The sequence below is a fragment of the Ciconia boyciana genome, chromosome 12 (assembly GCF_034638445.1).
Source record: "Ciconia boyciana chromosome 12, ASM3463844v1, whole genome shotgun sequence".
NCBI lineage: Eukaryota > Metazoa > Chordata > Aves > Ciconiiformes > Ciconiidae > Ciconia > Ciconia boyciana.
Window position 1 is genome coordinate 20,852,232 of NC_132945.1, and position 285,948 is coordinate 21,138,179.

General features: G+C 43.2%; 5 protein-coding genes across 12 annotated transcripts; 3 read left to right on the forward strand and 2 right to left on the reverse strand.

Moving 5' to 3' along the window:
- Nucleotides 1-846: 846 nt before the first annotated feature.
- Nucleotides 847-73,902, reverse strand: CAPN6 (calpain 6). 4 transcript variants are annotated; one of them, XM_072877274.1, is made up of 15 exons: nt 71,612-71,765; nt 63,453-63,538; nt 62,446-62,620; nt 30,885-31,016; nt 30,201-30,409; nt 29,606-29,798; nt 25,667-25,860; nt 23,866-23,943; nt 22,435-22,630; nt 19,104-19,226; nt 17,191-17,393; nt 16,396-16,517; nt 7,294-7,430; nt 5,609-5,741; nt 847-1,533 (listed from the first exon to the last, which is right to left on the reverse strand). In XM_072877274.1, the coding sequence occupies exons 3-15, from the start codon at nt 62,608-62,610 to the stop codon at nt 1,514-1,516; spliced, it is 1,905 nt and encodes a 634-aa protein (XP_072733375.1). In that variant the 5' UTR covers nt 62,611-62,620; nt 63,453-63,538; nt 71,612-71,765; the 3' UTR covers nt 847-1,513. The 4 variants fall into 4 exon arrangements, with proteins under 4 accessions (XP_072733375.1, XP_072733373.1, XP_072733374.1 ...); XM_072877272.1 differs by lacking the exons at nt 847-1,533; nt 71,612-71,765 and adding an exon at nt 73,780-73,902 and having other exon boundaries at nt 1,951-5,741; XM_072877273.1 differs by lacking the exon at nt 847-1,533 and having other exon boundaries at nt 1,951-5,741; nt 62,446-62,616.
- Nucleotides 73,903-86,373: 12,471 nt separating this feature from the next.
- On the reverse strand, nt 86,374-171,989 carry DCX (doublecortin). Of its 5 annotated transcripts, none has more exons than XM_072877284.1 (7): nt 171,790-171,989; nt 169,849-170,239; nt 158,916-159,256; nt 112,128-112,230; nt 107,977-108,114; nt 97,942-98,039; nt 86,374-95,355 (listed from the first exon to the last, which is right to left on the reverse strand). In XM_072877284.1, exons 2-7 carry the CDS (start codon nt 170,210-170,212, stop codon nt 95,299-95,301), a joined length of 1,101 nt encoding a protein of 366 aa, XP_072733385.1. In that variant the 5' UTR covers nt 170,213-170,239; nt 171,790-171,989; the 3' UTR covers nt 86,374-95,298. The 5 variants fall into 5 exon arrangements, with proteins under 5 accessions (XP_072733385.1, XP_072733389.1, XP_072733388.1 ...); XM_072877288.1 differs by having other exon boundaries at nt 107,992-108,114; nt 171,790-171,984; XM_072877287.1 differs by having other exon boundaries at nt 97,945-98,039; nt 171,790-171,983.
- Nucleotides 171,990-204,842: 32,853 nt separating this feature from the next.
- On the forward strand, nt 204,843-213,022 carry SERTM2 (serine rich and transmembrane domain containing 2). The gene is made up of 2 exons (XM_072877290.1): nt 204,843-205,317; nt 208,611-213,022. Exon 2 carries the CDS (start codon nt 209,205-209,207, stop codon nt 209,481-209,483), a length of 279 nt encoding a protein of 92 aa, XP_072733391.1. The 5' UTR covers nt 204,843-205,317; nt 208,611-209,204; the 3' UTR covers nt 209,484-213,022.
- Nucleotides 213,023-231,200: 18,178 nt separating this feature from the next.
- ALG13 (ALG13 UDP-N-acetylglucosaminyltransferase subunit) lies at nt 231,201-262,691 on the forward strand. Its single transcript, XM_072877378.1, has 29 exons — nt 231,201-231,667; nt 232,066-232,228; nt 232,471-232,609; nt 234,296-234,401; nt 236,211-236,459; nt 236,885-236,968; nt 237,919-237,969; nt 238,715-238,761; nt 239,653-239,725; nt 241,491-241,572; nt 241,927-242,107; nt 243,022-243,097; nt 243,808-243,916; nt 245,131-245,195; nt 246,098-246,198; nt 246,965-247,092; nt 247,804-248,041; nt 248,206-248,319; nt 248,538-248,694; nt 249,828-250,028; nt 250,753-250,885; nt 251,289-251,324; nt 251,459-251,514; nt 252,168-252,230; nt 252,590-252,761; nt 254,051-254,173; nt 259,507-259,547; nt 260,382-260,565; nt 261,734-262,691. Exons 1-29 carry the CDS (start codon nt 231,587-231,589, stop codon nt 261,997-261,999), a joined length of 3,519 nt encoding a protein of 1,172 aa, XP_072733479.1. The 5' UTR covers nt 231,201-231,586; the 3' UTR covers nt 262,000-262,691.
- A 499-nt stretch (nt 262,692-263,190) lies between these two features.
- LOC140658693 (UDP-N-acetylglucosamine transferase subunit ALG13-like) lies at nt 263,191-279,236 on the forward strand. Its single transcript, XM_072877380.1, has 11 exons — nt 263,191-263,379; nt 263,976-264,124; nt 264,289-264,402; nt 264,621-264,777; nt 266,830-266,962; nt 267,367-267,402; nt 267,537-267,592; nt 268,246-268,308; nt 268,668-268,839; nt 270,132-270,254; nt 279,112-279,236. Exons 2-11 carry the CDS (start codon nt 264,054-264,056, stop codon nt 279,234-279,236), a joined length of 1,050 nt encoding a protein of 349 aa, XP_072733481.1. The 5' UTR covers nt 263,191-263,379; nt 263,976-264,053.
- The last annotated feature ends 6,712 nt before the right edge of the window (nt 279,237-285,948 follow it).

Here is a 285,948-nt window from a genome sequence, read left to right on the forward strand (position 1 = left end):
CTTAAATACATTCCCTCTCTCTAGCCATCTGTATCATATGCTGCCTATTTTTATATATTTAATATACACAGAGACCCTTCTATAAATGTTACACACTATATATATTAAAAATAGTGTATAGTATAATGTACAGTATCTTATATAAATTATGTACTATGTAGTTTATACGTGTGTATATGCATCCTCATACACGTGCGCACACACAGAGCCCTTCATGTAATTCTCTCTAGCCATATACATATAAAAAATATATTAAAAATGAAAAAATTCTACCAATATAACACACGCTATCTATACTATATATACACACACACACACACGTAGACACGTTGTCGCAGAAGAGTCAGCGATCACTCAGATCCGTGTGCGTGTGTTTTATACACACGTATATAAAATACATGCGGGGGGAGGAGCGTGTCGCACCGCCACAGAGCGGGCTCCCCGAGCCCTGAGGTACCGGTCCAGCCCTCTCCCGCCACGGCCGTGCCCCGCACCCTCCCCGCCCCACGGCCGTGCCCCGCACCCCTCCCCGCCGCCCCACGGCCGTGCCCCGCACCCTCCCCGCCCCACGGCCGTGCTCCCCGCCGCCCCACGCCCGCGGCCCCGCCCGCGCCCCCCGCCCGGCCGCCGGGGGAAGATGGCGGCCGCCCCCTCCTGCCAGGGCCGGCGGCGGCGCCGGGAGCGGGGCGCGGGCGCCCCCCAGCGGCGGCGGGCGCTCACGGCAGCGGCGTCCCGCCCGCCCCGGCCCCAGCGCCCCGCGGCGCCCGCGGCGGCAGCGGGAGCGGGCTGGGCCCTCAACGGGCGGAGCCGGCAGCTGGGGAACGCGTGCGCTTACAGCTCGGCAGCGAGGCCCGGCGGACAGCAGGCCCCGCCGCGCGACGCGGAACGAGCTGCGCAGCCGCCCGCCCTGCGCTGGGGCCGTGGCTCGGTGCGTTCCCTGCGGGGCCTCGCCCGGCCGGCCGCACGCTTGCCAGCAGACGGGGCGAGCAGGCGTGGCTACCGCCGTGCGTGGGCACCCGGGCACCGACCTCTGCGCGGCACCTGACGCCTCCCCTCACGGGGTCCCCCCAAAGGAGGGGGGCTCTGGCCCTGCGGGGCTGCAGAGCTCACGCTCCTGTGGGAGCAGCTCGCGCCGGCTGAAGACCCAACTCAGCCGCTGGGCCTTTTTCCCAGCGCAGCGTTTCCCGCGTCCAGGCCATCGCGAGCGTGGTGGTCCTGGGACGGGCAGGAGGAGAAATGCAAAGGTACGGGCTGGGGCTCCTAGCCCAGCACCTGCCAGGCCCAATGCTGACTGCTTTGGAGTAGAAAAGACCTTCAGCCTTTGTAACTCGCAGCCCATACAGGCCGTACTGACCTAGCAGTACCGACCGTCGGTTGTTTTCCCCAGAAGTTGCAGGAGACGGTAACACTCACAAATGCTGGCTGGAAGCTACAGCTCTGGCTGCTCACCGTTAACATCTGGGACCATCCTCTGCACCCCAACCAGTAGATGACGCTGCGGGAGTCAGGCTATCTATCCGTCCTGCAGCCATCCTAGAGTGAGAATTCGAAACAGTGAGGATTTAGTTGAGACAAACAGCAAAAACATGGGTGGAGTGGAGCTCTGCTAGCCCCAACAGCGCTGCTGTGCGCTGTGCTCAGCAAAGGCAGTCCAGTACTCCCTGCAGAGGTGACTGGTCTGGTGCACCAGAGGAGACGAATAAGCATCAGACTAAGCCTAACGGGGGAGAGTCAGGAGGATTCACAAAGCTCATCCTGGTGGAGGGAGGAGGGAAAGGGAATGGGAACACAGCAGTGAGGACAAAAACTGGGCTTCGCTAAAATAAATAGCATTTTAAGTAAACAATATAGATAGCACTCTGCCTGGGGCCAAGGGCTGGAGAGTGGGTCTGAATTACACCGTAATATCTGACAGGACTCCTGAGACACTGCTGCTGTGCAGCCAGGGACAGGACGAGTCCCCAGACCTGGGGCTTGGTCTTCCCCAGGGTGAGGGACAGCAAGGAAGGCTACAGTACGATGGCGACCGCAATGAGCTGGGAACTCATCGGGGAAAAGTGGGGAGCAGTTGTGAAGTAAAAGGCAGGCGGGGGGGGAACTGTTCAGTGAACAGCTGAGATAATACATTTTTCAGCTTGCTCGAGAAGAAAAATGTAATTTGGGGTCATCCCAGAATGATTTCTTTTCTCTGAAACCAACTGTTTTATTTCAGAAATTACTGAACACGTTTTTTTTTTGTTAACGTTTTATTTAGGTCATTTCATATTGAAAAGTAAAGAAAGGTTAAAATCAAACGTTTTCCAACTATTTACCTCTGTTTTAATTTTTGGGGGGCAAAACTCTCTGCTGAAGGTGGCCCAAGTGTGTACATAAATGCAGTCCCCCCACAAAAAAAAATCCCTTCATTTTCCCACAAGTTATAATTAACTGTTAAAAAATCCTGCCCAGCTCTGGTGACATTTGATCTTAAATTCCTGTGTCTGTCTGAAAAGGCAAACCTCTTATCTCAAACATAGCACATCTACCTTCCCTGTAAGCCGAAAACCCATGGAGCTGGCTTTGCTTTCAGTGCATGGCGAGACGTACAACAGGAGAAAGAGCCGCAGAGCAGTGGGCACCGTCCCTCTGCTCCCTCCCTTGCAGGGAGCAGGCAGCAGTGCAAGCCCCTTCCAACCTGCTCGTGCCTTGGCTTCACCTGGGATTGTTCCCATCTCCCACGTGCCCGGGTGGGAGGAGAAGCCAGAAGCCTCTGTAAATCAGCACAGCCAGTCGTGTTCCCAGCTTGGATCAGCTCCTGCTGATGGGCAAATCATGTCTGCTCCAACTACTTCCAAAAATTAATAAATGCAGAGGTACAGACATTCTGCTTGGTCTCAGCATGCCTGAGCCTCCCACAGCTACCAGCACTGGGCTGCAATACCCTCAGGACAACACGGAGAGAGCAACAGAGCTCCATTTCCAGCCTGGCCAGCACCGGTGTTCAAGGGCCCCGTGCCCCCATACCACAGGTGGGAATGTCTTGAGCTGACATAATTAGCAAGGCCTAAAAATCATCACCTGTATACACTCCACCCTGACTTCGCTCTTTGTCAGGCTGTACATGACAAAGAACTGCTGGGCAAGCTCTCTCTGCCCCGCTGATGCTGGGGACAACACTTACGCAGGGGTGATGGTGCTGGGAGCTGGAGGCCAGGGCTGCGAGGCTCAAAGGTTGCAGCCAAGGGATCCCCCTCCAGCTAGGAGGCGAGATGGCTTTGTGCCCTCCATGAGCTCAGGCAAGCTCTCGGATCAGGCAAATACTGGGGTAGGGAGGCATGAGCCTCCGGTCTCTTGCCGGCTGCCTCAGTCCGCAGAAGGAAAAGCAGCCTGGCCATGCTGGGTGCTATCTCTGAGACGAACCTTCTTCAGGCTAAACACTGACCCAAATCAATCAGCTGGCCAAGCCAACCCCTCCTTACTGCACCCGTCTCATACGGAACGGCCCCTGGAGAAAAGTCTGTCTGAAAAGGGAGTTATATGACATGACCTATTCTGCTCTGCCTCAGTGTGCTCTCCTGCACACCTTGCTGCCCCACAAATTGCAGTGCGGGCCTTTAACCATGCTGGAACAGCAGCATGGTGCTCTCCACCCATTTGGTGAAGGCGTGCCAACGGGCTGCAGTCACCCCTCGTGCCACGCTGCTGAGAAGCAGCTACCATGGCATAAGATAGTGTTTGAGGAAAAGCGAGGCAAACAGGTCTTAGTGCAGGGCTGGGACAGGCCCAGACTGAGTTGCGGTTCCCTGTGTGGCTTGCCCGAGCTCTGGTCTGTATGAGAAAGTTCATGCTTTTGTTAAAAAAAAAATTGCAGTTTATACACATATCTGCGAGTAAGCAGCTCTGAAGCCATGAGTTTACAGAGAAGAATTACACTTGCCTGTGGGCTGTCAACCACATGTAGTTCACATCTGACAAATGCTCTGCGTGCAAAATGGCTTGAGCCCAAGCTATTTAAAAAGAGAGCTGGATTTAGGTACTTGGTACATGCAACTAAGCTGATGGCAGTATAATATCATTCATAGCCTTACATTCCATCTCAAACATATCAGAGAAAGCTTTTTCCTACCACAGCAATTATCCTTTTGGAGCCCTGAGGAGACTTCACAACCTTTTGTGAAAACATTAACTCTACTGAGGGCCATTTTATAAATTATAAAAATTGCACAAAATGGCCGAAGTGGTTACGAGGTACACAGAAATCCAAATTTCCTGGCTGTACAAAAGGCAGAATAGTCATCCTTTAGCTTCACTTTCAAGACCAGAATTTGCAACCATATAAAATCCATTTCCGAGAGGTCTAACACAGGGAGCCTCCTACTGCCAGAATCACTGCACAGCTTGACAACACAGAAATGTCTGCTATGAGGAAACCCTGCCTGTCCTCCATTATACCCAAGTTAAACTGCATCAAAGACGTCAGCTCTGTCAGCAATAAACCGATGCAAAATTTCGAGAGTGAAACCTAATACCTGCCAGGGCACAGCATCTTTGTTTTACAAACCCATCCGTGTCATGAGCTAATGTTGTCCTCTTTCAGTCTGGTGCTACGCATCACATCTAATGAAGCAAAAGGAGTGTTATTCCATTTTTAGCATCATGTGGATTAAACAAAGCCTCCTTAGCAAGGAGGCTCCCATTACTGAATTTGTCCTCTGAGCAAAACCACAGCTGAATTGTGAGGTGCCCTTCTCTTGGCCACAGATATCAACTTGTGAGTCATCAGCTTGAGGTGGAGAATAGAAGAATAAGAAGGTCAATCTGAGAGCCTTTATGCGGGCAAAGCTCTTATTTGCTGTGGTGTTCAAATAGGCACTGCAAGACCTGCCCTTCTATTTTAACGTTGCCATAGCATGCCTGGTCTTAAGGCTACGACCTATGACTGAACTCCTTGAGTAATGCTATTTTCGCCAAGGAACAGAAACATCTGATCTGTAGCAATAACAATGAAATTCATCAATAATTTTATATACCTATATGGGGAAAAAAAATCCAAAGCTTAAAAAAATCCCACTCCCAAATACAGCCTGGCAGTGAACAAGGACTAAGCCATGCGAATCCACCTTGTGCTTGCCACCCCACCAACCTGCTGGTACGTGACCAGGGAGATGCAGCCATTCCTGCCTGCACCCAGTCCCGCTGCTGAGAACAGATGACGACGTGCTGAGAACCTGTGAGAAGAGTCACGTGTGCTTCCAGCTTACGTGCCGAGAGCTCCCGAAAAATGCTGCTGGGGAAGATGGTCACATCTTAATGAGCCTATCTGCTAACATTTAGTTTGGCCCCTCTTCTACTGTATTTGCTGTATCACTAAGATATATATGTATAGATACGTATTTTTCCCTCTTTAAAAGCCTCTCTCCCCATTATCCATGATAATGTGGAGAGTTGGAGGGCTTTTTCTTTTTAAAGCGATTATGGTTATGTGCAACCTTTGCTCCCGAGTCATTCACACAGAAAGCACAGACAAGCCCCCCTGCTGCGAGGTGACAGCTCTGTCTGGCTCTGCGGGGCTTTGGTATTCATAGCTCCACGAGGTCATCGCTAGAAAAAACCGTGACAGTGATGTGACCTGGCACCTCGGCTGCTTCTCGGCTGCCTCTCCCTCGGAGCTGCAGAGTCTGCCGTTCTCTGGGGTCACTGGGTGAAGCTGCCAGCACTGCCTGGCCGAGGAACTGGTCACACAAGACGTTGCTGTTCCAGACCTAGAGACAAGGGAACAGAAATAAACCCAGCTGAAGCAGTGCTTCTCTCACACTCCACCTGAAAAGGTTGTGCTGGAGGAGGGTCACCCCCATTAACCCCTTGAAAAAGCAGTGAGGAGGGGGCGTACATCTAAATTTAGCTAATTGTCTAGAGAGCATGTGGGAGATTCTGGATTTGCATGCTCATTTACATACACTATGCAAATAAGGAGCTAAATGCAGCTTTTTGCTTTCTAGGTCACAGCCTGCCTAGAAGAGGAATAAAAATTACCTGTTTGAGCTCATCAGCAGTAAAAACCTAGATGCAATCAGCCTGTCTGTGCTACTCTGCCTGCTTGTGCTCACCTCTGCAGTGTCTTCAGGGCTTTTCCTCTGACTGTGCTAGAGCAAGGTCCACACTGCTAGAGCAAGGGGCAGCAGTAGTTTTGGAGTCCTTGGACGTGTCCTTTGTCACTACTCAGGATGGGGTTGGGCATATAGCAAGCAGCAACCAAAATGGTATTAACAGTGGGTTTTGCTGCTAGTCTCACATGCCAGTCTTTGTTTGGTCTGTGAAGTTGGTTAGTATCTAACTTTCAGTTATCCTGGAAAAGTCAAAATGTTTGAGCTGCAGACTGTAGAGAGATGGGGTGAGGTCCCATGTGTCAATCAGATCTTTACTAAGGATTAGGCAATCCTGTACATGCCAAGAACACAGACCATGTTCCATCAGTTATTGTATCAGTTCCCTCCATAACTACAGTCTGTGGTTTGTGGGGTAACACTGCTATCATCCTCCTTCTATTTATAATATTTGTAGAATATACCTATTAGTTCAGAGCAGTACTATGGCTCAGGAGTCCTATGCACCAGTACTGCATTAGGCAGCGAAAAGTCAGAAATTTATCTCTTCTTCCAACACAGCGCTATAAAGCTATTTCAATTTCTGGCACTTACGTGCCACAGTTAATTGATTCACAGATTCATTGTAACATCTCCCTACACTGATGAAGAAGACATAGTCCTTAGTATTTGTCTAATACTAAACTGTGTGTATCAAACTGAAAAGCCGTTCCACTCTCCCAAAGTTTTCCTGGACTGCCCTCAGGTAAATACCAAGCTCTGTTTCTCCAACTAGTGCTGAGGTAAACAGTGTGATCTAGTACCCACAGGACTAGAATTCAAGGTAAAAAACTTCTTAATAGTAGCCTTAGCTTTGGTTTTATTTCAAACACTGACTCTGGACAACACTTGGCTTTTCTTTATCTCCATTTTGTCAGGTACCAAATGACGCAAAAGGTAATTCTGTAAATTCCTTCAAAGCCTTGGAATGAAATACGCCTTCTGATCCCTAAGTGTCATCAGTTGCTGTTTTATGGAAGAGACCTAGACTACAGAATCAGCAGAACAGCTGAACAGCTCCAGGGGCAGCCCAGTAAGGGGAGCAGAGGTTCTCACGCTTCGCTCCTGGGTATCAGCCATACGAAGGTAGAGTTAGCACACATCAAGCCCAGAGATGCTGTTGTGCTCCCCTGCCTGCCTTTAGCAGCCCACCCTGCGTGGCTTATCTCACCTGGACAATGATAGGACTGTCGTTGTTCCTTCTGTAGAAAATCACTTGTGTGTTGAAGATGGCACTGGTCGTATCATGTTGGACAGGGGAGCGCATGTTTTGGTTCTCACACTTAATAAGCACGTAGGGATCTGCTCCTAAAACACAATCAGCAGTACAGTTCTTAGGACACCGAATGGCAGCTGAGACCTGCCCAGAAACCCAGCAGAAGCAATCCCCTCCTGCGCCTGGCAGCACCACTGCTACTGAGCACAGGAACAGGGCACCAGAGCACGCCACATCCGCTGCTAGCTGCCCATCACCAGCAGAGGTGAAATACCTCATTCTTGTAACAACTGGATGCTCAGAGCTGGAAACTAAGCACCATTTGCTGTGAAACCAGCTCACTCCTAGACTGGGATTGCGATCTTTCCACATTCCCTTGCTGTGCATCCTCCTGGCTCATCTAACAGAAAGTCTTCAAAGTGACACTCTAAGCTCCTCGACACTGCTCTAGATGTGAGAGCCAAAATGCATCTGTGCCTACGCAATCTGATACGTAGTTCTGGGTGCCTGGGCCAAAATGGAAGGTAAAAACGGTTCATCATCCACAATTCCTATGGAGGGCAAGGACAGGAACTGCAGAGAACTGCTTTTAGATCATTGAATGCACATCTCAGTGCCCACCCTTAGACTGCTTAGCTTGAAAGTGCTGTCTACTGTATTCTGATATGAGTATTACTGCTCGGAGGTAGTTTTCAAGAAGCAGTTTCTTTTCCAGAAAGTAAAATATTGTAAAAATGCAAAAACATTTTGTAGGAGTGCACTGGTTTCCACAAAGTTTTCTGTGGGAAACTGTCAAAGCAAATCCTCCCCAGTTTCTCATTTCATTCCCATGAACCTGAGACAATTTCTTCAGTTCTATCGTTTGGATTGATGTAATTTTAAAGTTTATGTTATCACAATGCGTTTGTATCTATTATAAGTCCTAGTTAATGTTTTAAACTACACTTTAATCATATATAACCCACTGAGTTTATTCAACATTCTAGAAATGCTTTGTTGTTTTTACACTGAACATTTTTACTTTGTTGTAAATGTTGATATTTTCTTTTCATTCCAATAGGGTGCAAGAACTGATTTGGAAACAGTTGTCTTTATCCTCAAATAGAATGGACCATTCCACTTCTAATTAACTTTTAATTAAACACAGGCACTACCATTTTTTTGCATTTCAACACAACTATTTCTGTTCATTTCTATTGTTAATGACAGCATATCTGTTTTTCCACACCTTGCTACGTTTTAGATATGGATTTTAAATAAACCCACTGAATGTGTGTAAGTGTAAGTCAGACTCGTGATCATTTCTTACACACATTTCATCACCATCTACTTGAAAATGCCACCACTGGAGTGACAGCCATAAGGCAGCATAATTTTAAGGCAGCTTTCGTTTTTTAACAATTCATACCCACGATGATTTTCCTCAAACACGCCACTCATTTACAAGAATGGATACCAACATCTCACGCAAACAAACCACGTAACAGCTACATCCGAAACAGAAGGAGCTAATTCCACTTACGAGAAAGAAACAGATTTTTCCATATGCTGCACTATGATTATACCTGGCCAGACGTGCGATAGGCCTGTTACCCTGACAACATCTCACACTTTCTATAGCAGGTAGCAACGTATTGGCTTTTCTGATAGGCAATTACTTTCTGTGTCACTGAATGTGTGGATTTAGCTCTGGGGCACGGGGCGGCACCATGCTGTGTAATCAGTGATGGAAAAGCTCCCCCCTTTGCAGAGAGACTTGGAAAATGGATCTGAATAAAATGGGGTCTTGCATGAAATGGTGTCAACTACTTTGGCCGAAGGCAAAGAGCAAAGCAACATCTGATCATTAGCAGTAATTAAGAGATAAAGGGCATAAGAAGGGGTGGGGAAAGGACACAGAGCTTAAAGAGGTAACAGGCATATCTGCTGGAAGAGGGAGCTGTTAATGAAGGGGCTTGCTAACTGAAAGGAAAAGGAAAGCTAACATTTGAAAGAAACAGATTCAAATTCTCAGAAAGAGCTAGAAAAAAAGAGGGAGGCAGATGAGGAACATGAAAGGTACCTGCAGAGCACGACCTCATGATGGCATTGCTGAGTGGTCAGTTATATTAGGACTGACTCCAATCCCAGAACAAAAGAAAGAAATGGGAGAGCTGCACATGTGGGATGAGACAAGGGACGTTCTCAGCTACAGTTGGCCCACTTCTTTGCATCTCCGGGCCTGGTTCATTTACAGTACAAAGACAATGCAGAAAGGGCTAGGAACATGGAACAGCAACATCCTACTATTTGCCATGAGCTGGGAATGAAAAGAACTGGAGCTGCTACTCTGGCAACTGCTCTGGCAGTGGAAGGAGGATGGGGTTCAGTTCTCAGGCACACATGACTCAAGCTATGCCTTGAACACCGTGCTATGTACAAACAACTGTTTCATCTCCGTCCTGTGGCGGTGGTGTTGTATTGGGAAGTTGTACGAAAGAACAGTGCAAAGGAAAAAGTTGAAAACTGTAAAAGCCAGAAACACTTGAACAGTAATGACATTTCTAAGGCTTAAAGAAATCTATGCACAGTAGTCCAACGCTAACTTTGTTAGGGGTTTTTTTTTTGAGAATTGGACTGCGGGTCTAACATCCACATAGTTCAGCACTGTACCAAACACAAAAGGCTTTCTAGAAAACGTTCTGAAGAAAAAGTTCTCAGAGCATTCCCACTCTTCTCCAGCTAGACCACTCTTACTGGTATACGGAGAGCTATGACAAACTCAGTCACTGGAAAAAGGCATGGGCCAAACAGAGCAGACACAGTGCTGAGACACAAGCAATGCCTTGGGAATTACAACAGGTTGTTTTTGCCTTTTGCAGTTGAGTCTTTGCTCATGTGATACCTCTTAGCTTCTCCTGCAATACAGATAATAAAAGGGAGTCTTTCCACTGGCATCAGTAGATCCTCCCCCCATCTCTGCTCCGTTTTCTCTCTGTTTCCCTTCTCATGCTTTGACTGGATATTTACCAGCTGCTTTTTGCCTCCTCCTTCCTTCTATTTCTCAGACTGCTCCCAAGGCAACTGCCATTAAAAGTACCAGATACTCTTGTTTACCAGGTTTGTCGCATACCGGGGATCACAATACCTAGTTTAGAAAAGAAGTGGTGAAAGGCAACCAAACATGCAAATTCAACATGGAATTTCAGTGGGAAGACTTAAAAATGCAAAAGGTGATTTGTTCTCAAAGATAAGCTCTTGGGAAAAGAGTGTGACAGACAGTAGCAAGAGCAATTTTTAAGACAGACCTGGGAACGAGAGACAGAAAATCTCCAAGCACACAGTGCTTCCTTATCTTCTTGCAAACCTGCCACTGCACTTGGCTCACAGTTGGATCAACTTCAGAACAAGCTAACTCAGAGAGAGGTACTTCCAAGAGAAGCAGCCTATATGCATTCAGAATTGAGTCTGGGCAGCTAGATTAATCCACTAGTCTTGATAACAGCAAATCATCCATTACTTTTTCCAGACAGGACGATGGATCAAAGACAGCAGCAAGGGGGAGCTTTCTAATAAACATTTAAAATAGAGATTAAACAACCTTCCTCTGGCAGGGAGCAGGGTTCTGATGACAACCAGCTCATGAACCAGGCTGGGTGTGCACTTGCTATGCAATCTTCATTCTCTTCCAGTTTTAAGCAGTTGCTCAGAAATTTGTGCTAAGCCCAACTCTCAGATGACAGTGATGGGCTTATCCGAAGAACAGTGCATTCAAGTCTAAAATCCCTCTATCCAAGTTGTATCAAAAAAGGTGTCTCTGTTTAGGCTGCTCTTACCTTCTGCAACTGCATACCCCAGTGTCAGAGTGTAGTCTAACAGTGTAGTCTAACAGGAGCTGGTGGAAGGCCAAGGCTTACCTAAAGCTGATAGGGGGGATTCAGGCTGGAAAGCAGAATGTCTAAACAAGAATTACTGTCCTTGGGAGAGAAGCACATCCTAAAGGAATATGTAAGCTAATTAAAATGTTTTGGGAACCATCTGAAACAACTAGTAGAAGTGTGATAAGAAGCACCCTCACGAGAACTATCCTCATTATAGTACTAAAAGTCACACCCCTTGAGCTGGAGACCCTGGCCCAAGCAGAGACTCCTCACCTTTGAGCGTGCGCAGAATATTAAAGTAGCACTGTAGCTTTAAATTGAAATAAGAGAAATGTAGACCAATAGAAAACTGCTTTGTGTAATTACTTATGCCTATGCATAACTAGACTATAAATACTGTACCTGTATGACCGAACTTTGTGCTAGCTTTGTGGAGCTTCCACCTAGCACCCATCTCTGCGCAGACATGAAATAAAAATACCTCTGCTCTGTGTGTATAGCACACCGGGTAAACAACCTCACACTGGTGGGATAACAAGAGTATAGAGACATCCTGATGTTTTCAGGACAGTTTGTCACAGAAATATAATGCCATGTCTCAGTTCTCAGAGGCTTCAGAATGAATCATAACCTCCTCCTTTATCATCAAGTTTTGTCTTCTCTCTATGCTAAGGGATGACAGCGACGAACCGGGCAGGTGGCTGAACAAGGTGGAATACAGCTGACAGACGACAGAGACTGAGCGTAAGAAAAGCAGCAGCTTGAGAGCTGAGATGCTGCAGATCGGAAGGTGAAGTCAGGAAACCCTTGTGAAACGCAGTGGGGCTCATCAGACGCAGCAGCTCACATAGGAACGAGTTGCCATCAACCTTCACACCAGAAAATGAGTAACCTTTGTGTGAGGTCCTCTTAGCAGCAGGAAAACACAACCACTTAATCTACCTATTTTCTACTTGAATAAACATATTGACTGTGCCCAACCTGAAAGGAAGCCTCTACTTGTCGCTCCCAATGGCAATTGCTGTGTGGCCTTCAACTGACAGTATTGATTAGACGGGAGGCTGCTGTTGACTTTTGAGTCTAGTTCGCATCAGGAAATGCTCCAGGAGCAGCAGGTAAGGCTGGTATTTCGGTAACTGCCCATGTGACTTCGAGGTCTAAACTCACTTCTGAGAAAGCTCATCTTTTTCAAATGCCTGGCTGCTATTTCTCCTTGAGATAAGCATGGGAGAGGGTCCAGGCATGGATCCAGAGAAGCCAGAGAGGAGATGAGAGATGACAAGGAGTTGCATTCTTTTGTGGCAGTATGAGGAAGCAATCTTAGAATATGGGATATTTAATGTCCCTGGACACATTACTTTCTAGTGTAAATTTACAATCCAGCCAGCCAGTGTGCTTCAGGGAATTTCTATATCCACTCTTTTAATCTACCAAAAAAAACCCCAAATGTGAGAAACATGTACAATACCCAGCTTTTTATGTTACCAAAAATGGACCCTAGTATCAATCGGGAGCTTTGCCAAATTTCCCAGCAAGGTGTCCTTAGAAGGCAGAGTGCCAGTTCTGGGCGTTATCCTTGTCATTGCGCAGCTTGATTTTATTGTGTAGCACAAATGTCAGCAGCGCACATTTGGCTTCATGGGTTTTTTTATTTACACACTCTCCCTACTTCATTTGTCTGAAGCTGCTATAAGATGTGGCATTCTGCAAGACAATCTGTGCAGGTACTCTGTGAGCTGGAGATACTTATAGAAAAAAAAAGGCTAATAAAGAAAGACTCAGACAGGGATTTCATAGCAGAATTCAAGATAATGGGGAAGCTACTGAAGTGAAGTAACTCGGCTCTCCTTCAGTGCCCCCTGAATGGATGAGAGTTGGAATTACAGGCTGAAAAGAGACAAAGTCTTTTACTGAACGCTTTATGTTGATACAAAAGGACAATATTTTAACTTTTTTGGTGAAGTTTTATTCAAAGTCAAACAATAAGATTCATTTAGGTTTTGTGTTCAGATCCCCATATGCTTTTGATGAATTTATAAATGGCATGTTGTTTCACACAGGGAAATGGAAACACTTCAGAAAAAAATTGACAATTAGACTGGCTTTTTTTCAGCCACTCGATGAATTCAATATTCATTCACAAATAGTATCACTTGACCCAATTCTGCATTTTTTCAGCAGATAAAATAATCAAGCAGAAGTTTTGCTTAGGTTTAAACAGAAAATCTGTGAGTCCATTTCCTAGACAGTTCTTCCCACAATAGGTTACCTTTTCAGTTCTGTCAGGGTAATCATCAGCCCAACACTGGATGCTGAAATCGAAATGGAAGAAGATGCTTCAATTCAGCCTGACCATGTGCGGTTGTACTGGGTCTTAAAGGTATTTGGGCTGTGCTATAGGTAGAATATCTATTACACATTGGTTGTAAGCCCTATTTGTATATTCCTGAGGGTCTGTGTCACAATGCACCAAATCCCACAATGCTTTCTGAGCTCAAGCCTGGTCTTTGGCAGCTGCAGGCAATTGTTTTTAATGATCTTGTCAAGACTCTAATCATCCTAAGGATTGTGAAATGCTAAGGGTGGAGAATTGGCTTTTATTGTTTTACTGCAGGGAATGTTAGAGAAAAATGTTTAAATAATTTTAAAAGCAAAAAAAAACCCCCACCCTTAAAAATGAAAATGTCCTTCACAGGGCAAGAACAAGAACATACTGCCTCAATGCACTGCTCTGCTATTCTTGTCACATATAGCCCCTTCAGTCTCACCCATCCATCCTGCCTTGCTGAGAACGTGGAGCCGTACTACTTGTTTGACTGAGGCGTTTGTGGCTCCTGTTTTTCAAGAAAAGTACCAAGAAAAAAAGACCTGAATCAATTTTCTATATCTCTTCCTTCTAACATTCCTGTCCCCTGAAGAGACAACCAGAGTTAACAGAAAGTGGCTTTCACAGTGAAAAGTACATTTAGTCACGACTCAGTGGGTACCAGGAATAACTATGAAAAGGGGACTGGAATAAAATTGTAGCCAGCTGGTGGGAGAAATTTTATAGCTGCTTTGTGAGACTGAAGATGAACTGTAGTACAGGTCTAAGTCTAATGCCTTCTCTACCACAAGAAGTTAATGTAGCTGAGCTCCACATCTTAAACTGAAGAGAGCTGAAGAGTTATCTGGAGCAACGACAGCAGACATTTCAGGAACCTCTTTAGTTTCCTGTTCCAATTTCACTGTACTGTCTCTGCTCCTTTGCTTTCTCCCTACCGATCACTCAGTGCTGGATGTGTCTACCTTTTTCTTTTGCACTGGTCATGGAAAATGAAGGCTGACAGACAGAGAGTAGGAGTAGAAAATGAGGAAGGAAATGACAACTGGACAAGTCTCCTAATTAACTGTCAACATCAGGTGCCAGAAAGACATTCTAGTGTCCTTCAGGACACTTCCTTTGATGTGTAGATCATAGAATCATAGAATTGTTTAGGTTGGAAAAGAGCTTTAAGATCATCAAGTCCAGCCATAAACCTAACATTGCCAAGACCACCACTACACCATGTCCATAAGCACCTCATCCAAATGCCTTTTAAATACCTGCAGGGATGGTGACTCAACCACTTCCCTGGGCAGCCTGTTCCAATGCTTGACAACCCTTTCAGTGAAGTAAAATTTCCTCATATCCAGTCTAAACCTCCCCTGGCGCAACTTGAGGCCATCTCCTCTCGTCCTATCACTTGTTACCTGGGAGAAGAGACCGACCCCACCTCTCTACACCCTCCTTTCAGGCAGCTGTAGAGAGCGATGAGGTCTCCCCTCAGCCTCCTTTTCTCCAGGCTGAACAACCCCAGGTCCCTCAGCCGCTCCCCATCAGCCTTGTGCTCCAGACCCTTCCCCAGCTCCGTTGCCCTTCTCTGGACACGCTCCAGCCCCTCAATGTCTCTCTTGTAGTGAGGGGCCCAACACTGAACACAGCATTCAAGGTACGGCCTCACCAGTGCCGAGTACAAGGGCACGATCACTGCCCTAGTCCTGCTGGCCACACTATTTCTGATACAAGCCAGGATGCCATTGGCCTTCTTGGCCACCTGGGCACACTGCTAGCTCATATTCAGCTGGCTGTCAACCAACACTCCCAGGTCCTTTTCTGCCAGGCACTTTCCAGCCACTCTTCCCCAAGCCGGTAGCGTTGCATGGGGTTGCTGTGACCCGAGTGCAGGACCCGGCACTGAGCCTTGTTGAACCTCATACCATTGGCCTTGGCCCATCGATCCAGCCTGTCCAGATCCCTCTGCAGAGCCTTCCTACCCTCAAGCAGATCAACACTCCCACACAACTTGGTGTTGTCTGCAAACTTACTGAGGGTGCACTCAATCCCCTTGTCCAGATCATTGATAAAGGTATTAAACAGAACTGGCCCCAATTCTGTGCCCTGGGGAACACCACTTGTGACCGGCCACCAACTGGATTTAACTCCGCTCACCACAACTCTTTGGGCCCGGCCATCCAGCCAGTTCTTTACCCAGCGAAGAGTACACCCATCCAAGCCATGAGCAGCCAGTTTGTCCAGGAGAATGCTGTGGGAAGTGGTGTCAAAGGTTTCACTAAAGTGTAGGTAGACAACATCCACAGCCTTTCCCTCATCCACTAAGCAGGTCACCTTGTCATAGAAGGAGATCAGGTTAGTCAAGCAGATACACAGTCCTGTACAAGTCATTTAACCTCTCCCTGCCCTAGTTTACCCAGCTGAAAATGGTTGTTTGAAAACCATAATTTCCTCTGTGAAGTGCTATTAAGCTTGTGGTAATGAAGAACAAAGTGCTCTGAAGGCCGTGAATGACATTGCTGAGGTAAGTGTAATACACTACATGAGTCTGTGTGATTCAGCTGTCTCCCTGGATATTTTCCATTTAGAAAACACATAACCCTGAAAGATGAATTTCTTACTAATCCCCACAAAAAGCTTCTCCGGACGGTCTGGCTACTACCACCCATCTGGACCAGCACAGATGACACACAACTCCTGCAGTTTTGCATCATCTTATTCATCTGATCTCTCCTTTTGACCAGATTTTACAGCATGCTGGGAAAAAATTCCATAAATCTTCAGTTTGTTTGGATAATTTCTGACTGCTTACATATCAACTCAGATCATCTTTAGAGGACTGAAGAAGCCCCTTCTACTCTTCCAGGCTCGCTTTACACTTACCGCCTGATCTGTCTTGCTTCTGTAAACCTTCTGCAGAGTGAATTTTGATTTGGGTGACTCTGCGTGGATAGCCGCAAAGAAGACTCCAACATGTCATTTTAGGCTTATCTGCCTCTAGCTCCCTGAAAAATCATGGGAAAAGCAATTGAACCAACGAATGTCAAGCAAATAATCAATGGTTGTGGAAATTTGGCATTTTCAGAACATGAGATTTGTACTCTTTCCTCATCTACCATTTTGGAAGTTTATGGTACAGAAATGACAGACTTAAGAAATAAAAAGTAGAGCAAAGCAAAGTAAACCAAATGTGTGTCATCCTTCGCATGGCAGCAAAGTGGTGGAAAAAAACCCTTTAAATCACGGGAAATAGTATCAAAGCAAGAAAAAAATTCAGCAGGCCTGATTTCACAGAACACTAGTTTTGCCCTCACAGACAACCACTGGTTTCAAAGGAGATGGTCAAAGAAATAAACAGTATCAACTGTAACTGCAAGCACCAGTGCTCAGCGTTCTAACCTAGAACTGGAGGCAACTACAAAAGCCAAACCGAAAGCTCAAAAGACCCAAACTGAACTGTTTACTAGGTTCCAAAGTAAAAATGTCCTGACCATGCACAAATCCCGGTGAGCCATCTGGAGATTCTTGGAGTTGACCCTGACCATCTCAAGGGCCTAGTACTGGAGCAATACGAGCTAGTGAGTCAGGGATATTTGAGGGCAGCCAGGCAACCATTTCCAAGGAGGTGCAGCCAATGTGGGCAAGGGAAGATCTCATGTAGCTGTGAGTGCAACCTACCTGAGTTTTGATGGCACATCTGTGAAAAGTCTCAGGATAAACTTTGTAATGATGCCAGGATGGTATGTCGTTGGGATAAGGATGTAGCGGCCTTGCTTAAGGATCCTCTTCAAGAACACAGTGCGTGTGTTGATGTACAGAGATGTGGCCACTCTCTCCTGCACAGTCAGCTTGTGTAGTCGGTAGCTTCTGTTATCCTCCACCTACAGCCACAGAGCAGCATAGGGATTAATGCAAGGAGGGACATCAGAGCTAACAGGCAGGATTTTCCCTGCACATGACAGCCTTTCATGGGTAGAAAAGAAAACATGCAATAAAGGCAAATGGTTTGGCAAATGGTTTTTCACCCACTGAAGCTGTGGCAGAGATAGTCCTGATGGGCAACCCAGTGCTCCAAGTGCTAGCCCGGACAGGCTTCCAAGCAGTGCTGTTCTGCACTTCACTGCATCGGTATGTATATACATGTATACCCCTAAGTGGAGGTGAAAGTTTCATACTGGCAAAGACATGCATCCACTAACAGAGACATAATGCCGCTGCAGAGTTTTGAATACTTTCAGAGATGCATGCACGCTCCAAGGACTCCACCCACTGAGCTACGCTGCCATCTTAGATGAGGCTGAGATTCATCTGCCTCCGTTCTCTAGCACATAGAGAGAGCATTCCAGTCTTACATAGCAGGCTCTCAATCCAGATGCACACAGCTGTATTTTAATTGCCCTTTCCTGAATACAAAAGCCACAGAATAACCATTTATGTTTTGTTCTAAGCCTTGAAGCTGTGCTTAACTATTAACACCCTCTTCAGGGAACTGATGTTTGCCACAGCACAGTTAAAATATAAACCTATTTCTTAAGCAGCTGCTGGGGGCACAGACAGCCCTACATTCTTTTCTGATAGTTCTCTTTTGTCTTCAGATAATTTAGGCCATGGTCTTCCAAAGGCCTTTAGTCATGATAATGAGCCTGGTGAGTTAGAACACTTCTGAAATAGAAAAATTATTGAACAGAAATAAAGATAGAGCACTGATACTTTTCTGAAGGTGTGATTTTCTTTGCCAAACCTTTCCAAATTGGATATACAGGCATGAACAAGGCAAGGTAAATTATGCTACTTTCTGTAATGACACTTTTTAATATATGTGGTTAACAGGTGATTGTCAAATGAATAGGTGTGATGCAGATGCCAGCAGCTCTGACTGTTAAAAACTGACTATTTTTTAGGGTAGGGCCATAGACTCAGTGTAGTCCCACTAGCTATAGCAACAGATGATAAGATAATCCTGATCCTCAGTGAAAAAGCAGATGCATAGCTGTTTCCCTTACTTTCCTCTTTCTTTCAGTTCGTATGTTTTCATTTTACTCAATTTGCCCTGTGAGTGCAATTAAATTACTGTTTGGGATCCGTTTGGTTCCTTTTCACATATGCTCATTTCCTACTCACTACTCCAGCTTTTGAAAACACTCTTGACTCTTCTTTCTAAGTGGCAAAATAAAAACTACAGACTTTTCAAACTTATTCACTTGGATGTATTTGCCAATGAAATGGAGGCAGGAGCCTCAAGCGAGAAGGAGAAAAAAAAACCCTCCATGTTTCAAGTGTTAATATTGTTTTGTCTTTGTCTTCAAAGCTTGGGGTAGGAAAAGCATTTAAAATTCTTTTGCAGTAAGAAAAAATTACTTATGTTCCTTTAGTTCAAGTAGAGTTTGAATTGAACTAAATTCAATTTAGTTCAAATAGTCTGTCTAATGTCAGCTCTGGTGACTGAGTGCAGGACACATGCAAAGCTTACGTTGAGAGGAGAGCCAGACCCCACCATGATAATCATGCCTCTATCTGCCAAAGATCTCATTGCCAGGATGAAGCAGGACTGCTGAACAAACTCTGAACCAGGAGTGCAGATGGCTGCCTACCTTGAATATTTCAAAGCCAATTGGGATGCTGTCTCCTTTCCCTTCTTTCTTGTATTTGCGGCGATCCTCCTGTTGTAATGAGACCAACACTTTGTCCTCAGTCTTCTTAACATCAAAGACGTACTAGTAGAAGAGAGAAGAGGGTAAGCTGTTAGAAATGCCTTAGGATACTGAGGATAAAGCCATCATCAAGGAAACACGTGCATACAAAGGAGGCAATTGAAAATACATTTGGGGGTGGGAGGAGGGTTCTCCATATAACAGACATTCCCAGCAATTCCCAGCTGAAAATTAATGCTAATAATAAGGATCTTTAAACCAAAAATATCAGAGACACTGAAACAGGTAATTCACATAAAGGACAGAGTGAGACAGTATTACAGAATAACTGTTGAGGCAGCAGAAGAGAACATCTCCTCTGAAAGCAAAAGGCAAAAGATTAATTTTTATTTAGATATATATAAATCAGGAGTGAGATAAAAAAATCAAACCAACAGACTCCAGATGGGGTCTTTGATAATTTTTTATTCTTCTTTTAACTTGAATATCTAAGCAGGGCCTGTAAATTTCAAACATCTTTATACAGGACCTGCAAATGAAGGAATCTTCCAAATCTTAGTTAAAAAAAATCCAAAACCCACAACTTTGTTCTAAACCTACAATTTCTATTTAATATAAGAATGACAGGAATGCTAATTCTGGACTTTCTTAATTTTCCTGAAAGTCTTAGGAATACCCAGTAAAAAGGGCTAAGGACTCTTGCATCTTTAACATGCAAATGTTTTATCCAAACTGTTTAAAGTAAAAATGAATCAACCTGGGTTTAAGACCAACCAAAGGAAATTATTTCAGGTTTAGGCAGCAGTTCCTATCTCAATAAATCAGACTTGAATTGCTTACATTATATCACTACCATACCAGTTCACGAGTAAGTATGTACCCTTTCAAGTAGACAAAAAGGGTCAGATAGGTGTTTCTTTATACAACAAAGAATTAAACACTCAAATTCGTTCACTGTTAGAGACTCCTTTAAATTCTGTTTCTTTCGTGCATACGGAGGGCAAATCAGAGTTGTCAGAACCAGTGGAGGGGAAGAGGACACTATTTACACCAAATTTAGACAGATGCTGTATTCTTCCATCCTCAAAGATCTTTAAATGTGAAGCAAACAAATAAAAGCATAGAACTGCAGTGGTGCACAGCTGGGTGCTATGTGCACCACACGTTCTGATTTAAGCCGAAATTCTCTGACAGCATGGAGAGGAATATCATCAGTGGTTCAATTCCCTCCTCCCTGCTCTCCAAGAGCTGCTAAAAAGCAAATCCTCACTGAGCTGTGCTCTGAGGTAGGTACTGAGATTGCCTTGGTTACGGTTGTGGAACGATCCCCTGTAATGACTTCACATCCCTCTGTGGTTAGAGCTCTGCAGAATAAGGCTCCATTCCATTTCTCACCCCTGACCCTCACTGTCTCAGGCAGTCTCACACCCACATGGAGGAAACACCAAATTCTAGCAGAGTTGGTGAAGCACAGCAGTATTGGAAAGAAAATCAATACCTTCCCAAGCCTCTGGGCTTCATTAGTTGTTCATGGTATTTACAGTCCAGATTGGCGTCCTACAGAACTACTGCTTGCTATTCTGGGCTGGCTGTTTTTTGGTATAAATGCGATGCTTCTTTGTAGTCTTATTTGTGTGCTATATCAATATTGCAGCAGAGAAAGCACAGGACTTTGAAGAGAGTCCTAGGGGTTGTAAAGAGCCTCTGCAAAGAGAATCTAAAAAGCAAGATATAAATATACAGCAACACCTAGTAAGGCACATGTTCATTCTTGTTCCTGTTGAACCATATGCAGTGTTACCTTGCCAGATAGCCTAGAGTGTTCCAGGGCAAATGGAGGTGTGGAAGGGGAACTGTGAGAGTGCAAGAGAGCTCTCTTGGTCTGATGAGAGTTATGCAACTGTGACAATCTTTGATCTGATGAGATTTCAGCTGTCCTAATGGGTAACAATCTGGAAATCAGCAGGTGGCTGTAGGAATACATTTATACTTGGCTTAAATTCCCTTATTTTAAAGGGTCTGGAAGTGTCACAGTCCCTCTCGGTACAGATAGACTTCACAGGAGGCCTCACTGTCAGGCATTTCACTCAGGGAGAACAGACAGAGATTATCTCTAGACTATGGTAGTATGTACCACAGTAATTTACAATGGCCCTAAGCTAACATAAATGTGTTCCAGCGCTGCTATTAAGAGCCTTTTAATCAACTAACCTAGAGATAACACTGGAATAAAAAGAACTTCCATTGCATCAGGCATTGCACTCAACCGTAACGTGTTTATTTTGTTCTCTGTGGCAGCTAAACACTTACAAATGAGACTGAGACAAGCACTTGGAATATGTCCAGAATCATACAGGGGAGTATCTGAATAAAATCACCCTCTGGAAATGAGGCACTGACAGAAGACAGAGCAGTGAAGAACTGCTTCTCCATCTACACCTATATGACAGGATGAGCTGGGAGTTTGAGATTCACTCCTAGTCTGAACAGCAAAGGCTGCACTTCTCCAATATCCTGCTATGAAAATTGAGGGGTGCAGACAGAAACCTCCCATACAAGTGCAGGGAAGCAGACACAAGAACATCTTTAATTAATCTAAAGTATGTGGTGAATTACAAAAGAACAGAAAGGTCAGTTTTCAAAGTAATAACGAAAGCAATAAGTTCCCAGATCTCATTGACAGTAAGGGAAGTTTTATGCCTGAATTTGCATGCGCTGGGATGAAAACGTACAACACTGAGAAGGGCAGGAAGGTGAGAAATGGAGTAAGAATGCATGAACAGATAAACTGAATAGCTTGAAAATTACCAGGTAGGATGAGACAAGGAAAATTCTGTAATGCTGATGAGAGGGTGAGCTTGGGGAAGAGACTAGGTACTTTCAGAATCTTAGATTAATACAAAGGGATACTAACTAAATACAGTGGACCAAATCCTCAGTCTGTTTAACGGTGTTAAGTGAATGGCATTCTGTCATTAGAAAATCACACTTGCTGCCTTTCTGCAACTGGGAAACTGAAAGAAGTCCAGGCAGGACTTCACTAATCCTGGTGTGTCTGACTTATCAGCCCCAAACATGATCTAAACTCTTCTGAGAGATTTCACAGAAATCACTGAAACATGCAGTGAAGCAGCATACTCCCAGAGGACAGACACTGGCAATGAGATTTCTGTCAAGCAGTCACTGCCAGCTCCTAAACAGGGTGGATACTTCAGAAGCCCTAGATGAAGTGGATACACTTCAATACCTCACAAAATACAGGGATTCCCACCTGGGGATTCTGAAGGAAGGTCTCTTTGTTATCAAAGCATCCACCAGAGCGATTTAGCAGGGGCTCTGAATCCTTTGCCCAAGCCCCACGCATCATTTTCTTCTCCCAGGTCTTGTGGATACTGAAGTAGGAGGTATTCACAATCCGGCAGATGTCCACATCAGTGAAATTCTTACACCAGTCCTCAAATGTCATCCTATTCCATGGACACCAGAAAAGTAATGGTTTATTTAAAAATAAACAGTGATACTCACACAAAGAGCCAAAGTAACACACAAAATCTTCCACTAATTTAAGAGGAGGCATTGCTCAGCTGCCCAGAGGACAAACTGATTCACTGGAAAGCTCTCCATGTGGAAATACTTGTGAAGCCACAATCACACTATCTTAGAACTTAATTTAGAGAAATATCACCTCAGTGTGTTTGGTCTGTTCTGTTGCAGCACCTAAGCCTAAAGGATAGGTTTCATCTACCAGGCTGGATTTGATAACATATTTTGCAAAGGCAAAAGATATTACCTGCAACCAAAGCACTATCCACTCCTCATTATTACGGTCGTTATTGTTACATCTGTCCCTGAGCATGACTCAAACCTCTGTACTATGGACATAGCATTTATTTAGCACCATCTCAGTGCTATAACCTGTGCCTGCTAAAGTGACAGACTGGATTGCAGAGCAGTTAAAAAACATTCACCTCCTCTAACAGCTTGGTATCTCTGAACTACTATCATGTCCGGGCTTATTAATGGCCCAGAACCAAACCCTACAGCTGGCTTCCAGTTGCCAGTTCTGACAAAACCAAGCAAACAGAAGATGTTTCATACTGAGCCCTGCCAGAATGCTTGATGCAATATTGATGATCTACTGAAGAAGTTGCTGGACTGCCTTGGTATATCTAAGCTTAAAGCAGAGTCAAAATTATTAATGTTCTAGAGATTCAGTAGAGAATGAACACTTCTTGTGCCCATGCTGGAAAACACTGAAAAATATCAAAATTCATTGTCTGCAATTGTACTTAGATACCTCAGCCGCGGTTGACCTAGAAATCCAACAGATAGGTGCAGTAGTCAGTAAACAGGATTGACAGTGTGTTCAATATTTGGCATTCTGTCATGTAAACCAGCCCATGTGTTGTCTTGGATTCTGAGTGAATGTCCTAAATATAGATAATAGATTTTGAGGGTGTTTGAAACTTATACTAGCGACTAGTATAGTTTATAGAGCTACTAATTTTGTTCTACTAGTTTTTAATCCATTTTTTCTGTTCTCTGTCATCCCTTGAGAGTTTAAAAGAAACAGACCTTGTGCCAGGGCTGGATAATCTTACCCATTTGGGGAAGTTGTTTTCGAAGCTGTCAAATGGCAGAATTAATGACAATTACTCTGTGTAGCCAATATCTCCAAGCCCTTCACATGACTCCCACTCACCAAAACTCTCCATCATTCTCAAGAGTGAGTCCCAAGCTCTTACGTTCTGAATTGCTGACTTTCTTCCACTCCTCAGAACTAAAAGAAAAAAAAAAAAAAGAGGGGGGGAAAAAAAGAACGACAAAGATGATTAATAACTTAAATACTCTCACCTGGAAAAAAAAAATTTCAAGTAAAATTCTCTCATGGTCCCTTGTTTAAAGGTAACACTGGAGTACTGAAAGGACAGATGATATTCAGGAAGAAAGTATGGGGCTTACAGGAGGAGTTTTAAAACATTAATTGATTTGAAAGCTACTAAAAAAGAAAGGGATGAATGGGAAATTGGCACAACTAGAGCAGAACCTTATTGATTTCCTTTGTTACACCCTCCCTTAGGACACTTAAACAGCTAGTTTGGAAGGTCATATGAGATTGACTCTATTCCCTGAAGGCCCTTTAAAAGAAACCTGGTTTTCCTCCTCAGGAGCTTATTGAACACTTCACTTAGACCAGAGTATTCTCTTTGTCTTTCAATCTCCTTAAATAAAACAAGCCTGAGGTCTGAGATTTCCCCAGAGAGCCTTTGAGAAGAAACTGTTGCAGCACGAGCCTAGTGTCCAGTTTCCAGAGTTAACACCACACTGCACAGATGCTTCATTGCCTGCGTTAGCATATAACTGATGGGCTCTGCATTGTCCCCTGGAGGCACCTGCCTCTTTCCACTGACTGCAGGGGAGCACAGGATCCTGAATGCAAGCAGTCTGATGCTTAAATCAGACAACATGGTAGAAGACAGCATGAGCCCCTTCCCTAGTGTGTTACATTAGAGAAACAGAGCCACAATTCCCCACTCCCTTTCCAAAAGTACTGGAAGGATAAAGTTGAAGGTGGCTGGCAGGAGGGAAGGGAGGTTGCTTGCCATAACAGACATTTTCTTAACCTATTTGGAAATTCTCAGTTTAATTCTGTTAGGCCAAAAACCATGGGCCAACCTCAGACTCCTCAGTGCTTCCACTGGAATAAGTGGCAGCTGTGCCAAGACAAGGGCTAGCAGGGAACCGAAAGGGCTTAGGTTAAACAAGACACAGGAGCTCTTCTGCACATTCTTTGCATTTCACCTGAACCAAACTCTTTGAAAGCAATAGGCTTTTGCTAGCTAAAGTATGGAAGTTAAGAACTTAATATGCTTTTGTTAAGAACATTAAATGCTAACAGTGGCTGGTAAGCACAGTGTTGAACTGTAACATCCTAGTTAAATGTTTTTCATGTGTAAATTGCCAGTGATGGAATACATTCCCTCCAGCAATCATTTCTGTCTTTGTACGGGTGCCTGCTAAGCTCATGGCCCACATTAAAATTCATTAGAAAATAATTCAAGACATCACAAATACAGTAATTTTACAGCATTTTTCACCAGTCACTTAAATTATCTAAGAATAAAAGACTTATACCATCCCCAGCAGCTAGCGATTACAGATGAGAAACTAAGTCACTGACAAACTCAGTGGTGAAGCTGGGAACAAACCTCATGTTCTTGACTCATCACCTTAATCGTAGGCTATTTTTCTACTCATGCTCCAGTGTGCCAGAATGATGCACACAGTAAACTAAGGTCCAGGAAGCCATAACCTCCTGGCTCCTCCAGGATGTGTTCATTTGCTCAGAGAACACTATACTTGGGAAGAGATGGCACAACGGTTCAGCCATCACTAAGTATTGCAGACTGACTTTGTGTCTCAACAGTGTTTAACTGTGCATCTAACGTCCAGTGGCCCTAATGACAGTTTCAGTCCTTTGACGCTGGATTTGCAGCACTTACTTGTCGCTCCAGGCACCGTTCCACTCTCTTTTTCCCCAGGGATTCCTCAGCCTGATCATGAACAGCTTTTCTGCCTTAAAAGAGAATATGAGCCTTTCTCCAAGGCGCAGCTTCCGAATTGCAGTCACTGAGTAGGCATGGCCGACGACAAGACCCATCACTGTCTCCGCTTCATTGGTACTGCCAGAGGAAGCCTTTAGCACCAAGAATGACAATTAAAAAAAAAGAACTCACATAATTGAGGGACCTGACAGCTATGTGTTAGAGGGGCAGGATGGGGAAGGCTTGTTTCCTTTCACAGAGCTATACGTTCCCTTCCCAAGTGATTTGACTATGCAGGAAAACAACAGCGCTGGGACTCAAAACTAGTGGCTTACGAGTCTGGTCTTTTGCGTGATAGTGCCAGACAAGTCCTAGCAGACAGAAGCCCAGAGCATAGGAGAGTACTGCCTGCCACAGCCATTCTGTCTCCTCCTGGCCTCAGGGAGTTAAAGACTGGGCTGATAGATAACCTTTATCAGCCCTTCCAAAATCTTGCCATCTTTACAAAATGGCTCTTATGGATATTGATGACTGTGCTCAGACACGGCACTGTCTGGTGGTATCCTCAGCTGGACACTTTGTAGGGCCTAAGGATTTAGCCAGTGAGTCCAATGCCTGTTTCTGTGTTGGGGTAAATTTGATACCCAAGAAGACTACTGGCAGTGGGTAAAGATAGAGGGCACAGGCAAGAAAACTTTCTAGCCGTTTGTCAAACCTGTCCTGTACCTCACTCGTGACCTGGCAGGCCTCTCTTACGTGGCAACTGGCAGATCTGCAAGCTTTCTTAGGAACTGGGTTTGCTCCTCATAGACTTCACATGAGCAGCCTAGTTCCCAGCAGTGATCAGGCAGTCACCTGTCCTGCCGGATGACTAGACCTGATCAGATGCAATTTTTGTGACTACACAAAAATTGTCAAGCTCTGAAAAAGACCACAATTTCATTTAATACATCCAGATCAAAATCTTCTAAGTACATCTAAAACCAGAAAAGCAGTATCATATAAAGATGCTGGAGTTGCTTTGAATGACTGCCCCTTTACAAAGCCAGGACAACGCTGCTTCTGAGCAACACATACCAGGCAGGACAGTGGAAAGTAAAGCTGTGCCAGTGCTATAACCCTTCTTCTAAGCCAGAAACAATCCAAATGGTTGTGCCTCTGGATTCATCACACACTCGCTGGAGCCAGCATAGGCATCTTTGCACTGAACCATATCCAGAGTCTCTCTCACCCCTATTGGGCTATAACCCATTGGGCCTAAAGACACTCATTCCCTTGGACAGCAAGGAAGGAAGATTTGACTCCGTGCAGATCCTTGTGTGTAAACTTGTAATAACTTAATTAAGAGCTCAATGATCAAGCAAGCCTTTGCTCTGGTGGAGAGAGATGGACTTAAGAGTGGTGAAAGGCACATAGTACTTTCTCAGATATTTTTACCCATTTCAAAATTTCTCTTGTCTAAACAAACAGGGTCAATCTCTTAAGGCAGGTGTTGCACTGATACAACAGTGTACAGTCTCCAAAGATAAGAAATCAGACAAAAAAAAAAAAAAAAGGAAAAGAGAAATTTATATCAAATTGGAACTGACAGATGGTCTGGCAACTGTGAGACTCTCGCCAAGACCTCTTTGCCTTCACTAACAACAGCTCCTAAAGAATCAGCTCATGTGTTACACCAAGACTGGCTGACATTTCCAATGGGTTTGGGCTTTCTCCAATGTAACACTTTCACTTGCATTTTTCACAATTAAAAGCAAACAAGAGTCCTTGACAGCATGGGAGTCTGTAACCTCTCCTGCTGCCTTTATTATCCCCCAGGCTTTACTTACTGCTGGGCTGCCTTTCCCACCTCATTCTGAAGGCATTTATTTATTTATTTAAATGAGATATTTAAACATCTACTGTCCGTTCAAATTTCTAAATGATGAAGCTCAGGGCTATTTTGTAATCCAAGGAAAATTATGACATGTTTGTAAGTCAGCAGCAAAACCACTTGAGTATTAAATATTCTATACCTAACAAGCTTCACTGTGTGTGTAATACATCTATCAAAAAGTGATAAATGCAGACGAGTCAAGCCAAACCAATAGGAACAGCCCCTGTGTAATCCATGTTTAGAAGCATCTGTGTTTGACAGGCAGAAATATAATGCCAGGAAGAAGTGAAGGCATTACAACTCTCTAATTAATTGCTTTTTAAAATACAACTCCCTGCACTTAGCCTGTCTCCTCACCAGATCCATGTTAAGAAACCCACCTGCCTTAGCATTTGGGAAGCAACTTATCATCCCAGAAACAATGTTTACAACAACAATTCACACCAGGAAGTCTGGTCTGCCAGCCTGGTCTGAGCAAACCAGATGGAATTCTTTCTAAATAAAAATTCAGACCTTGTGAGAAAGGTAAAACAAACACCAAAGACCTGGAAGAATTTGTTTCTGAGCTGTTGCCTGATGTTGCTGGGAGGGACAGTTCAGGACTCCTGTTCTATCCCAGCTGAGTTCTCAGATTCACATTCATCTCCCAGAAGGTACCATGTGTTCCTCTTTGGTACCATGGCAGTGGTGCAGGGCAGTGCATGGCCAGGGTCAGCTAAACAGATAATGTTCTCAGGCATCTCCAAACATGGCTGATTTTCTGTTGTTCTAGACAACTGCACAACTACCATGATACTCACAAGAATTTCTGAATGAACCAACACTTGGGGGTCCACCAGTTTACACTACAGGTACGAAATAGTTAAGTGCTACAGTAATATGATCTTCGTTTCACAGACAGGGAAATTAAAGCAAAGCGTTTAAGTGATTTAACTAAGTCCACATACAATTAGCCTTAGTTAAGGTCTTAAATTGGAAGCAGAGGGCATGGGAGTAAGATGCTGAAGTGCACCTAAATGCCAACCTTGCAACTTCTAGAGAATGATCCCTTTCCTGAAGGCTGCACTTTAAAAATCATTTGAAAGCAATCTTTTAGGAAATATTGAGGTGCCACGGTGGTTTGTTAGCCCTCCACGTGCAGTAAGAGCTTCAGACAAGGTGAGAATTTCAGTGCTACCCAGTCATGGCCTGACATTGCAGACTTTGATAGAAGGAGAGTTAAGCCTAGTTGTCACTGGTTTCCCTCCTGTGGCAAGGGGCTGTGCAAGACCCTTGTCTGCCTGTGGTGTGTGAAGGATGTAGCCCCCTTTGGGAGCTGCTACTCATCTGCCTTCTAGCACCTCAAGTGAAGGGAGAGAGGTAAAGCTTCCACAGAAGGCAACCCTGTGTCACCCTTGGGGAAGCCACCCCCTCTCTACTGACTAAGGGAACTTCAGGGTTGCGGCCTGCTAATGTAGGCGCCTGAGTTAGCTGCCTCACATTAGCCAGCGTAGGCAAGTTTTGCTGGTTAATTCTAATGGAGAGTCTTATTAACAAACAGGACTACCTGAATAACCAAGTGAGCTCAGCCTTTCAGCTCAGCTCCAGTATTACACTGATGATTGCATCATCACAACCAAAGTCAAGAAGTCTCAGCAGCTCAGTGACAGCAGAAATGTTTTCTGTAAACAGATTTCCCTAAGAAATAAAGAAATGGAACACTGCCATCTGGCCTGTAAAATAGAGCATTCAGGTGTATTAACCTCAGGTCAATACACAACTGTGACCATGCAGAAAGAACAGCATTTCAGATCCACAGTAAAGTGGCAGCACAAACGGCTTTACGGTTTTGTGATTGTATGTAGCGGCTCATGGAGTTGGACTTGGCTGACAGCACTGCCAACTTGCCAGCTTTTTCCATACAAAACTTTTCCAAAGCATACAAATGAAGGACATACTCAATATACTTATATTAATAATGGTATTTTTTCCAGATTTTTTTCATTGAAATTAACTCTCAAAATCCAGCTCTCTATACATACCGTAATGGAACAGCTGATCAACCCGCCTCTTTTATGGACCTTCAGCAAGTCTTCAAACAGCTTCATCTGCTCAGAAATAATCTCACCGTATTTGCCCTGTACCAAATCAATAGATTCTGCCACTGCTCCAGTGAAATCCACAATTGCATCTGCAGCACTGCCTCCATCTAGGGCTTCATAAGATCCAGCCAGCCTGGAGGTAACACAGAACATTCTCAGTCACCAAGTGGCTGTTAGAAGTGCTCTAATTTGGCTTGAATGTAGGTAATATATTTGTGTCTCACCAAGGAAAAAACAAAACAGAACAAAACAAAACAAAACAAAACATCAGATTGCAGATAAACCTTTGCTGGGTTTCTAGGAAAGGAGTGTAATGATCCTTAAGGCTTTGGGCTGCTGAAGTAGAGTGCATTGCACTCTTTTACGATTCACCTGCTCCATGAAGATTAAAGAAGGAGTTTTCAATCTTTTTTGGGTTCTCTACTAGCAGCAAACCTAAAACCTATGTAAAGTATGATAGAGTTGAAAGACAAAACAAACAGATGGATGGAAGGGACAGCACTGAGGACTAAAAGGGCAATGAACTAGCTCATACTTTGCATAAGCTTTCTCCAATAGCGCGCTCCAGAATTCATTTTTCACATTGGAATGGCAGTAGATCAACTTCCCGTCCATTGTTGGCAGCAGATCATCAACAACCACCTCTGTCCATTCTCCAAAGCACCAGAAACGGAAACGGAAAATCCCAGCGTATTTCTCTGGGTTTTTAGGGTCCCATTCTTGTTCGTTAAAGTCTGGAATCACCTGAGAAACCATGCAAGGGAAAGTTCACCAAATGCACTATGTTAAGATTTATTCAGAGGGCAGACTGCCCTGGAGCATGCACTATGCTGGTATTCAGCTTCATGAGCAGTTGACCTTAAATAGATGAAGCAGTGAAAAAAGAGGGTCAATTTGGTACAAGGTCAAATATAGTCCCACTTCAAAGAATCTTTTAGGAAAGTAAAATTCAAATTGATCTGCAGAGAAAGACAAGCAGAACCTACTGCACTATCTGGCTTTGCTATATCTCTTCTTTGGTGCTCAATGGGACTGTGGAGTGGGGAGGTCTCATAACATGAAAAATGAACTTCTAAAGAAAGGGAAGTTTTGAATCCACCCAAACTCACCACTTATCAGAGGCACTTCAGTCCTAGAAGGAAAAACATTGGCTGATAGGCAGGGAAACAACCGAGGTTTATTAGCTTTATTTCATGCACCAAGCACATTGATCACCTACCTGCTGCCAGAGGCTCTTCCTCAGAGCCAAGCAGGAGCATGCAGCCACAAACCAGCAGTTCCCCAGGGTGCCTTGGTGTAAGTCATGGGAGCTGATTCCATTCACGAACAGATGGGGGTCTTCACAGAGGTCCTAAAAAAGCAAACCAGAGATTACTGGAGACTCCACTCCAGAAATGATCACAGCATCCTTCCAGCTATTCCTCTCCACACTTGTTCTGCATCACGTGGAGTTTCTGTACCAGGAAGTTCAAAAGCCCTCTGGCACTGAGTATAATTGAAAGTCAGGGTATACAGGATTATTTAAGTTCTTACAAGTAGATTGTGTTGCCTTATCTAAACATCAGAATTTGCCAATTTTTTTGCCAGAGTTCGTAGTTCTGCCCTCAGCTGAAGGTCATCTTTGAGGACTGGAATGAATTCAACATTTGGAAGACTTATTTGGCATTAGGGCAGTTAATAAACTGAAAGTAAGTGAAAGGAGAAGGAGGAAGCATTACAGGGAAAGGCTTTGACCAAAACAAAACCCATCAAGAAAAGCAGCAGGAAATAATGCTACTGACACCAGAATGCTAAGCTCCTCTTCCTTCATCGCCACTCCCTTGGCTGACATACTGGAAACCCTCCTCCACCAACAGAATGAGTTACTGCAATGACCCTGCCACCCAGCACCAAAGAAGGCAGAGAATACACATCTCTAAACTATGCCTGTCGTTCTCTGGGTCTCATCTTTCTCATTTATCTGGCTCTTATTAGAACCACTCATTTCTCCTCTCCTATTGCTTTCCTGGCTCCATCTCTATTTACATGCAGATTCTCACCAAAGCATAGCTGGGTCTTCCTGTGATGTCTCCCTGCTCCTCACTAGTTTGCCCCTTCCTATGTCTTTATAGCCTGCAGACCAAGGCACTAAAAGGAGCACCTCTAAGTATCACTGAACATGGGAAAGCCACAGGGCTATGTTTTGCAGCAGTATTGTGTTTGTTACCAAGAAATCCTTGGTAGATAGTGTTCTGCTGATCGGATACGTATGTGGCCTCACAGTCCCAGAGAGAACCTCCCAAGCAACACTTCAGAAAACAGGCAATCTGACTGTCCCGTAACTCATACAGAACCTACTGGTTTCAACCCAGTGATTGCTCATGACACTCTAATGTGAATCATTGCTTTTCCTGACTGGTTGAGAGGATGGAAGAACAGCCAGTGGTAAGAAATTCTGCTCTTTCACAGTATAAGAATAACCCTAAATTTCAACACTGTGGGAAGGAAATGATCTTATATCCAGGCATTAGAAATGCAGAATAAATAACTCCCTCTCACCTCAAAATGGCAGGAGACTCCAAATTTACTGCAGTCTTTCCAGTTTGTTATCAGCAGCAGAATAAGGAGCTGTGCTCCTTACCTCATGGATTCTCACTGCCCTTTGATAATTATAGATGATGATCCCAAAATACCAAGATTGCAATCCAAGCCTGGCTACACACCACGGGCATGTCAAAACCTCTCAGTCTTCCCTTTGATGGGACTGTGACAAATCAGTGCCAGCTGAACTTATTTGCAGAGAAAAGAACCACCTCAGTGCCGAGCTGAAAGCCTGTTTTCCTGGGCTGGTTTAGCAGATGGCAGCCTGAAGTCAGCTCACTGTATGCAATGCATGGAGCTGCTACTGTTTTCTTTAAGAAAATGATATTTTTGGCATGAGACTTTTCTCATTAAATAGAAATTGGTAGAAATTTTAAATGCCTCTTGGGAAACAAGTGACTGATCATTATATGACACTGTTCTTCTGTCAGTATTTCTTACATGTGTGTTCACTTAGGGAAATTTCAAAGCTTATTAACAGACCTTAATACAATTCTGAATAACAAAATGGTGCCTACGAGGAAAACTGACCAGGTACCACATACTCATCTGCATCATGGACAGATTCATTCCCTCTGCCTGGATGCTCTGATATAGAATGGCAGCAGGAACTTCAGGCTAGCACTTCAGCTGATGTAAATCAACCCAGTTGCCTGCCGCAGGGGTTGACATCAGTTGACTACTTGGCCTTCATGGTGGTAGCACACATTCCAAACCCAGCTTGAGTAGACTCAAGTTTCATATCCCATTTCCATGCATCTCTGGCAGTAATAATTTCTAGTTTGGTTTTCCTTTCAAAATGTTGTTTTGTTAGAGTAATAAACAGGGGATAAATTGAGCCTTCAGGGTTAAAATTGTCCAAACTTTTCTGTCACTAGAGGAAGCCAAAACTTTCATTGGTTTTGAAAGAAATTAAGCACTACCATGTATTACAAATATCTTCTCTTATTTGGTTTGCTTTGCTAAAAACAACCACATTAAACTGTCATTTTTTAATTGAAGCGTGTCTTGCATCTCACACAGTCCTTGGAGAAAAAACAGAGCGCAGCATGTGTCAACTGCCAAAACTTATGGGTGAGATTAGCATTTGCTGACCACTGGGGTCCAAAGCAAACATGGAACAGCAGAACTTAGAAACAGCACCTCCCTGTTTCCACCATAGTCACTAAATTCTTCAGGATCCTGCTTGATAAACCCTTTCTTATTAAGCTGCCTAGGAGCCCTGGACTTCTGAGACTAAAGAACAGTGTAAGAAAATGACATTAGTTCCGTTTCTCTTGTCATTAATTACAGCCATTATAACAGCTTCTATGATGACTGTCACTGTGTGGCTCAGATGAGATGCACGATAATTCTCAGGTGCAAGCTATAGCTAATTTCAGCTGTTTGGTCTCTTCTGGCCTTTTTGCTTTTCACCACTTATGCAGTATAGCAAATTCTAAGGATACTTTTGAGATGGAATTAGCTATCTAGGCCACAATTCCCCCAACACAGTTAGAAATGTGCTATTTAAATATATTATTCTGCAGTCCATCTTTAAGCATTTTTGGTTGCCCCAAGCATGTTAAAAAAAAAAAAAAACAAAGCCAAAAACACTTTTCCAATAATGGTCCGAGCAGTGACAGTTTAGGATAGTTGAGGACCAAGCCAACTACGACCAGAGGAATTACAAGGAAGAGAGACTGATGTGAGATGCGGCCCAGGCATTTCAGGAGACCTGATGCCTTCTCCCCCTTGCAACCTAAGCATGTAATCACTTGGGTTATGAGTTCCACTAGAAGAACCTCCTTTGCAAACATAGTGGTTTAACCCTAATCCCTTTTCTCAGGATCAGCCTGCATCATCTGTGCTGTAAAAAAGATAAATATCTTCACATTTCCAAGAAAAAGTTTAAAGGAGCTTACTGGGTCTTCTTATACAACATTAACGTATAATAGCCACACTATTTCCGATACAACACCGCTAATAAAAGCAGTTGTTGTATTATTTATGCCCACAGGGAGCATTCCATCATCCAAGATGCAGAGCTCTCCCCAGTTCTCCCCTTACGCATGTGCATAATAAAATAAACACCATCTGCAGAACTATAATTAGGCTGTACAGAGTCTGAAAGTGAGGTAAGAGGTTGCAAGGGCTCATGGCTCTGCTGAAAACCCTGATGCTCTTATTTTCATACCAGACTTTCATTTGCATGACAGAAGTCTATTTGTGTCACCTCCTATCTTTGCTGCACTGCGTAGGCTTGAAATATCTGGCATTTAGTGTTACTCACCACTGATGCTGTGAGAAATAAAGTGGCTCACAAACCCCTTTTTCTGATTTTAATTGGTTCACCTCTCTGTAACGGAGCAAGTAAATGAACTGGTTAACGAGCAGACTGGGAGAACACTGAGCAGTCTGGAGATGAGAAACGCAGCGTGGCATCACAGGAAATAACAGTGGGAGAGACCTTGACAGGTTAGTCAGTCCTAACACTCGCCTAGTGTCCACATTGGCTATCCCTAACCTACTTGTGACTGAAGCTTCTCTAAGCTGCATTTAACACAGCCCATGAGGGAAAGTCCACATGCTTTCTCCACTGGTCAGCAAAGAAGTGCATTGCTGAGCTGCTCTACAAGCCCAAGACTTCTGTGAATGGAGAGAACAGTCAGTTACCTTTCCTTTCCACTGCAACCCCTCATACAATCTACAAACCTCTAACAAGTCTCTCTTCTCTAGTCTTAATAACTGGTTCTTCATGTTTTGTATCACTGGTGAAGTATGGTGCCCAAACCCAGACACTATGCTCCAAATGAGGCTTTAGCAGTGCTGAGCAGAGCTCCATGCTCTTGCTTACTGAAGCTGGGGTCCCATTTTTCTGTCTTTTTCACTTGAACTTCACATATTTAACTTGTCTTCAGACTGTGATCCACCCTCTGATCCTATGCTATGGACTTGCTGCCTAGTCATTCTTTCTCTGTAACTGAGCCATGAAGTTACTTAATACCAAAGCATTTGGTTGCATTGATGAAGTGATGCTGAATTCCATCCTATTTATTCCACACTATTTTCCCAAGACATCAAGATAAGTTTGAATTATCAACCCTGTCAACTGGCTTGCAATCCTATCCTAGTGTGTCCTACAGCGTTCCCATACATGCCTTTCTAGTCCCTTATCCAAGTAGTAATGAAAATACTGAAGAGTACCATGCTCAGAGAGATTTATGTAGGACTCCATCGATACAACGCCAGCTTGAGAGTGCTCCAAGTCATTTATTTCATCAGCTATGCATCCCCATTACATAAGTTTGAATTATTCCAAATTTTCATACTTTGGAGAGACATATCAGATATTGCCAAAGTCTTATGAAAGTCAAACTTTATCAGATCTACTGCTCCTCTCTTAGTCAAAAGATCTGTCCCACCATATGCTGGAAGGAAATCAAGCTGGTACATATTAATGTATTTGACACAATACGTTTTTATAATACAATCATCTATACCATCAGACTAACAGTCATCTGCTTAGACCTGATAAATTGCAGTCAGGAATTTCACCGAGATGCAAAAATGTTTGGACTGTAGTACAAATATGAAAGATGGCAACATAACTTTTCTTTGCTACAACATATCTTCCTTAGGAAATCTCAAAACAATGTGAACCATGGGAGACAACAGACACCCGTTTCACTGGAGCTATGAAATGGTTTGTGTGTTGCTTTGTCATGATTCCCCCCCCAAAAAAGGGGTTTTATTTGAGATCAGAAACACCAGAAAAGTACAGGAGATAACTGATTAACTATATGCATTAACTTCAGGTTGCGGTGGCTACTTTGAATCTTAGAGAAGACTTTCAATCTTAGAGAAATTTAGCTAAAGGAAAAAGTTCCCCTTAGCTCTGAAGATGCATCTCTTGGCACAAGTATTACCAATATCCATGAACTAAAAAATATGCAATATTGGTTATAAATAGGGAGAAAGACATTCAAAGGGTTAATTAATTAGCTATGTATCTTCACAGGCATTAACTGAAGCTGCACTGTAAAACATTATGAGAGATCTCTGATGTCCGAGAAAAGGGAAAGATTATTTTTTAATGGATTAGGGTCCGTCAGCTGGCTCAGATAGAAAAACAGAGATTCAGGGGAAGGGAAGAAGAAAAAAAGCAATAATGATGTGTGCAACTAAGATTTGCAAAGGATTCAGTAACATTTAGAGCTTACTTTCTTCAGCACCCTTTGAAGAACCCAGCCCTAACATAAAAAATAATCTACCTTTGCTTGCACACAAGACCTACAGAGACAGGCACTTTCCTTGATTCTATCAGACTGATCTACTTAAGCCCAGTACACCATTCCCTTAACTTTTTTTAAAGCAGTTTGAATTATGTCAGAGCTGAGAACTTCCATTTTCTTCTCTTTTCTTCTCTTCTATCCTACTGAGTCAACTCCTCTGGAGAGTAAGGTCAGTGTAGGGAAGCAAGGGGAAAGGCAATTCTTTCTGAATATGGATGCAAAACTTCAGCTTTGGCTACAGCTAACTATGAACCAACCTCATCTAAAGGAAGGTAGCAAAGACAGCACTTATTTTGAGGTTGTGTAGCTGAAGAGGTAGAAGAGATTGTCTATCCTATAATAAATCCCAGCTGTGCTGGCATGTTTATAGAAACCCTCTCCAGATCAGGCTGTTTGCCAAGGCAATTAGCCCTAAAAAGAAAAATAACTGAGTCCAGCTGCACTAGATACTTCAATGCATGCAAAAAGCCTTTTGCAACCTTGTTATGCCTGAAAAAACTCTGCCTATGGAATGGAAAAAGAGAAGTCTTAAGTTACAGTCATGTCCTGTGGTATAACTCTAACCCCTCAGAGGACAGTTCTTAGAGAAACCTCCATCTAAAGAAAACCAGGGTCAGATATGACCCTGACTGAAGCAGCCCTTGGTGAGATCAGGAAGTGACTTTATCATCAGTGCTGTTACGCCACGTAAATTAACAAAAGGAAGATTTAGCCCTCAGGTTTCTGTCTCTACGCCCTGAGCTCAGGATGTCTAATTCCTCTGTAACCTTCATGCCCATTGTCCAGCAACATCAGTTCCCGAGAGCAAGATAATGCCCAATACTGCTTTAAAAAGAAACCCAACTGTACATACGCAAGAGGAAGAATATGCCAATTTGCTCCAGCCTTGTGTAAAAGAAAACTCAGTTATCTGGGGATTGAGAAATGCTTATTCCCCCTCCTCCCTCTCCAATAAATCCTGTTACAAAACCAAATGCATCACAGACATTTTTATAGTGTTCTTTTTTTCCATTTTCAGTTTGGGGCTAGTGGTGAGTAATACTCGGTGAAGGCCATGGGTTTCAGCCTTGCCCTGCCTATGGGACACATGTATTTGGGGAGGATCTGAATCAAAGTTTTGGAAGAAAAAAACCCCCAAACATTGGGCAACATGGTGTGTATCTTGGCCACCTCTAGATTTCACCTGACCCTTGGAGCGCTAGAGCTGCTCTCATCCAGAATGCTGACAGTTGCTGGAAGGGGTACAAATGATATGCCGCAGGGCTGACCTTTTCCTGAACCTCAGTCACAAAGTGTTTACTGAAGCTCTTAGAGTCCTCCGCCACTTCATCCCAGAAATCACTCAAGACTACGATGAAACAGTTTATATTCTTGCAGGACCCTCTTAGAAGTATATCATACCATCTCTTGCAGCATTATCTTAGTTTGTGATGCTTTAGATCAACGTTCTACAGAACTGCAGCACATTCATAATACTTTGTTTTTAGAGAAAAGTTGCCTTGTTTGAGGATCACATTTTTTGTGTCTTTGTGTCTTTTGTGTCTTTCTAACATTTGTGTCTTTGATGAGGATCTCGTCAAATAAACCCAGTAATATACATCACAAAAGCGGGCCCAGCTAGTTATAGGAAATGCATCCCAAGTAGCACAGGTTAAAACCTAGAATATAACTATTTTGAAGGTTATTTTACCTGAAATTTTAAAAAAGTATTAACTGGTAATCTGAAGTTAAAATCTCCCAACGATTATTGTTGGTTTAGTGAACACAGACACTGAGCAGCCTGAGACCACTTTTGGTTGGTTAATGTTACCACCTTTTCTGGAATACCTTGTTACCTCCACGTCTCGCACAACAGCGATTCCAATCTGTATGGAACTTCATTCTCTGCTATTCCAAAGCTACTACAAGTTTGACATAATTTGGAGAGAATAATTTAATCAAAACATCATTTTAATTGGCTAAAAATTTATATATTTCAATTTCTTGAAAAAAGTAATTGTTTTCCATTGGAAAAGACACCATTTTTGGGCCACTAACACAAAGTTTTCTTGTAAAATGCTTTTACAAGAATTTACTGTGATTTTGAGATGGTGATGCTCCATGAAAAACAGGTAGATATAGTAGGTATATTACTTGAGGCTGGAGAATATGCAACACTTACTACTGTGAGTGTAGACATCAAAAGAGCTTTTGTTGGATGAGCTGCCCATCAGCAGGAATAAGGACATTACAAATCTGTTCCTTAGTATTTAATAAAATCAATCATAAATGAGTTCAAAATCATTATTAGAGATTAGAATGACAGCAAGGGGATACACAGCTTATGGGGAAAGGCCCCAGACAAGTCAGACTCATCGCACATGAGCTATGCAGTTAGTCTGCATGTGTGCTGTAACCGTTTGTTTGGGAGTGCTATTTAGTGAGTTTTGACTGCTCCAAATGGGCTGCCAGCAGTCCAGGGATCTCAGACCAATTGGCCTTTTATCTCCAGTGGAAAGGAAAGAAATTGAGGGCATTTCCAAGAAAAACTGCATGTACATTTCTTTTGAGAAACAGGTGATATAAGCCAGCCTAACTCTATTTTTGCAAAGAGCAACCTACCAAAACAGTAGAAATGTCTCTGCATTAAATGCAAGTAACAGAGGGATGGCCAAGTTTGAAGACAGTTAGTTTAGTGTGACTCCCCAACATCACTTCCAGGCACACACTAATGTGGCTGAGGTCAGACATGGGCTATAAGTCCACACATGGTTCATCAGACTAAAAGGTCACCCACCGTTTAGCTATGCTTTTTTACTGCTTCCTCAAAACATGTTTTTCAATCAAGTTCTTGAACTAGTTCCCTAAGATGGGAAATAAAAACAATAAGAAAAGGAGGTTGGAAAAGGTCACACACAATTTTTCACAACACTGAAATATTCAGCACTGGACCAGTGCGGAATAAACAATTCCCAGGTCTGTACGCCTGACTGTTCATCTCTGGCTGGGGAGGCAGCTATTTTCTTTGCCTGATAATAAGCATAATTTTGGCTCAGTGGCCATGACCTTTCTAGGCTTGTCCAGTCTGACCTTATGCTGTGTCTCAAGGGGCTGGTAACTGATGCAGACTGAATTCTTCATCACTGCCTTTTATGATGAAGGGAATATGCCATTTACAAAACAGTATTAGGTAGATTTCAGCAAAGTCACCCTTTTTTTTTGTTATTACATCGTGGATGTTTTTTGGTATTACATCAGGCATTGTGTGGCAAAAACAAAGTCAGGTCATCTAAGAAACATTGGCTGGAGGGAAAATTCAGATTAAGATGGAGGTGGTTTGTTTTACTTGAAAGGAGATATTTCTTCCTTGTCCAATGGCAATACACAGACTTTAAAGGTTAAAAAGCATAAGTCTAAACCACAACAGTAAAGAGCATAAACCTCTTTAGCAACAAGTTCCTCCTTTCCCCATCCCTGTTCCAGCAGGGTTTGGTTTCAACCTAGATTCCAGTATCTACTAATTGTGGTATTTATCTCAGACACTTTCTTGAAGATAAAAATCCTTTATCCTCTTCTCCCAGTCTCCTCATCTTTTTCAGACAGCACCTTGAGGTGTTCTCCCCCACTTACTTGCTTTAAGCAAAAAAAATTTAATGCCTGGATTAACAGTGCACGGAGTAGCCATTGTAACCTCCCAGATACACTTCTGGAATATATGCCACACCATTCTGGACTAGATGTTTGCTTCATAACATAAAAAGAGGAACTGTAAATTTGTATATAAAATCCTGACCGTAAGACACAAGCTTCTTAAACTATTAGATGACTTGAAATATACCAAATTTGGGATTTTGAAAAATTTTTTTAAATAGAAATTTTGTACTAGCCAGCACAACCCAACTTTTCTGAGCCTACGTAAGTCAGAGTCAATGAAGCCTCTCAGTTCCAACAGGACATGGATCAGATTCTTAAATTCTAGTCTGGACATCCTTTCTGGCAAAGATCAGCCTAAGATCACGTAAAACAGGGAGTATTTGTCTTTTAGTAACACAGAGGTATGCCCAATACCTTGCAGAGAACCATAGTGCTTTCACGCCATCAGAACTTTACCAGATCACTCATCTACAAGCTCTAGAAAAAAGCCTTCCCAACAGGCTATTCCTTGAGCCTTTTGGTATAGCTTACTCCATCCATTCATTGCCCAGACTGGGTGTGAGCTGCAGCCAGGAGAGTGCCACCAGCGTCTAGTGCTGTCCAGGTGCTAGCACAGGTCAGGGCAGCGAAGTGCTATGAAGTGAGGATAAATGCCAGCACCCATGAGAGTGGTCAGAAAGGTCACCAGTGGTGCCAATTGCAGCCAAAGGGAGTAATACAGGAAATGTTGCTAAGGAACAAAACAAATAGACCAGTGGAGAGAGAGAACCCAAAATATGTGATGCCTGTTTGACAGTCTGAACAACCAACCACCGTCCCTTTTTAAGAAATCTCACTGTTTGCCTAAGAGTTCAAATTCTGAGCTATAAAAAATGTTGCACCAAAAATGACACAGCAGCATTCGTTTTACTTCTGAATACTAGAACCACTTTTATGACTCAGGCAAATCAGTGGATCATCTCTCATAAATTCAGGGAAACTACCAGAAAGTATTTTATTTACACATCTTGACAATAAACAGCAGCTTCTATTTCTAAAACATCTTTTAAAACCTTATCTTGGAAAGATGTTCATTTAGCAATAAAGTTATCAGCGCATGAGATAAGTTTCTTCACTTTTGAGTGGTGAAATTGAAAAACCTCACAACAGTGATTTCCAAAGTAAGAGTTGTCATACCTGCCAGGCAATCGAGCACATGCTTTTCCCTCCCATGTTGGTTAGCTCTTATTTTGCCTAGGATAGATTGCTGTTAGAGGACTGAAATGAATAAAACATTTTTGGATAAGCCCCTTTCCTCCTAATTATGGCAAAACTTCAGGAAGTTTTTGCAATTTAAGGAACCATACTAGCTGCTAAAGGGTAAACTTTTTAAGGGTAATTGTGTGACTAATATGCCATCTCTGCAGCTGATGATGGCCAGTATTGCCACTATATTCATGAATTCACTTTAATTCAGACTTTAACCAGGCACCCTCCTTTCTAGTTCTGCCTCTTTCATTATGTTCTCACATTTGCTTTTCCTCCCCACATTCTGTTATCAACTCAACATGTTTCAGAAGGAATCAGTAAGGAAACTACTTCCATAACTCACAGATCTGTTTAGGAAGCTTGCTTTCTGGTATCTCCCTCTCTTGTGGGTACTCTTATATCTAATGAAGGATAAGCCTTTTCCCAGGGTATCCTGTTCCCACTCAACTGCCTGTTTTCATGGCACATGTAGTTTCATGAAGACATCTACCCATTTACCAAACTTTGAGTTGAAACTGGTCAATAGCAAAGCATTGTTGGGGGAAGAAGGGAACAGACAGACACAGACTAGGAGACAGTGTAACTATAATTGTGCTTCCTCTGGGGGGGACAAAAAGGCCAAAAGGAACAAAGAGCCTGATGGCAAGTTGCTAACTGCTCAATGTTCTCCATTGACACTAGTCAGCCTTGCAGATCACAGAGCATCCCCTAAATATGACCAAAATTACTTGGCTGCTTAACGTCAAGGCTGGAGATACCCTTTCCTCCTGCCTCGCTCAGTCTGGGAAGTACCTCTATTTACTTTGATGCCAAATGCAAGTGACTCCAAGCTCACGATCACTGTCATGGTTTTCCCTATCATGATCCAGGATTTTCTTCTGTTTCAACCCAAAACAAAGACTAGAGCAGATTCAGTCAGACAGATATATTGACAAAAGCCTTTGGCTCCTTGGGAGTATTCAGCCTGCCAGGGTACAGTCAGAATGTTTACGTGGTCATGATTTTATCCCAGTTGAAGCGCAGTCAGTTTCATCTCTGTGTTTAAATCATTCAGATGCTTAAGACACCTCTTGCTTGGAAAGACATAATGAGAAACTTTTTTTCTTATTTATATCATGCTGTTTCTTTACATAGCACTTTCACTGCATTTATTGAGCTAATTTTTGGTTTTCCCAATGTGATATATATATACTGATTTTAATTCACTACTTCATTTCAGGCAAATTCCTTTCTTAAACACTAACATTACATCTGCCCGATGCCAGCCTAAGACAAAGATGTTATTCAACTGTCAGAAAACAGACAAAGCCAATAGGGCAAACAGAAGACCCAGAATCATTTTATCACAAAATTCACTGCTAACATACCTGCATCTTCCTCAGTTCAAATAAAGTCAGTACAAAGATCAGGGTGTGTATCAGAATGGATGGTAGTTCATTAAGGATCACATGGAATTCCTTATCTTCAAGAAGAGGATCATATACATATATAAGAAAACAACAGGCTCTGTAGAACTGTCTATTTAGAAAATCACCAAATTAGCAGGAACTGAACAAAGGTCAGTGATGGCCAAGAGGTGAGTCAGTGCCATCATTGAGAAATTACCCTCCTGATTTACCAGTTTAGAAATCCTGGCTATCCCAATAAGCTCCCACTTATATTTTGCAATGACTACTACCAGCCACAGGAATATTCACAGGGGCCAGCCTCACAACACTTTTCCAGAGAGCACGAGCTGTTTCATTTGCAGTTACAGATTTGAAGTTACATTCTGGGTAAAACAGAAGGGATCCAGACCTCCCATTCCTATTACAATGTGTTCAAAGCACCATAAAATTTCCTTTAAAGATGGAGATTGTCTATGAACATTTAGGAATTGCTGTGAGAAGTTCAAGCCTCCCATCATCTGAGAAGACAGAAACCTCCCAAGGTCTTCTACTGTGAGAAACAGTCTGCTTGTCTCCCAGGAAGAGAAGTTGGAGAGGTGTTGATAACTCAAACATGAACTTGACTAGACATCAAATTCCAGCTAGTCTTAGAGCAGAGTGCTCCACCTCTAAGTGCTGGAGAACACTCCAGTTCCAGCACTGCTCCTCTCCTGCCAGGTTTAATTTCTTTATGATGTACCAGGAAAACCATCTCAGCCAGCTGGAACTCTAAACCCCATCAGGGACATTGAAATCATTCTGGCTCATTTGTGTCTCCAGTAACCTCTCTGCTAGTGTTCAACACACAGACCACGTCCAAGAGAAAATCATGAGTCACCTTTTAACCCCACCCTCACACTATCAGTCACATTAATTATTTCATTCAATCAGGGTCTAACAGTCAAAGTAAAGTTAGTGGAAAACCTAAGGAAACATATCTTAACTCTCAAAAGGTGAGGAGAAGGGCCTGTTTCTAATAATGTTGAGGTTTGCCAGTGTTGCTTTTTTCTTGTCTTATAATTTAAGTATTTACAGTGCAGCCATTATGTTCACTAGAGGGGATTTTTATTTTTGATTTTTTGCAGATTTTGGAATGTCTGCAGAAGTAACTTAGCATGGTGTCCCTGTCTCTTCCAAGCACACCATCCCCCTTAGTGTCTATAGTTTTCGTTCTATTCAAATGTAGAGATGCAGGCCAGGTTCTCAACTGTAAATCATCACCACTTTAGCTAAGCCAAGGGGGTGATGTCTTTGCTTTATATAAGCAGAGGTGCAAGGCCCCTCAATCCACCTCTATCCATAGACAGATACTGCTACAGTTTTGTTCACGAGAGATTCATCATGCTCTTAGGAAGAGAGAAAGCCCATTAAGACCGGGATGAGAAATGCCATGGTCGGATTACATTTGAAATGTTTGGATTAAGTTTGAATTATTCCTCTTATAGTCCAGACATTAGCTGGTTTACTAATTAGATCATGTGCCCAAATGTGAAAGCAGCTTTTAGACAACTATTACTTCTGAGAACTTTCATTTGTGGAGAGCAGAATCAGTGAGTGAGAGAGAAGGGAGGAGAGGCCGGAGAATGGTACTGGATTCACATCTCCATTTAGAGAGGAAAATTAGATGTCCAAGGCTTAAATGCCCCTTATCTGAAGGGAGGAGAAAACAAGATAACTGTGATCATGCACAAAAACTACAGCAAGATGAACTCTGCACAAAGTCTTTGCAAATTGATCCAGTTATCTATAGGGTTATCCTAGTGACCAAGGTAGAGCAAAGCCCTGCATTCATGTTCTTCATCAGTCCCACAAATGCTTGTGCCTATGGTAAAACTGAAGCAGCAACAAAACTCTAAACTTGCAGACCAAAGCTCAGCCCACAGCTGGATCATTGCTAAATGAGATTTAATTTTTTTCTCACCATCACAGGACTGAAGGTTTGGTACAGTCTTAGGAAGAAAACCTATTTTGATTATTTATTCACTCTATCAGACAAAAAAATGCTGTGTCCAGGCAAAAATCAGACCTCAATGTGCTTTATACAGCATAGACACTCTTTATCAGACAGGCCCGGTCCTGAAGGCCTTTTTAGTTAATGAGGCCAGTTCTGCTCTTTTCCAGGGCCAGTTTTCCACCCAAAATATTGCAGCCAATTAAATAAGCATCTGTATAAAGCTGTATGTTTCATTATTTCTGGTGAAACAGACAGATACAGGAGTTAGGGAGTGAATTTTTGAGGATTTTGTGAGCCTCTAAAGAGGCTAAAGGTATTCTGCATTTGAGGAGTGAAGATAAGAAGTAGGGCCTGCCTTCCCAGCTCAAAGAGCATGTACAGATGTATGTATATACACATATTATATAAATATATGCACGTGGATGACTGCACACACATGAGACCAATTGGCCTCAACATCAGAAAACTGAGATGAAAGTAAGAGGACCGTATGGACACTCATTATCCAACTCAACAAGGGAGTCCCAGACCCCATACTAACTGCACGCTCATTAGACTCTGCCCTGAAATCCCCCATGGCCCAACTCTCCTCTCCCTGATCACAGAATGGTTGAGGTTGGAAGGGACCTCTGGAAGTCACCTTGTCCAACCCCTCTGCTCAGGCGGGGTCACCTGGAGTAGGCTGCCCAGGACAATGCCCAGATGGCTTTTGAATATCTCCAAGGACAGAGATTCTATTTCCTGATGCACATGAGAAAGTCAAGATGGCTTCTGACACCTGCAACACTGGCTAAAGTTCAGATCCTTTAGCCAGTTCAGATCCAGACATGTTTCAGTTAATTGAGCTTGAAACTCAAATATGCAAAGACAAAATTTCACTTCATGCATAAAAAACGGAAGATAACATTTGCTCTTAACAAAGTCTATTTTCCTGAGAAAGAACATTTTATTTCCTGCAAACTTGAAAAGATGCAAATTCAAAAAGTTTTAGCCTTTACGATTAAGTTAGAAACAATGCTACATTCAGGCAAGACAGCAGTTCTAAAAGGTTCTTTCAGCCGTGAAGGATTTTTTAAAAGCTTCCTTTTGGCCAGGAAAACATACATCTTTATTTAATTTTTAAATAGAATTAATCTTGAAGGAAACATACATTTAAATCATCCGGAAGCAGCATGAAATTCACACAAATTAGTTTGTAAATCTAAAATACAATGGCTTACAAAACCTCAAATTCTGGGACTTTACTCATCCCAAATAGCTTTTAAATATGGAAATAAAATGAGAAAAGCATAAAGCTTTTAACATACAAAGCATTTTTTGGATGTGGATGCTTTCCACTCTTGGAGAAGAGTGTTGACAGAATAGTACCTTAATTTCCTTTGCAACTGGCACGTTTGGGCTATAATTTTTCCTTCAGAGAAGGCAGACATTTAATTCTTTAGGAAGACTAAATCAATGAACTAACAATTACTGTAAGAAGACTTATGCTAGCTGAGGATGTGATCCTTGGGCTTTTTGTTTTACAGGCTCAAAATAAATTTTACCATGTCATTCTTACCATCATCACATTGCCTCAGGACAAATAAAAGCTGACTCTCTGAGAAACCAGTTTTCATCTAATGATGATTGAACCAACTAAATAAAACCTGACATTTCAAACTTTAAAGAAACATTCAGAACCTTGGAATTGTACTGTTTATGTTCTAGAAGTGACACTGAGGTCGTTTAGTATTTTTTATTTAGAGGAAACAACCGCAACAACATAAGAAAGCCTCCATCCAATCTGAAGGAGGGAAATATAAACTGGAAAAACTGCCAAGAGAGAAGATAACAAAATACTGGCATCTGGAGAGCTGTCTGCTTGGCAAGCATGCATGTCATTTACAAATGTTTGCTCATAATTATATCCCTGGAAGACTTGGGTGAATAATACTGTTGAGAAAGATGCCACTTTCAAAACGCTGCCTCTCCATCATATTTAAATCAATGCAACACTCATTGAAGGGTGAGTGTATCTAAGGATATCGCCACAAAAAAGGGGAACCCCTGCCTCACACTGCCCTGGTACCTGTGAGACAAGGGGGAGGAAGGATGCAGCTGCATAGTAGGACATCCACTGAACTCAGCTCTTCAGCAAGCTTTCTGGAGGAGGGAGGGCAGGGATGCTGGCAAGGTGGCACTGTGTTTTTTGCTTCCTGTCACGACACAGCCAACACAGAAGGGTACAACTAAGAAGAAAGAATTTTCTGAAGTGACACCAGAAATGGGACTGAGGCATCAAGTTCACGTCATACAGGGTCCACTCAGTCACCAGACTGTAACGGAGAGGTTAGACATGAGGTATTTGCTGATGGCTGAAGGCATTATAGTTCCTTGCTAATCTTTTTCTGGGTAAGCTCCATTTTAACAAGATTTTCCAGGCAAAATAAAAATAAAATTATGGAATTAATGAAATAAGGGTCAGCAACTGCTCTATTCTGGGAACATTCTGGCAATTTCAGAAGAAACATGTCACAACTTCCCCAGATGAAAACATTAAGAACAAAATATCCTGGGAGGAATGGTTTATCCAGTCAGAAACCAAGATGGAAACATGCCAAACAATGTTTTCACAATGCCTCCTACACTCAGCGCATTGGGGGACTGGCAAGATGATAAACCAGACCACAGCGAAAATCCCAAGGCTTTGAAAGAGGCCAGGCTTTCACCCCCAAAAACATGTTATTAATATTAAGGTGCACCGCCTTATATCATTGATGGGAATGAGAGTGAATTAACTAAGTTCGTAAATTCCTATTGTTTAGAAAAGGATGCTTTCTAAAATAACATCCTTAGGAGAACAAAACAGTATCTGTTTCAGTCCCAGTAGCACTTCTTAAATTAAACATCCATCTCAAAAAGTGAGGACCTCCCCTCCCAAGTTCTGGAGCACTAAGTTCTCCCATGTTTTCATTTTTCAAATTTCTTAACACCTAGAAGCACAATCAAGGTCTCTTCAGGGCTAAGCATGCTGCCAGACCAGGCGTCACCAGTCTGCTGCAGAAAGGTGAGGAGAAACACAAAAACCTAGAACAAAGCAGAGTTCCTGTTCCTATTTCTGATGAACCTTCTCAAACACAGAAACAGAGCCCATCTGAATGAAATACCATAAAGTTTTCAGGGCTTCTTATTTAGAGCATGGATGAGCCACAGCACACTGAACTCCCCAGTACACCTCAGCCTGGATTTGAACTGCAGATTCTGGTCTAGGAAAATGGGACATGGACGAGGGTCACACAGCTGTACATATCCCTCCAAGACATGAATCCTGGCCACGGCCAGCAATAACTGCCAGAATGGATTAAGGGAGTTAAGAGATCCCTGCTTGTTTGTTTGGTTATGTGAGAGGAGTCCTCAGGGCACCGCACACAGCTCTGCTCACTTCCTCACTAGAGGAACAAAACAGTTGGGAAAGAAAGCGCTTAACAACACATCTGCGACAGCCCTTTGCATTTGATGATTGCTCTGTCCAGTAACTTCTCCATACTTCTTGGATCCATCTTCTAGAAAAGCAGATGGCTGTACTGTCCATCTGGAATATTACTATTTTCCCATCACTACTCTTAGCACATGCAAATACTGACTCACCTCAACGAGAAACAGATTTTTTAAATCCCCCTTATAAAGCTAACACCACTCAAATTTTATTGCACAGTCTCTGTGTCTCTGTCTGCCTTCAAAATGCCACAGATTTGCCTTGGTGTGACAACGCAAGTCCAAAGCACTGCTGCATCCTTCTTCCCACTGCATCATTCTGCTTCCCAAGTCCCTGTCTGATGTCCATGTACGTACATCCATGTCCATATACGTACAACCATGCCTGCCTGCTCTGGGTGGGGACCTGTGAGTGTGAAGCACTTGCAGTTATTAACAGTCATTGGGACCAGACACAAAACTTCTTAGTGCATAGTGACTCTGGCACCCACAGCCCGTCATATAGGCTTCATATTTATATTAGAAGTTGGGTTGGTGTTGTCACAGGTGGAAATGCTATTGCAAGTGAATCAAGATTTCAGGTTGCTGGGGGTTTATATTGGTGAAATGTATAGTTGTATATGAAGTTTATATTGCTTCACCTTTAAAATTCTCTCTCTAGCAAAATGCAATCAAATACAAAATATTTGCTGTTAACAGGATTCTTGCAGGGTCCAATGCACAGCAAATTTGCAGAGACAAGCCTGTTAATTATTACTTTGATGTTTGGGTGACAGAGGTTACTTTAGAGTAATAACAGGCCAAATCTGCAGACAAAGTCAACACGCATTTTCCAACCCAAACCTCTGACAATAAACTCCAATTAGAGCGCCTGCTGGAAGATGAGGCAGGACGTGCAGCAGAGCGTGTCACAGCCACTGTGAAAGGATCAGTGTCATGCTGAACATGAACTAGCACAGTGGTCACAGCCTGGGCACCTTGACCCAGGATGGTCTCCCATCCAGGCTACTCGCCTTTTACTGTGATCAACATAATGCATCCTCAAGTGCTGGAGGAGGGATATCTTGTGGCAGCTGTCTCTTCTACTCTGGCAATAAAGGCCCTTCCCTTCACTCTACAGGAGTTGACTCTGTAAGAGATTAGCTAACAAGAACAGATGAATAATGATGTTCATCTTAAACACAGGAGACTAAACTGTGTGCTCTTTGGTGCTTCCTTTGGAGTCTCCCTGGCTGCTTTCAGATGTTGTGAGCTGTCAACCATGTTTTACATGGCTAATATAACAAAAATGCTCCTGTTTGTTTCTTCCTTTTCTAGCCAGCTGGAAAAAAAACCGCCTTCCAGTAATGAAACACACAAGCACACCCCCCAGAAAACCGCCACTTTTGCCATTTCTCGGCCAAGTAAGAGCAATGGACTGTATGAAACAGCTGCAAGTAGCCCACTAGCTTCATCTGCCAGGCTGCTGCTAAAGGGTATCACACTGGTTCTGGTCTTTCCTTCTGCTCTTAACTCACTTTGGCTACCAGCTCCATCTGCGCAATTTCTGAGGCAGCAGGACACAGCATATCCCAGATACAGAAGCAACAGCATCTTATGCAAGTCATGAACACCCAGTCTGAGCACTCTTCTGCCCGAAAAGGATGACACTCATTTGGTCTTTTACCTCCTTCCTCCTCAGCGAAGCACCCCTTTCCCTCAAACTCAAAGCAAATCACCATAAGAAGAGCTAGAAACACACACAGACACACGCATGCTCTGGTACCCTCACCACATCTGACCTATTTATTGTGCAAGGCAATTATGCTGACAGAGTCCTAAAAATAGGTCCTGAAGCACAGAGGCTAGAAGAAAAGGGCTGGAAAAGCCCAGCATGACTCTCCTCAGAGTGTCTAGATCATCAGCTACAACACCACAAACAACAGCAGTTTGGACGATTTGCCTGGACAGTTTGCTTCCTTTATTTCTGCAAATAACATGAGCAAAGGAATGTCATATGAGGAGGAAGACAGAAGAGCAGCGATAGAGAGCAGACAAGGAGGAGAGGAACACATGAAGGTGTGTTCCCTTGCAAAGGGAGAAGTCATTTTCTTTTCAGAACATGTTCAGTGAAAAAAAACAAAACAAAACCTCAAAACCTTAGGAGAAAATAATAACTGGAGAAAGAAAGAAACACAACAAAGTCCCCGATGTTTTCAGGGAATTACTTGGCCGGACATCATCAGAACATGCTGTTCCAAGTACCTTAGAAGATCAGCAGAGGAAGTCCCTTTATAGCTGGAAAATGTTTCCTTCTCTCCATGAAAAACATTCAAGAAACATTTCATTTTTATTAGTGTATTTGGGGGAAAGTCACAACATTAAATTTTTATTTTTTTTTTTTAAATTTTTTCAACTGAATATTCCCCCCCAAAAAACCTCATCCTTTTTTTCAAAAGGTGTTTGCTCCGCAAAAAGACCAATTACTTGGAACAGCCAGGACTATTATTAATTTTAAAATTATTACGGGATCATATTAGGGTAGCAGTAATAATGACAATGTTCTTCTATTATGATCCTCTGTATGAGAACTTACGTTCCTGGTTGCTAAAACAAGAACTCCAGTTCCAATAGATTCCAGTTACTTTTTTGATCTCTGTAGATCAGTACATAATACATGTATTTAAGTTATTAGCACTGTTATTTAGGTTTATCACTGTATTTAGGTTATTATCACTGTTACCATTGACAATATAAGAGGACAGGAAAGTGAATTATAAAAGTAATAACTCACTTTTTTCTTCACTCATGCAAGAAACAGTCTATATTATTCTACAACATAATTACACAAGCCTTGAGGTATTTTATTTAAATAGTTTCTTTAAAAATACACTAACTAATAAAATAAAATTATATCAAGATCAGTTTATTTCTATTAATCTTCTCTATGCTCTCTAACCATGGCAGTAAATTTGAAGCTACCAGTGTCTGATCACTCAGAGAGCCTATTTTTCAAAGTCATCAACTCTTTCCAATACCTCATAAGCCTCATCTTTAAAGTTAGAGCTAGTTAACATAATTTCATAAAATTTTATTGTTGTGGGAACAAGAGAGAGACACAATTCAGAGCAATTTTTTTGCTATTATCTCCAGCAGTAAAGTTTCTGTCGTCCACATTACTCATGGCCATAAATTCCAGATTCCCACCCCATTGTAACCAATATGCCAGGCACCAAGACAATTCCCAAGAATGCTCAATTTGCTGGTGAAAAGCATGAGAAGCAACAAAAGGAAGATCTGGTCCATAAGATCCCAGGCAACATTTTAAAGCACTGGGCTATGGTGGAATGGAGAGAGTTGCTTGTCTGCTTGTGCTCACATTTTTTCTTCCTTGAAAAATTCCAACAGGTCCCTTTTCATTCCGTATCAGAACAGAAACCACCATTACAACTGCATGTATTCAGTCTCCAAGCCAACCAACCTAAATGTGATGTGCTCACATAAGGAAGAGGGCATACACAGAAGCACATCGACATACCTTTCACAGAATTTCACTGAGTCTGTCTTGTGTGCACAAAGTACCTGTACTTTAGCATACAAATATTCTTCTCATATTCGTAAACTGAAATGCTCTTCAGGTAGAAATCAGTAGATGAAATTATTAATATCTAAACCAAATGCTAAAAGTTTGATCCACCCCCTTCCTTAATATTTCTATAACGTTTAGATTTCAATATCCCCTTCAAAATACAGGCAGATCGTTTAGTATTTATTCTTTTTCCAGGAGCAGAAAAAACATCCAAGACAATACTTCCTGCTGCTATTTCTCTTATGTTTTTAGCACCCCGCATTTACCTGGTCATTCACATCACTTAAGTCCCATGAATAGAGGGCTTTACTGCCTAGACTTGTCATGAACATTCAGTTGACTTGAAAACCATTTCTGAAGTGCAACTAGAGACAAGATCAGGACCTTGTAACTGATAGTGAATAAAACCAGTTGCATGAACCATTTTAAGCAATGATTTGTTAAGCGTTCTTGCCTTTGATTAAGTGTTGCTGGGCTTTAAAAGCATGGGAAACATTAGTCTCAATATACTGAAGACATGCCAGGGTGCTGCTAAGTGCTTTATAGTGTTTTGAATTTCAATGGATTCACATGTACCTCTCATGCACCAAATCATAGCTGACCACCTCTGTCTCAGCACTCCAGGGCAAAACCATGTGGCAACCACCCCACTTGAAGATTACAACATTACATTTCCCACTGCTGGTGAAAATGATCCAAATCAACCGATTTCACCAAATAAGACAACAAGAAAGCAGACTCTGAATCCAGCTGATCCAGAATTACAGGCATACAGTAAGGATAAGACTTGTTTTGACCTGGATTTGAAAGACCTTGCCCTCCACTTTTGGACACCTCTTTCTAGTAGCCCAATTCCATGGGGCCTTTAAAAACCCTACTGTTCCAGTCTGTGGATCACCAGAATGCAAGAACAGCAATAGCTGAAATGTACAGAAGATTGTTAACTCCACTAAATCTACCCTCACTAAACAAATAAAGCTCGAGGCAGATTTTTTTAGTCTTTCCAACAAAAAAACAAGGTTCAGAAGCCAAGTCCTAGCACTAGTTTTACCCTTAAAGAAACACACAGCATGATGGAGTCCTGCCTACAGCAGGATCTCAAATTGTTCATTGTTAATATCACTAATGTTCACCCATCACCCCACCCCTTCCCCCCTAGCTCAAAATTAAATCTAACAACCTGAAGACAATTCGTCTTAATTGCAACTGCATCATCTTCTGCGGGATCTGACTGCCAATCCCTGCCATACGAATGTGCAGTTGCTAGGGCAACGGGTGTGAAGAGCATGCTTTTGTGTTGCCACATGCATCTTTGGGAGCTGTGCCAATATCTGAGCTCCCACAGCTGGGATGGATTTAACGCCTTCCTCCCCAGGAGCAGCTTGTCCTTACTTCCACTGCAGGGGCTATGGCAGCCAGCCCTTGGCAAGCAGCTACTTCTCCTGTGCAGATCAACACCTGCATGAGAATGACAGATGGCTGCAGCCAAGCTCAGTACAATCAAGCACCGCGGATGCTGTAACACTTTATCAAACAAAACGTTCAGCCGTGCTAGACTTCATTTGCAGGTTACAGGGTACACAGTTCATCGTGTACGTAGCTAATGAGGAAAGAAAAGATCATTTACCATCATTTAAAAATAATTTTCTTCTGGTGGTTTCCCCGTCTACCTATTGCTGTCCCCTCGCCCACCCCCTCCATACTAAGAGAAGGTCGCATCTTATCTAGAGAACTACCTGGTCTTCTCTCTGCCTCCGCAATTTTAACCTAGAAAACATGATTAATGTGTACAGAAACCTTCCCATCAACCTCTCCGATTCTCTTCCAGGGCAGACTGCTTCCCAGAGTTTAGCTCTTAATTTCTTTCCTATTTCTTTAAGATGAAGGGTGTAAACTTAGGTCAGAGCCTACTTTGCCTGTTACCTTTTATACTTCTTTTGAGTCTGCAAGGCTTATGCTCTTCTATAAAAATTTAGGTGCACTCCAGCCCTTCCCTTTATATATGCACACATGTATGTTTAGCAAAGAAACATCTGACAATGTTTTCCATAGCTGAGAGCAAGGTGGAGCTCAAGATCACAAGCTAAGTCTGCTTTTAATGGCAAGTAAAACTATTCGTAACAATGGCAAATAGCCTCACTGCTACTGCACTCATGTAATCACAGCTAATTACTGCATACAAAAGTGCCTGTTAAAATGATAAATAGTGTAATCTAGAAAGTCCTATAATCCTCTAGGAGCCCAATACAGCACCAGTAACGGAGTGCAATGTCTGAAAGTCACCCACTGAAGGTTACAGTTGGTACCTCAAACTCACTTGGTCTGTCTGTGGAGGACATCATCCATGCTGTTATGATCTAGGATGTGACAGATGCAAAAGGAAGAAGCCGCCAGTTAAGATTTATTTCATGTTAGTGCAAGGCCAGGTCTTTCACAGTCCTTTTCTCGTACAAACACATTCCAGAGAAGCACAACAAATAAGCAAGCTGCAAGACACTGGTGCATGGCTCACAAAACCTACAACCTGAAACTACCTTTGTATTCCCATCAATGCCTCCATAGGTTTGAGGCACATAAAAGGATTTGTGAGCTCCTTCAAAGCTCAGCAGAGGCTCACCACCACACTTTGAAACACATTTCCTCACCTCTCAGATTCAGGCACATTCCACATGTGCCAGTATTTTAAGTACAAACTCAAACGTCACAGCACACAGGGCTTTGCAACTTGTGTTCATCTGCACTTCAACAAGAGTCAATCACCACCACCAACAGAGAAATGTGGACAATTCTGGGCATAGACAGGGAAACAAAACCCAAAACTTTGGCTGTTTCAGGACATGTCAGCAGCCTTTGCAGAATAAGTCATATTTTCACAGAAAAACAATAATCAGATCCTGCAAAGCCTGAGGGGCGAGGATGGGGGGTGGGGAGGGACCTCTATTCTGATTAAGCAAGAGCACTGGCGTTGCCCCATATTTTTAACTGGAAAGAGGAGGCTGAAGAGAGAAATAAGCACGTTCAGGTCTGAAAAAGTGATCATTAAATCAAGAGCTACGCTCCAGAAGAGAGCTGGGAGCGTGGGGAGGGAATCTGGCAAACCAGAGACGTGTCACTATTCACAGGGGCTGTTACAATCAAATCAGTTTGTCACACAGAAGGCAGCAATGTAACTACACTGTACTGCTAAGAGTTCACATCAATTTGTCACGCCAGTTTATGGTATTCCCCTTCAATCTCCACTCACCTCCAGCTCTGGATTATCCCCAGGCCCCATCCTGGCAGATATCCCAGGGTGCAATGAGCTGTCACTCCGCTCCATGCCCTGAAACTGTTCTTGCAGCACACTGTTGGGCAACTGCTCAAATGCAGATGCAGTGCCAGGATACCTCCCTCTCCAGTGCCTCTCCTGCATGCGTTACTGGACTCTGACACGTAGTCCCAAACATAAGCAGAAGTCTCTGGTCATGTTCATAGTCAAACTGGAAAACAGGGTTTGACTGCAGCAATGCAGTTACAGAAGAGGCAGAGGAATCAAATGATGAAGCCATGCATTCTCTCTGAGGGGCATTTAACCCAGGTGTGCTTACACCTGACAGCCAAGCCTTTCATGACGCTCATTCCACAAAATTTGAGGACTGGGATACTGTTAAACATTCTGGAGGACTGCTTACTGTGACCACAAATTTTGTCACTAGAGAACATATGTGGAACAGAGAACATTAATGCAAAATATGTAAATAACCCAGACTACTAAGTGCCCAGGCAGGCATGCTCCGAGCCTCCTCTGCCTTCCAAAGGAGGGCAAAATCTTCTAAGACAGGTATAGAGGCGGTGGAGGTTTCCAAGGTTCAAATCAGCACTTGCAAATACGGAGATATTTTAGCTCCTGAGACTGATCATTTTCCACCAGTTAGAAGCAAACAAGAGCCAATGCCACCTTCAAGAAACATGTGCAGGCGCAGAAGCTGGAGCTCCCAAGTTCTCTGGCACCTCAGTCCCTCACACAGTGCTGGATAAGACACCAACCTGCTCATCCCACTCTCCCCAGTTTGGGAACTCGGGAGACACTTATTCTGTTTATTCCCATTGCTGTATCATTGCAGAACACAGTGCCTTATTTCATGTTCCTTTTCACTTGCATGGTGATAACCACCCCTGAAAGTGTTGGAAAATTGGTGGGAAGAGCGGGGAATTGGGCCCGTAGCATGCAGTGTTTCTAGGAAAATGGGGCAGGCAGTGGGTGGTGAGTATGCAATTGTCCACTTTGAGTCAGGTATCTGACCTTTGGCACCAGTGAGTTAATGGGGATTTAATCAAACACAGCAGCAGTCCCTCCTGTGGCCTGGGACACAAGAGGGGTTTCTTGGGAAGCAGTTCAGCAGTACTGTCATACAGTGTCTTTCTGTGCTATCTGACTGAAAAAGAACCAGCTCTGTCTTTCCAGAACCTAAGGGTACAATCATAGCCTTTTCATAAAGAAGATGCAGACGAAAGCAAAAGCAGGGCTTATAAAACAGAGGGTCAAGCAGGGAAACCAGGAAAGCACATGATAAGAGTCTCATTCGGTAGGATCAGACTATTAGTTTCCTTTATGAATAACTAAAGAATGTTACTTATCTCTGAAGCAAGCTTATCCACTCTTTCCCCACACAGATGCCTGCTCTGGTTGGGGGATCACTGCTATTTGTTTAACGCTGACAAAGATGTCCTTGGGATTTAATACTTTTTGCAAGGTCAGTGCTCAGTGAAAAAATTGAGACAAACCCGAGGTTTCGTTAAAAATAAGACAGACAAAATATCCTTTCAGCAGAGCGACTGTCATTCCCAGGTATTTTCACTAGAGCTGCTGACTGCTAAAACCCGATGCTGACCAGGACCACCACATAGAGGCAGTGTTTGTCCTCAGTAAGGGGTTAACCAGGACAGGTGGCCAAGGACATTCCGGGGCCAGCAGAGATAGCAGGGGGGCAAGAGGCTTCTCCTACCTCTTGCCAGGAGACAGCTTCCCCCAGCCCCACTTCAGCCTGGCAGAGGGGATGGAAACTCCAGGGAAATCACAGGAAAAGAGCAGGATAGGCTTTGATGCTAATATCAATGGGCAGAAAAGATGTCCACCAATGGTGGGGGGATTCTTTCTTCTTCTTTTTCTAACAAACCAGCAGGTTTTCCCCACAGAAAATTTCAGGTGTTTTGTGTCTTATGTTATTGCTTTTGATCTGAGTGGTGGGGGGCTAGTTCTAAAAAGGAGAATCCCTCAGCTCTGCATTAGGTTCTAAAAGCGCTTCTTGAAAACGGCTGTGCAAAATCAGCCATTTATAAATCCCTGCTTACAGACTGAGCCCTTCTGTCGGAGGGCAGTTCTGATCAGCCCCTGCATGACTTCCCCCACCACAGGCAGAGACACTGTCCCTCTGCGACGGTGTGGAGCAAACAGAAGAGGGAAGGACGTATCTCGATTCTCGTCTGATGCAAGGGGGTCAAGTGCAGGTGCTGCAATAGGAAGGTGGGGATATGCTGACCCCAGTCCTCCTCAGTGGCAGCCTGGAACAGCACAGAAGCAGTGGGAGCACATCCCTGTGTGGTGTCGGGGGCAAAGGAGGGAATAAGCTGTACCTCATAAAGATGCGTTACAGCAAGGAGGTCTTCCTGCACGCTGAAGGGCTCTGGAAGATGCTGCACCTTTGAAATGGTCATGCTCAGCTCAGTTATTATTTTACAGGTGGACAGAGGAACTGAGATATTAGCAGAGCCCAACGTCCTGAAACACCAGCAAAGGATTCATGTTGTTGGCATCAACACCTGAATTCACCCTCTGAACTTCTGGTCGGCAGACACCAGGCACTTGTGGGGCATGATTCATCTCAGCCTGAAGCCAGCATCTCAGGTATGTCAGTTGAATCACACCCTAAATACGTCAATTCCTCTCTGCTGCCTGTAATGGGAGCTGGTGGTGACTGCCCCACATCAGACATCCCTTACCAGCACCTAACCTTTGGGCAATCGAGTCCTGCCCGAAGTGCCTATAAAGTGCCTTGGGCTGAGCAACCAAAGGGTTGGCCGGGATGGACCCTCCCCTCCCCTGGGGCTACAGCAGCCCAGAAGGGCAGGGGGCAAGACACTGACTGCCAGGGAAATCACAGCCAGCAGTCTGACACTAGTGTCTTCTGTCAACAATTCTATCAGAAAACGTCACTCTGACAATGATGATTTTTTCTATGAAATCGAGTCCAACATTTCCAGATCTTCTTCCCAGAAGTGAAAAACAATTTGGCATTTTTATACTATTTTCACTTTTCATAACCCATCACTGGTGTGGAGAGTGTCACGATACAGAAACAAAGCAAAATAAGGCCCAAGCTCATTTTTAGGCAAATCTGGCACATTCAGACTTTTCTTTTTCCTACTTAGAATAAAATATGGAATTTCAGAGTGCTACAACTTGCCAATTCCATGTTTCAGCCAGCTCCATCAGATATCCCAGGTGGGGTCAGACCTTTTGAGTTCATCTACTACCCAGCACTGATATACAGCATTATCAGCAAACACACACCTAAGCTCCTGTGTACAATCAGAACCCGCTAGCCTGGCCTGCCAGCTGCATACCATGCCACACTGCACCCAAAGAAACCAAGACCCAGTACTGCACATAAGCAGTGTGCAGTGCTCTTATTTGTTGGATGATCTTTCCGTAACAACATTTCTCTTTGGACAGTCACACCATCCTAGGGAGACTGCACGGTAATTACACAGTGCCTTTAGTGTTCGCCAGCTTCTAAATACTGGGGTGCCACAGAAGTAACACTACCCTCTCTTTGTTCTCTTTCCCAAAGAGACTTTAAAAGTACGAAACAAGTAATTAATGTCAGATTGTTAATGACCTATCGCTGTGAGTCTGACTGGAATGAGCAAACAGAACATATTTAACATTGCAGGTGCAGATCCAAGGACAAAAAGTAGAAGAAACCCTTTACCCCTCCTCCTCTTTCCTCTCTCTCACTTATACTGCTTTTTCCATTAGAGCAGAAAAAAACCCTTTTGACTATACAGATACTCTTCTTAAGCATTTTCTCTGTCTGGCCACCACCAACCATTTAGGGTAACTGAACAAAGCATGAGCATATTTGTGAGCTGAAGCTAAAATACTGGCTTTCTAGTATTTTATAAAATTTTATAAAATTTAATTTTATTTTATAAAATACTAGTACAAGCTGCTTGCTTGTATTAACAAGTACCAGCATCTGGACAGGCTATCCACTGCCTGTGTAGATGGCGGGAGGGCAGGAAACAGGGTATCACCATTTAGCTCCTTCACATTCAAGATGCTGTACAAACATCTGGGGTGGCTGGGGGAGACACGGCTGTAGTTTCTGGGTGAGTTGGTGAGGCAAGACGACTAAGTAGCCTGCTCAGAACCTGTCTCAGTAGATGACAGTTCTGGCCTTCACCTTATGTTCATATTGTAAGGCCATTTTCCTCTCCAAAAAAGGAAACACTCTGGAAAGCCCATCACTTCAAAAGGACAATTAAGCATTCAGCCAGTTAACTTAGAGTACAATACAGTTCCATATGGCAGAGAGGAGATAACCCGTGAACAAACATTGGGAAGTAGATCCTCACCTCTGCTCTGCTGCACACAGGCAAGCCCCTCTCCCTCAAGATGTTCTAACAGGCTCACCATGAGAACAAAGGCAGCTTCCACCACCTCCTAGGCATCAACTCCCTCTCCCACCCAAGAAGGGCAAGACTGGGATACTCTAGCTATTCTCCACAACTCTGTAGGAGTAGCCCCACATGGGCCCCAAGAGCTGCTCTATCTTGGAGCAAGGAAGGAGAGCAAGGAAGGCACAGTTTTAGAATCGCACACAGAATCACAGAATGATTGAGGCTGAAAAGGACCTTTGGAGGTCATCTAGTCCAATGCCCTTACATCATCATCCAGATCATTAATGAAGATGTTGAACAAGATTGGACTCAGTATTGACCCTTGGGGTACAACACTAGTTACTAGCCTTCAACTAGACTTCGTACCACTGATCACCACCTTGAATGAACACACGCACAAAAGAATGGCCTAAAATGGCATCCTTGTGTAGAGTCTAGCTCTTGCTTCGCATCTCTTAAGAACAAAGGCTTTCCCTGACCTCGCTGTGACTGGTTGCATGGTATTTCCCCTTCTAAGAGGGGATGCAAGACTCCAATAAACAGGAAAGCACTACAGAAATAAAAATAAACCCACAGACTTTGGAATGCCTATGTTTTTTTCCAAATTCATTCTCCCCATTCTTCAGTCTCATGTCTTACTTGGAAAACTAAAATGGAAAAGCAGGAAAGTAACCCTTGCTCTGCTCACTGAAATTTCAGTATTGAAGCTGCTACGAGAAATGAACACCACCAGGAAAAAAAAGAAGAAAAAAACCCCAACACAACGGTCTAATGCCATCCTGGCAAATACAGGACAGCCTTGGTCAGCCTTATCTGTTATCCCCTGTCACAGAGGACAGGGAACAGTACCAGCTGCATATGAAGTAGATCACACTGTCATTGGCATCATGTTTTCTAAGAAAAGACACCCAAGCTTGTGCTTCCAGAAGATTAACCCTAATCCCAAAAGTGGACATGTGTGAAGTAAAGGACAAACTCATCATGCTAATGGGTAAAAACACTGTTCATCTGGCTAGAGGCTTCCACTGTCCTCTTCATTACACTTGTCAGAGTATGAGAACAGATTACACTCTCTGATGGAAAGCCACATTGTCAAAGTTGGGAATGATTTTGTGTTCTTCTGAATTATTTGCTTATGGCTGTGAACTACTTTATAAATACAAGATATGTGAAGCATAAAACCTCAGAGCAAACCAATTAACAGACCCCAGATATAAGTAGTATTAACAATTTGAAATGTCTAGTACATTAATCACAATTAGAAGCGAATGACGTATTTGTTTTCCTGTTAAGATGCTAGTAAAAGTGGCAAATAGACATAAGCATTATTGGTTGTGTACAGACAATAGCTGTTCATTTTGAATATGAAATCACTGGTGCATAATCGAGGTTTTATAGAAGTCAAAGGCAAAATCCACAGTAACTTCAGCATAGCCATGCAGAGACCAGAGACAATGTCAATCAATAAAGGAAAACTCTCCACTCCCTCTGGGTAAAACTTGCTACTAAGATTTCACCAGAACCTCTCTGAAACAAAGCCGAGGAAGAGGGTATCAAGTTCACTACAGAACAAAGGTTTGCTTAGACACCTCTTGGGAACTCATCTTCTCTCCTCTGCATCAGCTACGCATCGGTGTAGTGGAGTATTCCTTGGGAGTAGCTTGTGAGCATCTTGCCTTATGTTGCAGAAGTCATTCAAAGCTCTTAAGACCTGTATGTAGCTGGGCTTTGTGGTTTTAGTATAGTTAATACACAAGGTAACCTGGCAGCCAACTATAGACACTTGGTTTCCTCTTATTTTTGGCACTATGCAGAGAGCAAACGAAATGATTCTGGAACCACAAGTTGGTCCCCTGTGGAACAGAAATGAATCCATTTGCTTTGACCAGAAAGTGCGTATGTGCTGATAATGAGGGCTCTCAATTCATTCCATTGGTGGCAGTTAGAAATATCCAAGCATTTTTTTAGTGTAACAAGACCACTCCACCAATGGTGCCTTGCTGTTTGCTGCCTCAGAGAGACCCCTTGCTGGGCAGACTGTGACTCTTCTCTTTCCTACTCTCTCCTCCAAGAAAAATTACAAATAATTTGTTTATACATATAAATGAACTAGCCAGCTATCTGAGATTGGAGAAACTTCCCGTTGCTACTGTGGAGTTTCCTTTCCCCATACATTTTATTCAGGCACAAGTTACTCTGAAAACATGCAGAGATCTATAATAATGAACAATAATCCTACATTATTGAGTTGTTTCCAGTATTCCAGGCAGGAAGATGCTACCTATTCGGTTAATAAAATCTAATTTTCTATAGTGTTTTTTGCAAGGGTTATATCTAACTTAAAAAAACCAAACAAACAAAAAACCAACTGGGCGGGGGAGACACTAGATTGGATAGCTAAAGCTCAGATTTTATATTGCAATTACTGTGCATACACACCAGGCCCTCAGAAGTGACAGGTATTGAAGAGAAACTTCAATTAAGAATCTCAACACCTTGCTGAAATGCTTCTGTCAACACAGCAACCTAGACAAGTACATATCCACAGATTGACCCAGGAAATGAAGAATTTGTTCGCAGAACATATTCCTGTATTGACTGATCTATTACCGGTTTTCTTAATTAATTACTGGTATTCTTAATTAAATACATGGCTGATTTAAACATCACTATGGCTGGAGTCACCTTACACTGCTGCTTGTTATTAGAGAGCCATCAACAGTAAAAAGCATGATTATGCTGCACAGAACGCTTCCTTTTTGTCTTTTTACAGTAAGGCATGACTTTCATTTCGGACAGCAGTGTGACACAGAGGGGCTGCTGTCTGAATCACACAGTGACAGGAAATGAATGGAAAAAGGGAGGGAGAATATACTCACATAACTGTGTTTTAGCACAGAGAAGACAGTAGGAGTGGAACAATACAAAGAGCACCTCCTCACAAGAAGAGCATTAATTACCTTTGGGCGCTTCCATTCAACTTTCCTTGGTGGCGGTGATTGATAGAAAAGGGACTCATCTGAGGCTGGAAACTCGGGATCTTCGAAGAGCCGTCTCTGCTGGATACACTGCCCTTTCAGCTCGTGGTACTTCTGATCTCTGAAGAGTTGCACTGATGAAGACATATCTTTCTGTCTAGATAAGATGAATATTAGCTTGTGCAAATTATGAAGGCTCTTTAAAGTCTGTAGACGATACCACTGATTGGTCTTTAACAACAGAGCATATAACTTGTTCTAAATAAGATTAATTACTGATTTCTGTTAAAAAAAACCCAGATTATAAATTAGATTAGGTTAAGTAGTAGACTAGAAAACCAAGAAGATCTTATACATTAGGGTGGTATTTTTGGCTGAACAGAACTCTTATCAGGAAAGACATTAGAAAGCCCAGACCAGGCACAAAACCAGCATTTTGCTTTGTCTAATTGATTCTAAAGGTAACAGAGTTGGGCTTGGCTCTCAGTCTGTACCATGCGTGAAGTGCTGGACCATCCTTCTGGCCTACATTCTTCTTCTGGCCACTAAAGCTTTAATTATCTACTCCAAGTCTTATGCCTAAAGAAAACCAAAACCAGATTTCCACAGTTCTCCATCTTAATTTAAGTGACAATACTTTGGCTGGTATTATTGTATTTGAACTTTATGTTATATTTCAGGGAACTGAATTGCCAGAAGCAGCAAATATTTGCAAATAATTGATGCGAATTTAAAAAAATCCAAAAAACTACTCACAACAACAACAACAAACCCAGACAACTTGCTCTCAGGCCTTAGTTTCCAGAATTGTGACTATCTAACCTGGCAAGTTTATGGTCATAGCCACAGAGCTCGAATGAATTGCTTAAAAACATTCTACAAATCAGAAGTCAACTACAGAAATAATTCAGGATAGTTTGAAGTATGGGGGACATGAGGGATGCTACCTCTATTTCAAGAGAGGGAGTGGAGAGGGTATCTGAACTTACTCTGTTTGGAATGCTCCTGTGTCTCAGTTCCTCTCCTGTTCCTTCCCACCACAGGTTAGAGATGTATCTCCCCTTCCTTGAGTTATCTACAGCAATAAAGACAAATGCAGGTTGTCCTGATGTCAGATCGTAAGAATTAAACAACATACATGCAATGGAGCACGGCATCGCATTGTCCAAGCAGCCTACTTTCTGTGTCCTGTTGCAGTGATCTCAGCTCATGCTCCTTGAACCACTTGCAGCACAAATTGGATGAAATTCCACAAATTTGCAGAAAACTAAACCAAGCTAGGCACAAGCCTTTCCAGGCATGCAAGTGAGCACAATGGGAGAAATACAGAAGAGTAATGAGGAACACTTGGAAATGCCAAATTCATCATAGTCTTTGTTCTTGTGGGTGAAAGCTACTGTGGCCAAAATAGTCTAGGGGTGGTTTTAACACCCTCTCTCTCTCTCTCCCTCCCCTCCCTCCTCTCCCCCCTACCCCAAAATAAATTAGATGGTCTTTCAAGGATGAGAAATGCTGCTCTAATGCAGCAATTCACTCATGGGAATGAGGAGAGTATTCAGGAGTGCTCTTCTACCTTGTTGCCATTCTCGCACCCATTCCAAAGCCTCCTAACAACACTCAGAGTAATCTACCCATAAGTGTAAGTATCACCTGATTTCTACCAGCAGAATCTTACACGGCAAAGCAATAAGACAAAGAACCAGTTTATTCTTGATATTTCGACCAGCCAGATCTCCAAATGCCAGCTCATTCTCCATCCTTTCTCAGGGCAAAAATCCAGCAATAAATTTTGCATACATCAGGACTGTAATGACTTTTGAGTCAAATCCTGATGCTGCTGGAATCGATGGAAAAATTCCTTCAGCCAGGCCAAGGCTCCCCCTTCCGGAACTGGGCCATGGAGTCCCTTAGTGACTGTGTTACCCAGCTTCAGTAAAACAAAACTACACTTAAATTAACTGTTCAAAACCAAAATGGCTCACTGATACTATGCCATTTTTAGCAATTTCCTTTTTCTTAAGGGCTATTTTCTTGTTAATTATCTCCCTCCAAAAAAGTCACAAGGCATCTTACTTGGCAGATGTCCTCAAGACAAGGCAAATAGACTTGCTTCCCCCCACAAACCATTTCTTCAAATTCAAGTGCAGAACCACTTGTCAATTATACAAAGATAGCTCAGGGACAAAAAAAAAATTAAATAGTTTGGCTAATTTGGGTGGGATATAGATTATTTCATTATAACTGGCATTCTTGCTTATTAAAAATTCCCTACGAGCTAACTAACACTCTAAACTGAGCTTATTTGCAAGATATGCATGTTTTTAAAATAGCCCCTGGGTGATAAGGTTTTCAGCTGTCCCTGCCTAATTCATAGAGATAGCTCTTTAATGACCTCATTCCCCCCTCCTTTCTCCCCTTCTATCTGCTGGACTGGAACGTGAGTCCTTCCAGGATTAACACCCCATTACACAACAGCCAGTCTCGTAGCAATGCACAGAATGTGGTCATAAAGCACCGCACATGAAACCAAGCTGCTACCTGCCTCACCCTGAGCTCCATGGGGCTGTGCCCACCAAGGGGAACCCTAACAAGGAGGAGGCTTCTCCCGCCAGGCTGTGAACCTGCCCCTCTCCAGGCTCCCTGTGCCATCCTGAGCAAACGACTGAGTGTGTGTCTTAGCAAGGGACTCAGGCTCCCAGGGCTGCCCAGCCTGGCTGCTAGCTGCTTTCCATCCACCCAGGAGACACTGAGCTCTGGAGCTGAACTGAAGTCCCATCACCATCTGGTGAACTAGTAGGAACCCACTTTTGCAGGAACCCAAAACCACCCTTTTGAAACACAACAGAAGTCTCTTTTTCTTGTTGGAAAGTCCGCAGTAAAGAATGTAAATGCAGTTTCTATACAATAGGCTAGTGGTTTGAGCACTGAGGATGGAGGACCACGGCTGAGCCCCTCCTCTCCTGGGGTGTTCACCTACCAGGACATGGTCTAACCTGGCTGAGACAGACAGCAGGCACCTGGCTCCCACTCCAAGGTTTATTTTTGAAGCAGCTCCCAGTTTTTGACCCTCAGTTGAGCATCGAAGCTCCCAAACCAAGGCCAACACTCCCTCCTCCTTTCTCGAGTTCACAGTACCCAGGAGCACAGCTTCCCCCACTCTGCACCCAACAGATTTACCTCTGGTTCGGCTGACACTCACAACGTACAGCTGCGCTGAGGAAACACCAAGCATGGCTTGGCAGCGGCTCTTTGCAGGGCTCCCTGTGCTGTCATGTGATACGGAGCGAGCTGTGCACGGCTTAACGAGGGCTAAGAAGCACAGTCCTAAAAATACCGTACCACAGTTCAGAGACCTTCTACCCCTCTGTAGAGAGAAAGCAACCACTCCAGGGGAGGGACAGAAGAGAGAGGAAGGGGGGGAGGAAACAGAACAGCTCTACAGGTCAGTCATTCTTACATTTTTGGTTTATTTCCCTGACCATATACAATTACAGTTTTTCCAGCCTCTGAGCTGAGCTCCCCAGCACTTCACCTTTCTGGGCAGCACAACAGCTCCACAGCTGACCCCAAGGTTCCTACAGCACCATGGCAATCCCCCTTGATATCAGCAGGAGTACAGGAGGTCCCACATCTCTCAGCTTTCAACCACTGATCTTTAAAGTCTTTCTCTGACCCTCTCTTTTTCCAGTGAGATTCCTATTTTGATCGGAAAAAGGATTTCAGCAGAACAGTGAAGACAAGCCTGTGCAGGTCCCCTTTTCAATCAGGCTCTACTCGCAGAGTCCCCTCCTCAGCCTGACAACAGAAGCATTTCATTTTTACTTACAGTTAATACTCAGAGATGCTTCCCCTTGTCAGAGCCAGCAAGAGTATGGCTAAATCGCATTCAACACAGTGGCAAATACCAGCTCCTGGTGTTCTTAGCAGCCTTAAATTAAAGGGACATTCACTTGAAATCCAGTTCTTCACAAGAGCATTAAGATGAGCTTCAAGTATTATTTCCACTACCCAATAGTATTTCTCTAACTCACATTTTCCTATCTTAAACTTTCTCTTCCCCAGTTGCTACATAGAAGATCCACAACAAACCAGACTGACTAACTGTCCAGACAGGCGTGTGAGGGAAAATTACAGCCTCACTACCATTAAATTCATGCAATAAGCACACAAAAACTAACAGAAGAAGTCATCTCTTCTCAGCCCATTTTTGTTACTCTGTGTAACTAAGCGACACACAGGGTAAAAAGTCAGAGAGATAAGTTATTGCAGGTGTTAAGCCAACTGCACCCCTCAGCAGTGAGCTCGCTTGCACGCAAAAGCATTCCTCCCACTCCCATCCCTGCAGGAGGGGCACAGGGACGGCACAGAGCTGGGTTTGGCTTAACAAAAACTAGCGCTTTCTGTCCCAAAAGGAAACACTGCCAAGCAGCTGCAGTGAACCCTCTGTTCTAGATGAAACTCCTCTTCAAGGAAGAGGTTTGGCACATTGTAACCCAAAAAATTTATCACACCCCCCACTTTTTTGTTCCAATTGCAGGACTCAAAGAAATTTCTACGCACAGCACCAGGACTAAAAGGGCAAAGTGTATTTCTAGGCAGTATTTAACACCACAGTTGAACACAGCTTTGAACATGAAGCTGCTTCTTCCAGCAAGTGGACGCTGAGATGAAACTGCTGAAGCTCAGGCACACCCCAACCTCAGGACCACGTTCCTGCTGTTCCAGGAGCCCCCGTCTGGGAAAACCACAGAGGGATGCCAGAAAGGATACACACAGCATGTGCTGTGCTCTGGGGTAGCATCCCGGCTTTAAGATTATTATCCATTTGCAGGTACCAAGCTTGCTTTTGTTTCCTGCAAACAGTAGCCTTACCAATAATAATAACAACCAACACCTGGTTCTTGGGTTTCTCTTTTGTAACTGCAGTTCTGTGCCTGTCTTGTCAACGCACAAAAATCTCCCAACTCTAAACTCTGTTCTTTCAATACTGACTTACCACCAAACCTCAAAGCCACTGTTTGGACTGTGACAGCAAAACAGGGACTCAAGTATTTAACTGTTTGCAAACATAGTTTATTATTTTCCCAAACATCTCTCTCTCCAAACTCATAGCTTGCTTCAGAGCAATCAAATCAGTGAGTGCTTCCAAAAAAGCAGCCCTGCAGCCAAAAGCTTTAAATTACACTGGACTGGTTTTCTGTAAAACTAATTAAAGGCACTTCCAGGGCTCCAGCTGGAAAAGGTTATTGCCTTCTCTTCCTGTGCAGACTGATCACAGGTCCTTACAAAGCAGTGACTTTGCAAATACAAATGTCTTAAGAGCGCAAGGGAATTTAAAGCAGTTGAAAAGCTTCCACTTCACATACACTGTGGTTTCATGATCTTGGCTGTTCCACTGCTACCGATACATCAGAAGTATCACTGCCCATAATACAGAGCATTGCTACTGGAGAAATTTACTCATTCAAATTCTTCAAACACTTCAAGACACTAATTGCACTGGGAGTCTTTATGCTGGATTGGGTATCCTCTCTTCTTCTGCATAAGCCAATATAAAAGTATGAAGTCAGTGTTAAATCTGTATTGTGTGGATATGCAATTGCATTAGTAAGAGCATATTCAATTTGGATCAAATTTGCTGCACAGGATAATTTAATAGCACCCTGTCCAGTATTAATGACCGTGGTCCCAGGGCTTCTCAGTTGTTTTGGATGGCAATACTCTCCCTGCTTGGATGAAACACCAAGTTTTATTGCATGCTCTGGGCATACCATGATTGTGCAGCATTAGCTCTTCTTTCATCCAGTTTTGGAATTTTTCAACAAAATGAGGTTAATTTGACTATTTTATGGCCTCTGTAACTCAGTACTTTAATAGGCATATAAAGGTTTCTCTGTCTAGCTCAGCTCGAGAACTGGCTAAGGGAAGGAGACACAAGCATTTGTCTTCTCATAGAAAGAGGAAGGTGCCAACATTGTTCCGCTGTGCAGCTTTGCCATACTTAGCATTCACATTGAGAGAGGAAAACTCACATATTTTCATCTGAGAATATCTGCCCATATCCTATCACTTCTGAGCAGAAATGCAGGGGAGACTAACTGACACCAGGAACAGGACTGGCCACAACCTGTTTACTTTCACGGACTGCATCAAGGACTGGCAGAATCATCTGGCTACAAACCAAAGCTTTACTACAATAAAAGTAATCACAACACTTGCACTGCAACATCATGGTGCTTAACCAGGCTTTTCTTTCAGGTCTCACTGGGACAGAGAGACTTTCTATAGCACTTTAGCTGGGAGCCAGAATGCAGTTTGTACTGCAAAGCCTCTGTCCAAGCAAGACAGCTCAGGAGCGTGGGTGTCGGTTCAGGACCAAGCCTGCTGTTCCCATAAGACCAGGAGCTCAGCAGGAGCTCCGCCAGGAACCCTGTCATTGATTTTCACAGTTTGTTCTCGCTCCCACCTCTCTTCTAGTCAGTTCCTGGTGAGATAATATGCAAGCCCGTTCTTACCCTTCAGGAAGGGAGTGCTGGAGTCAGGGCTCATGCCCTGCAAATGCTCCGCAGCCCTTTGGGGTGCGAGGTGCTGGCTAGCTGCGTGCTGCAGCCCCCCCATCCAACAGTAAGAAGCACGGCCGCTCCGGTGTTCAGGGGCATGAACTGACGGTGCTGGGGCTGGACAGGTGGAGCAAACAGCGGCTGAGAAAAGCTGCGCTTACAGGTGATTCTGCCCAAGGGGGAAGGACTCCATCTGGCACGAGCAGAAGGAGGCCAAATTTGTAGGGCTCATGGTCAGGGGTGTATGTGATCTTTTCAGCTTGAAAACGGAGCGAAATCAACATGCATGTGTGCATGGGATTACTCAGCGGTACAATGTTGATTTCATGGTCAAAACCACTTGAAGTCCTGGCAGAACGCACTCAGAGAGGGTAAACTCTGGCTTTACTCCCTCTCTCCCCTCCTTGCCGTTTCTGTGAGAGGTTATCCCCGTGTAGCTGCCTGTGAAATAGCTTTTAACCATTTTCTCTCTCCCCTTGGGCAAAGGCAAAGATTTTAAAAGGAGTGGAGTCAGCAGCAGAGCAGACTTTTGCCTCCAACCGATCAGTTTCAGGTGAAACCTTCAATGGCTAAAATGCTTAAAGATCTTTGCAAGCAGAGAAAAAAACCCAGGGCTCCTTTCCTTTGATTCAACTAAATGCTGTAAGGACCAGACTCCCGAGGACTGAGCTCAGCCACGCTCCCAGCTCACCTTTCCCCAGCTGTGCACTCCTGCGGCAGGACGGGCTGCGGCTGGGTGCCAAGGTCGGTCCCCCGAGGGGGGACCAGCGGCCTGACTCTGCTCACACCGAACAGAGAATTACTTCTCGGTGAGTGCTCTCAGGCAGAGGCTACTGCTGTCAAAAAGCAGCACATGCTGCCCCGCTGCTTTCAACCAAACTAGAAAAGTGGGGATTTTTGCAACTGTTTTGTGTGCCTCTTGGTCCTGTCCACACATAACAAGCAAATTGCTGGAAGGCCTCTTGCACCAAGACCCCGAGGGGCTCAGCCAGAGGCACAACTTGTTTGGCAGCCACAACTGGAAATCCACAGTGCACCGAGCAGCTCTGTTGTATTGAGCATGTACTAAGTTAAGGGCATACAAACTGCACGAGCTATAGGCATATGTGGCTCTTAACAGTTTAGGCATTAAGCAGTAGCTTGAGTCAAGTTTTTTAGAGTACATCTTAGCCTTAAAAGGCCCCAGCGTTTTGCCTCTGTCCCCACTGCAGATGCTCAAGTCCCTTGCTAGATCACAGCCAGCATTCAGAAGGTCAAAACTCTCCGCACATCTGGACTCTGAGGGCCTCTGGCTCCCAGAGCAGCCAGGGTGACGGTACAAGGATGATATACAGCACTACAGATCAACGCGTGCACATTTGCCTGCAGTTGACAAGCAAGATTAAAATGCTTTTCTAAACAACCATGCACCAGCAGTGCGAGCACGTGCTATCTTTCCAACAGGACTCAGAACAAGCAAGTACTCGGGGTGGTCATTTCTGTTTCAGGACAGCAATTGCCATTTGCTCATTTTATGCTGCCACTTTGTTTCTCTAGTGAAAGGGAGTCCTGTTTCGGGCCGTGTATATTGCACAGGATCCCATCTTAGTACAGCTTGATGCTTTAGCTAAACTAATATACTGTCTCTCTTTTTAGTGAAGATGCAAAGTGGCTAGGGGACATATTTTTAAGGATATGCTGGCAGAGAGGATTTTCCAAAGTGCACAGGTGTCTGCATACTTCAAACACACTTGACCTTCAGTGGATTCCACTATAGCCTCAAGACCAGACAGGTTTGCAGCTAACTACAGAGAGATACCATTCCCGTTCTGAATTTTTTTAAAAAAGTAATTTAGTATGTTAGATGCCAATTGTTACAATTAACATTAATCCAAGTCAAGTGATATGTAACAAGCTCTAAAGAAAACGCTAACAGCAATGTCAGTTGATTCATTCAAGCCAAGCTTTTGTGCTGAAACCACAGGGAACAACTTTCTTCAGAATTTCAGTATCTCTTCATTCTGCCTTTTCATAAAAGTTAGTTTAAAAAAAGACCACGATTGCAAATTAATGGGTAACTCTCTATCAGGCCACTCCATTATTTTATGTATGCACTTATCTATTATTTTAGACACAGTATAAAAGTCTCTCCTTCACAAGAACAACAACAAAAATTAAAATACCCACTTGAATTTCACAATGAAAGAATCCACAGTGAGAACTGAAAGGATTTTGGAAGATCAGAGACAGTATGGAGAATGGAATTATATGAGCACTGAGATCAAATCATACTTTATCAGTCTGGCCCCTTTATTCTGTATAACTGTTAATGATGCCTGTAGAGAGAAGACTAGCGTTAGACTGGTTATCCCAGAAGAAATGAGAGCAACCATGCTTTTGCAATAAATCACAATGAGCGCTTGGCTCAGAGTTAGCATACAGTCGAGATGTGACTTTCTGAAAGAAACGTACATTACTGCAGGAGACAAAAGCATTTTCTCACTGTGCTGGCTGAAGTGCTCCTAGCTAGAAATACAGAGAGTTTTCATCCTGGTGATAAAGGTGCAAATCAAGTAAATACCAGTTTACAGGCTACCTCTGGCACTTACCTGGCTGAGGTCTGTCCCTGCTCTGAGGCACATCAAACTCCAAAATTACTCCTGCAAACAAAGATCTCCTCGGCTTCTTAACCTGAAACTCTTTGGACTGTACCAAGATCACATCACCAGGGGGGTGTGTTTCGGGATGACCCTTCCAGTGGTGAGTCACAGGGACACCAGGAAACCTTCCGAGCTGACCCAAAATGCGGAGCCTTGTTTACTCCCGGTAAACTGTTCGTTAGCTGCAATTGTGGCTCTAACTGTGAATGAACTTTTAAAGAAGGAGATGAGGCGAGGCTGCTTGGCAAGAGTTGCAGGCATTTTTTGTATGGAAAACAGGGCAGATTAGTGTGCACCATGAAAAAAGTTATATTCCTTATTAGGCTGCACGCTGTTCCTCACTTGAACAAAGCCAGTGTCAATGCCCGTGCTTCAGCGTGTCCCTTCCAGTAACAGCCTGTCCAGGCCGTAGAGAAGAGTCGCTCAGGGCTTCTGTGGACTCACAGCGGGATGGGGTTGTGCAGAGCAGGCGGCGCAGCGAAACCCAAAGGGTGGCTTTGTGCCCTTGACTCCGAGCGCTGGGGCGAGCCTGTAGCAGCCTCAGGGATGGCTCTCCCACACTGCCGGGTACTTTCTCCTGGCTTGACTGTTCACAGTCTAGAACTGCCTAATTTTGCTGTTCCCATGTCACTTGTGGAGGAGAAAACAACCTGAATGATGAAGAAGCCGTGTCTGGAAGAGCCACAGAAGAGACTCCAGAGGTCCCCAGCCTCAGGAGGTCCCTCAGCCCAAGGAGGCTGAGCTGCTCCTGGGCTCTGCACCGCTGCGAACAGCTCTCCTTTTCTCTGATCCGTCACGAACCTGCCCATCCTCACTCAAGCACTCATCCTGTCTTGCTCCTCTCCCTGTGCTAGTAAAGGAAGATATATCGCTTCATGGGGGTAACGACACAGTTTGGAACTCAGAAAATAATACATTTCTCTGTGCTGTGGCAAAATAAAAAATAGGACAAAAATAAATTCTCATTAAGAAATGGGTTTGGTGAAATGAACTTTCCTCCATACTCTGCTCAGCCCCAATTTAATTTTGGGTAAATCCTAAACATTTGGATTAATTTGACATGAAATTTTTCTCATTTGAGAATTATAACACCTTTATTTTACAGTTATGTGGCTTTTATTTATATTTTAGTAAATGTAGTCCAATTTTTGAACAAGAACCATTTCAAAATACATTACAAAATTTAATTTGTACCAGTAGTTTTAAATGTTCTCCCAATTTGCTCCCTCCATTTATTCCTCCTTATTTTAGCATAACTGGTCTAAGTTTACAAATAGGTCCATTCCTTCTCCCAAACCTTGCTATTCAGCAAATCTCCTATTTGCCTAAAGGAGTTTGGATCTCAGGGGATGAGTTACATCCAGAAAACACTCTGAAGACAAAGTGTGAAGTAGTATCATAAATTTCTGTACTGCAAGGTTCGCTGCAGGACTGTTTGCTCTCCCATAAAGCACTTATCCAACTTCCTTTTGAAGGCATGCTGAAATTTGGACAGAAAGTCCCTGGAAACTGCCACTACAGTTTTACCATTTAATGAGTAAAAAAGCCCTACATACTAAAGCCATGTGTTTTCAATTAATGATTGAGCAAGTAGACCAGAGTTTAAGCCATATAAAAAGCTGACGTCTGCCTACATATACCATGCGCAGTGATTCATTTGCACAGTTGAGGGAAGAACATGAAAAATCCCATGTGAGTACAACAAAATTCTACTTTTTGCGAGCTGATAATAAATATTCACAGCTTATATAGACCTGTTCTCTCAGTGGCTGCCTTTGATCCCATGTGGAACAAAATCACGAGTACTTTTTCATATGAGTATTAAGTCTGGTGGTGTAATCCAGGAATTGCATGCAATTTACCCAGGCTGAGGAGGAGCTCTTGCTGGAAGCCCTGTCAGAAACAGGAATTCCTTTAAACAGGCAGCAAGATGAGCCACACAGGCAGCAACAAAGGGCAGTCAGACAGCTCTGGTCTCACTGCAGAACCATGGCAGAAAAAGCTTGTAATTCAGTGGGGCTACACCAAAGTATTCAAAGAGACATGCTCACATATACCGCTGGGGTCTGGAAAGAGGTCTCACTTATTGTGGACAGTTTAACCTTCCAACATAGTACCTGAAATCCTTGGATGTTCCCAGCAGCCTTTAGCCTCCCCGTTGGAGGTGTCCTGAGCATCATCACCACACACTCCCTCTGGGCTGGTTTACATCAATGACTGTGTTGCATCTCCAGGTGTCCCCCATTTCCTCATTGCTGTCTTGCACAGCCTGCTAACACCCCCCACACTCTCCTCTGCTCTAGACTTGCTGCTTTCCAAACCTGACTCATGTCTGCACCCTCAGCAGGCAAACAAGAGCCCAGAGCTGGCCTGTTATGTAAAGACACATCACAGCACAAGTGAAAAAACAGAACTTGCTCCTTCACAAGGCAGTGGTTCCCACACATCTGTACCTTCAGCACCTAGCTCTGCCCCTATGCTCAGAACCCATCCCTACCTCCGTAAATGCATGCCCTCCCCTACAAGGGGACACCTGGCCTTCCGCACAACCCTGCATCCACAAGCAACTCCAACACCCCTCAGTCTTTGAGTCCAGCCACAGGAACCACTTCTCACCCCCCTGCAGCACACTGGCCTTCCCGGGGCAGCACAGCCCTGGCTGCAGCACATGGCCTCAGCAGTGCTTTGCCAGCTGCGCCGAGCAGACCCACACAGACCTAGCGCAGACCCACTCACAGCTGTGGAGAGGACACAGCTCTGGGCTACAACCACGCAGTTTATTACATAGCTGCCAGAGATGACGAGGGGCTGTTTTGACCCAGGCAGTGTCCTCTGGCTCTGCCTTCCTGCAGGGCTGTCAGGAGAAGGTTTGATAGCAGGATACACAAAAGAGCTATGGGCTTACGAAGGCAATGGGCAGCAGTTCTGAACAGTTACTAAAGTGGTTAAAAGGTGTCCCAAATAAGGATGCTAGTGGGTGTCAGCATTAATTGTGGCTACTAGAATAAATGAACTGTGGTGATTAGACAAGAAGCTGTTCCTTTGGGAGCAACTTGACCCTTCCTCCTAAGCAGTAAATGTAGCACATTTCCCTGGTTCGGCTCTGCTGGGGCTGCCGTATCTCTAAGGTCTGAACAAGGCAAACACTAGCAAGATCGTAAAAGCCTGAATTATGCCCAAAGCTGGTGGCAGCAGCAGAATTTGAACAGGCTATGGTCCAAAGCCAGCCCATTTTATTCATTCAGTATCTATCTGCAGCATCCTGCTATCTAGAACCAAGCATGGTCCCTCTCTTCCCACCCAACCCTGATCCAGGAGAGCTACTCATATGGAAACACTCTCTTTGCAAAGAAGGGTGCAATAGCAGGGTCTTCTTCATGACAAAGGACTTTTGGTTCCACAGTTCAGTCCAGTTCCAGATTGCTTTGCTCCAATAGCTGTTCTCCTGCCTGTCAGAAGAGCTATTATGCAAGGTGTCCAGGTGGCTTTGCCCCACTCATGACTATTTATCACAGAAGCCTGCAACCTGCCCATCACCTTGCAAACACACTCCACTGTCAGGTTCTTCTGTCCCACCAGAGCTACATTCATCTATTATTCACTTAATTTCATGGGGCAATTTGTTAATAAAACATTAGGTGGTTTCCAGCAGAGATTCTACTTAAATCCTACATGTTTACTCTACTCTTTCTAATTTAAGCAGTTTTGTACAGAGAAGAGCCCAAGAGGCAGAATCTGAAAACTAACCAAGATTCACAAAAAACTTTCAGAGTTGTGTATCCAGCCAAGGTCTGATTCTGCTCAAAACCAGCATTTTGACTCTGCATCACTCATCCCTCGCATCTCCGGATTGGGATAATAGGTTCCCTCATACTTTCTTCCATAGCATAAATGACAGGAGGGATTAGAGTAAGGGATCAGTCCCAGACTGTGGTTCGCTGGCAGTGAACCTTCTGCACAGCACTGAGTAAAAGAAGACAACCCCTAAAACAGAGGGCATGGAAGGGGCTGTGCTTTGCCCCTGGCTACAGCTGTCAGAGAAGCTTTTTTGCCCACTGAGCATACAGGGCAGGATTTATCCCCCAACTACCTTAACCACAATCATAAGAAAAATTTCTAAACCTTGAGAAATAAAAGGCCCAGTTATGCAATTCAGAGACAACAATTATTTTAACGGAAGTAGGGAATAACAAGGCAGCATCGCCATCTCTCAGGTTCCCTGGAGGAGCAAGATTTGAAGCGGGCATTTGGAGTTCTTTTTCAGGCAGGCTGGTCATGAGGGGAAAGGAGACTGGAGGAGCAGAGGAACATGGCTCCAGAGCAGATGCAGCCTGAGGGAATGGCCCCAGGACTTCCCTGAGCAGACACAAGCCTGGGTTGCCTACCAGCCCTTCAGAGCCCAGCTCTCCCCCAGACCCCAGCAACAAAACAGTTACTCAGCACTGTGAGGAAACCGGCTTTCCGCTCACGGATGGAGCACTCTGGCTGCATCCTGCAAGGCCCTGAAGAGAGGCACAGCCTGTCGCACGCACCGACACCACCTCTCTGAGCAGGCAAGGCCTTGCAGGCCCCGTCTCCTCCGCGGAGGCGAGGGCACGTGGCGCATGCTGGGCGCCCTGACTGGAAGCAGGATCAGGGAGGGATGAGCTGAGGGGGCTTCCCTTCAGCTCTGGGTGGGCGACTGGGTGGGGCATCCCACACCTTCCCAGCTGGAAACTCTGAGCAGCTGGGAGTCAATCAAGGACATTGCTCGCAGCTTCATCACCTCCCTGCTGCCCGAGAGCGCTCAGTACCGCGGTTGCAGGAGCAGTCCCTTCGACAGCCGCTCCTGCGGCCCGGCCCCAGCCCCTGCCACCGGCGGCGTTCTGCCTAGGGCGGCCCAGCAGCCGGGGCTCGGGAAGAGCTCCACGGCCCGGAGAGGGCGATCGAGGGCCCCGGCCCCGAGCCTGGTCTCCGAGGGTGACGGCGCGCCTTCCCGCCGCCCGCATCGGGGCCCTTGACCGGGCGGCGCCGCCGCGGGCCGCTAGGTGGCGGCCTCGCCCAACGCTGCGCGAGCCGCCGCTGGCGCCAGGCGAGGAGGCCCCGCCCCGCCCCGGGCCCCGCCCGCGGCCCCGCCCGCCGCCATCTTCGTGGTGGCCGCGCAGCGGCGCTGGGGAGCGCGGGGCTGCGGGCACCCGGCGTCAGGGGCCGCTGCTTCTGCGTGGGCCCCTTGGGCGCCGCGGGCAGCGCCAGTCGCCTGCCTTGTGAAGGAAGGGCCAGGATAGCCCCCGTGTGTGGCCCTTGAGTTCACCTCAGCCTGGGCCTGGGGCGCGGGCACGGTCTGTGCGAGCAGGCCGTGCCCCGCAGCGTCGGAGAGGAGAATGGCGCAGGGACTGGAGGAAGAGGCTGGGTCCTCTTCCACCCACAGCCGACTGTGACCTTGGGCAAGTCCCTTTGCCTTCCTGTGGTCCCAAGGATGAGGCAGGTTTTTCCCCACGAGTGGCGTGGCAGTTGTTCTCCGTGGGGGTGTGGAGCTCACGCGGGCAGCGAGGGCCCTGCAGAAAGGCAGCGGGACAGATGTTCTTGGAGGCGCGCAGGAACCGTGATACGCTGCCATTTACCATTTGTGAAGGCAGGCGTCAATCATGCTGAAAAACACACATGAAGAGAAAACTGCCCGAGGAGCTTACAGAAGACAGGAGTTCCCTTCTCTTTGAATTGCCATTTGTATTCTGAGTGTTGTGTAAACATTAAATATTTAAAACATTGCCTGTAGCACTCTTGTTTCTCGGTGGGATTTGGATAAAGCCCTGCCTGTCTCAGGGTCATGAGAAAAGGTCTCAGGCTGAACTGTTTTCCCTTCTCCATCTGAGCAGCTGAGGTCTCTAGGAGTGGTGCCCTTCTGAAACAGGCTTAAATCAAAGCCTCGTTTAACATTAGGAGGAGTTGGAAGGGGATTCGGTCACGTTTGCTCTGTCACTCACGGTCTGTGGGATGCTGCTGTTGCAGGAACGTCGTCTGAGCCGCTCCGGAGCGTGCGGTGCAGCACTGCGCTCCCGGGCAAAAGGCCCAGGGCAGCGCGCTTCACTTTTCCCCATTGCGACATTGCCCTAGCAATGCTCACTGCAATTCACGTCTGCTTTGGAGCCCGTGAGGTTTTACCTTGAACACTTGACCACATAATGCCTTTTTTTTTATTTAATGAAGGCCTGTCTTCTTGCAGTTTCAGATCCCAACTCTGCTGCTGATAGTGCTGGTGATTTCGGGTGCTGGTAATTCTTAGCAGCTATTCTAGTTCCACATGTGAAACTCTTTACACAGAGTCTGGAGTAGTGATTATCCTTCCTGCTGGCACCTGAAATCCAAAGAAATTCTAAGCCCACTTTGGGCATCTGCCCTGTGTTTTGGCCATGGCCCTAGGTGACTCCCCAGGTCACACAGAAACCTGTGTCCACATCAGGAGTTGAAATGAGCTCTCCTGAGTTGTAGCCTACTGGTCTAATTACTCTTTTCCTAGTGCTATTGCCTGACATTTTTAAAAGTCACAGCTGATCTACTTTTCTGACCAGCAGCAGAATATCTTGAGTCATTTAGATTTAAAGATTTAAGGATGTTAAGGGCAGGCTTGTTTTTCTGTGTCTAAATCTGTGTCAAGGGGACAGAAAGGTGTTTTTTAGTTTCTGCTTTAATGGAATAAGCCATGAGGGGGATGCTGTACTTGCCCATGGGTGCCTGGGAGCCTGTTCCACGGTACTTTGTCATGAGACACTAGCATAAGGAAATTGTCCTTTAAAAGGAGCTGTGAGGAGGGCACGGGAGGACACATTTGCCCTTATTCTGAAGTTCTCCAGCGTGTAACTGCACTGCTTCCCCTTTCGGTTCCCCTCCTCACCCAAAGGACAACCTATTCATTTGCAGAGCTACAAAAGCTTGGCCTCATCTCACTGCATTTGGCTCATCTTCCTGCTGCATGTGCACAGTAGTACATGGGTGGGCGACCTCATTTGAGAGTTAATTTCATTGTAGATCAAGTGTGTTCCTCCCTTCACATATCTCACAGTTATCTTCTTCCCTGATGAGGACTTCTTAATTAAAGCATGAACGATTTGTGACAGAACAGCATCTTCCAAAGGTTGTCTTTCCTGGGTGCACAAATGCATTGTTCTCCAAAGGCCAGGCTGGTAATCTGTTAATTTAAAATCAAGGTTTTATTGCTGCATCCTGCTGTAGATGCTGGTCACCTTTCTAGGCAGTATAGCAAGAATCATAATTTACAGGCTGATTACAGATTTGGCTGTGTATGCATCTTCAGTGGGAATTTTTCTGGTTATTACAATCAGGCTGCTGTACTGTGCTAATACAAGCTCAGTTTGGCTTCACTGCCTTATTTTTCAGCAAAGCTGGGGCCGTACATGTCAGAGAATGGCATCTTTGTCCGCCCCGCCGCCCCCAAAAAGAGCAATTGAGTTCCCCTGTTCCACCAGCAATTGAAAACCCTAAGAGATCATATTGCTTGTGGGAAGAAGGTCTTTCTGGTTGCTCTAGTGCTCTCTTCCAAGAGCCTCAGCAGTCTTGCAGTGATCCTACCCTGTGTCCCAAAGGCACCAAGGTCACATCAGTGCAGTGCTGCAGCAACTGGCTCTGCAAGGGAGCCCTGCTGCCTTCGAGAGCCAAGCCGGTGCTGCGCGGCTCAGATCTCTGCACTGTGTCACGCTGTACGATGTACGCAGGCTCTCAGTCACGCCTCCTATGTCCAGATTTTCATAAGCTCTTAAGGCAACTAAAGATGCAGGTCAGCCTAATGGGACTGATAAAGCAGTGATATAATTAAAGTGGTGCCGCTGGGGTGTTTAGACCACCAATGTGTTTTCACAGCTCTCCGGAGGATCTCCCTGTAGTTATGAATGCTCGTATCCCTTTGGACATCTCTGCTTTAGAAGGTGGACAAACGCTGACTGGTGTGTTGTCTCGAGAGCAGCAAGCAGCCAGCCTGTGGTGACAACCTCTGAGAGAAACTTTTTAATGGTCAAGCTCATGACTTGTTGCCCTGGGCTCAAGAAGACCAAGATCTGAACGCAGATGCTGAACATCATTTCCAGTGATCTAAAATCCTCCTCGGTCTCCACATACCATTAAAAGCAGTAAACCTGCTGTGAAACCTCAGTGCTGTGAGCGGCAGCCTGTGTCACCGAACTGACGTGTTGCCCAGGACCTTCGGAAATAACCTTTTTCTCCTCAGCTCCGGTTGCCTTCCTGGCTGTCACTCTCTCACGGTGACTAAAAGAATAGAGGTTTAACCAGCTTAATGGCACTTCCCATAACTGTATGTGGGTGCTAAAAGCACACTCTGAACACTTAAATTAGAAGATGACACACGCATCGTGGCTGGAGCGCAGTTGTCAGAAGAAACAACTCAAATCTTTTCCAAACAGCTGTTCGACTGCCAACACTCGTTTGGGTGCACCAACTGTGGGAAGACCTATGCTTAAAATAAATGGGTTTCCAGCACAAGCAAGCAGCGGATTTGACTTACTTGGCATCCTTTACTGGCTCGCACATTTACCACCACCTTGCACCGCACTGGTGGCCTGGCTGGTGGATTCTGTCCTGAGAAAAGCAGGAGAGAGAAGGTGCTTCTCTGTCCTTGGGAGAAGGTGCTTCTTCACAATGACAAATCACTCCAGTAAAACCCAGCTGTAGCTGATGGCCTGGACACTGGAGTTTGGACGGGAGCGGGGAGGGAATGTCACCGCAGGGCCAGCACCCTGTCTCCTTCAGTGAGCTGTGCTTCCCTGAAGGCTTTGCAGTCTCCCATTTTCCTGCTGGTTTCAGGCTGTGACCACGTCACTGTAACTGTGTTCCTGATGACTGCTTATACCACCCAAAGATAAACATATTTTGCAACATCTTTCCTGCTTTTCACCCCCAGACACATCGGTGGAGTTTGGGGCACTCAGTGCCTTACTACCCTACAGTATAACCCCAGAAAAGCAATATAAAGTGAACCAAAATGTTTGCATCATTTAATACATGCAGATTCGGGAGAAGCAGAGTCACAGTCATTTTGAAGTGGAATGTTTCTGGCATCTCAGGGTGAGCAGATTTATGTAAAACATTGATGAGAATTTTTAAATTCGGTAGACCTACTTGTGAATAAAAAATACAGATTAACAATGAATGATTATTGTTATTTTCCGTGGCAAAGGTGTGTATACAGTAATTGGAATCATGCTCCCTAAAACATCACTCCTGCTCCCTTACACACACTCAAACAGTTGATAATCTTATGGAGACCTTATAACACAAGGAGTCCGGTTGTGCAGAGCCCAGGTGAGCATTACTCGTATCAGCAAGATTGCGAATACAGGGCTGAGTGCCTACAATTTCAAGTCATTGGAGTTCCCATTTACTTTGGGACCGTAACACTGAACCTTTTTGATTTGGTGCTTTATTTGAAAAAAAATCAAACAGCTGTACTATGACTCTTTTTCCAGTGAACATCTGGAGAGCCACATCTGTTTGTAGGTGTGCAGGGCCTGCATGATGGTAAAGGTGATACCGGCACGGAAAACTATACCTTTGAAGTTTAGGTGTATTTGAGAGAGGCTGGGGTGGGGGAGCAGATGGCTGCAGTGGAGGACAAGGGGCAGAGCTCAGACTGTAGGAGAAACCATGTAAATGATCTAGATTTGTTGACTTTAAAGGTGTTTTATTTACAGAAAAGATAAGATTAAACAACACTACAGAAACCCTGAGCCACAGAGTTGATGCTACAACCGTGTTCAGCATTGCACAGCGCTAAGCTGCCAGAGCCCAGTAAATGTCCTATTACATATGGATCTGGCTGCCATATTTTGGGCTGCAATTCAAAGCCAGCAACTGCAGAAAACTTGGATCATTTGCAGCTGACAAGCCTGACAGGCAAAAAGTATGTTTTCTTTGATTGGAACCAGATTGTACAGCGAGCAATGGCTGAGCATCAAGTAATGGCGATTAGGTCAAGAGACCAGACAAAGGTTTTCCAACCAGGCCAAAACATTTATTTCAGTCCAAACAACTGACACCGTATAGGGCCAACGCACTTGAAACTCGACCTTTTGGAAACCAACTCTTTTGCTGCTTTGATGAAACAACATATTCAGGGATAGCTGGTGTACATTTCTGTATAGATCTGGGCTGATGTAGCAGGAAGGCTGGACTTTGGAAACTTAAGTTTGCTCTCATTTCCATGACTGTAAGTCTGGAGTAATTTCATTTGTGTCAGTGGGATTCATACTAAGACAGCAGCATCATTTCCACTGGTTTGCAGTGTTGGTCGTTGGGGCCGCACTATCACCATCGAGGTTTCCTCTTGACGCTCTCTAGAGTCCCTGGAATAGCTGTGATTGAGCGATGCACACAGCGCGTTGAGGGTTTTAAACCTGCCATTTTCAGAACATTTTGCATGGGCAGGAGCACTACCTCTTATGTTTTTTATTGACCTCATCTAACACATAGCCCCTAGAAAAGACACCAGTGTGCTTTGTTTGCTCTTGGGGTGCATAAAGACACAAGCAGAGTATTTTCTAAAGTACTTGTTCTGCTTTTCTGATAACATTTGCTTCAGTTTCAGTTCATGCACATTCAGATAAAGGCTGTTCTTAGGGCTTTTTTCTTCTACTGGTTTTATTCTGGGAACTGCAATTTTTTTTTGTGTGGTCTTCCACTGCAAACAGAACTGTACTGTATGTGCTGGTTCTGGCCTGTCCAAGCATGGCACGATCATCACAACTGGGTGCTGGTAATTGACCAAGTGGGGCGATGCGTTGGTAGCCCCGATGCTGTTTGCCAGTTGGCATAGCATCTCTCTGGATCTAGAGGGCGAAGAGCACAGCCCTCTCTGGCCTGACATGCGGTGACCACAGGGAGAAAAGGATAAAGGGCTCCATCCGAGCATGAAACATTGGGAAGAATCTGAGCTCTTTCATGGCAGCCCAGTCTACAGCAGGGATGGCCAGAGCTGACTCACCACATTCACTTCTAACTCTGCAGATGTGAAGCAGAAACAAACAGCAAAGTGGCTTGTACTATATCATTAAATGAGGAGGTCTAAGCCTTATTAACATTTTTCAGGGCTTACAAGGAAGAATGTTTTTGTCTTCACTGTGGTTCTGACAGGGTAGCTGTGAAAGAAGAACTTGGACCTTTTTCAGGCCTGTGTGGGAAGGCAGGACAAACACAGCGTATCTCTCAAATCTCACCAAACTTCCCAAAGCTAATGTGAGGCCGAACGGGCCTTGCCCAGGCCCTTGACGCCAAGGCAGAGTTCAGATGGGGGCCAGATCTTGCTGTTTTGAATCCACGATTTTGACTGAAGTGCTGCACGTAGGGAAAGAGCTGCCCTTACCTGCACCGTATCTCCTACAGTGGGACCCACACTGAGCTCGTCCCTTTAGTCAAAAGGATGGGTCTTATACAGGTTGGGCTGTTTCAGTCAGGCAGATGTGGGTCTTAAATAATTCAGGGCCATTAAATTTCCTCCCCCGTCTTTTTTCTGCATTTGTACAAGTGGGACTGATTTGGGAAAGTTGATGAATCAAAATGAACAAGTACCGCTATAATTCACAAATCATAGTCAACACATGCTTGCCAAATAAAAGCACCGGAAAGGTTTTTATCGGCCTAAATATTGAAACCAAATTTTATTTTTTGAAAATGACATTACACACATCTTGCAAATGTACATTTAGATGAGAAAACAATGAGTAACAAATATTGAGAGCAAAGCTATAAAGTGGACAGGTTCTCTGCTGCATGGCATTGCATTACAAGAATACTCAGACCTGGGATGGTTATTACAAGTAGTAAAAACAGTTCACAACACCTCACAAAAACGGATTTTTTTTCTAGAAAGTCAAATCTTCTAACAAAAGGAAACTCTGCTAAGGGAGAAGAGGCATGGGGGATAGCTGTGTGGATCTAGCTACATTTTGTCGTTCTGTGGCAGGGGTTTTTGGGGTTTTTTTAAAGTCCATTTCTTACAAAATCCATCTTTTTCAGAGACCCCCTGTTTTCCAAGACTTTGACTGTTTTCTGTCCTTCGTTGCCAACAGAACCACAGCTATTAAACAATAAGCCCTGTGGACTCAACTCAGAGCTTGGGAGTGTGGAGGAGTTGTCTACAGAACCCCTAACAACATAATTCCTATATACCATCCCCCACCCTCTTCCGCTGTATATCCAGGAAAATCAAAAAGTGTGTGCAAACTCCGCAAATCAGGGGCCGCGGGACTAGTCCCATGTAGAACAACCAGGTGTGGAAGCCACGGCCAATACACCACGTGCCACATGCCTCAGCTGCAATGGATCAGCAAGATCTCATCGTTTCCCAGTGACGCAAACTTCCAAAGATTTAACTTGTTCCCCAGTTCAAGCAGAGGCAACAGGTGACCGATACCCATCTGTTTTACCTTGAAAGTTAGAGTCTAATCAAAGTGCCAAGGCAAGGCGCTGTGAGAGCTAAGTTCCCCGAGAGAACCTGTTGAGAACTGCTTTTCAAACCTCGTCGTATATCATTTTATTTATGCCCAAATCTGTACTTTACAACCACGAGAGAGACAAAGACAGAATAAGAGAGAGGGAGAGAGAGAGAATCTTTCCAGGAGGAAAGGAAGAGCTAATTAAGAAAAGAGAGGTACAGGACCATGCATTTACTCTCAAAAGCTTGTTCACGAGCAAGCTAACATTTCTAACACTACAACCACTCATCTACATCTGTTTGCTAAGTAACTGAGTTCTACCTACAACTAGGGAGCAGAAGGGGTTTTTTTTTTCTTTTCTTCCCCCTCCCTTTAAAACGTCAATAAAAATGTTTTCTGTACAAGTTGAATGGCACAAAAGGTGGTCAAAATGCTAAATAACTCACCACAAGTGGAGAATGCAAAATTAGTTCAAAACATGCATGGACTGTGTACAGGTAAGCAAGGAATCATTGGCATAAAGCTGCAATATATTACAAGATGATACAGTTGAGATCTTTTGGAATAACCTCTGCTTGTTCTGTCCCTTTAAGAGAACTTCACATAAAAATTCCGCGTAAAGGGAATTCAAGGACTATATCCAAGCAGAAAGTTAACTATTGGCAACATTATTTGTCTGAAGAGAAAAGCATTTCCCCTCCCCTTCCACGCACTCCCCCAAGGTACAAAAGCCAATGTGATTAGCATTGCTGCAGGCTTGCCAAAAAGAAAGGTTAGATAGATCTGTTTTAGGAGAACAAAAGCACCGTTTAAATTAATAGCTCTTTGTACAATGTCATTAATTAAATACCTTATTATTTAAACAAAAACAAACTGAAATTTACCAATCCCAAGAAAATAACAACTGAACCCTTACCACCCACGTGTCCTCCAAGGGTATGTACACAGAGTTTAAAGTATACCAGCTAAACTTTAAACCTGGCTGCCCCTCCAACCCCCACCCACTGAATGACAATAGAAAATACATCGTGGCCTCTCAGTTATATTATATTGCAGCTTTGTTATTAATGATGAAATCATACAAACTCAATGAATGACCTAAGACAGTAATCCATGATCAGGTTCCAGTTCAGCTGCATACCTCCCTCCCTCAACACAACTTGTCGGCAGATTTGCAGCTCAGAGAGAGCTGCAGAGCGCAGGGCCGTGAGCGAAGGCAGTTCATGCTCTTCGGAGAAGAGGGCTGTGAAGAACTCAGGCTTATGCGATGAGAGCTGCTAACCCTAGCTTGTGATTATATTCGTCATTAAGAAAATAGGCAAAGGCCAGTAACAGCAAAGTCAGCAAGCTGATACTCCTTTCCTGTGCTTCTAGACTAGACAGCGTCACAAAATACAGAGTATCATGGAAGGGAATATGTCGTAATTTCAGAGAGTAGAAGGAGATTTGGCTAGACAGGTTTCCTCTTTCTAAAAGACCCTGGGTGTCTTCTAAATTGATAATCGCAGCTGTACTAGTACTGCCACGGTGATAAAGCTGCTTGGATCACACATCATTTAAATAAGAAGCAAACTAACAACAATTTTACATGTCAGAATTCAGCATGTAATTATAACTCACAGGCTTTCTTGTTCTTACATTCAATACTTCTGCTTTACCTTATCTATAAACACCAATCAGCAGTGCAATTAATTCCCTAGACATTCTTCTTTTTAAGGAGACGCATCATTAGACATCACACTAAATCTGGAAAAAGCTATTCTGTTGTAAAGAGGGAAAAAAAATTAAAAAGGAAAAAAAAGCTGTGTGTTCTGCAGCCCTTCAGTGACTGACTGTGTGGTCAGCATGAGAGGGAGACAGAATATCACTACATTTCAAATGCCACCTGCAAAGCGAAGTGAATTAAAAACCCATCCATATCTGCTGTGCAATGGTTGGAAGCAGATGGAGAAAAGCAGCTGTGCTGGAACTTAAAAAAACCCCCAAAACCAGAACAAACACCCCCCCCCCCCAACATAAACCCTAAAACCAAACAACAACAAAAAACCCCACTAAATGTTTCACAGGGATTCTCTGAAGGTAAAATTCTTCATTTCAAGAACTGGGCCTGGACCCCAGCTCGGGGTCCCTTTGGTCCATTACAGACATTTCCTAAGTTTGACTGTGCACATGGGTTTCTCAGAAACTCGGGGGTTCAGAACCAGGGTTTGGTTCAGGTCCACCCTGACCAAGTGCCACCAACGTGTTTCGTTCTGACTGCACGTGCCAGGTGAATCACTGCTCTGCAACAACCCTGCTCTTCAAACGTGACTTAAATTAATCTCAATTTCCTATACATAACTGTTGTAAATAGAGATGGAAGAACCAGCTTGGATAAAAATCAAAAGCAGCCTTGAGTTTAGATGAGTCACCTAAAATGCACTGAACCTTCCTTTTTATGTTCAGAGACATTTGGTAGTATTTTTCTCTAAAAACCAAGCCAACCATAAATCTCTATTCTGCTTGGTACTAGCTGGAACCAGAGTACAAAAATACTGGAAGAGATAGAAATGCTATTTCTGTTACCATAAACGTGCTGGGCTCAGGGCATGTCTATTGGTAGACTGAAGTGAGAGTAAAGTGAGATAAAGCCATCACTCTTTAGAACCAGAAAAAATAGAGGAGACCCTGATTTGCTAAGGTTCCCTGTTTAATTTTCAATTCTAAAAGTTTTAAGGTATTTGAACAAAGAAAACTATTTCAGCTTTATCATTAACTATAATAAAACTATACAAAATATCTCCCATATATAACTTGCTATTAGAGGTTCATACAAGAGATCACCTTATAGCTGGGGTCAATGAGGTTTTCTCTGCAAAGTCTGCAGCTGTCACCCAGGAAACTGAATCTGCACTTAAGTAATCAATCACACAAGAATTATTGACAGTAATCAATCTTTGAAATAGGAGACCAACCTTGGACCAAATGGATTCAGCTCCCTTAATTACAGAGGAGCTTCTGCCTGTTTAAAGCAGCAGAGAATTAGGTGTATTGGGTTTCACTTGTGTTATATTGAGCGTCTGAGAATCTATGGAAACAAAGAGGTGCAATCTTTGTGCAAAAAAAAAAAATCTTAGACTAAACAGCAGAAAAATATGTTCGGATAAGTCAGTTGTTTTGCCTTTTAGGATTAAATTCACAAGCACTGTAACTCAACTGAATTTAGAAAAAAGATCTCATGAGAAAACCGGTGTTAAACACAGATCCCCTTGTTCAGCACGGACTTCCCATTGATTTATTGAATGCAGCAGCTCTCACATACGTGGCTAGGCATTTCATGGACAAGATCATCAGCCCCTCTGCCTGCACAGCAAGTCAAGGTAACCTCCTCTGGGAGCCCTGTCTTGGCTTTTCACCCTGGTGCAAGTGGGTTGCTACTTTTTCCAGAGTTTGCTGAGCTCCGTGGGAAGGGATGGGAGGTTCAGAGGTGCCCTCGTTATTTTCTTGCACGTCTTGCAATTCCCCAGTGTGCCAGGCCCGTCCTTCTCCAAGCCAGGGCACGCTGATTAATTTCTATTTCTGATCTGATAGGGAGGAATAAAAATAAAACCAAACCACAGGTGGGTGCTATCATTCAGCAAAGGGCTGGATCTTCCCTTCCCCCTTTTACTGATGACACATGCTGGCAGGAGAGTAAAACAGGAGCAGGGGAAGAACTTCAAACCAAGTCCTCCTGCCTGCGGCCAAGTGTGACCTTATTTCTGCCATCGGGAGCGGGGCACACACTGTTGTGGCAGATAGCCTGCCTCCTGGCTTAGATACCTGCAGGGGCAATAACTCTCTCAACATGCAGCCAGGAACCCCTGCTGCTTTTCTGTCCAGAACCAAGCTGTAGATCCTCAGCTAGCCCCAGCCTCCCCTTTTGTTTCTCCCTGGAATTTCTTGGCTTTTGTTTTTTATTATTCCCACACTTCAATGGCACTGACATTTCCAGTGCTCCGCCTCATGCTCTCCCTTCCATTTGATTTTCTGTGAAGTTCAAGCTCATTTCGTCACTCAGTAAATATCTCCTAACAAATGCCCCCTACCATTCCTCTTAGAAACAAGTCTTTTTTTCTTTGTTTCCCGTGACACTGGCCATCATGGCATCTTTCTCTAATGATGCCAACCTTCTTTTTTCAGCTGACAGACTCTAATTACTGCAAAGATTTGTTAATTCCCTTTGGGCATCCTCCTTCTTCAGTTGTTTGAGTGATAAACTGTCAGACCTAGGGAAGCTCTAAACTACTTTGAGAGTCCTGAGTTACAGTTCATTGAGATACAGAGCAAGAGCCAGAATAGGTTAGTTCAGCTAAGTGCATTAAGCAATGAAACTGAAAGGCAACTCTTTCCCATGAAGCCATCTGGCCATGAACACTTTCTAAACAAGAAAGCTTTCAACAACAGGCCCACTGTTTTCTTGGAGGAAGGCCACTGAAATCATTAGACTTATTCATCATTTACAAATACAATGCCCACATTTTGAATGGTAACACGAATTGCCCCTGATGTGTACACGTGCATGTCACAAAAAGAGGGGCAGCAGGGGTCTGCATTGAAGCCAGAGGTGGCAACTCCAGGTGAGAGAATTGGGTTGCTGGATGTGGATGTGGCCTTGCTCTCAGGGGTGTTGCTGGCTCCTCCATGGGTTTTGGGGGAACTAAAAATGATGTGTCTGTCTTTCGCTGTTAGTAAAATAATGAAGCATTTTTACAGCATAGTTTTGAGAGATCCAGAGTTCCTGAAAAGATTTGCCGAAGACAATGGACCATAGTTTGCTTCCATAAGGTTTTCAGACTTCGCTAAGTAATGAATAAATCTTAAGAGCAAGCTCTTCCATAGCTCTTTGTATCACCTTATCTCAAAGCACCTTACAGGTGGAGGTAAGTATTGCGATTAGCTCTTTATGCATTGGGACACCATGGCACAAGGAGAACTGATCTGTCCGCAGTTATGCCAAAGACCAATAGCTCTGAAATCTCAGTGGCTCTGAAATTCCACTGCTGAATCCATTAGGTTTGATTCTCATTTGCTCAGAAGCTCATCTACTGGCGGAAAATTGGTGTCAGTGTTTTTAACCTTCTCTAAACAGAGTGTCCTGAGGGATGGATAGTGGTCTGTGACCCCAAAGCTCCACATTTTCACCTGCAGACATAGTACACATACCCTACCCTGCAACTGGGATTCTGTCAGAGCAGCTATGCAATGGCATTGCTGAAAAAAAGCCTTTCCATCCACCCACTTACAATCTCTGAGCATCTCCCCTCTCCCTGTTAAAACATGTTTTTTTGTCAGCTTGGCCACAGACCTTCAGACAAACATCAGATGACTAGATGTGTTCCAGAGGAAACAAAACCAAACCAAAAGAGGAGTCTATACACATTGCTGGCCCCAGCCTTTCACCTGGAGGCACCCAGAATGAGAGACACCAGATCTCAAGCCAGGAACAAAGAAGGAGGGTGAAGAATATCTGAACAACAGAATCGATAACCAATGCAGCAAAACCCAGCCCAGTTCACTCCACAGTCACTGAGGAGTGGCTACACTGTGAGACACAAGACTCAGCTTTAACATTTCCTGAGATACCATGAAGAGGCCTGCTCAGATTCATACAGATGGGACAGAGGCATCAGCCAGAAGAAATCTGTGATTCTGGAGACAGTAATCTTCAAGAGCTGCTTGAATAAATGCGAGATGGGCTAAATATCTCAAGAATCAGTGTCTGTCCTGTCCCTTTTTGTCAAGGCCATTTTTACCTAGGCCTTGTTGGGCACAGGTATAGTCCCGCTTCTGAAGCCCAAAGCATGTTGGAAGGCACTTAAAATCTTAATCTTCTTGGTGTCATTACACCAAAGTGGTGTTTCAGCTGGATCTCTTCTAGGTATCTTGTGTAAAGCACTAATCCTGTTGCATGGACTGACCTCACTCTTTAGCTAGATAGACAGAAAAAGATCTCCATCTTGGGCCATCCATTTGCTTCTACAAAGAACCTCACCAGTCCCAAATACTGTTCCAGCCTGCTTCCATCAGCAACCACTAGAAAAAAGAAGCTGTTTTGTTCCGTCTTGGTCATGATCAGCACCTTGTGTGTGGTAAACGCACCTCTATATATCTTTTCTCTGGTTGCGGATTGTCTTAGCTTGAGGAGAGACTTTCTGGACTAATTTTATACCTACTTTACTTGGCTATTTTTTCTTTCTTTCTATAAAAATTATTCTGCCTCTACTATAGTAAAAGACAACTCTCCAATTGCCTTGAATGGATGTGGGGTACACCACTGAAGTCAATGACAAAATACACTCATGTGCTCTCACGGCAGTAGAGAAGTCTCATACTGTAAAGTCCATACCATGCCCCTGCAGAGAGGATGCAACTTCCAGGGATGGCTGTCACTGGAACAGCATCTGTGTAGGGTTTCAGCATGGCGTTACGGAGCAATTTCACAAGGTGTTCTGTGGCGTAGCAAGAAGACCAGCACTGACTTCAAACGCATGAAAAAGCAAACACAAAGCATCCTAGAAAATGTCATCAGTATCCATATGGATAAGGAGAAACTAACTTTTATGCCATTATCTCCTATTAAAAATGCCTGCGTGTAACACTGTTTTGCTGTTTGCCATAATTTTTGGTCCTACCTCCCTTTTTTCCCTTCAAAAGTACTGTTCAAGCAAATGAGAGAGAAATAACAGCTAGACTGTGTGTGCAATTTTTTGCATGCATACATGTGTGTTAGCTAAATATGAGAGAGAGATGTGGAAGTTGTTTTCTAAGCAGAATTATTTTTCTGTTGTCTATGAAAATAACACAGTTGGTGTTTCTAACTCCTGAGAAGATTGTAAATAATGTGCAGACATAGGAAACACAGAAAATGGTAGGCAAAAGTTATTTCCATCTCCCACTGCAGAGTGGACCAAGGTAAAATCCCATTGCCAAACTCTTTCAAAATTACAAGGTGTAGAGTCTTAGTTGGCTGTTTAGCTGGTGGAACAGAACTAGCTCCAAATCTTAAAACAGATGAGGCTTTAACCCAGAAACTTTAGGATTATAAATGCTTTACAAGTGACAAAAATCCTAAGGCTGAAGATTTTGCTGCATTGCCCTGATCTTCTACAGTCAAGAGCATCACTGGAATGTATGAATACTAAATACATCATTCTATGCTTGGAGGATTGCTCTAATTCCTTCCTAATGATTGTGTGTCTGAAACAGGTATTTTTACTGTATATGCAAATTTGCTAAAATATACTGAATAAAGGCAGCTTTCGAAGAAACAAAGCCCTACTGCTTTAAGAGTCTCTCCAATTTGTTTTTAAATACTGTATTGTTTTAAAACAATATATTCTTAGTGATTCAATTAGTCTCTGAAAACACTAAAGGCAGCCTCATGAGGGAAATTAGACAGGGTTTTTATAGCAGAATTAATATGGCAAATCCTCATATCCTGTGGAGTTTTATGTGCTTGTAAAAGTAGAAAAAAATATAAAAGGTAAACTCTGGAGTATATAGTGGAATTACTATCATCTGCTCCAGGATCTCATAGGATCTGGAATTATTATAGTATATTGAAAGTAATTACTAATTCATTGCAGTTCAGGAAAGCTTTCTGACCCAACCCAAGCTTATATCTCGTGAAAAATCAACAGGAGTAAAGCACGTGCTAAAATTTAAGCATGTCTTTAAGTTCTTTCCTGAATCAGGGCTGTCCCTATACTTAAATGACTAAGGTACGATGCCTGTGCATTGTTTCTCTTTGTACTCAAATCTATGTTAGGGATCCTACAAAGTTGAAGATAACTATTTTTGAATGTAGGTAACATTCCACATGCATTTCTGTACAAGAACTCATGCAATATTGGCATTAATACAGACTTAACTATATGTTACAGCTGAAATGCTCACTGACTTCTCCTACTGCCCAGGCATTTCTACCCAGAAAATTGCTGTTTAAAACTTGGGAGTTTGACCTCATACCCTGTTTTCTTTGTGGCTTCTACTGGTTTGAATGGCTATATTTCCCACTGAACAATTTTTTTTTCCTTCTTCTTCTTTTAGGCCTTTTCCATGTCCCCCTAATTCCCTGAAGGAATAGTTGGGCTCAGCCCCACCCCAGGATGATCCTCATGCAAACAAAACTCCACTCCCAAGGGAGCACTTGCAGGATCAGGTTTTAGATGTGTCACTAGGTGCAGCTCAGGAAGAAGGCCTCAGTGATTCCTTAGCCTGTTCCACCAGGAAGAGCATCTTCAAATAACCGAAACTTGTGGCAGGAAGGAAAGGAACTACTTCTCAACAGCTACCTCAACAACCATCCATCCAAAGGTTCACTCACCCCTTCGGATCCTGCTTTATCTTATACAAACTGAACTCACGGATACTAGATGAAAGCACATCTTGGACTCCCTTCCTACCACCATGAGCTCTAGCAGTTCAGTCTGCTTATGGATATGAAAGATTTAGGTTTTCCTGGTGGATCTGTGGTGAGCATCCTGTACTGAATAGCAAGAGAACCTAGATGTGATTTCATGGCTGTACTCTTGGTTTAGCAGAGACTCAGAGGAAAGGTGGCAGGACATGCTAACCCTGACTATGACAGGAATGGCCTGTGTCACTGAAGTGACAACACCTTTGACTGGAGTCCAAGTCCATAATCTCTAACAGGCAGGGTCACGACTACTAGTCAGGAAGGGCAGTGCCGGAAAGGCAGAGACTTGGGGAAGGACTCTCAGATTTCCCCCAACAGGACAGAGGAGAGGGTAAAAGCATGTCAAGTTATCTGCCCCACTAAAGCTTCTACTAAGACAAAAGCTCCGATGAATAGTATTGTTAGCATAACCATGGCCTTTGACATCCTTATGCTTAAAAAGTCGTATTTTCTTGTGACCAGTGTCTACAGTAGCACCCACAGGATTAAACAGCCAAAAATTAGCACCCATAACCAAATCTGCACCCAGAATACTTCAGCACCTTCTGTTAGAGGATCTGAAAGCACTTTACAAATGTTAACCAACATTTGGCCTCACAACCCCCAGTGAGGTAGAACAGTATTGTCCCTCCAGGGACAGATAGACAGATTGAGGCACAGGGTTACCAAGAGACCTGCTCCCGTTCAGACACTAAATTTAGCAATGCCAAGGGCTGAATGAAGGTGTCCTGACTACTGCACCTATGCTTTGTCCACACTACCATCCTTTCCCCCACAAAGCTTCAACATGAGCCCTTAGCCTTTGAACTAAAGCCAGGATTCTATATACAATAGGTGAAGCAATCATTTAGCAGTTGCGTAGTCAGAGAGTTATTGAATTAAATGAAGTTATTGGTGGGAACAAATGATTTCTCGTGCAAAACTCTGGATGTAAATGATCATGCACTAAGACTACTAGGTGCAAATTTGGTGCACGATAACTCTGACCCCTTAATAATTCCCAATCCTGGCCTCTCTCAGAAAAATCTCTTTTTTAAGTTGCATTATATGTATCATCACATGAACCTCTAAAGATGCAGCCTGCACAGATTGTTTCATACCAGCAATGCAAGCAAACAAAATGTGGAGTGGCTTTGGGAACAACCCAGCATTCATGTAGCATCAAACATGACAACGTTATAATTCATTCTAATCACAAGGGGTTGCAAGGCAATAGGGAATAGGTGTGTATGTTGAAAAAAAGGCAAATAGAGCAACAAAGAAAGATTTGATTGCACAGATTTCATTTAGGTAAAGTTCTGTAATAATCAGTTTCATCGAAAGCTTGTTCCATGAGAAAGGGAGGCAATGCCAGCTAGCCTATGACAAAGCTTCGGCGTAGTAAAAACCACCAGCCCTGCGTGAATAGATGAACTTTGCATTCTGTAGGAGTCATTACTGATTAATAAAAGCAAGAGGTTTCTCTAAATACAGTAAGTTTGTTTTTGTCAGATAGAAGAGTTTCTTAAAATATGGGTTTTTGAACACCACAAAATTCCATTTGTTATGTAAGTAGAGAATCTGGCCATAGTTAGGAATACTGAAGTGTAAAAAACCAAATACGTAGTCTTAAACATTACAAAAACTATCAAAACATTCAATATTTTGAACTGACCTTTTTTTGCCTCTACATGTGTCTGTTTTGGCAGTGATGACAAGACTTCTAAACTGAGTTGTTATTACTGTTCTGCAGTTGTTGGTTGGGTTTTTTTGTACATTTTTCTGAATGTGTTTTTTAAACAAAAGAAAATTACCAGCTTTTATAAAAAAGAAGGAGCTTGCATCCTTACTCCCAAAACACAGATACAAGGTTTTCCTTTATAAAAAGTGTATTGATTTTTTGCTATAAAAAGTGACCTATAGGGTGTCAAACCTGAAAACAAATTCTCACAGTGTTTTCAGTGTTGGCTGTTCACAAGGCATTACTGTTACAAACAGAGATAGAGAGATACCATAGGGTAGGTATAAAAATTTGTTACCAGCTAGCAGTATCTTTGGATCATCTGTGAAAGATGTTCCACTCCAGATAACTCAGCCGACTTACATTTTTTTTGCTTAATCATTAAAAAAAAAATTCCCAATATTTGAATCACTATTGTACTAACCTTACTTAGCATCTTATGCAATCATTCCTAATCTCATCCAAGCTTCTGCTGGCATATTAAGCATCAGACTAGTAAGTCATTTCCCTTCCTGCCCTCCAACAACAAAACCAGTACTAGTTAGTATGTAGTATGCAGGTGCTAAAATCAGGGCTGCAAATGAGGAGCAGGTGAGCTGGCAAACCTTGGCAGTTTGGACAGGTGGAGAATATCATTTGCTCTACTTGAGCTTGCAAATTGGTCAGCAAGCGATCTATTTGCACACTTCCAGGGGGAGCTACTTTACTATCACTAGGAAAATTACATAGTTGCAGCAGAAGAAGAAATAATAGAAGAAAATGGGAAATGCACAGGATCATTGGCATATTGGCCCCAAATTGCTCGCAATGTCCATTTTGCATCCCTTTAACTTGGAAGAATGGTATCCCTCTATCTCTATAGACTGGTAGGTGTTGATTTGTGGCACGGAGGATAACTCACAGAAAAAAAAAAGACATATAACTGTGTGTCCTTTTGTCTGTTTTGAAAGCACCAGTCACCTATCTGCTTATTTTGGCAGAAGTACTCTACTGTATCTTAAACATAGCTTGCAGTATGGACATTTAGCTTCATGTCGCTTTACATGGAATCTCCAAGGGAATCAGAGTCATCCAAAGACAGAGGCAGATACAAGTCCTGTAGGAAGAAAGAAGAAAATGTTAACTCACTCACAGTCCCGTGCAGTTCGTAGGGACAGGGTGGAAGACTCATGCACTGGTTACTGGATGGGCCTTCCAGTTGTCCAGGTACTTCAAGGCTAAAATCAAGGCAGGTTACTTGCACAGTGGGGCAAGGGAGTCTTGGTACCAGAAGAAAGATGACTGTTCAGTGATAAGTTTGAGAAGTATTTTTTTATCGCTTCTGGATCAATGTGTCCATTATAGCACATGCATGAAAGAGCAGGACTTTTCCTTAAACAGGTCTCTCTGAACCTAAGTCCACAATAAAGAGTCTTACCTTGATTTGACAGCTACCCTTAGGACAAATCTCTAGGAAAACCAAATGTTCCATGATTTATTATTTATTTTAAGTAATTTCTGATCGATTAGAAGGGTTAAGAAAATAATCCCAAGTTTATTATCTGGATCAAATACTGAATGTAAAACTTTTCCAGGGTCTCTTTCTGGAGTAACCATCTTATTGCACTTCCTTAAAGTTCTGCCTGGAACGGGGTACACAAACCTACTCAAGGGCTGAAGCTCTCCTTGGACCTTTCTGAACTCTGACCCCCACACAGGTAATAACTGTGAGCAAAATGAAGAAAAGCCCAAATACACGGAAAGGAAATTCACAACCATCTTGATATAAGAAGAGGTAAAATATGACTTTGTGCTGAACTCAACCTAAGCATTTAGCATTTGAGCTTTAGGGGAAAAAAAGAAAAGTGATTTAATCATAAGCAGGAAATTGCTCCTGGGAGGAAGACAACGATGCATTAATATTCTGGTAACCTAAAATGCTACATTTGTGTTTGCTGATTGGCTTAAGTTAGTGGAGGAGCTCATAGACGGATTGGCTTTGCCCTCAGCAGTCGCCATCTATTACAAATATTCTAGGGGCTTCTCTGGAAAGGTCATAAATCAGCCAGCTGAAAACATGCATAAAACATTAAAGAAGGTGAGTTTTACTTGTCTTTACCAGGAAGCAAATACTCATCTCCAAAGTCCTAAATGAGATAGTGTTTGGAAAGTATTTTAGGTCCTTGATGGCTGAAGCAAAGGATGCAGTTTACAGCATTACTTTTGCTGAAATACACACAAGCAATTTTTGAATTCAGACTATGGGCCAGATCCTGTTCTCAATTATAAATTAATAATAAATCTGGACCCATTGTGTTAAAATTGGTGTGTTTCCTCAGACTTAGACTGAGCAGCTGAGATCAGAGTGAAGTCCTGAGGAAAACATAGATTTCATTTGGATTCAGCTATGCCTTTTGTTAAAGAAAGTCAAATAAAGCTGAGTAACTACAGCATTTCCATATGTTGGGAATATTTTAAAGATCTGATTTTTGAGAAGCCAAAAGTCCACCCCAGGCTCCCCCAATACCATTCAACCCCATGTCCAAAGGTCTGCGATCCAAAATCTTACATGTTAGAGGTGTAATCCAAAGCCCATTGGACTTTTGGGGATTCCTCCCATTGACTTATCTGTGCTTTTTTCCACCATCATAACAACTGTAGTCCAGCTGCTGCTACCACTCCTCACTTTGAGAAAAAACCATCCTCAAACAAAATAAGTTCAAGCCATGCAATCTAGACCACAGTGGATTACATGTAGCTGGCTGACTGCAAAACCTCACCACTATCAGAATTTTTAATTACTCTTCCAGAATTTCAAGTGAATGCTTCCAAAGTCATACTCAGGCTGAGAGGTATGTTCTGATTACTAAAGAGAAATCCCACTGACCTCCTCTCACACTTACATTTATGTCCAAGATCCAATTTCTGTATCAAGTAAAGACTGTTGGAAGCAACACTGTGGCTATTTCAGAAATGAGAAAGCCCATGGAAATGACAATCTGGCCTCAGCGCAGAATGGCACTGAGTAACAGGAACATAAAAAAGCTGTGACTGCTGCTATACCTTTTAAATAAATCAATACATGAATTATCTATGAGACAGCCCAGGTTTACTGATCTCTACTAGGATGCTGTGCTACCTGTTAGACACCCTGTTTGTTGCCAGTAAAAACAGCTACTGTACCAGAACACAATTACTACATCATCTGTAAAAAAAATCACTTATTTCCTGTAAAACAGACTATGGCCTTAAATAATTTAAAAAAAATCCTTGAGAAGCATCATTAAAGTGATGTCTTAGAGCTTCAGTAACATTTGTATTTCTTCTGCTGTTTAATAGACGAGATTTGCCAACCCTTAAGGCTTTTCAAGAGAGGAGGATTTATATGAAGATCATATCCATCAATAACTTGTGAACTTTTTCAGTGATAGCGATAGAAGCTCAGGGTTAAGTTATCTCTTCTGATCCATATGGATGACCTCCAGCACACATTAATAACTCCAGTGGAAGAAACAGGCCAATGATTTGTTGTTTACCATCTTGCTAGAGCCCAAAGTGACAACCCTTTTAGGTAATGGGCCAAATTCTCCACTGTTTCAACATAAGGAGTCGTGCTTCTAGAGGATATGGCCATGAGTTAAATGACATAGAAATATGAGTAGACTAAGGAAGAAACAGATGTAGTAAGGTATAAGAAACGTAATACCTTGTGCTTACGGAGGCTCCCTGGGCTGGTAGGTGTGGAGATCGGGGACTGCTTTGATTTGGGTGTAGAGAGCTGACTGCTTGAGGTCCCATTTGCTGTCAGAAAACAAGACAGAAACTAGCAGTCAGACAAGCAAGAGGAAGATCTCCTTTCTCCTTTGGGGAGATGGAAGGTATCCAAACATTTAACACAGAAACACGATCGTTTATTCATGTTAGGCAGGAGAAAAAAACCAAGTGAACAGCATGGCTGTTCACCCAAGTTAAGGCTTTCAGCTGTTCAAGATAATAGACTGTAAAATACAGTGAAATATAAAATATATCGAAGGAGCAATATTTTACACTACAAATATTCACCAAATTAACCCAAGATATGCATCACCAGAAAAACAAAGACAATTTCTATGTTCTCAAGTAGTTTAACACAATTGAAACCACATGGCATTTAAGGGCATGAGCGGAAACCAGAGGCTGCAGATATCCTGGATCCTACAGAAGAAATGTTAATATGTCAAATACACACATTACAAATTAGACAAACAGCTGCCTGGAATGCCCTGGATATAGTTAGTTGTGGCTGGGATTAAATGACCAAAAGAGCCCTTCTGAAGCCCTGGTGTAAGCACAGGGTGGCATGTCCCTGTTCAGGTGGCTCTGCTGTTCCTCCACTGCCTGCACCAGAGAAGTGAACATGGTTCCTCAGGAGGAGGAACAGGAGAATCACATCAAGCGACAATCCTCTTGCAAAGACCAAAATCTGGCCTTCTGGGTTGCTTTGTTTGTCCATGTTGCTTTGAAGAAAACATAGTTATTCTCCGTTTAAAAAAATATGATTCATTAAACCAAATGGCTTTTGGAAGCGTTGTTTGTTGAGGCCTTCACAGACCTGGCTTTTAGTTAAAGTGAAGGGCCCCAGGTCTATGTCAGGGCAAGCTATTATGCATTTATTGAACTAAAAAGGAATCAAAGTAAGTAACATATTATGCAGAAAAATGAAGAGAAACAAAATGGAATAAGGAGAAATTATTTTTTTCCTACCACTGATGTTCTTTGAAGTAAGCTAATGTCTTTGATAATTGCCAGGTGTCACAATACGTATTTCGTAAGGACATACTTATGCATAGTGAACTTGGTCATTCATAGGTTGTGTATCAACTCCAGGGATACAGACCCTCTTGTTACCAGGCGTTGTAAACACATAGTTCCACCAGCACAAGCAGCATTACTTGAGGGAAGGAAATTCAAACTCATGCTGGCTGTGTCCAAGTATATTATCTTTTCCAGCCTTTTCTTTTTGCAATCCAAGCATCAGCAAGCTGGAGGCCTTATGAACATTAAACTACATATCCCAATCAAGTCTACAGAAAGGGACATTTCCAAAACCTACTCCAGATCTTAACATATTCAGCACAAACCACAAAACTAAACCCCAAATATTTGATTGTCATTTCCTTAAATGGCAACAGTGTTGCCAGCCGTCCAGATAACTATACAAATCCCTACCCCTTCTAAAGAAAGCATTTTTAATTGTGTTGATGTTTCACACAGAGAGAGAAAGACAAGCATATAACGATCCAGGCTTGTTGTCCTGCTCTCTATGTGCCCAATACCTCTGTGTACCATTACTCTAACCGTAAAGGCATGTGCACAGGAGGATGGATGATTTCAGCATATGGGACTTATGCTTTCAATTGCAAGAGCTGAATATGCAAATCAGTTACTTAAAATTAAGCAAGTAGTTGAGTGTCTGGAGGAGAACTAAGAAGTGTATAAAGTATCATACAGTAAGAAGAAGGTGTGTGAGTGTTGTATTTGTAAGAGCAAATCCAGCATAACCCTTGCTTTAATGCCTCAGCCAGCCTCATTCCCCTTCTCTGTTACCTTCTTGTGAGAAAGAGGAGGGCAGTTAAGGTTCGTAGTATCACTGGCCCAAATGTAGAGATCATACATGTGAATTCAAGTAAGTGTAAAGAAACATGTGCTCTAAGCCACAGGACAAAGGAGGAGCTGCCGGCATGTTAAAGCAGCTCAGACTCAACAGATTCACGGTAACATGGGCTCTCTGTCTTCATATCCATCATTTCTATGCAGAAGGTGCTATTGAGAAGAGGAGGCTATTCAGTACAGATAGCTTCTTTCCCATTACAAATGCACCTCGCTGAGGAAATAGATATTTCTTAAAAGGTGGTAGAAATAATGATCTATAGATAATTGGGGAACAGACTGACCCTTCACCTCCCCATTCCACTCAGACCATTCTTTATTGGTAGGGGGAAAAAACTAGTTATGGAAACCCAGAAATGGTTACACGCTGGTCCCCGCACTGCGACATGCCACTTTTCACTTTGCTCCAGTTCTACAAAGTGAGCTGCCCTCGAGGCTGGGGGGGAAAAAAGTAGAGTTCACTAACTATATGCCATATAATGAAGGCACTTCAGAAAAAAAGAACTTTGATCTCTTTTATGGTATTTTTTTACCAAGTGACTTTGGGTTTCTATTAAAGAATATGTGGGGTACAGTAGTACTAATATAATCTGTATTAGCTAGAATCCATCTTTAATTTCTAAAATCCCTCCTTCTTTATTTATTTCCAGTTGTCACTGATCCTGAGGCAGGAAGTAATCTTTCCTAAGACAAAGAATGCCACTTACCAACTCTACAAAGAACCCAAATTTCCCTTCCACAAACAGGAAGACTGGAAGAATGGCTAACAGTTGGTGTGCAGCAAATAGATGTAATTGCTGCAGGGAAGGACATAAATTCCCTAATACAATGAGACTTTTGAGTGCTACAGCAGGGATGTTAATATTTTATGAGCACCAATGAAAAAACAGATGTGACATCCAAGTCAGAAATCCAATGAGATGGATGTATATCATTACAAATACTCACAAAGAGTTTTGCAGCAGGACCAACAATTAAGAAGCCCAGTTTCATTTTCTTTCTGTCTGATAATGAAGAATAGTGTTCATAATCAAACTTGCATGCATTCCTTTTGAACTCAAATGCAAGAAAATAACAAGAGGCAAAGAGCAGATCCCAGGTGGTGTATAACGCTGCTGCTCCACTAAAATCCTCTGATGACTTATGGTAGCTAAGGATCTCACATAAGCTCGGCTATTGGAAACCATTCTTTATAACCAGCTTTCATTTGAATTAGTTTGGGTTTTTTTCCACCGCGTTATTGTTTGTGTATTATGTCTTATTTATGTCATTGGATTTGCTTTGCAACCTCAATTTACCTTAAAGCCCCTTTGTGCATATGACACGTCCTTTAATTGCATGAACATGTGCACTACCTTGTTTCATAGGACCCTTAGCTCCTTCAGTGCACAAGACAATTGTACTCGGGAGATAAATCAGGCTTGTCCAGGAAATGAGAAGGAGGATGGAGAACATAGGATAATGTCACCTTTGAGATGGCTATGAGAGATTCAGGTAAACTGAATTCTCTGCTTGCTTCTCCCACAGATATTTTAGCCAAACTTCTCATATGCAATTGTTCCTTGAGTGTTGCTCCGGTTTGCTTGGATGACTGGGACCCTGGATCTGAATTTCCAGCAATGATAAGCACCGAGACCTGTAAATGAGGTTAGTGAGGTCCATCTTTTGAACTTACATTTCTATCAAATAACAGAACTGGAAAATGCAGGGCCCAAGGATCACAGTGAGTGCTCAAAATGTGTGGAGATATCTCTTTTTCTGTCAATTTGTAAAATAAGGTTAATACTCCTTGCTCCATTGGGGTTCCCAGGGCTCTGCAGATGAGTTTCTAGTTTGAGGAGCACATGCTCGTACATCACAAGAGTGAAAGAACCATGAAATACGTGGACAGTTTTGTCTCCAGGTCAGGGTTTGAAGTGTCACCAAGAAAATAAAGAGAGGCAACAACCAGAACACGGACAGCATAAAGCAAATGTAGAAATAGCAGCTCATTTAGTGAGCACAAGCCATCCTGCCCTCCAGGACAGAGGAGCCTGTGGGAAAAATAAAGACTCTGTTGTAGTGTGTATTCAGGAGTGGAAGACTTCAGATTGCACAGGCATCCTTCGCTCAGGCACCTCCTAACTTCCAAGCACTCAGCTCTGCAGCATTGGCACCCTTTTCTCATCACGTTTTGTGAGGGTGATCTCTCCGCTGGATGCGTACGGTGGATTGTCAGCTAGCAGAACGTAAGTAAGTGCAAGTGGGATAACAAGCTGCTCTACCTTGTGTGCAATCCAAAAGACATCTGCTGCCTTTTTAACACATTCATATATAATGACCCTGGGGAGCCAGATCTGCAGTCAGGACAGACTGACGTTCTGTATCTGTTTTGCTAATTGCTGCTGCCTTGTGAATATGCTTTTGTCCCTCTATCCAAACCCTTCCATTAGAGGACTGAGAAATTAAAGTCCTGCAGCAGTGCCTCAGAGCCCTGTTCATAGGCTCCCTGAGCCAAATCAAGGCAAAGCTGGGGAAAGACATTTTCAAATTTCAGCTCAGGTACCTGTGGCTCTGTACTGCAAAGGACAAAGATCATGCTGGTTTTAAAAATCATAAACTCTCCTATCACAGCGCATGTATTTATACAACTGAACCCTTGTTTGTTATGTGAGTTACTGTAAGATAAATTCATATTTTTATAACAAAGAAGTAATGGCAAATGACATCATTGTTTTCTCCCTTGTATTTCTCCCCTGAGATTTAGCTCTGTCTTTTGTTTGGTTTGACTTCTTATTGGAGTCATCTGTTAAAGAAATTTTGCCAAACTTCATGCTGACCCTACCCCATTTAAATCTCATGGACCATAGCAGCAGCACAGAGACTTATGTCCTTGCACCCAGTTCTCCTCTGTCATGTTAGGAGAAGGAATTGGATGGTATACTGCACGTCTAGTTTAGTCTGGATTTTATTGCTCTAAGCTATGTCATTTAGCAAAGCTGACTTCATGGAAAGAAAAATAGAGGCTAGAAATAACCACAGAAGCTTTGTAACTCCAATTCTGTGCTCTAAATTGGGATCAGATATATTTGGGTCATCCCCAATAGAGATCTTATTTTTTAAAAGCACCAAGTCTGACAGGGACTCACAGGCTCCCTCAGAGACCTGCTTCAGTGATTAAGATGCTTATAATTGAAAAGTGTTCCTAATATCTGATCTATATATCCCTTATTAAAGATTAAACCAATATCCTGTCCTATCCCTGATAAAGACAGAAAATCGATCCTTATCCTCTTTTTAATACTTCATATGCATTAGAAGAGTGTTAAATTGTCCCTTCTTGATCTTCCTTTTTTCTAAGCTGAATCAGTCAATTTCCTTCAACCTTTATGACCTGGATTTTCTCTAGTTTGCTTATGACTTTCTTAGCATGTTCAGTCCATACTAAAACACAACAACCCGAGCTCAGCTAAGGCCAGATAGAGACACCAATCCCTTCCAGTCTCAATTCACACCTGATATATGAGAAACTAGTTCAGCTCTACTAGCTCACATTTGGGAGACAAGAGAGAGGCACTTGGATACATTCTTGTAGACGGAGAAGTAAAATCCTGCTGTATTTTGCTAACCCCACCTTGCTGGAAGCAACATTTTGGGGGAGTTAGGTGGAGGATGTAGATGAAAGACTGCATCACAGTTCCACCACCAAAGAGATGGGAAACTAAAAGATATATTGGAAGCCCAGTGGGAACTGCTGGGAAAGCAGCCAGGGCCTTCCAGTCCAACTGGACCAAGAGGTGGAAACAGCCCCACGATGGAATGATCAGTACAGTGGCTGGAGGAACAGCTGGATCAAAACAGAAATACACTGGCATTGCTGAGAAGGTATATATATGGGTTGGGGGTTAATGAGAGAAGGAAGAAAGGATTCCCCTTAGGAATATAAGGACTGTGGTCTGTTACCATCTGCTTATAGCAAGACACTTCTTCGTTCTTCATTCATTCATTTCCTTTTAATTCATTCATTCATTTAATTTTCATTCATTCATTTAAATGACTGTATGGTAAATAAAGAGATAAAAGTACCATGCCAAGAAAACAGTGTTTAACATGTTTCTGTGGATTAGCTAACTCATTTTTTTAATATCCTTGGAGCTGAAGGGCTCTGGCTGCCTAGAGGGAATTGAGCTTTTCACAGTGAGGCCATGACACATCTAGGCAGGAGGCAAATTACCTCCGGCAGAAGGTAGCAATTCAACCAGTGAACTCGAATTGCTGCAGCTAGGAGATGGCACTCTCTGTGTGGTTGCACTTCTGTGCACGGCCTTTTGTCCTGATGTTTTTTAACAAAATATTTTATGTGTTCTTTGTTGCTCCATGTTAATCCTTGTTATTTTGGAACAGCAGCTGACCACTTACTTCGGTGGCTCACTACCAGGACTGCTGTAACAAGACAGTCAAAGAATACATTACAGTTCACATCTACCTGGTGATAGGAGCAATTAAATAGCTTAGAAGCTGCTTCCTTTTCAGTGCTAGATTTACAGACTTTCTACATATATTTCCTTATGTATTCTGCTGTTGTTCTGACTCAGAGGTGGCCCCAGAGACCACAATCAGGAACAAAGCTTTGGGTGCCATCAGGGGAAACTGAACTCCAGCCAGCAGTACGCCTCTCTATGGCTCTCCCAGAAAGCTAGTTATACCTGGATCTATGTTTCTCATTGAGAATTAGATCACTAAATCCATAGCCAAAACCAGAAGGAGCAAATGATATCAAAGATGAAAGGAGATCACCTGGCACAGGAGGCAGATCCCTGCATAGAAAGCTTCCAGGCTGACAAATCAACTTAGATGGGGATCTACACAGTCTATGACGATGGCTAACACACCATCAGGCCACACAGTTGTATTCATTCACCTGCATAACCTGACGGTTTACTGCAGCAGGACTGAATGCATTAGAGAGTGTGCAGGTTGCTGGAACAGTCTCTGATCCACTGGAGTGTAGACAGTGGCCTTGCTAGAGTGTGGCTTGCCTCTGCTGGAAGGTCTGGAGCACATGCTGCAGCCACTCTGCTGCTGGAGATGTCTTTTGTCTCTGGCAATCTGTGAGATAATAGCTTTGGTTTTAGCAATATTATTGTCCAAATGCTTTCAGAATACACAAAAAGCCCCAAATAAGGAGCCTCAAAGCTCTCTCCTGTGCATGATTCCATGGGTAGATTACAGAGCTCTGTGTACAGATTGGTTATCACTGCCTTGGACAATCCATTGGGAAAGAAGGCATGAACAGCTTAAATGATGCACTCAAAGCCATGGAGTGAGTCAGTGGAGGAGACCGGAATAAAACACAAGTCCCCAAATACCCCAGCCTGTGTGGAGGATAACTGCTGTTCGGGCACAAAGCATTTCCACAGCTTTGAATGACAAGTGTTTTATGTTGACACATAAAGATCAGAAGTGTTCCTACAGTGAATGGTAGAGAAAGCAGATGCAATGTTTGTATGCTGACAATGTTACATCCTCAGAATTAGCACTAGCAAGCTTTGCTGAAGCAGTTTTTTCTGTTCTCTCTGTGCTGTAACAGTGACTTACTACTTTTGTCCACTATCTGCTGGCAACACTGAAGCTCTGGCCAAGGAGCGAGGCAGAGCTGTGCATGCACAATCTGCTTTAAGCCTTCGCTGCCTCTGTGGGCAGTGCATGCAGAGCACTGTCCACATGTAAATCCACTGCATTCTCATTTTTGCTGCTGATAAATAAGGTACCATTTTCCCATATGCTTTAACAGGGAAATGGAATAATTAGGATGAGAAATGGAAGAAAATAGCCTTTTCTGTAACTGCGGTGTGCTTGTAATAAGGAGGGTTCAGACTTCTTGCACTGAAGCAGCATGGAGATTTACTTCAGAATCTGTATTTACATCAGTGCCCAGATATGTCACAATGGTCTTAGAGACTATGGTGGAAAAAACGATACCAAAACCTACATGGGAAAGAACTGAAAAGAACAGAAACTAATAACATAATATCAAGGAAACTCCAAGTTCTGATATGACAACCATAGCAGAGTGAAAGACGGCAAAGACAGAAGGTACAAATGCGTAGGAGATCAAACACATAGCAAAAATATTTAATATACTTGAAATAAAACTGCTTTTAAATCTTTTCACAAATGAAATAGGTGAGAATGCTGAAAAAAAAATGGGTCAGATCATCTTTTATTAATCAGGCTTCATTCAGCATTCCTTGCCTTTTTAATGTGATAACTTCAAAATGCAGCTAAGCCTGTCGATTGTTTATGTAAATATTGACTCTTAAGTAATGTGTAGACCCACTTTCTTTATTACAAATTCAAGGGATGAGAACACAAGATGGTATTCTTTTTTTCTCTCTGTCCTGAGAAAACAACTGTCTTTGATTACCTTTCCAGCACTGAGAGAGTTCAGTCATTTTTTATTCTCATTAAGCAGGACAGGATGCCATTTTTTTCTGTATTGAAATCACAGGAAAGTACGAAAGACCCTTGTCTAGATGGATTAAAGAAACCTGATTTGTCCTTCATTACTGGCCTTAACTCCAGGAGCTGGCTATTGTTCAGCATCTCTGGTTACTTTAATCTCCTTCTGAAAGGCTCTACTAACTGTGTTCATTAAACTTCATCAGATGACTCACCATTTTGTTCCTGTGAGTCATTCAATCAGTTAAAATCAGGAACACAATACTTGCCATTTCACATTAGACTATATGTTCATGCAATAAAGTCTAGTTCTGATGGTAATTAGCATCTGATGCTTATGCAGAAGGTTTAAATGCTGTTTCACAACTCATGCATGAGCTGACTCCCAGATCATTGAATAGGAGTTGTTTGGGTTTTTTTAAATCAACAACATATTTTCCATCATGCCTTCAATGTACCTATGCAACTTTACCATGCATTTAGGATTGTAACAGCTTTTTAGATTATAGCAAGCCTGAGTTAAAACCAGCCAACGCTGGAATCTTGAAGGAAAACTCTATGAATGCAGAGTCCCCTTACAGAGAAATAACTTTTTTAAAATCACAGAGTCTTGGCATGTGCCAACCAATTTCATATTGCCTCTTTAAGTAGCTGAAGAACATCAAGAGACCCTAAACAAATTAACTGCTTCCTGGGGAAAATCTTTCTGAATATCGTCATGAGAATTTTATATCCAGTAATCCAATATCTACTGATGGTCAGCTGTTGTGTGGTGTTCGCATGCAATGTGCAATGCGTTACCGTGAAGGTGAAAAGCGATTTCTGTTTTATATCACCTGTGTTAATACTGTGGGTCACTTGAATTTTAGCTATGAAGCTCTCCTGGAATCCTGGAAGTGCTTATTTGGCGATTTGGCCATTTTAGTGAAAGGCCATGTCTGGTTCTCTTTTGGAAAAAAACAGGCAGACAGATAACACACCTAGAGATCCACCCTCTCCATCCTGACTCTAAAAACTATCAATTACCAGAAGTGTGATATTCAGCCCAGCCTTTAATTTATAGGCTCTGCAGCTCTCCAGATGTGCTACACTGCCAATCCAGTTGCTACTGAAGAGGGAGGGAGGCATTTTAAATGGTGCAAGCTGCTGTAGCAAATCAGGATTCCCATTTTCCTTCTCTTCTATTACTGAATGGATGTCTCAGTATCACATCAATAAACCCATCACCAGTTCTCCAATTGCAAGGTCACTGGTCTTCTTTAAATAATGATTAGAAGGGGACACTTCTGACCTGTACAGGTTACATTGCACAGGAGGTTATTCTAAATCAGTCTGTATCTATAGGGAACACATGGGAGCACTGTGGGCCTTGATTTCCTGCCTGTGAAGTGGAAATGTCTTTTAAATTTTTGTTAGGGCAGGAGGCTGTGAGACTGTGGGTGGTAAGACTTAAAGCCACAACTGCACTTAACCAACCAGCGAATTCGTCTCCGATATTTATTAAGTGCCCCTGCACCAGCTTCTTGTTTTTTAAAAAATACCAAAGTTTCATATGCAAACACCCGAGGTCAGTGTATCCAAAGACACACAATATGTGTTTTTCTCTTAAGCACAGTTAATATTCAGACACCAGAAAACAATCACTCACCATCTTGATGGTTACCTGAATCGGCTGGAGACTTGCTCCGGCGCATGGGGGCTGGACTCTTTGCTGAGCTCTTCTGAGGGGTGGGAGATGACTTACTGCCCGTGGCAGTCGCAGGGCTCCCTTTCATCACCCGGCACTCTGAGGAAACAGACAGCAACCGTGGTTATGTCCCTACCTACTCTCGCTGCCTATGGGCACCAGCTATGAAACACCCACGGGCAGCTTAGTGCTTTGTCTCTAAAGAGCTGCAGAAAACATCAATGGCAAGGGAAAAGCTGATATCTCCACATTTTCTCCAGAGCAGCAAGGAGAATTTTTAGGGGGAGGGCAAAAAGAAGAACAGCTTTGCTCCTCTAGAGGAGGTGCTGAGAGAGTGTATGTCAAGATCAGGCTGGCTCCCCAGCAGGGCCCATCTCCGTACCTGTGTCCTACCAAAGATTTTCTGCCCTTCCCCTTGCCTTGGTTCTCACCAACCAGTGAGCAAAATGAAAATGGTCAACACTGACTGAGGGAAGAATCAGGCCAAAAAACCAGATCATTTGCTGTAACCTTTCCATGAAGACCAGGTAATAGGAATGATGAGTGCAATTTATGCAGGTGCAGAAAGCCAGTGAACAGCTCCTGGCATGATGTAAAGGTCTCTAAGTGGCAGATGAGACATCTGCCCCAGGAGGCTTTCATCCAGCCTGACTCAACCTCTTCTGTGGTTTCAACAAGCTGCAACTTTTCAGATGCAGAAAGCAAAGAAGACAAAATGGTTTTACAAAACACGTCCTCTGTCCTGGCCACTCATCCCTTTCAGAAAGGTTTGTATAAACAAGTCTAATAGATTTATGTACTTAAAGACATGAGCAGATGAGAACCCCAACTGTGTTTTCTTAAAAAATAAATAGGCCAGGAAGAGTAGAAAATGTAAACATGATCTACAGCGTCCTGCAGAAGGGAACTGAAATGCTAACAAACCTCTGTGTGTCCCAGGATTTCAGGCATGCCAGATCTTCAAAACCAGGGTTTATTTACATTGAGAGCTAACAGAAAAAGAACTTTCCACCCTTCAAGGTATTAACTTAACCCAGTTAAGAAGAAGGCAATAAAAACGGGATTTCCTTTTTGTCAAATGCTAACTGGTCTCACCTCATCTCCTACAACAGATTGTCCTCACCAAGATGTGAAAAACAGGTCTTTTTTACAGATGTGAATTAGATGTTTCACATACAGACGTTTTTTTATGGAAAAGTTCAGCTCAGCATGCATGGGCTGGACTGAGGACTCCCTTGACTGGATTCCCTAATGGGAATCAACTAGGCAGCACGTAGCGGATAAATAATTGGTCAACCGAAAACAAGTTGTCTGACCTAAATGTATGTGTTATTTATTTATAAATCAGTATATCTGTGAAAATGTAATTGCCTTAAATTTTTTCCCAGGCTTTCCTCATTCTCAGACAGTCAAGAGTCAGTCTCTTCTTCCAGATGGTTTGCAAAAGAGTTTGCTGGTGGGTCATGCAGTACAAGAATATGAAGAGAGGATGCCCTGTGGTCCAGGGATACTGAACGGCAATAATTAAACCTACAATTAGTTTATTCTCTCTCCTGCTAAATGGATTTTGGAAACTGTAAATCAGGGATAGAAAAAGTTGTGTGTTTTTTTTCAAAGGTACTTGACTTCCCACAGATAATGCCACAGAAAGCCTTGTAGGGCTCCAGCACCGATATAGCCCCATTTTTTTATACATGAAGAGCAGTAATGACTGGGGGGGCGGTGTGGAACGTAGACTATCCTTCCTTGATACTAAAGAATACAGCGTTTGATGAGACACTGTGAAATAGCCACTAGGGAGAGTGTGCAAATAACTGATCCTGGTGTTAACCAGCCAAGCCAAAACATGGGGAAAAATCATCTTTAGTCACTGCAGAAGTGATATTTTTCAAGGCTCTTACATATAGCTGTTTAACAAAAACAGTGCAACATTTCGATCTTAGAGCACAATTCATTTGCCCAGCCATAGGCACCAAATGCTATGTGAGATACACTAGAGTACAGCCTCCCTGGAGCAGAGTGGGTCTTCTGGTGCCTTTGTGTGATATCTGTCAATCATATATCATATGGGCATCTCAGAAACCACAGGGGTCCCAAAGGGTGCCAGACATCTATGTTTAGTCACCTGAATTACTCCCTAAAAAAAATAAACCTAAAAAGTGAAAATACTTTATGTTGCGTCTTTTCAAGAGCTTTCAAATTTCTTTTCTTCCCAGGGGAGTAATTCCTTGAAAAGAAACTCAGCTTTGCATTTTCCAGCACAGAGAGGCTGACTCTGGGGAATTCCTCCAGCTCAGCCGTTGGCAAGTGCCAGTACACCAAAGGCAATCACTGGGGATTTGCACATCTTGAAACAAGGTTCTAAAGGTGGCAACCTGACTGTGCTGAAGTTAGTGTAAACAGGCCTCTCAGCATCACAGGGGGCATGATATTTCCGTGGGCTGATGCTGAAACCAGTTGGTAAGAATGAGACAGAGCAACGTCATCTGGAAGGTGCTCAGCAACAGGGATTATAGGGCGGAAGCTGTGGTGGGCAGTCAGGAGGAAAAAGATGACATAATCCTCTCTTAAGCTATTTCTCATTTTGTTTCCTGATGTCCCTCCAGAGTGAACATAATAACCAGCAATCCAAGTGCATGTCATCCAAACAGGCAAGAAAAAGTACCCCATGACAGAGGAGATTTTAATAAGTGACATTCATCTGCAAGACCCCAGGACTCACAGTTCTTGCAGCATCTGATTCATAACATGGAAGGATGATGTGTAATGATGTATAATGGGAAAAGGCTGCTGGCTAATAGCTCCTCATCTGCTTCCTGAGAGGTGCAGGGCACCCCTACTCCCCTGAAAATACCACTGAGAACTGCAGTTACTCGCTGCCTTCCCAACAGCAGGCTTGGCTTATTTTTGTTAGAGAAATCCAAGCTGGAAAAATCAGTAGTAACCAAGAGTATAGGCAGAGAGCTGGGCTTCCCATAAAGTTGTTCTGCTAGGATTGCATCCAAACTGTTCTACAGTGTGAAACTCCCCATGGAGCTGACTCAACTGCCGAGTGTTAAAAAAAATATGAAGCTCAGGTTACAGATTGCTTCCCCAGCCTGACACAGGCATTCTCTGCCTGCAAAGTTTCAGCTGAACCTTGGAAACTTTCTTTGAATTACCCAAGACCATCAAATGGGTTCATCTGAAGTATGCAGGTCAGAAGTACCAGCATCAAATAATATCAGGCTTGCAAAGGAGTCATAAAAATACAGTGCTTGAAGATTAGAGGCTGCTTGACTTCCTGGTATACAGCAGAAGTCCTCTTTGGTCCTCAATGCTGAGCCAGTTTGTAGCATATAAGACGGCGTGGGGCTCCTCTTCCTTACACAGGATACCTAGAGCTTTGGGAAATGAGCTTGAATGTTTGGAGACCACATTTTCTTCTAGTTTAAATGGTCAAAGTTACATTAATTTACTCTTGCTGCGCTCACTGGAACCAGCAGACAGCCTGTGCTGTTGGTGTATACAGTTGCCAGGTGGGGTAGGTGGTAACTCCTACAAGCAAGCTCTGTACATTCTGTGAAATCAAAGATTTCATGGCTTAATTGATCACAGAGACTCACATTATTACAGATCTGTGCTTGCAGTTGTAACAGGGACAAATAATGGTGCTGTTCCAGTGTCCCCCCCCCAAAGGGAATTATTGCCTTGCTTTTTGAATCAGCAGAAGAAAGCAACAGAAGGAGTGATTTTTCTTTTAACTGTGCTTGTTCCTATTTTTTAATATGCACGTGTACGTAAGGACAAGAGTCCTTCTACTGTTTAGTTCTCAAGAAAAATGTATCTATCTGACTGCAACTGGATAAAATTGAAGGGATGTACACTACGAGATTTTGCAGTAAATGTCAAATGGTGTAGGAGTCCATCTATTCTGACTTGGACTACCTCCGTCAGTATTTTCCCTATTATAATATCCGCTGACTGTACAAGTATCACAAAAGGATGTTAAATTCCATGTATGAAGTCTTAAAAAACAGAACAAAAGCATGCAGCATTATTATCTGATACAAGCAACTGAATGGAAATAAAATAAAAACAAAGACTGGAGAGCAGTGTGTGTTTGATGTTACCGCTTTCATCCAGAGAAAAGTCATCCTGTGCATAGCGGAATTTTTCTGGACCACAGGCGATAAACACATCATCATCCCCAAAGAAATCGTGGAGACAGGTCACCTACAGAGAGAGCAAAGTCATTCATTTTATTTTTAATTGGCAACATTCTGATGTGGCTTAGTTTTAATTTAAACAGGAGGGAGCTGCCTCTCCACTGTTCCCCTGTCCCATGCTAATTTGGTCCTACTTCCCATAAGCCTGGTGCACAACACACAACTTCTCTGGGCAAGTCAAGCGTAAAAGTGTAATTAAAAAAAGAGAAAAAAATGCCCCAACTACCTTGCAAATTCTATGAGGTATGGCATTTTGAATGCATTCAGGAGCTGACAGAATACATTAGTCACCCTAACGAATGACACAGGCATTCCTGAGCTACTTCTAAAATAGGAAGCAGGGGTGCCCCCATGCCACGTTGGTAGGCAAGGCTGTGACACCACTGCCCATGCTGATGAGTACCTCAGCACCAACAGAGCCTAAAAATTCAAAGAACCACTAAGAAGGCAAAGAGCTGCTGGGCACAGCAGAGGCAAGATGTGACTCTTCCTGAGCAGGCAATCTTGATGATAGGTTTTAAAGCCTAAAGGTTTATCTGCGTCATTGAGGGAGAGGCCCAAAGTATCACTGGACGCCCTTCCCACCCAAGCATCATTTATATCCACAGAGTTACTCCAGATGTTGTGTCTCCTTCTCCCTGCTTTTGCCACCCAGACGTGGGATGACAAAGCAGCATTCCTCGCTGCAGAGCTGCCCATCCCACAGAAGGCTGAGTGGTGGGGAAGGCAGTTACCAAGTGGGAAAGGCACAAGCCAGGGGAGGGGAGGTGTGTGGCAGCCACGAGTGTGGGAGCTCTGCCCTAGGACAGCTCTGTGGAAAAAGCAAAAGCAATAGCTTTCAGCCACCTAAAACTAAGATTCCTGTCTGGGGACACCACAAAAGCAGGATGTAGAAAGCTGTTTTGAGATAAACAGAAGACATGGTCATGCTGGCTAATGGCTCTGAATACCTTGCTTCTCTTTTTTGCCATCCTAAATAGGGGGAAATTATATCTTGTATATACCCAAAGCGCCAGACCTGTGCCTTGCCTTGCAGGATCAAATAGAAGCAAAGCACAAGATGTGGGAGCTCCAAATCCACTGATTTCATCAGAGACCTGATATCTGAGAGTTTGGAAATCTGAAAATGCATGGCAGCTGCTGAAAGCATGGTATCAGGAGAAAAGTTTAAAATGCCATTGTGCTGGGAGCTAGTCCCCATATTCAACTGGCAGAGATCTGTAACTCTCCCTACTGCTCTACAGATGATGGATTTGTTTTAACAATATTTTTAACAAACTCAAGAGGTGAACAACCAATATTCATCACAAAAAACAAGCAAAATACCTGACTAGGTACAGGAACAAGGAAAATGGAGGAAGTTCTAAAGACTTTGAAAAGCATGTCCTAGTGATAAATCTTATTCAAAAGATGGGCTGACTATTGGGACACAAGGGCACATCAGGCTTGCATCTTTGTCTTCTGTCCTCCTACTTCTCTGTAATTAGCTGAGAGATGAAGTATAGGATGAAATTACCATCTGCCACTGTCCTCCCAGCTGGCTGAGGAATATCATCTCACTGACTGGTGGACAACTCAGCTCTCTATACAGCTAGAGGGTCCTATTTAATTTTTTTCCCATAGTGTGGGGCATTACAAACTCCCTAGGGATATCCGAGTGACCCGGGACAATAGCGATGCCCATGGTTGGCTCCTACTCTTTTTTCTGCAATATAATATACTTGAAGACACTGTTCCCGGGTTATTGTATTTTGGTTTGTTTGAAATAGGACTCAGATTTCTTATGTCGTGTTAGGAAATGTTCTTGAGGAGCATGTAAGTACATGGAATGGATATTCTCTTGGCCTCTGGGCTACAGATGCCTACTTCATACTTGCATGCTATTGCAAGGAAATGGGCCACCGCATCCTGTCCAATGGTGTCATCATAATGAGAACTGAAGCCCCATGAAGATATTCTGGGACATGTTAAGACCTCTTGTTCTGTGCTGCTTTTCTAAAGTAATGGCCCTGGCTCTGCTGCAGCTCACTTTCAGCTGGAGCATGCTGCAGGAGGTAGAGCCTCTCATTCCTGTCTTCTGCCATCTGGCATTAAATATTGACAAATGAAAGGATATGCAGGTTTTGCTCTGACTGAAAAAAGACTGTGGCTGCAATCTCATTAGACCTTGCCTGTCCAGATCCCAACCCACATGGGTGTGGCAGACAATAAGACACAAGTCCAGCAGACTCCAGATGTCTGCTGAGGTCATTTATGGCTTTGCTCATTTCAGTTGGAATATCAAGAAGAGCTGAAAAGCAACACATTCCTACAGGAGGTGTCTCCACTTAACACCATTAGCACTTCAAGCAGGTAATACCTTTGCACCTGGAGGTACTTAGGGGCAGGAGACCTTAGTACGACTTGCCTTCCCCTCCACCACTTGTACAGGAGCCTGGCCAGCAAAGCCGAGAGCTCTGGTGTGCATCTTTTGCACCAGCCAGGACAGTATTGCTGGAGACCATTCTGCATCCACTTTCCTAGGTGCTGCAGTGTGAATAATTAGCCATTCAGATCTTTACACAGTTACAGTTGTGGTAATTTTACACAGTTACCAGTGAAGTAATTGATGCGCTTACACAGCAACAGCAAGATAACTATGCCAATGGTAACTCCACTGGAACCAGCAGTAATGACACAGTAACTCATGATAATGCTATTGTGTTATCTCCATGTACCTAAAGTTAATCCGAATCATCTCAGTGCAACAATGAGTAGAAAATGTGCACATCATTGCTATTTGGAGAGATCCATAAACATCCAGACTTGTCATCAGTATCTTGTAGAAAGTTGCCTTTTATTCAGGCTCCTGGCAAGCTGATAGGTGCTCTTCTGAGGCAAAGAAAGATGATGCTCTTCCATCTTCAGAAAATGCTTTGAAAACTTATAGGAAGTGGAAAGTAACGCTGTTATTCTGAAGAGGAAAAAAACACTACTGAGAAAACGTTGGAAGGCCCAACTTCAAAGCTTTTGTGTAGCTGTTCAAGAGGCAAGTGTTCAGCACAGCACCTGCCTCCAAGGGCTAGAGAGACAACAAAGTACCTCTATGTCCTGGTTTCAGCTGAGACAGAGTTAATTTTCTTTATAGTGGCTGGTGTGGGGCTATGGTTTGGATTTGTGCTGAAAACAGTGTTGATAACACAGAGATGTTTTAGTTGTTGCTGCACTGGTCAAGGACTTTTCAGCTTCCCGTGCTCTGCCAGGTGCACAAGAAGCTGGGAGGGGACACAGCCAGGATAGTTGATCCAAACTGGCCAAAGGGCTATTCCACACCACATGGCATCATGCTCAGTATAGAAAGCTGGGGAAGAAGAAGGAAGGGGGGACATTTGGAGTGATGGCGTTTGTCTTCCCAAGTAACCACTACGCGTGATGGAGCCCTGCTTTCCTGGAGATGGCTGAACACCTGCCTGCCCATGGGAAGGAGTGAAGGAATTCCTTGCTTTGCTTTGCTTGTGTGCGCAGCTTTTGCTTTCCCTATTAAACTGTCTTTATCTCAACCCTCGAGTTTTCTTACTTTTGCTCTTCCGATTCTCTCCCCCATCCCACCGGGGGGGAGTGAGTGAGCGGCTGCGTGGTGCTTAGCTGCCGGCTGGGGCTAAACCACGACACTCTATCCAATTGACTTTGTCTAGAACTTCAGCCTGAGCTCCTGACATCCCAGCCATACACTAAGTACTGTGTCAGGAGGAGAAAAAATGCTCATCTGCAAATACACCAGACTGGAACATCTCCAGCATCAGCCAGCCTGGTGCAGCCCACCAGCCACACATCTGAGCGCCCGGGTGAGCCCAGGGTAAACATGTTTTTTTTTAAAGTTCCATTTTTTCAGGAGACCATTCCAAGCGACTGCAAGATTGGCACTGACTTTTATAATGGAGGTATCAGGCTGACAGCTGATGCCCAGTGTTTTGGCATGTCTGGGCACTGGAGTCTTTACAGAGAGTGGATGCATTGCAAGGGACTGGAGAGACCACTGGAGATAACCGTGGGGAAACTTACTGTAGACAGAGCTGAATTTCCATATCTACTGATCCATTTGAGCTGGACTGTGAAAAGTTAATTTCAAGCTCCAATAAATCAACTATAAAGAAGGCTTTGGCTATCTTAATAAGGCTCAGTATTTCACACTGGTTAATATAATGTATAATTAAAGCACTGCCTAAGAGTGCCAGCTCTGGTTAAGATGCCAAACATTAGTGAAAAGCTTGCTTTTCACATCGGCATGACTTTCAAAACGGAGCAAGTTGAAATCTGCTATGGCTTTGATCAAAGGTAGAATTTTCTTTGCAAACTTCAGTGAATTCTAATTTCTGTTTGCCTAAAATTAGGTTGAAAATAGTTAATATGTTACCTATAGAGAATTCTCCCACAGAAAAGATGACATTTCAAACCAGCACTTGGTATTACAGTCCTCCCTCGAGGATGGTGGCACTGATTCATTTGCAAATAATTGGGTTTGGCTCAATACACAAGTTCCCATTTGAATGCTAAGTACTAAGCTTATGCCGTGGAAAGGATTCATGGGTTGCTTAGCTCACCCTTCAGTACAGAAACCACTGCGCAGTTAAATGTAACGCAAAGCTAGATCACAACATAAGGGTTCAAAGATTTCCTAGCCTTTTAGATGAAATCAGAAAGTACCCACAGGTGCTTTTATTGTCTCCAGGTCATAAGTCAAAGTGTATATTTTGTCCTTGAAGTCCCCACAACCACCACAAGCAAAAAGAAAGTCCAGGCAACCAAGAAAGCCTTCAGATCAAGGGACCAAATACAATGGAAAAATACCAGCATGCACAAGGATAGAAACCTGATTACATGTCAAGAAGAGATACTTGCAATTCACTTTGCTGCATTCTTGTCCCTTCAGGTAGTAGGTTATTATATGTATTTTATAATTATGAACAGCTGGCTGGTTGAGTACTGGAGGCTGGTAAAGAAATTAGATAATCTACTTGTTGAGCTCCTAATATTCAGGAAACAATAACTTCTGTATTTGCCTCATTTGTTCCCTTTTATTTCCTGCTGTAACTTCCACTATTAAGAACTCACCACAACATGGTAGAAAAGATAGCCAAAAACCAACCCCACTGTCATTAAATAGTGCAAAACATTGCAAAATTCAGAAAATAACAGGTGTCACATATTATGCAGTTTTAGCTATGTTGCTTATGTTCACCACGTGTGTGGTATTTTCTGTTTACCTTTTGTTTATCAAACTTAAATCCTTGATCATTACTGTATGTCCCTAAAACATGCCCCATATGTGTTGCTGTCTACATAAAGTCGCTGGAGTAAACTTTCTTGGTGAAAACATGCGACTTAAGTGCTGGACCTTACAGCACCAGAGCCAGCTTGCCTAAGTGGTGCATAGAAAAAGAAAAACACCAGGAGAAAGCCCTAGATATGCTCCTCCCTGAAGGACATGAAGCTAAAGAGGACGCGAGCTGGGAAGCGGGACTATGGGCTGCGCCGTTGGGGTAGCTGGTTCAGGACCTTATTAGTCGGTATGGACCATTTCAGGGCTGTTCTTGACAAGCAAGGCCAAACCTCTACCCTGCATTAATTGTTTTAGGGGTTTTTAGTGACTCCAGAATAACCTTATAAGTCTTCTTATCTCCATTCTTCAAAAGTCTTTTTTCTCATGTTTTCTCAGTAAAAAAAAAAAAAAAGACTAGTACAAGTGTCCTCCCAAGCAGTCTGGACTGTTTTGAAAGTATATGTTCTGCTTTAGCTTACTCTAATCAACTATTCTAATTATATTTAATAATTAGTCTGGAACAGCATGAAAACCCTGAAAGTTAGTTGACATCAACAAAAATTTACCCCAGGTGATAACTTGAAAATCATTGTTTTTAAATGCTGCATTTTGCTCTTATCTATGAATTTATTAAAGCACAAGACAAAAACCGATAGTAGCCTGCTAGTGCAAGGGCCTATGCTGCTACCTGAAAATGGGGATTCTGTTGGTGACTGTTATCATGCACCCTTAGCAATGACACTGGAAACCATCAAATTAGTAAGATTTTGACTTTTTCCATTTTTAAGTCTACAAACTTTTTTATCTATAACAAGAATTAAACTTGTGTATATAATTACAGTATACAGGATAAACAGCATTGTTTTCCAAGATATACGTGCATGCTTTTGTTTAAAGGCAAATAATATTTAATTTGAAATTCAGGATTAAAAAGAAAATATTGACTTAAAAAGGATCATACTGCATGAAATGTTTTCTCTCCAATTCCTGTAGCTTAAGCAATTCCAATGAAGGAAGTTAAATCTTCACACTCCAGTCGATGAGGCACAAATTTATTTCTTACAAAGTAATTATTTCTAATAGATTTGATGGTAACATTTTTCTTTGTGTCAAGGTTTGATTTTTTTTAAACTTTATAATGTATGTTATGGAAGAAATAGTAGTTTGTAGAGATTAACAGAGATTTTAGGGAGTACAAAACTGTTTGCAGTTCCTTAGGTTTTCATTAAGCATGGTTTCTCTTCTCGTTAAATGAAATCCTTCTCTGCTTATATTAGAAAAACCTTCCCTAAGAGGACAATATAACTAGGATTTCTGAGAGGGGATTTCTGCAATGACAGTCTGTTAGTGTCTGCTGCAGCAATTTTAATTGCAGAAAGGAAAGATATGGCCTTCTGAGAGATGCTGAGCTTTCTTGTTCATTTTAATACAGTAGTTGTAGAACTAAGCATTTTTCAGGATTTTGACAAAATGGAGCTTGCCTCAAGCATCTCTCTGGATGTGAGCGCACGGTTTGCTGAAGTATCTGTGATGCTACAGGTGTTCTAAGTTCACCTGGAAAAGAAGCAGTAAATACACAGGATATATACCTGCACAGCTGTGAATAACTGACTATTTCTACCATCCTCCAGGAGGCAGCAGCAGTATTTAAAAATTGTAATTCATTAATAAATAAACAGAATTAGAAATCAAAAGCCTGAAGACTTGAGCCTTAGTCTGAATCACCTACCAGTGCAGAACCTCCTGTGCTTTAAAAGGGTGTCATGGTTAACCAGCTCTTTTTGTTCCCTTTCATAATCTGCAGAACGAGAGAGTTCGCTGTGTCTGCATGGCTAATGGGTTGCCCTCACTATTACTCTCTACAACTACAAGGATGAACATCGTCACAGCAGTAATACAGGCTCCAGCAACATTTTGGTTCCTTCCACTGCTGGATCGAGCTCTGCAGCTCCTGTGGCTGCCACTTTAGCAGGAGGCCTCCAGTAGCCTGGATTGGCCATCACTGTTTGCCAAGAAGATGACAGAGCACATCTCTGAAGAGGAATACATCACCAGGAGGGTTAACTGAACTGTCTTTTTCACCTTTCTGAGAAATGTCTTTATCAGAGGTTCCTATTTTTAGCTGAGGGAGCCAGATGAGGCTGAATGATAAATGATCAGACGCTGTAGCTAGTGATTATTCAGAACAGTGATTTATATACACAGTCCTGCATCCAGACTTTCCATCTCTTCTTTATGTCATGGAATGAGGAAAGACACCTCTGCCTAAATGGCCAGCAGAGGTCTGGCAAAGGAGATTTGGAATAACACCACCACAGCTGCCACGTAGGGGCTGAACATCTTCCATCTTGGGGACTGTTATCTTGACCCAACTGCTTGACTCTGTGCAAGTCTTAGGATAAGTGAGGGACAGTGCAAGGCTTCTTCCTCTGCTCCTCCTCTCCCTTAGTCATAATGACTTCGTTAGCTGTTCTCTCTGTAATACCCCTCCTCTTTAAGAATTTAGACAGCAGAACAGAAAGCCATACCAGTCCGTAGGTAGCTTCAAACTGTTCCCTAAGTTTCTGCAGATCTAACAGTTGTGCTCAAAGAAAAGAGATGTCCATTTGCTTTCTTTAAATCACCATAATTCTTCAGCTTGTAGGCTTCCAGAGTTCAGAACAGGGGAAAAATTGTCTTCAGAAACAGCTTCCTTCAAGGCCAAAAAGACCATAGAAGACAATTTGCATGCCATACATACATAAAGCCTATCAAGAGCAGAACTGAATTAAGACATACTCTTATTTTCTAAGTTGCTTTGATAAATGCTATAAAATTGAACACATCTGACCATCTGTTAGCTAAAGACAATTAACGTATTTTAGTTGCCTGCTCATGTCCTTTCTCTTTCAGCACTAGATGCTAGATGGAGCTAAGGAAGTCAGACTAGCAGCTAGACAGGCACTGAGTTAACTGAGCTGAAAATGTAACTAAAATCTGTTTAAACTCTGTTTTAACTCAAACCAGAAATCTGATGGACTTATTTATATTCCAACACCTGTACCCCAAGTCAAATTGGCAGTGGTATGTTTATTTCAGGTCTGAGAAGCCAAAGTCCTAAATCACAAAGGCAAATGTGCTTTACAATTGATCAGTTGGGTGTTTGCAATCAATAAAGCACAGTACAGAAACCAAACACATGCAGACTTGTCCACAGGAAGACTCAGCAAGGTCATGCACCAGAGTGAATATGGGGAACTAATGAACACGCGGAGCAGACTTTAGATGAACTGCTTTCTCTTCTCTGACAAGCTCTTCACCACATGTCCAGAAAGAAAAAGATTTCAGAAGACTTAAGGGGTTAAGGGGATATGATGGAAAACAAAGATGTTGATATTGGAATGCACAGCACTTAATACATTTTTTTTTTAACAGTCTGAAGACTGCAAGCCCAAAGCAGACACTGAATTGATTTACATTTTATTAGATTCTGGTTTCCTGCATTTAAAAAGAAGAGATGTTTGGATTCAATTATTTCTTTAAAGTATGCACACACCCACTCAATAGATTCCACATTTGCATTCACAGAAAGAGAATTCCTTATCTGCTTTTATGAAAAAATACTGCTTAAAATGGATAAGCAATAGAAAGATGAGCAGAAAAAGCACAGATGCCGACATTCAAAATGGATCAGGAGCACTCCTGCATGCCCAGCCCATGCCATAGAAGTATGTGCAATTACGCTCTGGGGAGCCCTTCTCTGAGCTACCCAGCAGTAAGGCAAGGGGACCATGTCATCTGCTCTTCCATCTCTGCTCTCCTGTGCTACCAAACCTCCACATGGAAACCTGGCAAGACCATGGTCATGCTGTCTCCTCACTACTGTGTTTGCAGTGAGCCATCATGAAGGGTAGGAAAAATCATCTCGTACCATCTAGGTTTCAGGGCCCATAATTTGACCTCTCAATAGAAACATACAGTGAAATTTCCATTCTTTAAAACATTTATTCAGAGATCTCAACTTTTTCTTGTATTCATGGAGAGCCATGGCTTACATTTAAGCCCATATAGTTTGATTGAAACAATCGAATTGTACTCTTCTGTAGAGATTTTTTCTTCCTTTCTCACCTTCAGAAGAGAAAATTCTGAGCAAGTCAGCATGACCAAGTGTTTTCTTTGATGCAAGAGGGAATTTTTACACCTTTTTATTGATGAAAAATGCAGATCCTCTTAATTAGGCTGTATAACTACAGTAGGTTGATTATGAGTGCTTTATGTCCACTTGGACTATTTTGTTATAATGCGACTAAACCACAGTAGGGACACCAGCTTTTGACCAATATGCATTATTTCTAGAATAAGCGTTCGTGATGCTTATTTAAGTGGAATAAGAAATATTCATGCATGTATGTGCACAACAGCTTGTAAGACTTTATGCATGAAGAAACACTGCTCTCAAAAGGTCTGCAGCACAAGGTGCCTGTTTATTTAAGTATTGGAAATGGATAAGTTTGAAACGGAATAGAATAAAAAGCAAGAGGGAGGAAGGTCAATAGCCAAGCTACCCAGTAGGAATGTTAAAGCTGAATTTAATATATCTGGTGAATTAGCAGTGCTTCCGAACTGTGTGAAATCCAATTAGCCTCTGGAAGAAAGGTTAGTTTGTTATCCCCATTCCCTATACATATGGAGGGGACTATGAAACAGATATTCAGGCTGTTCATTCTTTTTACCTAGAAGAAAGGCTTGCTCTTGCATTCATGAGGGTATTAGGCTGAGGGTAAATGTGCTGTGCAGTTTGGGGGCGTAAGGAGCACAGCCATCAACACCAATATATAAAAGATTACCCTTTCTCCAGTCGGAAAACTATAAAACCAGAAATTCTAGGTGACAGATTAAGACTATGAAAGGAAAGATTTCCAGCACAAATTGCCCCAAAACAGGTAGCATTTAAGAATTCAGAGAACTGTCAAACCATTCTTCCTAATCGTCCCCCCTCGTCACTCTTGAGAGGAAACAGTAGTTCTGGACTACAAAAGAGCTTTGGAGACTTTGGAAGTAGCATGACTATACGGCCAAGGTCAAGCAACACTACTTGAAACAGGAGTCTTGAAAGCAGGGGCACAGGAAGCCTATCAACCTACTCAAGGTCGGGCTGAAGAACCAATGGGCTGGAATTTCCAGTTAATGGGATTTCCAGCACAAGCTCCTAAAACCTAGAGCTGTTGCTGATCCTATTGTGCATATCTTCATAAAAGAGAAAGGCTCTTGTTCAGCTTTGTGCGAGTTTTTCTTTAACTAACAATGGTACTGATGGTGATGGAGAGGCATTGGTAAATAGATCCTCACCCTGGTTAAAACACAAACAAAGAAAACACCCTGTACCAGGACTGAATGGTTTGGTGCGTGCCTGCAAGCAACCCCTTCCATCTTCAGGGAGCACAGAAAGAATATTACCATTAGCTGACCAACAGGCCCAGAAGGGTGAAAAGCTACACCAAGAATTAACTACTTGTAAGGAAGCTCTAAGGGGCTGGAGGAGACCAATAGCCACACCCCGACTTTGTCTCACAGCTGGTCCCTGCTTCCCCCAAGGAGCCCTTATCTCTGGACCCCACGCCACAGCACCTACCTGGTGCATGAGAAGGTCAGAACCAGTGTCCCCACAGCCACCCCTCTGCCTGCTGACTTTCGGCTGGGGAAGATGGTGGGGAAGGGAGGCAGTAAAACTGTAGCTGTGAGAACTGCTCTCACCCCCACATGCAGTGTGTTTGCTTAAAAGACTAAGGTGACATCTCTGCTTTCCTTACCCACTAGAAGGAAGGGTGCCCTGGGAGAGCCTTTCCCTCCTCAATGTCTTGTAAGTGTTGCTGGCTCCTGCTCCTTCTTTTCTCTTATCAGCCAGCATTATGCAAAAATACTTTCTCCAGTTAATTACTTCATGGTCAGATGCATCAAGAACTTAATTCTCAGCCTGAACATTTCACAGGACAGTACATTGGCCAGCTATCAAAGAGCTCCCTTTGTACTTTCACCCACCTGGGTACGGTTAAGGACTGCAGCCCAGTACAGCAGTGGCAGTGGCCAAAGATGAACCCTCACAGGGGGACAAAACTGATTTATTCATGCCTTTCCATTTTCTAGGGATAAGTCTACTGTCTTGCAGCGCACCCATTCTGCCTAACTACTGCCCAGCAGGTAGCCATGGAAGCAGAGGGCAGCATGCCTGCACAGTGCTTTTGGGCAGAATAATGTTCTGGCAAAATGAAGAGGATTACACAGTTGTACGAAATAGCAGGATTTGTTCCTACAGCCTCTTTGTGATGTGGTGTAAAGAGACATAAAAGAGGAAATTCTGTCCTCAATAATCACCCAGAGTGCAAAGGGAATTATATTAAATATGAACAGATTTGGCTTCCATGTAACAAGTGGATGTGTTTTACTCACTGAGGCAGCCTCTCTTTAAGAAATGTAGTTATTCGACATTGTCGTGAGTCCTGCTGACATCAGTAACTTCCTTCCAAAATAAGTGCTAGGGAAAAATCAGTGTCAGACTTGCCATTATTATTAGTGCATCAGGAGGGCTTGGGGACACGTCAGTTTAAATCAGGCATCAGCACTGACTTTGAAGGCAGCACATTTCGAACTGGCTGTGTCTCCCCTAGCACAGCAGCACACTAACACACTTCACTATGGATAACCTTGTCTTTGGTGTTTGTGGTAGACAGCATATGTTAATTAGGATTATGGCAATGTATTATCACAATTTTTCCTGGGGAAGATGCACTTTAACTCAGTTGTAATTAAAAACCTTTTCTGACCAGACAAGACTATTATTCAGGGTCTAGGTCTTCAACTACACAGCCTTTCAAGCATCTCTGCTATTTTTATCATAGCTAAAGATACTTCTCCTATTAATTAATTCTTGGCTGTGTCACTGAGCTCGTATTTTGTACAGGTCACCCTCTGTTTTGTTCAAAAGCTGCAAAATCCAAACCACTTTCTCATCAAAGGAGATGTCGAAAAGCTAACATTTTTACTTCATGCTATCAACTTTAATGGAAAAAAGACACAAGTACAAAGTATTCAACCTTCAAGTCATCTTTCCTAATATGCATCTCCAAACCTGACAATGAACAAACCGTCCTGTCCTCCAACAGTGTAACTTCATTTGCAGCCTATGGATCCAAGTCAGCCTAATCCTTGAAGAAGATGAGAAGATGCAACCAGTTCTGTATCTAATTAACACTGGCTTTGCATTTCACCCCACTCATAGCATCAAAGCTGTTGCTCAGTTGCTAAAATATTCTGTAAAGGCTCCTAAAGGCATTTTGACTAGTTAAATTTCAATGTTTGCAAGGATCTTTATTACACTGTTAATTCTGGAGATTAATGGGCATTAAAAATGGTGTCCTTTAAAAATTAAATTGTAACAGATGCTACATTAAATCTAAAGGAAAGTAACAATTGCCATCAAGCTGTTATTTCAGGGAGTTAAAATTTCTTCCTTAATTATAATTCTGAACATGTTCTTTGTGTTTTGGGAGATTTCCTGAATTTACAGCAAATGCATATGCCCTCCCTATCGGAACAATTTTGTTTTCACCCTAATTTCTGTTAATCTTTGAATAAAGCTATTAATTTTTTTCTAATTAACAGGTCTTTTCAGTTCCGCTGACAGCTAACAGAGTAATGGAAAATTCAGCATTATGTCCTGAGCTAAACCATATTAGGGTAGAAATTAACAATGTTAAGCAGGCTATGAGATAAAAATACTTTGTACAGAACATGCAGTGAGGCTGCTGAAGTGAATGTCCCAAAGCCTCTCACATGGAAATGCCTTTTTTTTCCTTTTCTTTTTTTTAAATTTGAAATATATCCCATCCCTTCCATGTCTCCAGGACCAATGACAAGTTCTAGCTTAGTATGCAGTAATGTTAATGGAATAATTGATGCAGGAATACTGAAATAGATGATGTGTAAAATGGCAGGCTGCATAATTGTCTGGAGTGAGTTCAAGCATTTCTGCAGTGAAAAATAGTCCTGCTTTATAATCCTATCACGTCTCCTTGCTGCTGTGTAGCAAGCAAATTTCATTTGGAGATGATCCCAAGATGCAGTTGATTTATTAGGGGGATTCCGAAAGGCAGAAGGTTAAAGCCTTCTTGCCCCAACTAAATAGCACCTAGGAGAGGTATTAAAGGGTCCACACTAATTTTGGGAGTACCATTCAAACTACATCATTATAATAAATGTATAGCACATCAGGGTGATTCTTTGCATTGAGCAGTGGCAAAAGAGTGCCTGATAAAAAACCCACAACATTCCTTTTTAATATTTTACCTTTCTTTTTGAAATACAAAGTATTATGTGATGGAAGAAGAGGGAACAGAAAGAAGAGGAGTTTTAAAAATTATTATGCAATTAATTTCTGCTTCTGTGAAACATGCAAGAACCATTATATTTGGGTGGCATTTCTCATAAAATGAGTTGTAGACTACTGAAGCAATTAGAAACTAATTGCTATAAGATCCCCCCAAGAGATATATGATAAGAGAAACAGGAGACGGCCAGGGATTTACAAGCAGAACTCTATCTGTTTCTTTCCCAATCTCTAAGCAATAGCCAATTCCACTTCTACAGGTGCAGAGGCGACTATATGAGCTCACAGATCAGGCAGCTGCAGATGGCTGTACACATTTACATTCCCTTTGTGCACTGTCTCTGGGATAATTGGGTACTGCTTTTCTTATTTGAACCACAGAAATAATACATCTGGATTTTTTCCTCCTTTCTCCATTGCTGCATGAATTCATCAGCTCTTCACCTATCCTGCACTCTCCATCTCTTCCCCAGCCCTCACCCCTCTAGACTGGCTATGTCATTTCCATGACAAATGGATCCTTTCTGCTGGTGTGAAGAACACAAGCCTGGCATCTGCCCACGCAGGGCTTCTCTCTGCTGCTGCTGACACTAACAGGAACTGGACTGAGCTACTCATTCTCAACAGCACTCTGGTGTGAGACGATAATGAGCACAGATAGCACCTTGCAGTAGTCTTCACCTTTCCAGGGGTAGATATTGTAGATTCTTTCCCCCCCAACCCTTCCCGCTGATTCTCACCTCTGCAGAAAAGAAAGTATTTCTTGTTCCTTGGAGATTTTGAGTCAGCTCCTGATCTCTCTTATGCACCCAACAACCCTGGGTCAAAGCACCAATTCTGAGTCCTCATTGTGACTGTGGAGATCAGTAACTTTGCAACTACATTAAAACAAAAGGATATTAAATAACACTTTGTTAGGTTCAGCAAAGCTGATACCTTAATATCAGTTAAAAGATGAAGGTGTTTTGTTTGTTTGTTTTGTTGAGGTGGTTTGGGGTTTTTTATTTTGTTGTGGATGCCAAGAAAGAAACAAGGCTTGCTGTCTGTTCATGGTGGAAATGCTGCTCGTACATAAACTCATATGTAGACAGTGCATAAAGACTGAACATACAGTTATGAAAAGAACTGTAAACAAAAGGGCTAAATCTGTATTGGCATACGAGCCTCTTGGTACAAATGTACCAAAGTTAAAAGAATTATACAAAGCATCAATCTGACTTTACTGCCTGATTATACTGACAGCGCTTCTGAAACTTTGTATTTTTATTTTTTTCCCCTCAAATGTTTTATAGCTTCCCTTTGCTCCCTTCCCCTTTCATCTCAGATCATTTTTGACAGGTAATCCAGCAATATCAGCCTCTCCTGTGGAGATCTTCTCTATACCCACAGTGGTATGCTTTCAATTTGCTCCAGCACTCTAATAAACGTCTAGTGCAGACAGTGCGGGCTGAGCTTTTTTAAGAAACGTTGAATGTCTGCAATTCCACTTGGGTTCAATAAGAACTACAGAAACACAGCACCTCTGAAGCATGGGATAGCAGGAGTAAGTGGAGAGAGGTAATTGTAACAAGACCAGTGCTATATTTTCACTGGTGTCCCTGAAGAAATACTGTTCAGTCCAGAATATATATTTCCATAGGGAATGTGGTGCTAGAGTTCACTAAAATGTCACTGTACTAAACCAACTGCTCTTTTTCTTTCCTTTATTTTTTCCTCTGTACCAAGAGGCAGTAAAGCATCTGTGACCAAATAAGGCAGCACATGAACATCCTTTAAAAAAAATTTAAAAATTGTATCCTAACAATTAGCATGCTGGTGCAGTCAATTCTTAGAACATCAAATCTACCATGCTACTTGCACACTAGAATGATTTAACAAGCATTTTGCTTTTGCTGTGCTGTCTTGAACTCAAACATGCCGAAGTAATTTTAAAAACTTGACACTGTTTCTCCTTTGTAGTCCAGGCTAAATATTTTGTCTCTTTCCTCCAGAGAATACATAATCCACACCATTGTATTGTTTTTGTTCCAAGGCAGCTTTCTTGGATAAAAGGAAAAACTAGCTCTGGCTGCCTAGAAGAAAATTAGCCTTAGATAATGAATGGTATATTTTTCTCTGCAACTGCTTTTCACTTCTTTGTAATACCTAGGCAAGTATTAAATTCTCTTATCCAAGCTGACTTATATGTAAAAAGTTTTACTGAGAAGTAATGGTACTGCTGACCATTTTCCCTAGTTATCTGATCTGGTTCTGTAGATCCAGCCACTGTCCCTCTAGTGCGTTGCATTAAGTCACAGTTTTTATTTGGTTGACTTCTGGCCGTGGAAACCACTGTTTTGGCACACACAACGTGTTTTGTAGGGGGTTCTTGCCAAGCACAGGACCGTGTTGCTCAGGAGCCATGGGTTACTGGGAGAGCAGCGGGCAGCTCTCCAATGCAGAGCTTCCTGGTAGTTGAACGCAAACCAAACGCTTGGGTTACTACTAGTTTAGTGAGATGCTATTTTGTATCCAAACTTCCTTCACTGGAAGCAAACCCAGACTGTATCAGTATACAGTTATTTAAGGACTACCAGGTGTTCATATAACTAAGTATTATACCAATAAGAGATTGACTCATAAGAAAAAGTGGATTTTTATGTTATTCTGGCTACTAGATATAAAATTTAGGCCAGTGGTTGGCAAATAAAGTTTCCAGTCTTTTCCTGAACACATTTTTCTTCTCTTCAGGATGTAAATGGAAATCTGGGAAGTCTTTATCTTACAGCCTGAGCCTTTGTTTTTGTAATCCTCTTTAAGGTGCCCAGCTCACCTATACTGAATGAAAAATAAAGCATCAATATTGTAAGCCATTCCACTGTGCTCCAGTGGTACACTCCAATTCTGCCTCAAATGGACTTGTCTGAAGAGACGCCAGGGGTGCTTATTCAGTCCTTCACATCTCCTCTAATACTGATGCAGGATGTCTCATCCACTGTAATGCCAGAATTTGGTCTTTGAACCTGGTTAGTACTACACCCAATGAGACACGTGGGCAGGTCTGAGCCCTAGATATGCTATCAATGCTTGACAGCTGCTCTAATAACTGTACGTGGTGCAGAATTTAAACAATGTGGCATACGTACTTTTAAATGAATAAGACAATGAGGTACAAAGAGCAGTAGTATTACATACTGTGGTGCCTGGGGTATAGTTGTAAGCCATGTGAAAAATAATGCCATTCAATATACAATTTCCTTGTACTAGATTTAATTTTGCATGTGCTGATGAGAACCTGGCCCTTTTTTTAGCAGGTAGCATCATACCAACACACAAGAAAAGGCATTCTATTTAAATTGTATATGTATTCATTTTATTGTCATTTCCCACTCATGGTTATAGCCATTAATAAGATGACTATTGCTCTCTTGTTTGTGTGTACAGACCAGCTTGCCATTTGGGGGTTAGTGAATGATAGCAAGTGGAAGCATGAAAATAAAATTAGCAATGCCCAGAGCAACCCACTTTATCAAACTCACCAGTTTATAGGATTAGCAATGGATTCAGTGCAAATCTCTGCTATGGGTATTATAAGCGAGATTTATGCCAATTAGCAGTAACAGTGCAGATTATTTGGGAAGAGCATGGACAACAGTTAAAAGCTCCTTCTACTTTTAAACTATGTTGTTAGGACGTCCATTTCAAGCATTCACATCCACTTATAAGACTATTTTTACTCGTCTCCCAAGTGCTATTTAATTTCTTACGTGCATTCATGGCATTGTTTCCTGAGGCAGTGAGGAAGACTAAATCATCCTTTTTCTAAACTAAGTCTTGCAGTAGCTTCTCTCAACCTCTTTGGATTCAGGTCAGGTTGCTCTCAGCAGAATCCAACATGTATTACATTCTTCACTCCTCTATAGCAGATGTGATTCTGATCACACAGAGCTCAGTGGGAAAATTCCCTGTTGACTTCAACATGCGTTTAGGGATTTAGGGATCAGGCCCTAAATCCCCATTGCAATCAAGAGACCTGAAGGAAAGAATTACAGTAATCTATTGATAGATGCCATTTGACCAGTGGAAGAGTTTGGCCTGTCTCCACCAGAGGAACATTGCTGATAGCATATAGCTCCGGGCTTCTGCAACGTGCAGTTCTCCTGTGGGCATCAGGACAGCAAAGTCCATATATACATTTCATTGATAATCTGATTAGAAAATGACAGCTTTATGGAAGATAGACTTTTCCTATATACTTTCATGCCTACAAGACAGGGACAAGGCTGAAGCCAGTGCCATTTTAGCCCTTGGAAAATCAAGTTTGATCCATTTTTTTGGGGGGAGGACCTTTTGCTCTGCTTCTCTACAACCAAGTTCTAATAAATTACTGAACTTCAAAGACAGTATCCTCTCATCTGTGCACAACAGCTTATTTGGAGCCATGGGGGATATGTGTGAGCTGTACCACTCTGCAGCACGTGCAGGAGCAAGGATGGTGAGTTTGGTCTAATTCCACAGAGGCATGTGTTACAGATACACTAATAGACACCCTCTGCTTTGCTCTAAAACAGCTGATAATCTCTTAGCCAGTTTATCCTGAGGAAAAGCTGGTTAATATAACTAGTTATTTACAACTGTGACAATTACATTGAAGCAATTTGTGTGCGGACATGATTATGTTCCTAATGAAGATTAACTTAAATTAAATGCTTTTAATTACAATTTACACAGCCTTTGGCTATCGTGCAGACAGTGTTCTGACATTTATGCCTCACCAGAAATGAGATTTATACTTTGCTGTGTCAAAGCTGACCACAATTATTTGCTGGATATTTGATCTCAGATGCTGCTGACATTGCAAAAGGTTTCAGTGCTGTAAACCACAGTGTGGAAGGATTAGAGATTGAACCTTTGTCAGTCACTTTCAAGAGCCATTTGCTCAAACTCCTCTGATAACTCTCCATCTGCCTTCATGATTGCAAGTACTTCTACCTGTCTGCTCCAGCTCTCTCCAAAAGCAGAGAGAATGTTGCTTTTTATTTCAGTAGGAGCATGTAGAGGCCTGCATATCCGTACAATTTGCCAAAGTGCCTTCTTCTCAATGTTAAATCAGGAGAAAAACAGCTATGGGAACCCAGCATACATATTAGATCCAAATTTGAAAAATTAATTCCAAAGGATCCTTAGAGGCAGCATCTTCATTATTCAGAAAATCTTGGCATGTAAACTCCACCTACCAGCATTCAAAAGGAATGAGTGATCAAAGCCAGATTACAAATTCATTAGTGATTAATCTGTCTGGAAAGCCGTCCCTGACGCTTTGCAGGAATATGATAGTAATATGATTAATAGTAATAGTTACAATAGGATTATGGCCAAAACCATAAACAGCTACTAAGAAACATGACCACAGGAGCCTTGGAGTTTCATTCCCAAAGAGATCTTGTTTGGTGGAGATGTATTCAGAGCTCTGTGTCCTCTGAATCACTGCGGCCACTGTGCTGGAGACCTTTGCAAGCCTTAACATCACGCTGAAGAGTTGGTAATAAGAGACCTCAGCAGTGGAGTTGCATTGTGCTCCCAGAATGGCAGTGTCTTGCAGGATTCTAAGTTATTGCCTCCGTTATGCCCTGTGCAACTCTAATGCCTTTGGTAAAACTGAAGATGACATAAGTCAGGGTAGAACTGGGCCCAGGGCTTCTCCTTTTGGGGTCTGCCTTGTTCTTTCTACAGCGTTATCTCAATGTGTCGGAATGGGAATGAGTTACAGAAAATATTTCATCTCCCCTCCCTTCTTTCTGTAAGAGACTGTCATAGAAAAGACTATCACTGCATGCATGCATGTAACATACTTCATTTCCAGGCTGGACATCCCTCTGGCTTGAAGCCTGCATTGCACTTTGTCCTTCCCCACGAGGCCATGACAGCTCCCTGCCTGCCCTCCTTTTGAAGGGGAAATCCAAAGGTGCTAAATTCCCCTTTAAAGCGTAGTCTCAACATAAAGGAGTGTTTTGTGCAATAAGATACGGCGTGGAAGCCCTCCAACATCTGCACTGGGCTACCATGCAATGGGGCTTCTCCATAAGCCAAAGTTCTAGCCTGCCAGATTTGTTTCAGTTGAGAGTCATGCTTATCCCACTTAGTATTAATTCCAATACATATTTCATCATGTTAATACATATTTTACTGCACTTTTTGTACCAATTCCTCTAGCATTTTGCTTTTGCAATGGTGCCTAATAACCCATGGTTACATATAGCCCTGTGTGCATGTTTGTGACATGTGCGATTCCCTCCTGTCCCTAGGAGGGACTCATCTTTCCAGGCTCCTATTCTTGCTATGTACTACTTCCAGTTTAGTTCCCTCTTCCTGAGTTTCTCAGCCCACGCGTTGTCCATTATAACAGGAGTGACTCCATACCACGTATTCCCAGCTCCACTCAAGCCATTCCTACAAACTTACACCATTCAGCTTTTCTAGATATAACATCTATGGCCACTCTGCCCATATAAACCAGGTCTTGTAACTTTTACTTTCACCCACAGTCCTCCTGGTTGGAATAAGTTTTATTCATAGAAATGCAGATTACTATTTGGTAAAATATTAAGAAAAACATGTATTTGCACAAAAGATAAACCAAAGCTCACCACCAACCTTTTTCTGAGCTGCTATTTCTGACATAAGAAACTGGCTCATGGGCTGGCCATTGCTAGAAGCGCACCATACTCTGAAAAATTAAGCCATGGAAACCATGAACATTTGTGAAGTACATTATTTCCAACATGATATTTGACCCGCCAAAGAAGTCTCCTAGCTTTTGAGAGCTCTGCAAGAAGAATATATAGCATAGTCTGATGATTCAGCTGTCTCATTCCACAGTCCAAGCTAATCCTATGAAGAGCTATCTGAAAATACATAAAAGTGCATGTCTGCAGAGCTGTACATGTGTATGTATGTTTATACACTTATGTACATGTACACAAAGATAATTTCACATCTTGAAAGAACATACAATATAATATTTTACAATATTACAGAGGAAATGATGAAATGGTTTCACGATCAGATCTTCAAGGATGAGAGGTTAAAGCAGCTATTTAAGTTGCTATGCTGCCAAATTAATTCCTATAAGGAAGTGCTTCACTGTCTACTAGAAATTGCTAGTGGCTTTAATGACTCATGTTAGGATTTAAAGCATTTGGAAAAAGCTCCATGAATGTATCAATATCATTAAAAACAGTATAGATGCAGAGGTTTTTTTTTTAATCAAATTCCATTTATCTTTTTGCGCTCAAATTTAACACATTAATTTTAGCCTGTTTCCCTAAGAGAAATCTAATATACAAATTTCATATGTGTTTATTTTTAGCAGTACAAAATGCATCCTCTTCCCAACACACTTCAGGGCAGATTTACACAAACTAATTAAAAATCCACACACGTACACACATATGTGTGTGTGTGTGTGTATATATATCTGCTTCTACGTAAGGGGAAAAGTTACCATCTTTGTGGTCACCCAACCATGCCCCGGGAAACACAAGACAGAACAGTGTTATTGATATTTCTTCAATGTTGAGTGATTCAGGCATGACTGGGCCACTGGGGAAGGCAGCTTCCAAATGTGAGGGCCCTCAATGTAAAGTTATCACTGAGGTATTAGATCTAGGAAGCATTCAGGGCACCTGGCTGGTCCTAGCTGGTGCCTCAGCACTGGAGGTAAAAGCAGCCCTCTTAGGAACTCATGCCCCAAACTACCTGCAGTTTTGCAAATCTAAGTCAATACCCTGAATTTGCACTCCAAATGTAGCAGGCAGGGAAGAAAAAAAGAAAAAAAAAAAAAGGTGCACTAACAAGCGATGGCCTTGCACTTTTTTTTTTCCCCTCTTGATATTCCCTAAGCAGAACACAAGACAACAAAAACCAAATTCACAGGTTATAAAGGGATGGATTAGTGCACTGAGACCCAGTTCACCAGAAGCAGATGGCCACAGAAGTCCCTTGGGACTGCATATCACAGACACGGAACCTCTTGGGCAAAGCAAGGAACAAAGCCCTTGCTGCTGTGACAGGCACACACCAAGAACAGGTCGAGATCCCTTCCATGACCCTGCTACAGACCAGGATCTTGTCTGGACACGATTCAGAAGTGGTGCTGGTCACAAGTGGTGTCCCCCAGGGCTCTGTGTTGGGGCCAGTCCTGTTTAATATCTTTATCAATGATCTGGACAAAGGGATTGAGTGCACCCCCAGTAAGTTTGCAGATGACACCAAGCTGGGCAGGAGTGTTGATCTGCTTGAGGGTAGGAAGGCTCTGCAGAGGGATCTGGACAGGCTGGATCGATGGGCCAAGGCCAATGGTATGAGGTTCAACAAGGCTCAGTGCCGGGTCCTGCACTCGGGTCACAGCAACCCCATGCAGCGCCACAGGCTTGGGGAAGAGTGGCTGGAAAGTGCCCGGCGGAAAAGGACCTGGGAGTGTTGGTCGACAGCCAGCTGAATATGAGCTAGCAGTGTGCCCAGGTGGCCAAGAAGGCCAACGGCATCCTGGCTTGTATCAGAAATAGCGTGGCCAGCAGGACCAGGGCAGTGATCGTGCCCTTGTACTCGGCACTGGTGAGGCCGCACCTCGAATGCTGTGTTCAGTGTTGGGCCCCTCACTACAAGAGAGACATTGAGGGGCTGGAGCGTGTCCAGAGAAGGGCAGCGAAGCTGGGGAAGGGTCTGGAGCACAAGGCTGATGGGGAGCGGCTGAGGGAACTGGGGTTGTTCAGCCTGGAGAAAAGGAGGCTGAGGGGAGACCTCATCGCTCTCTACAGCTGCCTGAAAGGAGGTTGTAGAGAGGTGGGGGTCGGTCTCTTCTCCCAGGTAACAAGTGATAGGACGAGAGGAAATGGCCTCAAGTTGCACCAGGGGACATTTAGACTGGATATGAGGAAATTTTACTTCACTGAAAGGGTTATCAAGCATCGGAACAGGCTGCCCAGGGAAGTGGTTGAGTCGCCTTCCCTGGAAGTATTTAAAAGCCGTTTGGATGAGGTGCTAAGGGACATGGTGTAGTGGTGGTCTTGGCAGTGTTAGGTTTACGGTTGGACTCGATGATCTTAAAGGTCTTTTCCAACCTATATGATTCTGTGATTCAGCCAGTTTGCTCTTTGGCCAGCAAAGCGCAGATACTAAACTGACTGAATTTAGGTAAAATAAAGCATTTCACTCTCTCACTGAAGGTAACATAACCCAGCTTGTTCCCCACCATCCACTGCTACATCCTCATCTACACAACACTAAGGAGGACTGACACAAACAAAATTGCAGAGATCTATCATGAAAATGGAAGGATGAAGACAGTGAGCAGTGGTATCCTCTAACCACCCCTTGCGGGTGAGCAGACAGTGCCTCAGTGAGTACCAGCCTGGGGCAGGTGGAGTGCAGACATCCAACCATTCCTGCTGCCAGCAGACTTGACCAGGAGGGTCAGGGTATTCCCTGTGCATCCAGGTGCTCCCAGTAACAGGTAAGGCCATTTATCTAATCAGCAAAAAATCTTGAAAAGCATCTTCTAGTACTCTTGTGTAAGAAATAGTAAGCTTTGATGTTTGCAAAGGATGCTGAAAAAGCACTACTGACTCCATTTTAGCGAATTCCCTTCTCCTTTCTCCTGCTCTTTCAACTTGTTGTGTTCCCTATGACAGACTAATGATGTAGGAAAGAGGCTCTCCTACCTAGCCACACTTGGTGCAAGTAATGACCCCAAGCCTTAGGTCACCAGCCTGTTTGCTGCCCTCTTCTTTCATCTTGTATTACTCTCCATGCACACCTCTCCCCCAAGGAATTCTTTATTAATTTTGGGGCTGTGAAAAAAATCAAGTTATTTCAGCTGCTCACACCTACAGACCCGTTTCCACCTCACAGTTCTCCAGGGATAAGTGAAGATTAATTGAGCTCTCCCCAAAGTCCTTACTTTGATAAATGAAGTTTGCCTACATGCTTTGTCCAGGAAGGGCAATTTTGAACAGGTATGGAGTGCACATAGTATAGCAGTTAAGCACAATGCAGTTGGGAGTTTAGTTTAATTGACAAGGAAAAATAGAAATAAACCTTCCAAGTACTGTGGGGAACAAGGCTACATTAGTGGGGGAAGTGAGAAAGGTGGGGGAAAGGATCACTCAGCTGGGGAGTGGGGGAAGGGGAATGCTGAAGTCATCTCTTAGCTGTCATACCTGCTGGGTGACCTCGACGAGCCAAGCAGACTGAGCGTGCAAGGCAAACCCAGATCAATGAGGGAAGGGCACCTGGCCACTTTGAGGATCAGTGTGAGCTTTTCCTATCTGTAAAATGAGGACAGTAACACATGCTTCTTTTGTAATGTATCTGAGCTGCACTGGTAACATGCTTCCTGAGGATGCAGCATTATCTCCCGCATCCAACACCAAGAACTCTTTGATGCTATTCTCCAAATGTACTTGCTTTCCCTCGATTTTGGTCTCACTTGCCCTTGAATAACTTAGCTAAGCATGAGGTGCCTTAAAGTATTCTTACGCTTGACTAATTGCTTGTTTTGGAAGATGCTCTTTCTTCCCCAAAATTAAAAGGTATGCTTAGCCAAAGTAATCCTATTTTGTTGAGGTGTAAATCCATTTATGCAAATTACCACCCAGCTTTTGAGGGCTAAAAAACTTAAGTGTGTCCTATATTGGACTGAATCGCAAGTACTTCTCCATTTCATCAACATTTCCTGAACTTCCCACTCTAAATTCCTGCAGCAGAAAGTCAGTCTGTCTTTCTCTGTCAGTGTCCTTACATTAAAATTTTTAATCTTTTATGCCGCCTGCTGGGACAATCTGAAAAAGGAACCCAGAATAACCACAGTAATCACAACAATTCTAAACTTTGAACTTGAATTCATCCATTTGGCACCTGTGATTACTGAATTTGAGCCCAATTTGACACCACCCTGTTTTTGACGCAGATTTGCCATAACACTTCTTTTGCCATATGCCAGTTCAATTACGAATAGTCTTTCTCTGCACTGCTGCCTTCCAGATGCACTAAACTTCCCTCCTGCAGACTACAAGAAAATTACTTGGCTCCTTTTCCACTGCTTTCTTTTTATTCCATTACATCAGGCAAATAAACAAGACTAATTTGCATTAAGTTGGTATATCACTTACAACCCCCCACACCCTTTCTTTCTTCTGGGCAGATACCAAAAAAAAAAAAAAGGCATCCAAATGTCATGCACTGGTAAGTTGCATACTTAAATATCCATATCCTTTCTTATTCTCGGGGAGAAAGAGAGGGATAGAAAGCAAGATGAGTTATTATAACATCTCCCCATGAGGCAAATGTTGGTTGTCTTATATAACTGAATTGTATTACTGGTGTTCAAGGGCCAAATCCTGTCTGAGCTTACTTTTCAGTCCACCAATTTTATATAAATGCTGGAGTAACAGGGAGGAGAATCTGGCCAAATGCACTAAACTAGGTGAATAAGGCACTGGATATTTACCTCCTACAGATTTTTTTTGTGACTTCCAAGTTCTGGTATTGTTGTTAGGATTCATCCTGTGATAATTCTTAGAGCAGCACAGATCCATAGACATGTCAAGCAAAAAGGCATTGCTTACTGTCCTTACTCCTCAGTGAGCAAACCCCTGGCAGAGCAAGTGCAGGGTACTTTACGTAAGTCCCTTCAGACTTGAGATCAACTGTAGCAAACAAATGCAGGTGACCTAATTTGATAAGGCTGAAAAAATAATCAAACTGGATACCTCTTATAACCAAGCAAATGAACTTTTGAACCTTACTGATGCCCCACCTGTGCAAAATAAGAAGATAAACTTTTCTCGTTTTGCACACATGCACTGGCCACACTGGATTTAGACCACCTGAGGATTTGGCCTTCTACGACAATTTTCTAAAGCCCCTTTGCCCCCACTGGATGTGTTTCTAAGCATAGCTACCTATTAAAGAAGATGTCTCATAAGCATTTAAATTTGCAAGAAGGAAGCAATGCATCCTCCGGGCACCTGTGCTGATAGATGTTTTACTTTTAAGAGACTGACTTCTCTGCTCATTGGGGTATGTGAAAATGTGTCCTTCCTTACCAGGCTCCCTCCCTAGCCGCATGTGGAAGCTGTTGCTCATCACCTATCAACCAACCATACTAATATGAACTGGTGAAGCATCTTGGCAATGGCCTGTGTGAACCAAGGCTGTCTCCAGAGCAATGCTACCATAGCAAGGCAGAAGAGCCCTATATTCACTTCACTTCTGATTTGCTGTAGCTCTGGGGAACACACCACACCACACCAGAGCTCTTCTTAGACCACATTGCCTGCAGCCCCAGGCTTTCTTCAGTCATTTACACCAACATAAAGTGAGCACAGACTGCAAAGGAAGACAGAAAATCAGGGTCTTTATTGCCAGCTGAGCAATAAACAAGCACCTCCGCTAATAGGATTACATCTCTTGCTAGATTACAAGTGTGTCAAATTTACAAATAATCAGCCTGGGGCCAAGCCCTCAATTTGCAGCACTTGATGCTACAGGTGACAGCTCGCTCTGGGGTAAGCACACTGAGCCTTTTGGTACACGCATATTCACATCTGGAAGTTCAAGATAGCACCCTCATCCCCTCTAGTCAACCAACCATTTTCCTGTTTTCATTTCAGCACATTAAGTGCAAAACGGAGCAGATGTCTTCCCAGTAAGTAAAAGAAAAAGCCTGTAAATTACCTCCACAGGAATGGAGGAAAGCTGGAATCAGAAGTCTGTTTTGTCTTCTGCAATGTAAACAGACAAATGGCTGGACTGATGAAGTCCAGTTCTCCTTACCAGATTCTCTGAGATTTGGACACTGTGGTGTTGCCTCATTGGTCCAGTCTGCCTCTTTACTACATTTCTGTAAACACCCTGTAAATTACTGAGCCAAAGTAGAATCTTTAAAGCTACTTCTCTTACCCCCCGCTGATGTAGCAGAGGAAAAGGGGCTGTACCCCGGGCTAGGGAAAGCTTTGAACAGCGGGAGCTTGGGTGGCTAACAGCCCATCTCTGACTTGTGCAAACAGCACAAACAGAATAAAACCAAGATAATTAGGAAAGCACCTCTGAGGAAAATTCGCCTTCTGAGGCGAACAGGAGAAGCGATTTCTTGGAGTTCCTTTCTTTCCTGTGAAATGCAGCTCATTTGCCACAGCCCAAGCGGCTCAGCTTTTCCACTGAGCTGAAGCAATTGCTTAGACAAAGGATTTGCCGGGAGCTCGGTTACATCATTGCTGCTGGCTCCGGCAGGCTGCTGGGGAGGATGTGTGACTGACATATCAACAGAGATGCCGAACGGTCAGTACCAGGCAGCCTGACTGACCAAGCTCCTGTTCTGCTGAGGGAAGCACGCTACAAGGATGCAGTTGCTTAAAAATTATTCTGACTTGCTCAGGTCAGATAAATTAGGAGAGATTTTTCCTCTGCAGCAATGAAGAGGAACACCAAATCTCCTGCCTGGAGCTGCCTCAAATGCTGGGTGTTACTTGGCAGCAAGAAAACAGTAAAGATTGTTCCACAAGGTGGTCATCTGGTGCCTAAGCGGATAAAATGGCAGATTTGCCCTAGGAGGAAATTGGGTAATTGCTGAGACCGGTAAAACAATACTCCTATTAACAGTATCGTGTTCAAAATCCTCTGAACACCCTTCCAAATACATTTTAAAACTGTCAGCACTTAAGCAAGGGACAGAAGTAACGCTGTTAGGAAGGACAAGGGCAAGCAATAAGAACTACATTACTTGAGTTTTAAAAGCAGCTTTAGGAACAGATTATCAGTTAGTGTAAATCAATAAATCTGCACTGTGTTTAATAGAGCTTTCCAGCCTTATATCAGTTCTTACTCTGCAAATAGCACCTCAGACCTTCCCCATTTACAGCATCTCAAAATCTTGCTTTGGGGATATTCTATTGTCAAGAAGGATCTATTTTTCTAACAGGTTTCTTGCAAACACAACCCAAAATGTGACAGCCAGGCAACTCCCATACCAGCCCTGTTAATGGATTTCTGCAAGTTCAAGACCTGCATGCGTTGTGCTTTGGGAATATGTTTGTTTTAAGTGCTGTCAGAAATAGCATCCCTACCACTGTGCCAGCTCAGGGAGAATTACATGGGTGCTACCCACAAGTAATTCTTTTACAGCTCTCCACTGAGACTTCACCATCTTCCTCCCAACTATTCAGCTAAAAGGAGGAAAGGGGATAAAAACCTAGAGTATCATGCCTAGTTGTTGCAAATCCACTTAACTGGTAATTTATGATAGCTGAGGATGCAGCCTCCTGTGTCTCACATTAAGTCTGTCCCTGTTAGCGGCACAGAAATAGCTAGCCTTCTCAGGAAGGAATTCAAATATTGAGGCATAGTGCCTAAATGACAGCAGTCAGAGCCAATGTGACACGACATCAGCATTACTGATGTGCAAAGACCAGGGGAATCCAGCACCCCCAGGTCGGCAGGAGACAGCTGAAACAGATGAGAGTACGGTGAGGGCAAGGTGAGGACCCACTCTGCACCATCTGGCAGGCACGAGAAGAGATGCCCTCTGGGTGCCACAAAAGGGTGCAGCAGTGGCTATTTGGATATCAGCTGCCCCAGTGGTCCCAGAGGCACGGCACCTGCCTCGGGCGTAACACCCTCGGGAGCTGCTGTCAGTGCGCTCATCATTATCGATCCCCTAGTGAGCATGGTGCCTCAAACTGCTTTCTACTGAGAGCAAGGCCAATGGGCATGTGCTGAGAATCTGGCTCACCACCCCCACCCCCCTTTACTCTTACTACTGCAGCATAGCCTGATGGAAACAATAAAAACCTGGAGACTATTTATGTTTATGTGTTCATTTTCCACATTTCTGTCCAGAGAAGCAATGCAAAGCAATACTGAGCAGCTGCTGCAATTTGATCTATGCTAGTACACCCGCAAACACACGCGCTCAGTCATGCATTACCTGCAATCTCCTTTATATTCATCAGCACCTGCAACTGGTATAACTTTCCATTTGACAGGCGAGGTAGGAAGCTTCAGCCTGGTCGCAGCAGACCCCAGCTATTCCTTATGTGAGTTTGTTAAGGTGGCTGAATGAAGATGGTACATTTGTGAACAGAGTGGCTGTTACAACTGTGGCCATAGGAATGTTCCTAGTCTGGGGCCAAGGTCTTGGTTTGCAGAGTGTCACAGAGCTTAGTCTCTCTCTAAGCTTACAGGCCCAACAGGATATTTTCTCTCTTGCAGATACCATTCAAAATCTTGTACAATCACATAGGGAAGAGACAACAGCCATATACTTTTCTGCAATCAACAAGATACACTATTTTTATGTGAGAACAAGTAGAAAGTGCTGAGACAGCACAGAGCAACGCAGAACAACATTGGTGAAGAGCTCAGTGGGGAATCAGAGCTGGAAAGGCAGGAGAGAGTGAACGTTGCTCCGCTCCCTCTCCCTCCACGTGCTGGCTGACAAGGCAGGTTGGACACAGGAATTGAAGCTCTCTTCAAGACATGATCCAGTGAGGCTGGAATAAACCTCTGGGTTTTGTCATTTCTGCTTGAACTGCAATGAGATCTTTTTCCTTCCTTATAATTTTTTATAATAAATTATTTCAAACTCTTGGGTTAGGTATGTGGTAAAGATACAAAATGGTGAGTGTGGAGATAAACAGTCTGCTTAGGCACCTTTAGTACAAGAAAATGCTGACACGGGGCATCAAACCCAGGAAATATCAGAATTGCTTTAGTCAGGCTGCAAAAATGACATGCAATTATCAAAACCATTAGAAAAACCCAAAAAAGGCTGCATTTGCAGGGGATCCACACAGAGACTTGACTATTGCCACAGCTTCCTCTAGATTTCTCAGGGGTTCCTCAATGTCACAGACTGAAGCCAGCTAGGACAGGGACATCTGCATGAGGGGACAGCCCTTCTGTGGGGCCGAATGCACACAGGTCACTAACTCCATGGTAGAGATGGGTTTAAAAAAAAAAAAAAAAAGTAGCTCTTGGGGATGCTGTGACCTTTGCTATTACAGATGGGTTTATTCTAAATGACAGAAGCATTTAAATAACTGGGTAACAGCTTCCCCTCCAAAACTGCATTTTTGCTACATCAGACATTGCTGACTCTTAAATTATAGTTTGTCATAAAGTAGATTTTCCAGTCCTTGCTCCACAGGAGCTAACTGGGACAGTGATATCATTCCTAAGGAAAAGCCACAAACGCTTAAGTGAGCTACCGTCAAATTTGATTAAAAACAACGCAAGTATTTAGAGTTACAAAGAATGAAACTTTCCACAGCCAGCTGGCCTGGGGAAAAAAAAATCAAGTCTTAGTTTGTGCAGACTCTCTTGTGCAGTAGCAGATTTGACTCAGTGCGCTGGCATTTTGGATGCAAATGCTCAAAGGGTGGCACTAGTAGAATGGACTCTGCAGAGAATAGATATAAAGGCCTGACTGTTGAAGAGCCTCATTCGTGCACCGGTGAGAAGCCAGTCCAAACCGAAACGTCTAGTAACAACGGGGCAAACAAAGAGCAGCCAAGAGGGACTGGAGCTGCAACAAGAGAGCAGGGCATGGAATAACAAGCTTCTGCAGTGAGAAATAAACTAAAACAAAAGGCTGGTTTGGAAAAGCTTTGGCAGTAGAAATAACAGGACACATGTACACAGATTTCTTCCAAATGGCCAGCTAACCACTGTTGCTTGTAAAGCTGTGCACACATTGTGCTCTGTGTTAGTGGTTAATCCGCAGCTGATTAAGATCCACCATGCTTGTGCGTGCATGAAGAGGCATGTAGCAAACAGACTGGGGGAATGATGCTTAATAACAGCACGTTTAGTTGTGGGATTTGCACCCGCAATTATCTTCACAACCAGGAGCACAAGAGATACGAACATGGCACTTCTGAGTCTGAGAAAAGGAGCCTCTGTGTGTGCAACTACTTCTCAGCTGCGATGTGAAACACACTGGTGCATCCTTCTTTTCAGAGGTGGCAATTAAGGAACAGTGCTGGTCTTCCCCTTTGTCATGGAAGGCCCTGAATACATTGGACCATCAGACTGAGGTCATGGTCTGTGGAAGTCTTCCATAGACTTCAGTGAGCTTTGGATGAGGCTCTGCAGCTGAGCAAGGAATAAATATCCATGACTGAGAGATTAATACATATCTATACAGAAAAGGATGAGTTCAAGGCACCCCCCCAGGCTATACTCCAGCCTTTTTAATATTCCTTTGAGGTTAGATAATAATATAAATTACAGGTTTATTCAGAATGACACCACATGCACTGATTGACACTTCTTCCAACTTGAGCAGTGGCAGCCCAGCACACAATGAGCAGTGCCAAGCTGCAAGGCATAACCTGGATCGCTGCAGGGGTTGGGACGGAATCCTTTTCCTCCCGTTCCTATAGACTCAGCTGTATCACCCAGGGAGCATTTCCAGCTAAAGCAAAAAGAGCCAGCCAGGGCCAGGGGCAAAACGAAGGACATGGTAGGCTAATGGTCTCATTTGGTGTGGCAAATCCTCTGAAATCCACTGACAATTTAGGGACGTAATCCCCTCACTTTTACTAGTAATGTGCTTCAGTCTTCCATACAAATCGGAGACTACAGTTTCCCTATTACTGCAAACTTATATACAGTGATTTTTCTCAAAATAGGATGCATTTGTCAAACTGCCTAGTAGGAATGTCTTTGCCCCTGAACATAGCAAGGATTAAGGTGTGAAATTCCTACTAGGGCAAGGGGATTAGGCTGTTGCATTTACATAAGGATTTGACACAGAGGATCTGTTCACGGTCGGTGTATGCAGGCTGATGCACAGCCTCTGTGAGGGGCTAATAGCTGGTGTTTCAGAAGAGAGGGGAGCTCCTCCTTCACAAATGCACTTACATCTTTTTGCATGATACTGCTTGGAGACGGCAATTCCTTCTTGATCCCTTCAGTAATACTCTAAACCCTAAAGCATGAGCATCAGGATTGCCCTGATTATTGTCTCAATACATTTACATCTGAGGTAGCAAATTGGAAAGTAATTGATGAGAAAACTGTTAGATTTGTAATCAACAAGATCTACGTAAACACCATGCACACAAAAATATCTGGGAAGCACCAGCTCAGGGATGAAAACTATGCCACAAGTACCTGGATTAGAGTGACAAAATGTTTTCAGATCAAAAAAGAGACTATAGCTCAAGCACATGTTTTTTAACAAAGAAATACCACCCGTGTTGCTGTATCTTCACTGAAAAGGTTCAAGTAATAAGGCCCTGTGCAGGCATGTGGGCATAAAAAAAGGTCCAAAAACCCAGAGTGTCTCCTATAACACCTACTATTACAGCTCATGAATGTGAGGCACTAAAATTCAGGGTCCTCATTTTCACAATCAGATCAGAAGATCACACCAACTTAGTCTGTTCCCGCAGCAACTCTGCATGCTAGATTTAGCACTGTGTTAAGCAGTACATTTCCACTTCAGTTCACATTCCCCAATCTTCCTTGACTTTAGCCCTAGGAACAGAGTGGCCCAAACTCTCAAAAGGTAGTTTTATTTCTCGGTATCTCCGGGCTGTTGATCAGGGAAGAAAATGCACAAACCAGGAACACTTTCTGGTCTTGAGTTTAACAGCAGATCCTTTAGTATATTCATATATCAGTTTATCCATATTAGTGTGCATTTCACCAGTGAACTGCAAATGTTCAGTGTTAGGGTTTACTTTTTTGGTTACTGCATAGCACCTTGCATAAAACTACCCAAAAGAATAAACTAACAACTGACTAAAATAGATATGTTATGATTTATACCTGAAATAAGAGAAAAGTCCTGCAAAAGCAGAGCTTACAGCTTCACTGAATTTAGGAATATATTCACTGGTCACTATTAAACATAATAGTATTAATAAGAAGAGACCAGCTTCAGGCATGGCCAGTTTCCTTGCCTTTCCTCTGTCAGTGCTTAACACTGCTCCTCAAACTCTGCAAAGCACCTCCACACAAGCTAACTTGCAGGGAGATATTCACATGCTTAAATGCTTTGATGCCTCTGAGTCGGCATGCTCAGCACTTGGTAGCACTGAGATCCAACACGTGACTGATGCTGGCACTGGCTGGAGAAGTCCTGCTACTCCAGGACTAGCTAGTCCCGCCAGTCTGACCCTAAGTAGAAATCAGCTGAAACACCAAATAACTTAGGATGACATAGCCTACATAGGAGCAGAAATGAGAAACCAGGAGTTCATAAAACCAAGGCCTGTGCCCAGATCATTAAATCACAACTTTTTCACCTCTAGAAGTTATTTGTTGTTTTTTATCTTGCACAAAATCTGAGCAGCGGTGTACCCTTCTGAGGTAAAGTCATTAACAGCTATTTCATAGACGTGACCTGCGCAGCATATGATTATTACAAAGAATGAACAGGCAGGCGGTCACACACTGGATTAAGGAACAATGATTCATAAATCCAAAACCCAGTCTCACATGTTGCTTTTGTATAGGACCTGGTAAGAGCCTGCCTGAACCAGAAGTGGAAATCATGCCTTTTAATTTTATTCCTGCATTTCTGAAATAACAGATCACTTCTGGCACACGCTATCATTTCCTTGACTCAGGGAGAAAAAGGTGGATGTTAAAGAAGCCATAAATAGTATCTGCTGGTGCTCCCTTGTCTATTATGTTGACTTTGATTCAGCTCCCTACAATTAACAGGAACAAGAGAAAGACAAATAAAATTATCCCAGCTGTTTGTGGCCGACAGACCCGGCCTCCCAGCTGAGAGCTCTTTGTGCTGCTGAGAGTGTCACCAAGCAACCAGCCCTTGCAGCTGCCAGACTACAAAAAAGAAGTGAAAGCATGACTTATGGAAAGGAAGCACACGTGAAGGGGATAAAGGTTGGGACTGAATCAATCTCCGCTTTGTCTCCTACCTAAATATGGCACCAGATACAAGAAGAGATCACCATCAATAGATCTCACCCGCTGAGGGGGCAGAACCCGGACACTTATTTTGTTTTAGAAGCTAGACCCTTGGAGTACTAAACCCAGGTATCCTGTATGCGATATCTGGATGCAATGAAAAGAAGAGAGATTGAGTCTGTTACGATGCTATTGAGACTTACTATTTTTCATCAATCTTAGCTGGTGGTCCGAAAAGCAGCAGAAGGTGGTCCACAATACAGCTGCCAGAATGACTATATTGTCCCAGTTGTAAGTCAAACCCACATATAAGTCAAGTGGAGGTGAAAAAAGATTGTCTGATAATTGAAACAATATGGCAAGGAAAGGGCAAGGAAAGCAAAGCAAATAGGCAAATCCCCATGCAGACAAGCAGGGAATGAATAAAATGGGAGGGAATAAATTAACATTCAAACTGTGCTCTATGTTTTACTGATTGTTATAGCAATGCTAGCTGTTAGAAAACTGTTAGAAATGGGTTATAGACATTCTTCCTACAGAATCTAGGCAGTCCTTTGAAAAAAAAGGGTTGAGAAACCCTGACCGGTATCATTGCTGACCTATATCATCCCTCCAGCTCTCGGCAGTACGAGTAAGTCTTACAAGTGAGTCATCTTCTGTTTTACCAAAAACCAGCTAAGGCAAAGATGCACGAAAACTCTTCAAACTTGAACATCAAAGACAAATTGACAAACTCATTTCAGCCTCCCTGTGAGTTTAAATGTGTCAAGGCACACCTTTAACACCTGAAAACACCAAATTAATTGCCTTAACTTAGGTCACGCTGCAGCTGAATCTAGGATTGATGCCAGGAGCCCTGAGACCCACTCTTGCTGCTTGAATACCTGAAGCACACTGCCTCTCATCTGTGACATAAGATATTTCCTGCAGCAACTACCTCCTCCTGTTTTTGAGAGAAAGTAAGTCTTTGGTGGGCTATGCTTATAAGAAAAAAACAAGTTGGTTTTCACCAGTATTAAATATTACGAGATCTGTAAATTAGTGCTCAGTGTATCCACTTTTGGCCCAATTTTATTTTTCCTTGTTTACTGTCCATTTTATACTAAATTGAACACTTCACACATGCAACTGGAAACAACCCAAACAATGAATGTCAGGATCAGATGGCATTTTTTCCAGCATTTGTTTTCTGGAAGAAAAAGCATTCCACAGAAACAGTGTAAAATGGAGCAGTTCTGCACTGTTTGGCACTAAGTCACTACCTGCTGCCAAGAGCAGCGCAAAAACTTTATGAAGTAGCTCATGATATGGATAAAAATTCAAGGAAAAGCAGACATTTCAAAAGCCGTTCTCCATTTTAAAACTGCAAGAAATGCCAAGATTGTAAAGATCTCTGTCGCTTTACAGTGCTAAAAATAACATTCACCAACAACTCTATCGAGACTCTTATACAAAATTCAGCCAGCCTTATGGGTTTCATTTTGATTTGTGAAACGTACACATCATTTTCCAACCCTCTGTGACTAGAGTTGTCTAAAATGAAGGAAATCCCCAATACCGTTTACTCTCAAAGTATTAAAATTCACTAGCATCAAAAAGATGCCTCCATTTTCAGCTGGTATTAAGAGATGTAAGTTCTTGTTTCTAATCCATTATGAAGGGCTTTCAAGTAGGCAAGAATAACATTCTTAGCTCCTAACGCTGGCTATCTAACTCGACTCTTTGATACACTTAATTTACATGTAATCCTGCAGCCTGCCAGCAGTTGATAAGGTTCCTGATATCTGCACATTTGAGAAAGAGAAGTTTAGTCCTCTTACTGCCTTTCTGGAGAGCTGAGCTCCATGATGGAAGGTTGCTCAGTTTTAAGGTTTCAAACAGATTTTTGCTTCTCTGCAAATGCTTCTCAGCATCAGTCCCCAAATAATTTATCTGCTAGGTTTAAAATTCTTGACAAAGTTGAAATGGCTGCACTGCATTTTTGCTTGTTTCCATTATTAAAATACTTCACGGGCTCTTGTAAATGCTAGGTGGTATGGAAAAAGGGCGAAGAGCATAATTTTTCTCTCCACTCCAATGATACTATTTTGTAGATATAAAGACAGTGCAAAAGTTAGACATAAAGAAATGGTTGACAGAAGTTACAAATCCTGCGTTAATGGCTATACAACACACCTGACTGAAGAATGGACAAGTACATACAAATTAAGAGCAAGACTTTTACAAGCACTATATTTTGTGCCCCTAATGTAAAGAGTAGGATTGCTCCATGAAGTTTTGACAAACCCATTTCAGATGTTCCACCATGCAGTGGGATGACGTGTCTACAAAATTTAGGGTATTCTCCATCTGTAGAGCTACAGCTATAGCTTCTGTCAACATCTCTGCATAACTAGACACCTTGGACCTCCAAAGAAAGGTAACTCACTGTGTGCCAGGTCATCCCGATACCGCAGCCACAGGCAAACTCCCGGTTTCATACTTGCAGGCACAAAACCCTATCAAGACTTAGCAGCCACGGAGAGCCATGTAAGCCTCGGTGATTTAGCACTAAATACTCCATAGTATACACACGCTGACCATTTGTAACCTACTTCGTGTTTCACCGAAGTCCCAGTTATAACATACTGCATTAATAAGAGTTACCAAGCATCTGCATGAGCCACCCCACCCCTTTTAGCTGCTTCAGGAGAAGATGGGAGAGTTGCAGGGGGCTACAGTGCAGCACAGTCACTGGAGAAACTTCTTATTTACTTCCATATTCTGACACACATTTGTGAATGTGTGGATGTGAAGTGGAAGGGTAAATGGAATACAGCAATATTTTAAAAAGCTGTTCCTTTCTGTCTGAATTTTGAATGCATACCATATGCTTTAGCATGTTGTTTTGATTCTGTACTGATATTCTTTACTAGCCTGCCACATCAAGACCCTCATCAAAACCAATCCTCTCTGCCGAACAGTCATTTTTTAATTTAAAAGATAAGTATAAGAGTAATTTCTGGTAGAAATTGGTGTGTGCTGCTTTGCACTTATGATCATCCATTACACTGCCTGTTCATCTCGGTAAGTCTCTCACTTGTCTACCAACTTTCTTTATTACAATAATTCTTTCATCATCTTCACCAAGTACTTCCACCTCCAGATCACTCAAGACGACAGTAAACACTGCTTGTATCTTGATACTTATCAAGATACAAGCAATAAAAAGTTATTTCTACCCTGGTTTCTTCTTCTAAACCTGTTTCCCATCTGAGATAGTATTTTCCCTTCTTATCGCTACTTCAGGTTCCTTAGTAGGTTCTTGAAGGTGCTTTTCCTCATGATTTTTTGAAGTCCACTGGCTCTCCCCTATCCATGATTTTATTTGTTCTATTATCCTATACTCATAGATCATCAAGGTGAAAGTTTTTCTTGCAGAAGTTATGTTTATTCACACCTTGTTATGCCATGTTGTGCATTTCACCATTTTAACTTTCAACTGATTTATCTAGTACAGAAGCTGAGTTTCCTAGTGTATTTTCACCACCAGACAGAGGAGAACAGGTACTCCCATTAGTCAGTGTTCCCAGCCTCTCTGTTCCTCCTTCAGCCATATTATGGGCATGAAGGAGTGAGGAAGGGCAAAGAGATGATGTCAAGAGCACAGGGATACAGCAATAGCTTGAAGAAATGCTTCTTTCACAGAAGCATGCACACACCGCAAGATGCTTTCCTCAACCAATTATTCTTTCCTGTTCAGAGAACCCAAATAAAAGACAGACGTCTGTAGCCATAAGCTGTTCTCCCGGTAGCACAGTTAGCATGGCTAAGTGTTTCATGTGGTGGCTTGAACTGGTCCATCACAACCAGGGAGTGATGTCCACGGCGAGGCAGTAGCAGAACCAGAGCTGTGGGCCCTGGCAGCCAGAGGGGACCGAGTACCAGGTAAGCAGCACAGAGCAGATGGTGAGGGCAGGGGAGCGGAGGAAGGAGCCCGGGGTCCTGCTCTCCCCTGCTGCCCTGCAGGCTCACTGGCTGCATAATTATTCCTGTGGAGCCAATAAAGCTCGTTGTGTTCATTGTCCTCCCGATAACAGAGCTGAGACCTGGAGGACTGGAAGGACTGACCTCTCACACCAATTCTGACTGAAGCAAAATCCCCCAGAAAAATCCTTCTAATGAATGGTGCATATTATCTCATCTTCCCCATGTCTAGTTTTTTCCATTTTGTTCATAGCTAAGTCCCCCATTTGGGGGAAAAAAAGAAAAAAGAATTAGTAAAAAGCAGGCTATCTTACACCCAGCTAAGTTGAAAAATCCTTGATCTGAAGTATTTTTCAAGATAGAAAATGAGAGAAGAGCATCATGAGCCAATACATACAAACTTCCTATTTATTTTAGATTATGTGGATAATTTAAAGACTGCTAATGATGATGAGATTTGCATTTATCTCAAAGAATAATTTAAAAGTAAGCAAACATTTTCAAAGTGCAGTTAAAGACTCCAGCAAAAAACCAGTAACATGACTTGAGGATATCACTTTCAGAGCACAATAGTCCCTGGGATCCTTTAACTAAAAGGAGAGTTGAGATTGCTTAGACAGCAAGTTGACCTGCAGAGTTGTGTTCTGTAACACTTAGTAAAACATATTTCTACAGATATACACATGCATATACTCATACACACCCTGCTTACTGTTAACCAGGAAACTAGAACTATGTCTATTAATTCAGAAAGGACTGGCTGTACGTTCACAAGGGAGAGGGTGTGTCTTATGGCTTGGAACAGTGAATGCTCTGGTTATTAGGCTTGCTTATTTTTCCCTATTCAGTTTGAATTCAGAGCTAAGCAAATCTCCAGAAGCAGACCTGCAATTTCAGCTCTGTATGCTAATCAATTTGCCACAGCCTGAGAAGCCCTGAACACAAGCTGGAATAGCCCTCAGCTTTCATGGCTTGTCTTTGCACTTCCCCACATATGCAGGCCTACCTTAGCCAATTCTGAAAATCTGGATGGATTGGATCCAACTTTTTTTTCTCCTCAACTCCTTTAGACATACTTCTATTACAAACATTTCTGTGCCAATATCTTTTGTCATCTCTGGCAGACCTGAGGGTGGATGGAAGCTGTTATCCTCTGCATGTGAGCAAAGCTATCACTCCTCCTCTTACTGTCCCATACAGAGACCCTTGAATGACACTGGCATCACGTTCAAAAGACAAGATGAGGAGGCTTTTGACAACCTCTCACACTCAGTCTGGGTCCTTTGCAACATGAATTCATTTCCTTAACACTTAAGCTCCATCGAGATGCACATACTACATACAAAAAAGAATAATCACTGGTTCAGTTCTGTGTGCAGTTTCAGGGACAAGAAAGAAGGAAATACTGTTGTGCTGGATGATAGCTCTATCACACTATTTCTTACCAGCCTCTGTTATCAGGCTGTATGCCTTTACCTACATCTAGTGCAGGCTATTCCTAAAGAAAAGTGTAAGTATGATGAGCTGTGTCATAACTTACCTGCTACTGAGTGAAAACAGCCTTTTGATCAAAGGCCAGTAAGAGCTAAGAAGGGAAGGGAAGAAGTGGTTTCAGGCAGACAAGAAGAGGCGGAACTTGCAACAAGCTGTGGAATATGGCACCAACGACCATCAGATTCTCAAGGTGTCCCACACTGGGTGAACTCAAGGGAGTATTCACATAGTCTGTGAGCTACTGCAGGTAAGGAGATGTGAGCAAACATACTATACATGATGATGCCACTCACAGCCTAAGACTAAGGACCCTGGCAGACCAGAATAAGCAAGACATTTCCCCATTACCAACAGGGAAAATACACATATTTGATTATTCTATGTGATCAAAAGAAATACGATGTTTACTAGAGTCCACACATTGAGGGAGACGCTTGCTCAGAATACATTCAGTGTAACCTGCTGCCTCTAAGAGCAGGAGGGACTCCCATTCACACTGGTGGGATTTCTACTTGAGCACCAAAAAGGAACCAGAAACTTCGTTTCAGTGACAATACAAACTAGCAATGGAAAAAACTACAAGGCTTTCCTGGCCTGTCTTAGCTCCTGATATTCAGCCTAATTTCCCTTGCTCATTTTCAGCCCATTTATTCCTAGATAAACCCTCTGGCACTACAGTGAATAATCCTCTTCTCTCCTGGGATTCAGAGTGAAAAGGGAACATGTCACTCTGTATGACAGAAAGAGCTGCCAAAATAAAGATGCTAGTGAGGATTGAATTTTTAGCATACGTCTCTTTCGGGGTGTGAATAGCACCAGGATTCAGTAATAGGGGCCACGTACTTCTAGGTCACCAGGTCAGATCTGACTGCATCTTTCAATAATTTTGACAGCCTGCCATCTGTGACACAAGTAGCAGGTGTTCATGTGGATCTTGGTCAGTACACGTCTACTAGCAAGGCTTGTGCTTCTAGAAAATCAACAATTTTCAGCAAGCAGCAGTGCAACTCTGGAGCCTGCTTCTGGACTTGGAGCCTCACTGCTTTAAACGAACAATAGATTCACCACAGCTTTAGCCAATATTTGCATAACAACAAAATGCCAGTGAATACACAGCACCAAAACCTTGCTGGATGGCAGGCAAGGAGCAGGACACCTCCTCCAGAACCTGAGGCAAAGCAATGGCAAAATATCTGACAAAGTCTGCAAGGTGGTCTCCTCCGCTGTCTCCCCTTGCTCCGCATTGCCTTGGGGAGCTGACTGGAGACGGCACTGATGGCAACCAGGTCAGTCTCAATGCTCACAGGAGAACAGATTTGATCAAGACTTTAGCTGCTGAAATCAGACTGCTTCTGCTTTAATAAGTACAGGAATTAGGATTCACAGTCTTCCAGATAGGCCTCTTTTCACCCAGATTCTGTGGCCCACAGACCTAAGTAAACAGAAATTAATAAGCATAAGGTTTCTGAATAACATCTCAGAAAGTCTTCTGAATATTTTATAAGTACTTAGATACAGATTCACGGCAGCTTGGTTTACTCATTCTAGCGAATGATAAAATCCTTAAGGGATACCTGCAGACTAATTGGTTTTGTCTGTGTTAGCGTCTAGTCATTGCATGAATCAGGCAATGCTGAACTTCCAGCTTAGACTAAGAGCTCCCTAAAGATAGAGAACTAGGCTGTGCTGTCTGGCAGCGTAAGCGACTTGGGTTCAGAAGTTCTTCAGCCCATACATTATTACTACCCTGCCTTGCATGACACATGGTTGCTAGAGAGGAATAATCTCATGCAAACACCCTAAATCAGAGTAGTCTGCAAAAACAATGAGAAGGAGTGAAGCTGGGAGTTAATCCTCACCCTGAGCGATCTATCAGGGGAGGCGGCTACGGGCAAAGATCCTGCCTGCACAATTCCTCTGCTAGTGCTTGCAATCCCGACCTGTCCTCTTGGTATCAAAATGGGAGATTTATGCAAGGCCTGCCAAATCTCACCAGTTAACAAGAACCACTGAGAAGAAAGGACTGAGAAAAAGATGCAGAACAGATACAGTTTTATTGTTACAGCTTTATGCAGCAGGGAGGGAAGATGAGACTCGCCTCTCTCCTATTAGCACCAGCTGCTGCAGAGCCTTTTGCAGGAGGCAGGATACACAACACACTTGTACCCATGTCCTGCTCTTCCCTCCCATTTGCTTTGGGGCTAGATCCCAGCTTTACACAAGTGCATGAAACTGCTTTGTCCTGGGGTTACTTCAATGCAGTTTTTCAGTATCCAAAAGGGCAGTCAATTACAAAGTCTCAGAAGGACAAGGAGTTTCTGACATCCTACCCCTCGATGTGTAATAACGCAAACCAATTTGCTCGCTTTGTAACCTTGAACCTCATGCCTCAGGGTGTAAGTTAACTATCTCCAGGGCTCTAGAGGGAATATTTTCCCTCTGATCTTTCAGCAATGCGGATGTTACTAGGTACATCATGGAGGTATTCACCTACTTGTGCATCAATTACAGATTACAGCTGCCGTAGGCATTTGTATATTTTGGTACAAACCTTGTTCTATGTCACATTGATACAATTTCATTAATATAATCAGTAGAGCGACACTATCCTGGCAGAGTTTGGTCCACTGCTAGCATTGACACTTGAGCAATGACATTTTTACTAGTTCGTTTCTAAATAGCAGGTTAAAATCAGTGCAGCAGCTCCGAAGTTTTCTTGGTTTCTCCAGTGCAACTTGTACAGATGCATCTAAGGTAGCTTTTTACTAGTAGTGCAGTATTATGAGGTGCTTTATCAACTACTTTGTTGGCTTTGATCCCAAAGTCCCAACCTTTAACCTGTCGTGAGCTTAGTCATCCTGCTTCTCCCTCTGCGGCTGCTGCCCTTCCTCAATGCAAGTCATCTAAAATGAAATGGCAACTTCTTCTCGGGACAGGAGAGGTGGGCTGGCCTCCTAGGCATTTGCATCAGCTTTGCAAACAGAAAGATGAACTTCACTCATCACCTGCCACATGAAATCCTTATCAAAGCAAAGAGTGCTAGAGGGGACCATTTTATTAAGACTAGAAATTCTTTTGGGAGCACAGTCACAAATGCCCTGACATATGAAAATGTATGTAATTTCATCTGATGAGACAGCTAACACTCAGATGGAACAGAAGCCCTTTGTCTGGGCTAGGTAAAAGCCAATTAATAGCACGTGTGACTTCTCCCTGTGCTTGGAGATTTCAAAGTCCAGAAGAGATTGTTGTATGTTGTTATGGCTAAAGCCACATTCAGTTGCCTGCTTTCTGACCAGAATATCTATATTTATGTGGAAATGAAGTGTACAAGCTCTCCCCCCTCTGAACAGCACCTTATTCTGCCTATTTGCTGATGCTAATTGATGGGTCACGGAATGGGGTATTTAGTTAATTAAGGCATGGCAATACATCAGCTGGAGAAAAAGCAGAAGGAATTCCATACCACAGAAAATATCTTAATGCTGAAGTACAACTGAACATGCCTGATGACTTTCTGGTCACTCCAGAGTATCACCCACTCGGCCAATCACAAAAAAAAAAAAAAAAAGAGGGACTGATTTTTGTTACTATATCTCTTCATATACTTGCTGAACAATTCACCGACTTTGGAATACAAGACAGTGCAGAAAAAGAGAAGGTCAATATGTACAAAAGATATTAGCTTTTACAGGCCACTTCTTAAAAGCAAGAATGAATGCAGATAGACACCACTTGCAAAGCAAGGTGCAGAAAGCAGAAGATGGGCACTGGGCTGTCAGTGATGAAATAGCCTCCTCTCTTCCAGAAAAACACCCACTTATTGTACACCATGGTAAGAAAGAAGCTCAAGCACAAACAGGACAGTAAATCTATACAACATTTGCAAAGTGTAGTTCAGACTATTGCATTCAAATATCTGAATGCAACTTCATCCACAGTCTCAAATTCTGTTTTGTAATTTGGTTTATTAACAACACGAGGCAGAAACTGTCACCATGTGTTTATAAAGTAGCCAGTGCTCCCAGGAATCCAGACTTACTTGGGACACTGGATATAACTAAGAGTTTTAAAAAAGAGAAAGAATCTACCAAAACAACTGTTTTCCAACATGATCCACAGATCAGACCAAATTCAATCCTGCACATGTATATATTAATTATATATATTACACATCTCAACAGAACAGCAGTTGTAGTCATGAAACCAAGCGCTGAATTTGATCCACTGTAGTATTTGTTTAATGCACTGAGTTCTTTGACCTATACCATTTCCTATATGGCCATAAAAGTTCAGAAGTTAAATCTCTATTGTGATTCTCTGTCACGATTCATTTTTGGTCAACAATTTGAAACCCCTTTTGAGTTCTCGGGTGTCCATCAAGAGGTGACGATATGCTCCACAGAGGGAAGGAGCTTGAGTACAGACAGATAAGGCACACAACATTAGAAATATGTGCAAGACCAAGTTAAATAAACTACTTAAACATGAGATGCTAATTTAGCAGTTTCAAAAGGGCCGTATTGCTACAGACAACCCAAGACACAAAAAGAAACAAAATTCCCTTAAAAAAAAAAATCTAACCTCACTGTTGTTTTGAGTGTTACATTTATTCAAACACACCCCATCCAGCTCTCAATTAACTGCTTTCTCACTCCAAATGCAGCAGGTCTGCAGTGCATAGAAATGTAATTATTTACACACCACTCCATCATTGCCACTACTGTCTGTACACCTAAAGCATCTTGATTACTCTACCGATGAGCACCATGGAAATGCCTATAAATAAAATAATCATCTGCCCTCATTAAGTTACAGATCATAGACTGAGGAAGGATTATTTTCCTTTGTACATTCCTTTTGTAAATTTTATCATTTCACAACAGAGGGAGTAATGTGCCTCTGATGACACCCAAAGAGACAGACTGTCAGGATTCTTGTCAGTATTTCAGCTTTGAGCAGCTTGCGTTTTTGCATGAATATTTTTCTCCTGAAAATAAAGTACTGTTTGTCAGAATTAGGCATTCAAGAATCTCTTTCTAATGTCAGAATCAGACATTCAAAAACCTCTAATACCATGTCAGAAGGTCAGATTTTATGGAGCAGTATGTCATGGAAACCCTAACAGCAAACATTGCACCTACAGCAGAAGCTTCTAGCTCTAGCTTCAACACTAAGAACACACATAGATGGACAATTTCAAATAAACTTAGATTAAAAAACCCAAATGTTGAAGGAAACCTTCCAATAAAAACAAAGCCTTGGTGAACCAGGTTTGCTCTTCAGGAAGCTTCAACAGTAATTGATGCTGCAAACAAATATCAAACATTCTATTATTGTCAAATCACAAAATCTCACTCTCTTCAATAACTGCAATACTGCCTGTACATTTGCATACAGTGAAACTCCCAGTGGTGTCTCTAACACACAATGCAATATCACATTTCATAAAATGGTGAATTATAAAGCCAGCAAAACGAGTTAAATGTGATATCTTTACTCAGACCTTACTGAAATCACATTTCTGCAACAAAAACTGTGGGTCAAGTTGTCAGGTTGTCCCAGTCAAAACAGTGCCAAGTTAAGGCACCAGTCACTGTACAGCTATCAGAGCCTGACATGAGGAAAACAAGGTTGCCTTTTATTTTTTGATTCAAGAGTCATTTATGGTGTCTGCTAGGGACAACAGTTTGCAGTAGGAATTGATAAATTACATAGATCTTTGTGCCCCTTGCTCAGCTGTAGCCCCATGCAAGGCAGCCACTCCAACAACAGATTGCAGTCTACCCCACAGCAGCACTACTCTAGGCAATCTGTAACGTGAGAGCAAGCAGCATTTCCCAAATCCCCACTTAGGAATTAACACAATTTCACAGGCTGGTCCAGTCACCAGGCCACAAGCTCCGTTCAGTTTATGGGCTGATTTGGTCTTGCTCTCCAGTCAGAGGTGGAGAGGAAAACACCACTTACTCCTGTAAGTAACTTAAAGGTGGAGAACAGAACAGTTTGATGGAAGCTCATGGGGCATCCCTATTTCTGCACACCGTCCAAAGCAACATTTCACATCCAAAATGCCGGCTGTTCTCAAAGAACTGAGGCATTTTACAGGTTCAGTTTAAGATCCTCATTCACAACTGAGAGCAACAGGACCCTGTGTGTCAGCATGAGTAGGCAACTGCTTTCAGGCCAGATCCATCTATTAAACCCTTTGTAAAGCTGTTGTGATTTGAAACACATGGTCCTGTGCCCACGTATGATTTCCTCAGTGAGGATGGATCATTTGACTTTCTCCTTCCTCTTCCCCCAGCCGCTTCCAAGGTTTCCAGTACATCACTCCCTATATCACTGCTTATTTACAGCATGCTACTATATCTATGGACAGTCTTAGCTGGGAAGTCACCCACTCATGTATAAACTATATATCTTCTGAAGAAAAAGTGCTGGGTTGAGACAAGTGGAAAGAAAAGCTTTGACAGGCAGATGAGGTTTTTGTATATCTGGAGCTAGAAGCAGCCACTAACTAAAGTGCAGGATACAGACATTGGGACAAAGCAAGAATACCAGACAGGTTAGAGTGACATGCTACTTTCAGCTCCCAGACACTGCACCTGAACTGTGCAGGACACTTTATGAGCCGATATTTGGGGCTGGAAGGATGAACATTTTCATATGTAAAGTCTGCATGTTAGTTGGATGCATTGCCTAAGGTTGGCATGGTATTTCAAGGGCCAGTATTTGAATAATTTTCTCTAGAGATAGGAAAGAGAGTTAGTTTAAAGCAATAGCATAAATCCCTAGAATAGCCAGCATCCAACCCCCCACTCAAGAGCTGTGCTGCCTCACTCCAGAATCTGGAGCAAGAAAAATAGTGACAAAAATAAGATCATCCCTCGGTTACAGAAGACACAGAAGTGTTAAATCAAGCTCAGAATTTTCCTTGAAGAATCTAGCTCTTCCCAGTCCCCAAAGTTATCCTCTGCATTCCTTTAAGGGTTTTCATAGATACAGCAATACGAAATGGCTTATTGCTGTGTAGTTGCTAACAAGAGACAGATGTTTCCTTCAGTTCCAGGAAAATGTAGACATGAAGCACTTTATGATGACCCACTAAATATTTTTGACCCAAATCCCTTTCTCCATGTTATCTTTTCATGCATTTAGTCAAGAAAATGCAACATAGTTCCATGCTTTCCTTGCTAATTTCTGAGCTAGACAGAAGAGCATGCTTGGATCAATTACTTTATCTTAGCAAGCCTTCATGTGAGGGCAAGGAAAAATCAAGCAACACATTTTCACTTAGTAAATCCAAAGCTCGAGAGTACTCGCAATTACTTCAGAGCCAAATCAACTGGTGGCTGTGAGCCGAACTCCCCATGTTATTTATTTAGCTAGTCTGGAAGACATGCACTGCATACTGGCGTGCAGGACGGAGCATCTGTTTCACTCAGACGGTTGGCTACATTCTTTACTTGATATTAATATCAGTGAAAATTTAGTAACTTAACCACTGGCATGAGAAGTCTGACTTCTAAGAGAACAGATGGCAGTGATCATCTCAGGTTAATTTTAGGCTTCAAAAATTGTTCTGAGTCAGCAAAGCCTCAAGATAAGAGAAAGAAAAAGACATAACATCTGTAAAATCTCCTACCTGTTTCCCATCCAAGGTATACAGCTTTTTGACCACTCCCGTCTCCAGTTTTATAGCTTCAGTGATATCGGTGAGAACCTGCTCAAACGAATGGGCAGTCTTCTTGTTCAAGAGCACACGGACTGCCTTCCGGGGCTTCACTCCACTGCGGATGATGGTTACCAGCTTGGGACGCACAAAATCTTTGTTCTCCTTTGCCTGGGCACTGTTGCTGCTGGCCAGAGACTGAGGTGCTTTCTGGTTGGCAGATGTCTTCACATTGACAGACCAGTTGGGATTGACATTCTTGGTGTATTCCACCTTCTTGAAGAAGTTGTCAGATGAGCAGACATAACTCTCCCCTTTTGAAAGAAATTAATACCAGTTTAATTCTACAGTTATTACCATAAGACTGCTGAAAACCAGACACTATACATTTCCCTCCATTAATAATATAAATCACTAATCATTGTTTTCATTAGCACTTCCATGACAGCTTGTTATTAAAACATTGTCTTATTTTAATTTTATATTTATGCTCATTTAAAATATGACTACTATTTGCCCGAAGTAAGCAAGTCAGCCATAGCTTGCATCAGCAAATACACGCTATCACTCAGTCACGTGAACCAGGGGTTAAAAAAGGTTGAGAGTTATAAAGGTATTTAGGCATCTGAAGATGCAACTAAGCCATCTAAAAGCTCCTAAACAGCAAATTCATTTAATCACCTAAATTATTTTGTAAATTTGCCAGTTTCCTCTCCATCTTTACAGACCTAGCTACTACTTCAGTCTGTCATTCCCTGCCAAGAGGATATCAACATTCATCCACAAAGTACCTTTTGTGTCATGCCTGAAAAATGATGACAATCTGGTACTGAATAGTCGGTACCAAAACAGCTTTGATAAGTCTAGCAGGCATAACAAATATGCTTCATTGTAGTGTCAGTGGTTTTTTAGAGGACAGACCTAGTGGCAGCTGAGATAAAACACTCCACCAAATACCACTGCTTGCTTTTATATGGCTGGTACCAACCAAAATATAGTAAATCCAAATTTAGACAGGGTAGAGAAGGGTTACACAGTCTTGTTAGTAATTCACAAAAAAGCCCTTCCCTGTCCCATCCAAAATCAGTTTCAAGCTTTGTCTGTAATTTACAGGATCCTATCTATCTAAGGTTTTAAGAGCATCTTAAAGGATGCGTAGGATCTTCTTTTAGGCCTGCAAATCTGATGGATGCTAGAAGAGTTATTACCAGAATGAGACTGTAAAACAGTATCCCTAAGGGAATGTAGCTGTCTAGTCTGAAATGACTCAGGCTGCTGAGCACTTGAGGATGTACTGAAAAAAGAGTCAGCCATTGCTAGAAGAAGTTTTTGTCTCGCCATTAGATAAAATTTTAATAGGAACTGAAGGCATACCATGGGTACCTGTAGCATCTTATGGAGTTTCTTTCGGTGTTTTATTGGGCTGATCTTACAGAACGAAGTTCTTCAGATATCATGAGAAGTTTGAAATCCAAATACAGATTTAACTATTTTGAATAAGAAAAAAAATCCTTCTTCATATAAACAGACTGGCTGCATTTCCTTATCTGTTCCCTACTGCAAACTCCTGGGCCTGGGCATCTTTGAAAAGCCTACCCAACATCTGAGTCTTGCTTTCCATCACAGGATCTCTAGGGCAGGATTTGACATCCAATTGGCAAAGGTGTAAATATGGATTTCCAAACAGCCCACTTATTTCCACAGAATGTTATGGTCCAGGCATGTAGTGTATCCAGTACAGTGTTCACATAGTCATTCTTCTGCTGACTAAATTGCCTTTTTGATGGAGGCACTGAGATGATCCCTTCATAGAGCATATGGAGAGACCACTAACAGGTACACAACAAACAGAAGGCTTTAATAGGCTTAAAACAACAGTCTGTGTAGTATTTATGTCTGTATTACTGCTAAGTGTTTGATGTCACAAGCAGCCGTAGAAAAGATGCAGGATGCTAACTTCTTTTTAACCCTTTGTACCCAGTTTGCCAAAAAAAAGTGATGTGTACTCATGGTGCTTACATCGCCAACTGCAGCTTTTTTCCATCTCCCCAGTTGCATAAAATGACCAAAATAATTTATCAACAGGAAGCAGATATTCTGTTTTCCCTTCTGAAGATGGAACAGAAATACAGAAGGGAGAAGAGAGCTAACAAGGTTCATAATGAACACTGTCAGTTGGGCATTTTATCAACTAGTGTACCTCAAACTAACACAATAATCCCACCAGAAGGTTGTGTTGGCTTGAACAAACAATACAAATCTATATTTGAGGCATGTATGCTGTCAGCAAAACCCCTCAATAAACTGACCATGTAGTACCCACAGCTGAAGCTCTTTAATTCCTTACGTTTCTTGAATCCGACTCAATAGAAGCATAAAGATACCCCACAGAGTACCATACATTATAAAGAATTCCCACTGGAGATATGGATTGTTTTCCAGAAGCATTGAATACTTTAAATCTTTCTGATTAATAAGTGATAAGTTGTGATTTATTCATCTGCTTCAGCCAAGCAATACGTGGTGCAGAGGGGGCCCACACTTCCCTCCGCTTTCACAACTGAGTGTGAAGTGCAGCAAGGGGAGTTTGAAATGCTCATGGGGAATTAGCTCTCCTTGGAACCTGAGCCCTCCCAAGCCCATAATCCCTGGGCGGCAGAGACTTTATAAGCATGCTCAACAGAACTGTAGTATTACCCTTTGGGAAAAGGGATTTCTACGTTTAAATGCAATACTAGGAATAAGTGATTTGAATACTGTTCTCACCTCTGCCCCAGGCCTCCCTGTAGAAGCTCCTGACCTCACCTGCACCTCTGCTTCCCTACCTGAAAAACAGAAGTAGCAATATCTGCCACTGAAGCGTTGCAGGGCTTGACTTTCATCTGCGTTTACGTAATACTTTGGAATAGAAGATGCCACAATGAAAGAAAGTATATATTTGCCCTGTGTTCTATAAACAGGTGAGGTCTTGGAGCATATTTTCCATTAAGAAGTTCCATGTTTTAAAGTAAGCAGAAGAGATTATTGGTCTGTTTGGTAGAGTACCATTACTCTTAGTTCCAGCTGAATCATTTGAAATTCTTCACTGCACACCATAGCTGTCTAGTGTATTTACAACAGCGTACACTAAAGGCAAATAGTGGCATGAAGGTGATACTCTTCTCCTAGGCTTTGTTTCCACATATGTGGTATTAGGCAGTTGTGCACATATATACACTGGCGTTTCAAATTATACTCATAGTCACAAGTGGAAAATGTAATCTGCCCTTCCTCACTTTGTTTCATTTAACCCAAACCCTAGCAAATATTTTATTGAATTCTAAAACTGGACAGAAATTTGTTTGGAGTGACACTTCAGAATAGCAGTTCAGAATAGCAGCTCTTCTCAGCATCATTTCTGCGGTTGTAGCAGTATCGCTCCAGGGAAGAGGAGCTTTTCTTTCCTTCTTCCCTGACCTAAAGATGTAAAGTGAAGCTTTAACTTAATTTAAAAATCACTTCAACTGATGTCTTCCCAAACTCAGTTTACGGCCCTCAATATGGCCCTCAAGTTCCCCAGAGAGGCACATCCCTTTTACCATTTGCCAGCCAGGAACACATGCTGTTTCACTTGCCACAGCTGAGTTTTACCCAAACCTTACCATGAGGTGGTAGCAGGATCAGGCAAGCATGAGCTGAAGTCCTGTGAATTTTCCAGCTTTAAACGGGCATACTGTGGCCAGAAGATCACAAAAGAGAGAAATCTTATGAGGAATAGTGCTACCATAGAAAGAGGAGGGGTTTCTTGGTTTCTCTGCTACATCTATCTATGCTAAGCCTATAATGAGAAGTCAAGGTGTACAACTGTGCCAGTCAAAGAAATAACTGATAGACACAGCACGGTTGCAGAAGACATGCATAGCATAACAGAAGGAAAGGGCAGGAAGTGGATATGAGATTTTGTCAAAAGCAAAAGAAACAACTCCAAGAAGTATATTGCTCCTCAGCCCTAAGCATAAAAAACTGTGCACAAATATTTTCAGGAACACGTCTTTAGACAGCAAGCAGCTGTGTACACGTGCAGAAATCCAACTATAAGCCACGAGAAGGTATGATGAACAGCCATGTCATTACTTCCAAACAAAATCCCACATGGCAGTCCCAAAGAGACACTCTCATGCGTTGGGGGTAGGAAGCTTTTATAAGAGTGAGAAGCATGATCCTGACAAGATCCAATGTGCCGCTGAACACCACACTATGGGCACGACACCAGTGGTGTTAAGGACAGCATTATTTTAGTGCCAGGTCAGTGCAAGATGCCCCTTCTGCACTGCAAAGCCAAAGCCCTGCAGGATGATGCACTTGTCATCATGCCGGTGTGCTCCAGAGGTGTCACAATTTCTGTTGTGCCACCAAATCAGCCAAGGCATTTATTTATTCATTCTATCCTGCCCTTAGCCATAGATGGACTGACTGTAGACCTTTGACCTTAAGTCATGATCAGCATATTTGCCAGTTGAAGCCATGGCTTTTATCACACTGAATTACTCTGGCTACAAGTGCATTACACATAACTGTGCGACCAATTTGATAGAAGCACAAGGTGATTATTCAGCTCCTAAAGAAGGGATGATCTCAGCAAAGATAAGGTTTGCCTTAGAGAAGGTTTCTTAGAGAAACTCTAAGCTCAAGATGAGCACTAATCCTTCAAACCCTCTTACAGCAGCTCCTTCTGACAATACTAAAAATGACAGGCTGCGCTTTCAGAAAAAGTTATCCTTTCTCAGCATGCACCAGCAAGTTTTCAAGTATAATGAACTGCGGGCAGAAGTCTTGCAAGAAAAAAAAATCGGGAAAGCTGGATTGAGGCCATTTTGAAAGTGTAACTGCTAACAGTTATTCCAAAAACAGTCTCTGTGGGCTGCAGTGAATTATTTTGGTTGTTAGCTCTGCTGTCGCAAAGTTGAGATTGTGCTACTGTGCCCAGCTTTCATGTTCCATGGGATTTACTATGACTTCAATAGGAATTAAGTGGACTTAACACCTTGCAGAGTTCGTTACATATGGTGTTAAAGTAGGCCTTTAGTTTCAAGCGCATGAACTTCCTACTACTTCATGCATTAAAAAGGATCTTCCTCTGCCTCAAGACCTACTCCACCATGGCAAAATGAACTCTGGAAGAGCTTCCTTCCTTTGGCTCTTCCACAGGGAGCTCTCCCATGAAAGAGAAGCACCGCTTGTTCTGTTGAAAAAGTGAACGAAATGTGTGATTACCAAATCGCCTTCAAAAGCACACAATGCCCATAAAGAATTTATGGGACCACACCAGTCCTAGTGTGACAGCCAGGATGAGCAAGCAAATAAAACAGAACCACAAGGATAAGTTTTGTTATATAGGATGTAAGTAGCCAAGCTGTCAGGACAACAGCCATAGAAAACAATGCCAGAGGTTACCAAGACTTCAGTATTGGACTACATGAATTTCAGTTTTCCAGGCAAACTGGAACATGCACAGATTGGGTGGAGATTTCAGCATACTTCCTACAAACCCCTCAGTCCCAGCACACACCAGGCTCTGTAGAGCTCCAGGGTGGAGCCCCTCCTATGATTACTTTAAACACTCCTGGACAAGATTTTGGAAAAGATTCCCCAGGGCATGACAGGATACAAAAAGTTTGGAAACACTTTCTGGAATATCTCACACAGCCCAAGAACGTTTACAATAAAACCCCACCGAGCAAAACAAAATCCTATTCAGTTTTTTCTAGTGTTTAATCTGAGGCAAGAACAAATTTCAGACAAGTAGCCCAGCACAGGACAAGGGCATAAATCCATCCTTGGATGGGCCCTCCAACCACAATACAAGCGGGGGCTGTGCCCTGACAAAGAGCCTGAGCATACCAGGAGCTCAGAAGGGAGGGGCTCTACAGCTTCAACTAAATGCTGACTCTCTCAAATTCTAGTTTTAATCTATGTCTGCATTTCCGCCTTTACTGACCATGTCTAATCCATGCTATATTTGTATTCCATGGGTTTATTTTCATATGTATTTCTGACCCTGACCATACACAGCAAAGGACACTTAAGTCACATGAAATCAGCCACTGACTAGAAGCAGGTCCAAAGTCCACTTACAATAAAAAACCTGAGAGATGCAAGTACCTCCAAACCACTGACCAGACCCTGAAAAAAGGCTCGGGAAGGAAATGAAAGGACTTGAACAAGAAAGCTGAGAGCTCTGACTTCCATCTTTGTCTCATCTATGGACTTTGGACAAACAAGTCAGACTGCTTTTCTGCATCTCAGTTCCTCATCAGTAATAACACCTTCTTCCACCTTGATGTGTTCAGACCATAATCTCCCTGGGCAGGAGCTCTCTCTTACCACACATTTAAATGGTGCCTTGCACAGTAGGATGCCCCACTTGTTGGTGCCTCTAAATACATTGTAACAAATGTCTAATTTTTACAAGTGGGGAATTTGGCTTTGGGGAAGTGTCATCCCTCCCTCCAGAGGAAACAAACTAGTCTCCACCAGTACCGAGGTTAAGTTGGAGCTGCAACAGCTTCAGCAGTCAGGAATCTGCCTTGTGCCTTTCCCTCACTCTCCAAAAAAATCTTTTGTCCCACAAAGACCTCATTTGTGGGACAATGGAGACAGCAAGTTGCAACCTGAGTTTGGAACATGTGGCCAAGAACAGCATTTCTTAAGCCATCTTTGCTGCTGAAGTCAATGCATAACATCAGTTTTCACTTTATCCAGCCCTCCATTCAAAGAAAAAGAGCAATCAGAGCTGAGGCAGGGAGAATTTGCCATCTCATCACAATGGGTGTACAAGAACATAGAGGCTCAAAATGAACCAAGGAACAAGCCACCCTGTCCATATGTCAAAGACAACTAGATTTTAATAGAAACTTGGATGACAGTGTGAGCTGCTCTAATATCAGCTTGTGCAAAGCTAGAAAAGATGGCACATGACTTTTTTAGTATCTTTCATATTCAAGTTCTCATAGCACACAGCACAGAATTAACTGTTACAACAGTGGCTCACCAATAATCTATAAAGGCAGCTTCATATATTGACTCCCTAAAGCCTTGGTCACTAGAACCAATTATAATATGAAAGGGAATAAAGATCAGCTGGTGCTCTTTTCCAAAAGATTCACTTCTTGACTAAAACAACCACGGTAGATAGTAGCACTTGGGCCCAATATCCACCCCAGACTCAGCCAGCAGAGTACGCAAGTGGGAGATGCTGTCAGCAATTTGCCTGTAGTCAGGATCAGCTGTAACAGTGCAATAATAAGATGCTATACTGCATTAAACCAACATATAGATTAAGGAGGAATATAGTCCTAATCAATAGCAGCATATGTATTATTTACAAATACATTAAAACTGAATGCTGCAAATGCGGAGTCAAGATTAAGACAATGACTACAGTGATGGAAGATGGCCAGTATGAGTGAAAGGAGGGAGGAAAAAACTTATCAGACAGGTGGATTTTGAGAGAAGGTCATTGGGAGACATGGACATAGACTGCTCTCTGGTACAGGAGGCAGTATGGAAAAAGCAGCCAGTGACAGGTGAGGAAGAACTCAGCAGGCAGCAAAAAGCACCTATGACACAGAGTCCTGGTGGGCTTCCAAAATGTGAGGCATTAGGGTTCAGTACAGGAAAGCACCAAGAGGCACATCCCAACTGGCAGCTAGGAGGGATGTGATCAAAGAGTAAGAGAGACTTCACTTGTTCCATCTCGGACAGACTAGGAAGTAAAACATCCATCCAGAACCTTATGAGAACGACCCTGAATGCCAGGGAAGAAAAGACTACCAAGTCCGGGTCTGGAGACCAAACGGGTTATTTCCAAGTCTCATTTAATTAGCAGCACACCACGTGGTTTTTGTTCACCTGAAATGTCTGCCTCAAGGATATTGGTAATGTGCAATATCATTCTCTACGCTCCAGAAGTACATTCAGACTACACCATATAAGCACATTTTTAAATCATGCAGAAGTAATCGAGTACTTAGAACACAATGTGAAATATTATTAGTAATTCACCAGCTTTTGCAATCAAACTACTGAGATGAGCCTCTCTGATGACTTCTTTTCCTAGGTTCTACTTGTTTATTGAAAACGACGATAATAAATTAGTCACATTATGTCAACTAGAACTGGTTTAGTTACCCTCAGTCTCCAACCAGAAAGCTAATTTATATGGCAAACATATACTGTTTGTCTATGTACTGTTCTTTTATGTCACAGCACAATTACTTTGAAGTTCTGTTTTTCCATGCATGTACCTAGCATACAGTTATACAGTACACAGTTATACAAACACCCAAGCTAATAGCATAGTTTACCACAAGGTTGGTTACAACTGTGGTATTATAAATCAAAAAGTAACTTCTTTCCCAGATTGCTTTTCTACAACAGACATGTAGGTCATCCCTAGAAATATGGGAATATTGTTATCATTAAACTGTCAATAACAGCATGCAGATCTACTTCTGCATTTTCAAACACTGGATTCCTTTGTTTGCACTCTGCTCAGATTGTATTTTCCTAGCTGATGCTCTGCTGAGGACAAAGCCACACAGACAATCCTATTTTTGTTTTAGTGCCACTTCTTCAGTGCTGTTTCCAGATACCATTTTGGCAGAACAAAGCCAGAACCCAAAGGTCAGCATCTCTTGCCTGTACCTTAACCAGTAAAAAATATTTTCAAGAACTAGGTACCTTCCTACCTGCAGGAAAACCCAGTGTAAAGCAGGTATAACTAAATGTTTCTTAATTCACTGACAAAAAGCAGGAAAACTATAAAAGGAGAATAAAGAACTGCATTTTCTCCTGGGGAGTTATTCCTGACATAAAACCTAGGACAAGCAGGACTGAGAGCTGCCATTAGAGAAAGTCTGTGGCCATATTAAGAGATCAGAATGAAACATGGCAGAATCTCTAAAATTAAGGGAGGCCACACCTCCATTTGACAGCTGAAACTGGGCTGAGAATAACTCCACTAGGACTGCATCATCTCTCTAAAAGGCAGCAATTTCTTCCCAGTAAAACTCCTCTATGGAAACCAATGTTTATTCTGTATGCTTGTCCCCACAAAGTATTTTGGGGAAATGAGTATCCCACTTGACAGATAAGGAATTCTAGGGAGAGATGCTTTAGTCAAGGTCACACAATGACTTACTGCTGAGGCTGCCCCTGCAGTTAGTGGCTTACACACTCACATCTATTGTCTTTTATTAAAGGCAGAAGCTTTGTGGATTTTCTGTAGTCACCAAATCAGCCAGGTCATCTGCTTGGAGGAGAACATCAAGGAACGGGGAAGAGCAACTCCCCTCTTGCAAGAGACAAATCGGGATATACCAGGTCCAAACAAAGAATGGAATATCCTAATTGCTCAGGGAAGAGAAAAGCAGGGTGGCTGTGGGTGTCCTCTGTACACCCCACTTAGGCTGCACTGCCAGCAGAGCTTGCCCCGGCCATGCCTTGGGCAAGGAGGCAGGACTGGCCATGTAGCAATTTCATCCTGGTGGTCCTCCTGACACTCCTTGAGAAAGGCAGCACCCATGGCAGCAGCCCGCTGCTGCAGAGGGAGCTCCCCAGGCACAGACAAGGCTGGCAGCTGAGCTCCACAGGAGTAAGCCTGCCCCTAGGTCACCCCCTCCGGACAGAAGGATTGATTTTTGACTCATCCTTCATCCCACAGTCCAAGTGACACTCGGAGGAACAGGCACACCGACACCCTCTAGATACAGGGATACACTCAGACCTGCCGCACAGGGGATGCCTTCCCGCACTCCCACCACAGCAACCCACCCCACCACACACAGGCCCTGCGGAAACACTCCCCAAATGCATCCCCTTAACCCCCCCCCCCCCCCATTGGAACATCTCAATAGACCGCCCTTCCATACAGACCCTGCATGAACCATATTCAGATGCAGCACATGAACTCCCAACACACACTCCACACACACCGCTATGCAAGAACCCCCCCAGCACTCCCCCTTACACACACAGCCCAACGCACCTCCACACACTCCCTGAGCGCCAACCCCAACACACACACTGTGCAGGAACCCCCTCAAGGAATCCCAACACCTCCTCTGCAATTAACCCGCCTTACACCCTCCTCTACACACACATATAGAACCCCAAATTTCACCAAGTGCAACCCCCCCAAAACACCCTTCTCCATACACACGCCTTGTTCATTAACTTCCTCCTCTAAACACACTGTGTGAACTCCCAACACACCCCTCCACACACTCCCCAACTATAAAAACCCCGAACACCCTGCCTTCCACACACCCACCACACACACACTGCATGCACCCCCAAAACCCCACTCCACACACACTCAAGTCCCTGCACAGCCCTGACCACACCCCTATACACACACATTGTGCACGAACCCCTCAAAACGCCCCCATACACAGAGTGCATAAATCCCTCCCACAGCCATTACACATGCACTACATGAATCCCCCAGCACCCCCCGCTTTTCCATTCATACCCATCCACCCCAGGGGGAACCCCACATGGCCCCGCAGCCACCCCGTGCCCCCATCTGGAACCCCCCCCCCCCAGCCCGGACAGACGGCGGGACACCCTCAGACAGCCCCCCGAGCGATGGACACAGCCACGTCTAGCCAAGAGTAAGACACACCCCTCTGGCTGCACATCTGCACCCGAGGGAGCGTGCTGGGGGACACTCGGGCAGCTGTCAGCCCCTGCATGGCCACCCTCTCCCACACCTCTCTGGAGGGGAAGGCGAACGGGCAGATTCAGCAGAGGGGCAGAAGCATCCCCGCACGCCCGAGGAAATGTGACCTTAACAGCAGACCCAAGTGGTGCAGCCCCCTTCCTACCCCGCCTCCTCACTGCACCAGACAGCGATGCTAGTTACCTTCCTCCAGCTCATCCATGCTCCCAATCTTCCGCGACCCATCGATGGTGTAAATGTAACGGACTCCCTGAGGCAGATTAATGTTGTCGGACAGGGACCGGGTCAGGTCAGCCAGGAGAGCATCAAAACTTCGGAAGCGGTCAGAGGACACGGCATATACAATCCCCTTGAAGTAGCGGTCCCCGTTGCGATAGAAACGCACCTTCTTGGCTTTCTTCTCGTTACTCAGTGCCTGTAAGGTCCTGGTTCTGTAGAAGCTACAGTGAGCACTGTGAGTGGGGCTGGGCAACCCGTTCATACGTGAGCCTCGCATGTTTCTGGACGCCTTGTCTCTTTCGTCAAAGTGTCCAAAATCAAGTTCCATAGTTTGGTGAACCCTAAAGATCTGAAGCTGAGCAGGAAGGAGATGGGGAGAGAAGGAGTGCAAAGGGGCAGGTTAGAGCTAAGCAGAGCCACAATCCAGAGAGAAAAATGACACTAATGCAGGAGCTGTGTCTGGAGCAGGACAGATGTATTTGGGAAGCACCCCCTCCCCTGACCCAGATTTGTATCGATTCTGGGGATTGAGAGTAGGAGGGGTCCTCACATTTTGAAAGGGATCCAACTACTGGGGGCAGGGAACACGTTTCTAGAGAGCTGTCTGCTCCTGCACCTGGGAGTTTTCAAAGTGCAGTAAACTGGGACTTGGGGCCAAAGGGATACACGGCAATCACAATTCAGCCCCCAAAAAAACTCGTCCAAACACCCGTTGGCAATGAATTAAACCTCTGAGCCCTGTGAGGTTTCCTTTGGCAACAGAAAACAAGGAGATCCCAGTTAAGTCAGCCCTTCAATCTGCCGAATCACGGAAGGAACCAGAGCATCTGAATGTTTAACATTAGAATAAACTGGCATTTATGAAAGAATGGTCACAGGGGAATAAGCAGTTTCTTTGTGACAGCCTGTTCAATAAGGGTTAGCAATGAGATCCAGCCCACCCTTCCCCCTATCCGCAGCCCCCTCCTAGCCCATCAATCAATTCCCAAGACCAGCCTACATCTCTAAGAAGAAATGACTGGAAAGAAAAATCTGTCATTGAAACGAGGCTTCGATAAGCTCTTTCCAGCCTTAGTCTCCCCGAATTGCATTTCTGCTGCCGTTTAATGAGGAGGAGAAAATAAAGGGGCTATTTCCACCCCCCCTTCCAGCCTTAAGTGATGTAATTGCTGGAAGTGCCCCTGCCCAAGGGACACGCCGCCCCTGCTAGCTCACCTTTCATTGTTCTGAGCACGGGGGGCTCCCAGCCCAAGGGACTAGCACAGAAAAGCTGAGACTTGAGCTGACACCCAGCAAGCAGGAATTTCTGCACAGTCTCTAGTTTATGCTCAAGAACAACCCTCCTCCCGCACCAAACCCCAACACAAAAGGAGGAGGAACCCCCAACCCTGCGACAGAAAGACCCTTCCACTCCCCCAGCACAACCAGGAACATGCAACTCACATATGTTGCTTGCATGTTAACACAGGGCAGAAAGGGGATTTACACCAGCACTTGGCAGCCAGGTATAAATCTAGGAAAAGCTGTTGCTATCTCTTCCCCACCCCTTACGTTTGCCAGAATGAAGCTCCTTCCCTGTATTTTACAATGTCAACGTGACCTGTGCGAGAAAAATCATTGTCCCCAGTCTGCAGTAAAGCAGAAGATGAAAATGCAGGCGATCTGCACAGAAGCCCCAAGTTGGGAACATTTTCCCCACGATGCCAGTTGGGGTAGATTCAGTCTGGTGTCATGCAGTGAACAATGAAACATCCAAGCAACTTCGGGAATGAATCAGAGGATGCAGGGGGTTTTGATTTTAAAATGAACTGCAGATGCTGTAAGGTACTAAGAGCAAGATTCCTCCTTTCTGTCTGACATCTGTTACTTTTCTGCATGTAAGTCACTCAAAAAAGCTCTACTCACCGGTTTTCAGCGCGCAGGGTGGAGATGCTGAGAGAAAGAAAACCAGGCTCACTCTGCCTTTGTTGTCTGAGCTCCAAGCAAGAAATTCCTGCCAGGGTGGGTGAGACGCCTCCTAGGTCCTAGTGCCTTGTTCGATCCCTTCACGGTAACTTTGCCTCAGTGGTTTTTACTCTCATCATCAGTCGTCTTCCTGTAGTCTTCTCTGTATTTGAGAAGAAAAAGGGTGTGTTCATTCCAGCTCTGGATGTGTTAACAGATGGGTAAACAAAAAGTTTAAAGGGGCAAGTTTTGGGGTGATGTTCTGAAGGATGCAAATTTCCCCTTGGCTCTAGCTTCACCAAGGAAGCATCTGGCCTCACTGAAAAAAAAGAAGAGCATAATCGTACCGATGCACCAATATTATAGGATTACCAGTACAGGAGGGTCACGGCTACAATCGTACAGCGTGCTACAATGCTGGCACAAGACTCCTGCGCATTAGGAAAGCAACTAAGAAAAAAGTTGACCAGTGGAACTGGGCACAGTCCTGCTCCTGTACTGGTTTTAGACAGCATTCATGGTTTAGACTGGCAAGCAGAAAGGGAGAATTCACTTGGTGGTTCTGCATGCGGTACCCCTGAATAACTTTCCTCCGTTAACACTGGACATAAGCCAAAGCCAGAGCTCTGAATCCCAGTTCATTCAGATCCCCAAGGGGTTCAGGATGGAATCACTCGACACAAGCTTAACCCAACAGACTCAGCCTGGCTCATATCCCAAACTAAGAGAAGTTTATTTTCTGATTCCACTGCAGGAGGACTCAGCTGTTACAAAATTGTACTGGGCTTTTTTACTTTGACAGCAAAATCTTTCACCTGCTTTCTGGATGGAGATTTCTATCCTGCAGTTAGAAGAGCAGCACCACTAACCCCACTCCTAACCCCACTGGTGCTGGTCCCATCTTTATTTTAGAAAAGAACAGCATTTGGAAATGGGAGGGTCTTCCCATCTGTAGAAGGAAATCTTTCCTAACAACGCTGTGTCTGTTTTGAATGAAAACATCAGATTTTGTCATTTTGGCACATCACAGCAGAATCACATTTACACAGAAAAAGTTAGTATTTATTCCAGCTTTGTCTGCCCTGTACATGACAGTCCAGGCAACGCTGACATAAACCCACTGAAAGCTCATCTTTTTTTGCCAGCAACTTTCACACATGACATTTGTAAAAAGTTTTGTATTCCCTGAAACCATCCTTTTATTCAAAGGCTCTCATGCATCCTCTGCTAAAGCTGTTGGCTGCTCCATTATGTGCTTGGTGGGATCACTACAGAGGAGACCACAGATCTGCTCTCCTTCCTCCAGAATTAGCACTTGAGGACCACAGGCAAGAGCAGGGTCTGTGCTCTCCAGGGCACGTTTCAGTAGGTCTCTGGATGCAGATGCACGAGTTAGGTGGGACTTTAAGCCTTCTCCTTCCCATTAGATCCTATTCCAAATTAGATAATACCTGGCCATTCATCACCATGTGCTTAATCTGTCCAGGATTAACAATTCTTCCTTATACCACAATACTGCTGTAAATATAAATTTATTCATATTTTAAAAGTGTGCCAAAGATACAAATCACTATGCATGTGCTAAGTACAGCAACAGCAAGAATAGAGAAAAGGAAACCAAATTCAGTCTTCAGTGGTGCACAGAGCTTTGTTAGAGAAGAGACAGACTGTTTGGGATGATATCTAAGGATCTGGATACCACCCCAGGGTAACCTGGCAGAATGATGTAAACCCATGCAAGTCAGTAGAATTGTACAACAATTATTCATCTCCCAAGGCTGACTTGTACGGAGAGTTCTGAGGACAGCAAAGGGTCTTGTCCTGGTTTCAGCTGAGATAGAGTTAATTTTCTTTATAGTGGCTGGTGTGGGGCTATGTTTTGGATTTGTGCTGAAAACAGTGTTGATAACACAGAGATGTTTTAGTTGTTGCTGCACTGGTCAAGGACTTTTCAGCTTCCCGTGCTCTGCCAGGTGCCCAAGAAGCTGGGAGGGGACACAGCCAGGATAGTTGATCCAAACTGGCCAAAGGGCTATTCCACACCACATGGCATCATGCTCAGTATAGAAAGCTGGGGAAGAAGAAGGAAGGGGGGACATTTGGAGTGATGGCGTTTGTCTTCCCAAGTCACCGTTACACGTGATGGAGCCCTGCTTTCCTGGAGATGGCTGAACACCTGCCTGCCCATGGGAAGTAGCGAAGGAATTCCTTGCTTTGCTTTGCTTGTATGCGCGGCTTTTGCTTTCCCTATTAAACTGTCTTTATCTCAACCCTCGAGTTTTCTTACTTTTGCTCTTCCGATTCTCTCCCCCATCCCACCGGGGGGGAGTGAGCGAGCGGCTGCGTGGTGCTTAGTTACCAGCTGGGGCTAAACCACGACAGTCCTCAAACTGCATTAGCAGATGGCTCTTAACTTCTTTCCATATCTGAGACCATACCTGCTGGTGAGAAGATGAAGCATGTCTATATGGACATGTCTGCTCAGGACACTGCCAGAAGCTTTTTGGAGCATGGGCACTTCCCTTTTAAAAGCAGAATTACTCCAGCAAGAGACCTGGTAGTTGTTCCTGACCGAAGGATAAGGTTTCTATAGCCAATGATGGTAACGTTCATCTTGGGTAAAACCTCAAGTTATTCCTAAAAGGTGCCCAAATAACCTTCACTACAGTTGTCCTCCTTTAATCCTGCCACAAGGCAAGAAGGATCTCAGCAGCCAGAGCATCAGAGGTGAAGAGCCCTGAAGCCAGACTGATTTCACATGTTCTCAGTGGAATTGCACCATATTTGCTTCTTTACAAAAGAGAACAGGATCAGCTCATACTGCAGACATTGGCTGGGCTATGCAATAAGGCATAGAAATAAACAGCTCTCTCTTGATGAATGCAAGGGCCTGCTCCTGTCTTCATTTCTGTTGGGCAGGCACAAGAGCTTCTTCACTGGCCTTGAGGAGTTAATGCTAGTCAAAACCATTTACATCACAAGAGACTCATCCTCTGAGACACCATAATCTAAACCATTTTAGGCAGCATGGGTGATTGCGAATTGGAAAAAAAATTATTCTTCCCATCAATAATTTCATCTAGCTAAAAAGGAAAGATAAATTTAGCTCTTTAGATTAAATTATCTGCTTTAAATCAGGTGAATCATCTTTCCTCCAGGAAGTTAACATTTAGACTTTTGCCTGTGTAACTAAATCTGTATAAAGACATGTTTGTTGACATTGCTGAGCAACTGTGATACTTTGGAAAGGGACAGACTGCAAGTAAAAGGGATTTTGTGGCTGCTTTGTGCTAACTTCTTCAAAAACACCGAGAAAATTCAGTTTCTAGCATCATTAGGAGTTTCAGTCTTAAGAACTCTCTATGTCAATGCCCAGTTGCTTTGCTATACATCATCCTGACTTCCATAAAAATTGCATCTGATAGCAGAACATGTTGTTCAATCAGTATGTAAGTTAGGGTGATAAGTAGTTGAGATCTGGCTGCACCACAGATGAGAATTCTGGAAAAATTTAAATCAAGTGATCACTGCTTTTGAAGGAAGTCTTGGATCAACATTTTCAAGTCAATCTATTTAGATGCACATGTTTAATTACATTTCTTATTTTAACCTCTGTTCTTCTGGACTGCTTTGAAAATGTCATCCCTGATCACTGCTTTCAAAGCTTTGCTTGATGTGAATTTACATGCCAAAACCCTCTGAAATGACAAATTACTATTTCAGGGCTCTGACAAATGTGTCAAGCCACTCAAAACCAAAAGCCCATAAAGCCAATGGCTCAGTCTTGACCCTATAGAGCAACAGGCTTTAAACCTGAATCTTCAAGAGCTGACAGTTCATCAAAGAATTATCCTATATCAGACTATAGAGTTAAGTCTCTTCTACATAATACTATGAGCTAATAAGCAACGGGGACTTGGCAGGCTTTCACCACATAACATTTGTTTCCTTTGGAGATTTATTTTTACAGGGACCACACACATCTGAAAGTCTTTTAAATACCAATGCTAGTAAGCCAAATTCAGCTCAGCTGCTGGGGAGAGAAGGGTGGAGGAATACCTCCAGAGCATAGTCTCACCACTCCAAGCCTTGTAACCATCTGCAGAGGCTGTTCAGATCCTGAAGTCAGAGGGCTGGACCCTTCTACAGCCTGAATCACTGGAAACCTGAGGGAGCAACAGGGACAAAGTTTTCAGTCTGGGGAAGGAGGAGCGGGTGGAAGCAGAAGCTGGGCTCCAAGGCCATCTCCAGCAGCTGACCAATGTGGGCCTCCTCACCTGTGCTCCACAGCACCAGCATCTCTTCGGTGAGACCTGTAACTCCTCCAGAGCCAGCCTCCAGACACCAGAGGCTGTGCTGAGTCAATGCATTTGTGCACCCTTGGCAGATCCCCTCAATCCCAAAACCTTGGCTTCAGATAAGCTCCTGCTGAAATTTGGGAGAAAGAGGCCTTTACATCCTCTGAGGGATCAACAGGAAGCAGGCTACAAGTGAAAAGGCCATTTCCTGTGCTAAACAGACCTTTGTAAGTATCTGGAAATAATGCAGCTCATAATGAGTTATTTGATGAACTCACTCAAGACATTCCCAACACATCCAGATATGAGAAAGCATTAAAACACACAACAGTCATCCAAAAGAAAAATACCTTTTGCACTAGACTTCTTCTGGCTCATCCCCTCCCTACTACAAGCAAATCACCACAATCAGTAAATCTTTCCCAACTGGAAACAAATTCCCTGGCAGCAGAAAATGAAGCACGCCCACCCCAGTACACACCCCATGATATCTTGGGTAAATCCTGTCAGACCCAGTGAGTTCCGCAAACCGAATTATGGTGGCAGTTCAGTGGCAACGTTTTCCCTTAACAGCAATTTCCAAAGCTTGCCGAAGGGCATGGAAACGTCTGCCACATGCATTGCCTGTACCCTGGAGGATGTGCAGAACCTCGCAGAGGTTGTCAGTACATTTTTGCTGACCAAATTATGTATGATATATGGTCTGCAAGTCCCAGTCAAGGTCATGACAAATGGAGCCACAAGAAATCCAGATGTCTCCTTTCTCTGACGTTGTCCATAGGCTGCATCATAGTAGTTAGGAGACTCATGACCAAGAATTTAATAACTTCTTGATAATTTCATTTTATACAGTAATTCTAACTGAATACATGATTGCCAACCTCTCTCAAAATGCCTGCTGAATGTAACATTGAAGGACTTTCCTGATGGAATATTAAATGATGGAAAGGAAAATCCCATCAAAGCCATCATGAGGGATCATGTCACATTCAAGTTGGAAACGCAAGATGTTTCCTTTCAAACATAGATCCTCTCTGTCACTCTGAAGGCAGTGACAGTGAAGTCAGGTGAGACTGGAGGAGCATTTGTAAGGGATACCTGAACAGCCCATCTTATAAACTTAGAAATCACAACAGTAGATCATTTCAGAAGTTGTTTTCCACAAGAGATTTCCACTCAGTACACTCAGTCAATGTCATCCCAGACCAAGCCCAACAGAGGCTGCAGGATTAGCCGTGTAAGTGTCCTAGCCAAATACCTTCTCATTATCAAATAGTTAATGCATGTGATCTACAAAACTAGCATTTTAAATAGAAGACAAAAAGATGCCTTCAGTAGCATTAGGAGATATCAAGAGCTTTTGAGCTCTGATATTCACCATGACGTAGGACGATGACTAGAGGTCACAAGAAGGCAAATTACACCAACCTGGAGTTCTCATAGCCTATCTCGGTCTCAGTTTGAACTTTAATATTACAAGCATTTGTCAGGTCCATGCACCCCAACACATTGCCCATAGGGAGTCTCGATTCAGGCCCACACCATCTTTGGAGCACACATCCCTTACTGGTAGAAGGCTCACACTCTGGCACAGCCTGTGTTTGTGCCAACACATCTGGCCTCTGGCAACAGAGCACGGGTGCTGGAAAACTCCCAGGGTAGCTATAAGGCTCTAAGGAAATGTGTCTCTTGGCAGGAGATGAGTAATCAGTATTTAGAGTGTAGATTCTGGCTGAGCTCAGCTGTTGTGTAGAAGCTTTGAGCTGTCAGCTACATAGTAGGAATAATTGTCATTCAGCTTGCTCACCTCCTTCTACCAGCAGTAACAGCTGAGAGACAGTGCAACTCAAAGGTTTTTATGCTCTCCAGGAAAGAAGAGAGCAGAGTGGGGAAAGAGTGCTTTTGTGCTGGTGTTTTATTGTTTTCAGGGGACGGTTCCAATCAGTTTTATCCTAAAAATTCAAAGAGAACAGTAATAAATGGTGATTTTTTTCATGGCTGTAGATACTGCTTAGCTATTTTGCTACTCTTCAGGCACACGTATCATTTATCTACAATAAACTATTGACAATCATTGCTTTGCATCTGTATTGAAATTTAAAGGTAGATAGAGCAATGAAAAAAACTCATTTAGCTACATAAAAAGAAAAAATTATCTGTTTAAAGTCTCATGCAAATTAGAATACATGAGCACGCTGAAAGACCGTTGTTTAAACATCAATGAACTGATATTTCTTGTTTGCATAGCTGCAGTCTCTCACTCTATAAAGATGCAGACTCATCGCATTCAGGCAGAGTGGAAAAAAACAATAAGATATGCTGTAACATACAAGGTCAGCACTGACATCTTTAGTCCCCTTTCTCCAGCAAGGAGAGGCCACACTGCAAACTCTATCCTAAACTAAACTAAATCTGATTATTCTTCTCCCAGAATTACTACCAGGCTTTGAAAAGCTGTGTCTTGCATGCAGCAGCCAGCAATACCCTGTTCATTTCCCGTACAAGGCACTGCAAGCATAGGAAGGAAGCAGGTTCCAAACATGTGCTGACATGCAAAGCCCTGTCCTTAGCAGCTACTGATGTATCCAGGGATTTTAGGTAACTCCTGAGAACCTACATAGAGCTACATCTATGTTTTATCTTTAAAGCAAAGGTTACAGTATGGAAACACTGTAAGACACTCTGCCTTCTAAATAGCTCTATTTCAAGTACTGAAACTCTGATCTGAACTTCTGCAGCTCCTCCCCTGTTCCCTCCATGCATACCAGAGTTGTGCTGACAAGTGAGAGATGGCTTCAGGCAGAAGTTCTCCTCTTTGTCTACAGTGTGACCATCAAGAGACAAGCACGGGGCATCTTCCTGCTCCATTAATGTCCCTGAACCGGCTCACTGGAGGGAAGCATCTCATCCAGCAAGGAGACAATGACTATCAGTGCTTTGGTGCTGACCTCTTTAGGAAAAAATAGTAGTACCCTTTTTTTCTTTTGAAAATCTGCAGGTTGCTGAAAACTAGGTCATTGTTTAACATCACAGGGGAGTACTAGATGATGATTTGGGAGCTATTGGGGTAGAAGCTGACACCAGAAACTCCACAGTACTGATTCTGATCCTATTTTATCTTCAGATTATGCAGGTTATGCAGATTATCATTAGGAAACCCCCCCAATGTAAGACAAAAAGCTGTTACACACTGCTCACTGATTATTTGTTCTTCCTCATTAGATGAAATTCCCAGCCTGGAAAACTTTGTGAACTACAGTATAATTGAACAGGAGAATAAGAACCATACCAGAACATCAGGACTAGTAACCCAAAGTTTGGACCAAGAACCAGATCAGAAGAAACTCCTGGTCTCATCTGAAGGTGCTGTCAACTACACTTCTGATTCAATGAGCTCTCCTAAGGGTTGCCTAATACCAGCTATGTAATCACTCAAGGACAGAGGATAGTAGGAGCTCAGGCACCAGATAAAGCAGGTTTCCATTTTAGACTCAATTCTAAGCAGTTATTGGTCACCACAGAGCTAGAGCCAAAAAGCAGCTACTTGCAAGCTACAAGGAAATATGGATGTTTCCTGTGACCTCAGACTCCAGAGAAACAAGCCCTAAAGCCACTTACTGTTGAGCGTGTAAAAGGGACCTGCTTTCCCTTAGTTGTGAATTTGAAGATGGTCTTTACATGGGATGCATGGGGGCAAGTGGCTCAAGTCAGAAAGATCAACTGATGAAATGCTGTTCTAGTGAAAAGAAAAATTTCAGGTTCGATCTTGGCTAGCTGCAAGAAAAGGAGGTCAGTAGCAGACTGGCTTTTACCAAGGGCCCTGTGGGCTATAACCACAGTCCTCTCCTCCATTAGCATCAGCTGAACTATGAAGGCAAGGGCCCTCCTGCAGCAATAGGCTTCAGCCCCCAGTGCTGCACGTACATTGTTAAGTGCCAGCAGAATGCCACCTCCCCACCTTTATACCATGAGATAACGGTATATCATATAATTGCTACAGCCACTACTTTTGTCCGTCTCCTGCTTTATGCTAACCACCAGAGAAACGCAGATCAGCTGACTGCAGCCCCACTGCAGAAACAGGGTACAACCATAAATACTAACAGGCCATTGTTTTGTTCACTGTACCCATGAAGTGCTTTGCTACTCTGAGTTAAAGTTTTATTCTGTTTCCAATTAGAAATCCAAACTGCTTGTTGGATTAGGTGACTTCCACTCACTAAGCAACCCAACAAATATTTTCAGTTTGATCCTTACAGTTATTAACCCTGAAAGCACATGGAGCACTCTGCTCACATACCTCTTACTCAAGATTAATTCAAGGCCTGCACCACAACGTGAATAGCCTTTGCATGTCTCCTGGGCATGGTCATGACTTGTTTCATTGTGGTCACCCTGCAACGATCCAGGCCCCACCACTGCTGACTGGCCCAAATCTCCAGTTTGTGGGCTAACTCTGTAGACATAACCCTGAAAGAAAATTATAAAAGGCAGTTCTTGTCTCACTTTTAGCCCACACAAGCCCAGTCATCTCCAGGTTGGCCATGCCAGAAATCCTCTCATTCTCTTCTTTACGGCACTCTTCCCTCACTTCACTTTGGGAGATCCATTTTAGGCCTCCTTCCTTGCCTCTTCCACAGATGTGTGACAGGGGGACCTGCAGAGAGAGGTCTAGTTGTACTTCCTGCAGTGAGAATCACAATCCACATCACACACACGCCACTCAGGCGCGGTAACACCAGCACGCATTGGCTCCCTGTGAGATTGGCAGATGTGACAGGAAATATGTGAGGCACAGATGATGCATGAGTTCGAAGCACGAAGAGTACCTCCGCTGTGCCTTGCAAAGCAGCACAGACCCGCAAAGTGCCCACGCGAGCTTGTGTGCCGGCCAGCAATCTTCTGTAAGGACCTCCCCGCACCCCTCACTCATGCGACGTGCCTCTGCCATAGGTGTCTGTAAGGCAACAACGATGCCACCCTGTGGTAAAACTGAGCATCGGGAGTGGAAACAGCGATCCCTGCTCAGGTGCTGATCAGTTGGGAGGGACTGCTGCTCACGACCGCGCTGTTGGGTCCCTAGAAAGGAGAGGAAGGACACATGGGGACGACAAGCAGCGAGCATGCTCTAGTAGCAGCACTGCTGTAGCTGGAGGCCATGGAATCCCAGGAAGGACTCGCAGGTACAGCAGCTAGTCCATCTTTCGTATTGAAAGAAAGAAATTAGTGACCTCTCCTTCCATCCCCTTGGCATGGCAGCAAGAAGCTAGGAAAGGAAAGATCCTGGCTTTTTGGCTTGGTGATATGCAAGGACACTGCAAGCTCTGAAGCATGCCCGCTGCCCCCCAACCCAGTGAGCGGTAGCATAGCTCTCACCCTTACCCAGCTACAGAACTGACAACTGTGTAATGGCTATTCATCATCAGAATATGCACTGTCTGCTCAGCATCAGATTATATCCTGCTAGAAGTGGTCACTTGTGATCAGAAATTCAGGTAAAGCTGAACAAGACATTTAGTATTTAATTATAATAGATATAATTCAAAGGAGCTGATAGTCTTGGGTTTCAACTTCCTCTTATCAATCCAACTCCTATAACTTGGTTATTCTTTCTACAAGTTTCATCATAGATGTATTGGGCTTGTGTGGCAAGGTTTCAGTAGCAGGGAGGTTACAGGGTGGCTTCTGTGAGAAGCTGCTAGAAGCTTCCCCCATGTCCAATAGAGCCAATGCCAGCCAGCTCCAAAACAGACCCACCACTGGCCAAGGCTGAGCCCATGAGTGACAGTGGTAGACCCTCTGGGATAACATTTAAGAAGGGGGGAAAAAACCTGCTGCACAACAGCAGCCATAGAGAGGAGTGAGAATACGCAAGAGAAACAACTCTGCAGACACCAAGGTCAGTGAAGGACAGGGAGGAGGTGCTCCAGGTGCTGGAGCAGAGATTCCCCTGCAGCCTGTGGTGAAGACCATGGTGAGGCAGGCTGTCCCCCAGCAGCCCATGGAGGTCCATGGTGGACCAGATAGCCACCTGCAGCCCATGGAGGACCCCATGCCAGAGCAGGTAGATGCACCCAAAGGAGGCTGTGACCCCGTGGAGAGCCTGCACTGGAGCAGGCTCCTGGCAGGACCTGTGGAGAGAAGCCCATGCTGGAGCAGGTTTGCCAGCAGCACTTGTGACCCCATGGGGGACCCACGCTGGAGCACTCTGTTCCTGAAGGACTGCATCCAATGGAAACAACCCACACTGGAGTGGTTTGTGAAGAACTGCAGCCTGTGGGAAGGGCCCACGTTTGAGAAGTTTGTGGAGGGCTGTCTCCTCTGGGGGGACCCCATACTGGAGCAGGGGAAGAGCATGAGGAGGAAGGATGGCAGAGACAACATGTGATGAACTGACTGCAACCCCCATTCCCCATCCCCCTGCACCACTTGGGGGGATGAGGTAGAGAAATCAGGAGTGAAGTTGAGCCCGGGAAGAAGGGAGGGGTGGGGGAAAGGAGTTTTAAGATTGTTTTTATTTCTCATTACCCTACTGATTTGATTAGTAATAAATTAATGTCCCCAAGTCAAGTCTGTTTAGCCTGTGACAGTAATTGGTGAGTGATCTCCCTGTCCTTGACCCACAAGCCTTTCATCATTTTTTCCCCCTGTCCAGTTGAGGAGGGGGAGTGAGAGTGCAGCTTGGTGGGCACCTGGTGTCCAGCCAAGGTCAACCCACCACAACAGACTAAGCACACACTTCCAGGAGCCTGACAACAAGGCAAACAATCTCAGCAAGCTCACCTGAGCCTGTGAGCTTTGAGCTTCTTTCAAATCATTTCAAGCAGTTAGGCCTGGACCACTGCTTCTTGGCAATGATGCAGATGGATTTATACATACCTTCCAGTTTGCACATTGGGATTTACCATCCGTAAAGTGGAAGAGGAACACAGACATACTCTGGTTTTTGCCTTACAGGATCAAAAGCAGAATGGCCCTTGCTTAAACTATACTAGCTTACCATTTGAGCAATTTCTAGGGAAAACAAGCCCCAGAGATAGAATTGCAGCTTAGTCAATATTGCATTGAAACATTAGCTGTAATGTGACTTATTTGATTCAAGTCAGACCAAATGAAGGCTTTGCAGAAACTAATTATTGTTTTGTTTCATGTGGCCCATTGGGTGATGATAGTAAGAAACCATTTCAAATTAGAACAGACACTAGGAACAGGCTCCCTACACAACAACACATTTCTTCCCTTTAATGCAAGGTCCGCTAAGCCAGTGCAGACAATTGGTTGAAGGACTTATAAAACACTTGAAGAAAATAAGTTATCAGGCACTTTCACTTCAGTCTTGCTTGACCCCCTTTTGTAGGTGCCCTTTGCATTGCTACCCCCAGTAGGAAGCAGTTAAATGCAGTGCCAGCAGATGGCAACCCAATAAGAGTTTCAGTTTACAACAGCTGTGTGAGCCATGCAGGCCAGCAGCATGGGCAGCCAAAAGCATCTGCTTTCCTGCCTCGGCAAAGTAGCAAGAGGATCAGAGAAGTTACATGTCATTGCGATTAAATCTTTGAAGGAGCTCAGAAACTAAAGAGAATATCTGGGTGTTTTAGACTGTACTGCAGAGTGGTTGGCTAGAGACACCTCCATGGTATTCCCTGAACAACCCATTTTGATAGCCTTTAACTCATTCCATAAAATTCTTACTAGCTTCTCAATGCTAACACATGGGAAGTTCACACCACATGCATGTGGTCACTGACTACTGTGACTTAGCAGTCAGTCTCCCTTTTTACTTCCACACCCTTGATGAAGATCATATACAAGTAGTTTCCTTTGAACAGCGCTGTCTGAAGCACAGCTTTGAATTCACACACATTGGCATTTCAGGCAGCATAAAACCACATACACACAGCCCATTTGCTACAAGTCCCCATGCCTAGGATTTCCTTTTGGCTAGCTCAAGAACTCCTACTTTAGACTGTGAATTTCTGTTCACATGCATTTCTCTTCCTTCAACAACTCATAGTATTAGGTGGTTAGGTTTATATGCAGAAAACATTTTCAATATTGCTTTAAGCATTCAGCATCTTCCTGGATTTTCAAAGGCTGTTAGGTAGCAGGTCTGACATTCCCTGCAGAGTTAATGTACTGCCTCTTTTGAAGGAGCAATGCTTGCCCCATAGCCACAGGACCAGGGTGCCAGGGACACGTCAGAACCCCAAGGACTGAAGCTAGAGCACAAACTCAGACAAGCCACAATCCACATGCTGTTTATCCATGTTTCTGTCAATAGCTCAGCTCTGTACTGAGAAAGAGCCCAGCTCAAGATGCCTGCTTCCTGACTATGCCTTACTAGCCTGGCCTACACAGAGCACATGAGGAATATCTGTTCAAGAAGAGAGTCCAGTCTATTCTTGAGTCTGTGCTTCTGCATTTACAAAGGAGAGAGTTTAGATCTGAAACTGAACACTGCTCAGTCTTCCCAGCTCTTGAACAAACCCTAAACCCAGGCACATGCTTCACCAACATGAGTTTTCTTGAGAAGGGATGAAAAGTTGAAAAATATCCCTACACAGGGTGATAACTAGCAGGACAAACACATATGGAAGGACTACTGGCAGTGACCATTTTGGAGTCAAAGGGGATACGAGCGAGCTGCCTAGTGCAGGAGGCAATTACAGCAACATCGAGCTAATTACTAGGGTAGGAGACAAGAGATCCCATTCATTGAAGTACAGATGGAGCTGGTGCTTTTAATTAGGCTCTGTGCTGAGTTGGAGGGCTGCTTTCCATCCCTTCACCCAGGATAGAGATTAGCAGTAGTTTTATGTTAATTTATGTTGGCTGAAAAGCTAGTAATTTTAGGAGACACATTTAGATTTCAGAGGGACTGCTTATTAATATTCATCTCAGTCCTATAAATATATTTCTAATCCACTGCAGGATTTAGTAGGTTGTGGATGTCAGATGTGTCACTGTGCACACTGGATTTGTTACAGGGGTCATGTTAGGTCAGGTGGGTCTCAGAGCAGGAGCGAGCCCATGCTGTGACAGGGGTGGATGCTAGCTCACTAGCTGTGTGATGTGGAAGGTGGTATATCTTTGTCTGCTACAGTGATAGCAGACACTGCAGCTGGACAAGTCCCAGGACAGGCACACACAATGTCTTTAAGCAGCTGCCACAAGCAGCAGTCCTTTCCTCAATCGCTTGGCCTTCCCATATTTCTGGCTTCTCATACTAACTTCAAGTTACTGCTCCTTAACATAGAAGGCAGATCTCAGCTTTTTCTTATGCTTCTTCAGGGGCTCTCACAGCAAAACTGCTTCTGAGCCTTTTATTCTCATTATAACTCTTCTCAGTCTTGCGTTTCCTAAACACCTTTGTATACCCCTTTGCCCCAAAGAGATGTAGGGAGCTCTAACCCAGACTATACTTGTTAATACAAAGCAATTATCCATCCATCACAGTTTCAACTTTGCTACTTTCTACCAAAACTCTGCTCTCCAGTTTAGCCACAATGCAGCTGAATATAGACATCCCAGAAGTGGCACAATTTTCTAGACTCTCCCCATGCACTGACCTTTCCACATGCTTCCACTCACTTTCCCATCAATAAGAACTGGTTCCAGGATAAGCAAACTTTTTCCCTGTGACTGGCCCAAACCAGTTTCAGCCACAGCAGAAATATTCATTGGTTTGGCTGCCCTATTGTAAAGTCTCTGGTGTTTGCAAAGTGTCCAGAGGATATACAATGGGATCATTGTATATCATACACGAGCAAAATCATGACATACAAGACCTAAAGACCTAGATCTAAGGAAAAAAGATTTCTAGAACACTGAAACAAAGAACACAATATAAGTAAAGTAATACCATTCCAAACAACCACCAGTAAGTTACTCACAAGCTGGGAAAGGCTGCATCACACAGGCTGGTAAAAGAGCTTTTGGTTCCTTTATGTTCTGCACACAAGCTAGAAAAAACAGCCATGGGGTGGATAAAACTAAGGGTGAGCAGCCCTGAAGTGAGAGTCATCATCAGACTAACAACACCAAGGAGGAGAGGTGCTACTATACCTTTGTTAGAAAACAGTCTGCTCCATGCCTCAGTCAGGAAGTCCTGGAGTAGATTCAGTGTGATGTTAAAGAAAGATGCCTTAACTAGCAGGGAACACATCCTTCAGAAATGAAGCAGGCAATAACTCATTCTAGTATAACTATTCCCTGAAGTAAATAGCATTGGATTTGTTTCTGGAATAACTAGCTCATTACCTCAGCCTGTGGCAGAAGCAGCAAGTGCCAGCCATCTGGAGTGCGAGATGGCCTGTTGCCAGCATAGCTCTGATGCTGTGGAAGAGGTGGAGAGCAGGGGTGAGTTAGAGCAATGAGCACGTGTACAGCATAGACAGAAGGGAGAGCAAGGGAAGGAACATGCAAGAAAAAACTAAGGAAGAGAGAACTACTCTTAAAGAGTCTGTAATTGATGTCTAACTAAGAACAAGCAGATGTTAGAAACAAGATTATTTCCAGTCTGTTTGCTAGCATGAAGATAGGGGAAAAGGTGAGCTAATCAGAGAGCAAGATGAGAGAAAAAAATAGAGCACTATTCAGGAAAGTATTTAACCTACTGCACTGAGTCAGGAAATCTCTGACCAGTAAAAATACCATGACCTGAACACCAAAGCCACAGCAGGGACATCACACCACAGTTCTCTACCATACTTGAAGACACAAAGCTTGTCTCCCCTGCTAATAGAGCCCAGGGCCTGCAACACATAGACTTCCTGTAGACTCTGCTTGGTGTCTTTGGCACAAACTATCATACAGGCTTTCCTTGCCTTATTCTGATACTACACCACAAAAAGCACTCAGGTGAAACCAGGTATTTTGTACAGCCCAAAGCATTTTTTCCTTTTCAGATTAAAACCCAGTACTATGACTAGTTTATCAGCATAAAAACAGCTGCTGTCCAACCACACACAGCCACTTTCTAGAAATATAGGTACAAAAAACCCCAACCCAAAACCAAACATCCCCCCTCCCCAAAACCCCACAATTTACCATATACAAAAAGAGGCCTCAAAGTACTAAACCCTGATAAATTTAACAGAGACAAAAAAACACCAGAACCTACCAAACAACCTGCCTTCTGGTAAGGGTTTATATGCCTTTTAAATAGAGGCTTGCTGGCAAGGATTGGTTCAAACCAAAAGCCAGGTGTGGCCATTCAGTGTACTTAAAGGAAATGGGCTAGGGCAATTTCCTTATCCTTTTCCTGGTACTTACTGATATTGGCTAGGCTAGGCTAAGGTAGAGAAATTGTAACACTTCAATAGCATATAAGTTTTGTAGTAACCTGCTATACAAGAAGCCTATTTCTCTCTTCTGCCATTATGTGCTCTTAAAGTCTGAGCTTTTTGTACTGCAAAGGGTTACAGTCAAAATCTGAATATAGAAATCAGGGAGCTGTGTTTGCCTTCTGTTGATGTGAGGACATCAATCAGCCTGTGGCACTCTCCTCTTGAAAAGTCAAGGTCTCTAGTGAGTGTCTCCCACTACTCTGCCTCCTCCTTTTTTTCTTCCTTGTTCCCTCAGGCTCCTTAAAGACAATTGTTCTACTGTTTAGGAAACTACATGTGAGAGTCATGCCTGCAGAGAGCTAATGTGATATTGCTGTGCAGCAGAGCTGGGATCCCTTTCTCTGGAAGCAGGGGATAACAAAGCATTCCCTGTAAAAGATAAGCAAGCTGGTTTTTAGGAGAAACATGACAAAGAGTTTTGCCCTTTTCCCTCAAATTAAAATGTGCTAGTTTGGGCTGATTCTAGTGAGGAAATGTCATCTCACCAGACGATCGGGAGGTCAGCAGCTACCACTGATTTAGCCAGCCACAAACTAGGAAGCTAGGTCAGATTGGGGTTCATCTGGTTTTGTTTGTCACAGACACAGCAAGACAGCTGCTTCTGAAGCTACTGTAAAACCTGAGTAGTAACACTTGGGCAATAACCTACCCCCAGGTTCTTTGTCAGCCCCAGATGGCTGGTGGTTGCTCCATGCTGTAAAGTTTTGGTAGTTGCTGATGCTGTGGCAGGACCCTTTTATGTCAGCTTACCAGCTTTCGGGGTCTTGGCTTTTAGTTACACTTTCTGCTGAAGAGTTTCAGTGAATCTGTATTGTCAGCTACAAAAAAAATGTTTTTACTCTTTTATAAATTTGTGTAGTATTTATTGTCTAAATAACTTGCCAAATGTTCTAGAGCCCTGAGATCCTTGACAGTATCCAGAAACAATGACTTGCAGAGGTTATTTAGAAACTTTCAACTAGCATCCACTATACAAAGTGGTTGTCACTGGATACTCCTGTTTATTACTGCCTATTGATGCCTATTGCTCTTTACAAATGAATATTGACACCAAGTAAAACAACATAATGGGATATGCAGTGAAGATGTGGTTGATATTTTGGGCTTCTAGCATGCCAATCCATTCTTTTTCAGTGACGGAAATCTCAAAGGTAATGAAATTATTATTGCTGTGGGTTAAATATCAGCCAGATCAAGTACTCAGTGAGAGCTGAACAAACCTTATATCACTGCAGGGATTTTACAGATGTAAATGGAAACACAGTGTTGTTCTACCCTCCACACCCCAGAAAATGCCCTGGACAAAAAGATGGGTGGCAAGGAAAAAAGAGCCTTGGCATTCAAATGTCTCACTCACAAACCTGATCATGTGGTTGAGGAAGCTGGGGAGCTTCTATCCAGAAGGGAAAAGGAAGGGAACAGCGAAGGGAAACCTTCAGTGAAAATCCACAGCTGTTTCTATTATGAATCCAAATGTTCAGAGGCAGAGTTCAGAGGCAAGTGAAACTGAGGAGTGCTTCAAAGGAATGAGGGCAGGATGATGACTTTGCTTTGTACTTTTTATCCCATCTTTGCACTTCCCACCTACTTTGGCTCTTCATTCCCTGGGCAAAGCATGAGTACCGGTGGTAAACTTGAGGATCAGTCCAATCTCAAAGAAAAAAGTAGATAATGGGAACAAGCAAAGCCCTCAGAGGAACAATGATCCCAAGTGGAGACAGAATGTCAGGACTGGCCAAGACAAAGCATGTTTCTAGCCATTTCTCTCCTCCTGCTGACCTAATAACTTCTTGGTAGTTGCTGATGCTGCATCAGGTCCCTTTTATGTCAGCTACCAGCGTTTGGGGCCTTGGTTTTTAGTTTCACTTTCTGCTGAAGAGTCTCAGTGAATCTGCCCTAAGACAGCTACAAGCTGTCCCAGCCTAGTTCCCTGCTTGATTCTCGTTCTCTGCCACAACAAGTTCACTGTCATCCTCAGCTAGTTCTGCCATTACTTGCATCTCGTGGATTTTAACTTGTTGTCCATTACTCATCAAACATATTAATTACAGACATGATTGCTTTTATGTGCTGCAGTCCCAGAGAGATTTGGAGATTCATGGTTTGATAATGTAGTTTGATATCACATGCCTCTGAGGAAGGGAGAGTGATGGCTGAGAGCTAGCTGTTTCGCAGGGAATGTTACTGAAGGGCATTAGTATGATCTCCAGCCCTTACAGATGGGAAAGTAAAATCTCCTGAAAGTTGGTTTAGTCCATTGTATAGGTCATTAGGGCGACTCAGCAGAGATTTCTCCAGTTGTTCCCAAGGGAGGCCTGGCAAAGAAATGCCTGTTGCAGTAAGAAAAGGGTAAAGCAGCTTTTCTCTGAGCCTTTTGTATATGATCTCCTTCCTTTTCTGCTCCTGCTTTCAACTCTCCAACTAGCACAGCTTTCATGGCAGTGCTGAGCACTGGGCACTGCTGCAGTGGCTGGGGGTGGTTTGAGGCTGCACCACCTCCCTGCTAGGCAATAAAAAGCCTATCCCAATCCAGGTACAAAAGAAGGCACACAGTCCTCTGGTAACACAAACCTGATGTCCTGGATATGGAGAATTTATCTTCAAATAGATTGGTAGTTAGTGAAGGCCAAAAGGAACTGTGAGATCCTCAAGTCCTTAGTTGGATCCCTAGTGTAACATTTCAGTAAGGATGTAGAGCCAATAGCCATTACACCACTATGATTTCTAATGGAAAAATATCCAAGCTTAATCTAAAGACATCACCAATAGAAAGCATCATGTCATGGGTTTTGTTTCAGGTGGCACCCTGCCTGCAGTTGCTCCATCCTTCTGGACTAGTTAGCCTATGCAACGGGAAAAAGTGTCTACAGGCACTTGCAGAGCAACTCTTCCAGCTACCGGGGAAAAGACTGTGCTTTCCAGGCCAAGCCTGGAAGCTCTTCTTGTCCAAGAAGACTTTTATTAAAACTTCATTCAGGCAAAACCTGCTAAAGCAAAAGGAAGCATAGGTGAGTAATGGAAAAAAAATGTAAGAAGCCAGGATAAGGAGTCCCCAGTGTAACAGCTGAGCCCCTTTCCTCTCTCTCTGCTGCCCTTGTCTGAGAACAGGAGATGCTGCCTACCGTAAGTGACCAAGGAGTTCTTATACCTTTATACCTTCTTCCAGAAATGAATATATCTCTCCCCTTTATGGCAAGGTCTCCAGGACCTCTCTAATGAAAACCACCTTTTTTGTTTCCCTAAGGTCATCTGTGCTGGGAAAAAGGCCATGCTTTGCTGGTTTCAGCCACCTAATTAAGAAAGGGGTTGTGTGAGTAAGCAGGTAGCTGAGGAGCTGATCTTTTGTGAACAGAGCAAATTTCATTTGTGCAAAGAGAAACGTGGGGCTTAGGCTGAATTATCAAATGAATTATAACAACAGATCATTTGCCTTTGCAGTGATTTAATTATCAAAGATTTTCCAAATGAAGGGAGGGAGGAACCAGAGGAGGGACAGAGCATTTCCTGAGGGAAATGTCAGCTTGCCAGTTGCATCCCTTACCTGGAGATGTTAGGCCAAGGTCATTAAGGGAAGGTGACATGCTGCGATCATTTGTGATGGTTTGTGTTGCCAAGCACCAGCTTTTCCATGACGTGGCATATATATTGCCATGTAGAAATAAATGTATAAATCAAAGTATTCAAATGAAAACAGAACACTGAAAACCACTTTTGTCCCCAGAACAAAGACAGTCAGTCACTATTATGTGTATTAAAGCCATAGCAGACATAAAGATGGGAGAGAAAGAATTAAGCCAGTTTCACAACTGGTTAACCAAGTCAGAGAAAACCAAGTGCTAGGAGAGAAATCTAGGACAATGCTCAGAGCTGCATCCAGAAATGGGCCTCATCTTCAACATACCACCAAGTATAGGAACCATTTCTAGAAAAAAATGTTATGCCATTAGTTGATATTTGTATGATTTGCTAGAAGGCATCCAAACATCCAGTTTAAAGCATCAGGGGAAGATGAAGGGTGCTGAAGACTATTGTAGGCAAGCTGGTCTGCACCAGCCTAGCAGCAATACAGAGTCCAAAACCAGCGAGATGAAAAAATGTATTCAAACCTTTTAACCATACCTGCATGAAAATTGGCGGCATCCCATGGATTTCTGGGAGAAATTGCAGTGCTAAGTAGATAAAAGATGAAAATGATAGATACCCCAACATTACCTTTTCTCTCTTAGTATATGCCCCAGCCTCCTTCATCCCATTATAGGGAAATGGATCATGAACCATCAACCAGACCTCTGATACCCAATGACGAGCTTTATGGTGCTTTTTGGGACAGTTGCATTCTCTTTCACCCATGCTGAGAGATTTTCAGCCTCATATTTTTTATGCTGCATAGAAACCTAGTAACACACAGTTACAATTCCCAGGCATCAGCAGCTCAGCTCTTACTGTCTGAGTTTCTTACTGTTGTTATCACTTGCTCATGGAACTAGCTCCAGGCCTGGTATCCAGATGTTAAATCAGGAACTGATCTCAGTTCAGATTCATGTACCAGTCAAACCAGGCAGCACACATCTCCCATATCATTAGCTTTAGGGGGCAATAATCAGCATACCACTTAAATTTAATCCCAGTTTATCTCCATTTTACCCCAATGAGTTGAGGATTGTAGCATCATTTTAGACAACGCTTTCTTTTGAAAAGGCTTTGGCTTGGCCTTGCACCACTTTGTGCTGCTAAAGCATTGTGGGTGCAAGTCAGGAGTAGAGTAAACCATATAACCGCTAAATTAAACCCTGTGACTTTGAACACAGACAAACAGAAAGGCATTTAAATGGGCTTCTGTTCTTACTGCCAAGCATTGTTAGTAAGGATACTATTATTTTAACTGCCTCATCCTCTTTGGCACACTGGTTCACTTCAAGATTGCAGCAGAAGGCAAGAAAGCTTCAGCAGCACATCAGGAAATGAAAAGGGTGCTCAGGCCATTAGGAATATTGGGAGGTATTTCAGTGTATTGAGACCTGAGCAAGATCAGGCTGGGGCAAATGAAATGCTGCTTTTGCTGCTTGGATGAGTGGCACTGGAATTCTTCTATATGTGTGCACTCTCTTCAGTTGCTTCTCTGTAGTCCTTTCTGGCAGGCTGGCATGTTTCCTGTGCAAGGAACTTACCCTCTTTCTCAGACACTTTAACATTTCTTGTCAGACTCATAAAACAAGTCTTACCTCAGCTGGCAATGAATCTGATGTGCTGTGACAGTCACAAGCAGGGCAGCAAAGAGAATCATTAAATGTCAGTACATCTGACAAAGACCTCAATGTCCCACTACCAGAAAGAACAGGACGTGTCTCCAAAAGTGACAGTCCTGATTTCTGCATACAGGAATGTGTGAATGTAGAGACTGATGTGCCAAGTTTTATTAATGCAGGTTTCCTTTGAAAAGAGTTATTCATTTGTGGACCTTGTCTCACCATTAGGTCTGAGATTGTGCTTTCTGTGACAAAGAGCAGGAAAGAAATCTGTATTGTCTTCGTTTCTTTTAAAAAATGTTTTCCTGCTTACAGGAAATATTTGATGGGAGGAGACAGCTCCTATGTCACAGGTCATGCATTGCAAACTGTGTGTACATTTTACACAACATGAAGGTAGCTTGTGAAATTATAGCCACAGAAAATGAAATATCTCAAAATGTGAAAGGGCAAGAGAAATTTTATGGCTAGAAAAAGTAGTGGTACAAATCTTTCTGCTACTGTAAAGGAGATCAGTGAGTTCAGGAAGATTTAGATATTTAAATTCCCTTCAGAGAACTTATATTTAAATTAGCAGAGGTGATTACACTGCAGGGTGTTCAGATGTTCTTCTTCAGTGGCTGGACTTTACTCACCCCCAGTGGAATTTAAGCTATGTCACTGAAATGGACAGAAAGACTGATCAGAGGAACTTTCCAAGGCAAAATCACTGCTAGCATAGAAAATACACTTCACCTTTGCTATTTCCTCTTGACTGGTGTCAAGTGCATTATTTAAAAGTAGACTGGGTGAAGTACTTGTAAATGTTGTGCAGGGAAGAGCCTTCACTGTGACAGGGAGAAGAGATATTTCCTTTCCTAACAATTCTGCTTTTGGTGAGAAGGGAATATGTTCACCCAAGTCACTGCTGGGTGGACACACAACCAGGTGCAGAGAGAAGGTGCCAGTTTAATTGTGGGACTTGTAAGACTGCATCTTTCCCTTCTGGTTTTTTCCACCAGCTTTTCCTTACTGCTAGCTGAACTCTTGGAATAGGCTCTGCTCAGCAGAACATACAGCGGGTGAGAGAGCTGAGAATGAACTGACTGGTGTGAGGAAGCTTCAAGGAGCTGCAGCCCACCACAAATGGTGACCTCTTGGGAAGTCCTTGGGGTTTCGCCTGGAATACAAACATGAATAGCTGGATGTCACCCTGGGCCAGCAAGAGTGAAATTTACAGCCAGTAAATTTCTGTACTGTCCTCAGTTCTGTACTGCGATTTAAAACCTAGCAGAGAGGCAAGCTAAATCTTTTTTTTCACCGGAGAAAAGGCACATTCAGTTTCCTAAGAGTGACCAGCTCTTTTCAGTCTAGTACAGCCTGGAGCTTTCCTACAGTCCCTATGAAACAGAGGAGAGCCCATGCTGTGGCTTGGCAATAGAAGTCACCAGAATCAAACGCTTGCAGACAACAATTATGTTCTGCAAAGGAGCTCAGAGCTGCTGAGGTTTTGCTGTGGCAGTGAGTGATAAAGATTAGCTAACCCTGCTAATGAGATATGCAGACACTTAGTCAATCTCAGAATTCAGGAGCAGTTGGCTGATACCCAACCAACCAAAAAAGCAGATGCTAAAACCTTGTTTAATATTCTGCTGACAGCGCTGTGGAGGCTACATGTGAATAAATGGGAAACAGCTGCCCACTGCTGCTTTTCCACTGCAGCCCTGTCCAATATGACCCACTCACTGAAATATGAACATTGCAATGAATTGGCTTTGCTCCTGCAAGCTTTGTGTGAGCCTGAGGTGGCCTGGGGGTGGGGGAGGATGGCTTGGGAAGGACAAGGATGGACAGTATACAGAAAGGGTTATAAGGAATAGGAAAGAAATTGAAGTGGGTGGGCAGGGGACTGTATTTGCAGAAACAAATACTGCTAAAGCAGCGAGGGGTAGCTCAGACTTGAGGAACTAGCCAAATTCTAGACCTTGTAAGAGGTCTCTCCATTCTTGTAAGAGCATTTATCTTGACTGCCAGCAGGTTTTGAACAAGGCTTCTCCAGTGTCAAGCAGGAGCTTCTATATTTTAAGCTACAAAGCCAGGTCCTGTGAATCATAACAGGCCAACCTCTGCTCTGTGCCGAGCAACAAGAACTTGCCAGTGGGTTACACCAGTCCACTCCTGGCTGCAGGCTCAGAGCTTTGGCAGTGGTAACATCCAACGCTGATATGGTGAATTCCAGAGGGTCTGCCACCTACCTGACATTAGGTAGGCTAATTCAACCCCCAAGGGAACACAGCACCTTTAGATGCTGCAAGCCACCTGTTAGCCTCCAGCAACTGAGCTTTTGCAAACAGCCAAGGGACCAGGAGTACATCAAATATTGGTGGCTTGGTTAGTACTCAAAGAACCAGTCCCTATATTAACATCAGCCCAAATGTGCAGGGGATGCTAAAGAAGAGGAGCTATAGCCCCTATTGGTGATGTTACTGTGCAGCAAAGTTTGCTTCAGGACTGCACTCTCAGTACACAGATTGGGTATGGAGACAGCTGCAATGTCAGCGTTGAAGTTGCCAACATCACACTCGCAAACAGCTCCTCTAAGGAGCCCAGCTCTGGGAAGTGAGCACACAAATGGTGGAAAAGTGCCTGGGGAAAGCATGGCTCCACCAAGGAGTGACTGTAGCACAGCCCAGCAGAGCATTGCCATCACAAGCTTCGATCATCAATACAGAGGCTTTCTATCTGGGCAATATGTGAATGATCTCTTCAGTTATCTGTATCCACAAACAGAAATTTCTAGAGAGTGAGTGGTGTAAAAATCTTATAGCTGATGACTTTGGGTCTGCTCCAAGCTCATGGAAATTGAGATTTCCTCATTTTAAAGGCCCTTAGAGGTCTAATCTCTTATACTGTTATCCCACTTAAATGCATACATTTATTCCTGGGATAATCTTTGCAGGACTGACCCCTGCTGAAAGTCCCAGAACATCACACACACACTGTACATGCTCCTCTTACAGCTTAAGAAGGAGACCAGCAGCTCATTGCATTATTCCTACATTCCTACAAAAGTAATCTTTTTCTTGATTACTTTGAGCCTGTCATTAGAAGTAAAGCTGAAGCAGGAAGAAATGTTGATAATAAACTGTATGGAGAAGCAGATAATGTGCCTTCTCCTCCCTGTTGCACAGGACTAAAAACCTAGGAAACGGAAACAGGGATTTTGTTGGCATTAGTGGTAAGATAACAAATTACTATCTCTTCCAGGATTGGAAATAGAGCATTTGAAAGCTTTACAGAGAGCAGCACTAGCACTGAACAGACACTGTCACAGACTTAATATTTTCTAAAGCCGTTGCCAGGGAAGAGTCAAATGCCTTTGCATCTCCAGTGGGAGTCACATGTATGTATGGAGAGTAGACCTGGCCCAGAATGTTTAAATGTCCTTTAACCTGGGTACGTGGAACTGCTGATTAAAGAATAACAGGGACCTGCCAGAGAAAAGGCTAGTCTTCAGCAACAGTGTGGCATCTATAAGGTGTCTCTTTTTGGTATCCTCCCTGTAGCAATGCACATCTCACTTGGCCACTACTGCCCAGCAAGGAGGCTTCCTACTGCTTCACAGGACAAGAAGCCTCTTTCTCTTCAAAAGAGCATCACCTGATTTCACTACAAGATCTGTGTGGCAAAATGGTCAGTGTTTGAAGCTGATGCCTAGGCACTAGAGAAGTCTGGGGTTTAAGAAGCTGGGAGAAGCTGGCAAAGTCAGTCTGGGGCATGGACAAAACGTCCTGCTTTCAGTGAGAACTAAGCGAGGTTGTGTAGAGCAAGGCAGGGTGTGGCGTGCATTTGAGGTCTGAGGAAAAAAAGGACCAGGCTACCAAGCAGTGGACTTCATGTGTGTCATGCAGGAGAACCATGTGGTGAATTCTTCTGGGTAGAGCTCTTTGTCCGTATTGAAAACATGTCTTCATCTATGCAAAGTGAAGCAATAAAGCAACTTTTGTTGATAACATGCTAAAAATAAAAAGAGAGATCAGTCTTCTGATAAAAAGGAAGGGATGTTCAATAAGCTTTTTGTCCAGTCTCTTTGCAGAACAGTGACTTCCCAGACAACTTGATCCTGGAGACAGAAGGGAAATGTATTTTGTGGCACATAGGCTGGGAGGGGGACCAAAACTGGCTATTAATAATCAGGCACATTAGTTAAGCACAGTCACACAGTGACATTTATTCTTCGCTTCACCAAAAATGAACAATAATTAAGTGGAACTGCCCAGTCAGCTTGTTCTGTTACTGACCCAGAGGCTGGGGAAGAGGGAACTTGTGACTGCTATCAGACAAAGGCATCAAATGGAAACATTCCTGGCTTTACCATAAATTTATAGCAACTGCTGTCAAGACTCAGACTGAGAGTCTGTCTAGGCTGACATCCTGTCTCCACTGTTGGGGGAAAGCAGTAGATGATAAAAGTTGTTGTATAAAGAAGTCTCCAGTGAAACAAAGTGGGAACTCAAATACAGACACTGCAGTTGTTCTTCATTTGTCTTCACACTGTCTGCTCTCCTCCTCTTCAGCACTCTAAAAGCACCAACTGGGGATTAAAGTTTGGAACTAGGGCTCAAGACCCATCTCTACTCAGAATTCACTGGTAAATATTGTATTTGAGATGAGTGACAATAGTGTAGCATCTTTTCATCCAATGAATCACAAAGGATTTAAAAATTGTTTTGTGTGACATAACTCTTTTCCCGTTCCCTCACTGCAGTAGAATAAAGTGGCATACCATTGCACAGGGTCAGGGCAATGTATGGGGTCTGTGTCACAGCACAGAACTGTGGGGCTCTTTGGCAGTAAATGGCAGATGTTAAGGCACAAATGCTTTGGGGTAGAAGCAAGAGCAGTGCTTAGGGAGTCATGGCAAAAGGGGGATCCCTGCTATTGGGAAGGGTCATTCCCAGGAAGTGGACTGAAGAGAAATACCTGAATGGCAGGTTTATGATGCAAAGGAAGAAAGTGCAGCTTTTTTTCCCACTCTGATGTCCCTGACTATTTCAGTGACAAGCACCAATGGGTTCTCAAGCCCACCCACAGGTTAAATACAAATGAGGGCTTATTCCCAGACACATCTGTGATGTTGATATTTGTCCCAGGAGGCACTATGTCCCTCTGCACCAGAATCACCATGCAGACAGAGGCCATCAGGAACATCTTAGCTGTAAGATGAATTTTCCTATGTTGTACAGGTAACCACAGACAGCCACCCAAAGACAATGGGGCTGAGCAGCACTGATTCAACACACCCTTTCAGACCCATGGTACATGAAGTACCTTGCTTGAGCAAGGCTATATTGAGGGAGGTGTCAGAAGCTCTGAAGCATATGGACGTGGGATAATCTGAACCCTTGGAAGATTTAATCCAATGCCATGATAGCCAGGTACAGCAGCATGGGCTTTTGTATCACTTGAAGAATTTTTTTAGCTTAAACTATGATAACTCTTTTAGTACAACTGGCAGCAGCTCAGGATTCCTGTGCTTGTACTCTCCTGTATAGAACAGATACATACAAAGGGAGGGTTTCTTCAAAATTGCAGGGAAAACTGGTGGCAGAGCAGAGATGGCAGTGTTTGCATCTATGACTGTGTTTCACTCTCCTGCTGTAAAGATTTCAACCATGTTTCCTCCAAACGGGTTTAGAAAGAGTTCATCCAACCCTGGATGGAAATGCTGATATCTGAAATGTCGAAGTGTGTGGGTGGGCAGAGTTCTCTCAGCTGCATATTTTGTAAATGAGAACTGAGAAAAGGGATTTTCTTCTTTAAGACTGGAATTAAAACAAACAAACCAAAGAAATAAAACGTGATGTAATGGGGTCATCACAAAATTGTTTTCCTTTCAGTATAAACTGTCATAATTATTATGTAATGATAGCAATTGAAGAACTGGTCCCCCCTCAATATAGGCATGAGCCCATCTGTTAACTGTGAATCATGCAAATAATGTGACATCGGAGACTTCAGAGAAGGGTTTAACTGTTTTGCAGCTAGCATTCCCCATACTCTACCCACTGTGCATTCAGCTTTATGGTCTGACTGGGAGGATTTGGTTAGAATTCAGGGAATATCTGTTCATATTTTAAAGACTCTGGAAGTTATGCCTCATGGGTCCCTGCCACTAGTGAGTTAGTGAATATTTGAGTCTACGAGCTCTGGGTTCAGACCAAAATACCATCCTGCAGAACAGTAAACTCCAGCTTTAGGATGGTTCTGCTCAGGATTTGAACTCTGAAGAGAAAGCCTTTTACTGATCAGCATTGTAATCACAGTGCTGCCTGGCAAGTTCAGGTGGTACCTTTGACTGTAACAGGAGGAGAGGCACATGTTTTAACATGTGTGATTGTATCTGAGACCTTCCTCACATCATCTGTGCTGTGAAAAGCACCTTTCAGGGAATCACATCTAAGCCTTTAACCCTACAAGCTGTTCCTGCAGGCAGAAATCTGTGTGAAGCCCACAGGAGTCAAAGGGCTCTTTGCACACAGACAGGCCCAGCTCCAGGTGGGCTGAGATGGGCTTTGTGGTGACAGTGTGTCCAGTGGCTCGAGAGTGACTCACCCACTTGCCCATGGACCAATATTAAGTAACACTGAAAGCAATGCTGTCCACAGCCAGAGCATGGAGCCAGGCAGTGGGGAAATGAAGTGGGAATAAAAAATGAACAAGTAGATTTTCAGGCTCCATCAAGAAAGTCCAGAGTTTCAGAAAAAAACAGGTAGAGCACCAAAGCATAAAACATGCACACTTCACACGTATACACACCTCAGGTGTTGGTTTTGATACTGAGGTCCCTGCCAAGTCTCCCCTGGGGCACCAGCCCTGCCATGCAGACAGGAAGAAGAAAATTCCATGAGTGACCCAATTCCCAGCAAATGCTGCACTGTCCACACGGATTATGTGTCCATCATGCAGAGAAACAACTAGTCTCCTGGAAGCCATTCTGCTATCTTGTTGCTAAAATACGGCCCAGTTGTTAGTATTTATTGTGCATTGTCATCAGTCATGTTAAGATCATCTGGTAAGCAGTGCAGGTGGGCTGTAAGACAAGCTTGATTGTGAGTGTCAAAAACAAGTGCCCATTTTAAGTGACTAAAACAGAGTGGCTCACTGTCATGCGAGCACCTTTCAGGTTGTATCTTAGCAAATGGCCAGCCAAAACCAGACGATCAGTATATCTGAAAGCTTCTCCAGAGCTACCTGAAGCTCTTGGGTCTAGAAATTGTGCTCAACTCCCTAAAAATAGGCACTGCTGCAAGAACTGTCCTACTTCAGAGGAAATAATAATATTCCAGACCATGGGCTGGAGAACACAGGATCTGTTTTAAGTTCTGTCCCTGACTCATTGTTCAACTAATTTTTGCCAAGACCCACAAGGGACCTTGACGGAGAGTGGCTGACACGTATTTGCAGTCTGGATCGAGGTGGAACCTGCTTTTTAGATACCCCTTGCTCAAAGGGCTGTCCATACGACCCTGCTCGCTGCCAGCTGGCCCTACCTGAGGTAGCTCTCATCGACTCACCTAGAGCACTGGAAGTCTCTTCCGTAAGTGGTGTTAACACTATTTTGGGGACCTTCAATGCCTTCTTCACAAGCTCACTCATTAAAATGAAGCTTAGAACTGTTTCAGACAGAATTCTGTGCAGGACAATGTAGCCCTTCACTGACAACAGTAAATCAAATTAGAAATGTTCCTAAAAATTAGCAGTAACATCAGACCCGGCTGAATTTCTTCAGTTATCTGTGGGAGAATAAGTTTCTATAAATAAACTGAAGCATTGCAATATTTTTGATGAAGGAAGTTCAAAACAAAGCCAAATTGTTAAAACAGCCCAAAGCCTTTCAAAGCAACAAAACTCTTTTAGTCCAAACACATGAGCATTTTCAGACACACGGTACCAGACAAAATAAGATTGGGAATGCACAGAGGGAAAGGCACTTGGCTCTGCTGGAGCAGTGGGCACATGACCACAGGCATTTGCGTAGCACTTAGTATTGACAGATTGTTCATGGGGGGTGAGGTACTAACAATTTTTCCCTTTTCAAGAAAAATAAATGAGACAGAGAAAAGTCAGTACATTTTTTGGGCACCCTTACTGGCCTAAGCAAGAAAGAAACTCCAGGCAACTTCCTTTGCTTTCAAGGTTGCCATCCCAAGCACTGTGGTATTTCTCCCTTAAAGCTGGTGGCAGCTAGACCTATTTCACACAAATCTGAATAAGCTATAAATATTTGAAAGTCCAAACATTCATTAGAGACTCCTGATTCAAAACCTACTGAAACATGATTTTTCATGTGTTCCACAAGCCTGTTTGCGGTATAGATCATCTGCCACTCAGTGCTGTGGCTATAAAGACAAAACCTATTAAAACAAAAACATATTTACAACAGATTCCACTCTGCCAAGACAAACAGCGCTAAGTGCTGTCACTTGCTTCAGCATCTCTTCCATAGTGACTTACCCTCTTGTTCATAGCACTTGTGCAGTTCTAAGTGGAGACTAGGCACCATCTTGATCTTCAGAAGAACAACGCCCCAAGCAATCACCTTAGGCAGTTCCAGTTATCTAACTCTCCTCATGGCAGGAAGGGGCCTCCTAGTACCTCTGTGGATGGCCAGGGCAGGGGTGGGGAAAGCAGGAAAGGTAAAGGACAGGTCTTTTTCCATGTAACATGTCTCATATCAGCTGGACAACTCAGGAGTTGGACCTTATGGCCTCTAAGGCTAGAGAGGGGCTGGGCACCTCTTCAAGGAGGTGTCCCATGGGTAGCTACACTGCATAGCTACAAAGCCTGTAACAGCCACAAAAGCTGTTAAAAATTGGACCCTTGGCAGTCCTGTTCAATGCTGTCTGACTGTACCTCACTGAGGGACTGTGTAACTGTGAAATGTCTTGAAATACAGAAGTGCTAAGTATGATTATTATTGCTGTAAGTAATGAATACTACTAGAACTTCACAGTGCTGAGTTGATTTCTAAGCCATCTGGTGCAGGTTTCTAGCAATGCTCTCAGGGGAGAAGCGGGTGAACTCCCCCTAAGCCCTTTGAAAGCTAGTGAAACTCCAGGCAAGCCGAGCTGCCTCGGCTCAGCACAACAGCTCAGTCAGCCAAACTCTCATCCAGGCATGGATTAACCATGTAGGTGAAGGAAATAAATTGTTTTAACAGGAGGAAAGGGATGGACGGTAATGGAGAAATGGTGAGTTGGTATTAACTGTAACCTCTAAACAACAGGTGGAAAATATGTTCAAACAGAATACGCTTCAGACATAACAGCTCTGAGTTAAAACTCTGCTCTAATTTAACACACTTTCTGCCCTTAATACTGAAAACTCAGCCACTGCTTCTGTTTTCTCTGTCATCTTTGACATGTGCACAGGCACCTACCAAGTTGTGTCTCTTTCCTGAGTTCAATGTACAGCATCTACATTAGCCAAAGAGACCTCTGCTTGGCCCTGGCCCTCCCACACACAGACGACCCCAAATATGGAAAGTCTTTACAGCTGAGGGCTTGAATAAACCATTCTGGGATGTGTCTGCTATGAAAGGGATGCGGGAGAGAGGAGCGCACAGCTCTTTCTCCATTCACTGCAGCTGCACTGAAAGCAATTTTTAAAGACCCAAAGTATGCATTTACTGTGTTCATAGGATTCATGAATTTGGATAACGGAAGAATCCCTATAGGAACATATAGATTATACTCACTAACAATCATTCAGAGATCTTATTTGCTCTTTGTTGAATCCAAATTTCACTCTAAGACTGGTGTGGGACCATTATGAGAAAGATGTGTACAATGACCTGATACAAAGCTTGAGACACAGGTCAAATAATGCAAAGGAAAGAACCTAACAAGCTCCTTGGTCTTTTGCCCCCAAATTCTTAATGGCTGCCCGAAAAATTATTTTCACTGGCTTCATACCTCTGTGTATTTCCAAGGGAATTTGTACACCTTCATTTTATGTTGCACAAATTTGTCATTGATTGGCCCAAAAATTTACATAGAGAGAAAGCCTTACATACTTCTCAACAATTCAGGAATTCAGCAATCATTCAGTAAAGCATTCATCAGCCTCAGCTGGTATAAATTGTGGCATTATCTAAAATTCATCTGTCTTTATTATACCCTGCTACAAAGGAAACGAAATCTAAGTGTACCCATCCAGCAAACAGCAGCTTGGTCCTACAAAAGGGAGAGATAATTTACTGCAAAATCAACAAAGGGGAAAAAAAGCTGAGTAGAGAAACTGGATTGCATGGACCGGGAGAGAGAGCCTTTCATTTCAGCACTGCTCATTAGCATTATATAGAAAGCAGGGTTGCAGGATTTCAACACGTCTGTCTCTTCTGGGTCTCATAACTCAACCAGCAACATAATTCCTGGTTAAATAAAGCTCTCACTTGTTTCTTCTTAAATGAGAGGGCATGTACCCAGGGTTTGAAGGTGCTGTCAGGTAGTTTGTTGGTAAAGCAGTAATTGTACAGATTCCAGGGGAAAATACACATAGCCTTCCTTCTGGTTTATCATTGTACTTTCATTCCTATGTGACTTGCAGGGAATCGTGGCATAGACTGCAATAGTGGGCACTGCGCATGATATTACAACAAAGGAAATGTGAAATAAAATCAGCAAAGCTGCCTTATAAGTCTTGGTTTTTAGAGGGTTCATCCCACCACAGAAGCATGGAGGAACCGTATTTTTTTCCAGGGACTATGTTTTATTTATCTAAATAGTGCTGCATTGCAATAATACACTGTGCTTGTGAGCTCCAGAGATTGAAGCCCTTAGAGAGATGGATTTATAATACAGGCCTCCACCCCAGGAGGATGAAAGAGTTGTGCAGCTCTGGGTTTCATTACCCTCTGGCCTCTCTGCTCAGGCTGTGGCCATGGGGGACCAGAGTGGGAGAGCTATTCTGAGGAGACAGTTTTGAGATTAAATGTCTCTATTTTGTCACACAGAAAGCTGCAGAGAGCGAATGAACTGGTGTTTCCCAAACCCCTGTGTGGGACCCACTTTCCAGAGGCGAAGCTTACTCCCAGTGTCCCAAGCACAGGCCATGAAAGACAACCTGTAGGCACTGGGAACTACCACAGGCCAAATGGCCAGTGTGGGCCTGTGGGTCAGGTTCACCCCATGAGGTGCCTCCAGGCAACCCACCTGCCGGGGCACAAGGGACATGGACATGTGAAATACAGCTGCATGCAGCTGTACACAGCTCAGTGCGTAGAGTTGCAAACTGCAGCTACTCTGTCTATGTGCTGGTCACCTCCAGCTGTGCTCCACTGCTGCTGAAACCTTGGGGCTTGCTGCAATGCATTCCAAACTGACATCTGTCCCCAACAGACTGAGCCACCCTGCGTAAGGCAACAGAAATCTTGTTCCCCATCACCCTTCTGAAACATGCACACAACTAAAATTATAGCGATTCATTGATATGGTTTACCCTAATTTGTGTTGTAACTGGAAAAGGATCACAAAACATCCTTACTTTGTCAGCCGGGGGGAGCTAAGAAATGCAGGTCAAAAGGTGTGGTAATCAGAGGGATCAGGACGGTTCGGGTTCTCACCCCAGCCTTGGCTCCTTCTGCCTCATTTCTGTGGCGCCTTGTAGGTACATCTGTGCTTCACGCATTCATAAATTGGTGAAAATCATTTTTGCTCACAACGCTGTAAAGTTGGGGTTATGCTTATTCATGCAGACTTTCAAACTACTCAGGGGAGAGAGGACCTGTAAACTAAACCAGGCACACAGCCCTTCCCAAACCACCAAACAGTAAGCACAGGGACAAAAATTCATCAAAAGCTCCAATGCCAAAGAGCAATGCTTGGGGACTATCCTGAGGGTCTCAGCTGAAAAGTGACACTTGTCCATGGTTCCAGACAGGAACCCAGCTGGGAGCCCTCACCAGGTAACCCTTCCCAAAACAAAAAACCTTCCAGAAAATTAGAGAGAGAAACTGATAACCTGTCCTCCTGGCTCATGTCTTACTCCACAGGCAGCTCAGTCTTGTTTATCACTTGCAAGCACGAAAGGGTTAAGACGAACCTTGCACAAACTTTGCTGCGAGCTGAGCTCACAGCTTCCCTCCCTTCCCTCCTTGCCTGCTGCCGAGACGAGAGGCAGCAGCGCCGGAGCACTACCGATCCTCTCCGCTCTAACTGTTGCCTACCGCTGCTGAGGGAGGGGACTGGCTGTTTCCATCCAAGCAGTGAAGCTCATGAAGAGAAGGCTCCTTGCCCCCTTCTCCTATTGCCTGTGAAGAAAGGGCATCAGCAGTGATGCTGTTCAGTTAGACTGTCAGTTGACATCTCAAGACCGGGAGTAAGAGCCATCCCTGTCAGCGAACCATGTGAATTCAAGAGCAGAGGAGAAGAAAGTGTACTTGGCATGTCTGTTGCTGAAGAGACAATATCCTGATTCCAGCAATAAGACAGCAAATCTTTTCCGCACAAATCCCACTACCTGGGAGGAGATGTTCCTAGATAAATCACCAGCAAGCTCATGGTCTGAACCAGCTGCTCTAGTGCCTAGTCCCAACACCCCTGCCTGCTCTGAAAGGTAACTATGCTTTATTCTGTTCTCTTCCTATGTAGTACCACAGCTGAGACACTGACATACTATCTTGCACTTCTGCATGAGAACAAAAAATACCGTCTGCCACTGAAAGAAGAGACGCCCCCCCTTTCCTCTCCCTCAAATCCTCCCTGGAGAAAATGCAAGCCATGGACAGAATTGATACTTTAATGCTTTGTTTGCATTTCTTTAATGCTGATTTTTTTCTTTAGAGGTCACCTAGACAGAATATATCTGGTACTGTCTGTGTTCAAAACCAAACCTTTCTGTGCTTGCCAGCCAGTTCAGTGCAGTTTAAATTAACAGCCTTGGAGAAGCTACACAAGTAATTGTTCTATTTTGTCCCACTTACCTGTTTGTAGTAGTTAGAGTATTGGGTGGAAAAGCAAAAGAGAACTCAGAAAAGTTGCTTGCACTTTCAGAGATGCCTTGCTGGCAAGTGGCACTTAAACCGAATATGGGAGTAAAAGGAAGCGAGTAGGCAAGACAAGACATTTACTGCAGTTACAAGATCAATTTGTACTGCCTGTCTGCCCTGTTTTGGGGAAAATTTTTCTTTCTCTCTGCTCCTCTGTGACCTACAAAGGTGCAGAGTAGGGCCATGCAGGCTTCATAAAAACTCCCCAAACCTGAAGCTCCCCAAACCCTGATAGCTGCAGTGGGAGAATGGCAATTTCAGTGCCCATGAAGTTTTGGCTCATGAATTTCCTGTCTCAGTGACACACTCTGAGAAGAAACCTTTCTGTTGTTTTGTATGAGGCTTCTATTTTCATTATTGATTTTTATTAAATTAAAGATGTTGGGTTTGGTTTTTTTTTAATCCTTGCTCAAAAACAACCACAAACTGATGGAATCTTGGAATCAATCTGTACCCACTAAGCATCAGTGAACACTAATGGTGCTTGACACCTCTCAGAAATGGGAGTATTGTCCAGCCAGAGAAGAATGACTAAGCCTTGATCAACAACTTAGATCACAGGGAATGTGGGCTCTGGTTATGCTGCTCTGCTCTATGACAAACTTCTAGTTACTATCTCTGTCCATGGACTTGAGGGTTTCTCAGGGTAACCAGTGAGGTTTTGCCTCCTGTAATCTGAGTCATACAAAGTTATAGTGCTGACCTGCTCCATACACAGTTTTTTCAGAATCTTTGTGTACCACTTATTTTCACATGACCTTGGTCTCTACAGTCTTCAAGGTTCTATTTCTTAAAGGGGAGTGTGCAAAGCTGAATCTACTAATATCCAAAAAGATGTGCTCAATGAGATAACTGGTAGATTGAAAAGCAAAAATCTTTGGGGTTGCCTGGAGCTACTGAATTGTTTCTGGCTCATTTCTGGAAAAGATGTAGTTAATTTCACAGCTTTCAATAGTCTGAATAGTTGATTGCTCCTGACAATTCCATAGTGGAGACTAAACAAAAAAAAAGCTGTGCCAACTCCCCATTGCTAATACTTTTTACTATTTATCTGCTCTGTTTATCAATAAATGCTCAGCTAAGCTTTGTTAATTCAACGTATGGGTTTGAAGGTAATTATTGAACTTCAGACTAATGTTCTTAGCATTCTGCAGTCTAATTTCATGAAGTATGTAGAGCCATTAGGCTCTCTGCTCCTTAAGGAGAGAAACTATCTCTGGCTTTTGCTCTCAGTAAGATAGCAGATGAGATGGGCAAAGACATTGCTCTGTACTTTAACTCACACAAGTGCCAGATTCCAGACATTGCATTTCATTATCAACAGATAAATCATATTGTAAGAACAGAGGTTTAATATGGCCAGTAACCTTCACACCCTCTATTTCCCACCTGCTGTGTAACATAAGAATATTCTTCATGGGGGAAGAATTTCCATTTATAGGTTCGAAGTGTGAAAATCACAGTTATTGCCATATAATTGAGAGCAAAAGTGCCTGGCTGCAACACAACCTTCACTTTCATGTCCCATGCTTCTGCATCAGCACCAAACCTGCTGCCAGAATAAATGGCTCCAAAGGGGTTGGGTCAGTCCCTGGAAAAATACTGGGCAGCCCTTCTCTACCATGCTTGCCCACACCCTCCTACACGAAGCACAGCACAGAATCCACTACCCACGCAGGGACTGCAGAAGTCAAATCCCCAGGCAATTTTTCCAATCAGCAATTTGGCCCAGCTTAGCCAGCCTATTACGAAGCAGGATCTGGCCCAATATTCCCTAAACCGGATCGCTGTTATCTCAAATGCTTTGATACTGAAGAAGGTATTGCAGGAGTTGGGAGGTAAAGTGTAGGCAATCCCCAGCGTCCCTTCTCCAAAAACTCGGCACATCAGATGTTTCCCCATCACATGAGCCAAAGTACGTCTGTCTTGCTTGTAACGAAAGCCTGAATATTAGCTACTTGATGACTCAGGCCTCCAGATTTCAACCACCTCTCTCTGAAGAACAGCAAGGTGTTGTTCCCATTGGTGCATGGGGAGAACATAACCAAACACTGTCAATAAACCAGGTACATTTTATAAACTGAAGGCCCATGAAAGTCAAAATGTTTTGCAGCAATATGGTTTTTAGGTGAAATCTTTATCTAAAACTATCTTTATCTTAATCTATGGTATATTACCATATTAATATTACTCTATTTACATCTCATGTAGGTGTATATGTAGTGAACATTATAAATGATTGCATCACTTTGTTTCAGTGCTATCATTTTTGCTTCAGCTAAAACCAAAATTCTGGTCTTATCAAAGCAGAACATGATGCTTTTGGATGCACCATTTACAGTGAAATTTTGGCATTTATGTTTTCTGTTTCCAGCTGGAAGAATTGAAAATGCTAAAACGTTAAGATTCCCCCCATTTCTAGTAAGTTCTGCTCCCAGGAGCTGAGTGAAGTGTCATATCCTGCGGCAGAGTTGCCCCAGTGGGACAGGTAGGGCTCTGGATGCCTGCCAGGTGCATCCTGCCTCAGAAACAGAGGGTCCTGATAAACAATAAATGAGAGACACATGGTGGAAGGCACTGGCTAGATTCGTATCTTCCCTTCCTCTGTGACATCTAATTCCATAGACCATGGGGCCTTCTCTTACCCATAAGTATAGTGAGTGTTACCAGAGGAGACCTTAGCAATTAGATTTGCATGGTCTTTCTCTAAAGTTAAATACTCAATGCTTCTCCTGATCTCAAGGTGTCTCCCAGGAGCACAAGGGTTTTCTTATCTATTTGTTCCAAAGATACCACATAGAGGCTAGGCTATTTTGGTACCTGCTTTCATTTCCCTCTCTCTCATTTTTTTTCCTTTTAGAAAGCTGACTTTTTGACTGTTCCCAATGAGAAACTCAAAACTCCATACTCCTTAAGCAAGTATCAATAGCCCTGGATTAGGAGAGAAAAGATCCCCCAGTAGCCTGGCAAAGCAGAAAACAACCTTCCCCAGCTCATACAAGGATAAACCACCTGCTGTGGGAGAAGCTGGCAGAAAGCTGACTGTTTGGAAAACAACACTTGCAAAGACCAAAGCTGTGCAAACCTTTGCAGCTCACTCGGTTTGAGAGAAGGACCAAAGCTTTTCACCTACCAAAGGAGATGACCTACCAAAAGAAGGACCAAAGCATTTTCAGGACAAAATAAAAGCCAGATGGCAGTGTAAAACACAAGTCTAATGCTTGCTGTCATTGTAATAGCAACCTGCAAAATGATTTGCAAAGGTCTGCCTCATGCAGTCTGCTTAACTGTGTGAACCAGCAGTCTTGAGACCAAGAAGATGGAGCATTTCTTGCTGAAGCCATGGTGCCATCTGTCATAAGTTTCCTCTCTGGACTTCCTTTGTGAGTCTGGTGAGGGAAGACAGGAAATCTGAAGGTAAATAGGGAAAATGGACCAAAGCTGACAGAGAGCAATGACTGAGATTTATTTCAAATTCCGTGGAAACCTGACTGGCCGCGTCCACTTTCCAACTCTGGCTACAGAAGTAGACACAACAGCAGATAAATATTCCAGCCTCTACGTGTACGTGGGATTGTTCCTAACACTTCTGGCTATCCTTCTCATATTGCTTTTCTCCATGCTCTTGCGCCTGAAGCATGTTATTTCCCCAATCACCACGTCTCCAGAGAGCACTGAGAATGCCCAGCAGTTCACAGATGTGGAAATGCACAGCAGGATTCCTACCACTTAGAGACCTCAAAGCAAAGAAGGCTCTATGCTTGTGAAACGTGTTTTGTTCGGCAAAATGGTGGTGGAAAGAATCTCTGCCTGCCTATTGAGCCCTACAGCTTATTGCACAACCACCAACAGCAGCACAGAGCATCTGGAGAGTGTCATGCAACTCAGACTGACTGGCTGGGACCCCACTGGCTGTTGACACTACAGGCAACATGCGTGCAACACCCTCAATAAAATTTACATTACAGAAACCTACTGCTGTCAGGAAAGACTCATATCCCTCTAAAAGCCCTTGCAGAAAGTGGTAAAAGCCACAATAATGACAGCCAAAAACCCAAAGAGACACATACCAGAATGTTTCCTGGAGCTTGTATTTGCTGACCTGTCTCTCTGCCCTTAAATTCCTTGCTTGTGAAAAGAGTTGAATCAACAAAGTTAAGTGGCATAAGCGGGAAGAGCCCACGGGGCACATACAGAAATTATCAGTGGTTTGGAAATTCTCAGGCATTTCTCCCATTCAAGAAGGGAAACCTTAAACTGCTTTTTTTCCACTTGAATGGCAGATTTACACAATGGAGTTTCAGAAGCATACAAATGTTTCATCACCTGCTGGAACTATTGGTTTCTGACATTAAAAACCATACCGTGGATAAGTTGCATTTCAGAGATCAGACAGAGACAGAACTTTTAAAAGAGGAAAGAAAATAAAGATAAAATTTAACAAAGGTTTGAAATAAAAAGAAAGCATCACCAGGAAATGAGCAGCAGGAGAGAAAAAATGTTAAAAGACACTCTACCTCTCTTCCTTTGTTCTCCATTACACTAACTGAGCTGAATACAAACGTGTTCATGCCTTTCAGCCTTCCCAGTATCACTCAGTAATTAAAATGCAGTGTAAAGTTTGTGAGTCAAATGGACATTGTTCTCCTAACAGACTCAAATTCATAATAACATTTCCTCTCATATCCATGTTGGGTTTCTTTCCCAAAAGACAGACCAGTTCTTCCAAAGCTTTTTTCATTTGTTTTCCTCCAAAGAAAGTTGAAGAAATGCCAGGGCCTGGCACTGCAATAATGAATAGTGTGAACAGCTTTGGACATAGACTACTAGGGAACATGCAGATGGAAAGTAAACTCACTGAGCACTAAAAGATAGGACTGGATTCAAATATCCTGGCAGATCATTTGAAACAGCAAGGAAAAAAATGTTTACTTAAATTTATGAAACAACAATCTGACCCAATCCTCTTACCTATTGATGATGTACTTTGAGATAGGCTTTGCTTCTGTGGATGGGAAAGATGGAATCAAATATGGCATATCACTTCTGGGAGAGCCACTGCCTCTTACAGAAAAACTCTGAGCAAGATTGTTTCAGCTATATCTCTAAAGGGTACGAATTTTGCCCAGCTTATCTTCTTTATTACAGTCTAATTCTAGCTTAGCGATAAAATCCCCTGGTGCTTTCCACATTTATATACACTTATTTGCCAACTCTTCTCTCTCCAAGGGCTTGGAAAGTGTAAACTCCCCATACAAAAACAGTGCTAAAATTAGAGATGACACTGACTCCGTGGACTTGTGATAGTAACAAGAAACTGTTTCTCAAATGCTTTGTGTACAACAGGTTCTTTATTTACCTTTAAAGGTCTGCATATGGGTGAGCTGTCTGGACTAGGAATATGGCTTTTACAGCTGATTGTGTGTGTGGGGGAGCAGAATGACAAGTAACATCCATACTGGATACAGTTGGTCCATGGGCAGGACTAGTGTTTTTCTCACAGATGTATTTAGTATGAAACTATTTAAAAATTGCTTCCTTATATTGAATAGCATCTTTTATACTCCATTAACCCCCACATAAGCAAGTTTAATCTGAGAAATAGCACAGTGACTGTGTAAGGGAATACAGCAAACAATACACTCTCAGCAATATCTCCCCATGCCATGCTTGGCTGTGTTTACCTGGAAAAGAAGGCAGGAGGCAGGTTGCCCTCAAGCTTTTTGCCATGGGGACAACACACAGATATCACCAGGCAGGATAGTGGCTTCACACCCCATCTAAAGACTGGCTCCTCAAGGAGTGCTAGTCTCAAGTATTGCACAAGAGCCCAAATTCTGTGTGATGATTTGGACATTAATCCAACTAAGACAGACGGCTACTGAGTTAGTCAATGCCATTTAAATTTAACAAAAATCTATGCAGATCAAGTTGGCTTGGTATGTGTCATTCATTCAGCCATCATGAAGCAGACTAGCCCAGGCTCAACATCTGGCTTGCCCTATACAGCCTCTCAATTTTCTTGATGTGCCATTCAAAAGCTACAACTTACTTAGACCAGAAATGTTCTAACATACTAAATCAGCAACTAAACCACATTAGCCTTCCAGCACAATTATCTGTGGAAAAGCCTTATTTCCAAGAAGCTACAGGACAGATTAAAATATTGACATAAAATATCAGACCTACTAATGGAAAAAGACAGTATCAGAATCTCAGTTGGGACCCAAATTCTGATTCCTCTGATCTCAGCTGAAAAGCCCCCCAGAGGTAGGTGTCAAGACTGCATTTCTTTCCTTCATACTAAAGAATGTTAATTCGAAAGAGTCTCACAACCCTTTAAAACTTATTCAGTAAATATACTGTAAATAAAAGAGCAATCACTTTCTATATGATTACATTATATCACATTATATCACATTATATCTTTGGGTAGACTGTGTATTTCTATATAATACTTCTAAGGAAGGCAGCCCTATCTTCTAACACAAAAATGACAAGTTTTCCTTTCTAAGGCTTCATTTCACACAAAGTTATCTGTCCCACTTGATACATCTACAGTCCCAGAAGGACTTAGAGTGCCTCATTTGTCTGTACAATGCCAGCAAATTTTAAAGCCTTTCCCATTGAGAAATAGAAGAATGCCTTTTTCCCCTTTTCATTCTCATTTGTAATGTCCAAGACCTGATGTCTCTGAGAAAAGAGACTGTTGGGATGCTTTGACCTGTGTTTGCTGAGTGGGCTTTAGTGGACTTCGGCATTCTTTGGCTATAAGAAGTGGTTATTGGAACTTCTGCATGGATTTGCTGGATCTTGGAGAACTGCAGGTGTCATATCCATACCCTTCCCCTCCATCAGTCTGTTTCCTTCCCACTTGTCCATCTGCTACAGAAAACTGGGGGGTTTTACAAAAATAAAGAGACATACTACTACCAATGGTGAGTCATTGACTGCTCTGTACTATTGCCATGTGTGGATCTGAGAGACCAGCTTATATGGAGAAATAGGCTCAAGTGGTGCCACTCATTTCAAATTAATTGTTGGCCTCAGCGGGCATCTGTGTAAGAAGACCCCCTACCAGTCTGTGTAGTATTACTTGAACCAGGACGGTTTGCTCCCATCTTTACTCCAATCTGAGACACTGGAAACAAATATGACTATTTAGTAAATTCATCACCTCCTCCATTCCCTACCTGCGGGGGAAGACAGCCACCTGTTGTTCTGAAGGAGCAGCAAAACAACTATGCATTGCCATTCCTTGTGGGTGGGACTGTGAGGTCAGAGTAAGCCTACAGTCATCAGAAAACCACCGTTGCTCCCAAATCTCCCCAGGAGGTGTCAGGACCTGAGTATGGCGTAACTCCCTGAACCATATATATTCTACAGGATTTATGCCTGGGTAATCTCATACACATGATTTCCATCCAGGCCCATGAATTTTCTGCATTAACAAAGCCTTAAGTATTGAGCAGAAAGGGTTGATATGTAGAATATGCTCATTCTCTGTGTCAGAATATATAAACGTATATTTTCATATCCTCACAGGGCTGCAGAGAAGAACATAATTTTGCAAGCAGCACAATTCAGCAGAGGATCAACCTTGAGCTCCCTGAAGGACCTTTCTTGATTTTACTTGAAAAAGAAATAAAAAATGTTTGAAATCCAAATATTATGTGAGGTCACACACACATTTAACTGTCAGCATTAATGAAAACTTACTTGTATGCCTTGTCTTCACCAGGAAAATAAATAGGTCCTTACCCTGCAGTCACTAATGTGGTACCTACTTAGGAGGTAACATCCTAGTGCAGATAGACAGCTATAGCTTTAAAGCAGGTTAGCAGACGAGGAAAGATGCAAATAACTCCTCCTGCTACTTACCCTCTGCTGACAGTAAATGCTACAAGTCAACTTATTTGCTACAGATTAGGTAGCAAGTTAGGTGAGACTGTGGAACGACTGTATTTTTTTTTTCAAAGAAAATATATATTTGTTGTGTGTCTATACTTCAGCTTAATTCTGGTATGGACAGAAAGTTTGTTCACAGTCCTGTTTTATTGATTTGCCCTGCAAAAAATGTGCAGTCTTACAATGACATGCATGACTAAGAATTCAGATGCAGGTATATCTGAAAAGGGGAAAAATCCCAAATGGTGTTTTCTTGGTACATGAGCTGTCAACTTAGTTGTTGCCATTTTGATAGAAAAATAAACCTAGAGATGGTGAAATCTGCTTGATAGATGCAGTGGGCTTAAAAAAGACTACACAGAATGTTAAGTAAAAAGCATCCAAATACACAATTCTATAAACAAATCCTAAAGCTACAAGAGAAGATTTAAGACTACATCCTTGCGGATTGGGGAAGATATTATTTTCAGTTACTGTTCCTGACACAGATTTCACGTTTGTTCACAAAAAGGAACTGCATGTTTTACATTCCATCTACCAAAAGCCTAAACCCCTAAAGCCCTCTGAGATCTTCACCATCCTCAGGCTTTTACAGAAGGTTGTGAAGTTCCAGCACGAATAAGAGCAATTTCAATTCCTGATGTTCATTCTGTGGGCACAAATATCAAAACAAAGCCTGAAAAATCACAATGACAAGTTGGTTCCTTGCACACTTGCTCTCTAGAATGCAGTATATGAAAATTTCCTCCTCAGTCCTTTCATAAGAGAGAACAGTTAAAGTATCATCTAGGACAGTTGATGTTACATGTGAAAAATAATCCTAAAATGAATTTGAATTTTGATGGATTGGATTTTTCAGAGGTACACTAGGATTTCTTCAGCTCAAGGCAAAAAGAAGTTGTCCAGCTGTAGGCAATGCTAAGTTATGAAAGCAGATCTGGATACAAGAGAGAAAGGTCTGTCCAATTAATATGTAACTAATAAATAATCCACTCCCTATACTCCCACCTGAATTTCATGTCTATGTAAACTTGTCAACTGGGAAACAAATGATGAATAATTCAGAAGACCTTCCCCTCCCTTCCTTCTCCTCTAGATTTATTAACCCATTTTAAAAGTATAATTTGACCAAGCTAATAGCCACAGACTTCCTAAACTGACTCTCTCTGCATTAATTCTGTCTTCATGGTCATAGTCCTACTTCCACAGTTCCATTTAGTAACAATCGATTAAGATACAACAGGCACTTGCAAGTCAAATGAGAGCTCAGCAACATTCTTTGATACTTGAAATCTGTTCTTCTCTGCAAGCAAGAAATTTATCTTATTTAATCCGGGCTGTTGTCCTGAAGCTAGTTCCTCTTCAAGTCCTGAAACACTTGCACCACAATAGCTACTGGCTAATGTTTATTCATGTAGTTTTATGAAAAAGCACATACCTACCAGCAACACTGAAGGATCAAGTAGCACCTGTCTGGGATACTTTGATGTACTCCACGCATGTGAGCAAACATTAGGCAGACAAGCTCTTTCTTAAAAGGCAGAGGAGATTCAGAAGCAAACTGGACTTGGGCTACCCGTTGAACTGTTTGGGCAAGCAGGTGCTGAACTGGGGCACTCTTTACAGGACAACATAAACCCATGAGCTGGGTTTGAGTGTATCACAGGCTTTGGCACCCTCCAGCACCTTCCCACTATTCTTCTCATGTCTCTTAAACATCTTCCCATATCAGAATCCTGTCTTTGGCCCAGAACTCACAAGCGGGTGTTTCCAGTGCTGTGGTGCACAGAGCGGCTGAGGGTGGATTTTTTAAGGCTAAGTAAGCCTGTATTATTAGCTTGAAAGACATAAACCTGGATGCCACCTGCTGAAGCGAAATTTACAAGGAAGATCTCCCCTTTACTCCTTATGCCTTAGCAATCCTAATTCAAACTAATTCATGTTCATAGCCGTTACTGTGCAGCACTTTTTATAATGTTACTCCATAATCTTTAGGTTACTAGGAACCTGTCCAAATAGCTGTGGCATGACTAACACATAATGCCCCAGGAAGCTCACATCTGGGTCAGTGTGAGGTTGCTGCAATACACTCACTGGCAAATCTTACACCTTGTCACAACAGAATCAAACTGATGTGGGCTTGCTGTTGTTCACAAATTTTTCATGCTTCCACGGCTTGGAAAAGCTCTGAACAGCCCTTTTGGCACTGCCTCTGCCAGCATGTGGAGTCCAGGTGATAACACCACACCGGTTTGCATTTACTTCATGTTGGCACCTAGTGGGGAAGAAATGTCACTTGCTGATGTTGAATGCATTCACCAAAGCAGAGGGAGGAAAGAGAGGAGTGTTCTGAATGCACTTGGTTTTGACTAATGTTGTGCTATGTTACTCCCTGAATTTCAGAGCTGTTTATTGTTATAGGGCATAAGCAATACTGAAAGGGACAGCTGACAGATAACTACAGCACAGCAACATTCTCCATATGCACATCTGCAACCTACTCGGGAAGAAAGAAACCAGTGGGATCAGAATGCTGAGGTTGCTTTTCCTTCGTTTGACTTTTGCTTGTAACTATCCATCAGTTCACTACCAGACACACCATTGCCCCACTGTCCTGCTTACCTCCACACTCAGACTGCTCAGCACCAGCTTAGCTGGCATGAGGCTGAATAATAATTTGCTGCAAAGCAATTTGGGAAAGATATGCTGACAGACTGAGTATATACTTAGCCTGGGTGAGATTTTGTTCTATTTCAACTCTTCCAATTAATTTTGCCTGGCTTAGTATTCTTAAAACATCTCCAAATGGATACTGCTTTAGTGGAAATTCAGTGTCTTCAGTCCCCATGCTGGACAACAGCGATTACAAAGAGATTAGGAAGAGCTTATGCTTTGAGGTAGTGGGATGGACCAGATGCCATCTTGAAGGCCTTTCTTTGAAAAGCTGCCTTCCATATCCATGAGCAAGTCCCAGTTCAGACATAATGCTTGTAGACAACGCCTTTAAATTTGGTTATCACTCCTGCCACTTAAAGGCTTGAATAAGCCTTTACATTTTATGAATATTGATTAGTTCAGCATCATTGCCTCTTTTTTCTCCTGCTGAGGAAACTTGAGATCACAGGAATTACTCATACCTCAAGAGCAGGGGACAGAGTAAGATACTTACAATTAAAACTTTAGGTCAGAGTGTCCAGTTTATGCAGGCACACAAGTATCCACGACACAGAGAACAGTAATCCATACAACATGCATGCAAGGCAAAGGAAGGTCTGTTGTGGGTGGATGTGTGACTGTAGCTTTTTCCTACTGTATGTTTTACTCATTATCCAGCTCTGAATCCAAGATCAGGCAGAAAAGCCACACAGTAAATCACAGGAATGAATCACAGCAGAGTGCTAGGAATGCTCATATAAAGTATAAAGACAAATCTAGAGACCAGTTGCACATCAGACAAAAAGACAAAGAAAAGCAGGACCTACAGGAGGACCAAATCAGAGCTTCCTCAGTGCATGCTTAGTTTTGAACTTCAAAACAGGTGGATACTTGCCCACAACAGTAAATATCCTATGGGAGAGAGGAAATGAAAAAGGAAGCAATTCAATTAATAAAGCTCAAAACTCAACAGCTTAACAAGAACTGATTATTAAAGTTTTGTTTTCTACAATAACAAATAACGGCTCACCATAAATTGGACAGTTCCAAGAAAAGGCTCACTAAGCTGGAATTCAGGCTACTGGATGACAAGCTTTAATGTGCTTCCTTTCTAACTGGCTGGCCAAAGAGGTCAATGAAGTAGGGGACTAATCTTGTATGGAATACAGTAATGGTCAGAAGGGATTAGCAACTCCATCAGCAGGAGGCACCATACAACACTTTAGCTTCATGCCAAGCTAAAATCACAATAGCTCATGATGGCAAAATGCCATTAAAATATGATGTTGTTGTTTCTAAGGAACTTAGATTGAAAGAAAGGTGTTGGCTATGTGCTAGAAGCGTCACGTGCAATGACAATGTCAGTAACCCATTTAATTATGAGAAGCTTATGCTATACTAGCATCACTCACAGAACCATTACCTTGTCAAAGAAATCAGATGCTGCTGTAAGTGTCAGTCTCAGAAGCAAAGACATTGGCAGAACCAATTGCTCTCTTACTGGTAGAGCTGACCTTTTTGGTCCATTGCTTGGATTTTAACAACACTTGACATATCATTCACCACAATTAACTGCACAAACCTTCATATATCTCCTCTACAGGGATAAAACAGACTCAGATGAGATGGGAATGGATGGTGTGATTGCAGTGGCTAGTCATTTCTTATTTCTTACTTCAGAGCAATGTGACCTCTCTCACAGCAGACAATAGACTCTGAGAAACCAGCAACAGCCAAACCAAATGAGAGTCAATGCTGCACTGCCAGCCAAAGACTTTGGAATGCAGACAGACTATGAGACTACTTTTTATAAGTATAACCTGCTTTGAAAAAGTCTCTTTCAACAAGCAGTTCCTTGCACTGAGGTCAGGTACAGCAAATGTAGCTGAGCTGTACCAAATTTGTCTCTGTGCATGTTCCATGTGCTTCTCCTTCCATTTACCTTTGCATATCACTGTATCAACCACTTAAGAAAGAACATAGGAAACTGATAGCAATAAATTATCTAAATAAAATCTTTACATTCTTATATTTACATTCTCTTTGAATGTAATTTAAAGGTAAAATTAGGAAAAGCCAACCAGCTTTCCCTGGACTATTACCACATGGTTTGACGTCAGCGTTATTGAGGCAGGAAGACCTGTGAGTTGCTAGGTTTTGTCTGTTTTCTGGAGATTTTGTCTTTGTGGATGTATAAATTCTCTCAGTTGTTTCCTTCAAGGAAAGACAAACACAGCAAACAAACATCTCCATGGCCAGGAAGCAGTGAGAGCTGATGTCTGTCTCTCAGGTGATTAGATCCAGCTATACTGGGTTTTCACTTCCCAAGGTATCATCTTTCAGCATTAATCATCATTTGGTTTTGGTTTTTTTAGTAGACCAATCTGTAAATAAATGCAACATGCAGTCCTCCTCTTGGCAAGGCTGTTTATTCTTTCTTGTAAGTGAGTCTGAAAAATCTTTCATTCAGTGTTATAAAGTATGTGAGACCATTCCATTGAATGAAAATAAGAGTTTGGACTCAATTTCACCAGACAGCTGGGGAAGGCATGTTTTAGGCAGTTTCAATGTTAAACACTGCCTCTTTATTTAATACTGCAGGATTAAAACTCATAGTAGAACACCAGGCAAAATAAACTAATGCCTAGTCATATGTGTATGTGCGGTTATCTTATCCCCGAGTGACCATAGCCTATTCTTTGTCATTCGCATCTGCAACCATCCTCTGTTGTGCTGAAGAAGCCTTGCAGGTCTTCTCTCTGCTGACTGTTTTGCCATTCAGCAGTCTTTTGAACAACCCTCAGTAGAGCTTTGCAGCTTAATGAACTATCTCAGGTTTGCAGAAATCCAATCAAATCAATGTTGGAACTTGGTCTGAAGAACAGGACTGGGAGTGAGGAAATCTGAGTTTTCCCCCTTTTCGATCACAGGCAACCGATTTCATGATATAACATGCCTGGTGACAGAAATTACAATACACAAAGCTAACTGCATGCCTGAGTAGTCTGGGTACCCATGCTAGTTTGGAGTGTCTCAGAACTTCTTAGGAGTATAGTAGAATTTGTTTTCAGCCATTTTCTTCCCAATTCGCTCTAGTCCAACATTATTCCTTGAACATATGTCAATAAATCTATCAATTCTCAATTGACAGTAACGCTTTTAGGCATAGATCACTCCTTATATTTAGTAAGAGCCTATATGAAGGATGAGAGGAGTTTATACAAACTACTTCACATTCCCTCTTTCTCTCCCAGGGTAGTCCTTCATCTTTTTCTGTTTTTTTTCCTGTGGTAAGTGTCTCTCTTTATCTATTGAGAAATGTATGATAATTAGAGTTCTTTAGGATTTTCAGCATTTCTGGAGGGAATTAGTTTTTTACAGAAGACGGGTTTTCTCCATTTTGGGATTCATACCATAATTAGACAAAATGATGGGCTAAGTCCCAGTGGAAAAAATGCACTGTAATTGGTGTTCATTTTTGTTACATAAACCCATGGAGATCATGCTGATTCCTCCTATTGCAGCCACTTCTGAAGCACAGTGTTCAATTTAAAACTGATGTATCATTATGATTTAGTACCCACAAGTACCTTCAAGACTTTATCCATCTAAGAAGTCTGACATGAACCTTCTTCCTCTGAGAAAAATAAAATACCCCAAAGAAAATTTAAGATCAGTGGCATTTGCATTGCCTAGTCTCGGAAGCAACAGATTACAGGCAGCCATGCTCTGCCCCATGTCCCTTGTTCAGGTATCCTTGAACTCAAGTTAGAAAAGAAACACTTGGCATGGCACAAATCATATCTGTATGTCAAAGAAAGATGCACAAAAGAATTTCTTCCAGCCTACACAGTACATAGACCAAGAAAATAGCTGATTACAATCACAGAACAGAGGTACCAACCACCAAACACAGATCTTATTGAGTACAAGCAATATGTGGCCAGACTTTGTGGAAAATAAATAAAAATATTTAAATGGGTTTATTGCATCTAACAAATCATTAATGAGGATGGGTGTCATCAGGAATTAACCAAATATTTGTAATTAGTTTTTAGATGAAAAATACCAGTCTCACAAATTTTTGCTATTACCTTACTGATTTCAGAAATCCAGGATGCTCACAATTAAGCGAAGCAGATAAATTCACCTCAACCACAAATGTATTTTTATGGAGGAACAAAACAGTACTCTGTGTATATGCAATTCTTCTAGCTAATTAGCACCTTGGGGTAGGTTGTTCATAAACAGAAAACAGTAAGGGACCTGCAATATATCCCAGCAGTACCTTGTGTAATACCAGTCTTAGAATCAACGAAGATTTCACTTTAATCCTCACCAAGTCACTGCCTCACAAAATAAAAAATAAAATTCCAGTTCAGAGAAACCAAAGGGAATGATTTTGCCTATCATGACAGAAATCTAAGGCTCTGGAGGGAAATGGGACACTGTCTGCTTCAGAAGACATTTCCTTTTGATCTTAGACATAAATCATTTCTTCAATATCAAAACTCATTACATCCAGAAAAATTAACTTATTTTACTAGTTATGCCAGAATTGTCATCATGTCAACTACGGGTGCTGCCAGGCAATTACATCCCTTTGATAAGGGACAGAAAAGGAACATTATTTACTTCATGGCAAAGGCACTGGGTCAAGTTCAACACTGTCTGATAGCAGCCTGATGCTGTTCTATACAATGGTTGCCCAGCAGCCTGCAAGTGTCCTCGGTCCAATTTCTGATGGCCAACTGCCCATATCTCCACTGAAAGCTCAGAGCCACTACCAAAAGGATTAGAAACGGCCCATGCTGTGAAGCATGAAGAATTTTCTCAGCCTTCGTAGTTCTACCTCCCAAGCAAGGCAAAGGAAAGCTGACCTATCTGTACATCTGCCAAGTATGTTTTACCTCACTTTTGGATTGATTAAAGACCTCAGTCTATCCTCAGCTGTCAGCCCAATCTGTAATACACTTAAATATCAGACAAACCAAACCCAAGGCCCTTCATTTGGACCGATTTCTTTAACCATGAATCACCATTTTGATATGGCACAGTGACAAGAACAGTGCTTTGTAGTGTGCCGCTAACAGGAAACATTGGTACACAAAGCCTTATGTAAATGAACAGTCACATTTAGTATCTGAATATCTCTTAGTTTCATCAGGGAAAGGGAAAAGCAGTGTTACTGTAGATGGAAATACAGGTGGCCATGCATAAGTATGCTACAGGGCGAAGCAAACAGGACTATCATGAGTTCAGCTCTAAGTTTTCTCTAGGGACAAGATAATATAAAACAGTCTTGTTTTGACGTTAGTGCATGCAGCAGTAATGACTCTCCCAAATGCAACACTGAGCTCAGTTTTAGATCTAAGTCAGTTAAATTACACCTGGGATGAATCTGGTCCAATATTTCTGAGCGAGTTCTAGCAAGATTATTTATTTTAAACAGATTAATGTTATCCTGGAATTATGATGCAAGAAATCCTGAGAGAAGATTCACCATTATATGTGGATACCTAAATAAGAGTATGTATTTGTAAAGTGCACAGGCACACATACTCAAAACAGTTTTCCAGTTGTAAACATGACTATATATCTCTCTTACACATCTCTCTGCATACATCTTTAGGACATTAAAAAATAAAAGCCACAATTTTTTATCACATCTTTGTGAAATTCACTGCATAATATTAACCTTCTGGTTTGCCTCTGCATAAAGTATTTCTAGCATTTCTGGTGGTAAAAAGAAGGCCATAAACAGGAAATGCGTGCAAACAAAGATGTTTCTGGTATTGATTCTTCTCAGTATGATTCACTGCTATATAAACATGCAAACTAAAAAAAATGGTGGCCCAGACAGAGCTGTTAAAGAATCTCCAAGTTGAGCTCAGTGGTTTTGGCAAGTATCTAGTGGCTACTTTGACCCCTAATGTCTAATGGAAACTAGACTGCCTGTATCTGACTAACTGATGCTGGCTATCATCTTATTAGTACAAACAAAAAGGAGAGATAAATGAATCACAACTCTGTTACTGCTATTAGCACCCCTGCTGCTGTTGCAAAGGCTTGGGAATGATGGCAGAGGGTACAGTTCCTCTGAACAAGACTTGCTGGAAACAGGCAGGCTCGGTGCATGAAACATCATTCGATCTTCCAGACCTTGTGCAGATCTGTGTTTGCTATCTCCATTGATCAGCTGGGAAGTGAATCTCATATGCTTTCACTATTTCACTTCGGTTTTGAGAGCTAGCTTGAGAAGAAAAAACAGGCATTGTAAATGTAAAGATGCTAATACTATGCTGAAAAGACGGAGCAAAAAGGAGCCTGCATGCTTGATGACTTTTGATCCCCTCGATGCAGCGTATGCGGGCAGCCCTCTACTGGTATGAACACCACTGATCATGTTTGCCCAACACCCGTGCTCTTCTGTTTTCTTTTCAGGAAGAATTAGAGTAGCTTTTCATTAACTGTAGGGTATATCCAAATCCATTTACTTAATCAGTGGACTGACTTAGGTGTCCCTGAAGACTTCTGAAGAGCAATTCATAATGCCTACATAAACTACTGCTGCCGAGAGCCAGCTATTGGGAAACAACAGGCAAATGGATAGAGGTGAAATTTAGACTGGGTTCCTAGGTCACCTCCTTACCTATTTTTATGCTGCATGGCAAAAAGAGATATTTGTATGTACTTGTATAGTTGGGACTGGCTGGGAAAAGGGAGGAACTCTGCTCACTTGGAGTTCCTTCCTAAAGATCTAAAACTGCTGGTTTACTTGAGCATAGTATTCTAATTTCCTTCAAAAATGCACATCAAAAAGAATAATTGAAACATGAAGTCTATCTCAGCGCTTGTAAAAATGCATGCAAGGCCACCACAGGATTTGATTACATGTGCACCAGCACAAGCTGCCTTCAGAGAACAAAGCTCAATTGATTTCAGGGAGTCTGATTTGCCTGGATGAAAATGAATTTTTAATAGAATTGGTTGTCAGAGGGATTATGCAGGAATATGAAATGGCGGGGCATTCACACAGTGCATTGCTGTGGAGGTGTTTGGTGGTGGCTAGTAGGCAGGAATAGTGGCGTGTGTTTTCCACAGACAGCAAGGAGTAGTGCCAGGCTGTCACAGGCAGAGGTTCCCTGGGGAGCTGAAGGGACCAGTTGCCAGTAGACATCACCATATCGAGCCTTCACAGCCAGGATAACATTCCTTGTGACAGACCTCAGACTCCCTCCTACGTCTGCATACCAGCCTGTTTTGCAACCATTCTTCAAGTTATTTCCTTTAAAATCTCCCAAATATCCCCAACACTTACTGGAAATCACCAGCTTGAGAAATTTTATTTGATATGAAGCCCATTTTCTGGTTCTTTAATGCAAGCATTTTACCCTTGACAGAAATCTAGCAGAGGCATCAAGCATCAGTAAAGATCCAGTTCAACAGCTGGTAAAAATCAGTTGAGCCACACTGCTTGTAACAAGGATTGAAACATAGTATGTGCTATATCCCACTATAGAGGTGACCTCCTGCTTCACGCAACAGGGCAAAGACCAGCAGCACTTCACTTTCATAAATTAGTAAGCTCTGAGCTTCCAGAAGTCATGTCTCAAAGAATCATGACAGTGTTTAAATACAAAGCAAAACAGGAGTAATAAAAAGATACGTAGTTACATAATAAATATTATTTATGTGTTAGTCTTCACAGCCTTAAGATTCAGTGAGTCGTTTTCTCGGTCTCCAGAAGCATAATGCCTTAAAAATCGTGATTACGTAATTCCAGAACCTGGGGCTTCAAGGCACGCCATCAAATATTGCAAAATTCAGAAAAATCCATAAGACTTGTCAGATCATGGACTGATAAAATACTCATTCTAGCTAAGCCACAGCCTCCGCTTCCACTTCAAATATGAACTATTTAGTCAGCAGACATAGTTCCCCCGTGCTGCTTCAGCGCCTGTCTTCTGCTAGTCAGCCCTGAGGAAGAGGTGATCTAACATCCCCTTTGCTGCCTCCAGTCAGTCTGAGAGCCTTTGTGTATCTGTAGGCTATCTGACAATCCCTGCTGCCAAATAACAAGCCTACAGAGAGACAATTCAAAGGATGTAGAAATGTTGTGATGAAATATTTCAAAGTATGCTATTTAAATTTTCCTGACAAATATTCCTCTGTTATTTTCCCAGACCAAGCATCTCTGAATCACAGTAATATGAAGGAATCATTCCCCAAAATATTCTCCATCTAATTTTCACAGTTCCCTATGGTAACTGAAATATCATCCCTCATAGGTATAGCACTACATCTAAATGAGAGAGGAAAAGGAAGTGAACATTTTTTCAGTTCAAATTTATATAAAGCCAACTAGAAACAGAAGTAAGACTATCTTTACTCATTTTCCACATTCATAAACATATAAAAAGTACTGAAACATAATGCAAATTTAGTGTGAAGTCTAATTGCTCTCTTGTGCGTCGTGTCATCCACTGCACCATTATATCACAAGCCAAATGGAGACTCAATCTGTGCACAAAATACAAGGTAAAGGAAAGACAGGGTTGCATTTTTAACTAGCTAGTCATTGGCTTTTTTTTCCTTCCAAAGAAAATCAGACTTTGTAGGCTTACAGGTTTACCAGCCTTTCTGTTGGGTGAATATTTTTAAATGATTGCCTCATTATTTGATACATTGTCTGCAGCCTGCACATTTCAGAGGTCGTCAGAGTTTTACGTGGACAGTTGTGAGTTAGTCTTTAGACTTCAAGTGCAAACTGAGGGCAGCATGTAGTTTTCAGAAACCAAGATGTGAACCAACTAGTTTATTTTCATGCATTTTCTTACTCCTGAATAATACAATTATGGAGCTTTCAGGGCAAACTGTGGCAAGCTGAGCTGAATACAAAGCGACAGTGCTCAAAACTGAGCCATCCAGAAACATTTCAAATAAAGGCTAAGGAGAAGGGAGAAGGCATATATCATTTCTCACTTAACAAAAAACAGCTTGCAGTCATGCCATCTTCAGTTTCTTGCCCAGATGTTGTTATGGCAAGAAAATATCAGAATATAAATTATGCCATATAAAGCACAGATGGGAGCAAGCTCTCACAAGAATATATCTTCCATTTTAGCCCTTTCCTAGCCTCTCTCTGGGGTCTTGGACCACATTATGTCAGATTGAGCCCATATTTCTTGAATGTCCCTAATAATATCCCACACACATATCTTGGAGAGAAACAACTGGCACTGCAGAAAGAGACTCTCCAGCCCAAGCAGGGAGAGGTTCACACAAGGTTTGCCCCAGAGGCAATGGGCACTCAACTGCCTGAGCCACAGGGCCCAGAGAATGGGATCGCAGCTACTAATCACAATGAAGAGGTAGACATAGGTACAATTCCCCAGCATTTAAGCCAATCTAAATCCAAGGTGCCACAATTCTGCCTCCTTCCTTGTGCTAGTAGTAGTGGTGCTTGTGCAACTCAGGGAACTGATCTAACTGCAAACACATCACTTTCCTGTCAGATCAATTCTCTGAATTGGATCACTATGTCGTTGTAAGAGTATCTGTAGAAACGCAGAGCAGGGGTAGCAATGAATGGCCAGAAACAAGACATAGCACCAAGTCTGGGTTACCTGATCTTTAACGGCCTTAAAACTGCAAGGGATCAGCTCCAAGTAGCTCATTCTGCAAATGAACTGTAGTTCTCATGGATCGTAGAACATGTAGTTCTCATGAGCACATGAGCGCTCATGGACAAAATTCTACTTATGCCCTACACAACTTCTAATTAAAATAGCAGGTACAAATTAGCATGAGAATGAGTCCTACCGTGGGTGGCCTTCCCTTTTCTCTTTAGTTTAAAATCACCCTAACATGCCTAATTCAATGTGCAAGTGGAATGTATCCTCCAGTGAAAACTCCAATGCAAATTTAAGTCACTGCAATGTTACTCGTGAATATTTTTTTCTTCTAGTCCCTATACAGCATGATGCTAGGAGTACAAGCTGCAGAGGACACCGACTTTCAGTGACACATGGAAAATACCAAGCTGGAATCACAGAGACCTGCTCCATACCACAGAAATCATTCCACTGATTTCTGAATTCTCTTCATTCTAGAAAGCAAATGAGCAAAACAGGGTCCTATAGAAGTGAAATTCAGCACTCATACAATAAAAAGCAAAATAATCAAATGCAAAACCTGATGTGCCATGATCCTAAACATACTGTATTTTAAGAATAGCTGTTTTAACCCTTATTTCAAACAAAACACTATGTAACATCTTCTACAAGGAGTATTAGAAGAGATTCAGTGTAGGAAGAACTCCTTGTTGACAGGTGCTCACTCACTCCTGGACATTTTTGATTAAAAAACCTGAAAGATAGACCTAATGTTACTAGCGTGTCAAATGGAATCTGTTTTTGCAAACTGCTGAGTATGGTCAGCTGTCCTTGAAACTTGAAGTACCATGCTCTTATGCAATCAGGCCTTGGAAGAAGAGCAGTATGCTTTCCTCCCTTTGAGCAGTCCTTTGATCACACAGAAACTAGTCCAAACCTCTTCTTAACAGTAAGAAGAGGTCACTGAATCTGTTTTTTTTCTTGAGCTGCATGGGTTTATTGTTACCTAATATGTCATTCTCCTAAAATGCCCGACATTTAATTTCACTTGTGAATACCCTAAAGCACTGACAAGATAACTGAGCAGAGTTTAGAAAATACCACCAAATGGGCACCCATTGACTGAAGAATAAGAAGCTTTTCTGTATGCAATCATTAACAGTCAGAGCAAACCTAGACATAGGAATTTAACTCACAGTACTATGCAGACTGTACTCCAGCTTCTCTCTCACTTGAGGGTTAGGAAGACTAGTATTACTCAAAGTGTCCTCATTTTTCTAAATACACATTTTACTCTGCTGAAATTTGAGGGAGCAAACAGTGAGAATATGAACAAATTGCTGCTCATGCATGGAATATTTTCTTGAGAGTGCCTTACTTTATAGGAACTTTAAATTATGAGTGGATGGCTGAAAGCAAGGTCACAGCTGAGGTACAATGGCAACCACTGTAAACCTGTTCTAACCGCAGAATGAACATGTGGACTTATCTCATTATGATGGTGAGTTCATTTTTCAATTTTGGCAGAGTAAGAGCATGCATGTGGTGAATTATAGTGCTTTAGTTACAAATAAGCGGTAATTTCCTAAACTACTGTAATTAATGTAATATAAAATAATGATATAAACACGAAAACACTCCAATATATTTAAATTCTATCCTCCTCATTAAAAAAAAAAATTACAATCATTTAATTATCCTGTCCTTACCTTTTCTTACAAAGATTTACATGTGTGCTAACCCTCATCTCTGACAGACCTGAAAAATTTAGCATCCTTTCTTTCATCCCAAAGTCTAACTTTCTATCCATCAGTTGTCAGGGTCTTAACTGCACTAATAGGTCTTAATTGCCCTGACCAGCCTCAGCTGGGGCTTCCACCCACAACCTCTGATGGGGATTTCATTTAAGCTCAGGCTTCAAGTAGAATCATAGAATGGTTTGGGTTGGAAGGGACCTTAAAGATCATCTAGTTCCAGCCCCACTCCCTGCTATGAGCAGGGACACCTTCCACTAGATCAGACTGCTCAAAGCCCCATGCAGCCTGGCCTTGGGTGCTTCCAGGGAGGGGGCATCCATAACTTCTCTGGGTCAACCTCTTCTAGTGTCTCACCACCTTCACAGCAAAGAATTTCTTCCTAATATCTAATCTAAATCCACCCTCTTTCAGTTTAAAACTGTTACCCCTTGTCCTATCACTACACTCCCTGCTAAAGAGTTCCTCCCCATCTCTCGTGTAGGCCCCCTTTAAGTACTGGAAGGTCACTATGAGGTCTCCCTAGAGCCTTCTTTTCTCTAGGGTAAACAACCCCAACTCTCTCAGCCTGTCCTCACAGGGGTGCTCCAGCCCCTTGATTGTCTTCATGGCCCTCCTCTGGACCTCCTCCAACAGGTCCATGTCTTCTTTATGATGGGAAGACAAAGACAGCGGTGAGTTGTAGGTGTCCTTGCTGCTAGTTCTGCTCCTGAATTGCTGTTTGGGTTTCCTGGATTGACCCTGGAAATGGCTTGTTACCTTGTCTTTGCCTGATGGTCACTGGACTGCTGGACCTGTTGCTGCCACTGCTCTGCTTGCTTTTCTCTGGAGTGGTCAGACTGTACCCTGTTAGTGAGGTCTTTGCCTTGCTTGTGTTGTGGTCACCCTCAGCTCCTGGCTTCCTTGTCCTGAGAGAGAGCAGTAAGAGCTGGGTGAGGCTGGCCAGTGCCACTAAGGCCCTGTGCACTCAGGACTCTGGTATTATTTTGCTCTACAGCACATTTCCCAAGATAAAGTGCCTCCCTCCCCCTGGCCATGTCTGCTGTCAGTACCACTCGCTATAATCAAAAAATAAATACATTTCAGTGTGGCTCATTATGCTAAATGAAAGCAACAGGGGGCTAATGAGCATTGTGAATGAGCCATTAACATGGCAATCAGAGGTATCCTCAAGATAGCTACATCTTTTCTGCATCCTTCTTGGAACACTCAGTAGCGTATACAGATGTGACCTCATCTATTAAATGTAATTCAGGGAATAAATAGATTTAAATGTCTAACTTGAGTAGTTTATTTTTGTAGAAATGGACATTGTGTTACACTTGCAATTAAGAAAGAAAACTGCTAGTTCAGTTTGTGCAACTGCTAAGGGGTTATTCTTAGCCTTCAGTGGACAAGACTGTGTTAACAGATTTAATGTTTGGATTTTTTTTGAAACTAAAATGTTATCTTGCTCCCCTCCCCCCCGGGTTTCCATCACAAAAGGGAAATGTACCTGAAATAATAAATTTACTGGTGACTTCATCTTTGCAATTGATTTAATGTGGTTTAGCACCAAACAGCATTTTTATTTTTCAGAAAGGGCCTTCATCTCCAGCCTCAGATCCTGCCTGATTTCCTGTCCCTTGGCTCTTAGGATCTCATTCCACAGGGAGCTGACATGCCTTTGCTCAAGGGAGTACTTTTCCTCAGTCCTTGTAAAAAGGTAGTAAGACCAGCCTGAAACAGCATCAGAAAAATGTGTGCTTAGAGAAACGGCAACAGGGAGGAGGGGAAACCTACCTGTATTAAATGATACTGAGAATGTGTCTTTCCAAAGGCAGGGTAGGCAAAAAAACTATTCAATTTCTTTAAAAATTTGCTACAGTGAAGATTTTTAAAAGACTCAGTTCTCTGCACATTAATATAATTACCTCCACAGAAAGCTTTAGAGGAGATAAATTGCTAAACACTGCCTTGCAGGTGGAGAAACAGAAAAGATGAGCACCTCCCCAAGGTGCTAACACTGATCAGTGGCAAAGTGAGGGAAAGAAACCAGGAAGACACAACTCCTAGCTTTGATTTCAGTCTCACTTTCAGGGTTTTCCCTGAGTTGCAATCTCAGCTCCTGTGACAGGTTCATCTATTTAGGCCAAATAATTTTTATGTCTGACTTTCTGGAATCAACTAAGAGCCAGCAGACAGTGCTTTCTATTGGAGTTTGCAGCATTTCTTGGATTTTTAGGGGGGTGGACACAGTGCACGTACATAGCCAGAATTATTAAAGTTCTCTAAATGAAGCATAGAATGCAGAGTTCAAACTATATTTGTCTCTTTTCCTTCTGTCTCCCATCTTCACCAATCCCTGTGGTATCAGTGGAAGGATATCCACACAGGAAAACCACCCAAGCTCACCCACTGATAGAAAGGTATGCAATCTTCTGCCTTCAGTCATTTGAAGGTAGGCTTGTATCCCATGCATTTGCTCTGCAGTGCTATGACATGTCCCCAGGTGACACTCTGACCAGAAGTGAAGTGTGTCCCCCAGTGAGTCCCAGTGCTCAAGGGGATGCATCAGCCCATCACTCTTGGGCTGCCATTACAGGACCAACTGCAGCACTGCTTCAGGCAGTTCTCTGAAATATCAGTCTCCCCTCCAAAGCATGACTGACTGCTCATTTGCTACTATCCTTTTGTGATGTTACTCCCACAATAAATGCCTTGGGAGACTTGGGCCAGACTAGGTAATCCCATGCCTAGCCCAGGTCAGTTAGTCTATGTCCTGGTTTCAGCTGGGATAGAGTTAATTTTCTTCCTAGCAGCCGGTATAGTGCTGTGTTTTGGATTTAGTATGGGAATAATATTGGTAACACACTGATGTTTTAGTTGCTGCTAAGTAATGTTTACACTAGTCAAGGACCTTGTAGCTCTCCATGCTCTGCCGGGTGCACAAGAAGTCAGGAGGGGGCACAGCCAGGATAGTTGATCCCAACTGGCCAAAGGGCTATTCCGTACCATATGGCGTCATGCTCAGTATAGAAACTGGGGGAGTTGGCCAGGGGGCAGCGATGGATGCTCGGGGACAGGCTGGGCATCGGTCAGCGGGTGGCAAACTGCTGTATCACTTTTTTTTTTCTGGGTTTTGTTCCTCTCTTGCTCTCTTGTTTTTTTCCTTTTCATTACATTTTTTTTTCCAATTATTAAACTGTTCATATCTCAACCCACAGGCTTTCTTACTTTTGCTCTTCCACTTCTCTCCCCCATCCCACCAGGGCAGGAGGGTGAGCCAGCGGCTGGGTGGTGCCTAATTGCCAACTGCAGCTAAACCATGACAGTCTATAAAGAAAAGGTAGCTGGGGGCATGCTATGGGAATGGCAGGCCCGGCATACCCAGCACCTGGCCCCAGTCAGGCTGTCAGTTACAGTAATCTGTGCCCCAAGTGCTAAAATAACACGCAGAGGGCAGTACTTTCTGAATTCCTTTTCCAAATTTGGGGTTTTTTTCCCCCCCTCCTGAAAGTCTGACAAACTGAGACACTCGTGGCTACCACGCTGAGGTCGCTGAACGCTGCCGGCGAATGGCCTCGTTAGACAGAGGCGGTCGCCCGTCCCTGCCCGACCGGCACCGCTCAGGGAGTTCCGCACCCCTACGGCAGGCCCGGCTGCCCCGTAGCACCGGGAACGCCCGTCCCGGCACCGGCTACCGCACCTGCCCCGTCCCCTCGCTCGCCCAGGCAGAGGCAGTGGGCCTAAAGGAGCGGACGGGGCCGTGAGGAGAAGGGGGCGTGTCCCCGCGGCTGGGCGCCAAACCGCCCCCTCAGACCGGCAGCCATTTTGGGGAGCGTTGCGGCGAGCGGGCGGCGCGCCGCGCCCTCTGGCGGCTCCCCGCCCGCAGATCAGCTAGGAGCGGGCGGCCGCCGGCCATGAAGTCCGTTTTCGTCACCGTGGGCACCACCAGCTTCGACGACCTGATCGCGACCGTCTGCTCCCCGGCGGCCCTGCAGGTGAGGCGGCGGAGAGTCCGGCTCCGCGGGCAGCCGTCCCGGGCCTCCCCTTCACGGCCTGCACACCGCGCCTCAAGCGGGCGCATGCGTAGTGGGAGCTGTCCCGCCCCTTCCCCCCCCACTTTCCGCCGGTGGCTGCCGGGGCTGTCTGAGGGGGCGGGAGACGGGGGCTACCGGGGACGGTTGTGGGGGGGGCCCTCTGTGGAAGGGGGCGGGAGGCGGGGCCGTGGTGAGTGGCGGCGGAGGAGGGGGAAGGACAGTCGTGAAGCGGGGAGGAACGGGGGATGGCAGCGGCCCCCGTGCGGGGGTCGCTGGGAGCAAGGCCAGGCGCCCCGGTGTCCGACCTGGGTAGAGGCACAGCCGCGCACGCCCCCCATCCCACCCTCCTTCCGCCGCAGGTGCTGCAGAGCCGCGGCTACGAGAAGCTGGTGCTGCAGGTCGGGCGGGGTGCGCTGAAGCCGGCGCTGTGCAGCAGCCCGGCCTTGGCGGTGGAAGCCTTCCGCTTCAAGGACTCGCTGGCCGAGGACCTGGGGAGGGCGGACCTGGTCATCAGCCATGCAGGTAGAGCCCCGTTTGTTTGGCGAGCCTGTTCTGGGGGCAGGAGTGGAAGTCGGTTGGGTGAAGTTTGTCTTTCTACTGCTCGGGGCTGGGCTGGCCTTGAATGTTCAGGTCCACAGCTAGAGCTGGATGGTTAACTGTTCAGGAGTCTCCTGTGTTTCAAGAGCAAGTAGGATGATACTTCATCTGTCAGAGCAAAACTGTGTCAGGACAAAAACTCATTGTGCGTTCTGTTTCTCCCGTAGGTGCAGGTAGCTGTCTAGAGACTCTAGAAAAAAGAAAACCAATAATAGTAGTAACAAACGAAAAGCTCATGAACAACCATCAGCTTGAACTGGCAAAACAGCTCCACAGAGATGGGCACGTCCTCTGCTGTAATTGCAGGTACGGAGGTGCTGTGGCTGTCCTGACTGAAGAAGCAGTGTTCAGCACCATCACTCTGTTACTACAGTATTGAGAATGTAACAAGGCAATTTACATCCTTCTCTGTAATGACCATTTGCAAGGTAGATTTTCCATTGTGGATAGATTAACATTAGGTGCTGATTTACCAAACTTGTCAAGCCTTTTGACCATGACTCCTTTCAAGTTTCTTTTTTTTTTGAGGGCACACGTATTCAGATTGAAAGAAGAGCAATTTAAACCAAATAGAAGTGGCTGAATTTGGAACAGTCAGGTAGCATCTTAGAGGCACCTAACAGCTTCTCTCTTTCTCTGCTCTCTCTCTGCTCTTTCTCACTAGTTGTCTGATTCTTTTCCGAAGTCTAGAAATAATACAACCCAGACCATCAGTTTGTAACCATGAGCCGTAAGGAATAAATTGCTCCCTGCAGACTTAGGACTCCATTTCATCATTTTGCTATGTGGATTTTCCTTGTAAAAGGCACTAAAGTTGACTGTATAGATGTACTGACATAACAAAATTGATTTAGAACAAAACAAGAATGGCCTTACTGATATGGATCAGGAGTCCACGTAGCTCAATATCCTGTTTGCAGTGGCCATATGCAGATGCCCAGCCAAAAGTAGAAACAGGGCAAGAACATATGGTACTTCCTTGTATCACTTTCCCTCAAATGCTCTTAAGTACCTTGATTCAGGGGGATTCCTAAATCAGAGGCTGTCTGGTTAGTAACTTTCAATACCTCTGTCTTCCAACTTATTCAGGCTGCCCTTTTAACCAAACTTCCTGAATCCACCACATCCTCTGACAAGGAGTTTCACAGATCTACTGCTTGTCACTTCAGGGGAAAAAAAAAAACCCAAACCACCAAACAAACAACCCCCCAAAAAAACAACAACAACAAACCCAGCTCCCTTTGTGTTCATCCTGGCTCCTGTTAGTTTCATTTGCTCTCTTGTTTTGACTATATCTTACTGTTTTCTCATTAGTTATGATTGATTGCACTCTATAAATAACAGACGACCTCTAAATTGAAGGCAGAGGAAATGCAACTCCCATTATTTAGTCTGCCCTGCAAATAGGATTTCGTATGTTTCAGAAGAGCCTTCTGAAAAGACCAGGCCTGCCTTTATTGGGCAAGTTTCTTAAACTTAGTATCTCAGTGCTTCTGACAGCTTTGGAGACAGGAAGGAATTTTTATTTCTTTTTGTTGAACAGTGCCTAGCATTTGAGCCTTATTTGCAGTCTGATAATAGCAAGCTAACAGATTGATTTAGCTGTTCTTTCTGGCTATGTGTTAAGCAGAGAACTATGCCATGTGTTCAAATAGGATGAATTTCCTGGTATGGTTTATGGTGAAGATCCTCAGATCTTGTTCAGTCTCCCAACATTGCAACCACAGAAGATTAGAAAGTTAAGAGCTGAGGTTGTCTGTGAAAGCTGTGGTGCAGGTCAAAGTGTGTTCTCAGCACTGCTGCCTATGAGCCAGTGATGGTTGGGGCCTGCTCGTTTGTGGGGTCTCTTCTTCCTTTCAATACGTGCCCTCATTTTTGTTTCTGTGCTAAAGGATTATGTGTGTATGAATAGAAAGAAAAATTGTGTGAAGAAAAAATTACCATTTGGGATGGATTTTTTTTTTAATTTTTGGTTTTGGTCTGTTTTTACAGCACTCTTGTGGAGACACTGCAGTCGATGGATTTGTCAACTTTGAAACCTTTTCCTCCTGGACAGCCAGAAAAGTTTGCTTTGTTCTTGGATAAAGTTGTTGGTTTTCAATAAACAATACAGAGGAATAAAAATGTCAGAATAAAACCTTTCTCCTCTCCTAGTGAGGCCTTCTGTACTTAAGAGTCCACCAAGTGGGACAAACACTCAAAGAAAATGTCTGTTAATATTAACTGACATTAAATGGTTTCCTATTTAGTGCCAGTTTAAAGTCATCTAGCTTTATGCTTAAAAGAGCACAGTGACAACAAGGGGAGGAGGGGGAGTATGAACTGTCTAGTTTCTTGGACAGACAGATACTTACATCACAAAATCTGCACTGAGTTGGTAATGCCAGTGAGGAGGACAAGCTAAATTACTTCTTAACAGGCATGGTATATACATAGTAGTCTCTTGACTGTATTTGCCTAGGACTAGTGGAAATAAGTTGTCCTTGTTGATGTTCCTGTGACGTTCTGCAAATAAGCTCATGCCTTCAGCTCTCATTTCATGTGTTTACAGAAGCACTGAAAAGAGAATTTAAAAAGTGAGAGATTTAAGCCTCTTTAAAGGGAAAGGGGCATGTGGTGAATCTGGGTTGGAAAGGTCAAGAGCTGGAAACCTGCTGCCAAACTGTCCACCAATGGACTTGCCTGGTTTTGGGTGATTTACTCCCAAAGTAAAACATGGCCTATAGGAGAGGAATGGGGTTGACGATACCATCAATCCATTTACACGGTGCTATCCCATCATTACTTAGTCTGGACTTCTGTGAAGTGCAATGTTTCCTATTTGATGCTGATTGGAGCTCCCCATTTAAAGTATTGAAATTGTCAACCATGTTGATGCTACTGTCTATTTGTTAAAGTAAATATTTTGAAAAAGGGTGTTTAAACTTAAAAATGTTTACGCAGGCTATTTGGTCTGTGATACTCTAGAATTGTATAAGTGCTGTAGTTGGTGCTAGTTGCCCTTCCTGTTAGGGGTTTTTTGTTGCTGTTGCTTAAAACAAGAAAAAGAAACTCTTGAATCGGTGCATCTCATGCCCGACTGCAATTTTTACTTGCAAGTTAAATGTACATAGAGGCATTCTCCAAATCAAGCACAAGGGCTATACGTGGAATAAATCATGCTGCACAGTTGTGCAACAGTGATTTTTGCCGATCCCCAAAGTTTTCCCCAAATACTCTATTAGGACCAACTAAGATTTTAACTTCCTTAACGATTTTTATAGAGCTGTTGTTATTTGAAGTTTACTGCTAGCAGCTTATCTGCAGTCCGAGAGCACGCAGGAATGTCACAGGAAATTCTGAGTAACCATTTGACTGATTTTTCCACTAGTTATTTGCAGTCACAGGCACATCGAGCAATGAAGTTGGAAGGAGTTAGTTTAGCAAGGACTCCCCTCTCTTCCCGAGGCAGGTCCGGGAGGAGACGGCGTCTGATGGGGCTTACCGCGGTTTGGCGTACCCCCCACACCGAGAGTTCGGGGGTGGGGAGGCTGGAGGAAAACGACCCCACCGCGCTCGGACAGCCCCTGCAGTCGTTAAGCGGGAGAGCGGGGACAGGTATTTGGGGTTCCTTCGCGGGCATCTTAACATGGCTGCTGCAGGAGGCACCTCCTGCGGGCGGCCCGCGGGCTCAGCCGGAGGGCACCGCTCGCAGGCGAAGAGAACCGGGCCCAGCTGCGCTGCCACGGGGACGAGTCAGACTTGGGGGCGCGCTCCGTGCGTGGCAGTGCCCGGCGCCGGCGGGAAGGGGGATGCCGGCGGCCGCGCCGGGCCGGGCCGGGCCGGGCCGAGCCGGGGCCGGGCCGGGCCATGCAGCGCGCGGCGGCGCCCGGCGCAGGTGGGCGCGTTGGGCGCGGCCCCTCATTAGCAGCAGCCGCGCGCCCAGCCGCCACGCGCCGCGCAGCGCAGCGCCCCGCGCGGAGCGCCCGTCTCCCGCTTCAGTCCTTGGCGCTTCGGCCGTTGCCGCCCGGGGAGGATGCAGAAGGGCTGGAAAAAGTACTTCGGGCAGAAGTCCTTCAGCGAGGTGGCCATGGACGAGTACCTGGGCAGCCTGGGGCTGTACCGCAAGATGACGGCCAAGGACGCCTCCTGCCTCTTCCGAGCCGTCTCGGAGCAGGTGGGCGGCGGGACGGCAGCGGTAACGGTCTCGGGGGCAGCCCGGGCGCCTCAGGGCCTCGCTGGGGCTGGCACGGCGGGCGGCGTCCGCTCCAGGCCCGCGGCTGGAGGTGGGTAGGGCGTGCTCCTGGAGACCCCTCCTGGGTGCCCGAAGTGAGGTGTCGCCGGCGGGGACGTGTGTGGGGCCCGGTGTGATCAGCCCCCTGGGCTCTCGGGCGGGCAGGCAGGCTCCTCGGTCACTTGGGCTTTCCTCAGCTTCTTCCCTCGAGTGCCTGTGGCCCTTCGCAGCGTCTCCTCTCTCTGTTTTGTGAAGTGTTTTGTGGTGGTGTTAGTCTTTATAAACTATGAGTAAAGTAAGCCTAATGTGAGCATAAATTAAACTCTGCATTTTTCTCCTTTGTTCTTTCATAACCTTTATTTTTTCAGTTGTTTTCATCTCAAATTCATCACATGGAAATTAGGAAAGCTTGTGTCCTGTTTGTGAGGCAACACCAGCATAAGTTTGAATCTGTAAGTAAAGTGTGTTAGGCAGTTTTGCAAGTATAGTTGGGAAGTAATGTGGGAGGGGGTGAGTGGTTTAGCCATAAACATACCCCTATAAACATATGTACTGAAAACATGTCATGCTTTGCCAGGCTTGATGCGTGTAAGAGAAGAGAAACGGCAGGGTAATTGCTTGCTTACTATATTTGAGTTGCGATCACGCAAGTTTTATTTGACGTTGTATTTCTGAAGTTCCTGAAATCAAGCAAGTTACTAATACCCAAGTAACCAGGAGGGTGACAGTTACTTGTGTAGTATACTCTCTGTGGAGCAACCCTTGCAGAATTTAGTAGGTAGGAAATATGTAGCATTTTAGAGTAAGAAATGAACATCAAAAGGTGGTGGAAAACTCCAGAGTGTGTTTAATCATTGCATAAAGTCATGGTTTTTTGGGTGGTGGGGTTTTTTTTGGTTGGCTGGTTTTGCTTGTGGTGGTTTGCATGGATGCGGGCGTGTGTGGTGGTTTGTGTGGGTGCGTGCATGGCGTGGTTTTGTGTGGCGTTGGGATGTTTTTTGGGATTTTTTTGTTTGGTTTTTTTGATGTGTATTTTAGTTTCTTTCCCCCTGTAATCACGGTTAAGCACTTAATCTAATCTAGGAGGGAGATGAGTCACTGAGTATTACTCGCTCATGCTTTTAATTTTTGTAGGATCTCTTGGTATTTCTACATTGGTACCCCAAATCATTCCTGTGCTTTAAGGCAGGGAACAGCTGAAGTCATACCCCTAGTCAGACCACAGCCCTTCAGAACCCAAAAGTGATAGGAATTGGCAGACTAGTCACGAATTTGGTGTCTATGCCCCCAGTCCCTTCCCCCTCCCATTCAACAGCTAGTAATGTATGGCGTAGTGTTTAGGTTTAACTTTGCTTTCCAACTGGCTAAGTTTTTATATTTTTCTCCTTTGTTTTGTTGAAAGTATGTGGAAGGATCATTTGAGAAATACCTCGAACGACTAGGAGATCCAAAGGTAAGACTAATCTAATACTTGTCAAGAGATTAAAATTTGAGGAGACTAGAACAGGAAAGTAATTAGGTGGTGGTTTGGGGTTGGTTTGTTTGGTTTTTTTTTTTCAGATAGACCCCAATCCTGGGGTCTCATTTGCATAGGTAATACTATGGGTTTGTACTGAATATTCACACGTATAAACAATATCAATTTTAGTGGGGAATTTGGTGCAAAGGAGCAATCTATGCAGACTGGACAGTAAAGCTGAGGCCTCTCGTGGGCCTTATTCATAATTGCAATTCTTCTTGAAGAAGAAAAAAGCAAAATATGTGGAGTGTACCTCACATCAAATGTTTATCAGGCTTTGCAATCCCTTGCTTTTTCCTTTACCCTCAGGTTCGAATACTAGAGTTCAAACTTCTGTTTCTTTAGACTTTAACCAATAAGTGTGGTGAATGCAGCAGTCTCTGAGACAAATGTAGTATTTTTAGTTAAAAAAAAATGTCTTGAGTGATGTGTGTAAGAGTTGCTGCCAGAACTAGCTCCGTCTTACTTGGCTTGGTAATCATGGCCATCCCAAGTTGCAGACTCCCCCCCCTTCCCCCCCCCCGGGAAATCCTAATATCTCAACTATCAATGCATTGATGGTTTGTTTTAACAAACTGATGAGTTTGGTTAGGTATTTTAATACTACAGAGAGCTAGAATAGAGTTCTTGGTGTTGAAGATGGCTCTGCTATCTCATGTAATCTCATAATCTTGCATAGGAAAGTGCTGGCCATCTGGAAATGAGTGCTTTATCAGTGATGTACAAGTAAGTGTCTCTTTCTTAAGTTTCACTTTTGTTTGTTTGTTGCCGAGATACTAATGTGTGAAATATGGCTAGAAATGCTACTGTAAAGAAGTTACTTAAACTAACATGTGAACGGGTGCCATCACAGCCCCTGTTCTCATAGTGTGGATTAATGGAAGGGTTGGTTTCCAGCGATGTTTATTTGTTATCTTTTTGCTAATGTTAAACTCCGAAGTCAAGTGTTTCCTTCTAGTGGCTGAAGGATGGAAAATGGGGGAAAAACAAGGAGCTGTGTGTAGTGGAAACACTGTGTGGTAGTTACAAGCATGACTAAAACTCATGTAGGTGTTCTTGAAAGCTCCAGTAGTGAGGAGTACTTGCCCTACTTGGGGCATAAACCCTGATATTTATTTCAAAGGTAATGTAAGCCTGTGCTTTTGTCTTGCTAAAAATGCTGCTATCCTGTAACAAGCAGTCTGGCTCTCCAGTGGTAGAAGGAAGAACCCTCCCTTTGCAGGCTCATTCTGTTCCAGCACTAAAGGAACGAACTGAAGTTTTGCAAGAATTACTAGCTCCCGGTACTGAGGCTCTAATCCTGTTGCAGGATGACTAAATCACTTAGACTTAATTGTCTCAGTGTCTGAGCACCCTGCCATAAGCATAAGTACTTGACCTAATCTGTGACTAGATATAATGGTTTTTCCCAGATAATATTTTTTCCCCTAAGATGGGTGTTCTTTGCTCATCTAGCTATTGCTGTATGGTAGCATTCATTTATCAGGAGAAGTATTCTACTTGATTTTTCTATAAACCAACAGTGGATTCTCTAAACAGCTCCCTGCAAACTTCTTCCTAACATGGCTCTACTAAAAGCGTGCTCTTGCAAGTCTTGTTTTTCCTCTGCTTACCTAGGCGAGACTTTATTCTGTACCGGTACCCTGGAAAGCCACCCACTTATGCTACAGACAATGGCTTTGAAGACAAGGTGAGAAGTGAGGCAGTTTCCTACCCCTACCCCTGAATCCTAGTTACCTAGTCCTGCTTGGTTGTAAAAACTTGCCACTGGAATTGAGCTCTTGCAACTCCAGTGCTCTTGCATACCTGAACAAAACCCCAAAGCTGACTTCAGCTGATGGAAAAAGCACAGTATTTGCACAACAGTTAATTCAATTATAGTAGCTTTGCTTCCCATCTGAGGGGTGGACTCTGTGCTGTTCCCCTGCCAATCTCTTTTGTTACTCCAGCTCATTATTGGAAGGAAGTTTAATTTTGGCAGGAAGAGGTAACATCACCATTCTGGAATATTCTTTCATGTTTTGAAATCTCTTTGGGTAAAAAGACTTCCCAGTGGGAATTTGACTGATCTGACAGGGTAGAATGAAATATCTGGGTTGAGTTGAAGAGCAGAACAAGGTGTATTTATCACATTGGCAAAGAGAAGGTGTTCTCCCCTACCCCAGTGCCTCTCTTCCTGAAGTCAGATGGGGTATGCAGTTTTAGTTCCTGAAAAGGGGAAGTTGATGGGAATGGATTAATCTAACAAACTGATTCATTTCTATGACATACAGATTGAGCCCAATTAAGAATGGGAGCTAATGGAACAGCTTATCTACACAAGAGTTACTGCTGGGAGCAAAAAGAAGGAACATAAAGGAGAAATACTCTGTATTACCTCCCATCTGACCCCTCTTGTTTTTTCTGCAGTTACGTAGATGTGCCTACACAATTATGTGCTAGCTCAGGCATGATGTTGCTGCGGTATGGATTTCAGTATGGGCTATTATATTTGCCAAAGTGGCTAGTCTGCTCTGAAAGTATTGCTGTCTTTGTTTACATGGGCTTCTTTCTTTTTCTATGTAGTTTCCTGTGTAGCTTAATCTAATTCCAAAATGAGCTAACTTTAAAAATCAAGCAGTATGGTCTAAATGTGTGTTTGTCCTCAAAGGCTTTACCACCAGAGCTCTCATTAAGTGTTGGCAGCTGTCTGTCATTAGACTGCATATACAGGCAGCAGCTCTTTCTGGTCTTGCTCATTTTCACCATGAGATGAGAGCTCATGTTGGCAGAAGACATAGTGCACACTGAATTAAGAGCCCTGGCATCCCAGCTCCTGTGGGTTCACTGGGAAGCATCATTGCTGGCAATGTGCTGACAGGTGCCTAAGGGCTTCTGCCAGTTGCAGTCGGCTGTGGTCACATGCCAAGATGGGGTTTGATGGTATACGTTTACTTGGTGTATCAGTGCATGTTGCAGAAAGCATGCATCTTTTGAAAAGGTGGCATAATATTGCTTATTAAAAGCAAGGCTTTGTTGAGGGCTAGAGAAGTAGATGCTCTTCTAGTCCCCCAGGTAGGGAAGGGTGAAATGTGCCTTTGATACTTGGACAGTGTATCTCGGGGTACTGCATTTAATGGCTTGCATTTTTTTTACCTCTTGAGGTAAAAATTGGTGGTTTCAGAGGTAAGCTGGAAACAAACTCTTATTTCATGTTTAATACAGCATGATGTACAAATTGATAGTTTTTCTTTGTATAATAGACAAACTTATTTAGAGACTACCTAGGATTCAGTTTTAAGCTGATTCTACAGCTTTTTCATGTTTATATTGAGAATATTTATTGTTTTCTTGATGAGTTGGTGTCAGCTGTAGAATGAAAGAATAATGTAGTCTTGAGCTAGGGTATCATACAGAAAGAGTTAGGTTTTACATCATTCCAGCCTTAAAGCCCCTTTTTTTTCTTATTTTCTCAGATTTTACTGTGTTGTTCCGGCAACGGCCATTATGATTCTGTGTATACAAAACAATTCCAGGAAAATGCTGCTATTTGCCAGGGTAAACTTGAAATCATTTTTCTATGGAAGAGAATTACGTGTTTTCATATGTTTATAGGCAGTGTTTGTTTTCAGGGGTGGGGAGGGGAGAGATGGAAGCTCATTTATTGTATATTAATATATTCATACACTTGTTATTCTATCTGTTAAGTGGGGTATTGGACCAAATGACTTCCAGAGGTCTCTTCTTCCTACCTGAATTATTTTATGATCCTCTCCCTAACTGAATCTAATATAACTAGTACCTTGTAACAGTAGTTAATATCTGAAGATATGCTTACCTTGAAAATTGCAGCAGTTCTTATGGATCTGGTATTATCTTAATTTGGTTTGAGCTTTGTGTTGATTTGTTCAGCTGTATTATATGAGATCCTGTACAAAGATGTGTTTGGCATGGACGAGGAAGAATTAAGGTCTGCAGTTGAGGTGTTTCGAAGTGGATCCAAGAAGAACAGAAACAGTGGCTCTGTAGGAAGTGAGGATGCAAACTTTGATTGTCTTCACGAAAAAGTATCCAGAAATCCATCAGAAAAGAGGTAGTATTTTGGGAAGGGGATGTGGTAAAAGGGAAGCAAAAAAAAAAAATTAAAAACCTTGCAAAGGACAACTTTTCCAGGTTTCTTTGAATGTTCTTAGGGTATTAACTCTTTTTCCTATCTCATGACGCAAACACAAAGCTGAAGTATATTGTGGAAGAGAGTGTGCTTTCCTTGGAGCTGGGAAGTGTCACGTAATTGAACATCCTCTGCTGCTGGCTATGTTACAGTTGTGTGTTACTCTGTAAAATGACAGCTTATTTGTAAATAATTGTTCCTTGTGTCATCAGACTATTTTTTAGTGAGAAGCTGTTATTACCCTTCTAAGGCTCTGTAGCTCTGCAGAGGCAATATCGTATTGAGAAAATGAGCTCTGCTTTATTTTCTGGTTTATCCTCTTTATTTTTTTAATGGAATCGTACCCCAAATAGACAATTAAATGCTGGCATTATTCAAGTCAGTTGGATCACTGGGGATGAGGGGAACAGACAGAATGTATCGATAGAAACCCTCATATCCCGTGTCGTTCAAGTCACTAGAACAGCTTGAGGGAGGCTTCTGACCATTACTGAATGCTTGCAGATGACATTGGTTTGATAGGACTTAGAACAGGGTGTCTTGCTGTACTTGACAGTGCAAGGGTTTAATCAGTCGGTGGGATCATCTTCATCCTTTCCTAATGCAAGCAGTAGCCCTCGTTAGGGGTGGGTGTTGGAACAAGTAAAGATCATGTTCCTGAAATTAGGAAAAGGGTTGTCCTGTACCGCATCGTGGCCATAGCTAGTGTTTAAGGTAAAATCTACCACTTGATGGCACCATGGTGCTTTTTCAGATTGTATGAACAGTTGGTTGATTTTAATCCTGGCTAGAAATTATGCATTGTATCTTTTGTAATCTTATTTTCAATTACTTAGAGTGGACGACTGGGAAGGCAATGATACTGACAATCCACAGGAAGATAAGTTCAAACAAGGCATTGAAGAAGAAAAGGTTTGTCAGTTAGGGAAGAATTTCTTATGGTGTGGGGTTGTTTTTGTTGTTGTATGACGTTACCCTTGTTCGGGCTAAACCCTCTTTTGCACTTTCTAAAAATGATGTTTTGGAAAGTGGGTGGCTTATTTCTTCCATCTGCTTGTCTTTTGGTTTTGCCCTTGAGTTTCTCTTAAATTGGATAAGCCTTTTTCCTTTCTGAGATTCTCTTGTTCTTCTCTAGCTAATACTCCCCCCCCCCCCCGTTGGAGCTTAGAACATGTTTCCTAGTCATCTGTTTTTTTTTTCCCCAGAAATGGTTTAAATCAGTTCACTTTTGTTTTGAACACAGTATAAATCACTTCAGAACAGTTTTAGAAGCTCTGTAGAAACCTGTCTTCAGATATAATAACTGAAATTCCCACCAACTTTTGAAGCCATGGCTTCATTGGTCTGGTTAGCTTCCTTTGATTCTTTTTGAGTAAAGAACGTGCCAGTTGTTACTCTGAGCCTGTTTCTAACCTTTCCAAAGTCTGTTTGCTCAGCTTCTGGATGCCTAAATGTGTTTTCATATTCTTGAGCTTTAGTTTTTAGGCAAATATAGTGGAAGTGAAAATTTTGGAAAACAGTATGTGTACATCTTAAAATGGTCCACAGGTGCTGGCAGGATAGAGACTATGCTGAACACATTAAATACACTTGTTAATGCTCCATTTCAACTCTGTTTTTAGCCTCCAGAAAATCCGTCAAAGATGCCTGTTCCTTATAAGGTGCTAAAGGCACTGGACCCTGAGATCTATCGAAATGTGGAGTTTGATGTTTGGCTGGACAGCAGAAAAGGTATCTTTAAAAAGGGAAAAACAAACAACTCTTTCTGTACTAGGCTCAGTGTTAGATTTATTAATCTGAGGCCTATGTCACCTGTTTCTTCACAGCTGAAATGTGAAGGATACTGGTTAACCCAGCAGACACTTGTAGGTAGTACATCTTGCTAGTAGCTGGTTTCTTTGCTTCATTTCAAAGTACGAAATACTCTGATTCTGACACTGTGTAATGGTGATAAGGTTGCTAAAAATCTGACTTCTGCTACTTATTGACTATAGTATAGGAAATACGAGGACTCAAAGCAGAGTACAGAACTGTGTTACCATTCTGTTGTATTGGAAATCATTCAAATTTGAGAGTTTGTTGCAGCATATGCACAAGGACTTCTGCCTTTTAAAGCATGATTTTGGCTTCAGAGTTGTATAATAATGAAGATCTCAAATTTAGCATTGAGATCTGTCAAATAAGATGAGTTTTCTCTTGCTTCCCAGCTCTCCTGGGCTTGAACATTCTGGAGAGATTTCATGGTCTTCGTGGCTTGGGATAGGTTGCTGCTTTTTTGGCATACGCTATGGCTGGTCTGTAAAGCAAGAAGTTACCAAGAAAGATAAGTTTTGAAGTGGTGTTTGATGTCTGACCCGAAGTGCTTTGCATACTGAAGAACTTTGGCATTTTACAACTGCATAAGCAGTAATGAGGGTCATTAAAATTCTTGGAACAGAGTATAGCAACTAATAGTCTATGTAGAGTACTGACATGCAGAGAATCCAGGCAAGGAATGGAGAAAAAACTACTGAAACCTAGCATAAGGAGACTTTAGACAATGTTAGTTTTTCCTGGGTAACATCTCATTTTTGCCAAGTGCCACCAGTACTCTGGCAAGACAAGACACATCCAACATTCTTAATACCAGGATTGGTATTAAATGCAGGATTAACTCGGTACCATCACAAAAGACATTGTAGTATTGAAGTAGTAGTGCTGCTTACTGCATTACCTGGATATTACTGATCTCCTGTGACTTATCCTGGTTATGGTCTGTTATAAGAACATCTACAGCTACTTCACCATTACTATGGGGAGTGTTCAGATATGCATAGGAAATACTTAACTCAGTTGGCCTATAATTTGTAGTTGGATGCTGTCGTGAAGTACTTGTAGGATACATGAAGAAAGAACAGTAGTTTAAAGGCTTTTTCCTTTTTATTTATTTATTCATTTATTTTTAGAGCTTCAAAAAACTGACTACATGGTGTTTGCTGGGAGACAGTACTATTTAGGAGACAAGTGTCAGGTTAGTACTCAAAGGAGACTCAGTTATGATAAACTATTAAAACTGCTTTAAATGGAGTATGGTAAGCCATAAAATCATTCATAGAATTTTCCAAGGCTTTTCTCATTCTCTTCCTTGTAGCTATTAATCTGACATTCTTTTTAACTTCATTTCTTTCTAAAATCTACCTTTAAACATTGGGTAGTGTGAAGGAAAAGCTGCTTGGAAATTCACTGTGAACCAGTGATATACGTTCTGTGAGTGTGGAAGTTCCAGACCTAGAGCTCAAAATGCACAGGGTGTGCATTTGAGGTAGCTGTCTATTAGATTTTCATTGGGGGTCACCAACAAGTTTGGACAGTCTTCTGCTTCTCAATAGTAATGTAGCAAATATTTTTATAAAATAGAAAGGGAAGAGCTAAAAAGGGAGAAGTAGCACGAACTGACCAGGAGATGCTGAGAGGAAGGTCAGCTTTCTTTGTATTCCAATGTTGTATGTAGTGAGGGCTTACTTTTTTTTATTGCTGTTTGAGGTAGTGCTGATGATCCACTCAGTGACTTGTTTCTAGCTGAGCAGAGTTTTCCTTTCCAATTTCCTGTTTTATCTTCTGTTCCCCTCAAGTTCTTAAATAGCGGTCTGTCTTGGTTACTTATCTGCTTGGCACAGTGTATAAAAATAAGTTAGAAAGCAGGTATCTTCTTACTTCTCAGTCACTTATAAGACTGATTCCCTGCCCCCTCTCCCTGAAGTACAGTGCTCTTTGTTTTGCCTGCTATTTTGAAGAAGTATTTGAGGCTCCTGGGCCAACTCAGTAGCATACGATCAGCTAGGAGCAGCCTGTGCTATTAGTGGTTTGTAGACAGTATTCTGAATCCCCTGATACAGTTTGGCGCTTTTAGAGCTTCCCTTGTTCTCTCTCCAGGTACGTCTGGAGCCTGGAGGTAAGTATTACAATGCTCATATCCAGGAAGTTGGACAGGATGGCAACACGTTGACTGTATTCGTTGAGGAGCTGGCAGAAAAGTAAGCAGTCTGGTGACGACTTCATGTTTGAACTCTTTCTGGTTGAGTTTGTATAATCACGGATGCTTAAAAGAGGATTGTTAAGATACTTTGAAAAGAAAAGAGAACCTAGGCTTTTAAATACAAAGTGAGGCTTCGCTTCCTTGTTGGCTATCACTCTTCAAATAGAATGTTGCAGGAAATTTTTTCTCTTGGATTCCTAATGACCAAAGTCGTCATTGTAATGCTTTCTGTGAAATCTTGCTGCTCTTTCTTCTCTGGAATGTGAAGGTGATCCTTGCAGTTTGGGCTTAATTCACGGATAGCAAATTACCCTCTGCTGTTGGTTTCTCTGGAGTTTTTCTATTGTATCCAAACAACTAAATAATTGGCACTTCTAGTGAGTCTAATCACTTTCTCCACCTTGCTGTTCAAAGCATTCACCCTTCTCCAAACCTAGAATTGAGCTTGATGACATATTGCGAAAATTCTGTGTTGTCAAATGCTTTCAGGTGTACCTCTGAAGGCATACAAATGCAGCAAAGAAAGACTTGACCCAGGAAGTCAGTAGTGTTGAGACTAAATCCTAGCTTGCCCTCTTTAAGAAACAAGTAACAGTAATGTGTGCTTGGTGTCGGAGAAACAGATTATTTTCTTATTTCCACAAGCTCCCTGCACTCTAAGTTTGTGGGTTTTTCTGTTTTCTTTAGTGTTGCTTCAGCTTATGTTGTTGTGCAGTTATGCACAGTGTATCCTTGTGGCACTGCTAACAGTGTTCTTCGTGTAGGCATACAGTTCCTTTGGCAAACTTAAAACCAGTGACACAAGTGGCGCCTGTCCTTGCTTGGAATATGGTTCCCAGCCGAAAAGGAGGAACCTATCAGAAAATAACAGGTGGATACTTCTCAGGAATAGGTTTGTACAAGGTTTCCACAAGCATTCCTTCCACTGGGGCCAGGGGGGAGTGGGGGAGACACTCATGACAGTTTTAACAGTAGCAGTCTTTGGATATTGGAAGTTACTTAATTCAGCCTGTGATATAAAACTTGGTCGCTGCAGGGGTTTGATGTAAAGTGATCCTTCAGGCAGAGGGATGAATTTGCCTTTGCAAAAGAGAAATCCATTGAAAATACAGAGCAAAGTTGATATGGTTCAAAATTACCAAGAAGAAATTTGGCACTTGAAGCACGTATAAAGACTGGATCTGTGAACCAAAAAGCTTGTCTGATTTGGCCTTAGCAGAGCTGCATGGACAGACTAGGGCTTCCCCAGCCAATTAAATATGGATTGTATTTGTTTAATTTGGAGAGGGTTTATTTTTTCATAAATAAATGCAAGCTTCATAAGAGATTTTAACACTGAGAGTACTGGTTTGATCAGCTGAAGTTGGGAAGGTATTCACATGTGAGATGCTTGTCTTCATAATTTAGAATGCCTGCTTGAACCTTCAAAATAAGGGTATCAAGTCTGCATACTTAAAATGCACTTTTTATGGCATAGGCCACTGGCTCTTTCTTTTCCTTGTGTCCACCTATTGACTCTTCTCAAATGATAAAGAGAACATAGCTCTGGAGTCAGCTGTTTAAGGTGTAAATCTATCTTTTCTGTCCTCAACTGAAACTGCAGAAATGGATATGAAAACACGGAAGAGAATGCTTAAGAAAGTTCGTGGAAAGGAAGTCTTTATGACTGTGGCTTATAGCAGGGGTCAGCCAGTTCTTCCACCCCGGCTACAGCACAGTGTTCCTTCGGGGCGCTCTCCTCCAGTTCACTGCTCACAGGGTGGTGGAAACATGGCACCTTACGAACCCTATCATCCTCAGAATCCTCCTCAGAGACATAACCGTGGATTTGGGATGCCAAGGTATGAAGCCTTGAAAACCTGTCTGAGATCACCACTCGTTTTCTACTCGTTCTCGCTGCAGACTGGTTAGGAAAGAGTTTGTGCTGTTTAATAGGTGAAACTACAAATGAGTTCCCTCTGAGAGGCACTTCCTGGTAATTGCACCTTTTGCCCTTTAAACTTAGGGGATCTGCCCGATTTATAAACAGGCACAACATGGTTGGCCCTCAAATAGCATTCTACCCCAGTCCAGGAAAGAGATGCTATCAGAGCTATGACAATTTCTCCTGCAGGTCCTGGTAAGTGAATACAAACCTCTTTACAAAACGTTGCTCTCAAAGAGTCGGGGAGGATGGTGGGAGAGGTGTCTGGAGGGCCGAGTTGGCTGTTAATGGCACAGTATGAAACAATGGGTTTACTGTGCCTCTCCAAAAAGAAGAGAGTTAAAATTGAGCAACGAAACCACGGTGACGCTCCAGGTAGTGATGATTCTGAACCTCCTTTCTTGTTTTTAAAGCTCATACAGCCGTAGCCGCCATCAGATGCAGTGTGTGAACAAGGAATGTCAGTATGGGTTTGTCCCAGAGAACGGAGAGGAGCCTCAAGCACCAGAAGAAACTATAACTTTCTATGAACTTGAAGGCGAGGATGACGCTGCTTTTCCTACTTTACCAGTAAGTGATGAAGAAGGGGTGCATGAAACCCTCTCAAAGAGGTGGTGGGGGGAGCTGTACAAATGCGCAGCACTTCTTTACCTAAACATACAGCTCCCCCCCCGCCCCCCCCCGCCTTGGGATAAAGTTCAGCAGTGAATGTGTTTTTGAGAAGGGAAGGCTGAAATGAGTCTAGATCTTGTAAAACCTGCTTAAAACCTCCAGTGTTTCAAAAAGTTCTCCTTCTTTCTCCCTCCCCTCATGGGCAGCACTTGTTTTCTCTTTAGTGTATATTCACAAAAGTAGGGTCGTGTTTCTCCTTTCTGTTGCAGTTTGAAAACAAAACAAATCCCTTCCTACTGTGGATGTCTGTCTAGCTCTCAATATTGTGGGAGAAAGCTTTTCACTTGTTTGCCGCGCTGTGATTTGTCATTTGTGTAACTAGATTCAGAAACTGTGCAGCGATAGCCTGGATTGTTCCTATGACGTTATAGTTGTGATGTTTGGGGCTAGCATGTTGTTCCTGAAAGGGTTTGTTCTGCTACAGAAACAGGAGAAAATTCCAAATCTAGACTTCTCTTAAAAGGGTCTTTCTGTCGGGTTGTAGATAAAGTGGCACAGTGTGTTGTTAAACTTTAAAATAAATCTTTTTCTTTTATTTGTAGTCTAAGCCTAGTACAAAGCTGGATACGCTACCTAAATATCAATGGATTTTTTTCTATCTGAATAGGAAAGCAGATCTTTTTTTAGGGGGAAGAAGAAAACCAAACCCTGGTAGATTTGCATTTCTTCTTACTGTCTCGAAGCAGTGAACGTAACAAATGTTAGACTTGTATTTAAATGAGAGAGGGGAAAGCTGCTCAGGGCTGTTTCAGCAGCAGCTGTTTTTCAGTTTGTCCTCATGTGCTGGATCTGTAATCTTTGCTCTGATTTTCCTCCAAGAGTGTCAAGGAACAAGGAGAGATTATCCTGCAATTCCCCGCCCCCCCCCCCCCGACATGAAATCAATATAGCTTACTAGCTGTTCCTCCCCGTTGCCAGACTATAAACCTGCAGCTCCTAATGAATAGTTTTTCGTGCTCGTTCAGTGACTTTGTTATTGTCAATGCTGCCAAAGCCTTTTCTCTGTCTCTTCCTTGTCTTGTTTAGTAAAGGACTATAACATTTCCGGGGGAAAGATGGATCTCGCAGAAAAGTCTGCCATCCTACTAGAGGCCTGGTGGGAGAATCTTCTGACTTACCACCTCTGCTTCAACCTTGGAAATCTTACGAGCCTCTCTGAGCACTTTATCGATCTCATAGGCACCATGTCTTCTGAGGAGAATTTTGAGTGTCACCTTAGCCATCACAAAAGAGTGAATCAACTTTTTTTACTCGAGCATCTCAATTCTGTATTCCTGCTTCAGAGAACTCTGTATTTGAAATTGTGGTGCAGCTAAGGACTGACTTCAATGCAAAGACAAAGGGCGTGGGAAGTGTTAAAGGAGTCCTGTGGGAGACTGTGATGGGTGCTGCTCTCTGGAAGAGTCAGGCTTGCACGTGTGGGTCAAGTTAGTGCCGACAGCGGTGTCTGTGCCAGCAGCCACCCGTGGGTGTCACTAATTGGGACTGAGGAGAACCTTTTCCATGATAATTAGAGTCTTTGGATGAACTGCTCTGCTGTTGGTGTGGTGGGAATGCTCCAGGATGAGGAACGCAGGAGGATATGTTGGGGGGAGCAGTGTTGGCTGTTGTCTGGGGTCTGCTCCCTCCTTTTCAGCTTAGTTTGAGCTTGAGATGAAGCCAGCTAAGTTCTGGGAGGCAGCAGCTGGACTGTATTGCACAGGGCAGCGGTAGGTCTTCAAAAGTAGATTACCTTAAGTATGCTAGGCAGAAGAAAAGGTAAAGGAAAGAAATGTGTCCGCAACTGTGTTGCCGCAATCGAGGTGCATAGGAACGGACACATAAATGGTAATTCTAGTAAGTTTTGGTTGCAGCAAGCTTGGTCTGCCAGCCTGTTTCTACTGCGTGCGTGTGTGCGTGTAGAGCATGGAAAGCTTTAAACTGTTTCTGAATGCATGCTTCTGACTTTGCTTTTAGAGCCAGGGTAGCCCTGCTCCTGTTGTCCATGGTCCAGCAGGATTTTGGGTAGCAAGGAGAGGTCCAAACTCTGTTCCGCCTAACAAGCAGACCCTGAATTCCTCAGAGGAGGAGGAAGAAACAAGTGAAAATGGTGAGTTCTCAAAGGATTAGTGGGCAAAAGACAGGTTTTCGAAGGTCTTCAGTGTGCTTTTGACTGTGAGAGTAGGTTCCTTACACCTTCTAAGTATCTGTTTATTGTGAGCTTTGAACGTGCATGTGAGCACGTTATTTTTCTTCGTTGTCTGATAGAAACGTGTCTACAGCAAGCCAAGCTGCTGCATAAGAGTGTGTGGTGTAAATTGGGTAATGGCAACCTTGATACTTGGTAGAATAACAACATGAGCATATCTTGAGTGTTTACCTCTTCTGCACAAAGCAATGTGATAGCGAAAGCAGCTAGTTAATGGGTGCGCTGTAATGTAATTGTGGTAACTTCAGCTTTAAGCTGCCTTCCCCCCCCCCGAATCAAAGCTTGCTGTTCCCCTCTCTTGTAGGGAAATTTCATGAAGAATATATCTATGCACCTCCAGGTAAGTAAAACTTTTTAGTCTTTTCCGATAGAACACTCGGTGAATGTAATGCAGTCATTATGACCTTTGTATAAGTTTCTGAAGGATTAGGTTCAGTGCTACTTTTTTCAATTAACTTTGCCTATGCCCACCAGATCCCGACTGTGAAACTGCAACAGCATTTAGTTCAGCAGAACCTACAGCAAACTTGGTAAGCTTCAGTCGCTGTCTGTTCAGACTAGGAATCTGTGAAGCGTGTGGCGTTCTTCATAGAAACTGTCCTTGGATGCAGGCTTAACGTAGTAGGTCAGAGACTTCTTTTGGAAGAAAGGCGTGATGGTTTCATCTCTATATTCAGCCCCCTTTTCCTCCCTAAACGGTGAGGTTTTTGTCTGGGTCTGCAAGTACAGTCTGAATTGTGCTAGATAGATTAATGATTTTCCACATTCCCCTCTGCAAAGAGAAAGGGTGTATTTGAGTGCTGTTTACTTTTCTTCTTTTTCTGCTCCAGGCAGCACTTGCTTTTATCATGCCAGCCTTCAAGTCCCCTTCCAGTTAGTCTTATTCCTCCACTGTGGGACTGGAGAGCTCTCACCTCGGGGAGAACTGACTTTGGAACTTTTTAAAATTTATTTTTGTTTTAATCTGAAACGAAATCTGTAGTGACCCGCTGGTCTACAGCGGGTGTGGAAGCTGGTCCCGTGCATGTCAGAATAGAACTGCTTTTACTCGAGTTACAAAAGATCCTCTGTGCGTGCGTAGTCCGTAAATAAATAAAAAAAAAATGCAGGTGTGTGGTGTATGTGCGCCTTGTGACTTCTTTGCCTCTTAAATGGACCATGCTTTGCTTTGGAATCCCTTCAGGAAGAAGGGCCAGTCTCTGTGTCACCTCAAGATGGAGTGGCTTCCTACAGCTATCCCCAGAAGGTAGTATCTAGTACTTTATTGTGTCAGCCCTGTGGAGAGGTGACCGCTCTGCTTGGTTAGTGTCAGTTTGTGGGGTCCCTCTACCTGCCCCTTACAGCATCTTGTAGCGAAGAATACAATTCCCTAGAAACGTAAGCAAAACAGAAGGGTGCAAAGATGCTTTGCAGGTGTCTGCAACTCTAAACTGGCATTTCCAAGCCAATTTTGAGAGGCCTGGGATAGTTACTGCTGCCTCTACAGCTAGGACTTCCAAAATGCATTTGTGTGAAGTGAGAATTTTTGAACTCTGTGATATGTCCCTGGTCTTTGTGAAAGCCAGTTGTAGAGGCAGTCTACTGAATACTCTGACTCTTTTCCAGGTGTTGGTGAACTCTGCAGCAATCTCAGCCTCAACAGGTGTTTATGCTGCTCCAGCCACAGGCTTCTCCTCAAATTCTGCTGCCTCCACTCCAGCCAGTGTCACAACAGCAGTTCCCCCACAAACAGCGGTTCAGCCAGTCGTAGTACCTCCCCTCTCTATAGGGAGGCCAGGTAGAGCGTACATACTATGCCTATGGACTTGGATGTCTAAGTTTTCAGTTTTCCCCCTACCTATCCAAGACAAATGTTAAAAGGCTTTTTTTCTTTTTTTTAAATAAAACCAAAGAGTAGTATCACTTGCTTTGGCTTAAAGTGACTTAATAGTAGCTGTAACTTCACTGCTGACTTGTTGCTTTCATGTTTGGAAGGGGACAGTTGCCCCTGAATTTGCCCGGGAGTTGGAGGTGTCTGCTTTGGGTTCCCCCCTGGCCACCTTTAGCCATCAATGCCAAGTGTTTTGCTAGAAGGTTCTTTTTGGAAGGCAGAAGTTCATGGCAGCTCCCTTCTCCCACGATTTCCTACAGTTAATTTTCCTCTGGAGTTGAGCTATCGGTCCTGAGGCTTTAGTATCCCTTCCGAAAGACTCACTGGCTGTGATGGTTCAGGATCCATGCCAATGTCCGGTTCATTTTTGTGGCCCTTAGTTAGCTCCTGTGCTCAGTTATTTCTGTGCCAGGGGATCAAATTTGTGATTTGTCACGTGGTGCGCTTACCGACTGGAACGCTCTATCTACTTTTTTCTTGTGAAACATCTGTGAAGAAAAAAATGATTTTTCCCTTCTTATAAAGAGGACTTTTCATGTCTTCTGTAAGTCTTCATTGAGCATCCAAAAAACCCTCCACCTCCAATTGTGCTCAATTCTGTCTCCCTTTTCTTCTCCATTTCTCTCCTTGGTTTGTTTTTTTCCACGCTGCGTGCAAGTTCAGTCAGCGCAGTTCTCTAAGCTGTCTACCCGCTGATGCCATTACCAATAACCTGCTGGTGTGGTAGAGGTGCGGGCCACCTGATGAATATTTAACAGTAGCCTGTCCAAAATATTTTTGGCCTGATGTGTCTTGACCCTTCCCCTGTTTTTGTGGGCTTACTGTCACGCTTCTGATGACTTAAAGCGATTAGTCTGTTCCCTGTTGTTCTAGGACAGACGGTTACGTAAGGAAAGTCTGGCCTGCCTTCCAGTATGGAGAAATGATAGAAAAAGACATTTATTCTTAACCGTCTGTTTATCGGCGAGCTTCATATTCCAGTTAAGGCTTGTGAGATTGGAAGCTTCCCATCTGGCTTTAAAATTTCTTCTGGAGTTCTTTTAAAGGGATTGCTAAAGAGAACTTTGTTGAACTAGCTTGCGGTTAGGGGCACTGAGGTGACAAAGAAGTGCATGCTTAATTGTGTAACTTGGCATCTTGCTCATTTGACGTGCCATTGCAAATTTGACTTGACTTTGGTTTCCTTCTAACTGCAGCAGTTTCTTCGGTGCCGTTCCCAATGTATTCAGCTCCTCTTCCTCCAGTCAGTGAGGTGGGAGAAGCTGGTGCCGTTCTTCCACCTTACTCCTGTGATCCCAGTGGCAGCGATCTGCCTCGAGGTAACGATGGTATTTTGTGCTTGTACTACTGCTGCTCTTTGGCACGCTTCTGACTTGTGTTCTCCATGGAAACTTAGCAGAATACCTATAGTGAGAAGCAATGGCTCTTTGCAGCTTGCAGGGAGTGAGAAATAATATTATGGGTGCTTATGCTAAAAATGTTTTAATTCCCAGTTCTGAATAGCAAGTTCATGTCTGACTGAAACATGTGACTGCTGCAGCTTTAGGCAGCATCCTAAAGAAATGCATAGCAAGGGAGAGGGTGCTTGGCCTGTATCATACTGGTTCTTGGCGGAGTAATCATTCTTCTGATAACGGATTAAAACAAAAAACCCCAAATCCGTGTATTTATGAAGTCGTGCTGTTGCACGGTTCCGTGGGGTGTTGTGTTGTTTCCCTGTACGGCTCCAAGATGTCATTCTGAGGTATCATAAACTGGGGATAAAGCGTAGGGTCGTCTTGTCCCTTGTGTGCGTAGCCTTTTTGTGTACTGTCATCAGTTATGACAGTGTTTAAGGTACGTTTCAGCTATTAAGGAACGGGCGTGCAAAGACCAGCAGAGCAGCTACCAGCAGAGCAGCTCAGAAGCAGCTTTGGGCTTTGTCAGCTGAACGTGGACTTCATTTTGAAAGCGGTAATCTTCTTGGTCAACGTGCTCTTACGATTTAAGAATACCGGCATACCGTGCAAGGTTGCATTCAGGCAGCCGAGCTCAGTAAGCAGTGCAACAGGCATATTACATATTTGATTCTGTTGTTGTTGTTAATTTATGCCCTCGTTCTGCCATGTTTATGGCTCACGAGGCATAAATAGAGCCTGTAAATCGCAGAGCTTGGTTTAATAACCCAAAGATCAAGCTGTCGTCTGTCCTTATCGCAAGCTAAGTGCCTCTCAGCTGCAGGAATAACAGTACTGCTTGCTGTTATGCTATGTAACTTGTTTTTCTCTAGGTGGGGAATGCTGCGAGGCCCAAGCGTGCCACCGTTGCATCACTGCACGCATCTCCAGAGGCAGATAAAACTGTTCTGTGACGCAGTGTCTTGTCTTAGCTGATAAGGATTGTTGGTTGTGTGTTTGTTTTGGACAGTTGTAGGAAACGCTCTACCCTGTGCATGCCCCCTTGCTCAGTCTTTTGACAGTGCCTTGGCTCAAACTGCACTAAGGGTTAGAAACTTAGAAGGGCTGTAGAGGAAACCTTGGTTATTCAGCCTGCTGGTCCTCTTGGTAGCAAGGTTCAGCTTGTGCTAATGTGTAGTGCTCAGACTGGAGCAGAAATGCTCTGGATATGAGCTGGAGTTCAATTATGGTTACCCGTGTTGCCACTGCAGCATGTACCACAGCTCCAGCTATTTCTGCCTTGTCTGGCAGCAGGGATCATGGTGGGAAGCTCTGTCTGGCAGTCGTGAGGCCAAGCTAGAGGTAAACTGTAGCCTACTCTGAGGAGCAGCAGTGCAAAACTGGCTGGCTGTTTACATTTTTGTTGTTCAAGTAGTGGGTATATCTCTGCACACTGGTTGAAGTACGTAGGCTTTTTAAATATTCTCCTCCCCCCCTCCCCCCTACACCAGATATGTTGAAAGTCTGTGCATTGCAGCTGGCTTATTGTAATAGCCATCTGTAGATACAGCAGGTGACATGATTTTCTCAGACTTAGTACCTTTAGTTCAAGTTCCTGAATCTTCCATGTTCTCTGTTGCTGTAGAGAGTAGCTTTTCATTCAGGGGTGAGTGAGGGAAAGAACTGGCTGTGTATATGTAGGGTCTGTGAAATGCAAGTGTTCCTTTTCCGCGCTGTTTTGAAAAGTGTCATTTCACTACAACTGTCTGACACGGATTTCCTCCCTTACCTCCCGCTCCCCCATCCTTGTAACTGACCGTATTTCAGGTATGTGGCAGTTGTAGCTTTTATTGCATCAGAATGTAAGGCTTTTGTCTTTTATTCCAAAAGCTATTACTCAAAGCTGGAGCATAAAATATCTTAGTAATGCAAATTGTTTTCATGCTTGATTCAGTGTATTGCCATGCAAAGTAGCTGTGTTGTCCCTGTGTGGGACTTTCCCCAATGTCCTAATCCTAGAGGGCTAATTTCAGGTAAGAGAAAGAGCTATGCTTGATACCTACAGTTCAGGTGGCTGCATCTGGTAGGTTGCAGAACAACTTTGGGCTGAAATGCTATGGATTCTTTCCGTTGCATTTACCGTGCAGCATGCTTGTCTTGTCAGAAGTTGATGTGGAAGAAGGCAGGTTCCAAAACACTATGGCTTGGCTGCTCCAAGGCCTGCTGCTTTCAGAGGTACGGCTCCTGTGCTCTGCAGTATCTCTGCTGTCTTGCAGGTGCTCTCAATTCCTGGCTTTGTTAGTCTTGAATATTCTGTTTTCCACTTCCCTGCTGCAGTAGTATCACTCTAGGTGATACTGTGCACGCATGAGAGTTAATGGTTTTCAGCTTTAGCTGAATGCCCTTAACTGAGGCTTTCAGCACTTGGGAGAATTGGGTGTGAAGTGTACTGACAAGAATCTGGAGTGGATGTGGATTAACAACCTCTTGAGACCCTGCCTGTAGCTCTTCAGCTGAGTCACTCCACATAATATTGGCCATGTCCTTCTTGGCACAGGCTCTAGAAATTTTCTGAAGGATTTTAAGGTTGGTAGTTAACACGGAATTGCACGTAGCATTTATGTTGTCACGCTGCTGTAGTATAATTCTATATGGCCTTTAAGTTCAGAAATGCAGAAGCTTTGGAGTAGTGCGGGGTCAAGTATGTGGGTATACTTGACCTAGAGTTCTGTGCCCTTTGCTGAAGGTACTTGCAGGGCTGGTATAGATAGGGAGTGTGACTTGTCAACAGACGGAAGACCTGCCGTGTGCCTTAGTGTTACTTGGTACGTCTGCGTGTGTTGCACTTCTCAGAGTCTCTTGGATCTTTTTTTTTTAACGGAGCTTAGGGCTTGTGAAACGTTTTTATTAACACGGTGACCTCGGGTGTCCTACCCTTGCCTGCTCCCTTGTATTTGAAGGAGCTGTTGAGAAAAGACCGCTTGATCCTGCTGTGTTCCAGAGGCTGCAGTGGCGTTCGGGATTGACCAGGGCTTCCCATCGGCACAGTAAAAATTTTATCCTGATTCTTGTCCGGATGCATTGCAAGAGGAGCTTGTTATCGGTAGTCAACAGGGTCTTTATATTTTCATGTCAGGGTGGTTAACTGTTTTGGCTTAGCTATTGCTTCATAAGGTAGTCATGTTTTACTGAAGATTGACTTGATTTCTAGACATCTAAAAGAGGAATATAAACAAAAACTGGTCTCCTACTGTACCGGCTTCTGTTCCAGCATTCCACAGACGTCAGTATTTCCAGTATCAGTTTGTCACTTCAGTCTCCCAGCTCTTCCTTTGTACTGTTATCGCTGCTAGGAAGCAGCTGTTTCATTCAGCTCTTATGCTTGTTTTGCATAGATTTGCATAAATGATTGAAGAACAAAATCAGATTTAAAAGAAAAAACAACCTTGTTCCAAATGTAGGAGCGGTTTCAGCTAGACACTAAAGAGTTGGCATTTACGTGAGCCTTCGGGCTTATTTTTAATATTTTACTGACGGTGGTCAGTGTCACAGCCAAAGCACCAGCACTTTCAGGAGTAAGCTTACAGCTGTTAGCTCTAAGGAAGGATCTGTGTGCGCTTCCAAAAATAGCTGCGTGGATTGTTGCCCTGATCAAATATGCTGAACAGTGAAAGAGTTGAGAATTGGCAGCAGCAACGGAGGAACAAATCCTTGTGCGTTTCAGGGCTGGGGTTTGCATTTCTGACGCTGGGCCTATCTGCAGCAAAGTACGACACGCAGTACCGTAGAAGAGCGGGGCTGGGAAAGTGCGTGTGTGGTAGGTGGGTGGACAGGGAAGCAACGTGGAGGCAAGGCCCTGGTCTAGGGGGAAGCGGGTAGGTGGTAAGAGGATGGTGCGTAGATGGTAACTCCGGAGGTGTTGCGAAGTTGAAGCCCTTAGTGGCTCGCTCCTTTTGAGTTGTATCCCTGCTTTCCCTTTCAGCTCCCAGCAGTACTGAAGCAAAGTCTGTGCGTGTGCACGCACACGCAAGCCTACTGCTGTGGAATAGGTGACTTGCCTTTCCTGAGCCTTTAAAACAAATCTGTAGTTGAACCTGAGAAATCAACAATTTTTCTCATGCACAGTTCCAGAACTGCATCATAGGATTAAAACGTGCGCTTTCTTTTTTCCTTTTGGTGGTCAGCTTTTAAAGGTTTAAAACTGCTTCAGTGTTTTTGGACAGTTGGAAATGCGTTTCCTAGTTCAAAACCCTGTTGTTCTGGAGACTGGTTCCAAAGTTCCCACGCACATCGGGGATTGCTTCTCAGCATATCATGTATTTGCCTGGGGGAAATTATCCAGTACGTGGCAGACAGAAGTAAAAGACTACTTGCAAGAAAGCAGGGAACTGAGTAGCCTTGTGAGGAAGGGGAAGGAAGGAACATATTCCTTACTCCTCCCCCTTCCATTTTCTGACTTGATATAAAAATTGGGGCCCCCCCAAAACTAGGTCAGAAGGTCTTAGGATTGCTGCGTATGGTGTCCCCATTGACACGTGCCTGTGGTCATTGCTCAACAAAGCTCTGAAGATGGAGATAGTGGCAGAGCCAGATGTAACACTGGGCAGAAGCAGTGTGAAGCTGGAGTCTCTGTGGATTTGGCCCATTGTCTTGCATGCCAGCCCAGTACTGGTATTTGCAATATGTATGCAGAGTGTGTGTACGTATATAATGTGTGTACGTTGGGGGTGAACTGTCACTGGTGTATGAGAAGGCAGCTCCTGCCTGTCCGTGTGCTTCCAAACCCTTTCTCATTCCTGTAGTGAGGAAGGGAGGGAGCGCTTTTAGTGGTCAACTTAATTTAGGGGTTCATAATCAATATTCGTATTTGTTAAATACTTTTTCCTCTAAAAACCCAGCCATAATAGGAAGCCAGAATTGCTTAAGTTTTAGTTGCTTAGACAATGGAGACTTGTAACAACACTGACGATTATCCCTTGAGTAATCAGGATGCATAAACCAAAATTGAAGCTAATGTAATCGTTGAAGTTAGATAATAAGTTGGTCAGACAAATGCTTTACTGTTGCACAAGTATCTAACTGAACTAAAAAAGATAAACTAGTTTTAACAACTATTTATATTCAAGATATATTTTTCACCCTCGAAACTTTAAAGAAAAAGTAGTGCTAAAATACTCTTATTAATTAAGTAAGAGTAACTTAAAATGCTCTTAATGCATGTGAATTTCTTTTGCTTCTCAGTTCATACTCTTCAATGTCATATCCTTTAATTTCAGATACAAAGGTCTTGCGGTATTATTTTAATCTGGGATTGCAAGTAAGTGCTTTTAAAATTACTCTAGTAAATTGCCTGTAAAAACCGCTGTTTTTCTTGACAAATATACTGATGCAATTAAGACTTCTAAATGTGCATCCTGTGCACTTGACTTATACGTATAGGCTTGCTTGGTGGAGATTAAAGTATCGCTCAGGAAGTGAAGTTCTAACTCAAAATGTGAAGCACACTAGTATGTGTGTTTAGTTGTTTTCCTTTGGGTTGTGGTGGTGGTTTTTTTGTTTTTGCAGAGGATGGTGGATAAATATTGTTCTTTCTGTGAAGATAAGGGGAGGAACCTGAGCCATTCTTAAGAAAAATTGTGTACTTAGACAAGACATCAAAGACCATTTAGAGATGTATGGTTTGAGTCTTCTAGGACTTGTACAGCTGTGTTCAGACTGGTTATCACCATTTCTCTGTGTTCTGGTAACTGTTGCTCTGCCGAAGAGTTGTCTCTGCACCAGCAGTCATATGCAGTGTCAGTGCTGCTGCCCAGGAAGTAAAAGAAGTAACGCCAGCTTCTTCAGCTGAAGAAATAGGAAAAATCTCTTTGCATATGACAAAGTCAATAGGTGGGAATCTTCTTTCTCTGTAAAGATTTCTGACACAACAGCAGCGTGGAACTGAGGTGGTTATTGCTGCAAGTATTGCAATATCTCTTCTGGTAGGCTGTATTGGGGGTGGGGTTTTTTTGGTGTGTGTAGTATCTTAAGGGGCTAGGAAGGAACAAATGTACTTCTTAACTTTAGGTCTGACACTAGTAGTGATTTGGAGGAGGGATGGAGAGTATGTGGTTGTATGCATGACCTTGTTGTTTTTTTTTTTTCCTTAAAGTATTATCATCAGAGCTGTTGGCCTTCCATGGTGTATGTACAGCCAGTGCTGCCACCATCACCTGTGGAAGTTTATCCAGCATATGCTGAACCAGCTCCTGTCCTCGATCAGTCAGTACCTCAGCTCTACACTGATGCTGGGCGAACTGAAGTCCACCAGGTTGCCTTGGAAGCACCTGCAAATGGTTAGTATTTGAGTATAAGACCACATAGACAACTCATGAGAAGTGAGGAAATAGGTTTTCAGAGTGTGACTGCTCCATAGGATCTGCTTGCCTGCAGCTTTGCTATCCTGTAGGAAGCATGAGGTTGGGAGGACATAGAGTAAACCTTGTAAGGGATTATCACAAGTTCCTCTGCCATCTGTGGTACTGCTTAAAGTATGTCAGTCACTGGTGTAGCCACCAATGTGTCAAGGGCTTTCTAAAGCCATAAAAAGGAAGAAGTAATCCTTTCTAGGCCTGTACTAGGTACACCAACTTTTACTTGGGAGAACTTTTTCTAAAACTGTGAAGGAATCTCTTGACTTACTGATAAGCAAATAGTCATGGTAGCAAAACAGAAAGCCTGTATTTAATGTAAAGGAGGCAGTTGAGTTTTGGCAAGCACCGAGCATTGGTACTTCAACTCCACGGGAATTTTTAAAAGGCAGATGTTGCAAGCCTTGGGTTTAGGCTCAGCATGCTGAGCCGTTATCTCTTGAGTAGCCCTTATTGCTAGCTGTGTCTCTTACTGTGCGTAAAATCTACAGCAAAACTTAGTTTCACCTAGCAGCTTTGTAACAAGCTTGTAGATATGCTTGGCAGTAAATAGGAGGGTTGTATTAAATGAGGAAAAATGTCCAAAAGGTCAGATGCCTAGCTCATTAAAATGTATGGAACATGGCAAATGGTCAGTGGTGGAAAGGAGCGCATCATAACAAAACTGTTGCCTAGAGGCATACAGGCTTACTGCTCTGGTAATGCTTCAACCTGTTCAGCTGGGGTGGTTCTTTTGCATAGATTAGTGTCATATGGTCAGACATCAAAAAGGCAAAGAATACATTAGCTCTCTACCTGAGTCCCTCTTGAAAAAGCTGCCACTCCAGTGCAGAATGCTGCTAAGCAATTCTTGAACAGGGCTTAGTGATGAGAAGAAGAGCAAGTTGTCCTCTAGTCTAACTTAGGAACCAAAATGATTTTGGCCTCTCCATTAGGAGGGACGTATATGGGCACAAAATTGTCATCTAAGTGGATTTTCCCTTTTGGCCACCAAAACAATGCTGTGTTCATGGTAAAGAAAGTCTGCATAAAAAGGCCACAGATACGGTAAAATATGGTAAGTGTGTGTGTATTGTTCCTTTTTTTTTTTAAGGTAACTTCCAAAATGCAGAGCCTCCACCCCTGTCCTACGGGCCAGTATATTACCCAGTCGTGTCGGACCCCTTCAGCCAGCAGTCTCTTCCTGGGTTTGATTCTTTAGTACCTGCCTATCGCTATATTAGTACCTGGCATCCAGTAAATCCACCATATGGAAATTCTCCACAAATTGCTAATGCTGTAAGTTCTGGACCACTGCACCAAGTCAGCTATATTGCCTCACCTAACCCTGCACCTCATGATGTACCTCAAGGAATGTAAATGTGGGAGCTATAAGCTCACTTCTTGCCCTTGGTTTCTCATTTCTTGTTTGTCAACTATATGTTAATATTGTTTCGTAAATGTTATCCTGTCTTAGTGGGCTGGGTCAGTTGATTAAACTGCATTCAAATTTCATGTTTCTCTTTAGGTTTATGCTAGTGGTAGTTGACAAGATGTTGTTTCAGTTGATTATGCAGGGAAAGCATAGGAAAAGAGTATACATAAACTATAGTGCAGGGAACAGAAAGCTTGAATTTGACTACGTAAAGTGTGTGTAAAAAAACATGCTATTGCTAAAGGAATGTTGCATTGTGTACCTCTGTGAGGGGTTACGGTGGAACACTTAGACACCTGGTTCTTGTTTAAGCACTGAAGTAGGCTGCCATTACAACTACAGCTGAAAATTGGGCACAGGGTCATTAGAGGATAGAAATGTTTGAAATAGGTTGGCTTTCTCAGATTTTGCAAAACAAAACTTCTTTGCCCCTAGTGGTCACATATTTGTAACAGCTGTATTTCTTCTGTCTAATTTCATTCTGCGTAGGTTTCATGACTCTTGAAAGTGTAAGAATACTGTTTTGATCTGTTGTATGTTGCCGTATGTTTGTAAGATTTGTTTTGTGAAAGCTGTTGCACAAATGGTGGTAGTCTTGGTGTTTAATTTGCACTGATAGCACAAAATAAAAGCATTGAACACATGAAAATGAGTGGTCATTTATAACTGGCAGGTTATGTTCCTGACAATTAGTCATCCAGCAGCCTGGACTGAAGAAATGTAGTTGTCTTGTGTGGGATAAGCTTTCTCTCCAGCTTTCTATGAGAAAGTAGCAAAATCTTTCAGTGTGAGAATGAAGTGCACTGGAAGGCTCTAGCTGTGTTTCTGTTGATAAGTTTAGGAAGAAAACATTGAGTGGTCTGGGCATGTGAACTGCAATTCTTTCAAATGACTGCCTGCACAGGCTCTGTCCTTGATACAAACTTGCACTGTACATGCAGAATCAATGAGAAGTGGGTGTGAGTTGGGCCCTTCCTGCAGCCCTGGGGGCATCACAGGGACATAGCCCTGTCCTGGGGTGACAAACAAGGGCACAAGTGCGGGTTGTGTCGGCTCAGTGCCGGAGGCCCTGAAAACCAGCAAAGACACTTATTTAACAAATCTTCTACTTCTTTGTAGAGGCAGTCTACTGAATACTCTGACTCTTTTCCAGGTGTTGGTGAACTCTGCAGCAATCTCAACCTCAACAGGTGTTTATGCTGCTCCAGCCACAGGCTTCTCCTCAAATTCTGCTGCCTCCACTCCAGCCAGTGTCACAACAGCAGTTCCCCCACAAACAGCGGTTCAGCCAGTCGTAGTATCTCCCCTTTCTATAGGGAGGCCAGGTAGAGTGTACATACTATGCCTATGGACTTGGACGTCTTAAGTGTTTGGGTTTTCCCCTCCCTTTTTGTTTTTCCCCTACCTATCCAAGACAAATGTTAAAAGGCTTTTTTTTTTTTTTTTTAAAATAAAACCAAAGAGTAGTATCACTTGCTTTGGCTTAAACTGACTTAATAGTAGCTGTAACTTCACTGCTGACTTGTTGCTTTCATGTTTGGAAGGGGACAGTTGCCCCTGAATTTGCCCGGGAGTTGGAGGTGTCTGCTTTGGGTTCCCCCCTGGCCACCTTTAGCCATCAATGCCAAGTGTTTTGCTAGAAGGTTCTTTTTGGAAGGCAGAAGTTCATGGCAGCTCCCTTCTCCCGCGATTTCCTACAGTTAATTTTCCTCTGGAGTCGAGATACTGGTTAGGGCTGTAAAAGAAACCTTGGTTATTCAGCCTCCTTGTCTTCTTGGTAGCTAGGTTCAGCTTGTGCTAATGTGTAGTGCTCAGACTGGAGCAGAAATGCTCTGGATATGAGCTGGAGTTCAGTTATGGTTACCCGTGTTGCCACTGCAGCATGTACCACAGCTCCAGCTATTTCTGCCTTGTCTGGCAGGGATCATGGGGAGAAGCTCTGTCTGGCAGTCGTGAGGGGTGCTCTCCTCCAGTTCACTGCTCACAGGGTGGTGGAAACATGGCACCTTACGAACCCTATCATCCTCAGAATCCTCCTCAGAGACATAACCGTGGATTTGGGATGCCAAGGTATGAAGCCTTGAAAACCTGTCTGAGATCACCACTCGTTTTCTACTCGTTCTCGCTGCAGACTGGTTAGGAAAGAGTTTGTGCTGTTTAATAGGTGAAACTACAAATGAGTTCCCTCTGAGAGGCACTTCCTGGTAATTGCACCTTTTGCCCTTTAAACTTAGGGGATCTGCCCGATTTATAAACAGGCACAACATGGTTGGCCCTCAAATAGCATTCTACCCCAGTCCAGGAAAGAGATGCTATCAGAGCTATGACAATTTCTCCTGCAGGTCCTGGTAAGTGAATACAAACCTCTTTACAAAACGTTGCTCTCAAAGAGTCGGGGAGGATGGTGGGAGAGGTGTCTGGAGGGCCGAGTTGGCTGTTAATGGCACAGTATGAAACAATGGGTTTACTGTGCCTCTCCAAAAAGAAGAGAGTTAAAATTGAGCAACGAAACCACGGTGACGCTCCAGGTAGTGATGATTCTGAACCTCCTTTCTTGTTTTTAAAGCTCATACAGCCGTAGCCGCCGTCAGATGCAGTGTGTGAACAAGGAATGTCAGTATGGGTTTGTCCCAGAGAACGGAGAGGAGCCTCAAGCACCAGAAGAAACTATAACTTTCTATGAACTTGAAGGCGAGGATGACGCTGCTTTTCCTACTTTACCAGTAAGTGATGAAGAAGGGGTGCATGAAACCCTCTCAAAGAGGTGGCGGGGGGAGCTGTACAAATGCGCAGCACTTCTTTACCTAAACATACAGCTCCCCCCCCCCGCCTTGGGATAAAGTTCAGCAGTGAATGTGTTTTTGAGGAGGGAAGGCTGAAATGAGTCTAGATCTTGTAAAACCTGCTTAAAACCTCCAGTGTTTCAAAAAGTTCTCCTTCTTTCTCCCTCCCCTCATGGGCAGCACTTGTTTTCTCTTTAGTGTATATTCACAAAAGTAGGGTCGTGTTTCTCCTTTCTGTTGCAGTTTGAAAACAAAACAAATCCCTTCCTACTGTGGATGTCTGTCTAGCTCTCAATATTGTGGGAGAAAGCTTTTCACTTGTTTGCCGCGCTGTGATTTGTCATTTGTGTAACTAGATTCAGAAACTGTGCAGCGATAGCCTGGATTGTTCCTATGACGTTATAGTTGTGATGTTTGGGGCTAGCATGTTGTTCCTGAAAGGGTTTGTTCTGCTACAGAAACAGGAGAAAATTCCAAATCTAGACTTCTCTTAAAAGGGTCTTTCTGTCGGGTTGTAGATAAAGTGGCACAGTGTGTTGTTAAACTTTAAAATAAATCTTTTTCTTTTATTTGTAGTCTAAGCCTAGTACAAAGCTGGATACGCTACCTAAATATCAATGGATTTTTTCTATCTGAATAGGAAAGCAGATCTTTTTTTAGGGGGAAGAAAAAAACCAAACCCTGGTAGATTTGCATTTCTTCTTACTGTCTCGAAGCAGTGAACGTAACAAATGTTAGACTTGTATTTAAATGAGAGAGGGGAAAGCTGCTCAGGGCTGTTTCAGCAGCAGCTGTTTTTCAGTTTGTCCTCATGTGCTGGATCTGTAATCTTTGCTCTGATTTTCCTCCAAGAGTGTCAAGGAACAAGGAGAGATTATCCTGCAATTCCCCCCCCCCCCCCCCCCCGACATGAAATCAATATAGCTTACTAGCTGTTCCTCCCCGTTGCCAGACTATGAACCTGCAGCTCCTAATGAATAGTTTTTCGTGCTCGTTCAGTGACTTTGTTATTGTCAATGCTGCCAAAGCCTTTTCTCTGTCTCTTCCTTGTCTTGTTTAGTAAAGGACTATAACATTTCCGGGGGAAAGATGGATCTCGCAGAAAAGTCTGCCATCCTACTAGAGGCCTGGTGGGAGAATCTTCTGACTTACCACCTCTGCTTCAACCTTGGAAATCTTACGAGCCTCTCTGAGCACTTTATCGATCTCATAGGCACCATGTCTTCTGAGGAGAATTTTGAGTGTCACCTTAGCCATCACAAAAGAGTGAATCAACTTTTTTTACTCGAGCATCTCAATTCTGTATTCCTGCTTCAGAGAACTCTGTATTTGAAATTGTGGTGCAGCTAAGGACTGACTTCAATGCAAAGACAAAGGGCGTGAGAAGTGTTAAAGGAGTCCTGTGGGAGACTGTGATGGGTGCTGCTCTCTGGAAGAGTCAGGCTTGCACGTGTGGGTCAAGTTAGTGCCGACAGCGGTGTCTGTGCCAGCAGCCACCCGTGGGTGTCACTAATTGGGACTGAGGAGAACCTTTTTCCATGATAATTAGAGTCTTTGGATGAACTGCTCTGCTGTTGGTGTGGTGGGAATGCTCCAGGATGAGGAACGCAGGAGGATATGTTGGGGGGAGCAGTGTTGGCTGTTGTCTGGGGTCTGCTCCCTCCTTTTCAGCTTAGTTTGAGCTTGAGATGAAGCCAGCTAAGTTCTGGGAGGCAGCAGCTGGACTGTATTGCACAGGGCAGCGGTAGGTCTTCAAAAGTAGATTACCTTAAGTATGCTAGGCAGAAGAAAAGGTAAAGGAAAGAAATGTGTCCGCAACTGTGTTGCCGCAATCGAGGTGCATAGGAACGGACACATAAATGGTAATTCTAGTAAGTTTTGGTTGCAGCAAGCTTGGTCTGCCAGCCTGTTTCTACTGCGTGCGTGTGTGCGTGTAGAGCATGGAAAGCTTTAAACTGTTTCTGAATGCATGCTTCTGACTTTGCTTTTTAGAGCCAGGGTAGCCCTGCTCCTGTTGTCCATGGTCCAGCAGGATTTTGGGTAGCAAGGAGAGGTCCAAACTCTGTTCCGCCTAACAAGCAGACCCTGAATTCCTCAGAGGAGGAGGAAGAAACAAGTGAAAATGGTGAGTTCTCAAAGGATTAGTGGGCAAAAAGACAGGTTTTCGAAGGTCTTCAGTGTGCTTTTGACTGTGAGAGTAGGTTCCTTACACCTTCTAAGTATCTGTTTATTGTGAGCTTTGAACGTGCATGTGAGCACGTTATTTTTCTTCGTTGTCTGATAGAAACGTGTCTACAGCAAGCCAAGCTGCTGCATAAGAGTGTGTGGTGTAAATTGGGTAATGGCAACCTTGATACTTGGTAGAATAACAACATGAGCATATCTTGAGTGTTTACCTCTTCTGCACAAAGCAATGTGATAGCGAAAGCAGCTAGTTAATGGGTGCGCTGTAATGTAATTGTGGTAACTTCAGCTTTAAGCTGCCTTCCCCCCCCCCGAATCAAAGCTTGCTGTTCCCCTCTCTTGTAGGGAAATTTCATGAAGAATATATCTATGCACCTCCAGGTAAGTAAAACTTTTTAGTCTTTTCCGATAGAACACTCGGTGAATGTAATGCAGTCATTATGACCTTTGTATAAGTTTCTGAAGGATTAGGTTCAGTGCTACTTTTTTCAATTAACTTTGCCTGTGCCCACCAGATCCCGACTGTGAAACTGCAACAGCATTTAGTTCAGCAGAACCTACAGCAAACTTGGTAAGCTTCAGTCGCTGTCTGTTCAGACTAGGAATCTGTGAAGCGTGTGGCGTTCTTCATAGAAACTGTCCTTGGATGCAGGCTTAACGTAGTAGGTCAGAGACTTCTTTTGGAAGAAAGGCGTGATGGTTTCATCTCTATATTCAGCCCCCTTTTCCTCCCTAAACGGTGAGGTTTTTGTCTGGGTCTGCAAGTACAGTCTGAATTGTGCTAGATAGATTAATGATTTTCCACATTCCCCTCTGCAAAGAGAAAGGGTGTATTTGAGTGCTGTTTACTTTTCTTCTTTTTCTGCTCCAGGCAGCACTTGCTTTTATCATGCCAGCCTTCAAGTCCCCTTCCAGTTAGTCTTATTCCTCCACTGTGGGACTGGAGAGCTCTCGCCTCGGGGAGAACTGACTTTGGAACTTTTTAAAATTTATTTTTGTTTTAATCTGAAACGAAATCTGTAGTGACCCGCTGGTCTACAGCGGGTGTGGAAGCCGGTCCCGTGCATGTCAGAATAGAACTGCTTTTACTCGAGTTACAAAAGATCCTCTGTGCGCGCGTAGTCCGTAAATAAATAAAAAAAAAATGCAGGTGTGTGGTGTATGTGCGCCTTGTGACTTCTTTGCCTCTTAAATGGACCATGCTTTGCTTTGGAATCCCTTCAGGAAGAAGGGCCAGTCTCTGTGTCACCTCAAGATGGAGTGGCTTCCTACGGCTATCCCCAGAAGGTAGTATCTAGTACTTTATTGTGTCAGCCCTGTGGAGAGGTGACCGCTCTGCTTGGTTAGTGTCAGTTTGTGGGGTCCCTCTACCTGCCCCTTACAGCATCTTGTAGCGAAGAATACAATTCCCTAAAAACGTAAGCAAAACAGAAGGGTGCAAAGATGCTTTGCAGGTGTCTGCAACTCTAAACTGGCATTTCCAAGCCAATTTTGAGAGGCCTGGGATAGTTACTGCTGCCTCTACAGCTAGGACTTCCAAAATGCATTTGTGTGAAGTGAGAATTTTTGAACTCTGTGATATGTCCCTGGTCTTTGTGAAAGCCAGTTGTAGAGGCAGTCTACTGAATACTCTGACTCTTTTCCAGGTGTTGGTGAACTCTGCAGCAATCTCAGCCTCAACAGGTGTTTATGCTGCTCCAGCCACAGGCTTCTCCTCAAATTCTGCTGCCTCCACTCCAGCCAGTGTCACAACAGCAGTTCCCCCACAAACAGCGGTTCAGCCAGTCGTAGTACCTCCCCTCTCTATAGGGAGGCCAGGTAGAGCGTACATACTATGCCTATGGACTTGGATGTCTAAGTTTTCAGTTTTCCCCCTACCTATCCAAGACAAATGTTAAAAGGCTTTTTTTTTTTTTTTTTTTAAATAAAACCAAAGAGTAGTATCACTTGCTTTGGCTTAAACTGACTTAATAGTAGCTGTAACTTCACTGCTGACTTGTTGCTTTCATGTTTGGAAGGGGACAGTTGCCCCTGAATTTGCCCGGGAGTTGGAGGTGTCTGCTTTGGGTTCCCCCCTGGCCACCTTTAGCCATCAATGCCAAGTGTTTTGCTAGAAGGTTCTTTTTGGAAGGCAGAAGTTCATGGCAGCTCCCTTCTCCCACGATTTCCTACAGTTAATTTTCCTCTGGAGTTGAGCTATCGGTCCTGAGGCTTTAGTATCCCTTCCGAAAGACTCACTGGCTGTGATGGTTCAGGATCCATGCCAATGTCCGGTTCATTTTTGTGGCCCTTAGTTAGCTCCTGTGCTCAGTTATTTCTGTGCCAGGGGATCAAATTTGTGATTTGTCACGTGGTGCGCTTACCAACTGGAACGCTCTATCTACTTTTTTTCTTGTGAAACATCTGTGAAGAAAAAATGATTTTTCCCTTCTTATAAAGAGGACTTTTCATGTCTTCTGTAAGTCTTCATTGAGCATCCAAAAAACCCTCCACCTCCAATTGTGCTCAATTCTGTCTCCCTTTTCTTCTCCATTTCTCTCCTTGGTTTGTTTTTTTCCACGCTGCGTGCAAGTTCAGTCAGCGCAGTTCTCTAAGCTGTCTACCCGCTGATGCCATTACCAATAACCTGCTGGTGTGGTAGAGGTGCGGGCCACCTGATGAATATTTAACAGTAGCCTGTCCAAAATATTTTTGGCCTGATGTGTCTTGACCTTTCCCCTGTTTTTGTGGGCTTACTGTCACGCTTCTGATGACTTAAAGCGATTAGTCTGTTCCCTGTTGTTCTAGGACAGACGGTTACGTAAGGAAAGTCTGGCCTGCCTTCCAGTATGGAGAAATGATAGAAAAAGACATTTATTCTTAACCGTCTGTTTATCGGCGAGCTTCATATTCCAGTTAAGGCTTGTGAGATTGGAAGCTTCCCATCTGGTTTTAAAATTTCTTCTGGAGTTCTTTTAAAGGGATTGCTAAAGAGAACTTTGTTGAACTAGCTTGCGGTTAGGGGCACTGAGGTGACAAAGAAGTGCATGCTTAATTGTGTAACTTGGCATCTTGCTCATTTGACGTGCCATTGCAAATTTGACTTGACTTTGGTTTCCTTCTAACTGCAGCAGTTTCTTCGGTGCCGTTCCCAATGTATTCAGCTCCTCTTCCTCCAGTCAGTGAGGTGGGAGAAGCTGGTGCCGTTCTTCCACCTTACTCCTGTGATCCCAGTGGCAGCGATCTGCCTCGAGGTAACGATGGTATTTTGTGCTTGTACTACTGCTGCTCTTTGGCACGCTTCTGACTTGTGTTCTCCATGGAAACTTAGCAGAATACCTATAGTGAGAAGCAATGGCTCTTTGCAGCTTGCAGGGAGTGAGAAATAATATTATGGGTGCTTATGCTAAAAATGTTTTAATTCCCAGTTCTGAATAGCAAGTTCATGTCTGACTGAAACATGTGACTGCTGCAGCTTTAGGCAGCATCCTAAAGAAATGCATAGCAAGGGAGAGGGTGCTTGGCCTGTATCATACTGGTTCTTGGCAGAGTAATCATTCTTCTGATAACGGATTAAAACAAAAAACCCCAAATCCATGTATTTATGAAGTCGTGCTGTTGCACGGTTCCGTGGGGTGTTGTGTTGTTTCCCTGTACGGCTCCAAGATGTCATTCTGAGGTATCATAAACTGGGGATAAAGCGTAGGGTCGTCTTGTCCCTTGTGTGCGTAGCCTTGTTGTGTACTGTCATCAGTTATGACAGTGTTTAAGGTACGTTTCAGCTATTAAGGAACGGGCGTGCAAAGACCAGCAGAGCAGCTACCAGCAGAGCAGCTCAGAAGCAGCTTTGGGCTTTGTCAGCTGAACGTGGACTTCATTTTGAAAGCGGTAATCTTCTTGGTCAACGTGCTCTTACGATTTAAGAATATCGGCATACCGTGCAAGGTTGCATTCAGGCAGCCGAGCTCGGTAAGCAGTGCAACAGGCATATTACATATTTGATTCTGTTGTTGTTGTTAATTTATGCCCTCGTTCTGCCATGTTTATGGCTCACGAGGCATAAATAGAGCCTGTAAATCGCAGAGCTTGGTTTAATAACCCAAAGATCAAGCTGTCGTCTGTCCTTATCGCAAGCTAAGTGCCTCTCAGCTGCAGGAATAACAGTACTGCTTGCTGTTATGCTATGTAACTTGTTTTTCTCTAGGTGGGGAATGCTGCGAGGCCCAAGCGTGCCACCGTTGCATCACTGCACGCATCTCCAGAGGCAGATAAAACTGTTCCGTGATGCAGTGTCTTGTCTTAGCTGATAAGGATTGTTGGTTGTGTGTTTGTTTTGGACAGTTGTAGGAAACGCTCTACCCTGTGCATGCCCCCTTGCTCAGTCTTTTGACAGTGCCTTGGCTCAAACTGCACTAAGGGTTAGAAACTTAGAAGGGCTGTAGAGGAAACCTTGGTTATTCAGCCTGCTGGTCCTCTTGGTAGCAAGGTTCAGCTTGTGCTAATGTGTAGTGCTCAGACTGGAGCAGAAGTGCTTGGATATGAGCTGGAGTTCAATTATGGTTACCCGTGTTGCCACTGCAGCATGTACCACAGCTCCAGCTATTTCTGCCTTGTCTGGCAGCAGGGATCATGGTGGGAAGCTCTGTCTGGCAGTCGTGAGGCCAAGCTAGAGGTAAACTGTAGCCTACTCTGAGGAGCAGCAGTGCAAAACTGGCTGGCTGTTTACATTTTTGTTGTTCAAGTAGTGGGTATATCTCTGCACACTGGTTGAAGTACATAGGCTTTTTAAATATTCTCCTCCCCCCCTCCCCCCTACACCAGATATGTTGAAAGTCTGTGCATTGCAGCTGGCTTATTGTAATAGCCATCTGTAGATACAGCAGGTGACGTGATTTTCTCAGACTTAGTACCTTTAGTTCAAGTTCCTGAATCTCCCATGTTCTCTGTTGCTGTAGAGAGTAGCTTTTCATTCAGGGGTGAGTGAGGGAAAGAACTGGCTGTGTATATGTAGGGTCTGTGAAATGCAAGTGTTCCTTTTCCGCGCTGTTTTGAAAAGTGTCATTTCACTACAACTGTCTGACACGGATTTCCTCCCTTACCTCCCGCCCCCCCCACCCCCCCGCTCCCCCATCCTTGTAACTGACCGTATTTCAGGTATGTGGCAGTTGTAGCTTTTATTGCATCAGAATGTAAGGCTTTTGGCTTTTATTCCAAAAGCTATTACTCGAAGCTGGAGCATAAAATATCTTAGTAATGCAAATTGTTTTCATGCTTGATTCAGTGTATTGCCATGCAAAGTAGCTGTGTTATCCCTGTGTGGACTTTCCCCAATGTCCTAATCCTAGAGGGCTAATTTCAGGTAAGAGAAAGAGCTATGCTTGATACCTACAGTTCAGGTGGCTGCATCTGGTAGGTTGCAGAACAACTTTGGGCTGAAATGCTATGGATTCTTTCCGTTGCATTTACCGTGCAGCATGCTTGTCTTGTCAGAAGTTGATGTGGAAGAAGGCAGGTTCCAAAACACTATGGCTTGGCTGCTCCAAGGCCTGCTGCTTTCAGAGGTACGGCTCCTGTGCTCTGCAGTATCTCTGCTGTCTTGCAGGTGCTCTCAATTCCTGGCTTTGTTAGTCTTGAATATTCTGTTTTCCACTTCCCTGCTGCAGTAGTATCACTCTAGGTGATACTGCGCACGCATGAGAGTTAATGGTTTTCAGCTTTAGCTGAATGCCCTTAACTGAGGCTTTCAGCACTTGGGAGAATTGGGTGTGAAGTGTACTGACAAGAATCTGGAGTGGATGTGGATTAACAACCTCTTGAGACCCTGCCTGTAGCTCTTCAGCTGAGTCACTCCACATAATATTGGCCATGTCCTTCTTGGCACAGGCTCTAGAAATTTTCTGAAGGATTTTAAGGTTGGTAGTTAACACGGAATTGCACGTAGCATTTATGTTGTCACGCTGCTGTAGTATAATTCTATATGGCCTTTAAGTTCAGAAATGCAGAAGCTTTGGAGTAGTGCGGGGTCAAGTATGTGGGTATACTTGACCTAGAGTTCTGTGCCCTTTGCTGAAGGTACTTGCAGGGCTGGTATAGATAGGGAGTGTGACTTGTCAACAGACGGAAGACCTGCCGTGTGCCTTAGTGTTACTTGGTACGTCTGCGTGTGTTGCACTTTTCAGAGTCTCTTGGATCTTTTTTTTTAACGGAGCTTAGGGCTTGTGAAACGTTTTTATTAACACGGTGACCTCGGGTGTCCTACCCTTGCCTGCTCCCTTGTATTTGAAGGAGCTGTTGAGAAAAGACCGCTTGATCCTGCTGTGTTCCAGAGGCTGCAGTGGCGTTCGGGATTGACCAGGGCTTCCCATCGGCACAGTAAAAATTTTATCCTGATTCTTGTCCGGATGCATTGCAAGAGGAGCTTTTTATCGGTAGTCAACAGGGTCTTTATATTTTCATGTCAGGGTGGTTAACTGTTTTGGCTTAGCTATTGCTTCATAAGGTAGTCATGTTTTACTGAAGATTGACTTGATTTCTAGACATCTAAAAGAGGAATATAAACAAAAACTGGTCTCCTACTGTACCGGCTTCTGTTCCAGCATTCCACAGACGTCAGTATTTCCAGTATCAGTTTGTCACTTCAGTCTCCCAGCTCTTCCTTTGTACTGTTATCGCTGCTAGGAAGCAGCTGTTTCATTCAGCTCTTATGCTTGTTTTGCATAGATTTGCATAAATGATTGAAGAACAAAATCAGATTTAAAAGAAAAAACAACCTTGTTCCAAATGTAGGAGCGGTTTCAGCTAGACACTAAAGAGTTGGCATTTACGTGAGCCTTCGGGCTTATTTTTAATATTTTACTGACGGTGGTCAGTGTCACAGCCAAAGCACCAGCACTTTCAGGAGTAAGCTTACAGCTGTTAGCTCTAAGGAAGGATCTGTGTGCGCGTCCAAAAATAGCTGCGTGGATTGTTGCCCTGATCAAATATGCTGAACAGTGAAAGAGTTGAGAATTGGCAGCAGCAACGGAGGAACAAATCCTTGTGCGTTTCAGGGCTGGGGTTTGCATTTCTGACGCTGGGCCTATCTGCAGCAAAGTACGACACGCAGTACCGTAGAAGAGCGGGGCTGGGAAAGTGCGTGTGTGGTAGGTGGGTGGACAGGGAAGCAACGTGGAGGCAAGGCCCTGGTCTAGGGGGAAGCGGGTAGGTGGTAAGAGGATGGTGTGTAGATGGTAACTCCGGAGGTGTTGCGAAGTTGAAGCCCTTAGTGGCTCGCTCCTTTTGAGTTGTCTCCCTGCTTTCCCTTTCAGCTCCCAGCAGTACTGAAGCAAAGTCTGTGCGTGTGCACGCACACGCAAGCCTACTGCTGTGGAATAGGTGACTTGCCTTTCCTGAGCCTTTAAAACAAATCTGTAGTTGAACCTGAGAAATCAACAATTTTTCTCATGCACAGTTCCAGAACTGCATCATAGGATTAAAACGTGCGCTTTCTTTTTTCCTTTTGGTGGTCAGCTTTTAAAGGTTTAAAACTGCTTCAGTGTTTTTGGACAGTTGGAAATGCGTTTCCTAGTTCAAACCCCTGTTGTTCTGGAGACTGGTTCCAAAGTTCCCACGCACATCGGGGATTGCTTCTCAGCATATCGTGTTTGCCTGGTGGCAAGAAGCGTGTGAGAGTTGGGCCTTGCCCCAGCCCTGGAGGCATCATTTTGCGTAGCCCTGTCCTGGGGTAACAAACAAGGGCACAAGTGCAGATTATGCTGGCTCAGTGCTGGAGGCCTGAAAGCCAGCAAACAAGCAAAGACACTTATTTAACAGATCTTCTTGACTTTCACGTTATTTCAGCATTTGGGTCTCTGAGGTGGATTCTGAAAGCCATGATTGCCAGTTCTTGTAGGGAATTTGAGTCCTCCAAATTCAAACGTAGCCTGCTTTAGATAAGGAGATGAAGTCACTAGCTTCAGACAGTGGCACAACTGCCACTTGCCAAAGTTGAAATCAGCTCTGTGGGCCCATGCTACTGTTTCGTGGTGTTTTGTTTGTTTTTTTTTTCTTTGTACATAGCTAAGTGGTGGTGAAAAGGGAATTGGTTGCAGAATTGGCAGCGGGGAAAAAGTATATTTCCTTTGGTATCACTTTTAAGTAACCATGGAAGCAAAAACATAGTAGGAAAAAGTGACTCCTTACACTTTTATCTTAAATTCATGCAGCACTTTTGGTGTTGATCCTATTTCCTTAAAACTCTTGAGACTTTTTTTTTTTCCCCTTTTTAAGAGAAGATGGTAGTATAATGCTCTGTCGGGAGGGTTGCAAGCTTGGCTTTTGGTTTGTCCCCTCAAATCTCTAATTGCTGTACACTGAACTTGGCAATTTAATAATGGCTTTTCAAGATGGAGGAGCCAGGTGAGAAGTCAAAGCATGATGAAAATGACCCCTGAATAGCTAATTTTATTATAAGCTGCTGTGCTGTTTTTAAAACAAAACGAAACATGCACACAAAATGATTTTACGAAGTAATAGGTGGCAGTTAGGACCTTGGCCTTTGTATTTCTGCCTCTGGAGGAGCACTAGACTTGCACAGACATTTCTCGGGAAAGGCAGAAGATACCACAAGATTTTTCCACCTTTCTCTGAAAAAGCATTCACTAGACTAACCTCTTAAAGGAACCAGTAAAGTATGTGACTGACTTTATGAACTTCAAAGTGGAACAGACTTAAGAAGTTCCCCAGGGAAGTGGTCACAGCACCAGAGTTCAAGGAGCATCTGGACAGCATCTTAGTCATGTGGTTTAGTTTTAGGTAGTCCTGTGAGGAGCAGGGAGTTGGACTTGATGATCCTTATGAGTCCCTTCCAACTCAAGGTATTCTATGATTCTAAGTACAGTCTCCACGATGGAGTCATCAAGTGTGTTTCCACCTCAGTCACGAGTGCCATCTGTCATATCTGAAATAGTTGCTGTCAAGCACCAAAGTGATTATCTGCCACTTTCAGGCTTTAGCTATGAATAATGCCTCCTTTCTTCTACTGACACTGAGACAGCCTTGCTTTTTTCTATACAAATGGTTATCATAGCTAAGTGTTGGTGTTTTATCTTCTGGTATTAGTTTGTTTCCTGAAGTAAACTCTTTTTTTTTTTTTTTTTCCATTAGAAACACTGACTGATAATTCTGGTACAGACTCAAGTTTTTTTGCATGCTTTTGCTTACCCTTCTAGTAGCTGGATTATTCAGCATTGGCCACAGCTATTGTGGCCATGTTGGCCACTTTGATATACATTAAAATTACATTCATTGATATAATAGTATATGTAATATGTGGCCAGTTAACTTATTTATGGATTTGATATACAGGGGTACCCCTGTGACTTGATACATGTATTTTTGCCAAGGCTGTTTAGGCTCAAAATTATCTTTTTGAACTAGCAAGTAGGGGCTGTGGGGAACCGGTAGCAGCATGTCCTGGAGCTGGTTGATGAATGCTCTCTATAGGTCAGGAAATCCTGCCTTTTTATTAACAGCAAAGAGCTTAGAATGGTACAGAAATTTAAGTGAATGCTGGAGTCTTTTCTTTTCAATTCTGCTTTCCAGAGTTGTGTTGCACTACAGTAGCTCTACATCACTTACTAAAACAGCTGCCAAAAAAGCCACAGCTCTGCCAAAAAAGCCACAGCTCTACCAAAAACACAGCTAACCGGCTTCATACTTCAGCCATTTCCTCATCTAGATATTACTAGGTCTGGCTGCAGCATCCCTGTACTAATAATATTCCTAGTTTTGTGGTTAAGTGTTCCAGTGGCTAATTGCTACAGAACAGTTGCCTTTTCAGAGGCTATAAGATAATTCACACCAAAATTACACAGAATTCTGGGCGTTAGTTTGAGAGGGGTGTTTTTTGTTGGGGGGTGTGGGGTGTGTATTTATGGTCTGCGGGTGCTAAGATGTGGGCTCAGGGTCTTTTTTTTTTGTGGGGAACCCAGTGTCAGCCTGGTGATCATCCAGACTTGTTTACTTTGATAATCAAACTAAACTGTTTGATTATTGCTCTGTTACAGTTTGGTACCACACCAGTGCTCTGGGTTTTTCATGCCCAGCAGCATCGCAGAATTGCTGTGAACGGGGGTAGCGGGATATAGCTTGCAGCCATAGGCGTATTTTATATTTAAATAGAAGCACAGAAAAATCCGTGAGTATTGATTCCTATTGGGAACAATTATTTTATTTCAGATTGATTCCCCCCCCCCCCCCTTTCTTTCTTTCTTTGTTTATTTGGCTTCTTGAAGTATGTTGCATAATAATGAATTTTTAAAGCAAGGATTTGATCCTGAAATCTGTTTTTCATTTTTCCTTATTTTTTGTGGATAGGTTTTCAGCCTTTAAAAGGGAGAACAGAACAGAAGAGTCATGCAGCCAAGTCTGTGCTAGTCATGCTTGCCGCCTCCTTTTCTACACCATGTTTTTATATATGAAAGGCAGGGGCTCAAATTAAATTAACACCTGAAGGCTGTGCAGGAAGGATCCATGAGCTGGCAGCGCCGCAGAGTGCTCTCTTTAGATGTGAGCACTTCTGATTTCATAGCCCTTATAAACAGCCTCAGAGCCAAGCCTCTTCTCTTTTGAAACTGCAGGATGAAAGAAGTGGTGATCAGCTGTAGTTCTTGTGCTTTGGGGTGTGAGCTTCTTGTGTTTTTAAGTATGTCAGACTCTTCTAAACTGCTGCAAGTCTGTCTGTCCTTAGAAGGAGCAGGCTTCGGTCTGACTGCGTTTGCCCGCAGGTCGCCAGACGCTAGAGTGCACTTCTGTTCTCTGAGCACCGCTCGCTGCACAGTAAAGTAAAAGCATGGTATTTTGGCAGAGGTGCTTGGGTCTTGCACCAAAGGACGTGCCAAACCTGTGCCCTGTTGCAGTCAGGCTGTGAGCGCTGCCCTCCCGGTGCGTGCCCCACTCCCTCTCCTCTGTCCTGCACCCTACAGCCCTCCTCCCAGCTGTAGTCCTGCTCAGTCCACGTGCGTTAACATCCTTTGCGTTACTGCTGCTTGCTAGAGGCACAAGTCTCTTTCTGAAGTCTTTTGAATTGTAAAATCCATCTGTTATTGAAGATAATTATTATAAATACTGTAGAGAAAAACCACGCTGATTCTGCCTGCCAGCAGTATTAGCCTGCTGGGCTATCGCTGCTGTGCTCTGTTTTCCCCTTGGTCACGTAAGAACACCAAACTGATTCCTACGGCAACTTGTTTTTCTAGCTCAGTTGTTTTGCTTTACTCTTAGCTTCCAGTTCTCTCTGCAGTGCTGCTGGATACCTTTCTCTTTTATAAAATTACACCATCAAAGACTGCATTATATGTGGAAGATATTCAACATACAAATCCAGACCCAGACTTCCAAGTAACTGCTTTTTTCATAAGGGAGGAAGATAAAACCCTTGCACCAGCACTTTATAGCTTTGAAATAAGATCAGAGTTTAAATTTTGCAGGGCAGGCCTGTATCTAGAAACTCCTACACGAGATCAAGTCACTGCTGCTTACCACATTTCAGTCAGCTGAGTTGCGGCAAGTATGAAATAGTTCAGCCAGTATGAGCCATAGGCTAAGAGCACGTACGCAGGCAGTTACTGCAATTTAGTCATCTCTGCAAGTGTGGCGATCTGCATTAACAGGAATGTGTGCCTGAGTCTTGACAGGGTGTTTTTATGTGTTAGGCTCAGTTTATGGCAATGCTTTTATTCCAGATGGTAAATCTTGCCTTCCCTGGAGCAGGTGAACATTTTACCTCTAGCTTTGGGGTGCTGGGGTTTACCCCAAGATAAGTGTCATTCTGTTCTCATAGCTGTGATGACTGCTTGACTTTGTGTTAGAGAAAATGGTCTTTTAAGAGAAAGTGAAATATCCTCTAATGATGAAATTAATGGACCATCTAACTCCCTCTACCCTCTCCTTTATATATTTTTCCTGTTCCCTACCCTGCCTATTTGCACTTCCCAATCCAATCTAAAACTGTGGTTTCTGACTCTTTTTAATCCAGTACTTTTTTTAATATTGGTCATAGTTGAAAGCAAAAAATGTTTGCTTTAATATTTGTGGTGATTATGTGAATGCATGATTTCTGTTACTTTTCAGGAAGCGCAAGTAAGAGGAGACAAAATACACTGCAAAACTTCTTCCCCCGCCTCCCACCTCCCTCCCTGATCAAATGTGGTATTTTCTGCTGCAGCACATCTGTCTACCTCTGCAGGGACAGCTGAGGGGATGCAAGTCATGTTCAGGTGCAGTTTGGTTCCCATTTCCGGAATAGGAAGTGCAACTGGGGATTCAGGGTGCCTTAACTTTGAACTTCTAGGCTTTCTGATGCGAGTGGGAATGTGCACATCCAACTTCAAAATGGCCTTTTCTATTAAAAAAAAAAAGTAGCCTTCTGTCTTTATGTGGGTCTTTAAAATTCTGTAGCTGTGGATCACTGTGGTCCTGAGCTTTGCTACAGCTTTTGGCATGAACTGTGTTTATTTCTGTGTGTGTCCACATTGTCCCCCTTGTGCAGGAATTTTCTGCATTTCCAGGAAAGGGATATTGCCACTCTTTAACTTGAGGAAACTCTTGTTTTGCTGGAGACTTGACCAAGAGCCTCTGGTAGTTGATGGAAACCTTTTGAAATGTATCTGCATGCCTCCGGTACTTTAATGAGATTTGCTTGGAGGACAGCTTTACATGAACAAATTACGTTAATACAGTTATATGTTGTTGCTTAATGACTCACTTACACTATTAGCTATATTGCTGTATATTCCAATGTGGCTGATGTAGTTGTGCTTGTCGAAGGATATCTTTGGGGACTAAATTAAAATGGAATTACACTTACTTAGACTTCTTTGTACAGGAGTAATTGCATTCACGCAGTGCATTTTATTTACCAGCACTTCCAGTGGTTTGCTATTTTCTGTTGTAGACAGGATATAATGAATGTTTTGGGGTTGGGTTGTTTTGTTTGGTTTTTTTTTTTTTCACAGCCAGGCGTTGTTCAGCTCTCGCCCATGAACACTTGCTCAAATTTGGGTGGCTGATTTCATTGTAGGTAAGCAGGTCTGTGCCATGCCTTTTTCATGTAAATACCAATATAAGTGTCTATAGAATTGGAGCCCTGAAGTGCCTCTCTGACCACTGACAGCCCTTGAGAAGTCTGTGCTGAACGTGATTTTAAAAAACTATAAAATGTCAGATCTGTTGCTGTTAATAAATGTTTATTATCAATAGGCAGCTGGAAATGTTACATCTGAAAAGGTAGAAACACCTTGAATTTCAATAGGCTTACATTTTTGGGAAAAAAATTAAATGCTTTTTATTTTTTCAGTTTACAGTTAAGCTAAAAATACACATAAAATAAATAATTTTATGTACATCATTTCATTTTTACATGTTATACGAGGGTATGACATGGAGTCTGCACTATGGACAGGAGATGCAAGTAGAAAAGTACATAAAACTAAGCGTTTGTTTTTGCTTTTTGCTCTTCCCCTTTTCTCCCCCCCTTTCTCTAGGGGTGGCTATTACTACTCAACTGGCAAATGCTGAGGTCCCCACTCCGTCTTTACATACGCGAAATTCTTACAACATCTAAAAGCTCTTTTGCCTGGAAAAGGCCATCAAGTTTTTGACCAAAACCAAAATAAAGGAGGAGGAGGAAAAAAAGCTTCACCTCTTTTATCCCATGAAGGAAAATGGCATTTTGAAAATATGCTCAGGTGTGAAGCTGTTTCTGTGATAGCTTTTTTTAATGAAGATTTAATTTGATATTAAAATTCGATTGCTAAAAAAACTGTTTGCAGAGTAAGCCCAGGTCTCTAGGGCTTGCTGTATAGAAAAGAGAGTACTTAAGCATCTGCTACTACCCTTTGCTTCTCAAAGATCCCTAGCCCTCTAGTTCCCAGACCCACCTTATAAACACATTCAGTAAATAAGACTGTACAATACCCAAAAAATAGCTAGACCAAAAAGTGTCCCCTTGCTCAAAAACAACTATTTATAGTCAAAAGGCATTTCACTCTGTTGGCTAAAGGTATCACAGTGTTCTGTTAGCTCATGTGCTAAAAGGCCAGCTCCTTGATTGATCACATCTTGTCCTAAGCACATCATTTCTTCTGGCTTAGGAGTTACTGCTGATATGGAAATGCTTTAAATGGGAGAGGGGAAAAAAAAAAATCCCCAAAATAAACAAAATAAGCCATGCTGAAGGAGGGCATGCTAGCCAGGAGGAACGGGCTGCACTGTTTTCCATAGTTGGTGAGCCATTGATTGAGACGGGTCTGTATGTAAAGAAAGAACTGCAACATCAATTTGGCTTTTAAAATTGTGGGTGGTTTGAGCTAGGCTAGGGCGTTTCTGTTGCTGTTACGGTTGGGTTTTTTGTTCTGTTGTGCACACCTTAGAAAAACAGAGCAGGTGACAGTGTTTCCCTGAAGCACGAAATATTATCAGACAGTCGGAAGATAAGGATCAAATGCTTCTGCCTTTTTTTGATAAAGCATGTTCTCTTTTTACACCAATCATTTGTGGTCATGAATTTACTCCAGAGCAGTAGTTGTCCTGGGTGGAGGCAATTATGTAAAGAATATATAAATGACTTGTTTGTAAAAGTGTAATGGCCTGAAATGGGGAAAGAAGTAGTGTGAAAATGAAATCAAATTACAAATGTTTAGAAAATATGCTAATGTGGCTAGCCCAGAGTGCTCCCGGCCTCCTCCAAGAAAAAAATCCAGTAAGGGATTGACTTTATAGTTGTTAGGTCTCGAGTTACATATTCACTGAAAACTACAGATTATTTTGGTAACAGTTTATTTTAGATGCTCCTCCAGTGAGCTGATTTATTATTCACTGTAGTCTCACTGATTCCAATTAATTTTACCACTGCATGAATGAGAGTCACTGATGCTTCCAGCACACCTGGGCAGGCTGCAACCAGCTGTGCTGCCTGCCTCGGCCGGGGCTGCAGTGCCGGGTGGCCTGGGAAGCCCCTCTTGCGAGGAAGAGGTCCTTACAGGGCATCCACCCCAAAAACAGCTCCGGAGAGTTTTTAGTTAAGTAACAACTATCATTAATTCTAGGCAGCCCTAGTGGTTTGGATGTTTTTGCTTGTTTTTTGCCATTCTGTTTGACTGTGGAATTGCAACAGAGGTGGGAGGGTGATCCTGTTTCTTTGGAAATCAGCCTTTGAGGCTGCACAGAGCTTTCTCCTGGACATGTCACGTCTGTGGAAAAGTGTTGGCATGCTGCAGGACAAGTTAACTGGTTGAAGGAGAACTCAGCCAGAAATTAAACCAAAATTGCATCTCTTCCTGGTTAATTGAAATATGCTTCTCTTTGGGATTTTGGCCTTTGGAAAAGAGAAGTAGAAAAATCAAAGCAAAGCTGAGAAGTTCTAAGGGAAGTGGGACGTAGACTTTTAATGGTGTGAGAGCAGCAGGTGCTCATGTAGTTTTCTAACTGCTAGAAAACCCAGCAGTAAATCAGATCCTCGCTTACACTATTAGTAACTGTCTGAATATCTGGTGCAGATACCCTGCAACTGCATGCGCTCCTGGAGGGAGCTCAGGATGCTTGTAGTGCCCTTACCGTGCAAGTCAAATCTTAGAGCTCCTGTAACTCAAGCCAAAGACCTTTATCCTGAGTAAGCACTAATGAAAAACAAATTGTACCTGCAGAGAAATCAGGGCGAAGAGCCCTCTCACAGGGACACAGGAGACAGTCTCCCGCTTTCCAGGAAAGGTTCCTCCAGCAGCTGTCGTGTTGGCCACACGCTGCTGCCTGGGGTGCGTCTCTGGGAGCTGCCTGATCCTGCTCCTCGGGGCAAAACAGGCAGCAGGGCGATTTTGCTCCAGCCATGGCCTCCCTTTGCCCCAGCACATTGCGCACCATCCCGTGACACCTTGTCACCTGCGTGACTTGCTGCCCTTGCCAGCGATGAGGTGAAAAGTGAATACTAAGGAGATGATGACTTGTGGTGAAATTCTCCTCCAGCCCTACTCCAGTATCCTGCTGTGTGCGCGTGCATCAGTGCTGGGCTGCCTGTGGAACCTCCCCATGCCTGGAAGTCTGTTGCATCAACCGATTTTAACCTCTTTAAAAGGTAAGGTTTTCTATTTATACATGAATATATTTATTTAAATACTCTTTAATATTTACAGTGGCTGTTTCTGCTTAAAATCATGTTACGTGTACCATCAGAAAAAGGATGAAACACAAATACAGTAAGGTGACATTAAGGGTGAGACATAAATCACAAAAGCAAGGGTGTTAGAGTTTAGGCTTCCAGGGTATGCTGCTCCTGCTCTGTCTGCTGCAGAAGTCCCCTAAATTCCCTTTGTGGGAAACCATGCTAGTTTTCTACATGGAAAACTATCATAACGGACGTACGGTTAAATCCTAACCTGAATTAGTTGTAAGAAAATAAAAGTACATACTACTGCTACGAGTATTAACTACTTACTGTATATAGCGCCTTTAATTTGAAGATCTGAAAGTGCTTATAAATAATGAACTAACCCCCCCTGCGAGGTAGGTAAGTATTATTATCCCTATTTTACAGATGGGGAAACTGAGGCATTAGAGGGGCTAAGTGACTTGCCCAAGGTCACAGGTGAGTCAGTGGCAGAGCTGGGAATAGACCTCAGAAGTTCTGTTTGCTGATCCTGTGCTCTAACCACTGTGCATGCTTCCTCTGTAGGGACTACATATACAAATACTTGAGTATTTACATATATACCGGTAATTGAAGAATATACAAATGCAATTATCCAAATAATCTGCAGAGATATGTCAGTTAATTTCTTGTTTCTGAAACAACTTCTTTAATCTCTGACCTGAGTACAAACACCTCCTAGCTCTATGTGATATTCTTAACCCTGGATGTTATTTGTTAACTTTTTAATTGGTGATCTTTTGTAGGTGTGCTACTTTAAAAAGCCAGGTAAAAAGGACACCAGCGATGGGAGGTGAGAAATAAAGCAACTTCAAGAGCAAGAAACCTAAAGAAAGGGTAAGTGGTTGAGATCTCTATTATTCCTAATTCCTTGCATATGTATAAGGATTATTATTGAAGCCCACAGAATAAAGGCCAGGCGTGTGCCAGTTGGAGCACAGCTGTGCATCTTGAACCCAAGCCAAGGAAGAGTTTAACTCCTCACAGGAGAAGCTCCAAGTGTCCCATCAGCTCCTACCCTGGTCGCTTGCACAGACAGCACAGGTGTAGTTCACGGATTTCTCTGAAGGAAAGAATAACTTTCACTAAAACATGTTTTATTTTTGAGCAATTGAAAATGGAAAAATGCTGGTGAAATCCCAAATACTTTGACTGCAAGTGAATGAAAAAAATAACAGGTTTTCCTTATCAAATGTATTTTTCACAAGATACTTTAATTTCCCTCCCCTGAAGCTCCTGTTTTAGAGTAGTAATAATAATTCACCAGCTGCTAAAAAGTCTATTGCTACCAAAGGGGATGCATAGATGCAATCAAACAGAATTTTGCCTTTGGGGGGACCAATCTGACAGTTTTGCAAACTCCTGGACACATGTATTAATCACAGCCAAATCAAATATTTGTGTTAAATTCCAAAGTCAGCTCAAACTAGCTCATAGCTGGAAGCTAGGAAGTATCTGAGTCATGAAACAAATCACAGGGGAGCCCCAGCCAAGCCGCCATGTGATGTACCTCTCGCCTTTAACATAACATTATTGAGAGATTCTTGCAGACTGCATTATGCATCATGCCATTGCAATGTAGCAGTTCCAACTCCTGCCCTTTCAGGACACAGCAGGGGACCATGACTCACGCAGTTCGCACAGAAGGGATTTGCGCTGCCCGGTGTCATTTTTACATTTTTGGGGGGCACCACTGCGGAGTTAATTGCGTTTCATTTAGTTATTTGTACCTGTTGATGCAGTGCTGCATTTGAATGACACAATATAATAATCGCCAGTAGCAGTGTGCTTGCTCTCGTGGAAAACTTAAAAGCCTTTCTACTGTCCAAGGATATGAACCCTGCTTCTAGCCCAGCCTCAAACTCAGTTGATGTAATCTGCATAACCATACTTGAATTCTTTTCACTCTTACTTATTCCACAGGAAACACCATAAAGATTTGCTGGCCCCATGTCAGGTAGAGTTCATAAACTGCAGTGTGGTTAGGTGAGGCATAAAATGATTCAAACTCTTTCCTTCTTCCCCCTGTAGCAGCTCTTGCTAATGTTCATCTTTCCAGAAAAGTGCTCAGTTTGGTTTATTAAACTGTAGGCTTTTATTGTGAGCTGCTTTGAGAATTGCTTTCAGTTGGTTCTGACTGCAGCTCTTGTGTATCAATGGATTTGCCTCTTAAACGACAGGGGTGCTGGATTTCTTCACGAAATGATGAGCAAGCTGCTTCTGACCCTCAGATTTTGCAAGTCGTCTTGCGTAGTGCCAATGTCAGTTTGCTCAGCCTTTCGTAAAGAAAGAGGAGATGCAGTTTCCAAAGACAATCCTAACCCTGCAATTGGTATGAAAGCCCAAAATCTGTTGATACAAAAATGCTTTTCACTCTTAGCCTTAACTAACGCATATAGAGGCTTAAAAATTCTGGTATTTATACTGTATGCTGGTAACAAGACTGGTGCCATTTGTAAGCAAGGAATACAGAAACATTTTTGAGTCTCTGCTCCTAGTTGCTGATTTTTCTTGACACCGGAGCCTGCCTAGAGCCATGGTCTCCACCTTGAGGTCTGTATCGAAAACTTCCCATGAGTCCAGCATGTGCCATCTGCAACTCTGCTACAGGAGCTGGCTGCATCGTTCACATTTGTCTCTGTAGGTGTGCTCCATCATGACCTTTAGGTAATGCTGTAAAGGGAAAATCCAACCAGGTGGTTTTCCTTAACAAGAGGAGGGAGCCAGGTTTAAAACTCAGGCAGAGTATCCAGCTGCAGGCATCCCAG

What these genes read in the sequence shown, in the direction of transcription:
- SERTM2 (XM_072877290.1), top strand. Translation starts at nt 209,205, where the DNA reads ATGACTGAGATTTATTTCAAATTCCGTGGAAACCTGACTGGCCGCGTC.
- ALG13 (XM_072877378.1), top strand. Translation starts at nt 231,587, where the DNA reads ATGAAGTCCGTTTTCGTCACCGTGGGCACCACCAGCTTCGACGACCTG. An exon ending in TGGATAAAGTTGTTGGTTTT is followed by an intron (nt 234,402 to 236,210) that starts CAATAAACAATA and finishes GCCCCTCATTAG; the next exon opens with CAGCAGCCGCGCGCCCAGCC. An exon ending in GCTTTATCAGTGATGTACAA is followed by an intron (nt 238,762 to 239,652) that starts GTAAGTGTCTCT and finishes CTGCTTACCTAG; the next exon opens with GCGAGACTTTATTCTGTACC.
- DCX (XM_072877284.1), bottom strand. Translation starts at nt 170,212, where the DNA reads ATGGAACTTGATTTTGGACACTTTGACGAAAGAGACAAGGCGTCCAGA. An exon ending in CTTTTCTCTGGATGAAAGCG is followed by an intron (nt 108,115 to 112,127) that starts GTAACATCAAAC and finishes CTGTTTCCTCAG; the next exon opens with AGTGCCGGGTGATGAAAGGG. An exon ending in GCCTCCGTAAGCACAAGGTA is followed by an intron (nt 95,356 to 97,941) that starts TTACGTTTCTTA and finishes TTCTTCCTACAG; the next exon opens with GACTTGTATCTGCCTCTGTC.
- LOC140658693 (XM_072877380.1), top strand. Translation starts at nt 264,054, where the DNA reads ATGGCACCTTACGAACCCTATCATCCTCAGAATCCTCCTCAGAGACAT. An exon ending in CGTGGATTTGGGATGCCAAG is followed by an intron (nt 264,125 to 264,288) that starts GTATGAAGCCTT and finishes CTTTAAACTTAG; the next exon opens with GGGATCTGCCCGATTTATAA. An exon ending in GGAAGAAACAAGTGAAAATG is followed by an intron (nt 266,963 to 267,366) that starts GTGAGTTCTCAA and finishes CCTCTCTTGTAG; the next exon opens with GGAAATTTCATGAAGAATAT.
- CAPN6 (XM_072877272.1), bottom strand. Translation starts at nt 62,610, where the DNA reads ATGTCTTCATCAGTGCAACTCTTCAGAGATCAGAAGTACCACGAGCTG. An exon ending in CCTTCCTTCAGAATCCCCAG is followed by an intron (nt 19,227 to 22,434) that starts GTGGGAATCCCT and finishes CTCTTCTACTAG; the next exon opens with TACGTCTTTGATGTTAAGAA. An exon ending in GAAGCAAGACAGATCAGGCG is followed by an intron (nt 7,431 to 16,395) that starts GTAAGTGTAAAG and finishes ATTGTGTTTTAG; the next exon opens with GAGCAGATCCCTACGTGCTT.